The 243,959-nt window shown below is 48.7% G+C and overlaps 70 protein-coding genes across 70 annotated transcripts; 31 read left to right on the forward strand and 39 right to left on the reverse strand.

The window, feature by feature from the left end:
• Positions 1 to 1,931: 1,931 nt before the first annotated feature.
• On the reverse strand, positions 1,932 to 2,387 carry PG994_009921 (uncharacterized protein; the record flags this gene model as incomplete). Its single annotated transcript, XM_066861330.1, has 1 exon — positions 1,932 to 2,387. One exon carries the CDS (start codon positions 2,385 to 2,387, stop codon positions 1,932 to 1,934), a length of 456 nt encoding a protein of 151 aa, XP_066710440.1.
• Positions 2,388 to 8,891: 6,504 nt separating this feature from the next.
• On the forward strand, positions 8,892 to 9,792 carry PG994_009922 (uncharacterized protein; the record flags this gene model as incomplete). Its single annotated transcript, XM_066861331.1, has 3 exons — positions 8,892 to 8,904; positions 9,148 to 9,647; positions 9,703 to 9,792. 3 exons carry the CDS (start codon positions 8,892 to 8,894, stop codon positions 9,790 to 9,792), a joined length of 603 nt encoding a protein of 200 aa, XP_066710441.1.
• Positions 9,793 to 12,905: 3,113 nt separating this feature from the next.
• Positions 12,906 to 14,349, reverse strand: PG994_009923 (uncharacterized protein; the record flags this gene model as incomplete). The annotated part of the gene is made up of 2 exons (XM_066861332.1): positions 12,906 to 13,343; positions 13,456 to 14,349. The coding sequence occupies 2 exons, from the start codon at positions 14,347 to 14,349 to the stop codon at positions 12,906 to 12,908; spliced, it is 1,332 nt and encodes a 443-aa protein (XP_066710442.1).
• A 251-nt stretch (positions 14,350 to 14,600) lies between these two features.
• PG994_009924 (uncharacterized protein) lies at positions 14,601 to 15,135 on the reverse strand (the record flags this gene model as incomplete). Its single annotated transcript, XM_066861333.1, has 4 exons — positions 14,601 to 14,630; positions 14,652 to 14,749; positions 14,857 to 14,872; positions 14,899 to 15,135. The coding sequence occupies 4 exons, from the start codon at positions 15,133 to 15,135 to the stop codon at positions 14,601 to 14,603; spliced, it is 381 nt and encodes a 126-aa protein (XP_066710443.1).
• A 282-nt stretch (positions 15,136 to 15,417) lies between these two features.
• Positions 15,418 to 15,996, reverse strand: PG994_009925 (uncharacterized protein; the record flags this gene model as incomplete). The annotated part of the gene is made up of 1 exon (XM_066861334.1): positions 15,418 to 15,996. One exon carries the CDS (start codon positions 15,994 to 15,996, stop codon positions 15,418 to 15,420), a length of 579 nt encoding a protein of 192 aa, XP_066710444.1.
• A 19-nt stretch (positions 15,997 to 16,015) lies between these two features.
• PG994_009926 (uncharacterized protein) lies at positions 16,016 to 16,828 on the reverse strand (the record flags this gene model as incomplete). The annotated part of the gene is made up of 4 exons (XM_066861335.1): positions 16,016 to 16,332; positions 16,385 to 16,563; positions 16,625 to 16,655; positions 16,711 to 16,828. 4 exons carry the CDS (start codon positions 16,826 to 16,828, stop codon positions 16,016 to 16,018), a joined length of 645 nt encoding a protein of 214 aa, XP_066710445.1.
• A 246-nt stretch (positions 16,829 to 17,074) lies between these two features.
• PG994_009927 (uncharacterized protein) lies at positions 17,075 to 17,583 on the forward strand (the record flags this gene model as incomplete). The annotated part of the gene is made up of 2 exons (XM_066861336.1): positions 17,075 to 17,088; positions 17,244 to 17,583. The coding sequence occupies 2 exons, from the start codon at positions 17,075 to 17,077 to the stop codon at positions 17,581 to 17,583; spliced, it is 354 nt and encodes a 117-aa protein (XP_066710446.1).
• Positions 17,584 to 17,640: 57 nt separating this feature from the next.
• PG994_009928 (uncharacterized protein) lies at positions 17,641 to 19,646 on the forward strand (the record flags this gene model as incomplete). Its single annotated transcript, XM_066861337.1, has 4 exons — positions 17,641 to 18,220; positions 18,279 to 18,390; positions 18,442 to 18,624; positions 18,746 to 19,646. 4 exons carry the CDS (start codon positions 17,641 to 17,643, stop codon positions 19,644 to 19,646), a joined length of 1,776 nt encoding a protein of 591 aa, XP_066710447.1.
• A 632-nt stretch (positions 19,647 to 20,278) lies between these two features.
• On the reverse strand, positions 20,279 to 20,641 carry PG994_009929 (uncharacterized protein; the record flags this gene model as incomplete). Its single annotated transcript, XM_066861338.1, has 1 exon — positions 20,279 to 20,641. One exon carries the CDS (start codon positions 20,639 to 20,641, stop codon positions 20,279 to 20,281), a length of 363 nt encoding a protein of 120 aa, XP_066710448.1.
• A 1,507-nt stretch (positions 20,642 to 22,148) lies between these two features.
• On the reverse strand, positions 22,149 to 23,009 carry PG994_009930 (uncharacterized protein; the record flags this gene model as incomplete). Its single annotated transcript, XM_066861339.1, has 3 exons — positions 22,149 to 22,455; positions 22,708 to 22,862; positions 22,917 to 23,009. 3 exons carry the CDS (start codon positions 23,007 to 23,009, stop codon positions 22,149 to 22,151), a joined length of 555 nt encoding a protein of 184 aa, XP_066710449.1.
• A 906-nt stretch (positions 23,010 to 23,915) lies between these two features.
• Positions 23,916 to 24,362, reverse strand: PG994_009931 (uncharacterized protein; the record flags this gene model as incomplete). Its single annotated transcript, XM_066861340.1, has 1 exon — positions 23,916 to 24,362. The coding sequence occupies one exon, from the start codon at positions 24,360 to 24,362 to the stop codon at positions 23,916 to 23,918; it is 447 nt and encodes a 148-aa protein (XP_066710450.1).
• Positions 24,363 to 24,993: 631 nt separating this feature from the next.
• PG994_009932 (uncharacterized protein) lies at positions 24,994 to 26,782 on the reverse strand (the record flags this gene model as incomplete). The annotated part of the gene is made up of 4 exons (XM_066861341.1): positions 24,994 to 25,335; positions 25,358 to 26,407; positions 26,540 to 26,555; positions 26,613 to 26,782. 4 exons carry the CDS (start codon positions 26,780 to 26,782, stop codon positions 24,994 to 24,996), a joined length of 1,578 nt encoding a protein of 525 aa, XP_066710451.1.
• A 1,258-nt stretch (positions 26,783 to 28,040) lies between these two features.
• On the reverse strand, positions 28,041 to 29,210 carry PG994_009933 (uncharacterized protein; the record flags this gene model as incomplete). Its single annotated transcript, XM_066861342.1, has 3 exons — positions 28,041 to 28,199; positions 28,285 to 28,923; positions 28,977 to 29,210. 3 exons carry the CDS (start codon positions 29,208 to 29,210, stop codon positions 28,041 to 28,043), a joined length of 1,032 nt encoding a protein of 343 aa, XP_066710452.1.
• A 1,068-nt stretch (positions 29,211 to 30,278) lies between these two features.
• On the forward strand, positions 30,279 to 31,889 carry PG994_009934 (uncharacterized protein; the record flags this gene model as incomplete). The annotated part of the gene is made up of 3 exons (XM_066861343.1): positions 30,279 to 30,334; positions 30,427 to 30,731; positions 30,799 to 31,889. The coding sequence occupies 3 exons, from the start codon at positions 30,279 to 30,281 to the stop codon at positions 31,887 to 31,889; spliced, it is 1,452 nt and encodes a 483-aa protein (XP_066710453.1).
• Positions 31,890 to 32,942: 1,053 nt separating this feature from the next.
• Positions 32,943 to 34,446, forward strand: PG994_009935 (uncharacterized protein; the record flags this gene model as incomplete). Its single annotated transcript, XM_066861344.1, has 2 exons — positions 32,943 to 34,339; positions 34,410 to 34,446. The coding sequence occupies 2 exons, from the start codon at positions 32,943 to 32,945 to the stop codon at positions 34,444 to 34,446; spliced, it is 1,434 nt and encodes a 477-aa protein (XP_066710454.1).
• A 13,218-nt stretch (positions 34,447 to 47,664) lies between these two features.
• On the forward strand, positions 47,665 to 49,054 carry PG994_009936 (uncharacterized protein; the record flags this gene model as incomplete). Its single annotated transcript, XM_066861345.1, has 3 exons — positions 47,665 to 47,735; positions 47,798 to 48,206; positions 48,326 to 49,054. The coding sequence occupies 3 exons, from the start codon at positions 47,665 to 47,667 to the stop codon at positions 49,052 to 49,054; spliced, it is 1,209 nt and encodes a 402-aa protein (XP_066710455.1).
• A 1,516-nt stretch (positions 49,055 to 50,570) lies between these two features.
• Positions 50,571 to 52,754, forward strand: PG994_009937 (uncharacterized protein; the record flags this gene model as incomplete). The annotated part of the gene is made up of 4 exons (XM_066861346.1): positions 50,571 to 50,806; positions 51,389 to 51,451; positions 51,570 to 52,102; positions 52,162 to 52,754. 4 exons carry the CDS (start codon positions 50,571 to 50,573, stop codon positions 52,752 to 52,754), a joined length of 1,425 nt encoding a protein of 474 aa, XP_066710456.1.
• Positions 52,755 to 53,122: 368 nt separating this feature from the next.
• On the reverse strand, positions 53,123 to 53,344 carry PG994_009938 (uncharacterized protein; the record flags this gene model as incomplete). The annotated part of the gene is made up of 1 exon (XM_066861347.1): positions 53,123 to 53,344. One exon carries the CDS (start codon positions 53,342 to 53,344, stop codon positions 53,123 to 53,125), a length of 222 nt encoding a protein of 73 aa, XP_066710457.1.
• A 111-nt stretch (positions 53,345 to 53,455) lies between these two features.
• Positions 53,456 to 54,912, reverse strand: PG994_009939 (uncharacterized protein; the record flags this gene model as incomplete). The annotated part of the gene is made up of 3 exons (XM_066861348.1): positions 53,456 to 54,280; positions 54,394 to 54,541; positions 54,872 to 54,912. The coding sequence occupies 3 exons, from the start codon at positions 54,910 to 54,912 to the stop codon at positions 53,456 to 53,458; spliced, it is 1,014 nt and encodes a 337-aa protein (XP_066710458.1).
• Positions 54,913 to 55,503: 591 nt separating this feature from the next.
• Positions 55,504 to 56,626, reverse strand: PG994_009940 (uncharacterized protein; the record flags this gene model as incomplete). Its single annotated transcript, XM_066861349.1, has 4 exons — positions 55,504 to 55,937; positions 56,004 to 56,162; positions 56,241 to 56,366; positions 56,425 to 56,626. The coding sequence occupies 4 exons, from the start codon at positions 56,624 to 56,626 to the stop codon at positions 55,504 to 55,506; spliced, it is 921 nt and encodes a 306-aa protein (XP_066710459.1).
• Positions 56,627 to 57,015: 389 nt separating this feature from the next.
• Positions 57,016 to 59,437, forward strand: PG994_009941 (Major facilitator superfamily domain- general substrate transporter; the record flags this gene model as incomplete). Its single annotated transcript, XM_066861350.1, has 9 exons — positions 57,016 to 57,020; positions 57,138 to 57,324; positions 57,409 to 57,464; positions 57,545 to 57,672; positions 57,740 to 58,031; positions 58,123 to 58,221; positions 58,320 to 58,723; positions 58,821 to 59,067; positions 59,209 to 59,437. The coding sequence occupies 9 exons, from the start codon at positions 57,016 to 57,018 to the stop codon at positions 59,435 to 59,437; spliced, it is 1,647 nt and encodes a 548-aa protein (XP_066710460.1).
• An 8,858-nt stretch (positions 59,438 to 68,295) lies between these two features.
• On the reverse strand, positions 68,296 to 69,518 carry PG994_009942 (uncharacterized protein; the record flags this gene model as incomplete). The annotated part of the gene is made up of 3 exons (XM_066861351.1): positions 68,296 to 68,725; positions 68,787 to 69,060; positions 69,176 to 69,518. The coding sequence occupies 3 exons, from the start codon at positions 69,516 to 69,518 to the stop codon at positions 68,296 to 68,298; spliced, it is 1,047 nt and encodes a 348-aa protein (XP_066710461.1).
• A 6,363-nt stretch (positions 69,519 to 75,881) lies between these two features.
• PG994_009943 (uncharacterized protein) lies at positions 75,882 to 77,425 on the forward strand (the record flags this gene model as incomplete). Its single annotated transcript, XM_066861352.1, has 4 exons — positions 75,882 to 75,996; positions 76,047 to 76,116; positions 76,227 to 77,073; positions 77,156 to 77,425. 4 exons carry the CDS (start codon positions 75,882 to 75,884, stop codon positions 77,423 to 77,425), a joined length of 1,302 nt encoding a protein of 433 aa, XP_066710462.1.
• Positions 77,426 to 77,940: 515 nt separating this feature from the next.
• On the forward strand, positions 77,941 to 79,253 carry PG994_009944 (uncharacterized protein; the record flags this gene model as incomplete). Its single annotated transcript, XM_066861353.1, has 3 exons — positions 77,941 to 78,293; positions 78,381 to 78,554; positions 78,629 to 79,253. 3 exons carry the CDS (start codon positions 77,941 to 77,943, stop codon positions 79,251 to 79,253), a joined length of 1,152 nt encoding a protein of 383 aa, XP_066710463.1.
• A 1,369-nt stretch (positions 79,254 to 80,622) lies between these two features.
• Positions 80,623 to 80,880, forward strand: PG994_009945 (uncharacterized protein; the record flags this gene model as incomplete). The annotated part of the gene is made up of 1 exon (XM_066861354.1): positions 80,623 to 80,880. The coding sequence occupies one exon, from the start codon at positions 80,623 to 80,625 to the stop codon at positions 80,878 to 80,880; it is 258 nt and encodes an 85-aa protein (XP_066710464.1).
• Positions 80,881 to 83,092: 2,212 nt separating this feature from the next.
• PG994_009946 (uncharacterized protein) lies at positions 83,093 to 84,726 on the forward strand (the record flags this gene model as incomplete). The annotated part of the gene is made up of 2 exons (XM_066861355.1): positions 83,093 to 83,863; positions 84,031 to 84,726. 2 exons carry the CDS (start codon positions 83,093 to 83,095, stop codon positions 84,724 to 84,726), a joined length of 1,467 nt encoding a protein of 488 aa, XP_066710465.1.
• Positions 84,727 to 84,863: 137 nt separating this feature from the next.
• On the reverse strand, positions 84,864 to 86,232 carry PG994_009947 (glucokinase; the record flags this gene model as incomplete). The annotated part of the gene is made up of 2 exons (XM_066861356.1): positions 84,864 to 85,579; positions 85,650 to 86,232. 2 exons carry the CDS (start codon positions 86,230 to 86,232, stop codon positions 84,864 to 84,866), a joined length of 1,299 nt encoding a protein of 432 aa, XP_066710466.1.
• Positions 86,233 to 87,870: 1,638 nt separating this feature from the next.
• PG994_009948 (uncharacterized protein) lies at positions 87,871 to 89,731 on the forward strand (the record flags this gene model as incomplete). The annotated part of the gene is made up of 2 exons (XM_066861357.1): positions 87,871 to 89,323; positions 89,454 to 89,731. 2 exons carry the CDS (start codon positions 87,871 to 87,873, stop codon positions 89,729 to 89,731), a joined length of 1,731 nt encoding a protein of 576 aa, XP_066710467.1.
• A 222-nt stretch (positions 89,732 to 89,953) lies between these two features.
• Positions 89,954 to 90,327, reverse strand: PG994_009949 (uncharacterized protein; the record flags this gene model as incomplete). The annotated part of the gene is made up of 2 exons (XM_066861358.1): positions 89,954 to 90,259; positions 90,310 to 90,327. 2 exons carry the CDS (start codon positions 90,325 to 90,327, stop codon positions 89,954 to 89,956), a joined length of 324 nt encoding a protein of 107 aa, XP_066710468.1.
• Positions 90,328 to 91,658: 1,331 nt separating this feature from the next.
• Positions 91,659 to 93,461, reverse strand: PG994_009950 (amino acid permease; the record flags this gene model as incomplete). The annotated part of the gene is made up of 5 exons (XM_066861359.1): positions 91,659 to 92,393; positions 92,503 to 92,903; positions 92,990 to 93,021; positions 93,074 to 93,299; positions 93,359 to 93,461. The coding sequence occupies 5 exons, from the start codon at positions 93,459 to 93,461 to the stop codon at positions 91,659 to 91,661; spliced, it is 1,497 nt and encodes a 498-aa protein (XP_066710469.1).
• A 1,072-nt stretch (positions 93,462 to 94,533) lies between these two features.
• PG994_009951 (uncharacterized protein) lies at positions 94,534 to 95,485 on the reverse strand (the record flags this gene model as incomplete). The annotated part of the gene is made up of 2 exons (XM_066861360.1): positions 94,534 to 95,001; positions 95,072 to 95,485. 2 exons carry the CDS (start codon positions 95,483 to 95,485, stop codon positions 94,534 to 94,536), a joined length of 882 nt encoding a protein of 293 aa, XP_066710470.1.
• A 1,835-nt stretch (positions 95,486 to 97,320) lies between these two features.
• Positions 97,321 to 99,030, forward strand: PG994_009952 (Tyrosinase-like protein orsC; the record flags this gene model as incomplete). The annotated part of the gene is made up of 5 exons (XM_066861361.1): positions 97,321 to 97,484; positions 97,668 to 97,821; positions 97,907 to 98,128; positions 98,315 to 98,674; positions 98,800 to 99,030. The coding sequence occupies 5 exons, from the start codon at positions 97,321 to 97,323 to the stop codon at positions 99,028 to 99,030; spliced, it is 1,131 nt and encodes a 376-aa protein (XP_066710471.1).
• Positions 99,031 to 99,905: 875 nt separating this feature from the next.
• On the forward strand, positions 99,906 to 101,475 carry PG994_009953 (uncharacterized protein; the record flags this gene model as incomplete). The annotated part of the gene is made up of 2 exons (XM_066861362.1): positions 99,906 to 100,828; positions 100,971 to 101,475. 2 exons carry the CDS (start codon positions 99,906 to 99,908, stop codon positions 101,473 to 101,475), a joined length of 1,428 nt encoding a protein of 475 aa, XP_066710472.1.
• An 850-nt stretch (positions 101,476 to 102,325) lies between these two features.
• Positions 102,326 to 103,895, forward strand: PG994_009954 (uncharacterized protein; the record flags this gene model as incomplete). The annotated part of the gene is made up of 7 exons (XM_066861363.1): positions 102,326 to 102,690; positions 102,750 to 102,885; positions 102,976 to 103,106; positions 103,193 to 103,261; positions 103,332 to 103,467; positions 103,508 to 103,736; positions 103,849 to 103,895. The coding sequence occupies 7 exons, from the start codon at positions 102,326 to 102,328 to the stop codon at positions 103,893 to 103,895; spliced, it is 1,113 nt and encodes a 370-aa protein (XP_066710473.1).
• Positions 103,896 to 105,497: 1,602 nt separating this feature from the next.
• PG994_009955 (uncharacterized protein) lies at positions 105,498 to 106,106 on the forward strand (the record flags this gene model as incomplete). Its single annotated transcript, XM_066861364.1, has 1 exon — positions 105,498 to 106,106. One exon carries the CDS (start codon positions 105,498 to 105,500, stop codon positions 106,104 to 106,106), a length of 609 nt encoding a protein of 202 aa, XP_066710474.1.
• A 671-nt stretch (positions 106,107 to 106,777) lies between these two features.
• PG994_009956 (uncharacterized protein) lies at positions 106,778 to 107,798 on the forward strand (the record flags this gene model as incomplete). Its single annotated transcript, XM_066861365.1, has 3 exons — positions 106,778 to 107,138; positions 107,204 to 107,256; positions 107,286 to 107,798. 3 exons carry the CDS (start codon positions 106,778 to 106,780, stop codon positions 107,796 to 107,798), a joined length of 927 nt encoding a protein of 308 aa, XP_066710475.1.
• Positions 107,799 to 109,352: 1,554 nt separating this feature from the next.
• On the reverse strand, positions 109,353 to 110,363 carry PG994_009957 (zinc-binding alcohol dehydrogenase domain-containing protein cipB; the record flags this gene model as incomplete). Its single annotated transcript, XM_066861366.1, has 1 exon — positions 109,353 to 110,363. One exon carries the CDS (start codon positions 110,361 to 110,363, stop codon positions 109,353 to 109,355), a length of 1,011 nt encoding a protein of 336 aa, XP_066710476.1.
• A 1,091-nt stretch (positions 110,364 to 111,454) lies between these two features.
• On the forward strand, positions 111,455 to 113,082 carry PG994_009958 (uncharacterized protein; the record flags this gene model as incomplete). The annotated part of the gene is made up of 2 exons (XM_066861367.1): positions 111,455 to 112,009; positions 112,036 to 113,082. The coding sequence occupies 2 exons, from the start codon at positions 111,455 to 111,457 to the stop codon at positions 113,080 to 113,082; spliced, it is 1,602 nt and encodes a 533-aa protein (XP_066710477.1).
• A 207-nt stretch (positions 113,083 to 113,289) lies between these two features.
• On the reverse strand, positions 113,290 to 114,231 carry PG994_009959 (uncharacterized protein; the record flags this gene model as incomplete). Its single annotated transcript, XM_066861368.1, has 1 exon — positions 113,290 to 114,231. The coding sequence occupies one exon, from the start codon at positions 114,229 to 114,231 to the stop codon at positions 113,290 to 113,292; it is 942 nt and encodes a 313-aa protein (XP_066710478.1).
• Positions 114,232 to 114,968: 737 nt separating this feature from the next.
• PG994_009960 (uncharacterized protein) lies at positions 114,969 to 116,788 on the forward strand (the record flags this gene model as incomplete). The annotated part of the gene is made up of 4 exons (XM_066861369.1): positions 114,969 to 115,002; positions 115,490 to 115,779; positions 115,872 to 116,021; positions 116,198 to 116,788. The coding sequence occupies 4 exons, from the start codon at positions 114,969 to 114,971 to the stop codon at positions 116,786 to 116,788; spliced, it is 1,065 nt and encodes a 354-aa protein (XP_066710479.1).
• A 2,846-nt stretch (positions 116,789 to 119,634) lies between these two features.
• On the reverse strand, positions 119,635 to 120,417 carry PG994_009961 (uncharacterized protein; the record flags this gene model as incomplete). Its single annotated transcript, XM_066861370.1, has 1 exon — positions 119,635 to 120,417. One exon carries the CDS (start codon positions 120,415 to 120,417, stop codon positions 119,635 to 119,637), a length of 783 nt encoding a protein of 260 aa, XP_066710480.1.
• Positions 120,418 to 122,517: 2,100 nt separating this feature from the next.
• On the forward strand, positions 122,518 to 123,520 carry PG994_009962 (uncharacterized protein; the record flags this gene model as incomplete). Its single annotated transcript, XM_066861371.1, has 3 exons — positions 122,518 to 122,685; positions 122,764 to 123,065; positions 123,235 to 123,520. 3 exons carry the CDS (start codon positions 122,518 to 122,520, stop codon positions 123,518 to 123,520), a joined length of 756 nt encoding a protein of 251 aa, XP_066710481.1.
• An 881-nt stretch (positions 123,521 to 124,401) lies between these two features.
• Positions 124,402 to 125,274, forward strand: PG994_009963 (Methyltransferase; the record flags this gene model as incomplete). The annotated part of the gene is made up of 3 exons (XM_066861372.1): positions 124,402 to 124,616; positions 124,663 to 125,077; positions 125,137 to 125,274. 3 exons carry the CDS (start codon positions 124,402 to 124,404, stop codon positions 125,272 to 125,274), a joined length of 768 nt encoding a protein of 255 aa, XP_066710482.1.
• A 4,722-nt stretch (positions 125,275 to 129,996) lies between these two features.
• On the reverse strand, positions 129,997 to 130,537 carry PG994_009964 (uncharacterized protein; the record flags this gene model as incomplete). Its single annotated transcript, XM_066861373.1, has 2 exons — positions 129,997 to 130,108; positions 130,170 to 130,537. 2 exons carry the CDS (start codon positions 130,535 to 130,537, stop codon positions 129,997 to 129,999), a joined length of 480 nt encoding a protein of 159 aa, XP_066710483.1.
• An 838-nt stretch (positions 130,538 to 131,375) lies between these two features.
• Positions 131,376 to 132,356, reverse strand: PG994_009965 (uncharacterized protein; the record flags this gene model as incomplete). Its single annotated transcript, XM_066861374.1, has 1 exon — positions 131,376 to 132,356. One exon carries the CDS (start codon positions 132,354 to 132,356, stop codon positions 131,376 to 131,378), a length of 981 nt encoding a protein of 326 aa, XP_066710484.1.
• A 1,077-nt stretch (positions 132,357 to 133,433) lies between these two features.
• Positions 133,434 to 134,336, reverse strand: PG994_009966 (uncharacterized protein; the record flags this gene model as incomplete). Its single annotated transcript, XM_066861375.1, has 2 exons — positions 133,434 to 133,730; positions 133,899 to 134,336. 2 exons carry the CDS (start codon positions 134,334 to 134,336, stop codon positions 133,434 to 133,436), a joined length of 735 nt encoding a protein of 244 aa, XP_066710485.1.
• A 1,596-nt stretch (positions 134,337 to 135,932) lies between these two features.
• PG994_009967 (uncharacterized protein) lies at positions 135,933 to 137,363 on the reverse strand (the record flags this gene model as incomplete). The annotated part of the gene is made up of 4 exons (XM_066861376.1): positions 135,933 to 136,084; positions 136,137 to 136,487; positions 136,657 to 136,883; positions 137,068 to 137,363. 4 exons carry the CDS (start codon positions 137,361 to 137,363, stop codon positions 135,933 to 135,935), a joined length of 1,026 nt encoding a protein of 341 aa, XP_066710486.1.
• A 16,097-nt stretch (positions 137,364 to 153,460) lies between these two features.
• PG994_009968 (cytochrome p450 domain-containing protein) lies at positions 153,461 to 155,255 on the forward strand (the record flags this gene model as incomplete). Its single annotated transcript, XM_066861377.1, has 3 exons — positions 153,461 to 154,899; positions 154,966 to 155,003; positions 155,092 to 155,255. The coding sequence occupies 3 exons, from the start codon at positions 153,461 to 153,463 to the stop codon at positions 155,253 to 155,255; spliced, it is 1,641 nt and encodes a 546-aa protein (XP_066710487.1).
• A 445-nt stretch (positions 155,256 to 155,700) lies between these two features.
• PG994_009969 (uncharacterized protein) lies at positions 155,701 to 156,156 on the reverse strand (the record flags this gene model as incomplete). The annotated part of the gene is made up of 1 exon (XM_066861378.1): positions 155,701 to 156,156. The coding sequence occupies one exon, from the start codon at positions 156,154 to 156,156 to the stop codon at positions 155,701 to 155,703; it is 456 nt and encodes a 151-aa protein (XP_066710488.1).
• Positions 156,157 to 158,019: 1,863 nt separating this feature from the next.
• On the reverse strand, positions 158,020 to 159,389 carry PG994_009970 (Alpha/Beta hydrolase protein; the record flags this gene model as incomplete). Its single annotated transcript, XM_066861379.1, has 4 exons — positions 158,020 to 158,401; positions 158,513 to 158,747; positions 158,810 to 159,039; positions 159,082 to 159,389. 4 exons carry the CDS (start codon positions 159,387 to 159,389, stop codon positions 158,020 to 158,022), a joined length of 1,155 nt encoding a protein of 384 aa, XP_066710489.1.
• Positions 159,390 to 160,251: 862 nt separating this feature from the next.
• Positions 160,252 to 160,785, reverse strand: PG994_009971 (uncharacterized protein; the record flags this gene model as incomplete). Its single annotated transcript, XM_066861380.1, has 2 exons — positions 160,252 to 160,437; positions 160,573 to 160,785. The coding sequence occupies 2 exons, from the start codon at positions 160,783 to 160,785 to the stop codon at positions 160,252 to 160,254; spliced, it is 399 nt and encodes a 132-aa protein (XP_066710490.1).
• Positions 160,786 to 160,979: 194 nt separating this feature from the next.
• On the reverse strand, positions 160,980 to 161,457 carry PG994_009972 (uncharacterized protein; the record flags this gene model as incomplete). Its single annotated transcript, XM_066861381.1, has 3 exons — positions 160,980 to 161,075; positions 161,208 to 161,273; positions 161,428 to 161,457. The coding sequence occupies 3 exons, from the start codon at positions 161,455 to 161,457 to the stop codon at positions 160,980 to 160,982; spliced, it is 192 nt and encodes a 63-aa protein (XP_066710491.1).
• Positions 161,458 to 163,483: 2,026 nt separating this feature from the next.
• Positions 163,484 to 165,268, forward strand: PG994_009973 (Nuclear distribution protein nudE-like protein 1; the record flags this gene model as incomplete). Its single annotated transcript, XM_066861382.1, has 3 exons — positions 163,484 to 163,711; positions 163,783 to 164,963; positions 165,019 to 165,268. The coding sequence occupies 3 exons, from the start codon at positions 163,484 to 163,486 to the stop codon at positions 165,266 to 165,268; spliced, it is 1,659 nt and encodes a 552-aa protein (XP_066710492.1).
• A 6,238-nt stretch (positions 165,269 to 171,506) lies between these two features.
• PG994_009974 (uncharacterized protein) lies at positions 171,507 to 173,342 on the forward strand (the record flags this gene model as incomplete). The annotated part of the gene is made up of 5 exons (XM_066861383.1): positions 171,507 to 171,579; positions 171,626 to 172,003; positions 172,061 to 172,336; positions 172,649 to 172,787; positions 172,835 to 173,342. The coding sequence occupies 5 exons, from the start codon at positions 171,507 to 171,509 to the stop codon at positions 173,340 to 173,342; spliced, it is 1,374 nt and encodes a 457-aa protein (XP_066710493.1).
• A 226-nt stretch (positions 173,343 to 173,568) lies between these two features.
• On the reverse strand, positions 173,569 to 176,012 carry PG994_009975 (interferon-induced GTP-binding protein Mx; the record flags this gene model as incomplete). The annotated part of the gene is made up of 6 exons (XM_066861384.1): positions 173,569 to 173,774; positions 173,839 to 174,079; positions 174,148 to 174,663; positions 174,732 to 174,994; positions 175,042 to 175,386; positions 175,490 to 176,012. 6 exons carry the CDS (start codon positions 176,010 to 176,012, stop codon positions 173,569 to 173,571), a joined length of 2,094 nt encoding a protein of 697 aa, XP_066710494.1.
• Positions 176,013 to 180,746: 4,734 nt separating this feature from the next.
• Positions 180,747 to 181,277, reverse strand: PG994_009976 (uncharacterized protein; the record flags this gene model as incomplete). The annotated part of the gene is made up of 1 exon (XM_066861385.1): positions 180,747 to 181,277. The coding sequence occupies one exon, from the start codon at positions 181,275 to 181,277 to the stop codon at positions 180,747 to 180,749; it is 531 nt and encodes a 176-aa protein (XP_066710495.1).
• A 745-nt stretch (positions 181,278 to 182,022) lies between these two features.
• On the forward strand, positions 182,023 to 189,460 carry PG994_009977 (uncharacterized protein; the record flags this gene model as incomplete). The annotated part of the gene is given in 4 exon segments (XM_066861386.1): positions 182,023 to 182,080; positions 182,282 to 183,426; positions 187,672 to 187,797; positions 187,817 to 189,460. 4 exon segments carry the CDS (start codon positions 182,023 to 182,025, stop codon positions 189,458 to 189,460), a joined length of 2,973 nt encoding a protein of 990 aa, XP_066710496.1.
• A 1,815-nt stretch (positions 189,461 to 191,275) lies between these two features.
• Positions 191,276 to 192,458, reverse strand: PG994_009978 (reverse transcriptase; the record flags this gene model as incomplete). Its single annotated transcript, XM_066861387.1, has 3 exons — positions 191,276 to 191,320; positions 191,362 to 192,415; positions 192,454 to 192,458. The coding sequence occupies 3 exons, from the start codon at positions 192,456 to 192,458 to the stop codon at positions 191,276 to 191,278; spliced, it is 1,104 nt and encodes a 367-aa protein (XP_066710497.1).
• Positions 192,459 to 194,699: 2,241 nt separating this feature from the next.
• Positions 194,700 to 196,850, forward strand: PG994_009979 (uncharacterized protein; the record flags this gene model as incomplete). Its single annotated transcript, XM_066861388.1, has 1 exon — positions 194,700 to 196,850. One exon carries the CDS (start codon positions 194,700 to 194,702, stop codon positions 196,848 to 196,850), a length of 2,151 nt encoding a protein of 716 aa, XP_066710498.1.
• Positions 196,851 to 198,124: 1,274 nt separating this feature from the next.
• Positions 198,125 to 199,012, forward strand: PG994_009980 (protein kinase domain-containing protein; the record flags this gene model as incomplete). Its single annotated transcript, XM_066861389.1, has 1 exon — positions 198,125 to 199,012. The coding sequence occupies one exon, from the start codon at positions 198,125 to 198,127 to the stop codon at positions 199,010 to 199,012; it is 888 nt and encodes a 295-aa protein (XP_066710499.1).
• A 386-nt stretch (positions 199,013 to 199,398) lies between these two features.
• On the reverse strand, positions 199,399 to 200,068 carry PG994_009981 (uncharacterized protein; the record flags this gene model as incomplete). The annotated part of the gene is made up of 2 exons (XM_066861390.1): positions 199,399 to 199,688; positions 199,966 to 200,068. The coding sequence occupies 2 exons, from the start codon at positions 200,066 to 200,068 to the stop codon at positions 199,399 to 199,401; spliced, it is 393 nt and encodes a 130-aa protein (XP_066710500.1).
• A 5,119-nt stretch (positions 200,069 to 205,187) lies between these two features.
• Positions 205,188 to 207,914, reverse strand: PG994_009982 (uncharacterized protein; the record flags this gene model as incomplete). Its single annotated transcript, XM_066861391.1, has 4 exons — positions 205,188 to 205,583; positions 205,635 to 205,679; positions 205,727 to 206,375; positions 206,425 to 207,914. The coding sequence occupies 4 exons, from the start codon at positions 207,912 to 207,914 to the stop codon at positions 205,188 to 205,190; spliced, it is 2,580 nt and encodes an 859-aa protein (XP_066710501.1).
• Positions 207,915 to 211,882: 3,968 nt separating this feature from the next.
• On the forward strand, positions 211,883 to 213,909 carry PG994_009983 (uracil phosphoribosyltransferase-domain-containing protein; the record flags this gene model as incomplete). Its single annotated transcript, XM_066861392.1, has 4 exons — positions 211,883 to 212,114; positions 212,453 to 212,857; positions 212,921 to 213,011; positions 213,060 to 213,909. The coding sequence occupies 4 exons, from the start codon at positions 211,883 to 211,885 to the stop codon at positions 213,907 to 213,909; spliced, it is 1,578 nt and encodes a 525-aa protein (XP_066710502.1).
• Positions 213,910 to 214,842: 933 nt separating this feature from the next.
• PG994_009984 (Protein kinase-like domain) lies at positions 214,843 to 217,234 on the reverse strand (the record flags this gene model as incomplete). The annotated part of the gene is made up of 3 exons (XM_066861393.1): positions 214,843 to 216,042; positions 216,164 to 217,035; positions 217,090 to 217,234. 3 exons carry the CDS (start codon positions 217,232 to 217,234, stop codon positions 214,843 to 214,845), a joined length of 2,217 nt encoding a protein of 738 aa, XP_066710503.1.
• A 3,918-nt stretch (positions 217,235 to 221,152) lies between these two features.
• PG994_009985 (uncharacterized protein) lies at positions 221,153 to 221,368 on the forward strand (the record flags this gene model as incomplete). The annotated part of the gene is made up of 1 exon (XM_066861394.1): positions 221,153 to 221,368. One exon carries the CDS (start codon positions 221,153 to 221,155, stop codon positions 221,366 to 221,368), a length of 216 nt encoding a protein of 71 aa, XP_066710504.1.
• Positions 221,369 to 223,062: 1,694 nt separating this feature from the next.
• PG994_009986 (uncharacterized protein) lies at positions 223,063 to 224,430 on the reverse strand (the record flags this gene model as incomplete). Its single annotated transcript, XM_066861395.1, has 1 exon — positions 223,063 to 224,430. The coding sequence occupies one exon, from the start codon at positions 224,428 to 224,430 to the stop codon at positions 223,063 to 223,065; it is 1,368 nt and encodes a 455-aa protein (XP_066710505.1).
• A 1,187-nt stretch (positions 224,431 to 225,617) lies between these two features.
• On the reverse strand, positions 225,618 to 226,266 carry PG994_009987 (uncharacterized protein; the record flags this gene model as incomplete). The annotated part of the gene is made up of 2 exons (XM_066861396.1): positions 225,618 to 226,115; positions 226,180 to 226,266. The coding sequence occupies 2 exons, from the start codon at positions 226,264 to 226,266 to the stop codon at positions 225,618 to 225,620; spliced, it is 585 nt and encodes a 194-aa protein (XP_066710506.1).
• Positions 226,267 to 228,596: 2,330 nt separating this feature from the next.
• On the reverse strand, positions 228,597 to 229,055 carry PG994_009988 (uncharacterized protein; the record flags this gene model as incomplete). Its single annotated transcript, XM_066861397.1, has 1 exon — positions 228,597 to 229,055. The coding sequence occupies one exon, from the start codon at positions 229,053 to 229,055 to the stop codon at positions 228,597 to 228,599; it is 459 nt and encodes a 152-aa protein (XP_066710507.1).
• Positions 229,056 to 232,274: 3,219 nt separating this feature from the next.
• On the reverse strand, positions 232,275 to 232,796 carry PG994_009989 (uncharacterized protein; the record flags this gene model as incomplete). The annotated part of the gene is made up of 1 exon (XM_066861398.1): positions 232,275 to 232,796. The coding sequence occupies one exon, from the start codon at positions 232,794 to 232,796 to the stop codon at positions 232,275 to 232,277; it is 522 nt and encodes a 173-aa protein (XP_066710508.1).
• Positions 232,797 to 234,994: 2,198 nt separating this feature from the next.
• PG994_009990 (uncharacterized protein) lies at positions 234,995 to 235,440 on the forward strand (the record flags this gene model as incomplete). The annotated part of the gene is made up of 2 exons (XM_066861399.1): positions 234,995 to 235,176; positions 235,230 to 235,440. The coding sequence occupies 2 exons, from the start codon at positions 234,995 to 234,997 to the stop codon at positions 235,438 to 235,440; spliced, it is 393 nt and encodes a 130-aa protein (XP_066710509.1).
• Positions 235,441 to 243,959: the final 8,519 nt, after the last annotated feature.

Genomic DNA, 243,959 nt, shown 5'->3' on the forward strand with positions numbered 1-243,959 from the left:
TAAGCTTTAATTAAAATTATACGATATCTTTTTTAAATAAAAGGGATAAGTTAATTAATTAAAGCTTATCGATTCGAAAATTATCGATAAAAACTAGTAATACGTCTCTTAACGAGTAAAAAGAGCATACCTAGTATTCATTTATTAATTAAAAGTAACGTACGACTTATTTATCGCCGCTTAAATATAAACCCTAAAAGATAAAGATATTAAGAGCTTAAACGAGCGTATTAATTAATAGATTTAAAACTCGACACGCGGCTTAAGATATATCCCGCTTAACTTTTATTATATAAAGATATATATTTTTACCGACAGCTCGTTTATAAATAACGAGGACTTAATTTCTTGATTTTATTATTATTACTACTTTTAAACTGTTTTTTTTAAATTATAATAAGAAGTAATATATATTAATATATAATAACTTTTATTATTATTATTATTAAATAATTAAAATAATTAATTAAAAAGATTTATTATTATTATTATTATTAAATAATTAAAATAATTAGTTAAAAAGATTTATTATTTACAAAAATTAATATTAAAAAGGTATAATATTATTTATACGGCTTAAATAAGCACTAAATACCGGATTAACGTAACTTATTTATACGAAACCCTCGAGAAGAGAACAGGCTAATTTTATCGCTAAAATAAAAAACTACTAATATTAAAATAACTATAACTAAAGCTATTTATATTACTTTAAAAAAAGGTACTACGTACCTACGCGTACGAACCCCTTTTCTATTTTATTAAGAGTGGTATACAATACCCCTCGCAGCTAGCACTATAAATAGGCATGAATAACAGAATATAGCAATACAGCACCACTTGAAACCCCTACTTGTACGTACGTACGAAAGCCCATTCAACACACGACATGATTACGGGCATAGGTAGTAGATAACCTTGGCTGGAGAGACACAACATTATTGACCGTATTTGTTCAACTCCTAAGGAGTAGTCTCACCGGTTCTCTTGGGTTTAGCCAATATAAGCTGATTGCTAAACCGATTCAAAAGTTGGGGGGCAGGAGGTGGCGGAGTATGGCGTCCAGGCCTGCATTATCGCTCATTCGGCAGATACTTGATTGGATGCCCGAAGTGAGAGTTTTGTGGATTTCAGCATGCAGCAGCTCCAATCAAGTAATATGGAGGGCGCGGGAAGAGTTCAGCCGCTGATTGTCTCTTTCAAGATCAGTTAAACGAAGCGCCGGGATATGCAAGCGCTTGTAACTATCGGATACATCGGCAGACGCTAGCGCTGAGGGAGACTGGACTGGACTGGATGTATTATCGCCGTATTGGGACAGTGTCCCGCCTCCCGAGGGGCATCTGGCGTGTGAGATTCTACCTACGTATACACGAGATATCCCGCATATCGAGCCTACTGGCACGCGCTGAAGGAGACGGTGCCCTGGATACAAGCGGATGATTCTGCCACGAGCTGTTGTGGTTAGCATGCCAAGTATAATAGCGAAGTCACAGCTTAATATGCGGTTTGTTTTTCCCAGCGTCATTTTTGCGAATGGTCCAGACAGAATCTTCTTCAAGATACTAGTCCTGCTCATTTCAAAGAAGCAATAAAGAGGTAACCTGATAGAGTCAGCATTAGAATCTCAACAAACCTTTGTACTCGCTGTCGAACGAAATCATGTCTTTGCTCCAAATCTTCAATCAGCTTATCAGATTCCTGCTCGCCCATCATCCCCTTCATTGTCACGAGCCATGACGCTTGCTTTGCCGCGTCCGTCCCTGTAGATGGCGTAGCAAGAAAAACGGCGCCGACCGTTGCCCACAGCACGTCACGATAACGACTGCCTTCTTGGGCCGCTCGAGAAATCGCCTAGTATGATTAGCTATGGCCCATCTCGGATCGTAAGTGCCTTACCTCTGCGAGTACAAGACCGCCAAAGCAGGATGCTACGAAGAGTAGGGGTCGGTCTTGAGTGTTTGGCCACGTTCTGCCTCTATTAAATCAAGGAGGTTATCGGCATGGCCCAGCAAGGTCTGGACTGGTGCATAGTAGAAAACTCTAGCGTTCCAGTCGTACGTGTAGATACGCGCCTCCGGGATCGCCGCCGAAAGCATGTCGCTGTCGCGTAGCCAGTGCACCTGCGTCCCGTTCTTGTCGAATATCCCTGTTCGAGGCGACTCGGTATCGAGGTCGTGGATCGCAATGACGCTGATACAATCAGTCCTGTTCTCTGCAGGGTGGAAAGGACGAACTCGATCGTGGTTGTGTCGGTGGTGCCCTCTGCAGGGACGAGCCGGTGAAGGCCCAGCCGTCGCTCCGTCAGCGGCGCTGCAATCGTAATGGCTGTCAGTAGGTTTGGCACTTGCGACGTCACGAATAAGTAACATACCGCGGGGTGGCATAGCGGGGTCAGAGCACCTCTCCTCGAGGCTTCTGGATGGCGGCGACCGACGACCAACTTGCGAATGGGTCTGTGACAGGAAAACTGTCAAGGGAAACGTCCAAGCACGTCTTCAAGCAGGTCGAAGTGATCGGGCTTGTGCTGGAGGGCTGAAAGGAAACAGGGCTGCAGACGAGGAGGGCGGCGACGGCGACTGGTCGTATCGCAACGCCACCCTCCTTCGTCTCGGGCTGCCCTCATGCTCTGATTCGCCGTAGTACGGCACGCTGAGCGGCCAAGCCCGTAGACATGGCCAAACTCAGCACTGTGAAGCACGAATAGCCCTCCATGTAATCCTATCAGGGAACTAGCATGTTTACCCTAGCTCCCTTGGTAGGTTACCGTCGTCAACGACGTGGGAGATAGCCTTCGCATCTCTTGGCAGTGCTAGCAGATAGCTTCATATCTGGGATCTCAACCATCTAAAGTTACGTAAAGCTGGGTTAGCAAGGTGGCAAAGCTCGCCTACGGAACCAAAATCCCAACCATTTCATGAACCTACAGAAAAAAGTGTGGCGCTATTCAAATGGTATTCAGGCGTGTTTTATGATATAGTTGTATGCATGTCGGCGGAGATAGCATTGAAAGAATTAACCAGATCTGCTCCGCGCCTTCACTTTTGCGAATACTACGGTTATTGTTCACGGCGAACAGACCACCCGTTCGTGATTGCTTAAGATACAAATTCGATCTGCGTCGAGAACTTGTGCTTCGACGCCGACCGTAGGAGACCTAACCTAACCATTGGGAGCTCGTGTTCTCCCGTTCTGTGAGAGGAAAGTGCAGCCTAGCCTTCGTCTTCAAATATGTGCTCTTTAGCGAGGGTCTGACATAGGTTATTGGCCTCTGTTATTATGGGTCTTACGAAGCATACCAATAGAGCTCCTTTCGCGACGATCCTGACCCCAGGTTTATTATGGCTGTCCAGTCAATGCTGGCCCATACAGTACCGTAGTCCGGGAATCGTCCTCTGCTCCAGTTACCAGGTTTCCGTTCAGGTGCTGCAATGTAAATAACCAGAACACTTAAGTGAACCCGGATGCGACAGTGAGATTGTGTGCCGAGACCTTTAGAGAACTACGACCCCAGCGTATGCTTCGGCACACGCCACGCATTAAGCGCCTGATGAAATTCGGTCATCGGAAGCTGCCCTTACGGTGGGCTACATTATGTTTGTCAACTGAACAGTTTCCGCGGATGCTGCGCCTTTGACCCCTGCGGATCGCCGTCCGGCTGTTCCACATCCGTGTTGCAGTCGGGAACAGTGTTTGTAACACGGACAGCCTCTCCGGCTCAGTCAATAAGCGCAACGCAGGATCCAAATTCCACCGCGGACTAGAGTTGGATTTGCGGAACCTTCTAGTCACGTGACTACCGCCGGGACACATCCCCACCAGAGAACTCTCTAGAAGCACTGTACGCGTAATGCCTATTCAGGAACATTCTCTCACTACGTGTATATAGACTACCTTTAGAAGCCGAGTACAGCTTCACTTAGTCACTCCTTTCTAGATCAAGAGCTAGCGCCAAAATACAGGTTAACACACTGTCCTCCTTTTGCTTCACAGTAGCAATAAATCTTACAACTAGCAATCGAGTCAATCAATAGTCCTTACTTCTGTGATACTTACTTCGACGGCTATATCGCCTCCTTCTAAACCCCCTGATATCAACACATTGGCAATAGTTATTAGAACAGTGGGGCCTTCGTCTGTGATAATTATACTAGCCATTTTCCTATTTTATAGGAAAGTCTCGCGGCGACATACTGGCCGAAATACTGCTGGTCCTGAAACCACCCCTTAGGCCAGCGGCATAGCGCCATATGGATTAAATCTATAATTTCATAGAGAGCTACCATGCTATGAGCCAGCAGTCGAGTTGGAGCAAATCCATCACCTATCCATCCCCTAGTATCCACAAAGTTAGCGAACCTACGCCACCGGGGTCGCATGTCCTTGCGTGTAGCGAACATTGTCCAGTACCTTCTATACACGTTACACTAAGTCCTTCTGGGCGGGCTTGTAAATACAAAGACGATGTGACGCGGTGGACCGGATTTTAAGTTAGTTTAGTTAATATTAAAATTAATAGAAGCACGATCGAAACGTTTATATTATACTGTCTCTGTTTCGTTTATACGGATAAGATAGCCACGCTTAAAAGTAGTATTTTTATAAGTATAAGAACGTTATAAATTTAATTTAAAAATGTTTATACATTTATCGCAGCTATTTATATAAATCGATATTATCGTAATATAATAAGTCTACCCTTATAACCTCGTTTTATATATAGTATTATTAGTTTCGATTTTAATAGTAATTAAGTTAATCTCGGTTTTAAGTAATATTATAATAAATAAGAACTAAACGTGAAAAGGTCGAGTTATACTTAATGATCTTTAAGATACTTAAGCACATCACTTATATTAAATTCGTTACTAGTATAAACTAGCACACGGTTATTATCTCTTATTAATGCGGATAATAATCTTCGGGCTAAGTATCGACTTTTCTCCCCCTAATCTTAAAATAATCTTTATCGTAAATAAAACGTTCTTTAAACGGTTCGCAGAGCTCTTAAATCGTATTTTAATATTCGGCCGTAACTTAATATTATATACTTTTTTCGCGTAGCTTTTAAAATATATTTCGTTATTTTGTTTTAATTTTATCGTTTTACACTTTAGCTTTAGACAGCGGACAGCCTTATAAGTACATCGCGCGAGATGACGCTCGATATAATTTTATATCGTGCCTTTTCGAGTAAAGCCTCGGCTATAAAAGATATACGTATAAACGGCCTTACGTGTAAATCTACGCGAGCCTGGGAGAATATCTATTATATCTTCTCTTAGCATAACCGCCGGGGATATATTAGCCGGGCCGCCTACGCCGTACGGCGGCGGATCCTAAGTAATCGCTATAGGTTATAATACCGTTTGCAGAGGGGATATCGGCTCTTATATTATCGATATGTACCACGGTTTTAACGCGAGGGTTCGTTACCTAGGTTTAAACTACGTTAAAAAAGCCTGCGCTACCCTAGGCTAGTTCAAGCCCCCAGGCCGGGTCTAAACGTCTTCGGGGGTTTAAAGAAGATTTAACTCCTTCGGCTCGATTTTCTAAGCGTAATTAACCTAGGCATTAATCGCATCGACCTTTCGGCGACGATCTCGCTTTCGAGAAGTCTTTATTTAAATCGCTAAGAATAATAATAAGGAGCCTCCGTTTTAATAAGCGAAATATAATAGTCTAAAGTGGCGACTAAGAATTATAAAGGTCGCGTAATTACCTAACGAATTTATTATTATTCCTTTTTTTAAAGTGGTCTTTACGGAGGATCTCCGCCACCTTCCTTCGATACTGCTGTCTCGCTATCCGCAGGTCGTACTGTATTTATACGCGCTTTTCTTTGTCGGCACTAATAGTTTTCGTTAATTTTCTATACTTGACCGTTAGCGAAGCTTCTAGCTCTTCCTATTGCTTTTCTAATCGACGGATCGCGCTATTAGGGCTAATAGCGCGCATTACTTCGTTTAAAGCCCCCGTAGGCGCATTTTTATCATATTAGAGTCTAATAGGATTCAGGATGTCCAAGTAGGGTAACTCGGTGCCACGGCCTAAGCCTGCATCCTGTGCCATAGCGTTCCTTATAACGTTGGCGTAATATCTCTAATATACCATGCTATTAGCCCGGTGCCGCGCCCCTTGGTCTCGAATAGACGGCTTATAATGCTCTGCCGCCACGTTAGCGGCGATCTAGTCGCGTCTAGGGCGACTTACTATTAAGTATTTCGAGATTTCCTCGGCGATATAAATACGATTAGAACGGATTCGGCAGCCCAGCCGCTTGTCTAAATTTTCTTGAGTTGTGGTCGAACGTGTCTGCCGTTTTAACGCGTCGTCCAACTTTTTCGGCCCTTCTACAGACTCCACGGTTCGCCGGAACACGGGCTTATGCCAGAACTCTTCCTTCAACGGTATGCGCACCGCAGACATGCTAATCTTAGTGTTGAAGAAAGGCTCTGCCCGATCGTAGCCGGGCAGGTCGACGACGCCCTCCGCCAATACCTTGGCGAGGAGGTGATAAGGCGGGCATAAGACCGGGAGCTTCTCTTCGATGAAAGGATACCAGGTCGCGCAGCAGGATCTGCATCGCGAGACGATCCCGGCTGCCGTCGCGAAGGGGATCGCGTAAGATCCAGAGATTAATATCCTCCTAGCACAAAACTTTTAAGGCGGACGTCGTCCTCTTATCCACCCTCTCACTAAACCTAGCATATCTTCGGGCGCGGCTAGATATATTGGTCTGCGTCGTCGTCGATATCCGTATAAGCGTCGGTGTTACAGTGCGTGTGGACTAACCACTGCGCCACAAAGCAAAAGCTTCGGAAATGACTCTTCGGGTCATTTCTATCTAATTCTACGCCTTAAGTGCTACCCGCGGGGGACCAACCCGCCGATCGTAACACTATACCCTCTCTTTAAAGGCATGCCTTTATGCCTAGGGCGATAAACCCCTAGTATTATATAATTTATTTAAGCTCGGTATAGAGAAACTCCAAGGCTTTTATACGGGTAACCAGTCCGTATAAGGCCTTGCCTGCTTAGTAGCGATCTTGCTTAGGTAGTTAGAGAGAGCTCCTATTTAGTAAGTATAGGAATCGAACCTACGTTTCTTATTTAATAAGGGCGAAGAGTTATTATATTATAATATATATAAACTAATTATTACGTTATAAAGTAAAAGCTTCGGAAATGACTCTTCGGGTTATTTTTATCTAATTCTATGCCTTAAGTACTACCCGCGGGGGACTAACCCGCCGATCGTAATAGTCGGGTTTTTTATAATACTCTTTTTTTACTTTTTTATATAAGTTTTTCGATTAGTTATATATTAACTCGTATTATTAATAACTAGTTTATATAAAAAAGATGCGGATAAGTATATCATTTAATTAGTCGAGTCTAAGTTTAAAAGTTATCTTATTTCGAACCTATCGAAAATAAGCGAGATAAGTGAACCCTACGAGATTTAGTACTTTTTTATGTTTTAATTCGACCCGTAGTTTAAATATCGGGGCGATCTCGAGCTTAAGAATAAAGATAATATAATCTTTAAACCGTTTTTTAAACTTTATACCGGTATATTTTTAATATACGGCCGATAGCTACTGTAGGTATAAGCGGATCGTACTTAAGGTCTCGATCGCTAACTTTTTTCTCCGCATTAAATAATAGTAGAAAGACTCGCCGAGGCCCTTATTATCTTAACTTAGGGTTTTTAAAAAGGTTTTCTAATCGAGTGCGTTAAATAACTATTAATAAAATATAATTTATCGTTATTAGCCGTCGACTATATTCGCTTATATATAAATAGCTCGGTTTATTCGAGTAGGGCGTCGTTTATTTTTATAATCTTAATAATACTAAAGTTTTTAAGTAATTAATTACGAGGCTTCTAGGCGCTCGGCCTCCGTTAACTATTCTTAGATTTAACTAATTTAGGCTAAGTTTAAAGAACTTATAATTATTCGTGACATAAACGTATTAATTAAAGTCTTTAAACTTAAATATACGTTATTATTACGGAAATCTTTAACGTCGTTAAAAACGAAAATCGTAGTCATTTTACCTCGAATCTAACCTGCTTAATAATTTAAGACGCCGCCGATATATATAAATAATATTATAAGCCCTATTCTTTAATTATTAAACTACTCGATCTTAAGTCTTAACTTTATTTCTTACTATAGTAAAGCGCTTAAGATTACGGGCCACTTTTATTATATATAAGTTAAACGTATTTCGTATATAGACTAAGCTTCGATAAGTATATACGCCCCGTAAAAAAAGTACTTGTCGGGGGTGCTTAGGGCTTCCAAAAACCACGGGTCTGGGCTGCCAAAAACGGCAGCCCAAACAAGCGACACACGGACATTTGGTGAAATCCGCGTGTCGCTGTCGAGGCTGCGGTGTCTGATTGCCCTAAATTGCCCCACACACCCTGCTCCCTCACCAATCAGAATCCTGCCGTGAGGAGTGACTTTGTTCCTCGACCCGAGACCGCAGGTACCGCCTGTCGCAATCTGATGTCGACAGTTCGTGATAAATACTTCACGCTGCCCTGCCGTTCTCTCTCGCAATGTCATCAGTTACCCCTTTCTCGTCCATCATTTCGTATTCCAGCCAATAGCAAAATTGCCGCACGCCTGATAGCTTACGCGGCCATGCCTAATCTCGCTGGCCAGAGAAGATCGCGCATCGACCTTGCCTCGCCTCTTTTCCACTAGTCCGAAGTAGGGCCAATATGGGTACCGTCTCCAGCTATCCGGGCAGCCTGGCTTATGCGTCACCAACGACTATAACACTGTCGCCACGAGAAACAGGCTACCAGGCTCTGGATGGAAGATTGAACTAAGACATTGATCTCGGAGCACTCGGTCGATAGTATCGGCATAATGCATTCGAGAGGTACAACTATATAGGTGAACATCACTGTGAAGGAGAAAAAGGTTTCCACAAAGTAGCTTGTAGTAAAGGCTGAAGCGAGTAGTGAGAACATATCATCTTTAAAGAGGCGCTTCAGGGATAAATACGTCAATTGCTAGCTGATCTATTGTTGATGTTGTCGACACGCAGGCCGTCCGAGAACCAGAGCTTGACAACGCCGGTTATGCTAATGAGGATGAGGCTAGGGAGTGGCAAGTGTACTAGGACGCCTTCGTGGACGTCTTGCCTGCCGCCGGCTGGGAGATCAGCATAGAAGATTGGAGCTTCGGCGCGGCGCTGCGGTCTCTGAACGAAGAGGTGGACGCGGTAACCGAGAGCTACCGGGTCTAGCGGCTCGAGGATATGCTGGACTCACTGCTACGGAGTTTTGGACTGCTCAGGCACAAGGAGGTCGCAGGGATCATGAAGGGGCAGAGAAAAGAGAACCCCAACATCGTCGCCCGCATCCGAGGGGCAGACGACGAAGACGCATCGGCGGCGCTAGACCTGCGCCGCAGCAGGAACATGCGTCGACCGAGACGGGGTTCATGATGAGCGTCGAGTTCGGCTCCTACGCCTGGTACGCAGACACTGGCGCTTGCGCTGACGAGGACGTGGACGTGGGCACTGAACAAACAGCAGACGCTGGCGCTACTACTGCCCGTCGCGTTCCTAGACGAGTGCGGCGCCCGGCTCCAGGAGTAGGAGGGCCGGCAGCACTTCTAGTACGTCGGAAGCGGCGGCGGCACACGCAGGCCCCGCATTATCCACGCAATCAAGGACCTGTTCAGGCTTAAGGAAGCCGAGCATACGCTGCTATTGGCAGGCGCCGGCGGCAACGCGGCGGCGCTGATCGGCGTCACCCTGTAATAGGCGGCGGGCAATGGCTTCGAGGACAGTAGTGAGGCGGGGAGGAGAAGCTGAGGTGGAAGTGTAAGGTTATGCTTGTTATCGACTAGATCAGCCAGTTAGGCGGCCCCATACTGGCGTCGGTGAATGACCGGCTGCGGCAATACCGGGACGACGCGCAGCAGCCGTTCGGCGGGGTGCCCATCGTCCTCTTCGGCGACTTTTTATTAGTTCGACCGGTGCAAGCAGACCAGTCGTCTGCTGCCAAGGCCGCGAGGATACAGCGATAGACCGAAGTCCGATAGCGTCACAAAGCATCTGATGGCGTATAAACTATCACTACAGTTCCTCAATACAGTGATGCTGCGGAAACAGGTACGGGCCGGCGGCTGTGCGAGGCTGCAAGGCTTCCTTGGGGGTTTGCGGCGCGGCGGGACCGAGCTGGACTTCGAATGGCTGCAGCAACGTGCATACAGTATAAGCCGACGCCGCTGACCTTCACCGAGGGTCCAAGGGCTATCACGCCGCTGAACTAGGACCCGGTGGAACCTTAACCAACCGTGGACCGCCTTGCCCTCGTGACTTTCTTGTTCACGGGGTTTCTGATTTTCATCGTGGAAGGACTTCCGGCATCTTGATAGACCGTCTAGAACCACACCTGGCAGATCGAAGCCTAGGGAAAGCTTCATTGGCACAAATTTGTTATAAAAAAGCCATTCCAAGTCGCCGATGTGGTGGTTCTTCCGTATCAACAACAACACTGGCTTAGTCATGCGATCAAACCAGTGATAGAAGGGTGCAATCTAGATGAATGTATGCAGTTCGCGACAAAGAAGACAAAGGAAAGAAAGAAGCTCCGACTCCAGGGCTGAGTAACGTTGTGGCTCTGATGGGGCCCTCGCCACTAGCGCCACACCAGCCCCACTAACGCACAAAACCCACCTTTTCCAGCTTCACTGGTTCAGGCTCTCTTCTCTCTTTTTTCTCTTCGTCTTGAATTCCATATTACAGTTGCAACAAGCTGCTCTGCCTCTTACGGTGTCTGGTGACGTGACTGGCTGATAGAATCTAGTTCTAAAGATCAAAGAGCTGAAGGTCCCTGTAGGGCTGTGAACAGTTATGTCCTGGATAATCGCGCTGTGTGCCAATATGTCAAGTGATCGCCAGATTCACTGGTGCACCACCTAACTGGCCAAGGTGGGGTTCTATTAGTGACTTAAGCACTGGTCACGCAAAGAAAGTCATTTTTAAATACTATATATTTAAAAAACAGCTGTTCTTTTTAGGCAATAATGGATAGCGCGGTTAAGCTAGATTAACCATAGAGGTTTCTCTAGCTGAAGTGTTATATAACTTGTGCAGCTCTAAGGTAAGATCAGTAGTCGACTCGTATGCCCCTTTCCAGCACTTTAGTACAATATCGCTGACAAGCAGTCCTTCCAAGAAAGGAAATTCGCCCCTTTGGAACAAGTTCTGGATCTCATCTTCGTGTTCAAGAGCGTTCGTAGCCAGGTGGGGAAAAGGCATTTCACCCGTTGCCATAAAGTATATGGCCGTTCCAAGAGCGAAGATGTCGGTTTTTTGGTCGCAGAAATTAGGATCTGTTCGTGGCATAGACGACAAAATACCTTCCAGTGCACCACCATCATGAACAACCTCTCCTTCGTGGTTTAGGATTCTCCCTCCAAAGTCGGAAAGTTTTATGTTCAAGTCTGTGTCGAGTAAGATGTTTCCAATGTTGACGTCGCAATGAAGGACCTGTTTTTGGTGGACGTAGGCTAGACCCTCAGCAGCTTGAAATGCCCACTTCAGCCTTTGAAGGGGAGGAGTGCAAGGGTTGTTTCGTAAATAGGCCTCAACCGAGCCATTTGGCATGTATTCGATTAGGAGACCGTCCTTATGTTTTCCCTTCAGACGAATGATTCGAGGATGATCCCCCAAGACTTCAAGAATTCGTATCTCAACTTCTAGACCATGGAGAATTTGGTCCCTGAACTTCTGACGATAAGATCGATCGCTGTTTGTAAAATTACCCTCGTCATCACGGGGTACTAAAGGGAACTTTAGAACAGTATCCTGTTCCCCGTTGAAGATAGCAATGAAGGCACTAGACCCGTTTGCAATGATCTTGCCATTATCGACACCGGTGGGGTACCAAGGGTAGAAAGTGTAAGGGTCATCGTTTGCCATAGTTAGCGGTAGTAAAGTGTTGGCTCTATAGAAAAAGTAGGCTATGGTAGTGGGGAAGAAAGAAAAGTAGAACATCCTTTAAGTTAATTAAATCTTAAATACTTGCGTAAGATTTCATTATTATATAATATGCGCCTATCACTAATCTAATAAGTATAGTACCGGTGTATTTAAAAGGGGTTTAAAGCTATAATATTTATTTAATTATAGCTATAATATTTCGGTTACGAGGTGTGTAATAAACTTAAGATATAAGGGAATCGAAGGTTATAGCAGGGCTTATAATAGTGGCTGCTATAAGGCGTATCGAATTAATTTAAGGAATAGTTAATAATAGCTTTAAAGGTAGTATAAAAGTAATTAACCTTTTAAAGGCTTAGCTATAAAAGGTTATAATAAGGTAAAAACGCCTAATTATAATATAAGTATTTAAAGCTTTAAAGGGCCTTTAAAGAGTAAAATAATATATTTATTAAAGAGTATAAAAGGTAGAGTACCTTTTAGTGTATTATATGTTTTATCTCTAAGTCTAAAAATACTAGAAGAGAAGAGAAAAGGGACCTATATTTATAGGCCTGAGAGCTTATTTAGCGCGTCTTAATACTACCTGAACTGCTTGGTTCAGTGCTCGTAACAGATCTCCATGAAAGGTTTTGGCAACCTTCAGTGGGAACTGGTGGTGAAAGAGAGACTTGGAATTTATGCACTAGCCGCGAATCGAAACGGGGCCCATCGATGGCAACGATGGATTTTACCACTAAACCACTAGTGCCTGCGGCAGAAACTCGTATTAGATAAAATAAAAGCACCATAAATGAGTATATATCGCCAACTGGTAAGTCAGATTAATTCGTACTTCTTATTAAGTGTCATCCTTTTAGACACTGTTGCATCCTATTCTGCTTCATCGTCTTATGTGCCCCCTCCCGAGCCGCTGCCGCCTTTCACGCTGAACCCTTCCCAGCCTCCCCCAACCGCCTCCCCACATCCTCCCTCCCCTCCCGAATCGCCCTCCCCAGTTCATACCCCCAAACCCTCCCGAACCGCTCCTCCATCTCCCTGTGCATCCACTCCACATCCGCCTGATCGACATTGCCCGCCCGCCCCTGGTACAGCTCCACCATGCGCCGGCTGCTCTGCACCAGCCAGTGCCTCCGGGGCCGCCGCACGGCGTCGAAGGCCGCGAAAACGGCCGCCAGCTGGTCCGGGCGCGTCACGCGGGGGTCCGCCAGCAGCTCCGACAGCACCGCCGAGTCCTCGACGCAGAAGCCCGCGCCCGCGCCGTGGTGCGGCGTCGTCGCGTGCGCGGCGTCGCCGCACAGGACGAGGCGGCCTTTGTTGAAGTGGGGGACGGGGTGGTCGCCGGTGTCGAAGAGGGCCCACTGTTGCATTGATTGGTTATAAAAAACATCAGGTTTGAGGTTGACGCAGGGGTAAGGTAGGAGCAGTAAGTTAGGGGGGGGGGGCAGAATTCGGAGAGCCAGATTGGCTTACCTTATCAATGTTCTCGCCCACCAGCTCAAACTGCTTCTTCACCATCGGCCCAAAGTCTGCATAATCCCTTAGCGCCTCCTCGCGCGTCGTCGGCAGCGTCAGCTTGTCCTGGCTGGGCCAGTCGCCCTTGTCGACAACGGCGCCGAACATGTTGAACGTCTTGCCGCCGTCGACGGGATACGACAGAATATGGGCGCCCTTGCCGAGCCAGAGGCACGAATTCTTGGCGCGCTCCTCGCCCAGGGCCTCGACGGCCTGCTCCATCGGGATCACGCCGCGGTAGCCGTAGACGTGCGTGTACTGCGGCCGCGCGGCGGGGTGGTCGTCGTCGCCCAGCAGAATCTGGCGCGTCCGGCTCTTGATGCCGTCGCAGCCGACGACGGCATCGGCCTCGGCCGTCGTGCCGTCGTGGAAGAACATCTTGACCCGGCCGTCGGTCCCGCCGGCCTCCTCGACGCGGTCGAGGTGCTTGCGGAAGTGGCACTTGTCCTTGGGGATCACCTGGGCGACCTCGTCCATGAAGTGCGCGCGGTGCACCGCGTCCATGCCCTGGTCGTTGGTCAGGGTGAAGAGCGGCTTGGTGGCGGCGGGCGTGTCGCCGCCGGCCATGCCGTCCAGCACGTCGAAGTAGACGTCGTGCTTCTCGGGCCACTGGTTGTGCGTGCCGACCTTCTCGAAGGCCGCGCGCAGGCTCTTGTCGCAGATGTCCATGGCGCGCAGCGCGTTGGGCGAGAAGGCGACGCCCGCGCCGATCTCGCTGAAGCCGTGGCCCTGCTCGTAGATCTGGCACGGGATGCCGTGCTTGATCAGCGCGACGGCCAGGGTGGCCCCGGCGATGCCGCCGCCGACGATGGCGATCTCGAAGGACTTCTTTTCTTGGGTTTGGGAGGTCATCTTTGTTATTGTTGTTCTTAAGTTGGAACGAAAGGTGTGGACATTGACTGATATCATAGTGTTGACGTAATGATCGCGGAAAACCCCCGTATATAGTTCCACACGACGGAGCTATCCGCTTCCCCTGCGCTAGGTCAACCTCCTCCTAGCCCCCCCTCTAGCCCGGTACCTGGGCCACTGCCACGTGTAGTAGTAATAGAAGATCGTGCCAAGGAAAGCTTCAAAGCAAAGCCCGCAGTTTCTATACCACGTCAGGATCTCTTGGCACCAATGTGTAAAGGCTGTGGGGGAGTGAAACTTACCTGTAATTCGCTCTGGTTGCTATCGTCTGTCTGGCCTCCGTCATGGGGCGAAAGCAAACCGCCGGCCAGCGACCTCTTGGATTCTTGGAGCTCCATTACTTTCTGCGGAGGTATTAGATTTCATCTTCAAATAGTGTCCGGATGCAGGTTTGGGTGCATTGCGCACTAGATATGGATATCCGATGCAAAAAGAAGGGAAACACACCTCTTCGAATGAATCCCTGATGCACAATCGTATCGTGGTGACTTCCTTAGTCTGCCCAAGGCGATGGACGCGCGCCAAAGCCTGGTCCTCCAATGTCGGATTCCTGCATGCAGTCAGCACGTCAGCATGAATTGAACTGGTTATAGTTTCCGATCTTGGATTCGGGCCATAGGTATTTTGCTGATTCCGCTCATGCGAGTATATGAAAAGCATAAGACTGACCAGTGAGGCTCCATCAGATAAGTCCGATTGGCGGCAGTGAGGGTTAATCTGGAACATGTTAGTGTATGCTGGTGACGAGACGATATATTTGAAGGGGGCATTACCCAACGACGCCACATGATAAAGTCAGCAGCATCACACGCAGATTTGGATCGGTATGGAACCTCTCCACGATCGGTTGTCTATCCTTCTGTGGAACTTTGCCATCAATTCGCACGGAAAGAGATACCAGCTTCATCCAGCCCCTTTTGCACCATGTCGAGCGTAAGCCTCCAGGTTGAGAACACAATACTGACTCAATTAGCTTTTCAAACACATCAGGGGTTACTTTTGTGTATGCTACCATTTTTCATTCCTTGGCCTGTATTTCAAGTCCAAGATGAGTGTCTGGACTTTCGAAGATAGTGCCCCCGAGGTATTGTGGTCAATGTCGAAGCCATGGAGACTCTGAAAGTCCTCCAACGTGGCGCTGCTGAGAGACACCAGGGCCGTGGGGCACGAGGGCTGGTGCCCACATAGGAAAGGCCGGTTGTGGCGGTTAAGCTTACTTGTGCAGTTCGCGCATGCAAACTTGAGGCAGTTGGAGAGGTGGGCCAGTTGGGGTGACGTGCCTTCTTCCAGTAGCGTCTCGACGATTTCGAGGGCGGAATCGCGCTGGAGACATACCATCCTTTGCATATCGCGTTGGGCTTGGAAGGCTTTCTGTGCCCTGAGCGCCCAGCTGTCGGGTGTTGCCATTCCCCCCATGGAACTACTCATCTCGCGCCGCTCATGCCGTGTTTGAAATTGCAAACCTAGATTGCAGAAGAGGCGGAGCGACTCAATCTGCTGAAGAAAGTTCGTGTAAGAGCTGGACTTGTACGTCGCGGAGTTGTTACTAAGCGCCTCGTCGAGCTCCGTAATAGTCTGCATTCGCATCTTCTCATAAACTGTCCTCTCATTCAGCGAGGCAGTTCAGGTCGCATCGGGCAGGGAGGTCGATGGTATATTTTGGCCGGCGTAGCAGCAGGTAATTTGAGAGCCGTTGCAGGCGATCGACTGCTTCTGTCTCCTCTCCGGCCTTCCATAGATTGGCAATATCGACATCGAATCGGCGGGTGTCGTCATAGGGATACACCCGGATGAACTGCAACAAGGCGGCAAAGTCCGACAGGCGGTTCTGGATAGGGGTTCCAGTGACTGCCCACCGCGCCTTCGCGTCGAGAATGCAGACCGATTTAGCCATACGAGACTTGACGTTCCGGATGAAGAGTCCTAGATCGTCAGAGTGGTGGGAAATACGGCGGGCAGGGTCAGACCGTCTTACCTTCATCAAGAATGATTCGTCTCCATTTGACAGAGAACAGAGCCGAGTCTCGCTTTGTTTCGTCCGTATTCCACTCTGCAGAGACCGTGTGGTATGTTGTCAATACCACGTGCACTCCTCGAGTTCGTCCAAGCTCCCAATCCGGGCTTTGCCATGGTGTCGAACATGTCGCATCGCGCCTTGAGCCACATGTCTGCTAAAAGTCAGTTTCAGAAATGACACCCTGTCAGCCATACTAACGTATCCAGTTCATGCTTCCAGGTACCGAGTTCTACACATCGAGAATTAGTCGTAGGCTTCAAGTTTAGGGGAATGATGTCACTTACGTGGCGGGGGTACTATAATGAGAGTTGCTGGTACCTCCACATTCCCATTCATGCTTCCGTCTGAGAAGCTTTGGCAGGAGTCACCTCCCTCTACATCGGTAGCAACTAAAGAGATCATGGTCAACGTCTTACCCAGACCCATAGGGTCCGCAACTATGCTACCAGCGAAGTATGGGCTCCGATATCACTGATCCTGCGAGTCGCTTCCGAGCACCTAGAAGCGTTTGGTCAGATCATCACAAGCTATTCGAAAATTGCCGGTGTCTTGGACGCTTCGCCGTTCTGAGCAACTGCTTCCCGAACAACAAGAATTTCCAAGAAACCATCGCTATTTTCTATGCAGACATCCTTGAATTCCACAAACATGCCTACCAACTCGTCTGTCGGAGCTGTAGGTCGCTATTGTCTTTTCCTTTTCTTTCCGTTCTCTTTTCTTCTTTCTGTTCTGTGGATAGCCCCAACCAATGATTTTCTCTGACTATTTGGATAGACTGGAAGTTATTCTTTCTTACCTCGTGGCACCGCTTCCAAAGACGGTTCGATAACATCATCGAGAATCTACGACGCCATGAGACCTTGATTGACAAGGAAGCCAGTGCCTACCACATGGCTGAGGCTCAACGGATACGACAGGAAATTCGTGCTTGGCGGGAAGAATGCACCGAGCAGCTTCAGCGAAGTAAAGGGGAGCAGAGCACCAAGCAGTGTAAATCAATTGTTGCCTGGCTCAAAGTCGACGAATCTGACCAGCTCAACAATTTTCACACGCTCTTGGAGGAATCGACAAAATATCCCGGAACTTGCGGCTGGATATTGAAGAACAAGAAAATGGCCGCAACGCTGCAGCGCAAGCCGGACGTCCCGCTCCTGTAGGTTCAGGGTGCAGCAGGTACTGGGAAAAGTGTCTTATTATCGAGCGTTATCAACTTCATGAATAATGATTGTACTGGTCCTTTGGTCCTATCTCACTTCCGTAACTATGCCTACCCTTCTTCTACGAAGTATGACATAATACTTCGTTCGCTCCTCCTCCAACTTGTTCGAAAGGGCGAGGACCTGGCAGCATATGTCTACGAGGAGTATGATCTTGTCAAGAAGGTTCCCGGTGTCCCGGTCATGGAGAGACTTCTGCATCTTTTGCTTTCCAGCATTAGCAAAGGGCCGGGGGAGGCTGCTTACGTCTGGATCGTTCTTGACGGAATCGATGAATGCGAGACACTGACCCAAAATAGAGTCTTCAAATTGATCAGCCAAGCGACTTCGAGGAAATCCAGCTCGAACGAGGTCATCTGCAAAGGGTTGGTATCCTGCCGCTTCTCAGCTGAAGCCTCGGCCAAGTTGCGCGAGATGCAGCCAATATCGCTTGCAGAAGAAAAGAAGCATATAAGCATTGATATTAAGCACTATTCTGCCCAGAGGCTGAGGTCAATGCAGACCAAGTTACAACAAATGAACGTGAACGACGAAGACATAGGAGAAATCCAGGACGCAATCACGGAGAAAGCAGATGGTTCGATCTCTTATCCATCCCAAAAGGCCACGCGAGAGCGAAGTTAATCAATCAACAGGCATGTTTCTATATGCTCGACTCGTACTTGACTACCTATCGAGCAATGTTTTCTTCAGCGCGGAAGAGGTTAAGACATCGGTACACGAACTTCCAGCGAAGTTATCCAAGTTGTAAGTTCTCTCCCATGCAAGCAATCGCCCCTAACCCGCCACAAGCTACAGCCGAATCATGACCCAGATACTCGTTCGACTAGACGATAGATCTGTGACCCGAGTCAAATGCGCCTTGGGCTGGATAGCGTTCTCCAATCGCCCACTAAAGAAGATCGAATTCCTGTCTGCTGTCGCCTTTAGCTCAGGCGATGCCAATGTAAAGCAGATTGCCCCCCAATACATGTGGGACATGTGTGCCACTCTGATCGAGAGATAGGCCTGATTCAAGACTTGGTTTCATCCATGTCTCCGTGAAAGAGTAAGGCTAGGCTTGTTTAAATTATCCAGGTGAATTTTACTGACCGGAAGCCAGGTTTATCCAATCATCGTCCAGCAATCTAGTCTTGATAGAGAGTGACTGCCTACTGCAGCATGGCATTGCCACCATCACATGTCTCTTGGCTGGAATAGAATACGTCCCAGATGGGTTACCTCATGAGCCAGTGCTTTTTCGCATCATCAAGGGCCTGCATGGATTCCACATCTATTCGAAAGAGCACTGGACTGACTATCTACTTTCACTGACCCTGTCAAACCAGAACCATGGTTCTCCGCCTTCATTATTGTTTCATCTGGCCTGCGAGTTGGCGACCAAATTGAATCAACTTTTGACGAACCCAGTCCAACTCCCAGAAAAGCCGAATGGGCCTCTCTTCGACGACCAGCAGAAGCCAACGAAATTTATGGATGAACGGATAGAGAATTTGGGTAGCCCCCTACTCCAGGGCGTTGTTGACGGATGCTTGAAGGCCAGGAGCGCAGAGCAAATAGAGCTCAAGTTAGAGCAAATCGAATCCAGATGGCAGCCAATCAATGACTCTCCAACTTCAGCCATACCACCTCCACAGGAGAGGGTATCACTCATCCTTCAAAGGTATCAAACGGCAATTCGGTACCTCCTCGGCGGGACGGACTACCCTGGCATTACAGCTGCCGAATTTGATTTTTTCAAACAAAATTTCCGCAATTCTGCCCACACGTGTCGCGTAAAAGGCTGCCCTGAAGCCACTGACGGATTTGAGCGCCAGGCACAATACCACGAGCATGAAATGCTACATGTACGGCGCCTAATTTGTACCTATTCTGGCTGCCCGTACCCGCCCTTCACGTCGTTCAAGTCTCTCAAGTGCCACATAAACAAGAATCATGGTACAGCCCCTCCGCGAAAGTCGATACGCAAAAGTGGGCAAACTGCCGCCCCGCGAAAATCCTAGTACGTTATATGCGACTTATAATCCACCCAGTATACCGAATCGTCCCACGCGTGAACTGCATGATATCAAAACTCCATACATACCAACCCGAGAACCCCATCCGCATTGACAATTGCGTGAGATCAAAGAGACCAGACTCCAACCAAACATACCAACCCGAGTCCTATGGCAGATGACTTGATAACCCTTTGTCATCTGTCTCCCTTCACATCGAAGCCCCCTTAAAGAAAGGATGCCAGTTGGGGCTACTAATACGTAACCTTACACAAGGCTTGGTTGTCTAAATATCAGTATAATCACAGGCACTTTGAGCAATAGGAACACAAAGTTAGGTCTAATTATATTTACGGATGTGTATTCAGTCTGTTGGCGCTAGTTCCTAACATATATCTTTCAGTGGCTCATTAAGCGGAGTGTCTCTTTGATGTACAGAGGGAACTTCTGAGGAAACGAGACCCTTGATGCTTCAAAATGTAGCAAAATATACTCCCGGTTCATTCGAATTAAGGAACTGGTAGTCCTCTCTCAGTTCCAACTTCAATTGAACTCCCACTCCGGGCCGCTTTCCTCATCCTCCTCTCCGGTCTCGTAGTCGGCATCGTCCTCACTCGTATCCGAATCCGAATTCCAACTCAGATCCGAGTCGTAGTTTCTGGGCCGCTACTGCTCAAGCGCTCATCATACTCTTCACCATCATTATCGACTTCTTCTTCTTCTTCTTCCTCCTCCGAGGAGTCGTCCTCATCAGTACTACTCTCATAATCGGAATCAGACTCGCTCTCGTCCGAATCCTTCTCGAGAGGTCCACCTTCGGCCGCCGCCCTCATCGCATCGAGCTCCGCCCAGCCATCCGGCTTTCGTTCATGATCTGCCACTCGCGCCAGGACAGCCCGCTCCGTCCTCGCCCGTCTCAAGATCCGTGGCGTGGCCGGGCGCGAAGCGCGCAGACGCCGGTCCACGCGCCGCATCTGGCGTTTCTCTGAAGCGGAGTACATCGTAATCTTATTGTTGTTGTCGTTGGTATAGGTGGTGTTGGGAGAGGAGGTTGCCAAGCCCAGACAGGTGAGTGATCAGCCAAGTAGAATGAATGGTCGGGGTCAACAAATTATGACGAAATAGCCCCCTTGAGACCAAAAAGGTGGTGATGATGGGCTGGGACCGGAACTTGGGTCTGAAGCACGGGATTGAAGGAGATATTTTCTGGTACTTTGGATGGTGTAACGGTCTCTTAAAGTAGTCGTGGAAGGTTGTGACAGTTCTTTGTTGAGGTTTGGCGGTCTCTTTGATGGGTATTAAAGGGGATTGTGTAGAATGAGACAATGTCTTTCTTGAGATCGTAATGAATTGAGGTTAGACTGAAAGGGGAAGATAATTGTTTAGAACAATACAGCAGTGTTTATCTCCGGTGGGTGCGTGGGCGGGTGGGTAGACCCGCTTTTACCCCAGATTCGAATCCGCGCAGAGATCAAACTATAATTGCACTCATCTAGGACTCTATGGGGACCATGCCCTATTCCATTTATTGGGAAATCCATAAAACTGCGCAAAGAAATGACGTTGGTACAGAGGCATGTAGGTTCGAAGCTGGGTACATCTGTTAGCCCCTTTATGTTGAGTTGCATACTATGTCATTTGACGAGGACGGCATGACATGCCTGAGCAGTCATGGCGTGATTGATCAGGTGCTCAGCTGAATTTGGTTAGGACAAACACCAAACAAAGGTCGAGATATTCTGAGTGCTGCAGATATCAATACATAGTTAAAATGTCCAAGTCCTGTGCATAGGGGCGTGGTGAGGAGGAACCCTTCTGCTAATGTAAGCCAAAGTTACTAGGAGTACTGGTGAGGTGAGGGATTCGAAAGCAGGGCCTTCTTCCAAAAGGGGATGAATGGTTCGCTGCCAACGAGCTACAATGTCGATGGCGATGAACCAATTCATACCAATCGCCGACTTGTTACTACTTATGATGATCGTAACACTGTATCAGGTCTAAGTCAACAACTGCCTTGAGGGTATACGGACCATATAGAAGCAGACTACTCAGTTGCTATACCAATGAACAGTGTTATTCCCGCACTCTCACCCGAGCCTTTGGCGCGCGTGGCAAAAGACACGACTGGAGGAAGTGGTTGCTTGGGTGAACCACGAGCGCGTAAACCTTCTCCCCACCAAATTCGAACCAAACTTTTGGCAAGCAACGGTCTGAGGGGTCAGTACTTAAGTCTATTTACACCCAATCTTTTCAGCGAACTAGCTGATTGACGCACTGATTGTCCGACTGGAAAAGCATATGAATTATGGATATGGTAGCTCCGTACGTGGACACTCCCTTCGCTTTCTTTTTTGCAGCCTTCGAGTTCGAGCCCCGTACGAGTCTGTTTTTTTTTTCTTTTCTTCTTTCCCCCCTACTGATATCATATAAATTATAACTTTTCGTATAAAAGCACTGTCTTTAAAACCAAGTTGACCCCGGTATAATACGATAGGGCTGAAAATGCGATCACAGAAGAAGGAAAATTAAAACTGGGACGCAACAGGAAGCCAGAGTAGTCCGCCAGCATGGCTTGAGCACCTTGCCCACACCGCTTTTGTCATCTTCTGGGTGGTCCCTGGCGGGGTCATCGCCCTCTGAAGCGGTAGCGGTGGAGCTAGGCCGTCGGGTGGTCGCGGCAATGGTAGACGTGGTGGTAGCGGTGGTGGAAGGCGGGGCGTTCACGGGGGTTCTTGCAGTGGACGGAGGAGGCAGGTTGTAGTCGAGCTGAGCTTCAAAGATGTTGAGGACGTCCGATCCGCCAGAAGGAGCAGCTCTGGATCGTGTTGAGGTCGTACTTCATGCGGGGGACCGCATCGCGCTTGGACAGATAGGAGCGCTGCTGGGCAAGAGATGCAAGAGCCTGTTGGGGCAACGCGGCGAGTGCGACGGCCGACATGGAGATCGAACCGGCCCTCATATTCTAGGACTTGCGAAGTAGGGAAGAGAGTGTATGGGACAGAGGGAGCGAGCGTGGTGGTGAAGTGGGTTGTAAGAGCGAGGGTCATTGGCGTAGAAGTCGTCGTACACCTTTTGCATCTTGCCTTCAATGTTGTCGATAGCCTTGTTCTCGTCGATGGTCTGCTGGCGCAGGAACTCGACGCTATCCACGGCAATCCCGCCCGACAGGTACTGCTTGAACCCAGTCAGCTCGGACTTGATGTCAATGCCGGGGATGTCGTGCTTGAGGCGCTAGATCAGGTAGTACGAGTGTTCAGCGTACCGCGCTTAGCCGACCTGCTCGAGGGCTTTTTTAACGCCGTCGAAGCGGTGCATGGGGATGTGCTTGCGATTGGGCGGCGCGACGCCTCGGCAGCCGCCCCTTTTCATAGTCGATCACGTCGGCGCACTTGTAGCCGATAGTCCGCTGGTCCTCTGGGTTGAGCTGGTAGATACCCCTAGGCATAGAACAGGCACACCTTCTCGTACGAAGACCGGATGCCTTTACCGGCAACACCGGCACTTGTACAAGCTACGAGGAGGAAGATTGGAAATCTCACGATGAACGAGCAGTGGTAATGGATGTGTAGATGTCGGCGGTAAAGAGAAACTTGGGCTAAATGACTGTATTGAGAGAGAGTCATGGACAACTTGGACGACCAGTGGGTTGGCAGTCCTCGTTATGTATAGACTACAGTATTTCTATTAGACTAGCCCCAGAGCTTTTGGGTTGGCATCCCTGTCTGATAAGTCAGTATCCCATCACTATTATCGCATAAGGCGGCAGCGGCATGAGACAATTACAAACGTTGCCAGGGGTTGCCGGGGTCGCAGAGGGCTGTGTCTGGACCGCTCCTCTGGCATCGCCGGAGATTGGGTACACCAATATTTCTTGGAGAGCCAGGAGTATAGTACAACGGTGAAGGATAAGCAGCCCGTTTCAGCCGCTCAAGAAACTTATGGTAAGGTGCTCCATAGTTCATGCTGGATCTTGTGGGGTCCATTGACGGGGCGAGCATCTGCATCCCTCGATGTGGTGCCATCCCCTCCGAAACCGTCCAGGCGCGTTCCGGTTCCTCGTCCGAATCCGATATCTCATAATCGAATTCATACCAGTCGGGGTGTTCAGCCAGGAGCCTTCTGCGAGAATCGCGCTCCACCTTTAGATAATTATGCCGAGTGATTTCCTGGATTTAGACCTTTACAGCGGGCGGCGCAAGGATTCGGACGTCAAAGGGGACCGGGTCATCGCGGAAATAGAAATTCTCCATCATGCTGGCTCCAGTCACTCCACAATTATTCGTCTCCCGATTCTTGATGGATAATAGTGACTTGCTTAAGACCGGTCATGTCCTCCCGCAGGTGGAATTGGCGTTTATAATAAAAAGACTCGGAGTCCCTGGCGTCGATAGACAGCCGCTGGATCCAAGGCGCCTCGCGTGGGTATGCGCCTAGGGCGCGCTGGACGAGCTGAACGGTATCCGCCGCGAAATTCACGTACTGGTATTGGCCCGAGTCGGGATTCTCGAAGGCTTTGGTGTAGTAGGATTGCAGGAGGAATGAACGAGCCTCGTGACAGACGCCCAGGAGAGGCGGCGGTGGGCTCGGCGTCTGAGCAGCACCAAATACTCCGTACCCATAATAACTTGCTCCAACAATGACTAGACGGGGTTCTGTAGCCATGGACCAGATGCTCAGGCGCAGCTCTAGTGGCAGCCGGTGGAAGGGGTGAAAAGTGGACATGGTATCGTCGAACGAGGTGTGTGAAAAGGGCGATCCAGGAAAGGGAAAGATGCAAGGAGTATGTGTACAGGAGCTTGAAAACAGATGTGGTGGTCGGTATGAATTTGAACGGCTATCTCGGCCCCATTCCGTTATCTCGATTCCATTTCCGCCCAAGGTTAAAGCCCGGGACCTTTCTGCAGGACACCTGATTTGGGTGGTTACGGGACCCTGCACACCGCGGGCAGCGGGCTCGAAAGAAGCACTATCGCCTTGCCAAGACCAGCCACTTAGCGCCGAAGAGCACGAGTCCTTGTTAACCATCGACAAACAGTACTTCTCCGATAGGCACGACCCCAAAGTCATGGTGCAGGTTGGGAAGTGACTGGGGACTGGTTCAGTCGAGATCCAAGATCTCATGCTCGCTGTAGAGGGTCTACTGATGGTGCCATCCTCATGGAGTGGAATATGGCCCAAGACCAACAGCGCTTGGCCACCATGTGGGGTATATTGCCTTTACTCGGTACCAAGCTTTTGCCAGGTTGACTCCGGAAGCGTACGTAGGGTATAATGGCATGTTTTTACAGATTCTCGAATCGATCCTATCGTGGCACATCCCCTGCATGTACATCCCAACCTTCATCAGTTCCAGTCAGGTCTCCGTGTCGTCGTCGCCTGCTTCCTCCGCAGTCCCGCCAAACCCCCTTACCGCCGCCTCTTCTTCCTCCCCCTCTCCCCCTCCCACCATGGCCCGACCCCTCGTCAACCTCGCCCACGCCGCCCGGTCGATAATCCCCTGGGCCAGCATCTCGTCGTAATGGCTCTCACACTCGGTCCGGAACGCGTCCGCCGCCGCGTGGTCGCCGCGGCCCCGGTACGACTCCTCGAGCATGGTGGCCGCGTTGTCCAATAGGTACTCGGTGTGCAGCGTGCGGCCGCGCCGCGTGACGTCGTAGGCGAGGGCGGCACGTGGCCTCGGACTCGGCCGTCCGCCCTAGCGCGGCCGTGACGAGCACCTTGATCTGCAGGTACGCGACGTGGTCCGTGTCGCTGCCCGAGGCCATGTGCGACGCCTCCATGGCCAGCATGCTGTGCTCGGCCTCGTGGGGGCGCCCGGATTCCAGCAGGAACTTGCACAGGTACCGCTGCGCCAGCTGATGCCAGAAGGCGTCCGGTTGCGTCGGCGTCGGCGTCCCCTCATCCTCCTCTTCCAGCTTCTTGGTGGGCTTGGGAATCGATCGCGACGGCGCGGAGTTGGCGATCTCGGACAGCGCCGCGTACGTGCTCTCGAACGATATCATGCGCGCCGCCTGCAACGACGCGAGGATCTGGATTAGAGACGCGAGCCGGAACCGGTTGTTTCCCGGCGCGTGGATCGCTATGACGTCAAAGTGCGCGTTAACAAGCGTACTGACGGTATGTTGTGCGGCTCTCGTGTCTCGCAGGTTCTTCCAGATCCGAGTATACGGGTGCGTGGCGCCAAGCTTGATGCTGGTTAGCCCGGCAATATAGTTGAGCAGTGATTCGCCCAGCGCCGAGTCGACCCTGGATAGCGTAGCGTAGCCCGCGATTGTCGCCAGTATTGTTTGGGGATGCTGTTCCTGGATCAATTGGCCATAATCCGCGAACAACCCATTGAGTAGTTTGAAGCCTCTGGCAGTGAATTTGCCGTTCTGGATGTCGCCTTGAGCGGTTTTGATATTTAACCACCAGGCGTTTCCTGAATCCGCGTCGAAATCATACTCGCCCTCCACGTGCCAGGCGCGGGTCCCGAAGCGAGATTCCGTATACTCAAGCATGGCCTGTATACTCTTCTCTGCCGCGCCAGCGCTTCCGGGGGAGGCTAGCCGTATGCACTGCAAGACTTGACTGCTACTGGCGCTCTGAAGCTGATGCTTTGAAGTCGCATTAGCCCTCTGTAGGCGCTGCTGAAGTCGTCGGGAACCGAGCTGGCGACCGCGTATGACTGGTAGCTTTGGCTTCTTGCTCAAGTATGCCTCGGAAGCTATTTTCTGGAGATCCTGCTTCTTGAGGTTCTTATGTAACCCCCATGCTGAGAACCGCATCTGTGGATACAGAGGTTAGTACGGATTCTTCCTGTCATTGTGAGAGCAATAGACTGTGAGAGGGTGTATACAGCGTGTTGGTCTGGCTTGTTCAGTCACGCATGCAGGGGCAGGTCAATCATCTGTACCGACCTTGAACATTCGATCTCTGTCGAACCATCAGTTTCGCGGGACCTCCAAACTGAAACGGCCATGAAGAGCTTACGTTGCGTGGAAGCCATGTTCTTCTTTCATGATGGTTGAAACCTCTTTGAGTGGTTTGTTCTCGTCCCAATAGAGTCTAGTGATTGTCTCGCGGTGTTCGCTCCAATCGGCTTCATTGGCCCAGGCCAACTTGCCCCGGTGGGCCAGCGGATCGGCAACACTCATCGACATGGCGTCGGCGTGTTCATGTAGGCAGGAAAACGGCCAAGAGTAAGGTTTGCATCGTTTGCTTGCTCCCCGCTGTGAATTCTTCAGCCCTATCCGTCAGATGCTGGGGGGGTGGGGGGGGGGATGGGGGGGACGGGTTGATAAATGTCGGAATTCATTAGCCCTTGGAAGATGGGGGCGGCGGAGTCCACCCACAACACCTTCACGAGAGCCGGCGTCAACCCAATACTGGAATGACGCTATAACCCAAGCCAAGCGAGCCAGCCCTGGTGGTTGCCATCTCCACAACACCAAGATAAGCGATGTACTTTCCTTTAGTTCCCGTACTGGATATTTGCGTAGTGCTTACAGTTCATGTACGAATGCTGTGGCAGTCTTGCCAGTATCATCGGTCCTTTTCTGCTGATTATGTAAGTCACGTCGTAACTGGGATAGTAAAATTGAAACATATCGGCACTTGCTTGGTTATGTTGTTGGACGGGCGAGGTGACAGAGAATCCAACGCCAATAGGTAGTGCAATGCCACCAAGACTAAAGTGGCTGTTGGACCATTACTGCAAAATCAAAGCCACCAATCAGTTCGTGGTTCGATAACTAAGCCCATGTCAAATCCATACCTTGGGTTGCATCCTTGGCAACTCTGACTCAGATGACAGAAAAGCTGAAGGCCGATTAAAGTAACGCTTTGAAGCGAGGACTTCGATTGTGTCAAAGATTTGAAGGAAACGATGGTGGCTGGGGAAAGGTCATTGTTTCTGGCACTTGAGTCCGATTGCGACGAAAGGATCAGATATCCTTATGATTGTCCAGAAGACACCAGAGAAACAAATGTAATAGATACCTGAGAAGCATCAAATTCTATTTTTTGGAGAAAATGGCTGCAATCAATGGCCCACCCAAATGACGCAGCTGCCTAACATATCTGCATGAGGCAGGAGGTCCTTCTTCTGGTTCTGGCAGGAGCGTTGATCCCCTGCATTAATCACCTGACCCAAACCCTTCAGCTTGTTCATCATTGGATTCCTGATGCTCGTGGCCGGATCTTAATTGGTTGTACATAAAAGTAGATGTTTCCACGAGGAATATATTCATGTATGAAACCTGAACGCCGAGACTATCTCCCCCATGCTAACATTCCAGTGCTCAGTCAGCTCTGCTTAGGTATCTATAAATAAAACGGCCGTAATGTTCTCTGTCTCCCATCTTTGACCCAAACGGGCACAAGCCAAAAACAATAGTAAGTACATCTTCTACGAAGTAATTAGTCGTCCCACTCCTCATCGTACTGGTCGATGAGTCTGTTCTCGGCCTCTCGATCCCGGTTGTAACGCCCTGTCGTCGGCGAGCCGGAAACGTGATGGTAGCCCCGTCGGCTGGGCAGGAGGCGCGCGCATGACGAAGTCACAATCACGAAGAAGTCCTGTTTTAGAAGCATGTGTGTTAGTCAAAATGTAACTGGCTTGTTATACAGCAAGCCCAATGCTGGTGGGAGAGTAGCGACGTACCGAGATGTGGCTCCAAATGTTTGACCAGAGCGTGTAGTTGGGCAGCTGGCGCCATCCCCGCTGGTTGGCCACGGTGCGCTGGTACATGATACCACCTCCCAAGTAGACCAGAACCGCGATCAGCATGATGATAGCAAAGACCGAGCCGGGGCCCACGCTGCCGGGTTGGTGAGGCACCGCGCCGGCGCAGGCGTGTTGCGAGCGCATCTCGAAGAAGTAGGCGCACTCGTCGGGGTCGGCGCCGATGAAGGAGACCGCCGCGGTGGTGGCGGTCGGATCCCTGTCGCAGAGGAACGAGATGGTCGCCGACTTCCTGCGTTGGGGGGCGTCCGTCGCCTTGGCCGCCGCCGCGGCCGCACTGCGCACCGAACTCGTGGCCGTCGCCTCGTCGTCCGAGTAGTCCTTGTAGCTCGCGCCCTCGTGGCTGCCTCGCTTGCCGAGCGCATCTCGCTTCGAACTGCTGCCGCCGCTCTTTGCGCCGCAGGGCGAGCCGCCCGTGTACTGGAGCACCAGCTTCCGCCCCCGTGTCGTCAAGCCGCCCGACGCCGCGCCGAGGCTGTAGGTGTTGCTCCTGGACGTGTAGTACGCGCTGATGTTCTGCCACGAGTCCCGGTCGACGTCCTTCACCTCGTCGGGGGTCTCGACGGTCGGCGAGCAAACGTTCAGTGTGAAGTTGTAGCCGTAGTCCCAACCGCGGGCGTGGTAATCCTTGTCGGGGCGCCGCCGCGCCGACGGTGCTTCGACGCACCACCGCTCGCCTTCTTGGCGATGTCGGGCCGAAGGTCGAAGAACGACCCTGCCGTCGTCGAGGCCGTGCAGGCTGTGGTGGTCGGCGTCTTCTCCGCCGGGTCGGCCGCGATGGAGGCGCCGGTCAAGGTAAAGACGAGGGCGAGGAATGCGGGCGGGAATGAGAGTATGGACCGCATCGTGGTGTTTGTTGCCTGGGGAGGGGGGGGGGGGGCCGAAGTCGATTCGGACTTGGTTGAGCACTAATAAAGATAGGCAGGCAGCCTTTCAACGTTGAGTTGCCGAAAGAATACGACAGTAGACGTAAGGACAGAAAAGAGCTGGATGAAATGAAGAGAAGTCGTCAAAGAGAAGGAATACGTGTTAATGTGACAAACCGGAAGTCAATGCCGCAAAAACCAAGAGCTTACGAGACACGCAGTGAGCAAACCAAGCCAGAGCAGCAATGCCCCCCAATTGTCGTTGCGGTGTCCTTTCCGCCCACCTGGATTAGCGTGCTTCTGACTTCTGGAGTAAATTTAGGCACTAGGTTACAGCACAGCAGACCGTGCTCTGTTCGTTGCTGTTTGAGGGCAGGTACATGAACACATAAGCCGTGGTGGCTGGTGACGCAGCATTCGTATTGAGCCCGTCAGCTGCGCACGTGTATACTGTCTGATTGGTTTATCATCTCCATTAATATAGCTGTCTGAGCCTTGAGCCTAGCGAAAACTCCATGGGGAAGCATTTGGCAATGCATCCAATGCGAGGGCAGTACGGAGTGCCTGTGCCGTGAAATACATTCCTGACGATGAAACATGAGTTGGGGGTCATTTGGTTCGATTGACGATTGGGTTGCATAAAGGTGGTATACTGACTATCCTGATGCACAACGTCGCTAACCTAATGTATTGGATGGACCGCTAGCAGTTGGTTAGCTCCCACCTCGCGTACTGCTTTCATTTCACGTCGTCATTGTGCCAATCAACAGCCTGGATTGGGCTGGAATAACAGGAGCTATGGCCCGCTATGGATAATGAGGTCAAGTTAGACAGAAAAATGGTGGGATCATGCCACACGGAAGCCAAGCTTGCCGGCATTGTAGCTCGACGACCGCAATTACGCAAGGGGAGAGCCAGCCCTGCAGAGGATTAAAGTGCATTGGCTTTCCTGCAACGTCACCACTTCTTCCCTCTTTCCACAACCTAATCGTGAGACAACATCACGATAGCCTCAATCTCCATCGCCAACGACTGCTGCCTGACAAGATGGCTTCCAAGGCCAAGCAGACCCAGCCAGCCCACAAGTATGAGTTTGGTGGCCCGTAAGTCGAAACTTCCTGCTGCCAGTCCTGATGCATTGCGTTGCGCAAAGAAATAGGCGACATCAGCTGACCAACGCCTGTGTGAACTCTAGAATCGGCGCTGCTGGCATTACTTTCGGCTTGCCAATACTCCTCAACCTCTTCGCCTTCGCCTGCAACGACATCTCCGGCTGCCCCGCCCCGTCGCTGCTGAACCCGAAGTACCTGTCGATCGAAAGACTGAAGACCGAAGTGGGATGGCCCGTCGAGGGCATCTGGGGGCTCGGAAGCTGGGAGGCTACGGGTTGGACACTGGCCTACTACCTCCTGTCCCTCGTTCTGTACCGTGTCCTCCCGGCTAGCGTGGGAGACGGCACTGAATTGGCTTCCGGCGGTAAACTCAAGTACCGCATGAACTGTGAGTAGAAAACGCGCTGTCTGCACAACAATTGACCCGTGTGCGCTGACACCCTATACCCAACCAGGCTTTGCTTCGTCCATGTTCACCCTCGTGGCCTGCCTGGCCGGCGCCATCGCCCAGGGCGCCGAATTCCCCGTCTGGACCCTCATCGCCGACAACTTCGTCCAGCTCCTCACGGCCAACATCCTCATCTCCTATGCGCTCGCCGTCTTCGTCTACGTCCGCAGCTTCTCCGTCAAGGCGGGCAACGCCGAGAAGCGCGAGCTCGCCGCCGGGGGCCGCACGGGCAACCTGATCTACGACTTCTACATCGGCCGCGAGCTGAACCCGCGCGTCACCCTGCCGCTGATCGGCGAGGTCGACATCAAGGAGTTCTGCGAGCTGCGCCCGGGCTTGCTGGGCTGGATCCTGATGAACTGCGCCTTCGTCGCCAAGCAGTACCGCAACTACGGCTACGTGACGGACAGCATCGTCTTCATCACCGTCGTCCAGGCCCTCTACGTCCTCGACGGCCAGTACATGGAGCCCGCCGTGCTGACGACCATGGACATCACCACCGACGGCTTCGGCTTCATGCTGGCCTTTGGTGACCTCTGCTGGGTCCCCTTCATGTACTCGACCCAGACCCGGTACCTGGCCACCTACCCGCTGTCCATGGGCTGGCTCGGCACCGCGGCCGTGTCGGTGATCCTTGCGGTGGGCCTGGCCATCTTCCGCCTCAGCAACAGCCAGAAGAACATGTTCCGCACGGACCCCAACGACTACCGCGTCTCGCACATCCGCTACATCGAGACCAAGACGGGCACGCGCCTCATGACGTCGGGCTGGTGGGGCGTCGCGCGCCACATCAACTACTTCGGCGACTGGCTGCAGTCGTGGCCCTACTCGCTGCCGACGGGCTTCTCGGGCTACGTGATCCTGAACGCGGGCTCGGCCGTGCCGGGCGCCGTCACCATGCTCGACGGGCGCGAGGTCGTCCAGGGCCCGGCCAAGTACTGGGGCATGGTCTTCACGTACTTCTACATCCTCTACTTCGCCGTCCTGCTGATCCACCGCGACGGCCGCGACGACGAGAAGTGCGCGCGCAAGTACGGCGAGGACTGGGAGAAGTACAAGAGCATCGTCAAGTACAAGATCGTCCCTGGTGCTCACTAAGAAAAAAACGCGATGGGACCACATGAGTTCTGAGTAGAGATGGATGTACAGTTGTCGTTGATGCGTACGTCGCTGGACTGTAATGTATAATACTTGATATCAGGTGTTGGTTCGTTCTTGGGCGAAAGCATTGTAAACATAGGAAGCCAAGCTGGTGTGCCTTGGGCTTCGTAGTAGCTGCAGGTGGTTTTAAATAGCAACTTGTGTTGAATGACACTTCTCTACCTACCTACCGTGAATCCTCTCTCCCAATATCCCCAGTGGAGGCAGGCCTCTTGACTTGGCTTTCCTTCCCGTAGCACCTATATGTTTTGATGAGTTAGGCCTTATTTTCCCATCCTCAACCCAGTGGGAATTTGGGCTTTTCCCCAATTCCTCAAGCGTAACAGCACAGCCGACCTCTGTCATCCACAATCCAAGTTGCCGTGAACACCTGCCACCCACCTCGTTCTCACATTTTCACCGAGTCAAGGCGACATCAAGGTCTACGGGTTGAAGCTATTCTAAGCGTTCGATCCAATTAAATCGTCTTCTAAACATCCACAAGGTGTTAAGTCCATTTGTTTGGATGAATCGATGAACTGCCACCAAATCGGCTTCTGGTAAGTACATACACAAGTTCTTCGCCTCTGTCACTTACCCATCACACACAAACACACAATCCCTTCGTCTTTTTCTCTACACCTCCCACAACACTTTTTTCCACACAAGGTCACGGAGATCCCAACAGAATTTGGTTCAAGTTGGCCTTGCGGCGCGAACTTGTCATTTTCCTTTGGGAATTCTTGCGTTTGACACGCTGCAGGCGTTCTTCCTCTGCCGCTATTCCAATCAAATAAACATCGTGATTATTTGACTGGCTGGCCTGGCGTTTCTCATCCATAACTCTTATTTACGGGATTTCGGATACTCTAAGCTCAGTTGCCTCACCGCGCCTGCTGCCTTCTGTCTGACACTTTCTGGATTCACCTCTGCCAAGTGGGTAACAACAACACACCATTGCGCAAGTACTACCTTTACTGACGACATCTACACCAGCAACCACCTACGAAGATGGCGGACCCTAGCAGTTCCAATACCGCCCACAAGCGCCCTCACGAGGGACCTGCCAACAACGGCTCGAACAAGCTCCAGCGCATTGCCCAATTTTCTCAGGAAAGCACCAGCAACAAGTACGACAACGGCTCGAACCACAGCATTGCCAACGCTTTCCAGGCAAGCCTTGGCAACAACTTCGGCAAGACGCAGACGGACGAGTGTACTTCCCAGACATTTGTCACGGAAGACGGCAGGCTCATCACCGACAGCATCCCGAACCACGTCCGCAGACATGATGCAGAGATCACAAAGCAGGGCAAGAGCTTGTACGCTGTTCTCAATGCACACGGCGGATTTGACGAACGGCTGAGCCAGCACGATGAGAAACTTGCAGACAATGAGAAATTGATCCATCAACAAGTGGAGGCCAATAGCAGCAAGATTGCACTTGATGAGGTGGCTCGCAAGGAAATCGCCAACCTGAAAGACACGATACAAGCACGATTCGATGCCATAGATCGCAAGACAACTCAACGCGACACCAAGGTACACCAGGCACTCTCCGCCATGGCGAAATGCCTCCAGGAATTAGGCCATCTGGCTGAGCTGGCTGCGGAAGGAGAACAGCTCGCTGCAGTTCAGGTTGCACAAGTCCAGGCCAATCTCGATGCGGAATCAGGCGACGTACAAGAACGCCCGGATGTACCCCCGGCCTCAAGGGATGCGGGCTCCAGGAACCCTCAAGACCCGAAGAATTACACCCGTCAAGGTATTATCGAGAGTAATGGTGCTCTCCAAGTGTTCGAAAGGCACTACTTTCCTTGGCTTGATAGCCTCGACTTCCGTCCTCCGCTGGGAATAGTCCAATATAAGGACGCGTCTCTTATGTTCTACGAGATCGAGCTATTCAAGTATAAAACTGTGAGATATTCCATTGTCACCAATAGCTCTCTATTCCCACCTATCGTTAAGAAGTCGAGAGAAGAGCGTGGATATTTCGAAAGTGACAATTTTCTCATCCAGTCATCTGATGAAAGAGCTTACCTTCACCACGTCCTAGAGATGGAAGTTCAATGGCCCCTTCCGCCGCAGGGTGAGACTCTGCCCCATTATGTTCTTCCGCTGGGACATTTCTTCGAAAGTGACCCTAAGATAATGGTCCCCGTTGTCTGGTCGGGCTTTCATGTTGTCATGGATGTTACCACGCCATCGAAATCTCTTTGGCTAGTCTATTGCTCCGAGGGCGATCATTGCGACCCGACGAAACGACATAGGAGTTGGCCGCTTAGATTCCCAGACATATTGAAGAATAACGGAGATGCTGTCAATGTTATGCGGCTTTCTCCTAATATCAAGGGCATCTTTGAACCTCTAGGAATGGTAAGCGGCCGTCAAAGGTACAACATGGAGAGGTATGTATACGGAGGAAAGCTTATTTTCACCGTGCCCAACATTGGTTTACTTCTAAGTGCCATAAACAAGGGATGGCCAAGATATAGGGATGCACATGCATTGTTAAATGATCTGGTTACAACATGGGCTACTAAGAAGGTCTAAGTCGGTATGTATTCTGCAAAGATAGTTAAAACGAATAAATATAAACGGGTTTATTATTATATATTAATACTATTAATTAATAATATTAAGAGTATAAATTTAAGAAGTATTACTTTTTATTTAATTAATTAATACTTTTATATTAAGTAATTAATTATAATTTTTTAAAAAAGTATTATTAATTAATTAATATAATTAATATTTTATTTAAAATTAATAAAAGTTAAAAAACTAGTTTAAATATTATAATTTAATATTATTTTAAGTAGTAAATAATATACTTTTTACTTTATTTTATTAACTTTTTTAATTAATTATTTTAATAAATTTATTATCCATATTAAATAAGTTTTAAGTTTAATTAAAATTATATTACTATATTTTTTTATTTATATTTATCTTTAGTATTAATTATAAAGGGTATTATATACCTCTTTTAATAAAATAAAAAGAGGTTCGTACGCGTAAATATATAATATCTTTTTTAAAATAATATAAAAAACCTTAATTCCTGCTATTCTAATATTAATAAATTTTTATTTTAGCGATAAAATTAACTTATTCCTTTTTTTAAATACGGGCCTTCTCTTCTCAAGGGTCTCGTACGAATAGGTTATATTAATCCGGTATTCAATACTTATTTAAATTATATAAATAATATTATACCTTTTTAATATTATACCTTTTTAATATTAATTTTATTAAGTAATAAATCCTTTTAATTAATTATTTTAATCGTTTAATAATAATAACGGTAATAAAAAAAGTTATTATATATTAACGTATATCTTTTCTCGTTATAAATTAAAAAGAATAGTTTAAAAATAGTAATAATAATAAAGGTGCCGTTATATATCGCGATATAATATATTTTATCGAGGACGTGTAGGTCTAGCCTCTTAATATACGCTTTTATACGTATAGTAAAACTATTTATTAAAACTACTTACTCGAGGGCCTTATTTAAAAATACCTTAGTATAGGCGTTTATTAAATTATCTTTATTATCGATATAATAGATTTATAAGATCTCTTTTTTTTTCGTACGATTTTTAAAAGAATATAATATCGATTATAAGCCGTTTTTTATTTATTATATCTAATTTAATTAAGTAATTATAAAAGGATTTCGAATTTATATAAAAGATTATTAATATATTTTAAAATTTAAAGGTTCGTATAATTCTTTTAAACGTAGTACTTAGTACGATATCGTTATTTATATTAAAAATCGTACCATATAATTTATTAATTAACACGCTTCGTATAGCTCTTTTATATTTTATTAAACTCTAATAAATAATATTACTTTAAATCTTAAACTAGTCTTTCGTACGATTTATTTCTTAACTTAATAAGATTAAGTATTTAAATTAAAAAATTAAATCCTCGTTATTTATAAATAAGCCGTTAATAAGAATATATATCTTTATATAATAAAAGTTAAGCGAGATATGTTTTAAGCCGCGTATCGAGTTTTAAATTTATTATTTAATACGCTTATTTAAGCTCTTAATATCTTTATTTTTTAAGGTTTATATTTAAATAATAATAAATAAGTTATACGCTATTTTTAATTAATAGATAAATATTAAGTATATTTTTTTTACTCGTTAAAAGATGTATTACTAATCTTTATTAATAACCTTCGAGTCGATAGGTTTTAATTAGTTAGCTTGTTTTTTTTATTTAAAAGGATATTATATAATTTTAATCGAATCTTGCCTCCGTTAAATTCTATCGGTATATTTTCGGTCAGGATGTTTTTCGGCTTTATACGAAATCGTTACTCTGTTAGCTTTTCTCCCTCTTTTTAAGAAAAAAAGGGCTATAATAAAGCTAAATATATCGTCGGTTTATATTATTATAATATCGAAAGTATCCGGTCCGTTCGTAATAAATAATAAGTAGGCGTTATACGTTAAGATTATTATTTTTAAATTTTATACGTAATAATTATAATACGTTTTAAACTAGTAAAATTTTAACTTTATTAGTCTATATAAAGGTAATACGATTTAAAATAGCGTCTTTTCGAGATATTAAATTTTTAGCTTTATTAATAAACGTGTGTAAACTAGTCGGTTTAATTTATTATACGATTAAATATACGCTTATATAATATCGCATAGCTTACTTTATATATTAAAGTTTCGAATTAAGGTCGGTTTAAAAGCTAATAAGAGTTTTTAATTTATCCTTTAAATTATTAATAATTAAGTTAAAATAGCTTCCTTTTTTATATTTTTATAGCCTTATATTATAAGCTTCAACTTCTCCTATAGCTTCGTAGTTTTACCCTTAATCTTTTATACGAGCCGTATTTTAAAGATTTTCCGGCCGGTGTGCTTACCGGGTCGAATCGAATAAATTCGAAGACTCTTTATACGGCGAGATTATTAATCTCCTCCGCGTCGGACTCTTAAAATAGATATCTAAACGAGGTAATAACGCCGTTTTATTAAAGCTTAATTATTAAGTCGTAATTTTCTTATTTTTTTAAGTAAAAAATACGGCGGTTAAAACGTTCCGGAGTAGATATTTTCTAGGTTGTCCCCGGCTACGTCGTATAAAAATTACCGTAATTTCCTCGGCTATCGGTTCAGTATTTAAGATATTTACCGGCTATTCTAGATCTGGTTATATATCCGGCTCGTCGTGCGGTTCTCCGGCCTTTTCCCAGTAGTACGGCTTGATTTAAGTTATTCGAAAGGCTTTTAAGTTGTCCGGGGTATCTACCCGGATCGTACGGTTTTTAATAATTATTATTTTATATAGTTTAGTTTATGCTCCTTTTTTTTATTAAATTAAGACTTTATTTCGGAGCGAGAGTATTAAAATATTATAAATAGCCGGTTCGTTTCAAGTATTTAAAGTTCGATAAATATCTATATTTATACGTATCTTTCGAAGTATCTTTATTACTTTCCGTACGGCTTTTTTTCGTACTTAAATCTCTAGTAACGGTAATAAGTTCCTATTGATACGAGGGTATATTTTAAATACGAGTAAGGTAAGTATTAAGCCGTTAAGGCCAGCCGAATTATTTAAAGCTTTAATAGCTATTTAAAGCATTATTTCGATATTTATTCGATAACCGAGATCTTTTTATAAAATATTAAAGGTTTTATATAATAAAACATATATTCGTTTAACCTTATTTATTACTTAATAAGTTTTAATAAGTATTTATTTATAAATAATTCTTATTATTTATACGTAGTTTCGAAATTCTTTTTAAAAGTGTATACCCGGATCGTACGAGATATAATTAAAGGGTCCCTAGTATACGTATATTTAATATTTATAGAGGATATTTTTAATATTTTATACATTAAGCGAGTATAGGAATATAACCGTTTAAAAAAACGTATTCGAATCGATTATATAAAGTACGTTTTATTCGTTAATATAAATAACGTTTATAATAATTTCGTAATTAAAGTCGTATTTATTTTATAACGAGAATTTAAATCTTTATAACGCCGGATTATATAATTAATATTAAGAATAGAACTTTTAAATCTCGTCAAGAATAATAAAGTCGATATCGTTATGGCCGGCGTTTTTAAAAAGAGTATAAAACTTCTTTATAGAAGGGTGTCTAAATCGTCGGTAAAGGTGTCGAAGCTGTTTTTCGGTAAAATATAACGTCGTTTCTATACGGCCGGTATTAAAAAACGAGTGTCCTTATTTATTAATTATAAGTAATATTTCGTTATTTTTTTATATAATAAGATTAAAAATATTATTATAATACGCTTTAAACCGGTTAATATTATATAATAAAAATAGGAAAAGAGTTATAACATTTAAAATATAATACTTAATTATTTTAATTAATAAAATAGGTTTTAAATTTCCGAATTTAATTTTGACGTTTTTTAAAGTTTAATTAATTTATACGTTTAAGTTTTTCTATACGTAAGTTTTTATTTAAAGCTTTTTAATTATTAAAAATAAAGCGGCGCCGATATTTTAAAACTTTTTTTAATAAGTTTAGTTATACGAGCTATTAAGGTTAAATTAATCGGCTTATACGGTAACTTTTAAAAAATAAATATCCTTATTAATAAACTAGTAATAAAACGCGGCGTTTATTAAATAAATAATGTTTTATTATACGTTTTCTAAATTAGAATAGTCGTACTTCTTTTCGTTATTTTTTAGCTCCTCTTTTTTCTTTTTTTAATTTCGGACGAAATTTTCGTATTTATTCTAAGTAAAGAGTTCTTATTTAACGTTATTTTATATTTAAAGGTATTAAATTATTATATAAGTTCGTTTTTTAATTAAGTAGTTTATTAATTAATAGCTTTATTTATAGTAAATTTAGCAGGTTTTTTAATTAAATTACCGGTTTTTATATAATAACTTAAGTTAAAAAGTATTTATAAATTATTAATTTCTATTTTATTTTAATACTTAATTATTATATAATAATTTATTTTTATAAGCTAGTTTATTTCCTTTTATACGGTTATTTATAAACCGTTTATCGGTTAAGTATATATTCGTAGCCGGGTTTCGATATAATTCCTTTATTATATATCGTTTTAAGAGCTTTTAGTCCGCTATTATACTTAGCGATACGTAAAAGTCCGAGAATAGCGCTTCGTATATTAGCTTTTAATTAATAAGGGCCGGTATAAGTTCCGGAACTCCTCGGTAGGTTTATACGATTAAGGTATAGAGAGCGATCTCTTTTTCGAATCCTTTTCTAAAGGCTCGTTATACGAGTTAAAGCTTATTTAGCAGGATTTTTAAAACTTCGATAAGTTATTTTTTAACATTTTTATTTTTTATTTATACGAAAAAGGTTATTATCTAATTTATAAAATATTATTCGTAGTTTATTATTATATTAAAGTGCGAGTCTATAAAGTAATATATTTCGTTTTATTTCTATTCGAGTCCGATATAATTAAAATAGAGTACCTCCGCACGGCCGGAAAAAATATTCGAAAAGATTATATAATATTAATCTTTTAATATATTTAGCCGTTAATATATTTAGCCGTTAATATATTTTAATAAATATTCGTATTTTATTATAAAAGATATTATACGGTTTATTAATATAATTCTTTTTTTTATATTTTTAAAAAAGTAACGACTTTATTTTAATCGATTTTATTATTATAAATAGCTCGGCTTAAAAGGATATCGTATTTTATAACGTATATTAAACTAGATAATCGTACGGTTTAGTCCGGCGGTACCGGAATTAAAAAAAAAAGGACGATATCTTACGACGTTTAAATACTTCTAAATCTAGGTTTAAACGTCGGGCCTAAAGTGTCCCGTAGTACCGCGGACGATTATTTCGTATAGAGACCGGGTGTCTTTAGCTTAGGCGGCGGTTATTCGATTATTTATTCTCGAGAAGAGTATAGAATATCCTCTTTTCGAGTTTCCGAAGTTAGTTTTATTAATCGGTCCTATTAATATGTAAAAGCGGCCGGTAATATTAAGCTTATAAGCTTAGTTTTAAAAAATCCGTTAATTAATATATTAATTCCGTATTATTTAAAATAATTAAAGAGTTTTTTTTTTAAAACGTATAATTAATTTAACCGAATTAATACTTAATTTATTTATTAAACTCGGTAATAAACGATTTTTAAAAAGTGGTCTCTTTTATTTTTAATATATAGTATTTTAAATAGTATTATATAAAATATATTATAAATAGTTTAAGTACTAGTTTTTTTTTAAAAATATATTTAAAAGTTCGAATTTTTAAAAAGCGAGGTTACTATTTTTTTTTTAAATTATTAAAAATATTTTAATATTTTAAGAAACCTTTTTATACTTAGATAGTTTAGGGTTTAAAGTTATTAATTTACTTAAGTTTAATACGTCCGGGTTTAGTTTTAATTCGCCGACTATAATTAAATTTATTTTAATAAGGGTTATTATTTTATAAATCGAATAATAAAGTTATATAAATATATAATTATATATAATTTAATTAATTTCGTATATAATTCGAAACCTAGTCTCTTTTTTATAATATATATTCGGGAAAAAGGGTTCCTTTTTATACGGTTAATTTAGTTCGGCTCTTTTTTCGTATTTCTAACGGGCGGAAATTTTTAGGGCTTTTTAACACGGTCGCCTTTATATCGATAAGGGCGTAAAACCGTCTCTTTACTTTTATTAATTTATAATTATTATAAGTAATTATTAATTAATATTAAATAAGCTTTCGTATATATATATAAGTAGGTTCCGGGTTTAATCGAGGTTATATTATTATATTCTTTTATTTATATCTATTTCTAATATTAATCACGAGAGGTATCGTATACCCTTTTTAATAAAATAAAAAAAGGGCTCGTACGCATAGGTATATAGTACCTTTTTTAAAGTAATATAAAAAACCTTAGTTCTTGCTATTCTAATATAATTTTCGATAATATATTATAATTTTTATAGCTTCGATATAATTTAGTTAAGCTATAATACGTCGGAATTTAATAGTATAAAAAACGGTTAATCTTTTTTATTTAAAAGTTTCGAGTTCTTTTTCTACTTATCGTTTTTTATTAAGGTTTTAAAAAAGTGACTTAAAAGGTTATTTAAATTCGTCGTAGTTTTCGAAAATTCATTACGCCTCTATACGATATATTTTAACTTACTAATTAACGTATCCTATAAGCGAATATCCTACATAAGCGAATGTCTTATTTTTATAAATTTCTTTATAGCCTTAACCTTTTTTTATATTCTTTTACGTCCGAAAATATTATAACTTTAAAAAGAGAGTAATATAATTTTAGCGCTTTAAGCGTTTTAAAAAAACTTAATTTTAAATATACGAAAAGCTGTATTAATCTATTACGTCTTATTAAAAACTTTATAATATAAACGAAATAATTAACCTACACGACGCGAAATATTTACAAATTCTCGAAAACTTCTAAATTCTAAAAAAGATACGATTATTCGATATATTATTAATTTAAATACGCGATCGTTTTTTCCCCGATTAAATAATATAAAAAATATAACGAATCGATTATTTAGTTTACATAACGCGGGACGCGTCGGCGTTAATTAAGCTTTTAACTTTATACGATAATAATTAGACCTCTAGATATGTTTTAATCGAAGAATTAATTATTAAAAAATCTTTTACAAAAATCCCGACGCGTATTATATATAATTTACCTTTATACGGAATATAATTTATAAATATAAGATTTAAAAGGAGGATATCTATAACTTTAACGAGACCGGCTTTTTTATAGGTTAAATCTCGTCCGAAATAATCGTAACCATTTCCGATTAACGCAGAAAGCTTAGGGTAATGTAGTAAAGGAATCGGGAATAAGTTATAATTATTTAAGGCGTCGGATTACACGGTTACGCCATCCCTCCGTATATTATTTTTACCGGGAAAACGTACTTTTTTTTTAATATAAAAATAGATTATTACCGAAAAATTAGGTAATCGTAATTATTAAAAATAATTAAATCACGAATAAAAAAGGCGAGGACTAGATTCGATATTTTAATTAATATATTAGGTTTTATATAAAGGGTCGTTATCGCCTTTTAATCCTAAACGGCTACGAAAACTATTACTCGATAATTTTCGAACTTTATTATAAAAAGAACTCGATTATTACACTCTATATACCTTCTCATTTATTATATAAGCTTTAACCTTTTAATATCGGCTATTTTCGTACATTAAAAAGGGCGTACGGAAAAGAAATTAAATATTTTATACGGGCGTATATTACCTATATTTTAAAGGAAAACTTCTTACTAACGTTTTTAAAAGCGTTCCAAGCGATTTTCACTATTTCGAATATACGAGGAAGCTTTCGAAAGATAGGACTTATCCTGTATAATCCGGAATATATTATTTTATAATTAGATATAAAGCTATATATTTTAATACTTCTGGGGATATTTTCTGGCCTACCTCTTTCTTAAGAATTAAAAACTTTAAATAACCCGATTAAAGTTTAATCCTAAACGAATATATTCGAAACCGTATTATACGGTATTAAAATAGCTTTTCGATATTTATTTTAACTAGTTTTAACTAGATTATAAAAGTTATAACGTATATTATATACCGAGTTACTTTTTTAAAAGGTAAGAACGCGATATTTCGAAAAGTAAATAAAATGTTTAACCGGCGCCGCCGTACAAAAAAGAAACGATTATAAAATGGAGGATTATTTCGTATATAAGCTAGAAAAGATTTATAGTTTTAAAGGGACGTTAATAAATAATTATAAAACGAATCGCGTCAGAGGAGTAGTTATATAAGGATATTTAGAACACGTTTATAACGCTATAAAATCTGCGGAGAGCCCGGGTATAATACGCGTACTTATCAGAATAATATAGAAGTATTTAGAAATAAGGATTCTAATTAATTTTAATATTTTAAATACGTTGTAATGAAATTAACTTATATTTTATTAAAAAGGGTATAAAAGAATGGGACATTCGCTTATGGGATACGTTATTTTTTATAATTTAATTTAAATAAAGTTCGAACTAAGCGAATATTTAATTTTTAAAAAATAAAGTAACGTAAATAATTTATTAAGTAACGTTTTAAAACGTTCTTTTATAAAATTATTAATAAGGTTTAATTTAAATAAAGAAACTTTAGAAATTTCCGCTTATTTCGTTAAATAATATTAATATAGTAATTTTTATACCTTTTTTAAATATAATAAAGGTTTATATAATATTAATAATTATATAAAAAAGATATACTTTTTTTATATAACTTATTAATATTATAAGGTATTTATTTTAAAGTACTTTTAATAAAGAGCTCGTTACGTTTTCTTTTAAGCTTAGCGTAATAATATTAATAATTAACCTTCTTTTATTCGAGTTCTTTAATTCGTTTAATTAGCGCTTATAGTTTAAAGTTATTATTACTATCGTTACTATTAATATTTATAGCGGGGTCTCGCTAAGAGGTGCTAGGGGTAGCGATAGGGATTTTTCTTTAACAGATAATATTATTAGGGCTAGGTATAAATATAGTTCTTATAGAGCTATTATTCGAAGGTTTAAATAATAACTCGTAAGAATAAAAGCGATTAAAGTATAACGAATATTATTTAAGTTTTAAAAAAAACTTAGTAAAACTTATAAAAGTTTATATTAATAATATAAAAAAGTATTTCAACGTGTAATAAAAGTAACACTTTTATTAATATAATATATAATAACCGGGTTATAACGTATTAATAAAGAATTAAGTAAAGGTATTTATATAATAAAATTATTAAGGCGGTTTATTTTATTAATAAATTAAGATTAATACTTAAATTAATTATTAAAATAAAGAGTATTTATATAAAATATATAGGAATATTCGTTATTATATATTTAATCCTTTTTTTATTAATTACGTTTATTTAGTAATTTTTATTAATTATATTTAATATTATTTAATAATTATAATTAAGTTATTTAGTATAATTTTATTAAGCTACGTTTTATTTTTATTATTATATAATTTATTTCTAGTTATTTATATTACTTTATTTACTTTTACTTACTTATAACTAGCTAGCTTTATCGTATTATTACCGTAGTATTAATTATTATAGTGTTAATTATCGTAGTATTATAACGGTATAGCGAGGTTTATTATTATAAGTAAATTCGTTAGCGCTAACCGGTAGGGTAAGCCTTAATACTAGTTTTTATAAGCACCTCGAGATATAGTATCGCCGTGCCGAGGTTGAGTCTAGCCGTATAATTAGGTCAGGTTATAATAACTTACTACTTAACTAAATTAATATTAAAAAGGTACAGCATTACCTATATTGTTTAAGTAGGTATTAAACACCGGATTAAAGTAACTTAGCCGTACGAAACTCTTATAAAAGAAAGGCTCGTATTTAAAAAAAGGGAATAAGTTAACTCTATTACTGAAATAAAAAACTACTAGTATTAAAATAGCTAAATATTTATATTACTTTAAAAGGGGTGCCACGTGCTTACGCGCACGAACCCTTTTCTTGTTTTATAAAAAGGGGCATACGATGCCCCTTATAGCTAGTAAAAAATAAAAATAAATAATAAAATATAATAATATAACACTACTTAAACCCTCACTTATACGTATATACGAAAGCTTATTTAATAAAAAGTATATAAAAAGCTTAATATAAAAACTTAAATAAGTTAAACCTTAATTTATTAATATTAATAATTTTTTAACTATTTTTATATATAAATAACTTTTATTTTTTTAATAATAATATAATTAAATAAACGATTAATCTTTTAATAATAACCACGAGAATAAATATACTTAATAATATCGGCGCGGTTTTAAACTTAATAATATTTATATAATTAATTATATTAAATATTAAAATAATTATTATAATTAATACCTTAAAAAGTTATAAATATATTAATAACGTTAAAGCTTTTAATATAAAGCTAGAATTATTAACGATATTAATTTAATATTCCTTTTAATTATTAAAGAGCTAGATTAATAATAATTAAAAGATCTTATAATAAGTGAGGCTAAAAGGAGGGCTACTAGTTAGTTACGATTAGGCGATCTAGATTAGTATTAGATATAATCGGTTTAAAACACTAAAAAACATCACGAAATATGAACCAACCAACCACTAACTAACCAACGCCCTTTTAATCAACCGTTTACTAACTAACTAGCGCAGAATCGGCTGCAGGGGTAGTAACAACTAACTAGCGGTACGCTGGTTAGTTGGTTAGTTGAACGGCAACACTGGATCCGAGCCACGAAGCAGAAAAGCAATGAGAATTTGTTCCAGTCACCATGGTCCATTGAATTACGTTATAAGCTAAAGCACCCCTCTACGGACCAACCCTTCGCGGACTAGAAAACTTATTAAATATACCCTTTTAATTCAAAGTCATTTCTATAATTAAAATTAGTTAAGATATACTATTTTTTAATATTCTTAATAATAATATAATCCTTTGTTTCCGTTCTATCGTCTTTTATTCCCTCTATATCGTTCTTCGGCCTACTTAATACCTTAACGTCGGTGGATTCGTTCTTAAATATAACCCTACTTTTTAACCTCCGCTTAGCCTGTCGTATATTAAATATATAAATAAATCGCTATCCCGGTGCGATTTTTACTTTTTAACGTATTTTAATAGTTTTTTTATTAAATTTAGCTTAAAAATAATTAATTTAAGCCTCGAGGCTCGCGATTTTATTAACTTATTCGTTAAAGGCCTTACTAGCTTACGAGTAAAGAGTCTTTAAGAAAAAGAAGTTAAAAGTAGGGTTTATAGCGGCTAGTTTTCGATTATTATTTCTTAATACCTAATTATTAAAGGGTGTTTTAATAGGCGTTAAGGCTAATTCGGCGATAAAATCGGGCGTTAATTCTTTATTAACTATTAGGGGTGGCTCTGAACGTAATTAAGCGATACTCTTATCCTTTAGGATAATATATTTCGATAATAAAGGTTTCGATCGATCCCGTGGATAAATCCTAGTTATTTTTTAAGCATTTTAGATCGTCGAAGGAATTAAAACGTTAATTCTAGCCTAGCGGTATACTTTTAATATATCTAATTTAATAGGTTTAAATTTAAAGACCGCGTTTAAATATACTTTTAAAAAGATCTTTAGCTTTTTTTTTAATAGCTTAAAAACCCTTATATTTAAAACTTATACGATATAATTATAATATAGCTCGTAAAAGACGAGCTATATTTTATTAATAAGATAAAACTATAAAAAATCTTCGTTTATATATAAATTATAACCGTTATAAATTAAGACGATTTATTTATTACCGTAACGAGACCGAATATAAGGAATAAAAATATCCTAAATTTAATCTAATATTATAAGATTATTGGTCCACCTTTTAGGCGATGCTTTAAACCGCCAGTCATCTTAAAGATGGCTATCTTAGTTTAGAAACTACTGGCTTTAGACGTCGGCCCCCTTAAAAATAACCAGCGGCGGGAGGGTTACCCTATTACAGCCTATACACTCTAGGGTAGTAATCTATTCCCCTTTCTCGACGTCTTTTTTAAAAGCTAGATAATTAATAGCTTCGGTAATTACCTAGTGGTCACCGCTAACGCCTTAGCCGATACCTATTTCGTCGGTATTATAAAAGCGTTTAAAAGAGATATTAGCTAGTTCTAAAGTATTAAATCTATTAAAAAAAACGTTAATATTAGCGATAATTACCTTATTAACGCGGTTATAATTAATTATTTTAAACCTAGTAATTTTAACGGATTCGTTTTTAATTAAAAATTAAATATATTAATATTACCTTAACATATAAAACGCCTCGAAAGCGTTTAATATTTATTAAACTATATATTTAAACTTAACGAGCGCTAGCGTAAAGCTTAATCTAGCCTAGCCAATAACTTAATTCGCTAATTAAGTCTTAAAAATAGTAATAATACCTGCCGGTCTTTATTTAGCTCTTATCGCGTCGGTATACCGGCTAGGCGCTATATAATATAAAATTAATCGGTATTTTATTTATAAACGGCTTCGCGAATACTTAGTTTAAGCTTTACGTTACGTACCGTAGCTTACGCGCGTTTTTAAATATTAAACGATAATATAAAGAGATAATTAAAAAAAACGAATAAAATAATAATAATATATATGGTTAAAAGGTAAAAGTAGTAAGAGAAATCCATATTATTATCTAAAGGTCTAACGCGTTTATAGAGCGAAACGCGGTGGTCCGTGAAGGGGTGGTCCGTGGAGGGGTGCTTTAGCTTATCTGATGCATTGCTGTTTCGTGCTGATTGTAAACTTGACCTTTTTGGCTGCAACTCACTTTTGAGTTGACCGAAGCAATCTACTCTTGCATGAGAGCAAATTCGAACTGGACCAGAAGCTGCAATATTGTCCTCGACGATAGCAGCAATCAATCACTCCCAGCTAACTGACTTGATCACTTGCCTGTCTGAATTTTCAATTTACTCCTGCCAGTGTGTTTTGATCTCTCCTACCAGGCAAGCACTTTTCCCATCCCCACTAAACCACCGCTCCTTCCCTAGTACCAACTATCACTTCATCCTGCCGTCCTGGGTCCTTCTTCACAAGCACCACTAGTTAATCTTTGGGGGTTTCTAGAAACCACCATAAATTGCCAATTCCACCTTTCACTTTGTTCCACCTCATAACATGGCACCCGCCGAACTCAAGGGTCAAGCACCAAAATACTTCCAGGACAGCGTCATTGACACGCCATCATCGTTAGTTGTCCTACCCTTCTATGATTTGGAAAGCTTTCCTGACTTCAGTCTTGTTACCCAAGGTCCACCATGGCGGATGGAAACACCTTTGGAGGCAGCGGACCTTCTAGTCAACCTTCAGGCAGCAAGCGGCCCGGCAGCTCACCTCTCAGCGGTAACGATTCTGCCAAGAAACCCATGACGTTTCTCGGGGCTAGAAGCGCATCTGCTGCCCCTAGTACTACTGGTGTCATATTCGGATCTCCATCTGTCGCTCCTCATCACCGCCCTTCAATATTCCCCAGTACTCCCAACTCGTTCGCGCCTCCACCTCCTGCTCTGGCTCCGTCTCCGACTTCTTATTCGGCACCATTGATGGTCCCCTCCTCTTCATTCCAGCCTGGTCAGTGGGCGAGCCCATCGACGGCCAATAAAGCCACATACCCGCCAGTTCTGACACCCGCACAGCAGCAGGATTTGACCAACTCGAACGTAACAAACCTCACCAGACAAGTACTCGACTTACAGAAGCCCTGAAAGCTATTGAGAGAGGCATTGCCTCTACCAAGAGCTCGTCTGCCCCGACTCGTGCGCGCAAGAATGTCGTGTAGGCTGAAGATTATCTTGACTGGCTGAAGCAGCTTGATCTACAGCCCCCTGAGGGAATCATCAACTGGAAGAAGGCAGAGATCACATTCACTGCCCACAGTCTTGTCAACTTCGGTAACCTTGAACTGATTCTAGTGACGAAAGGCTGCTTGCATCTCCCACGTGCATTATGGGACGCTGCCGATAAGCAAGTGAAAACAGAACATGATCTTGATTTCTTCCAGGAGATTTACCGCAATGAATGCGTCGAGCTGGTCACTTCAACAGCCGTACCGTTTTCTGTCACCTTCCCCAGACACCTACTCCCATTGGGCTCGGTATACTCCACACGCCGTTCAAACACACGTGTTGCGGATCCGCCCTCATTAATTGCACACCTGTACATTGATATTAGCAAGCCATCAAAGTCACTCTGGTTGGTGACTTCGGGCTTTGGAGAACCGGGAATCTTTGGACTAACGACATGCGAGTGTAAACTCGCTGAAAGTGTCTCTGTAAAGTTCGACATTGCCAAATTAGTCGACGACGTCCGTACGCTGGGGCCTTCTGCACCCTCCGGCCCTATTATGTCCAACGAGCAACATGTGGTCCAGACTTTCAGAGATCCAGCATTAGCTTTTCATTCCGCTGATTTTTACCATCTGGCTAAGCCCGATGCCTTGGAACTAGAAGAAGCCATTCGCAAAGGCTGGTCTAAGGACGGGTTTGCATCATCGTCCCTAGCGCCCTGATCATACAAGTCTTCAGGCAGCGACGGCGAGATACAGAGGGACGACCTCACCACACACATATGACGGATCGCAGGTGCCGCGTGTATTGCCATCATCCACGGCAACAGGGATCTATTGTGATTACTCAAGAGCTTACGAAGCAAATGGAGTTACGGTATTTTGCTTGTACAATATGGTACTAGGAAACTTGTAGAGATGATTGGCATGGGTCATTGAGATACTCTATAGACTAATGGCATCCCCTCTGAGCACATGATTTGTTTGACGTCGTGATTCTATGCTTGTCCACTATATACGAGAGCGCGCTACGGCTTCGCTGCTCCAGATCTAGCTCCTCAATCTAAGCTTCTCTTTGGCTTAACCCATTGCGCAAACCCCGCCAGTAATTGATAACAAATGGCTAGCTAACTATGCGTTCGATATTTGTTCGGTGCCAAAGAATTTGCTGGCTAGGGAATCTTTCCGTCCGCTAACCACAAGCAGCTCGAGGGGTTAGCCAATATGCCATGAGTGCCTGTTGAAGTCCTGATGCGACGTAGAACCGGGTTGCCTAGGAGAAGGCAGACACGACCCGTTCCACCCCAGATTTCAGCATCTTCGTAATCTCGGTAAGGTCTTTGGCACGCTTAGCGCCAACACACTGTTGTCTTATTACTCACGCAGTCTCCCTTACGTCCTGATGAGGACGGATGGATCGCTTTCTTTGTCTGCATTTTAACTTTTTCTTCTTCTTCTTTTTCCTTTTTTGAAGACTATCATTTTCTTTGATAAGATCATTTTCTTTGATAAGATCATTGTTCATGTGATGGATGACGGCACTACTATCACCCAAACGCCCCTTACCGGCGGTGCTGCACGAATACCGTCTCGCTCCCCCTCAGATATCGCCGTTCACCCCGTATTATGGAAACGAGTGTGAGCCCCTGGTCGATTGCAGCCGCGAGCTCTCCACTGCTTGCCATCCTGCATACCTTGTCAGCCGTAATACGCTCACATCCTCCTTGGCCTCTTCCAGGCCGGCCTGTTTCCCGGACGGTTTCTACGAGTTACGTGAGTGAGGGGTTTGTTTATTAATTAAAGCTTCCCCCCTAAGAGAAACAGTTGCCCGTATATGTAATGAACCTGACAAGAAGTCGGGGTGCGATAATTAAAAAAAGACCTCTCCGCGGTATATCCAGGCACGGCGTGCATGTCCGGCTGGCAGAACGCCTGTCAAACCACGTTTCAGGCCTTCGGGAAGGAACAGTCGCAGATCTGGTGCTGTCTGGCCGGTGATTTTGAATGCTCGGCTACCGAGAAACTGGGTACACCTTCCGGGGTGTGTGTGAGTCTGGTGTCGAAACCCACGCGCTATTTTGTGATCTCGGCTACGAATGCACATGGGCTTCCATCCATGGGAATATCCAGTACGGTGTTCCCGACGCTGGCCGCCGGCCAGGCATGGCCGTACGTCGTGGATGCTCTGCCATTGCAGGTTCCGCGCGCAAACACGGGCAATCCGATGCCCACCGCCACCATGGAATCCAATTCAGAGACCGCCACAGACTCGAGTTCAGCCGAATCTTCTTCTTCTTCTTCCAAGTCCGGTTCCACAGAGGATACAAGACGCCTCCCCACGAGTTCCATAGCGGGCATAGGCGGGAAGCGTCTTGGCCGTCGTGGCCTTCTACACCGCCATGTTCTTCTGCGTGTGCTGCCTCAAACGACGACGCAGCAGCCGCAGCAGAAGAAGCCTCCGGGACCCAGTAGCGGGTCTGGGGGGTTGACACGTACTGCTGCGAGCCCGACGAGTTGCTCACGACCGACGTCCGGCGGTCCGAGCTGGAGGGGTACGGAATGTACCCCGAACTGGACGGCAGCACGCGGCCCGCGGAGGCACCGGCAACGGGTAATGGGGATATACAGCAAGAGGCGACCGATATCAAAGAAGGATGGGACCGATCTGATGGGACTATGTACGAGCTGCCCGGTGTGCCTCCTAGTAGAATATGAACGCATGGTATGGCCAGTTTGAGATGCCACCTTGTGCGTAATTGGCTCTCTTTGGATTCTATATTCCGTATTGGGAGATGTCCACACAAGTGACCTATTTCTCAATTTGGCATATCGTTGCCATACATCCCTAGTAGGTTGAACTAAATATTATAGTTCATCATTAGAATGCAAGCCGTACCAACCGACGTATACATTACTATATTTATGTGGCTTCGGCGCTAGCCACCGCCACAGGACCCACTTGGTAGATGCTTATCTAGACATCCTCCAAAATATGTCGTCACATTCTACGTTTCCATGACATAATATGCCGGCTTTCTCATATAAATGCCACAAAAGGCCTGTCAAGGTCAAGGAAGATGTCAGCGGCGGCCACCGCCAGTCAATCACGGCGGTACATGAGTAAGAAGCAAAGACCATGTGACTACTGCCGAGCCCGAAAATCGGCATGCCGCCTTGACCGAGGGCCTCCTTGTCGTCTCTGCCAGATGAGTGGTCGGGAGTGCACCTTTCTCGATAGACCGGCCTCACGGAGGAGTCCAGCAGCAGCAGGTTCCAGTGGAAGAAGTCCAAGCGCACGAAGCGATGATTCCGGGCAACTAGCTGCAGTTGCTCCTCCGCCGCCCAGTGGTGCGCCTGGGCCTAGCGTGGAGACGACACCTTTTGACCTGCAGATGGCCATGGACAGTATACCAGACTGGCCCCCTTATCTGATGAATGAATCGGACTTTGACGCCATATTCAATCAGGAGATTTCCGCAGCAAGCAAAGCAGATTCCATATCTACACCGCCCAAACCCAATCCAGATGGATACAGTGGACTTCAGGTCGAGTTTCTGGGCTTGAGCAGCGACATGGACCCTTTCATGCTCCAAATGTACAAGTACGACGACCAGTCTCTCTTCAAGTTTAAGGAACTCGCCGTTCAGATGGTGCAAAAAGGGCCCATCCCGTGCCAGCTTCTGGTGTCGCCCGAGACACTCTACCATTCGCGAAGAGCGGAAACAGGAACCGAGATCTTGAACGAAGAGGAGGCCAGAGCAATGCTGGAACGTTTAGTCGACCAAAACCTCGGCGGAAAGCTCATCGACCTATTTCGCCGGTTGATTCAGCCTCAGTTTCCCGTTTTCTCGACCGAGACTGGCCAAATCCGGCCGAGACCCCTTCGCACCTCCTGGCGGCCCTGTATGCCATCACACTGCCGTTTACGCTGTTTGACGATTGTCTCAACGTGGATACCGCGTACGACCTTGCGGTTTATCCGGACCTCTTCGGCATCATCAACACGGCGCTGTCGTATTACATGCACACGCCCAACATTGCGATTGTGCAGACCCTCCTTCTCCTGGTGTTGAGGCCCTCCAATATCCACACCTTCACTGACGCAGCCCACCGTTGGGCTCTTCTGGGTACCTTGACTAGTCATGCTGTAACCATCGGATTGCACCAAGACGCTGACAGCTGGATCATTCCGGCTTGGCAGGTCGCCCAAAGACGACGGTTGTCGTTTCTTATCCTCGCCGCCGACAGATGGCTCAGTTGCGGCTATGGAAAGCCCCCGCATATCCATGAAGACAATTGGATTGTCACGGCCCTGGAAGCCAGCGACCGTTTGGGATGCGGTCTGGATGAGGACAAATGCTCGCAAGTCATCCAATTTTCATCCCTAACCGGCGCACTAGGATGTGTACTATTCAAGCTGTAGTACGTCAACACCCCCTTTCCCCCATGTGTTTTGCGCCTCGTATCGTGCTGACTTGATAAGTTCACTGCGGGCAACGAGCGAGACTTCCACTAGCGTGGAGAGAACCATGGAGACCGCTCGTCCCATCCTGGACCGTCTCACCTCTATGCGACAGTACATTGCCCCGGTCGCGATTACGCAGCTCCTGGGCTGTCTATATGCGGAGCTTATGGTACTTCGCGCCATGTCACGTCCATGGCTCGTCCTCAGCAAAGATGGCACTTCTTCCACCTTGGATGATGGGGCAACGGCCATCATCTATGACCAAGTTCGATTGCGTACCAGAGAATGTACAAAGCAACTCTCTGAACTGGTCTGCCGACTCGGTCCTAGCACACTGCCATTTTCTGGCCTCCGTGGAGCCAAATGGCCTTCTCTTCGTTGTTCCAGGCGCAGATGACCATGGCGATCTCGTCGCGAGACTCGGATGAAGCAAGCGTCTGGATAGGAGATTTGATGAGCACGCGGAAGTGCGCGCGTCTGCGAATCCAGTCCTTCTCGCAATTACGATTGGGACTCATCAGAATCGATTCACTGTTCTGGCGCGGCATCGAGAATGTCTTGCATCTTCAGCCTCACGTTCGTGAAGCGTTTAGATCTCACCAGTACCAAGAATAGGGGACAGATACCCCATTGGTTACGAAGGATGGATATATATGCCATTACACTGCCAGTCTGCCTGCCCCTAGTAAGAAACCACAAGTCACCAAAAAGCGCTGCCGCTGTAAGTGTTCTACAGATTGGCCTGAGTCACACGACTCGAAAAGGCGATCCAGGATGGGCTTGGCACTAGCGACCGCATCAGCTGCCATGCCATAGCCCGCCTGGAATCCAGTACCGCCCGCCCCGTAGTTATGGACAAGCAGACGACCCTGGCCTCGGACTTTCAGTTCCACTGCCTCAACCCTAGCCCCGCCCTCGCGCGAAGGCCGAAGCCCAGCCAGGACTGCCAATATCTCCGAGTGGCTATTCCGGACCTCGCTAGAAAGCTCGCTTGTACGCTTCAGGATGGAGTCTGTCTCATCAGAGAATGTATCACTCGTGCTGGGTCCCCTCTCAGTCAGTACTAGTGTCCCAACCAACTTGATGTGTGGACGGACGCAACTCACCTCACGCCTTTCTGCATATAGCCACCCAAGATCACATTGCCGTTGGAAAACGGTCGTGGGATGATATATGTCACGTAATCCCGCCCGTGCCTCATGACGTTCTGGTGGACATCGGGGGCTTTCACCAGGACGATCTGCCCCCTCGTGGGTAGCACCGGGGATCCGCGACGCCGGCCAAGTGGGCCGACGCGTTCCCGTACAATTGAAGACGACCTCGGTCTGGGGGCTGATGTAGGCGTCGTGTATGTCTGCGGTCTTTTGGCGCACGAAGCGGACGCCGTGGTGGTCTTTCAGCCGGCGGTACAGGAACTTGATGTGTTCCGGGGCGTTGATCGTCACGGTGGTGTACTTCAGCCCGGACGCCACACCGTCGGGAAGCTGGGCTGCCGGAATGATTCGGAACTGTTTGTTCCATTTTGTTCTAGTCAGTATCTCAGGAAACGTTTTGCCTAAAAGGGGGAGGGGGCCTCCACTGTCGGTAATCAACTCACGTCTTGCAGATAATCGGACAGTGACTGCATCTTGTCGTCGGAAACTTTGTCTTCCCAGTACTCGGTGGACGGAGTCTGTTGCACAAACGATTCGGGCCCGACCTGCTCGGCGAGTTTCGTGAGGTGCTGGTAGCCTGTTCGGTCCCACCTCAAGGCATTCGCGTCGTGTCCAGAGATGGCTGAGAAATTCGCCCCGGCCCTGGTGTATTGAGTTGACTCAGTACAAACGCCTTGAGGCGGAGAGAGGGAGAGCTGGGATAGGAGAGGTTTGGGTTTTGTATTTTACCATGGTGATGTGTAATTGATGGACGTATCACCTGGAAGGTGCTCGGCAATCACGGTCACGTATTGCCCAAGTCCTTGGTCTGCCAGTATGGACGCGACGTTCAACCCGATGATGCCGGCGCTGCTTGCGAAGTTTGGGTCAGTTGCTATTTCCACAGAAAGAGCTAGGGAGGTGTTGATTTGTTCTACGGACCCTACGATCACAATCGCCTCTCTGCCGTTGTTTAAAGCCATGGTAGCCGAGGTCTTGCTGATTCGGTAGTAGTATACATATGGTATGGCTGATAATGACATCTAGAAGTCGTCGTGATAAGGCGACTCGACGTTGGCATTATCTATCTATTATTATCAAAGGCCGTCATTGGGGTGGGGATCCTGGGGTGCGATTTGATTGGCGGCGTTGACTTCATTGAGCCCACACTTCTAGTAGTTTCCGATTGTCATTCAGGTCGCTGACCCGAACGGACTTTGATAAGACACCGGACGTTGAGATGTATAATACCGTTTGGTGTTAGATATGGTTAGTCAGGAGTCTTGTCAAAATCAACGCTGCGGTGACGAGCAGATACTACTACTTCCGAAGCTATCCAAATTAGACACTCGCATGCTGGCCCATCACATCTAATATTCTTGTTCTTCGCAGACAATCAAATTCAGTTATGATATCTCTTTTAGATTAATTAAAATGAGCATCCCGCAGCACCTGGATAGTATCCTCTATGAACTCGAAACTCTTGGATAGACCACGCTCCGGGTGGTTGTAATGCGCAAACGCATGAGGCGCCCCTTTATACCGTTTCGTCGTCACCCTGTTCCCAGCCTCCTTCAACTTCTCCGCGTACGCCTCCCCTCGTCCCGCTCGAGGTCGAACTCGGCCGTGACCACGTGGGCCGGCGGCAAGTCCGCGAAGGACGCCGCCAACATCGGCGTCATGAGCCAGGAGGCAAACGCGCGGTCCTGGGCCGCGTCGTCATCGCCCAGCCAGTACTTCAGAAACCACTGCTCCCGCCCCAGCGGGCTCCACGGCAGGTCCTGCAGGTCCCGCGCGCTCGCGTAGGGACAGTTTTTCTCGTCGAGCCGCGTTACGCGCCGGCGGCAGTAGCGCATGTCCGTCGCGGGCACGATCAGCAGGTGCAGCTTGATGGGGATGCCTTCGTCGCGGGCAAAGTGCGCCAGGACGGCTGACATGTGGCCGCCGGCGGATAGGCCGCCGAACGAGACGCTTTGGGGGATCGACGTTCGTCGTTTTGGAGTTTTGCCTTGTCTGGGGAAATTGAACGACCGATCGCGTCAGTTGGCTTTATGGTGAGACTGTGCAAAGGAACGTACCCATTTTGCAGCATCCCAGCAATCATAGATGGCCGTGGGGAAAGGGTACTCGGGCCCCTTCCGGTAGCCGACATCAATCACTTTGATGCCGACCGCATTACACATGTGGCGACACCATGCCCTCTCCGACTCCAAACTGCCCACGACCCAGCCTCCTGTAATAGTAAAGAGTGAGCCTGTGAGCAAATCACTTCACTGTCACAGACTCATAAGAGGCAAGATCTGGCACTTACCGCCATGAAAGTTGAGATGCACCGGGAATGGACCCGGTCCTTCGGGGCTGTATATCCGGATCTGAATCTGGCCTGGAGGGCTGGAGACCGGGATGGATATGTCTTCCACCTTATGAACCTCCGGTCCTAGTATGTGTTAAAACGATTCTTTCAGCCCATCTTCTTTGTTATGGTGGTATCTTACCGTTATACGTAGCATAGGAAAAGCTGTATTTGGCCGGATCTTTTCGGTATTCTTCCAAGGTGACCTCATCCGAACGCATGATGTGACTGCCGTGTGTATTCCATAGTTCGCGCCATTCCGGGTCTAGGCCGGGGTATGCATCCTCCGGTATAGTGTGCGGTATGAAGCCGTTCGGCGTTGCGCTGGCCGGGTCGGCGGCCATAGGCGGTGCGCCAAGACTTGAACATGTGTTAGTCATGATATAATATAGGTGATGATGGTGCCGCCAACTGATCGAAATAGATACGCCCCCTAGGTGCAGTAATTACGAACCAACAAAAATTGATGAGTCGTACTATGAGGCGGCTTTTGGTCTTTAGCTGGAAGGGGAAGGTCGTCCCCGGTTAAGTCCGAGGGGGTATTAGAGAGAAAAGAGGACTTTTGATTGGCGGCGTTCTCGTTCGCCCGATCTGTAGTGCTATCTCGCCTATCTCTGGCTATCTGTGGGTTATTTGAAGGCCACGATAGGCCTGGAACGCCGCCAATCAGAAGCCAGCAATTATGCCAAGATCTACGTATGCACGGTCATGCGCGAACAGGGGGTCCTAACCCATGGGGTAATTGACGGATAGGTGGGTTCATATACAAATGACTCTGTCTCTCCTGTTAAAGAAGTTGATTCCGTGGGTTCATCGACAACCATACAACCCTTGACCAGTTCTCCTTTACTCCAGGTTTCAGTCCTACGACGACGGCATGGCGGACCGGAAAGACTCGAAAGACGCAAAGGACGTCGAGTTGCGGAATGTGCAAAGTGGAGACTTGAAGGGCCCGACGACACCGGCTTTGGGTTCCACTCAAGGCCTGCGTCGCGTGCCGGGCAAGATCCCACTTGCGGCACTGCTGATTCTCTCGGTTGAAGTGAGTGAAGAACTACATTACATATCCAACATGGATTTAGCATCTATCTTTCCCACCAAGTACTGACCAAACCTTCATTCGTAGCTGGGTGAGCGATTCACGTACTTCGGATTAAGCGGGCCCATCCAGAATTACATCAAGTAAGCCTTGGGATATTCTTTGAGATACTATACTTGCTGTCCTGAGGCGACATGAATACTGATATAAACACTTAAAATAGTAATCCTTATGATCCGGGATCTGGCCTTCCTGGTGCACTGGGTCGAGGACAAGCCACCGCTACTGCCCTCGGCAACTTTTTCAAGTTTTGGGCATACACGTCGACCGTGATAGGTGCTGTCGTGGCCGGTACGCCTGCCCTTAATTACCTTCCCGAGACAACGATAGACTTACTGACACACGCAAAAACGCGCAGATCAATACCTGGGCAAATTCAAGACCATCCTACTCGCCTGCGGCATCTACACCGTCGGCCTTATTATCCTGGTCGCCACCTCGACGCCGGCCGCCCTCGGGGACGGCGCGGGCTTCGGCGGCCTGGTCGCGGCCATGGTCACGATCGGGCTGGGCACGGGCGGCATCAAGGCCAACGTGACGCCCATGTGCGCCGAGCAGTACGAGGAGCCAGACGAGGTCGTCCAGACCCTGGCGTCGGGGGAGGTGGTCGTCGTGGACCCGCAGCTGACAGTTCAGAAGCTATTCATGTGGTAAGCAAACTTTCCTTTTCCTCCTCCCCAACCGCGCTGATTATAGTGGATGATGATCTTCTGACGTGAAGAACAACTTCGGCGGCTCCAGGTTCTACTGGGTGGTCAACGTTGGTGCGCTGTCGCCGCTGATTACCGTCAACATCGAGGCCAGACACTCGTTCTGGCTCGCTTATCTTATACCCCTTCTGTAAGTCTCACACACTGGTACCGCATATTATTATTATTACCATCACGCAGTTGCGTCCAGGGTATGTTTGAGACTAACACACCTAATTACCTATTCAGGGCCATCGTCTTATCCACCATCATCTTCGTCCTCGGCCAAAAGAAGTACACCAAGATCCCCCCGCAAGGCTCGCCCCTGCTGGACGCCGCCCGCGTGACGGCCGCGGCCTGGCGCGAGGGCGGCTTCGAGAAGGCCAAGCCCTCGTCGCTGCGGGCTCGCGGCGTGTCCGAGGAGGAGATGGCGGCGCGCTGCTGCTACACGGACGAGTACGTGTCCGACGTGCGGCGGGGGCTGCGGAGCTGCAAGATGTTCCTGTTTCTGCCCTTCTACTTCGTCTGCTGGATCCAGATCTGGAACAACCTGATCTCGCAGGCGGGGCAGATGGCTCTCCACGGCACGCCCAACGACCTGCTGCAGAACCTCGACCCCATTGCTTTGATCATCTTCATCCCCATTCTAGACTGTAAGTTGGTGCCGTTTATGTTTTGCCCGCGCCCCAGCCCGCCCCGCTCCATCCCATTGCCATATGAAAACACCTAACGTAAATCACTAAAATGTAGTGGTCGTATACCCCCTCTTCCGCAAATACAAGATTGACTTTGACCCCACCACCCGCATCTTCTGCGGCTTCCTCTGCGCGTCCGTCTCGATGGTCTACGCCAGCGTGCTGCAGCACTACATCTACGCCTCGCTCGCCCAGAGCATCCACGTCTGGGTCCAGGCGCCGGCGTACGTCCTGGTCGCGCTCTCGGAGGCCTTCGTCATCGTGACGGGGCTCGAGCTGGCTTACACGCAGGCTCCCACCAAGTGAGTTCTTGTCTTAGTCTGGTCCCCGGCGTTCTTCCCCTTTCCACCACTTTGATTTTTCGTCGTTTGAAGACGACCACATACCTGATTTGTTGTTATTCGACTGATGAGTAATGTATGGTTAACTAATCACTTTTTTAGCCTTCGGTCTGTGGTCTCTTCGCTGTTCTGGCTCACCATCGGTGTGGCTGCCGCCATCTCCATCGGCCTCAGCCCGGTTTCGCAGGACCCCTACCTGGTCTGGATGTATGGGTCTTTGGCCATCGTTAGTCTGGTGGCCGGATCCATCTTTTACGCCTGTTTCTTCCGGGCTAGAAAGGAGTACGGACGGGAGGAGGTGATTGTAGAGGGAGAAGAGCCACGGGGTTAAGGTTAGACAGGCTTGACCCATAATACTTAAGACTATATTTATAAGCTTTGAAAATAGCTACACTTAATCTTTAGAGCAAAGGAGTTAAATACCTTGCACCACCCCTGTGAAGATTTATTTACCCTGTTGTTTAGTCTATCGAATTTTAACGCTTTAGCTATTACTTTTTTTATTAAAAAAGTAAATGACTTATTTAAAAATAGTTTAATTTAAAAGATTAATAATATTTATTAATTATAATAACTTTATTATTATTATTTTAAGTTTTAATTAATAGCTTTAAGTTTTTTAATTTTAATATTAAAACTTTTATTTTTAATAATTAAGTTATTAAAGAAAAGTTTAATTATTAAGTTAATCATTAAAATATAACATGTATAATATAAGCTTATTTTTTTATTATAAAGAATTTATAATATATTAAAACGCTTTATAACGTTAAGGAAAATCTTTAAAGTTTAAATATTAATAAAGTTAATTATAATTATTTTATAACCTTTAATAAAAATATTTAATAACGTATCCTATAAGCGAATATCTCATATAAGTGAATATCTCATTCTTTTATACCCCTTTTAATAAAATATAAATTAAGTACCTTAACTATTTAACTGTCTTATTATATAAGTAGCTACTTAAACTTAATATTATATAATATTATAACTTAAGTTTATTTTATTAATAATTATTTTAAAAAAAATCGTAAAATTATAACTTGATCGAATTTTAATTTTAATATAGCTGGTAATATTAGAATCGCTTTCCGAATTTAAATTAATAACTTAGATCGCCTTATCTTTACCCGATTCATCCTAGGGGTTATATTGCTAGCTTATTATTCTATCTTTAACTATTATTATATCTTATATTATAATAAAGGCCCGATTAGGGTCTTTAATTACCCGACGGGTTTTAAGCTTATATACTTTATTTAACTCGGTTTATAAACGGTCCCTCTCTTATTTTAATTTAGTTAATTAGGCGTTTAAAAAGTCGAGCCCCTTTTTTAATTTATAAAATAATAGCCTCTTATAGGTGCTATTAAATTAAATATCCCTATTCCGGGCTAAGGCTTCGATTTAATATATATACCGGGAGTTAGTAGGTATAGGCGCTTTTTAAATAAGGGTTTATTAATTGTTAAATTATTTAGGGCGTAAAGGGACCACTTCTTAATTACGGCCCTGCTCGTATTTATATAGCCGGGAGTTCAAGGGTTTAGAAATATTCCGTAAATAGATTCTAATAGCCTGCTACCTGTTGGCTATTATTTTAAGTTTAAAGGCTAACTTTTAGGCCTTGTGCCACGTTTAAATAAAGTTAGCCTTATTTACGTTTTTGTTAAATATTAATTAATAACGAAATATTAAATAATTTCGAACTTTCCGTTTTAATATAAAGAACGGACTTAAATTTAAAAACTATAATATATAAGAAGTATATATCGAGAAATATAATAATTAAATTTTATTAATTATATATTTAATTATAAAATAGTTTTATATGTAATTACTATAGCCGTTTAAAATAAATAGCCGCTATTACTCTAGGTTTTTTAATTTTATCCGTAATAGGTAAATATTTCGTAATTATATTATTATTAATTCGTTATTAATTTATTTTTTAAGTAAATAAATAAATAATTAATTCTTAATATTTATCCATAGGTTATAAAAGTTATTACCGCGGTTTAAAAATTATTATTATTATATATTTACGTTTTTAAAAATAATTAAAAAAGGTAAAGTAATATTATTTAAGCTAGCTAACGGTACTACGGTCACCTTATACAACGGCGACCCTAAAAACTAATAATAATACTATATAATAATAATACGAATAATTTAATTAAAAATTAACACAAAATCCTAAAAATACTATTTCAGTCCCGAAACGCTTCTATAACACTTTTAATCTCAGATTCAGAGTTAGATTTAATTATAACGGCTTCCGGCGCCGACGATAAAAGAGTAACAGCCTAGGATTCCGGTGTAACGCTATTTATCTCCCTCTTAACTACTATGGCATCTCGTATACGCGTAAATTTCTAATTAAGGTTAAACATTACTCTTTTCCTCTTTTTACCTCTTTTTTTTTTAGATTACTTTCTAAAACTGATTTTTCGTGCTCCAATTAGCCGATCTAGCCGTTTAAAATATTCAGACTTTTTTGGAGCTTCCGGAATAAAACCCGGCGCGTCGCGTTATCGAAAATAATATTATTACTACTAAACGTATCCGTTAACTCTTTAATCTAGCGGCTAGTTATAAATATTAATAACGCTATAGAGGAGAATTATTTATCGAAAACGTTGGGGGGAAAGCTTAAATAGTTCTGCCTCTACCTGGTTTTTTATCCTCCGGTTTTAATTATTAAGGGGCTTATTAATATTACGAGGAAATATATTAATTATAGCTTAGCCGCCAGTTATTATATATAGCCGAAAAGTAAACTTTTTAATTAGCTCGTAATATCGAAAGAAATTTTTTTTATTTATATTTATATTATTAAACCCTATATAATATAAAGTTACTTTTTAATAATAAGTATTTTTTAATATATTAAAGGGATTAAAATCTAAGGGTTATAATAAATATAACGAGTATACCGGAAAAAAAAAAAGCTATATTTTATATTTTAAGCACATTATAATAAAGTCCTCGTTTACGTGGCTAGCGTAACTATTTAAGATGATAAGCCGCTATTAATCCTCGTTTTTAAGCTTTATATAAAAAATAAAGACCTTATTTAATTATATTAAAGCTAGCTCCTTATTAGTTTAGCCTTTAAAGGATACCGTAAAAACTTAATCCTTTATAATATCTATTAACGAATCCTCCTTTTTTAAAAATTATTACTACTGGACCTATTAACCCTTAAATATAATAAAAGGAGGTAAAGCTCGGCTTAAAATATTATTATATTCGACCGTAAAAGCCTATTCTCGGTTAAAAGAGTTTATAATTAATATTTTTTTATTTTAATAAGTTTAATAATTATTATATTTATTTTATAGCCGAGCTAGTTACCGATCTTGTTAACGTTAAACCGAAACTCTAGAAGGATCGATTTTAGAATAGGATTGTTAAGCCGCTCGAAAAACTCGATAATTTTCTTTGTGGAAGTTGCGTTAAGCTTTAAAAAATCCATCCTTTTAGAAAGAGTAGTACCGATAAATAAATAACGAGTAATAAATTTTTTAACCTAGTATTTACCGAGGATTATATTAATTTTATTAACTTAAAAAATTTGTTAGGCGAATATTTAAAAAATAACGTACGCCGGTAAACAGCTTAAATTATATTATATAAGGTATTAAGTTACGATTTAAAACTCTTCCGCTATTATTAAGGCCTGGAAGGACTTATTCCGTTATTTTATAGTTTTACGGCCGTGAATCCGAGCCTTTAGAATTGTTCTAAGGATATTATACTTCTCGGCGGCTTGTTTTATTAACGAGCTATTTATAATATCTTAAATCGCGCGTTATAGTACTAACTCGTTAAGTTTACGGCCTATTAGAAAAAAGAAAAGAAAAGAAAAAACGATAGTATTATTTAATTAATTATAAATTAAAAGCTGACTGGTTTATATACTGATTTATATATAGTACTATTAAAGGCTATTTAAATTTAGGGGTCGCCGTTATATGGGGTGACCGTAGCACCGTTAGCTGGCTTATATTTATAAACTTTACGGCGGTCGTTTACTTATAATAAGCGGTATTTTAAATAAAGATCTTAATTAATTCGATTAAATTAATTATATAATAATTATTACTTAAGCTTATAATATTATTAATTTTATTTATATTATAAATAAATCAGAGGGGAATATATTTTTAATAAAATCCTAGTTTAAAATTAAAAAAAAAGCTGGATATTTTTTTCGAATATATAGTAGAGGCGCCGGAAGTCTATCGTTGTGGTTAATATAGTTTTAAGTTTAAGATAACGAGTAATAAATCTTTTTACTTAATAAATTTTAAAGGGTAGGGCGAGCTAATCCGTTTTAAATAATCGGGCGATAAATAGCCGGAATACGTTATATTTAAAAGTAAGGCTTAACTATACTTATTAAATAGCTTAGGTTTTAAAATATTCCTCTTGGGTAGAAAAAGAGGGTCCTAGCGGACTCCTTAAACTCGGTCCGAGTCGGTCTACCCTTAATTCTATCCCGTAAAGTGGCTCGGGGTACCTTAAGTCTTTTAAAAATTAGTACGTTCCGATTCGCTAGCTTATACGGCTAAAATAATACGTTAAATAGCGGATTCGGGGGTTGGGATAAGCATAATTAAAAAGTACGAGAAGTAACGATTTTAATAATATTTTCTAATTATTAATAAGCGGGTTAAATATAGACTTATATACGAAAAAGGGGTTAAGGGGCTTCGCTTATTAGTAATTAATTTAAGTAGCTGCTTACGTAGTAAGACGGCTAAGTAATTAAGGTGCTTAATTTTATTATAACGTATTTAATATATTAAAATTAATCGGAATCCTTATCTCTTAATATTTCTATATTATTTTAATAAGTACGCGTATTATACCTAGGCTCTCCTATAACGAACGCTATCCGGGTTCTAAAAGAAACCTAGTAAGACGTACTAGGGTTTATGTTAATAATACGAGAGAGTATCTAAACGTGCGATAGAAGTCGCTTCTATCGATATAATGGGCAATAGCTCGTAGGAACGGAGGTAACTGAGGTGCGTAGACTCCGAAGGTATTCACAATAGGGTCGTTAAGGCTGTTTGCCTTACCAATGGGTTAAGATTGATGCTTAGATTGATCACTGAGGTAGAGGTGTCTATATAAAATACATAAGGGATGTCCATCGTTATATATCCAGTCTCTTCCTCCACTGATCCTTTGGATCACCGGTGGCTCACGGTGATCCCGTTGCTGGCTCACGGTGATCCATCCCTTGGATCACGGTGATCCGACCTGGGTTGGCTCACTTCGGGCGTCGTGTTCTTGTTGCTCCGGGGGCCCGTCGCGTGGCTCCTCGCACCTGGTTATTATGTCTGCCTTTGCCCGCCTCATCGCTGCGCGGGCTGGGGCTGTTTGTCTTGTCGTTCGATGTTGGAGTGTGGTTGCGTATATGTTAATGTAGCTGACGGTGCGATTACTGGCTGTGGTATCGTAGCCGGACCGGGTTATCGTATTTCCGTGCCGGTGAGTAGGGTCTTTTTGGCCGCATGGTTAGGTCGGGTTGTAACATCTCCGTAGATTTTATAGCGTTATAAGCGTATTCTAAACGTCCTTATATAATTACTCCTCCGACGCGATTCGTTTTATAACTATTTATTAACGTCCCTTTAAAACTATAAGTCTTTTTTAGCTTATATACGAAGTGATCCTCTATTTTATAGCCGTTTTTTTTTCGTACGGCGGCGCCGGCTAAATATTTTATTTACTTTTTAAAGTATCGCGTTCTTACTTTTTAAAAGAGTAACTCGGTATATAATATACGTTATAACCTTTACGATTTAATTAAAACTAATTAAAATAAATATTAAAGAGTTATTTTAATATTATACGATACGGTTTTAAACGTATTCGGTTTAAGACTAGGCTTTAATCGAGTTGTTTAAGGTTTTTAATTCTTAAGGGATAAGTAGGCCGAAAGAAGTCCCGGAGGTATTAAAATGCGTAGCTTTATATCTAATTATAAAATAATATATTTTAAATTATATAAGACGAGTCCTATTTTTTAAAAGCCTCTTTATATATTTAAAACGGTAAAAATCGCTTGGAACGTTTTTAAAAACGCTGGTAAGAAATCTTCCTTAGAGATGTGAGTAATATACGCCTATATAAAACCTTTAATTTCTTTTTTATACGCCCTTTTTAATATATAAAAATAATCGATATTAAGAGGCTAGAACTTATATAACGAATAAGAAGGTATATAGAGTATAATAATCGAGTTCTTTTTATAATAAAGCTTAAAAATTATCGAGTAATAGCTTTCGTAGTCGTTTAAAACTAAGAAGCGATAATAACCCTTCGTATAAAACCTAGTATATTAATTAAAGTATCGAATTTAATCCTTACTTTTTTTATTCGTAATTTAGCTATTTTTAGTAATTGCGATCACTTAATCCTTTAGTAATGAGCTGTTTTTATTAATTATATTCTATATAAAAATAAATTACGTATAATACGCGTTAAGATCTTTATAAAGGACTTTTTAATAGTCGATTCTTTAATTAAAACGCGTCCGGAGGGCTAGTTATTATCGTATAAAATTAGAGGCTTAATTAACGCCGACGCGTCTCGCGTCGCGTAAACTAAGTAGTTAATTCGCTATATCTTTTATACTATTTAGCCGGGGAAAAACGATCGCGTATTTAAATTAATAATATATCGAATAATTAATTCCTTTTTAAAATTAGAAAGCTTTCGAAAGTTTATAGAGATTTCGGATCGTAATCGAATTCCGCGTCGTCGGCAAGGCATTAGAGGGCCGAACGCTTCAGAACATACGCACCAGTCAGTCAGCAAGCAGGCTTACATGCCCTAGGACACCCTGAAAGGAGTCGATACCCTCAATAAGACCTTCGAAGACCCAGCGTCATGTCATATTACTCAAGCCTCCTAGATAATTCCTCCTCAGACTAGGCCTGCCCTTTTGCCTTTGCTGTACTGCTTACCTAAAGTACCTACACTGAGAGAGAATGACAGGATGGAAAGGGGGGTGTACACAGGATGAAGTGAGCCGCGCCATGACGGCGCAAGTAACCGAAAATCCAGCCGCCCCTGACAAGTTGCGGCCGGCCCAGTGGATTGAAAGTGACTGACGATACTATGTACCCTTCTTCCTCTCAAGACCCTTGCTTCGCACTTGAGCAGAACAGCAAGACCCTTCCTTGACTGGCGTGACAGGTACCGTAGCGTTTCACCCATTCTTGGTTTGGTGGCTCGACGACGACTGCTAATTCCCTATTACCAGGTATGTAGGAGTGTCACACCGCGATTGAAGCAGTGTTCAGCCCCCCCTCCCCCGCCCCCCCCGCGCTGCTCCATGGCCGTCAACACAGGCCACCTCCTTGTAAACCGGGATTTTCCCTGCTGGCTGCGATTATTCGGGCGCATCTCGAAGATCTTCCGAATACCACCAACTGATACTGGGCTCGCGAAAGATGGATATACTGTAGATCAAGAAGAGTAAAGTGCGAAACCAATAAACAAGGCATCCAGACATGTCACCCAATGTAGCAGTAAACCATACCAGTTTTGGTCTGTGGGGACGAGAGTCTCCTTTTGTCGCCATGCGTAGGTAGCACTGATAGACCGATCGCTCTTGATTGGGGGGCGCAACATGAAGATGCAGGCATCTACGAAAACAGTAGGCACAAACAATGCGCGCTTTGACTATTGACCAACCAGATAGTAATACCAGGTATTCGGGTCTTTCAGGGAAACAACCGAAATTCATATGCCAAACGTGCAGTCGGTCGTATTAACGTGTCGGGATTGTCCAATTGCCCGGGAACAGCATTGGCGTCTCAAAAGTGTCGGGCAGCAGAGAGGGAGGTTGCATTTTGCAAGCAATTACGGCAAAAGCCGCTTCTCAACCACTAAAGCAAACCCCGCCCCGCTGCTGTGCCGCAAAAACTCCTCCGCCTCCCCCAGGGACCTATCGGATCTACAGTCGGTCGGTCGGATCCGAAAACATCCATCGTTCGTCTCTCTCCTTACTCCCTAGTGGTAATGTCGTTTATCAGTCGATTGAATCTTGGATCTTTCCGTGCCACGTCGGCGGGTACTTGCGAAAGTAAGGTTTGGGCGATTTCAGGTTCGAAGGAATGAATTGACAGCTGCGCCGTACGCGTCACGCCGCAAAGGCCGCAATCCTTCCGACCGGGTCTTTGTCCAGCCAATCGAAAAAAGATGAGATCACAGCATGCAGCAACAGTTGATTGGTATCTCGCACGGATAATCAGTCATCCAATCAATTGGCATCGAATATATTTCAAACAGCCAACCTGCAACAAGGAGGCGAAGGAGGAAAAAAACAACCTGACGACTGAACGCCGATCGGATTTGCGCCTTGACTACAGTTCTTGAGTTGCGAGCTGCAACTGCAGGGAAGAAACCCGACCGTGGGAATCAATAGTGAAGGTCGACTGATTCCATGACACATGTTGACCAAGCTGAGCGAGTCATGTAGAATGCCACCTTATTTCAAATCCGTCCCTTGAGCTTGATTCCGGGTGGCAATGAACATGTCAATAGCCCAGGGTCCAGGACCCAGTCCACTGGTTCTGCACTAGGTTCATGTTGTTTCCATGTTGTAACGGGACCGTTTCCGTTCCTTTTTTTTTTCCTGTTCTTTTTTCCTTCCAATTCCGTCCCAATCGGGGATCGCTCGCAGCACCACGTTGCGCGCTGTCGGGTGATTCTTACAGCCGAGATTGCGTGCAGGTAGGTAACGAGGCGCATTCATTTTAGAGTTCTCACTGCGTGCAGGGAAGACTCGGCTAAATCACCAGATTGAAGCGAGGGGGGAAAAGCCAAGCCTGAACAACTGTTGACGTGCCCTCCAATTGAAACCCTGTCTCATGGTTTTTCTCCGACTCCATGGCTTTCACCGAATGCGCTCTTCCTTCAGCAATGGAGTGAATGATAATAGAATCAATTGATATATCCAATAAGCCCAGAGAGAAAATGAAAACACGCAAATGAATATGCTAATGAACCTTGCCTTGCAAAGGTGGGGGGGGGGATCTTGTGCTGAATAACTTCTGTTCAGGGGGTCGCGAGAGCCAAGGGCTGGCTAGGTGTCGCAGTTGCTGTCGCCGTCTCTGGGGCCGTCTCCAGAGCCATCTCCAGGAAATTGATGTCGCTTCTTTAGGCCATGGTGTTCTGTTGGCTCGGCGGCGCGTATCGTAGCGTGAATGTACTCCAGACCTCGTTCCCGCTCATTTGGTGTTCCAGTCCTCGTATGTACTGCCGTATGGCCGGTGTGTCTTTCTCCTCCAGTATCTCCTTCTCCAGCGCCTGATGCAGCGCCTCCCACTCGCGGCAGAGGTACGTGAGCGTTCGCTTCGAGGCCTCGGCCGATACCTGCGTCTCTTCGCATAGGATCGCTACACTGGAGCAGAGTACCGCGCCTTCCTCCCCGGACTCTTTCGACTGTCGGACCTCCTTGTCGTAACTCCACACATCGTTGATGACGGAAACGTGTCGGAACCAGATGCGGTCCAGCGGCTCTACCAAGCGCAGGTCTTCTGCTGACATCTCCAGCCCCATCGAAAATCGCCCCAATGTCGTAACCAGTCTGATGTGATTGCTCTGTCAGATATAATGATACGAAGGGGAGCAAGTGCTTCTGTACTTACGATGCGCCAACATCACGACCTCGCCATTCGAGGTACTCGCCCATATTCATCTTCTTCAATCGTGTGTCTTCCGTTTGTGCCGCCATGAAGTCGGCCATGGGCCCCAGGACTTCACTGGCTAGCCTAGCATCGAGCACCCGCATCTCCGCCCAGATATCATACGACATCCATTCCACTGCGACCGCACGATCCGGTTCTTCGTCTCCTCTCATGAGCGCCATCATCTTTGCATTGTACTGCCGGCCGTCCTCCAAAGACATATGATCGAGAAGGTCTAGAAAGAGTTAGCGTCCTTAACCCCAAGTTATACTGATCTCCCAATTGGGATTCGTGTGCTAGCGGTGGCACGTCGTATAGTCGAGGAACGGGGTTTGAGTAGCGTGACTTACCATCGACCAAGAACAGTAAGGTAATTAGGCGGCACACGACGCCTATCCGGTCATCCAGCGCCTCGGGATAGTTGTAGCACATGTTCCGGGTGAAGTCGGCACCCAAGAACTTCTTCCGCGACTTGCTGTTGGGGAAGGGCCAGTTCTCCAAGAAGTAGGCATCGACCTCCTTGATGACTTCTTCAACACGAGGGTGGCAGACGGGCGTGAATCGCGTAGGCGCGACGGCCATGTACCATGACGGCAGAGGTCTGGCGGGAGGTGGAGGTGTCGTCCCCGATAGTATCTTGGACCGTCCAGAGCTCCAGGAGAGAACCTCTCCAATGAGAGAGACTAGCATCATAACGACGAGTTCTAGTTGTCGTCTCGTTTCGGGTTGTTGCAAAGGTTGTAGTTCACGAAGCGTGAGTTAGCTGGTGGAGAGTCGTGTTCTGTAGTGCACATAGCCACACTACGAAGCGTTCAAATGGATTTTCGTGCCCAGTGAATACAAAATAGCATATCTTGGGAGCGAATACTACTGATAGGTAGTTGATGTGCACGGTTGTAGAATATTGGTTGGCGGGAAGGGATCATATATCGTCGGCCGGGAGGACCAAGGGTTTCAAAAAAGGCAGTCAAGACCAGGTGCATGGGCGGAAAGAAGCACAAGGTCACCACCCATTTTGAACAAGAGACTCCATAACCCCCACAGCTGAATTCAGCCCAGCTCGGTACCACTACAAGTAGTACGGTGGCCACACGTCGTCGCAACGCAGCTTCGGGTTTCTGCCGGGTCAAGCGTAGATGATCTCCCTTGCTTGCCAAGAAGGAGCTAGGGTTGGGAGAAACAGTAGGAAAATGCGCACCGCGCCGCACCGCTTGAGTTGAGAAGCACCGAAGCTGGCGTTGAAATCCCTTGCACCATTGGCCAGAGCAGACCCTTTCCCCTGTTGATGGAGTGAGTATGAGTACGAACCGCTGGCTGACGTACTGTAGGCGTCTCAAAAGAGCAATGTGGAACTGTGGACAGCGAGGATGAAAACCAGAAACGTACGGAAATGGGGAAAAGAGAGCCGGGGAGACTGGGTAGGCACAGCTTTCTTCGGAGATCAGAGAACCATTCTGATAAGATTCTGGCGTTATGACCGTCTGCTCTCCATAGCTGACGCCGGAAGGTTACATTAGGGAATTTGACACTGAGCCAGGGGGGCCCCTACTGGTTCCTCCTGACTAGTTGTATCATGGATCACTAAGACGGCCTGAACGGGCAAGGCGTATTCCGAGTAATACGGGGCAGAGAGGCCGTTAGCGGGACACGTGGTGCGGCCGGCGCTCTCCCAAAACGCTCGTCGGCATCAAGTCAGAGGATTCAAGGGACCCCCCGAACGTCAAGATCGACTGTGTTATCGCCAATGCCCCTGCAGCAACGGTGAGAGAGGGAGCTGGAGCACCGGAGTGAGTTACCGTAAGGATGGGTTGGCTATCCGAATTGTGAGGGGCTTGGGGCGATTCATAACAGCTAGTGCCCAGGTACTGGGGTCCCCTCGTGATTGGATGGAAGAAAGAGGGTTTTGCCTCTGACTTGTTGGTTGGTTCCTCTGTTGCATGATCAGACGATGCAAGGTTTTGGCTAAACACTTGCTTCGATCAGGTGAAATCCCACTGACTTGGAGTCGGGCCTTGGATGATCAAGACGAGTCGAAAGTCGCGGCACGGCCTGCGTGTGGCAGCCAGTGCGGAGCTTGGAGAGCCCATGAGAGGTCAAGCCCCGATTCGGGTCCGGTTGCCAGTTGTGGTGAATCGCCAGGGGCCTTGGAGATGATTGAAGTGGTAAGATGGCTCTGTGCCGCACTGGATGGATGGCAATAAATCGCACGTGTGTGGATCAAATCCTTTTTGACATGCAACTAAGCTTTAAGTCGATGATGCATCATCCATGTGGTAAGCACCTAAGTTGGGCAGTTGTCGGGCGGCTCTCGCGACAATGTTAGCTAGCATGCACCTAGACAGGCACACACTTTACCTCAAACAGCGCCCACATCTTCCAGGGCTCTTTTTCAGCCTGCTTCCGATGGGTGGCACTTACTTACCGAACATACCTGGTCACCAACTGCTCGGTCAATTGTGTTGATTGAATATGTATGTCGAGAATAAAATAATGAAGTGGAGGAGAAGGAGGAAAGTGGAGATAACGATCGATTGAAGGAGCGTTAAGCAGGTGCGGCAGGCAGAGGCACACACGGCACAGAAGGAGAAAAAGGAGATGACGTAACATTCATTTAGTTGGCTCGAGGACACTTGCGCAGGGACTCCCTTCCATCTCTCCTTCTATGTACGTGACGCCGCTGGTAATCGTACGATGGCCAGGTAATCGTTATCTCAAAACTTTCGTAGGGTTCCCACTCATTTGTAGATCCCGAGCCCCTTCCGTTCACTGTAGAGTACTTACTTGCATTGGCACTCGCCTCGTTTTTCTCTCTCTCTTGATCGACTCTGGATGCTGGAGGTACTCCGTAGATGCGACTGAAAAGACAACTGCGAATGAAATGCAAAGCCCGCCTTCCACTTCTGTCCGTCGTTTCCAGTTTCGTTTGACTGGGAATAGCATGCGGCTCGCAGGTACCCTAGCTTGATTGATTCTTGCCCACTCGGCCACTCCAGTTGTGTTCCCGTCACTGGGGCGATTGGCTGGAAGCGCAAGTGGAAACTTCACTACCCATCATTCCGGTAAGTTTAACTAGCTCGCAACTCTCTGCGTTGGATTGGGATTTGCGACGCAGAGATCGAAACGATAACAGCTTTGGAATGAGTAAGCACTTAGGCGAAGCTTAGGCAAGGCTCGATCAAGACATTTTCTAGGCCACACGTTGGGATCGGCGTGTTAGGTTACTCTGTACAGCCGCCGGCACTGATGTCGCCCCCCTGTTAGACCGCTTCCCTCCAGTCTGCCCTTCGCCTCTGCCTGTAATTAATTGCGTGCTCGGTTGCATACCGCAGGGGAGGGGGCAATCATATCATGTGCCGTGTAAATCCGAACACCTTTCCTCTTTCTAACAACGGTTTGTGGATTGAGCGACGAATCCGGGATACCGAGCTGCCACTATTTCAGCGCGCGCGGCGCGGTAACCGGTGCCCTGCAGGCCACGGAATAGGCAACGTGCAGCCCATAGTGCGACCTGAAAGGGGACGAGGGCACAACGCACCTGCATTAGTGCCGGTATCGAGAGCCTCGGTTGTCGAACAAACGGTGTGCCTTGACATGGTTCTGGAGCGCCATATTTCCATGTCAGTCGTTGTGCAGAATCGCCGGTAATTACTTACCATTAGACCATCACTTTGAGAGCGCCAACACTGGCATAACAGTCACCTCTCAAGATGTACAGCACCTCGTATCAGTTCAGCTAACATACACTACTGTACGATCAACTATGGTTCGACTACCTATTAGCAATTTGAGAACAATGGAAGATTCGAGATAGGCGAGCCACCCGCACACACCATTGATCACCGACCCCGACGGCACAGCTGCACAGGCCTATATGCTGTCCCTTCCACCCCGGGCCGGCCCGCACACCAACGCGTCCGATGAAACCCTCCAATATCCCAATTCTGACACATAATGATACGAGACAGGCGCATTCCATTCCAGGTACCTGGCATGCCTTCCAGATTGCCTAGGTAGACCAACTGTTCAGCCCAAGTCAGCTGATAAACTTGCCATCATGATATTACCATTCCCGCTTGCATGATTGGACTCCTACTCGCTTAAGTACTCGCGCTCTTCCTGCATGCATGAGACCGGCACGCATGGGGGGCAACTTTCAGTCTGCCTTCTAGATTGAGGTCTGGATTCCGGTGATGCATACAAACTAACCTAGATACCGACGACTACTGCACGCTTCTCGCCCCGAAACAACCTGCTCATGAATATCCGTCAGTCTCCCGACAGAGGTGCAGAAGCACGCCACATGGACTAGAGCAGCACATCATGGAGCTAGTCTCTCTGCATTGAAACTGAGGGTGTTCCGTCCGAGAATATACTACTGTTTCAAGCCGCCATTGCATTCCATCGTGAATTTGTTGACAAAAATACAGGCTGGTACTTTCTCTCTGCAAGCAGTGTCTATTACAACATTCGTTTTGATACGCTTACAATGGTTGCAGTGCCTGTGAAACTACAAGGACCTGCCAACAGCTGCCAAAGTATGACATACGATCTCTCCGCCTTTTCTCCCTTGCTATCATTTCTTGGATTGCCACTACCGGTAAAGGGTGCACTTGGTGGGTGAATCACCGAACCATATGTAGCTAGTCAGGCTATCTTTGGGATGCAGGACCTGCCTTGGGCGCCGACGTTGCGCCGCCACCCCCATACGAGGAGAAACCATCCGCACCTGCTTACCTAGTAGCCCCCGGTGATCGTTACCGCTTAGCTAAGCCTGCTCCTCAGCCCGCTTGCTGCTAAACTAGGTAGCGCCTGGCCTTCCGAGCGAGCCGCCGCCAGCCCCGTACGTTTCCCCGTAAACAAGATGACGCTCTGTGCCGCCGCCGGCCGGGACGCTGGACCCTTTCCTATAGCGCGTGGTGAGTGGAGGACAAACTGGGTAAATAGAGAAGCCCCATGCCGAAGGTAACCTTGACGGCAAAGATAGCTGTCGGTACCCCTCCCGCACACGCGCTGATCAAAGTACGAGGTTGCTGACGGACTGGGTCTCCCTCGCGCTTCTCCTCATGCCTAGCTGCCTCCTGCCTAGTACCGTGATGGGACAGGTCGTGTCCCCGTTGTTGGCAGCAGCACTTGAATGATCCTGGCGCCTCCTGGGGGTGGACGGTCCTAGTGGGTGTTCTCCGCCTAAGCTTATCGTGACAGACACTCGGAGCAGTATGCAGTAGATGTAAACACCAGGAGGTCTGGTGGCAAGACAGACCTATAAATTCATATTGGGCCTGCCAAAAATCTGGACGGTTTCACTTCAAGGGAGGTTTTGCTCGGACTGAACAGTTGAGGGAGGAAAGCCTGAGTAGGTATAGCCGAGGCCAAAGCAGCCGCTACAGAAAGAGACTTGGAGGACATTTCAAAATTATGATTGTACCCATAATGGAGCGATGCTATTTCAAGTCCATGTTATCTAAGTTCCACCGAGGTTTGCTCTTTCCGGAAAGCCTTGCATTCGACGAAGAATCCGCGACACCAGGAGTGAAGTCTTGCCCCTATAGTTGGGTACACCAACAAGAGACATTGATGAAATCCCGTTCAGAAAATGTAATAGAACCGACGGATGATACCGATACTCGGATCATTAGTTTTCACTGTGTCTGGATGTCCTCGACGATGGCTCGTAGCAGAAAGCTGTGCAATCTTGAGGGGGGGGGGGACACAGCACTTACGCGCTTCACATAACTGATCCCATTACCTTTCCTAAAGGCTTACATTTTCTTCTCCTTGGGATTAGTATGCTATAACTGTTCCCTTATAGGCTACTCTCTTCTCCGGTGACATTTGATTTAATCTTTTCGCACTCATATCCAGGTCCCAATCTTCTCGCAAAAGAAGCCGCAAAGCATACAGCCTGTCTTGGTATCATGCTGAAATATAATACTCAAATTCATAACGATTCCACACATGAGACACAGGAGTCAAGATTACGTTTGCTTCTATTTCCACATAACAGAATCAAGCCCTTGAAATCAATTTGTAGTGAGATGGCTGCCAGGGGGACTTCTTAGCTTTGGGACGAGACCGGACTGGATCTTGTCCAGGACTCAATAGAAGAATACACAACGACAGAAGAAACTGAAAAACGTCACAGTATAAGTCTTTGCCGGATATCCTAACCCCACTGGCACCATCTCGAGCATTATTGTCACTGCCATGGCATACAAGCAAACCCCTGAATCAGTGCAACCTCCTGAGCTGTTTCGATGAGTAAATAGAAACACTACTTGCCTATAAGATAACCATCTAGATCATAGGGGTAACAAGTTGATGTATCATTTAAGGGCTGAGAAGTAATCCGGGCATAGATGGCTATTGGCTATTGTGCCTATTTATACCCTGACCTACCAAGACCGCCAAGATAGAATACAAGTAATTAAGATGTCCAAGACAAATGCATATCATCTTTCTCATGGGATTTAAGTTGACGACCCCGAGCTGGCTTGGAAATTGATCCTTTGCTTCCTGTCTCCCTCGCGGTGGCCAGCTGCAACTACACCCTCTTTCTCTCTCCACATCCACCTCAATGAAAATGTCAGTGAACATGTGGAGGCACTTACTCAGCGGAAAGGTCACCAAAGACCCACCCCATGAAATAATGGGTCGCTTTAAGGGCGAGGACGGTGGGGGAAGTGCGCTTCGGTTCTTGGCCCCCAGAATCTCTACTCCTTTACACTAGGACTCTCACCAGTGGCCTACCATATTGTCGGGACTCCAAGGCCGTGATAAACTGAGCGGCCAGTATTACGTTCCAGGTGCACGTGATATTCTTTGTGCAAGTTGCAAGACACGCACTAGTCCCGCTTATCTGAATGGCATTCGTACGCCGGCTTAGCCAATCAGCTGCTATGTATGACGACGGAAAGGGTCATGATGTCATCATATGTAGCGAATTACCACTCTACCCGCTCACCCGGGATTGCCGAGAAGACTGATATATCTATGTTGTCTTTCCGTCTTGGCTCCCGTGACATCCCACTTGAGTGCAATTTTGATTAGACCGTCAATATGAGCGACCCGAGCAATCCCAATATCGAAAACCGAAGCACGCCCCAATGGGGACTGATGCAGCGGGAACTGTTTTGGGCTCCCAACGAAGAGAAGCATACACCGCTGAACACCCGTTCGTACCAATGCCCGTCCGTGCTCCGGCCCATATGCACTACTGGTCAGCTAACACCGTGCAAACAGACCCGGACAAACTGAAGCAACTTGCCGAGGAACGTCTCAGCAAAGGAGGATGGTACGTGCCAGAGGCCCTGATTAGCCGCAATAGTAGCCATGACGATGACGCCGGCTACCCCGGTTAGCTGTTCCCACAATGTCCTGACCTTTCTCCGCTCTCTGCCGCAGGCTCTACTCATCGTGTAACGCCGGCCAGTCGTGGACGCACTACGCCAACCGCCTAGCCTTCTACCGGCACCAGGTCATCCCACGGCAGCTGGTGGACACGAGCCGCCGCGACACGGCGACCACCATCTTCGGCCACCGCGTCGCGGCGCCTATCGGCTTCGCGCCCATCGGTATCAACCGCATCTACCACCCGACGGGCGAGCTGTCGCCGGCCAAGGTAGCGCGCGAGCTGAACCTGCCGTACTGCCTGTCGTCGGCGGGCAGCTGCAGCATCGAAGACACGGCGCGGGCCAATGGTGAGAACGACGGTCAAGGTGTGCGCTTCTTCCAGCTGTACTGGAGCCCCGACGAAAAGGTCTCGACGTCGATGCTGCAGCGCGCCGCGCGCTCCGGCTACTCGGCCTGCATCCTGACGACGGACACGTGGCAGCTGGGCTGGCGCCACGACGACGCCGCGGCGGGCAACTACGCCTTCTACCGCGAGCACGGCGCGGGGGACCTGGCGCTGCAGGACCCGGCCTTCCGCGAGCGGCTGCGCGAGGCCGGCATCGACCCGGCGAAGGACCCGAAGCGCGCGGGCGCCGAGTGGATCGACAAGCACATCTGGCACGGGCACTCGCACACGTGGGCCGAGATCCCCGGCCTCATCAAGCAGTGGAAGGACATCTCGGGCGGGAAACCTTTCATCATCAAGGGGATCCAGAGCGTGGCAGACGCACGCAAGGCCGTCGAGGTCGGCGTCGATGGCATCGTTGTGTCAAACCATGCGGGGCGCCAAGTGGACGGGGCGATTGCCAGCTTAGACGCCTTGGAGAAGATTGTCGATGCGGTTGGCGATAAAACCTACGTAAGTGGCGGTTTACTTTTGATGATTTACTGTTTGCTATCATCACCTCCCCAAGCCAAGGCTGACTGAAGCATTGAATCAGATTATGTACGATTCCGGCATCCGTGGTGCCTCTGACGTCTTCAAGGCCTTGGCCCTGGGCGCCAAGTTTGTCTTTATCGGCCGCCTCTGGGTGTGGGGGCTCAGTGCAGCGGGCGAGGAAGGGGTTCGACACGTCATGAAGGCTTTGCTGGCCGAGTTTGATATCATGATGAATGTGGCCGGCTACCCGGACTTGGAGGATATTAATCGGGATGCGCTCGAGTCTTTGCCGAAGGGTACTTACTTCCCTGGCACGCCGAGCTTAACGTGATCAGCGTCCTCACATAGAAAAATCAACCATCACGGTGGTTGTAACACGGTGGCTGTCATATAAGAAACGTTATGAATCTCGAGACATCGGAAGTCTGCTCGGCGACTGAGCACGGAGATACGCAACGAATTGACAGACGTTCGGAGCCGATGGTAGCATAAGGCGATTAACCCGTCTGTCAGTTTTTGGCCGTTTACTGTAAGGGTAATAAATTGTCAGATAAGCCCGTCTATGTCCGTTAACACCAAGGGCACAGCGACTTCGCCATCTGACTAATCATGTAAGGGGTGCTGTGTGATTGCGGTGACTGACAAATACGGCCCGCAAGGGGGGGCAGCGGTGCTGACACTCTCCAAATACCCCGCTATGTATCAATCGAAAACCCCGGCACTTGCGGCGGGACACCAATTTTCACTCCTTTCGCGATATCGATTCAGTCACACACTTACGTTTTCGTTGTTGGTACTTCTTTCTTTCACCTCCACTACACCAACCACCGTGTCAAGCAAATCACTATGGCTGGAACAACTTGGGATATCCCCTCCGGAGCGACGGTCAAGGTGTCCATCATCGACTCCACGATGAGGCTCAGCAACATGCCAACGACAATGTTATTCGATAATGCTGTGGAGGACTTCGACCACCTCGACAGAATCCCCACGTGGTGCCTCCTCGTCGAGAGCGCGTCGGGCCGCAAGGCCGTGTTCGACCTGGGCGCCCCGACCGACTTCGACACCTATGCGCCGGTGTACAACAAGTTGATGAACGAGGCCGGCCTGCGCTCGGGCTTCAAGGTCGAGAAGGACGTCGCGCAGGTCTTGCAGGACCACGGCGTCGCCCCGGCTGACGTCAGCAGCATCATCTGGAGGTGAGTCATCCCGGTGCGAAACCTAGCAGACCTGTAGCGGCAACGAGACCCGCTTCCCTACGGCCCATGTTATGAGTGGTTGGGCAGATCTGAGGGCTTACCTGTATCCGTTCACTCCAGCCATCAGCATCTGGACCATATCGGCAATCCCAACACGTTCCCCAAGTCGACCGAGATCGTAGTTGGTCAAGGCTTCACCAAGGCCTACTGCCCCGGGTACCCCACAAACCCAGACTCGCCAGTATGTGAGACGTACTTCGCGTAAGTCATGGACTGTCCACCCAGGATAACTAAGCTCCCGAAAAAGGTGAACCTCACACTTCGTAACACTCTAGCGACCGAACCCTCCGCGAGATCAACTTTGAGCCCGGCCCCGCCGCCAACCCAAAGATCGGCGGGTTCCGCGCCCACGACTTCTTCGGCGACGGGTCCTTCTACCTGCTGGACACGCCTGGCCACACAACGGGCCACCTCTCCGCCCTCGCGCGCACGACGCACGGTGATATTGAAGACACCTTCATCCTGATGGGCGGCGACGTCTGCCACCACGGCGGCGAGCTGCGCCCCTCGCCGTACCAATCCCTACCGGACCCCCTCACTGCGTCCCACTACCCCGTGCCCGCGGGCCTCAATATCACTGGCTGTCCGGGCGCGGCGCTCTTCGGCGCCCTGCAGACCAGCCGCGGGCGCAGGGCGCGCGACGAGCCCTTCGTGGACCCGTCTAAGCAGCTCCAGGAGGACTATGCGGCCTCGGGGCGGTCGATCCGCGAGGCGCAGGTGCCCGACGCCATGGATAACGTGTTCTTCGTGTTTGCGCACGACGCCACGCTGTTGGGTGTTGTTGATGTGTTCCCGAAGGGGGCGAACGAATGGCGGGACAAGGGGTGGGCGGACACGGCGCGGTGGACGTTTTTGAAGGACTTTGCGCCGGCGGCGGCGAAGTTTGGGGAGGAGAAGTGAAGTGAGATGAAGTGAGCTGAGGTGTGGGTGTGAAAGGGGGAAAAGTTGCAAATTGGAGGAAGGGAAGGGTTGGTTCAAGATGGTTGACCAAGATGAAAACGAAGGCCTGGCAGAATATATCGTACCGCTAGAAGTGTTGTTTGAACCAGTTTCAAGGAGTCGTGACTATGGGTATGGTCCCGAGTATTCCAAGAATCGTCGATGAGAAATGATGGATCAAATCTTCAGGAGCAAGGTTTGGTAGGTAAGACTGTACGGAGAGGATGATGATGATAGAAACACCCTGAAATAGAAACTGGGTTACGAGACAGGAGTTTCTTGTTGCTATTTTGGAATTTGAATCCCGCATACAGAACCGGTGATGGTCCAAAGAGCCACTAAACGGTTTGATGAGTAAGTAGATTTGAGAACCTTCCTGTGAAATGGACCGAATAGGATCTCATTAGTGTCGAAAAGTGGCAATGAGTTCGGCACTGAGCACAAATTTGACGCCCAAACGGCGCCTGACCACAGCAACATCCAAATTCACACCATATGTGGGCTGTTGGCACAATTCTATGGCGCCTGGAGTGGAAGGCCGATCGGGCATTGCTTTTCTCCCGCGCTGAATTCCAAAATTGTGAGCAAGCATCAGCGCAGACAATGAGAAAGTTGGTGATTTGCCATGTTTGTCCAGGCGGCGTCTGTGTGCCTGCGCGCATGCATCCAAGTCCAAAGCGGAAATAGGGGCAATGGGGGTATGGTACGCCACGATCCTTGGCGCTATTAGTCTAATAATAACCGTTTGACCCGGAGGACCGACAAGCTCCCAGCTAGCCTGAGAACAGCTAGCCCCTGAGCGGCGTTGCTGGGAACGAACACAAACACCTAATGTCAGTATGCTTATTTTCCTAGTAGCGCCCAGCGGGAGATCTGTGACAGCTGTGCGCGTAAGCCGGACATTCCGTCCTTCCTTCTATTTTGGTCAGTTCTAGATTTGTCAGGATGAACGAGGCGTCACAACGAGAGTGTGCAGTAACGCATTTGTCGAAAATTCACGTGCGAACCGAGCAGTGTCACGGTTACTGGCGGCGAGGTGTTGCGCCAGCCATGGATATTCTGTAGGAAGTCGAGTGCGGTTTGGTGTGAGGCAGATCTGTATAAGTATAGGGACATATCCCGGAAAGAGAATAATTTTGTTTCCTCATCAGCATCAACATCTTCAGCCTTCTAGCACTTCTTCAACACACTCAATACTACTACTACAATTCTTCATCTTCATTACTCACCAACAAACAACCAAAACAACTTTCAGAGTTCTTACTCTTCACCTTCACCACCAACAACCATTACTACTTCCTTCTTAGGAAACCAACCCACCACCTTCAAAATGCAGAGCTTCACCATCACCGCTGCCTTCGCCGCCATGGTCGCCATGGTTTCCGGCCAGACCTTCACTGCCGGCCAGGCCATCACCGTCGCTGGACAGACCGTCACTCTGCCCACTGCTATCACCGTCTCGGGCTTCAACCTGTCGACCATCTCCGTCGGCAACATCGCCGTGCCTACTGTGTCGCTCTTAAGCGATTTCAGCTTCAGCTTCAGCTTCTTCAACATGACAACCATCCACTCCCTCATGGGTGTCTAGACATACTTGTCGTTGGTTGAAGATGAGCGGGCAGCGACAGGGGCTTCTTTGACGCACCGCTTACAACGGATCGAATCAGCTGTGCTTCAAAGCGTCTTCACCAAACCGGCCTTTGTCGCTGCCTCCTCATTTTGATTTGGTGGTTTCACTTGCATAAAAAGATCTTCGCATGTTCTGGCTTCTTGTATCTGGTTTTCCAATCATTCCCTTTTCCTTTGTCTGGCATTTGAAGGGAAGTTTAATGGGTTGCACATCACACAGAGAGCTCTTCACTGGATATACATACATAGAAAGAGACGTACTGCATCAGGAATCGCGAGAGGGAGGCTTTAATTGGTAGGGGTGGATTTTGTTTCACTTTCAGATAGTCAATCAATCTTTTCCGTTTCCATTACTTTTTTTTTACATGATTACACTTTCATTAACAACTGACTTCGTTGTGCCTGCAAGTGACCAATCATTGCATATCAAATTTGCTTTCTCACTTTCAAACTCCCAAGACCACTGTACTTCCGAGCCATTTAATTCTAATGTTCGAATTTTAGTAAAGGTCGGTAGCACTCGCCATGGCTTGCAGGAAGGCAATCAGTTGATACAACATGGTGTATGCACCTTGCTGGAGCTTGGTAGCTCAAGCCCTCCGTGGCTCATCTCAACCACATTCTTTCTCTGCAAATAGGTCTGTTGTCAAAAGTACCCTTAACCATCTATCCACACAATAAATTCGAAGTTCAAAAGATCGACGAGTCTATATGCCTGGCGTGGATCGATGGCCTTCTTGATGTATCACCAGGGGAACTCCGATCCATCCATGGCAGCTTACAACCCCACATCCTTCAGTCCGCCCCGAAAAAGCTTGACATCAAACAGGTATTTAATCCGTACCTATTCTACCTGCTTTTTCTGCTTCTTCACTCATCACAAGTCGGATCATAAAGTCGTATATTGCCTGATCAATGATGATGAAGCAATCTGTCCCGCTAAACTGTGGAACGTTGAAAGGCGAACCGGGGCAGACCCAGCTCGACTGAGATCTCGGGGGTGATGGGACAAAGAATGGAAAAGGCACAAATGGGATGATAAGGGTACACTGTGTCGGACGAAGCCATGACATGTCCGCGATGGCTGTCTTCAACGGTTTGAAAACGAGAGAGGAGCTGTGTGCCGTGACCTGGACGAAGGCAAAGGCATAGAGCAGTGAAGGGAGAAGAGAGTAACGATGTTGGACTTGAGTAACCCGTGGGGCCAGTGAAAAGATATAGCGTGGAAGAATTGAGAAGAAAGATAAGGATAGTTTATGGAAGATGAACGTTGGCGATCAAGTTTGTGGTGTTGCGAAGGAAGCTTGGAAGAGCTGGAAGAAGGAACGAGTTAAGGCAGAGGGGAGACCATTATTACTTTTCAGTGTCAGTCTGCTCACTCAATTGGCACTGGCGAGTGCCTTCGACTTCCTCATAAGGCTACCATGGTCAAGTCGGTTTCTACCAGCAATGGGAAGTACAGCTGCAAGTGCGTCGTTGGATGATGGGTGTACAATATGCAGTGCACATGTCTTCTTCTGGATGCAAGTGCACAGTTGGCAGGTTTCTTTAGGCAGCCGCCTTCTGTCCGACAAGGCTAGGTACTAAACAAAACACTTGCTCCCTCTCCGTGAAGTCGGATTGGCATGTGTTCGGGAATATCGACCAGAGTCAGCCTGGATCATTGGCGGTTGGACGACATCGCAGTAAGACTCATGTTACATGTCAAGTTCTGGAACCAGCAAGTTCGTTATGTAACTTGGAAATGAATCCGAGGTGAAGTCGCAATTGACCAGCCTGGAGTTTGGGACAAGTGAACGAAGAGCTTTCAGTTGTTGAACATTCAGTCTCGTATTGTGCCCACAAAGGAGTGTCTTGTGTACTGAGTCCAAAGCAATAGGCCGTCTCCGCTAGCTAATCGCCAACGTCGTACCACACCAATGGTGATTGCGGCGTCATTCGTGGGACGACAGGGAGAAGGATTGGTGGCGCAGCACTTGCTCCCCCCGCACTCGCTGACGGCATACTGGAGAAACATGGAGGGCTGTTAGGCAGCAGAATTTGGGAAATACCTACTGTGTTTGTCTTGTTTCGATCAGTACCATCTGGGGAAGTTTCTATGTGATGACTCCCTCTTGAATCCCATATCTGTGATTGTTTTCGCTCCAATTGACACCGATTCCAGGAACAGAATGGCGCCTGTAACGAAAGCAGCAGCAGTCCCAAGCCCTGTGATCGCGGGCCATCATCATCTACCCCCAGGTGATAGCACGACCAGAGAATTCTTCGAACATACCAATGCACCGCGGATCAACACGGATGCTTTTATCTCCAGGTCACTGAAGGAGCACTACCCCAATCTCGAGCTCTCCATCACTCCCGCTTCCAGCTGCGAGCTCCTAGCCTACGCGCGCGCCGGCTTCGCCAGCTACGAGCCCGTCGACGAGGATGATAAATTCTGCGGGAAGAAGAGTAAGCTCCCGTCGTCCCTGCAGTGGGACATCTACGTCCCGCCCGCGCGCCGCCTCGACGGCGCCCTGGGCGGGCTCGGCGAGCAGGTCCTGTACGGCAAGTACCAGTACAAGTGGCAGGGCCAGGAGTTCCTGGTCTACCTGGTCGACGGCCGCGACGGCGTGTCCGCGTACCCGACCGTGCGCAACTACTACGTCCTGACGGCGAGCCGGCCCCGGGCCCAGCAGCTGCTGCTCGAGGCCGGGCGCTGGGGTGCGGACCTGCACGACGAGATCTGGGTGTACGACCAGGGGCGCTGGCAGAAGGACCGCGAGTTGTACGCCAGCATCCAGAAGACGTCGTGGGACCAGGTTATCCTGGACGCCGGCATGAAGCAGGCCCTGATCGACGATCACGTCTCCTTCTTCGAGAGCCGCGACACCTACGCCCGGCTCCAGGTCCCCTGGAAGCGCGGTATTATCTATCACGGCCCGCCTGGCAACGGCAAGACCGTCTCGATCAAGGCGACTATGCACATGCTGTACGACTGACGAGCCTGTGCCGACTCTCTACGTGCGGTCGCTAGCCTCGGTAAGTAGGGGACCTTTCCTGTTGATTAAGTTTTCTCAAAAACCACCCATAACAATGCGGCTGATCTGGTCTTCCTTACGGCACATAGTATGGCGGCCCCGAGTTCTCAATCAAGCAGATCTTCGGCAAAGCCCGCGAGTTCGCGCCATGCTACCTCGTGTTCGAGGACCTGGACTCGCTCATCGACGACCGGGTGCGGAGCTACTTCCTGAACGAGGTGGACGGGCTCAGGAACAACGACGGCATCTTCATGGTCGGCAGCACCAACCACCTCGACCGGCTGGACCCGGGCATCGCGAAGCGGCCGTCGCGCTTCGACCGCAAGTACCGCTTCCCGGACCCGGACCGGGCGCAGCGCGTCGCGTACTGCGAGTTTTGGCAGGGCAAGCTCGCAGACAACGACGAGATCGAGTTTCCGGACAGGCTGTGCGGGGCTATTGCCGACATCACGGATAAGTTCAGCTTCGCGTACATCCAGGAGGCGTTTGTTGCTGCGCTGTTAGCGATTGCGCAGAAGGCAAAGAAGGAGAAGGAGAAGGAGAAGGAGCAGCAGAAGCCAGGCGGTGGAGAGGAAGGGTTGACTACTACTACTACTACTACTCAGGAGCTCGAGGACGACTGGGTCGGTGTCGTAGGTGGGGGTGATGGTGGCGGTGATGATCTGGAGGATCTGCTACTCTGGGTCGAGATCAAGAAACAGATCAAGATCCTGCGGGAGGGGATGGAAGACAAGGGACGGCAGGCGGCTACAAAATTCAGGCAATTCAGGCTCGATCTCTTATAAGAGGGAGTTTAAACGGATGATTAGTAAATGAAATCTATTAAGATGGAAAATTGTATAAGTAGATGTAGCTGGTATGGCCTGGGTATTCAGATGGAATTGATTCGTGTTGGGTTTCAGTTGATTGCTGATGTTTCCTTCTACATGGTGGCGGCCAATGCAACAAGAGCTGCTCCAACTCCGGACCCGTCTTTGGCCATCCCGATTCGCAGGCGCTTGGCGTGGCCAGGTCCCAACACGTCTTCCACTGCTTCGCGTATCTCTTGTTCGAATGTCGGATAGAACTCGATTAGAGAACCATCCACGCCCACTTCGACCACATCTTCTTCCTCTTCGTCTGCCAGCTGTGTTGTTGTTGTTGTTGTCGGATTTGGTTGTTCTTCAGGCGCCATGACTGCTGCTGGGGCACCCGATTTCTTGTTAATAGCGGGTCTGAGAAGCCACCCCAGGCCTAAACTCCGCACTACCCCGTAAATGAATGCCCTGAAGCGCCGGCACATGGCGCCAAACCGACTGCTATTACCACTGCTCGAGTTTGAGCCTGAGCCTGAGCTTGACACCTTCATCTTTATGGACTGCTTTTCAACCCCCGCTGCGTCCGACTTCGATAGCAGGGAAGACACTGTCGACAGCGAGTCGCGTGGCTGGCTGCATTGCACAATAATGGCGGCAAGCGCCACTCCAGCTAAACGGGCAGACCGGCGTGCAATGGCCTTTGCTATCATCTGGATTGCGCGGGCATCGGCCTCCGACACATTGTCGTCCGCTCTGAAGATTTCGGTGACGTGCACGATGGCCTGGGAGAGGTTGCCGCTGTCATCCGCCGCAATGTGCGACAACACAGAGCTCTCAATCCCTTCTTTCCGAAACACCGGCGATCCCGGGTTTAGTGTCATGCTGAACAAATGCTCATCGGCCAAGCGCACTACGACCAGCCTCAGCAGCTCGCCCAGATAGAGCCCCGAAATCCGTTTTCTCCGCCATCTCCTGCCGCGGATGAGGCGAAGCCGCATCAAGGAGTTCGTCGTATTCTGTCGACGGGAGCACGCCTTCTAGGCCGTCGCCGAAGCAGCCCCATTCCGTATTGATGACCATCAAGTCGCCGGGCTGGCGAGTCTGGAAGTCAGCGTGTCCGTGCAGCCTCTTGACGTTCTCGAGCCTCTCCACGTAGGCGGCGTTGGTCCCCGTGCCGAAAATGGCCCCGATCGTTGTCGCCGTCGTAGCAGAAGCCTTTCCTTGCGACGCAGTGTATGCTCGAGTGAGCAACGTGCCAACACTATCGTTCGCCAGCGCGACCACGAGAACAGGAACATGGAGCTCGTCCAAGCCCTCCTGCAGCATCTCGCACGGATCGCGACCCAGGGCCTCGGGGATGTTCCACCCCTTATCCCAGAACATCACACTGCCTTTGGCCAATGTGTGCTGTTCATAGGTGAAGCTGAAGGTGAAGCCTAACTTGCGAAAGTCCTCGCGCCGCAGAGAATGGCCTGCCACACTTTGGATCCCCATCGTGTAGGTCGGCCTCCGGGTGATCCTTCAGAAAGTCTCGGATCTTTTCTGCGATAAAACGGAAGAGCGGCTTGTAGCTTTGGCTGGTCGTGAGCGGGCGAAGGATCGGGTACTTAGTCTGCACAAGCGAGTATGTGCCATCGCCGTGTAAGTGTACGGAACAGACTCGGCAATTGGTGCCTCCCAGGTCGACAGCCAGGAAGACTCCCTTCTCCCGCCCGGTCGGAATTGCCCTCACATATGACGGGATTTGGCTAAGACTGTCTGGCTGCTCCAGTGCATTCTCTGTTAAATCACTTGTTAACAAACAGCTTAGTCCCCCCTGGCAAGCCAGTTCCAATGACGACTTACTCATGTGGTCCACGAAGTGCGCAGTCACCTTGCGCGCATCTCGGCTACTGAACTCGAATTCTCGGGCAATCCGTTCCGCCCGGGCAAGCAAGCCTGATGTTGAACTGGCATTGCTGAGCGACATCACACTCAAAGTGTCATACGCTGTCTAGCGTTCGTTCTTCACGACGAATCAAGGGGCGCAACGACCAACGACCCCAGTGAAGGAACAGATAATATGATGATACATGAGTCCCGAGAGACTTCATGAGATCTATGGAAAGAACCGACATGGTAAAAAACCTAAAAAGCAACCAGAGAAAGTTGCAAGAGCTAGCAAACGTTGTTGCTGATCCGCCGTAGGTATTCTGCAATGCCCGGTGTTTCGCTGAATTTCTCATCAACCGACCGGGTAGGTGGAGTTGCTTCCATTATTAGCGAGTGTGTACCCCATGCATTGCGCATACCCGGCCATTTAACCGACAATTCCCGGATGGCCAGGATCCCCCTCGCCTCGACTCACGATGCTTCTGGTCAGAGCCGTTTCTGGTTAGAATGCTTAATCCTAGCACGGCTCGTACGTAAACAAAATACATTTGCTGAATGTAACATGCAGGATAAGTAACCTGGATGCTACACAATCGCAGTGGGTGATTGTACGGCTCCACCGATAGCAACAACCCCACCGCCCGTTACCCCAGGGGGTAGGTCGCTAAGCCACTCTGCCACTATCACTCACCCCTGCGCGCACACCCGCCGCCTGTCGGACGAGAAGCGCTCATGGGTTCCTCACCTGACTCTCGACCCAGGCCTGTATCTTCTCACAATGTGTGCGACGACGCAATTGCAACAGTCTTTGCCCAGCATTTTTGGATCTGTTTCCACCACCAACACCACCAATGCGACTGCTTCTACCGTGAGCCTATGGAATCTCATCTGTCGTGTCCAGCGGGGTCATCGTCCGAATTGTGCTACGCCAATACCTGAACTCTGATCTGCCGTCTGTTTACCAACGTGGGGCGATTTTCTTTTACGCTGCACACCTAGACTACCGTTGCAGACATCAGCCTGGGCATCGCGGCACTGGCCCTAAGATGACGAGCAACAACATGTCTCCGGGCAGTGTACATTACGGGCCGAGCAACCATGCGGAGGAGTCTCGGTCAGAGGAGTCTGCCGAGCCGAAAGCCCGCAAGGCATGCAGTCAGTAACCCTAGCATCTCCCGCCCCCGTGATCTGGTGTGCTGTGTGTCACGTGCTGTGTGCTCATCATCAAGCATGTAAACAGTCAATTGTCGAAGACAGAAAATGAAGTGTCGTATAGATAACGGGAACACATGCCGGCGATGTCACCGGTCTGGTGTGCCTTGCATCTTCGTGCCCCGGGCCAATGCCGCTGGTCTTCCTATCAATCTGGGCATCCTGGACCCATCTCAGGCTGAGATCAACAAGACGGTCATGCGGCGGCTCAAGATGATTGAGGATTACCTTGGCCTCAGCGCACCCGAAGAGAGCTGCCTGGAGACGGACCCGCCGAATGGGCAGATGGAAGAAGACGAGCCAGAGACACCCGAAGACCACGCGCTGAGTGCGCTATGGATGGCTGCTGCGGCGTTGGAGAAGGTCTGCCCGCCCTCCATTGGTGGTGGCGCCGGCAGCATCATCTGGCAGAGGAACATGATCAAGCAGCTCTGGCTGCGCTTCCACGAGACGATGCCGCGTCTGCACTTCCTCCCCAGCAAGCAGACCTTCTCGTCGCCGCGGCCCGTCCTACTCGCGTCGATCCTCTACTGCTCGAGCGCGCGCGGGACGCCCGAGGTGGCGGAGCTGGCACCCCACTACTTCGCCGTCCTGTGCAACGCCATCGCGCAGCTCAGCATCCCCAACAGCGAGATCGGGCGGCCGCCCGACGGCGCGGACGAGGCCGAGGAGTGGGCCTTCCAGACGGTGCTGGGCATCATCCTGGCGGGCCTCCTGACCGAGGCCTACGTGCGCGAGACGGGCGTCTGGATCTCGGTGGCGTACCGCCTGATCCTGGAGCACTGCCCGCCGCACGCCGATGACGGCGGGCCGCACAGGTACGGGTGCGCGCGCGAGTGGCGCCGTTTATTTAGTGGGTGCCAGATCGTCGACCTCGAGCATGCGAGCCTGCATCTGTCGTGCCCCGTCATCCCCATCGAGGCGCCGCTGCCGGCGCTGCGCATCTCGCCGCGCGACCAGCTTTATCGGTTGTCGCGCATGATGCACACGGGGCTCGCGCACTTCACGGGGCGCGGGCTGCCGACTATTTGGTCCTGCTTCACGCGCGAGAGCCCGCCGCCCGACGCGGTGATGAGCGCGACCTGTTCGTTCAGCGCGGTGGATGCGGCCGTCATACGGGATTGGGCGCGCCAGCTGGACGAGTGGCTGGTTGATTTTAGCAGCAACAGCAGCGCCTCCGTCTCCCACGATCCTTCGTCGTCGTCCTCGTCGGTGACGTCGGCGGCGGCGATGTCGGAGCAGGACCGGACCCTGGTCTTCCGCCAGTACGTACTCCACCGCCTCGTCGTGCTGTCCATCTACCACCCGGCCCGGGGATGCAACCTGTACTCCAACAGCATCACGCCCAACGAGCAGTTCGAGCTGCTGCTCTCGGCGCGCGCGACGCTGCGGCTGCACCTGAACGACAAGTCCATCTGGTCCAACTGGGACTTCGTCATGATCACCTGGGCGGCGCTGATCGTGCTGCAGGCCGTCGAGGGCGGGGCGGGGGAACTGGATGGTAAGTCTACATCACATCACATCGCATGTTTCTTTTACTCCTGTTAAACCCCCACCCGCACCATTACTCACATGAGTACAATTGCCACAACATTGACAAACTGACTGACCCAAAATTCACCCGAGTGCAGACCTCACCAACATCCGCATCCACCTCGACATGCTCCGGCAGACCAACGAGCCCCGGCCCAGCCTCCGCGCCATGCTCGTGGCGCGGCTCGAGCAGAGCCTCGAGTCGGTCCAGACCCCGAGCCCGACGGCGCTGCGCGACCCCCTGCAGCAGCCGCCGCTGCCCCTGAGCCCCGCGTTCGACTACTCATGGCAGATCTTCGACCAGGCCAGCCTGCAGCAGATGACGTACCCGGCGTGGCCGTTGGCGCCGCAGTTGCAGGCGGCGCCTATGCAGTGAATACTCAATCAAGTTTTGGGTTAACGGGTGTCAGGTCGCCTAGCAGCTTCCCTCGTCTCTCTTCTGTGGCTTATTTACATTGACGCTATTGATCCGCAAACCGAGCGTCGCGTCCTTGTGGACGACCACCATGCTTCTGTACGAATACATCTGCAGGCAGCACAACGGCGCAAATGTGTGGTGGTTCAGCCCGCCCTCGGCGGCCTCTCGTAGCGCATTGGCTCAACCGGCGTCCGAGGCAAGCATGAAACCCTCCTTGGCCTTCGTGATAGTCTGCGCCACGACGGTCAGCGGCGTCTTGGAGACCTGCTCGACTTCGCCGCCGAAGAAGCGCGCCGCGTTGGCCGGGACCGTGTCGTACGCCAACGTGTTGAATCGCATGCGGCTCGCCAGGTTTGGCCCGGGCTCGTTAAAGGTGACGTGGCCGTCGCCGCCCACGGCGTTTGGAAATAAATGGTATCCCCAAAAGTCCTGATGGCCCGCTCGTGTGCCACACAATTGGCTTATAGGCCATCCGACGAGGAATTGCTACCGTCCAGGATGTGGATGTTTTCGGGGCACACTTCGACGCGCGAGACGAAGACGTGTTCGTCCATGTTGTTGATGGTGGCGAATTTCCGGAAGAAGACATAGTTTGAGGCGTAGCCGCGACGTGGTTTTTATAGATGGTCAGGAGGGTTATGCTGCCTGTGGGCAGGCCTGGATGGAGAGGGGTTTGGAGCGGGTGGAGGTGAAGGCGTTTATGCGATCTACATGTGAAGATTCTTGGTCGGAGAATAAACCCTCAAACACAGATGTGGTAGTGATGGGAAACTTGTGATGTATTTTGAAATGTACGAGGAGGCGGCCGGCGCATTTTTTCGGATTATGAGTACCATGACGGGATGGCTTGTATGTCTGGGTATTATAATGACGCAGTATCCATTGCTGATGTCAGGATCGTTGATGACGATGTACGAAGATCTATTGGGCATAGATAGTGAGCAGGCTTGGTTGACTTGATTTGCCGTCAGACTATCTGCCTCATCCCTCCCTTGGGAGAGAAAACCAGGGGAAGGGGACGAGGAATGTGTAAAATGATCTGCCAATGCTATACAGGCCAGCACTGTATGATAAGGATGATCGATATCCGGGTTTCACTGTCCGGGTTCTTGACTGAGATGGAAGGCACGGCCCTTATGGAGCACTCATTTCCATAAATAGCACATGACTAATGGCTAGGTGGTCGCAATACGCGTAACTACGGCCCAGGTTGCCCGGCTATTAGGGTTGCGTACGGATCCGGTCAAGCTTGCCGGAATGTGGATTGGACGTGGCAGCTACTTGAATTCGCCGGGCTTGTCCGCGCCGGCCAATGTCGCCGGACTAGGGAACGGGGGATCGACTGTGGATGGGGACGAGCACGAGAGGACCCACTCACCAGCTACATCCCCGGGATTGGGAAAAGCTTGGTCTGCTTTGGGCAGGGATAGACAGTGGCGTGGGGGTTGGGAATATGGATCAATCGTACGATGTGGGATGTGGGAGGCTGCCTGGGTTGAGAGGATGCGGGAGAGGATTCCTGGTAAGGGAGACCATGATGAGGGGACATGTGTCGGTTGCATGTGGGTGATGGCGACGATCATATACGGGCGCATAACAGGATGAGTTGAAATAAGGGTTCTGATCCTGATTTGGGTCGTCACGTAACGATTCGGAGCAGCTGTAGGAGCAAGGGCAATCAAACAAGTACAAGTGCAACATATCATAAGATGTTCCATTTGGCATAATTGTCATCTAATTAAGGTTCTAATTAAGTGCTTGATTTTGATCATGGTGCTCAATCCCCACGGTAGGATAAAACCAGACATACAAGACCAATGGTACATATATATATCTATTCTTTGGGTCGGCCGCTCAACATCATTCCAATCCGGCCCCCCTCCGCTCAATGCTCCTTATGCGTCGAGATCTTCCGCTTATAGTCCTTCCGCGCGACGAACCACCAAGCCAAGATAATGACCGGCAACGCCCCGACCACGACGCACGTGTAGTTCATGCTCTCGGCCGCGACGGGCATGCTGTAGGGAAAACTGAAAAACACGATGGCGAACAGCAGCCACCCCACGGTGACGCCGTTGACCAGCCAGCCCCAGAAGGCGCCCATGTGGAAGTGGCCGCGGTGCATGTGGCGCCGGCCCGTCAGCATGTTGGTGCCGATGGGGATGAGGTAGGCGATATTGTTGATGGTGACGGCGGCGCCCAGCATGCTGTTGAAGGCGGTGCTGCTGCCGAGGTACAGACAACCCAAGGCGGCGACGCAGGCGGCCACGGCGAGCTGGGCGTTGAGGGGCACGCCGAAGCGGCCGGACACCTTGGCGAGGGTGCGCGAGAAGGGCACGGCGTCGTCGCGCGCGAAGGCCCAGAGGACTCGGCTCGTGGACAGCTGCGAGGACACGACGCAGGGGCCCAGGGCCACGAACAGGATGAAGGTCAGCCCAAAAGCGCCGCCGCTCGAGCGCGTCACTTGCCGGAACAGCTCGGCGAGCGGCAGGCCTGTGGGGGTTGAGGCTAGGGCGGCGTAGTCTTGCACGCTGAACATGAGGGCGATGAGGTAGGTTAGGCCGGTGCCGAAGGCGATGGTCAGGGTGATGGCGATGGCGAGGGGGGCATTGCGGGAAGGCTGTTGGTTGATGGAGGTGTTGTCAGTTAATCAATCATCTGCGGTTCTTTCTTGACACAGATTGAAGATGGGTTCGGTAAGGGTAATGGTGGAGTAGGTGCATTCTTACGTTAGGCATCTCCTCAGTGATGTGCGTGACACCATCCAGTCCCCCCAAACTGTAGAGCGGGTTGACGAGCCCCGTGATGAAGCAGATAACCTGGTTCTCCCAGCCCGTGTTGTTGACCCAGGTCTTGAAGACAAACTCGGGCGACTGGTGGGTGGGGGCGCAGGCGACGACGGTGACGAGCACGGCGAGCCAGCCGAGCTGCAGGTAGAAGAGCGAGAACTTGTTCAGGGCCGGGATGATCCGGTTGCCGAACATGACGACGCACGCCGTCGCTACGTTCAGGCCCTGGTAGATGATGAAGGTCTGCCACGTCTGCAGCTCCAGGTCGGCGTGGTACAGCGCGATGAGCGCCGCCAGCGTCTGCGCGTAGATCAGGTTCGTCGAGGCTGTGGTGAAGATCCCTGTAAATAGAAAAAGAGTGAGTCCTTAGGCTCTTCATGCCATGAGCCTCCATTGAGCCCAGGCTTTAAGAGGCAGCACCACTTACAGCCAAAGCAGGTGAACCATCCTGTGATGAAACTGAGGAAGGCCATCATCTTCTTGGGGCGCCACGGCGGCGATCCAGTGGTACATGCCGCCCTCGGTCGGGTAGCTCGACACGAATTCGGCCAAGGAGGCGCCCAGAAACGATTGCAGAAACGTAACCAGGATGAAGCCATAGATGATGGCGCCCGGACCACCGGCATTGATCTCGGTCACGATGCCCAGACCTAGCCCGGTCCAGGAGATGGTGGTCGTGGAAGCGAGGCCGATGAGGGACAGAATCGTGAAATGGCGCTTCAGCTCTTGTGTGTGACCTGCGACTCATTGTGAGCTTGTGACGTCGTTCAATGTGTAAATGGGCAGATTGGCTCACCCATCTGCGCCAAGCGTAGCTCATCGGCATTCATGTGCTGCTTCTCCACAGAAGCGGTCGTGTCGACGACCCCGTCCGTCTTGCTCGAGATGCTTTCGCCCATGGTTGGTGTTTGCTCTGTTTATCCAATCCTCTCAAGCGATTGATTGACTGCTGTGGTCAAGAAAAATTCAAGAGGGCGAATTGATCAAAGACAAGCGACGCCGGAAAGAAGAAGAAGAAGAAGTCCATTCTCTGGCCAAAGTGAGAATACGACATGTTCGCAGCATCATGCGATATTCATATGCGTTACACATCTCATTATCTCGGTTGCTAACTCGTATTATCTAAGTAGGTATCGGTCGGTCGCTGGCAATCAGTCCCGCCTTTGCTGATAGCGCTGTGTGACCCCTGGCAGTGGAGTTGCAGGCGATGGGGCCCTGGGCTTGCTGCAGTAGGTTAGGTGGTAGATGGGCGAACAGCTCTTTGGGAATTATGATGGGTTTATCCCGAAGATACTTTGGACACCCGGACTACTTTACCCCATCCTGGTAGCATGCGCCATGAGATCGGGTCTGGATCAATCGCTAACTCCCCGTTGCGCTGGGGAAAGTGAACAGAGCATTTTGGGGAAGGGCCCGACTTTGAGCGATCAGGGAACAGGCCGATTTGGGGTTGAGTCTGCTATCGTCGGCCCACTCAACTGCCCGGGCTTGGCCGGCTTTGCGTTGATACCTTTTCAGCTACGGTCGCAACTGCAAAGGCGCAATGCGCTCGGTACTTCCCGCGTGCGGCAATTTTGATATATGTCCATAGGTAGAAGAGATATCTCATGAATAGAAAAATAAATATCGCATACCAACACAGCAGGAACATCCAATTTTCCAAAGTGCAAAAAAACAATTAATTTGCACTAGCCGCGAATCGAACGCGGGGCCCATCGATGGCAACGATGGATTTTACCACTAAACCACTAGTGCCTTGGATAGCAAAGATGATCATGATGACAATTCTGCAGATTTTGAAATATATATATGTTGGTATCAGGCATTAGATATCGAAAACCGTTGATCATCATTCCCTGCTTTAACCGAACTCTGCACCCTAAACATAGGTTTTCCCATCACCCTCATGCACGCACCAACTTCCACTTGAACGACTCGATCCTGTCGAGGTCATCACTGTGCACGCTACCACTATCCACCCGGATATCGGTGCGCCGAATGACGCCCTGCCTTTGCTCCCCACCGTCCCGAGCCGGGGCGGCTCCATCTCGATGGCGAAAGGCAGCTCTTCCGACTCGTCCGGCTGCTGAGCGCTTGATGCCCCGCCTCCCCTCCTCTGCCGTCACTGTAGCCGCCCGCGGACGTGACCTTGGAGGTGCGAAAGTGGTCCTGCGCCGTCGTGCGGTCGTAGTCCCCGAACGACGACGTCGTCGCCGTCCCGCGGCTCGGCTTGATGATGCTGAGGGGCAGGTGCAGGCTCCCCAAGACGACGCCGAGGCCGCGCTCGAACAGCGGCTTGCAGAAGGGCGTGCAGGCCGCGACGACGCCCAGCAGCTGCTCAAGCGCGGTCCAGATGCAGACATACACCGCCTTGGCGCCGAAGTCGGTGGTCGCGAGCTTCTCGGGCGGCAGGAACGCGGCGTTGGCGAGGTCGCGGACCTCGAGGTTTTTCAGGAGGGGAACACGCGCCCGCGAACAGGCCCAGAGACATGAGCAGGCCCAGCACCACGCGCTCGCGCTTGGGCCGCCGCAGGCTCCACAGGAAGCTCAGCGGCGCCAGCGAGAGCAGCACGTCGGTCAGGATGCTGGCGACGGCGCCCAGGGTCGAGGCGATGGTGATGGCGACGGGCGGCAGGCAATGCGGGTTCGGGCCGGCGTGGGCGAAGTCGCCGTACGCGGCGGGCAGGGGGCGGCACTGGAGCAGGATGAAGAAGAGGTTGCCGAAGCCGTACAGGCTCATGAGCACGATGTTGAACCAGATGTAGACCTGGAACCAGAACGACGTCTTGATCTGCAGCAGCGTGAGGCCGATGGACGACTTGATGAAGGCCATGGCCAGGCCCCAGATGGGGATGGCGAAGAAGCCGTATTTGCTCGTGCTGACGAACTCTTGGGGGGTCTTGAGGCCGGGCGTGAAGATCATGGTTGCGCAGAGCAAGCCCCAGTCGACCAGAGTCAAAGCCTGGTAAGTAAGGCCCTGGGTCAGCCGCAGTCCATCGATAGAGAGACAGTTGAGTGATTAGCCCTGGTGGTACTTACGAATCCCAACGTGATGCAGACCTCCGCCCACAAACTTGTGCGGGTTCTATATCTTGCCATTCTCACGCCGAACGTCAAGCCCGACAGGACGACTAAGGGAGTAGTGACACCGAAGAAGACATTTGCCGACTGCACGGCGTGCTCACTGATGAACACCGGGGCGGTTGGGTCCATTGTCGCTGCTGAAGGATACTTGATCTACAAAGTATGTTCAGTTGGTACGAGAACTAGTCTACAAACTACTCATGGCGCATCTTGGGTGGACTTGAATGCTCTCATATATCCTCATGGCCTCTTTGGGCTTCGCAGACCGGTTTCCCTCCAAGCTGACTCGTCCTGTCTTACTGTTTCCGGGACGCCATTCCGGGGAGACACAGCCGCGCCGTCCCAAAACAGAAATCAGGTACCGGGTAGAAAGCAATGTTCATGTTCAGGCCTTTCGTGCGACGGCCCGAAGCTGACAACGAGAACGCCACGACGTCAAGGGTGCATATTTATGTATTTACCCCGTCTAATGACAAGCCGTTAGGGAACGCCACAAATCTCCGCGACGACAGGGACGTGCTTATCAAGCATCGTGTCATGTTACCTAATGGGGCCGAGCCGATCGATCCCCAGATTGTGTAGCATCCCATCGTGGCAACGAAACAAAACGAAGCATATATGTATGTAGGCTAATAGTGCGAAACCCGGTTCCGACATATATCTCAACGGTCTTAAGAAAGTGCCGGCAGGCTTGCTTCCTATTGGATGCTGCTTCATCAGGGGCCAGGGGTTCCATCCGAACCCGCACGTTCCGTGCATGACATGGTCGCACCGTCACCGGCTGCCTGCATATAGTCCGAGGTACCAGACGAATCATTTTCTGCAACTTTTTTCACTTTCGAATCCTGTCTAGGAAGCGGCTTTATGCTTCATCTGTCACATCTTCTGTGATAAGATTGTAATATCGTGATTGATCTTCCCGATCTTTGGGCGACGAACGATCGATCTTCGGGGTAAGGGATGAAAGGGACGAAAGGGATGACATGCAACAGCTGCCGCGCCCCTTATAACTGCCAGGTATAGCTTCGGTAGCCATTCTGGAACCAATTCAATCGGGCTGAGGGCCGGGCAACACTCGGAGCCGGTGTCCCTTGCGCCCATGACACATTTGGACTGGCTATTTTCGGGTGTTTGCATAGGCGTGCGCCACATCCACAGGCCGACGCAGCGTGCGCACTGAGAACTGTAGCCGAGGCCGCATTATAGCACCGGGGGGTATAATAGACAGGAAATCAAGTAGGCAGTTCATCTCACTACTACGCTTTGCGTTTCTATGCTGGCTGCGAGGGCTCCGGCTTCTGCACAAGCCGAGGAGCAGCAGGATCAAGCCCTAATATGACTTAACCAACATATGATTTAGCTGCTGCCCTTGCATTTGTGTGTGCGCACTCTTATTCATCCGAGTGGCCGCCTCCCCTCGGCCGCCTCTGCACTGGGCGTATAACTTGACATATCACTCGACCAAATCTATTTCTCCTCCTTGCCGCTACGCAAGCCCATGTCTCAAACAACCTTTGCTTTATTGCTGTTGCCTTTCTTGTCCACACAAGGGAAAGCCATTGGCGTCTTGTCTTAGTTACTCCCCACACATCATCATCATCATCATCAACATCAAGAACACCGACTCATCGGCGTGTACCTACATCTACCGAAACGCATAACAACTCCCATCCAATGGAATTTCATGCATTCGGCTTCTACGCCTTGGCGCTGCTGCTGGCCACCGCTGTGCTTCCGAACCTCAGTCTGGCAGTCACGACGCCATCCTCATGCGGAGCTGGCGCGGCGGCAGTGGGCATCGACAGCACCTGCACCAAGCCGTACGTCCGTAAGGAATGGTAAGTAGTAGTTCTATCTAGTAGTAGTCATTGTCGCTCGTCCATTCTTCCTTCCTTCCTGTCATACCCGAGCTGTCACTGTCTCAAATCTATTACCGATCAGGCAACAGATGATGTGTGATCTTTTGGGCTGATTTGTCTCCGTCTCCCCACGGGGTGTGGGGAGACGAAACGAAACAACAGGCGACGATTGACGATGGATGAACGCTACTCGTATATCGACGCCGTCAAGTGCATGATGGCCAAGCCGGGAGTCGCGCCCCTGGACGCCGTGACCAATAGGTTCGAGGACTTCCTCGCCACCCACATTGTCCAAGCCTTCGACTCCCACTTTGTCGTAAGTTCACCGCCTCTTCCCGAGCGTGGGTTGATGATGAGACATAATACCCTGACTAACCTTGTTTACCACACCCCTCGAAAAGGGTATATTCTATCCCTACCACCGATTCTTGCTCTCGAGGTACGAGCAGGAGCTGTGGGAATGTGGATGGAGCCGTGGCCTTGGGCAGCCGTATTGGGACTGGACGCTGGATGTGGAGCACGATGACGACTTGCTCAACTCGCCCGTCTTCGACACCGAGACTGGGTTTGGCGGGAACGGGGGTTGGATCGGCGGCAACTTCACGCATCCTGCCCCTGGCATGGTGAGTAACTACCTACCCACTCTACTTGGCCTTGGATCGAAGGCCTTGGATCGAAGGACTTGGTCACTGCAAACGTTCTTCGTATCCATGGCGTTTGGTTTACCACACCGCCCTCCCTCCCTCTTTCCTTCCCCGTCCTTCTCCCTCTTCATATCATTCAAGAACCCCACCGTCTAACCCGACCAGATCGTCCAATCCCCCCAAGACGTCCCCGACCGCACCGGCGGCGGCTGCCTCCAAAACGGCCCCTTCGCGGACCTGAGCACCTTCCTCGGCCCGCACAACAACACGGACAAGAAAGGCCGCAACTGCGTGCGCCGCGACATGGCCCCCGCTTCCTTGCGCAACATGTCGGGCCCGGCGCGCGTCGCCGAGGCCATGCGGCTGCCCGACTACGGGCACTGGGAGCGCGTCACGGACGGCGCGACGCTGCACCCGGGGCGGGCATTGGGGCGCCGGGGGGTTGTACGGGACCATGACGGACCTGTGGGCGTCGCCGGGGGATCCGGTGTTTTGGCTGCATCATTCGAATTTGGATCGGGCTTGGTAAGCATCTGCAATTGACTCTCTCATTTTTTCACGGAGCTCTCTCCCTTGCACTTTTACTGTTCTCGGGGTTTCATGTATTGTCAAGATGAAGAAGAAGTACAAAAGAGTATCATGACAGCCAGTCTGACTATTCTTATATCAGGTGGTCATGGCAGAACCGGGACGCCGCCCGCATCTACGACATCTCGGGTCCCCTGGTCTTTTTCGACTACGCCAACAAGGCCGCGGGCAATGTGACGCTCGAGTCGACGGTTTGGAATGGGCTGGGGGACTACCGCAAGGAGACGACGGTCGAGAGGGTCATGCATGTCCAGAGGGGAGACTTGTGCTATACCTTTGATGAATTATATTGAGACGAAGATTCTGTGGTAGGGGGTCGTTTTGGTTGGTCTTATACTTTGCCACGTGGGCAAATTATCAGACTCTACAACATAATTCTATAGAATGTCATCGGTATCTTTTGCAACGCGCTGGTCTTCGCCTCTGATGGGATATGGTAAAGTCATCCATTGTGTAACCTGATGCGAATGCAACTCATCATGCGGCCAGCTGCCACGCCTCCTTCTTAGGCAAGCAAAAGAGAGGGGTGGCGGAGGTTGTAGAACGTTGCACGAAGGCGAAGTTGTTCCTGTCAAGGATGTAGACTATGAAATGCCGCTTGTGATCTCTGGTGCCATTCGACAACCGCCTTCAATGGGCGAATTTTCAAATTTAAGGATATAATCCTTTCGGCAATCTGCCCATTGCAATCTTGGACTCTCCTGAGGTTTTTCCTGATTGGTAAAATGGCGGTAAGCACAACCTCAGGTCCGGAATCCCCCGCCTCCCCGGCTCGCTGGAAGGACCATTTGTTTCTGTTATGGCCACAGGTTCGGAGCAACTTGGGCTACGGGCAGATGCTGGGAGCGGGGTACAATGTAGTGCAGGCACCATTCATAATCAACAGGTTGGGATTGGTTGCCCGCAGTTGGTGACCAAGGGATAAACATTACTTCTCGTGCAGATGCAAGGGAAAGACCATGAGAGGCCAGAACCGAGGTCCAATACCTGAATTATTAATATTCATCCAGTCTGGGCAATCTTGGCGACTCATCTGTGTGTTGACAATTGGCAATACAACACCAGCCAACATTAGATTGCATTATTCTATCTTGTTATCCCGTCACTGTCGCAAAATCGAACCTCAAAGCTCTTTTATGGCTCCTTCCCTAACACATGAGCGGTAGCAATGACTCTACGAGTTGCTTCCGAAGCTGTGGTATCTGAGCTGGTGAGGGGTGGTCTCGAGGAACTACTGAGCCCTGCCGGCTCGACCCGATACGATGAGCGCATCAGCAGCTACTTCTCCCTCACTGCCCAGAAGAAGCCCTTCTGCTTCGTCCACCCCAAGACGACGGCAAAGGTAGCCCTGATCCTCAAGACGCTCCTGGCGAACCCCGACGCCCGCTTCGCCATCCGCAGCGGCGGCCACGTCATGTGGGGCGCCAGCAACATCGACGACAGCATCTGCATCGACCTCGGCGTGCACATGAACTACACCTCTGTCGACAAGGAGAAGGGCATCGTGTCGATCCAGCCCGGCGCCCGCTGGCGCGAGGTCTACAAGTCCCTCGAACTCCACAACGTCGCGGGGCTCCTGACGGGCGTGGGCATCTCCTGGTACATCCCGCGCGTCGGCTTCTGCGGCGACCAGCTCGTCAAGGCCGAGGTCGTGCTCGCGGACGGGCGCGTCGTGCACGCCAACCAGAACAACGAGCACGCCGACCTGTGGCGCGCGCTGGAGGGCGCGAGCGCGGGCAATTTTGGGATTGTCACGCGCTTCGACGTGCGCGCCCTGTCGGACGACGGGCTCTGGGGCGGCATGCTGCTCAGCGAGGCGACGGCGGAGCGCAGCGCGGACCACGTGGCAACCATGCGGCGCTTCACGGACGACTCGGAGCGCTTCCCGGACAGCTCGTACATCGTGCTCTGGAACTACGAGCCGAGCCGGTTCAGGGACATCGTCATCACCAGCTTCCTGGCCAACACCAAGGGGGTCGAGAACCCGCCGGAGCTGAAGCAGCTGTGCGACATCCCGACCATCGCGAGGGATCTGAAGCAGACAAATATGCACGACTTTGCTTTGGCTATGGACCAGCCTCAAGGAACGCAGTAAGTCAGGGTGTGTTTCTTTTGCATCTGTAACTGATTATGGTTTTCGCCAGATGTGCCTTACCTGGTCAGCTCCACTTTCAAAGCCCCAATGACCTGAGTGAAAATGAAAGACGGCTCATGTTGAATATTCCCCTCGCAGCAACTTCTGGCACACCACAACCTTCCTCAGCGACGAGCGCATCATGGCCAAAGCCGTCGAGCTGCACGCCGCAGCCGTCGCCCAGATCCGAGCCATCAGCAAGATGGGCCAGTTCAGCTCCCTGTGCCTATTCCAATCGCTGCCCAGCCACTACGGCCGCCTGGGCGACGAGCGCGGCGGCAATGTAATGGGCCTGGACAGAGCACTGAAGGGCCGCAACGCCATCATGCTGCTGCTGTCAGTCAACGTCGGCGGCGACGAGGAGGACAGCGTTCGCGCCGTGGGGCTCGAGGCGACGCGGGAATCCTTGCGTGGGGTCGACGCATTCGCGCGGTCCGTCGATGGCTTCGTCGACTGGACGTACCTCAACTACGCGGATTGCTCGCAGGACCCGCTGCGGTCGTTGCTGGATCCCGAGGAGGTCAAGAGGACGGCGTTGAAGTATGATCCTACGGGGGTGTTTCAGACGAGGGCGCCCGGTGGTTTTAAGATCTCCGCGGTGTAATAAGGAGAGAGTTGTGGTAGGACTGCAAAGATACGGCTTGAGCGATAGGTGTTTCTGTAGAAGGGCTCCTGACAGCCGGCATAGATGATTAACGAACTCCTTGATAATTTCACCTATCCCTGCGGTATGCTCCTTGAGGGTTAGACAGTGCCAAGGTAAATAATCACCTTTCTTGAAATGAGACTTGATCAGGCATCCGCGTGGAAAGATGACGCTGGCCAATCAAGTGCCCATGGTCCAATTCCGGTTCAATTAGTGTGGAGGATGATCTACCGCCCATCGTGGGTATAGAGCTTCGTGATAGGCTGTGGCTTGGGCCTCACAATACTCCAAGGTGTACATGGCGTGAAGCCAAATCCACACCATGGAGCTTCTAGGAAGGTGACACATTGAAAATATAGGGCGGGATATTTCTAGAACACCGGCATGGAGAAAGCAACCTTCGATTCTTGGTTCAGATGCTGCACCACTGTCAGTCTCCATATGCCCGAAGTGTGGTGTGGCCCCTTCTCCAACAGATAACCTGCCTCGATGCGTGGATATTAATATGGATAAATGCCTACAACGGCCCTTCTCCTCGATTGCCACGTGCCGGCAATTCAGCCCGCATGTTATGACAGCCCGGCAGATGTTATACCGGAGGCCCTGGCTCTATAATAGGAACATGTAATTCCCCGAGTTCTCTTTTAAGAAACCCCAAGAACGGCCCAAAAACCTGGTGTGTCTTTTTCCCTCGCGTTGATCGACAACTCAAAACCAGCTTCTTGTCAACTCATCGAAAACCGCATACACAAGCACCCCACCTATACGTAGGATAGAAAAGGCTTTTATAGCCAGACCACCAACCGCCATGCATTGGACATCCTTGCTGGCCCTTGGGGCCGGCCTCGCCGACGCACTTCCCTCCAGCGAGCTACTCGAGGCGCGCCAGTTCGGCGGCGGCCAGCGCACGACGATGCTGCGGTTCGGCTGCGCGCAGGTCGTCATCGACCGGCTGGACCCGCTCGTCAACCCGGCCACGATCCCGAGCCCGCACGTGCACCAGATCGTGGGCGGCAACGGCTTCAACGCGTCCATGACGACGGGCGACGTGTCCGCGACGGCCACGTGCACCACCTGCGAGTTCTCCGAGGACTTCAGCAACTACTGGACCGCCAACCTCTACTTCAAGGCCCGCAACGGGACGTACAAGCGGGTCCCGCAGCTCGGCGCCGCGTAAGTCGTGGACATGACATGACTGCCTCTTTACACTTTGTTCTATCTTTCTTTGGCAGACAGATGCTGACGCCTATCTTGGGTATGAACGACGATAGTCTGCAGTTCGGCGACCAGTACAGCACCAAGATTGGAGGCGGTGTTCTTGTCTACTACGTTTCGGCCGCACCGGGCCAGATCACTGCTTTCAAACCCGTAAGAGTCCCACTCATTAACGTCCCGAGAGTAGCAAGGGGGTGTTGAGTCGTTGGTTCGGCAGCAAACTGACATGCTTTGGACCGACAGGGCTTCCGTATGCTCGTCGGAGACGTGAACAAGCGCACCGCAGCCGGAGGTAACAAGATGCAAAACTGCTACCGTTGCTACACGGGACCAAACTTTGGCGGCGACTACTCTGCTCCGTGCGCGGATGGTCGGTAAGTGGCAACAGCCCAGCTGCTACTGGGAGTCTTGCACCAAACGGTTACAAGAAGCGGGCAGAAGCTGACATGATCCTACGCAGTCTCGACACCGCTGCCCTTCCCACCGCGGCCTGCAAAGGCGGCATCCGCTCCAACATCCTGTTCCCCACGTAAGTCAACATACCCCTGCTTCAGTAGACACCAAGGATTGACGCAATGTCTGATTCCCCTACGACACAGCTGCTGGGACGGCAAGAACCTCGATAGCCCCAACCACCAAGACCACGTCGCCTACCCGACGTCGGGCCCGGCCAACTTCCTGAGCCTGGGCGGCGCGTGCCCGGCCTCGCACACCGGTGCGGATCCCGCAGCTCATGTACGAGGTGGTCTGGGACACGACGGCGTTCAACAACAAGGCCGAGTGGCCGGCCGACGGGTCGCAGCCGTTCTACTTCTCGCAGGGCGACAACACGGGCTACGGCCAGCACGCCGATTATGTGTTTGGCTGGAAGGACGACTCGCTGCAGAAGGCCATGGACACGGCCGGCTGCATGGGCGCCAAGTGCGGCGCCCTCAAGACGCAGCAGATCGACGCCGGCAAGGGGTGCTCGGTCAAGCCGCTCGTCAATGAGGACCATGACGGATGTGAGTTTTCTTGAAAGCCCCTCCCTCACTGCTTTCCCTCTTGTTTTTTGCTCCCCTTTTCTGTCCACCGATCTATTTGATTCGGGTTTTGCTGACGATGACGACTCAACAGGGATCAAAGAGCTCCCGGGTATGGACATGAGCCGCGTGGAGGCCTAGTAAGGCTCTCAGGGAACTTGGCCACTCTTACGGGCGACTCAGACATTGATTGGATCAGGTTCAGTCATTCTAAATTTGCTGCTGGATTTGCATTCGGAATTGCTATTGCGTTTTAGAGAGAGGCGAGCACAACTGGTGCGCAATCAGATCCGTCGTCTTATGTGCGTGCGGTCACCATGAAGGAAGCAGACAAGCCTGGCAAGATGGTAGGATCAATCATATTAAGTAAATAATGCCTTTCTATTGACCATCTACTTTACCCATCAATAGATAGCCAGATAAGAACGTAGGCTATCACTTATATACCAGGGTCACGACAGGCACTAGTGGTTTAGTGGTAAAATCCATCGTTGCCATCGATGGGCCCCGCGTTAGATTCGCGGCTAGTGCAATCTTTCCTTTTTACCTCTTTACCAAGTTCTTCTATTGTTCCTTTTACCAATGTCGTCTCACATATCGTCACATCTTTCACCTTTCTACGCATCCCGTTGGAGAGACCTGGGGTGGCGTGAAACTGTTGCTTGGGAGGACCTGCCAGGTTTCCCGTCCGCCATGAACGATTATCATAGCGCACCGAATCAATATCCCTATGACAACAAGTATCTGCAAGTCGTCCCAACGAACGCGATTTTGGGCTGGTGCTGTCTCTGGTATACCTCAAGCCTGAGGGAGCTGGCCAAACTGGTCCCGTCCGTCACTGCCACGATCCCGGACTGGGTGAGCATGGGACCTCTAGGGAACGATAAGTGAAGGTCCTTGTCATTCGTAAAGCCATGCGCGTTATTGCGACCTCTCCCGAATTGGGCGCGCGCCAGCTTGTCGACGCCGCCGTGAATCTGTTCCCGCCTCTTTCCGATTCTTTCGCCACATCTAACCGATATGCTCATTACCTCCAGGATGGCACCCGTTGTATATAAAGCCCCAGCGGAAGGCGATTGCCGAGCGTCTATGGCGTGAGACAATGGTTGAAAATGGTTTGCGGGGGTCGGAGGAATCGTCAAGCAGGTTGGTGACAATAGCAAGAACATTTGATTAGCCGGCCTTACTGCGCCAGCATATCCTTATCTGCATCAAGCGATTCATCAGATGGCGGAAGTTTCGCCGCGGAACAACCAACCCCTTTTGCGAGACTAATACAGCTTGCTTCTCCCTGTAATGAGAGGTGAACAAGTGCATTCGGATAAGGACCAAATCTCAGCCATAATCTCAGCCATAATCTCAGCAATCACAATTCTCGGCGTGCACCTTAGCTCCAAATCCTCCCACCTACAGTTTCACTGCTCTGGAAACACTGCGAGAAGTCTAACGGACTTCCTATCAGTTTTAGACTCCAATTTCACACCGCGGATCTTTCAAAATGGACGCTCCTGGTTTTAGTCCGAAGCAGGCCATGCCCTTCGGCCAATAAATGATCGAGATCATTGGTGCCGATGAGACTCTCGCCATCGCAAAGTACGAGATGACTCTCCTCCCCCTCCTTTCCTGCTGATGCAGTCATCCACGATACCGTATGTGGCCTCGGTCCTGCCACCCAGTCTCTCCTCGCCACCTTGCCATCTTCTGGTATCCAGATCAAGGCCACGGACCTCGCCCCAGTCAGGTATGGTGCAGCTCTACAACCACACCAGCGCCGCCAACAAGTGGCAGTCCACAGCCACCGTCATAGACGCGCAGAAGCTGGACTTCCCGGAAGCGGCCTTCTCGCACACCTTCCTGTCCTTCGGCCTGCCCATCATCCCGGATCCCGTCCGGGCCGCCACGGAGATGTACCGCACGCTCCGGCCCGGCGGCACCGCCGTCACCGCCTTCTGGCTGCAGATCCCCCAGGGCGAGTGCGCCGCCGAGACCCGCCGCTCCGTCTACGGCGCCGACGCGCGGCTCGCCGTCGAGCCCAAGCCGGAGCACAAGGACCGCGACTACATCCGGAGTCTGCCAGTCCAGGGGGGCTTCAGGTTCGAGGACGTGCAGTTGCATGAGAAGTCGGCTTTCTTGCCCGTCCAGGACTTTGATGAATTTGCGCTGGCTATTTGGTCGGCTATTGGCGTCCCAGTCGGGGGATGGACGCATAATGACGAGGATACTTGGGATGTGGCCGTGGCTAAGTACAAGGAGCTCCTGCCCAAGAAGAGCGGCTTCAATGTTGACGAACGAGGAAATATCACGCTCGAGGCTATTGCACAGGTTGCCATTGTCCGTAAGCCTCGCGAGTAGTTTGGTGCGCCATGCTACGAGTCTTGGGACTTATGTAATAGTCCATTAGTCTCGAGTCAAACTAATCGTGCTCTGCGACGATCACCAATTTCGAGCTCGGGCTTAGACCTCTCCCAAATACTTCTTCCTGCCCCAGACGCATCTGATGTGGTAGTAAGCAACCCTCTCGACCAGCTCAGTAAACAGCATATCACCCAAAGTACCCACCTGTTCGGCTGAAAACTGATTTTCAAATTCATAACCACTGTTTCATGTTAACTCAGTCTTTGTGCCATGCAGGTCACCCGTAGCTGGCCACTCGTAGGCCATGTTGTGGATATTAAACCTGGTATACGGACGAAGGTCGACCGTCATGCTAGGTAATAGTAATTACCAAGTAAATTACGAGTACTTACTCACAGGGCTGTTGTTTGGTTCCTAGCATCTAACTGAAAATAAATAGATTGCAGCTGCTGCCCCGCACCTTGGCTGTCCCCCCTTACATCTGAAGACAGATCCAACGAACAACCCGCATAAACTTAGCTGCTACCTTCGCGGCTCTCCCGGATTACTTGCGCTTCCCCCTTCTCTCTCTTACAAGTTTATCATCGGTTTCTTCGAAGCTAAGAAAGAGAATAGAAAGAGAGGACAAGAAATGGCAGCATCCACGAGCAAAATCGCCCTTCCGAAGGTTGCCGACGCCCTCATCGTGGGCGGCGGCCCTCACTCTTGCGCGCAACGTGCACACGGCCATCGTGTTCGACTCTGGCTCGTACCGTAACGTACGAGCGGACCACTTTCATATGCTGCCGACCTGGGATGGCAAGAATCCCATTGACTTCCGTGATGCAGCGAAGAAAAACACACTGGAGAACTATGAGACAGTGTTCTACCAGAATATCGGGATCCAGAAGGCCACCAAGAATGGTGAGCTGTTTGAGCTCACCGACGAGCATGGCAAAGTCTGGCAGGGTCGGACTTGTCCTTGGCAACTGGCGTCGTTGATGTACCAGCGGACATTCCAGGCTTCTCCGAGTGCTGGGGCTATAGCATGTAAGGACCAACACCTACGTGCACTAAAGAGGGGTAAATAGAAACACGAGCTAACCAACATGCAGTTTCCATTGCCTGTTCTGCCATGGGTGCGAGCAGCGCGGCAGTTCCTCCTCGGGTGTGTTAGTCATTGATGACCTCACGCAGATCCCCATCGCGCTACACGTCTCTCGCAACGCGGCCCAGCTCACCAGGTCCGTCACCATCTACACCAATGGCAACACGGCCCTTGCTTCCGACCTCAAAGCGGCTATGGGACCGACCGCCCCATTTGTGGTCGACAGCCGCCGCATCACCAAGTTCATCCTCGGCCCCGACGACAAGACGGGCTTGACGATGCACTTTGAGGATGGCAGCAGCGCCAAAGAGAAAGCCTTCCTCGCCCACAAGCCCAAGAGCAAGCTCAAGAGCGACTTCTTGGCGCGGGAGCTGGGGCTGGCCCTCACGCCGCAGGGCGATGTGCAGACACGCGGGCCCTTCGGCGAGACCAGCCTGTCCGGGTGCTTCGCCGGTGGCGACTGCGCTTCGTTTCTGAAGACGGCCCCGAATGTGGTGAACTCGGACGCGAAAAATGCGGCGGGCTTGGCAAGTCACATCCAGAGCCGGATGTACGGCCAGAAGAGTCTGAGCGAGGCCATGCAGGATATGGGGATGAAATGAGTTTTATGTCTGTGCTCCTCTAGACAGAGATAGATCAAGGACAGTAGGGCTCACGAGATTTCCCGAGGACTCATAAACACCCAGTGCCATAATATTCCTACAGTACATCACCGGTCTAGCGACACGGGCTCAGACGTATGAAGCACACAAAAAGGAAAGTATGAAATGTGCTCACTACCGGACTCGAACCCGTATCCCCTTGACTCTTTCTTGAAATCAATGTGCTTTACCATTAAGCTAAACGAGCCTGGGCAGCTTGGTTGGTTGTGTACTCGGCGATCACCATATTGCCTGCTATTAATCCAAGTCACGGTTTTAGCACTTTTTGAGAGTCGTTTCTTAGGTTAATAGTGAACTCACAGCACCTCACACGGGTCAATCGGGCTTCCGAATGACTCAGAACGACTGGGTGACTCCTAAAGGAAGTCCTTGTGCGCTCTTCTATATACACCGCTCTCGTGCGACACAGGCACCCGAAACCTCTGACGGCAACTCCTCCCTATCCGCTTGGGTTATGTTGCACTGCACCAAGGGTAATATAGACTTTGCAGGACTCTTGGAAATCTCTCGACTCTTGGAACTGATCCAATAGCTTTTGTGCAAAATCACTATGACCCGTCTGCACTAGTTGCTTGAGCATCGTATCGAGCATTTCAGCAGCAATTTCTCCCACGTAGTGTCTCTTTGCTTTGTGGAAAATAGGCTTCTCCTGTTCGTTTAAACCATTGTAAACCTAGTCTAAGCCTTAGCCAGGAGAACAATATTCCGTCATTTCTGTGTTGGTGGTACTTGAGTAACTTGTGCTGTGTAATGAAACCTATAGACAGATCCGTGCGAGGTGATTTGTTAAAAGGATTAGAGACAGAAAGATGAAATGATCCATAAAGAACACCACAACCTTATTATATTGGCGACCTGGGCAAACCAATACGGGGCAAACCAGTGGCAAACAAGCGCTTCCGGGGGACTCCCAAAGAGACAGAGGGAAAGAAAACTGCTCATGGATGACGCACAGCGGAGCAAATGGATAGATCTGACTGGTCTTCTGCTTTGGGAAAACATTCAAAAATGACATTTTAACCCGATCCTGCCATGACATGGCAGGCTGGCCCTGCCTATCTGGCTTATTTGGCCCTCCTCCGGCGCGGCATACAAACTAGACCAAGACGTACCCCGGATATGCTGCAAGAAGGAATTGCCATCGCTATTTTCTTGTGCAATATGTGTGCTGGGTTGAGTAGATAGCAAAGTGATGACGACTGTTGCTCCGACACCTTTGAGATATCGAAAAGAAGGGCCAATATTTCTAAAGGAGTTTCCAGCTTCTTTATCCCTCGGTTACTCGAAAGGGTTATATTCAAGTCCTGTGCGCCTGTGGATGAAATGGAGATGTAGATATATAGGTTTATCTGCTATTCCTTTGCATTATTACTAAGCCCAAGTAGCTTTACCCCTGACTATTAGCGAAGCCCTCCTTAAGGCCCCGTCTATAGTTGCACAACAATCTTCGTTGCCGACACCCCCTTCCGAAGTACTTCGAGCGCATCCTGAATCTTATCTAGTCCCCTTGCCCACGACTTCCGGTTTCGGCCTCGGCACGAACTGCCCCTCCGCCAACGCCCTCGGCAGATAGTCCTCAAAGATCTGCCTCAGGGGCGTCACCGGCCCAATCACCTCAGGCGAAATCAGGATGAACTTGACCTCGACCTCCCCGCCCTCCTCGACGCTGTGCTTCCCCTCTGCGCGGGCGATGAACTTCTTGGTCGGCCCCCCGGGGCCCTCGTCGTGGCGCTTCAGCACGGTGGCCAGGTAGTCCGCCGTCCCGTCGCCGAGCGAGAGGGCGCCCACTAACCACCGCCCGCGCACGGCAGCCAGCAGCTCGTCCTCCACGGTCGGGGAACGGTAGTCGACGACGTGTGCGGCGCCCAGCCCCTTGACGAAGCCGAAGTTCTTGGGCGACGAGGTGGAGACGACCTCGTACCCCGCGGCCGCGGCGAGCTGCACGCCCGTGCTGCCGACGGCGGACGCACCGCCCGCGATGATGACGACGCCGCGGGATCCGGTATCGGCCGGAGTCGGATGCGCGGGGACGGTAGGCGGGTCGAGCCCCAAGTAGCCCTTACCGAACAGGCCCAGCCCCGCGACGATGAGGGCGAGCGGCAGCACGCACCCCTGCTCGACGCTGACACCCTCAGGCAGGGGCGCGGTGAGCCACTCGCGCACGACAGTGAAGCGCTGAAACGCGCCCTCGGCGGGGTTGTTGGAAGGGATGAGTCCCGCGACGGCGAGGACGCGGTCGCCGACGCGGAAGCGGGTCACTCCCTCGCCCACGGCGGCGACGGTGCCGGCGACGTCTTCGCCGAAGACGGTGGGGTAGCGGATGTGCGGGAGGATGGCGTCGCCGAGGGACTGCTTCAGGCAGTCGATCGGGTTGATGCCGACGGCGGCGGTCTGGACGACGAGCTGGCCGGGGCCGGGGCGGGGGTAGGGCGCGGGGCCGACCTCGAGGGGGGTGGCTTTGGGGGCCTTTAGCCAGGCTGCTTGGTTTTCGGGGGTCTGAGGCATGGTTTTGCGTATACGTGTGTGTGTGTGTGTGTATGTGTGTGTGTGTGTATGTGTCAGTGCCGGTTTTTTGTCTTGGGCTCTGTCTTGGCTAATAGGGTTGTGACCGTGATTCACTCTATGTTCAGCGGAAAGGCAGAAAAAGAAAACGGAAATTGAGAACGAGCAGATATAAGTGACATGGCCCCTACAATATGCTTACTCGTGAGCTGGAAAGTGATATATACGAGTACCTACGGCATGTTGAATTGGTATGGGCCTGGGACCGTTCCGGCCGCTTCGCCGGTGTAAGTGCTAAGCTCTCGCTGAGAACCTTTACAGCCGCTCGGAACCGTGCAGGATGTCCGAATACGTGAGACACCCCAACATTGCGATTCCGAGAATCCTTGCGACTTTAGGCATCATCGCCTCTTACATGTAAGCCGGAGGAATCCCACGGGAGGATTGGCGCGCTCAGCTAGTAGTAAGGACCACGGGTATTGGGATTCAGGGGCTTTAATTGTCCCGTAGTGGGACGAAAGTCAGTGGTCCAAAACGGCACGCCCCTTCCCACCAAGCTCGCCGGCCGGCCTCGGAACTCGCGGCTCGGAGACCAATGGCCACACCCGCTCGGTTTCCGAAGATTGAGTCACGTGATCGCCCGGAGGAATTTAAGTCGGAGAATAATCCACCAGTCAGGGCTAGCCAGGTGATGACACGATTAATCTATCAAGATTGTCCTTACTGTAGTAGGTTAAACCCGAAGTCTAACACGTCACTCTGCCTCTAGGGCTGATGTAACAGTTATCGTTGGAATAGTCTATCAAATGACCTGATAAGATTTATCAGCCGGTCACCCAGGCCAACGGGCATCAATGATCTCGTTGACCAGTGTATTTTGGTACTCGCTGTTTGTTTCTATATTCATGTACATATTCATCGCCGCTACCAATTCTAGCGTCCTATTCCGCACAACATTAGGGTGTCTTCTTGGGCCCCATCATCTTACAGTCAGTTCAAGATTGATTAGAGACCTCAACATCTCCGTTGGGCACAGCTAGCACGCTTTAGAACCAATACTATGATAGTAGGGCCCTGAAGATAAATCACACTACATGGCGAATCCAGAACATGGCATCGATGCAGAGGGGTTGCCCCATCACGGGGTTGGATCCCCACAGGACGGAAGCGAAGAGACCGTAACGGAGGAGCAACGGAGCACCGCATCCATCGCACCCGACGCTGGCCAGACCGAGAAGACAGCCGAATCCCCCGAGCGCGCCGCCCCAGTGCAAATTTCATTCCTCCACGAATGCGTCTTCATCGCCACGATATGCACGGCTCAGTTCACCACACAAGTGGGTTTGACCCAAGCACTGGGCATCCTGGACCGGATCGGCGCCAGCTTCGGCGTCACAAACCCCGGGGTCCTTTCTTGGTTCGTTTCGGGCTATAGTCTGACGGCCGGAACCTTCATCCTGGTCACGGGGCGGATCGGCGACCTCTTTGGCTACAAGCGCATCTTCGTGCTCGGCATGCTGTGGTTCGCCGTCTGGAGTATGGTCGCCGGCCTCAGCGTCTACTCGAACCACTACCTGTTCATCTTCGCCCGAGTTCTCCAGGGGCTGGGCCCGGCCGCTTTGCTGCCCAATGGGCTGGCGCTGCTGGGGGTTACCTATCCCCTGGGCTGAGGAAGAACATGGCGTTTGCATTATTCGGCGCCTGTGCCCCCGGCGGTGGTGTCTTCGGCTTCGTCTTTGGCGGCTTGTTTGACTTAGCCTGGTGGCCGTGGGCGTTCTGGAGTTTCGCCATCGCGCTGTTGTTCCTTGCGGCCTTTAGCGCGCTGGCTATCCCATCACGAGCCCGCTCGCCCGACCAAGACAAGGCCATGAGCGAAAAGCTCCAAATGCTCGACATTCCGGGCGCCGTCACCGGCGTCCTCGCGCTGGTCCTGTTCAACTTTGCGTGGAACATGGGTCCGGCCTTCGGCTGGCAGCAACCGTACATCGGCGTCTGCCTCGTCCTCGGCATCGTCTTCGCGGTCTGCTTCTTCTTCATCGAGTCCCGCTGGGCCAAGACGCCGCTCGTGCCCTTCCAGGTCTTCACGGGCGACATCCTCTTCGTCGTCGCCTGCATCGCCTGCGGCTGGGCCTGCTTCGGCATCTGGATCTTCTACACGACGCAGTTCCTCGAAATCTTGAGAAGCGCCCCGCCGGTGCTGCTGGCCGCCTACATCTGCCCCGTCGCCGTGTCGGGCGCGTTCGCGTCCGTGGCGACGGGCTTCCTGCTGCACCACGTGCGCGCGGCGTGGGTCATGACTTTCTCGCTGACGTGTTTTATGGCGGGCGCCATCCTCGTCGCGACCGCGCCCGTGCGGCAGGCGTACTGGGCCCAGCTGTTCGTCGCGTTTCTGGTCATCCCCTTCGGCATGGACACGTCGTTCCCGGCCGCGACCGTCATCTTCTCCGACGCGGTCGCGCGCGAGCACCAGGGGATGGGCGCGGCCCTCGTCGCGACCGTGGTGAACTATAGCATCTCCCTGGGGCTGGGGTTCGCGGGCACTATCGAGTTGAATGTCAACCAGGGCGGCGCCGCGCCGGTGGATGTGCTGCGTGGATACCGTGGCGCTTGGTATTTTGGCATTGGATTGGCTGGGCTGGGCATTATATTGAGTTTGATTTTCGTCGCAAAGGGGTATTGGCAGGACAGCAAGGCGAAACGGAGTTCAGGGGAGGAGCAGTAAACTGGCCTCGCAGTATTGGAGACAAACTGGCGGCGTCTATTTCAATGTCATATTTCGAAGCCATGGACTCAAGTTACGGACATCTCGCTTTTATTGATTCATAATCTAAAACTCTACTCCTAACACTGCATTTCGACCCCTCAAAATCCACTTTGCAGTCGGACTACAGGTAGAACACAACCCCAGCAATAAATTGAAAAAGGGAGTCTAGTCGACGTTTGCCAGAATCTCCATAAGAAGCGCCTTGTCTCTCGTCAGACCCTCCTCCAAGGACGTGAAGGGAATACCAAACTTGGACTGGACAGCGGCGGCTGCGGCCCCGCCCTTGGTGCTGAAGTCCTGGACGTTGGTCAGGAGGTGGAAGGCCTGACCGAAGACGAAGGCCCCCATCCCCTGCAGCTCCTCGAAGGTGCGCTTGACGGCCTTGACGTGCTTCCCGCTGACCCTGTTCATGATGGCCGCCACCTCGTCGAAGTCGAGGAGCTCATTGTAGAGGTCAATTTCCTGGTTCGCGAACTTTCCGAGCGGGCCGTCCAACAAGGCGGCCGCGACGTACTTTCCGATGTCCCCGGCGTCGGTGAAGGGCAGCTTGCTGCCAGGGGTCATCAAGTCGTCCAGCTCGCCGTGGCTCGCGAGGCGCGGGAAGTTCCCTTCGTGGCGCCAGGTGCAGAGGTCGAAGTGGATCACGGCGGGCCGGACGATGGTGTAGGCCTTGAAGCCCGCGGCGCCCCGGACGAGCCCCTCGACCTCGTGCTTGGAGGCGTAGTACGCGTCGAGCTGGCAGTCCCGGACAGCATCCGAGATCCGCAGGGCCTCGTCGTCGGTGCCGACGGTGGAGGAGCTCACGAGGGTCTCGACGCCGGCCTTCTTGGCCGCTTCCAGAATGGTCTTGGCCTGCTGCGCTTCCAGGCCCGGCCGGGGGAAAGTGTTCAGGAAGACGCCCTGGCAGCCCTGGGCGGCTTTATAGATGTCGTCGAAGTTGTGGCTCTCGCCCTGGAAGAGTGTGACGCCGGGGCTTTTGAGGACGGCGGGGAGCTCTTTGTTGAGGTTGCGGATGACGGCGTGGACCTTGGCGCCGGCTGCGAGTAGGTGGGTGATGACCCAGCCGCTTTGGCCGCCGGTCGCTTGGGTGATCAGGTAGGTAGACATGTTTAAAATGTGTTTAATTGAGTTGAGGGTCGGTCTTGTGCTTCTGCGGCCAGGGGCTCTAGTTCTATGTAAAGAGAGTAGTTGAGGGGCTTGTGTGTGTGCGATGTGTGACTGGGCTCCTTCTCTGCATCTCGGGCCAGCAGAATACCAACCATTATATACGCAACTTATGCCCGCAGAATACTTCCATTTCAGCATACCAGAATGCTCTTCGATTGATTGTTAATCAATTGCTGAATCATGTGGGGAGTCACTGTGTTGAGGCCGACTTAATGTTGCATGCCGTCGTCAGTCGAAGACCGTCCATCGCAATGCGATACTCATCAATAGATCCCTATACGTGTCGCGCAGTTCGTGACAGGGGTTCTAGTCTCGTGGAAAGTTGCTTCGGAAGGGGCTCAGTACCGGCTATCTATGGAGACCTGCATGTAAGACGGCCACGGCGGATCGATGCCAACTAGGGGCTAGGGGCTAACTAACCTAGGGAAGTGGCGGCTATGATCTGACATGTTTTCTCTGGGTTTGTTAGCTACCCCCATCAATGGCAACTTTGTCCGACCCCCTTCGGGCCCGGGTATTGACCGAGCTCAGCCCGCTAGCCGTCTCGCCTGACGCGCAGTAATCATCATTTCTCCCACCATAGAGCGTCTTTCCCTTTCCCACCATTCGAGAAAACAGACCGTATCCAACTATTCCCCGCAAAGACATATTACCATGATCCGGATTCCGCACACACAATGAAGGCCCGGAAGAGTTGCTGGACCTGCAAAGGTAAGCGAGTTATCATCATCCTGTGCCCCAAGTCCGGAATATGTCCTAACTCCGTCTTATTTCGACGAACTAGCCCGCAAGCTCCAATGCGACGGACGTCAGCCCACCTGCGAAAGATGCGCGCGAGCTCACAGAGAATGTCAAGGCTATGAGCTACGACTGTCGTGGCCCAGGGATAGCGACAGGAAGCGCGCCATTGTGTGTGGTGATGCACCACCGTCTGCCATGTGCCCCGGTCGAAAGCGGTCTGTCGGGCGTTTCTTCATTAACACTACTTGGCAACACGTCGAACAGTACAACCGGTTTTCTCTACAAATAAAAGCGGCCCAGCGTTTTGATTTTCCTTACTCTTCTTCTATCGGCTCGTGGGGGCAACCCAAACATCAGGCCAGCCATTTGGAGCTCCTCCGTCATTGTGAGTTGGCATTTGACATGACTACTTATATTCACATTATTGCCCCAGAAAGTATATCTAATCTTGGAACAGTCTACAATTCAGCCTATTGCGCGATAGTAACCTTCGACGAGACTACCCCAGCGATCCGGGACTCGCTGATAAGTTTGGCCTTGGCGCAGAAGTCAACGCCCGGCCTGGCTTTATTCTATGCACTGCTTGCCTTCTCTTCGCTCCACTGGTATGGGCTTCATCAGCAGGCAGTCCAACTGAAGATATTGGCACTGCAATATCTGTCTACTTCAGTCAAAGATGGGCCATCCATGCCGGCCGAAGCTGCCACCCAGCATGTGGCTGCTTCCATGTTTCTCGGGTGTTTCGAGGTACGTCCTGCGCCAAACACAAGGCTTTCCCTCCATCCTCCAATTATGACTTGTTCGTTTCAGTCCCTAACCACAAAGTTCAATGTGACCAGATCCTGTTACCATCGGAGAGTTCGGGGGAGTGGCTGTGGCACGTTTGGGGCGCCATGGACATGATCCGAGCAACGCAGCTAGATACTCAAAGTTCATTTGGCTACTTGCTTGACTGGGCTTATTATCATGAGGCACTCTCTCGCTTCGCTGTGCGTCATTGGCGCCACAGGTCGCTAACACTGGAGGCTCCAGACCCAAATAAGTCTGCAAACCTGGATCTACAGTGCCTTCCCCTAACCAGACACCGACCTGTATGTCAGCTACCTTCTTGAAGTCTATGCTGTACTCTTTTTTTAGAATTACGCGCTAATATCACCCACCGCAGGCACCGCCCTGTCCAAATCCTACCTTTGCTATACTAAACCTGCTCTCCGAGATATGCGGCACCCTGCTTGACCCCCGGGATCCAAACAGTCGCGACCCGACTTACCTCGACCGCGTCAATACATTCAAGGGCCAGCTAGCAGAAACCACCCCCACCTCCCTCTCCCCACCCTCGACCACGTCGAAAGCAGACACCGGCACCGAACTGTACCAGCTCGCCACGCGCGTCTACCTCGCCCGCGCCACGCAGAGCCCCTGGGAGACGCCCGCAAGCCTAGAGGCCCTCACGCACTCGGTATTCACGGGCGAAAGCAACGTGTTGGCCTGCCACAGCTGCGAGCACTTCTTCCCGCTCTTCATCCTGGCCTGCGAGGCGCGCCTCGACGAGGACCGCGCCGCCGTCCTCGGCCTCATCGAGCGTACGTGCCGGAACTCGCCGCGCGGCGCCCGCAGCGTCGGATTCGTGAAGATGGCGGTCCAGTCGGTCTGGGTGCAGCAGGACCTGCACGCCGACGGCGAGCTGGTGATGGACTACGTCGGAGTCGTGAGCGCGGTCATTAGCGCCAGCAACAGCATTCCGTCTTTTGTTTGATAGCGCTGTTGTATTCAAGTTGCCCCAACTCACGATGCCATTTCGTAGGTAGCACATTCTTCTCAAAGGGACAAAAAGAAAAGGAGGCGAAAATCGCAAAAGACAAAAAGAGAATTGCTGCACTAGCCGCGAATCGAACGCGGGGCCCATCGATGGCAACGATGGATTTTACCACTAAACCACTAGTGCCTAGTAAGGGGACGGGGCCATTAGTGGAAAACTTGACCGTAAAAACATATAATATTACAGGTGTGGCCTAAGCTAGGTGCCATCGTGTAATTGTTGGGTGGTCGTCGACAGGAAGTGGATGCGGACCCGACACCATACCCGTCTTAGACAGCATCATGAGTAGCGCGGCAGCCAGCTACATTCAGTCTCACTATATCGGTTCTTGTAATGGCCCCATAGGTTCTGTTGCTTTTCCAAGTTATCTACACGGGAGGTCGTATTGGTAGTCGTCTAGGTAGGATGGAAAATAGAATAGGGGACTTGAGGTTCCCCTTTCTAACCACAACTATGTCCTCATCGCTCAATTAACACACTATGTACATATGATCATATTCACTTCCGGCATTCAACCATGGAAATTATCTCTGGCCATTGGTCTCCCTTCCCCCACTTGCTACCATCACCATATACCCGACTGTGAGTCTGGAACATTGGGGCCCTTCACATTTGAGAAACATGGCCACGTAGTTCCTAAATGTGTAGATTCAAGTTAATTCCCGCCACCCAAGTTTGCTAAACGCATGCGGTTCTCCCCTGCCGATGAATGCGTTGGCCGAGTACAAGGGAGCATCGGGTTGGTGCAGCCCACATGCTCTCCGCGCCCGTCGACAATCCGCAGCGTATCGCACTTCTCGCCGACTTAGTACCTCACAGATCGACATATGATGTCGTGTCGGTTCTTTTCTCGGTATACAACTTGTGGCTTCCCATCTCTGATGATGGAGAACGTCGCGCCAGATGAATTGTGACAGATGGTCCATCAACAGGGTCTTCGACAATGGAAGCAACCTTACATCGGGACTCGAAGTTGTCTTTCGGTGCTGACAGAGTAACTACCGTACCTGGAGTGAGACGGCGGGTGTTGGTGCACCGGATCTTCTTGCCAGCATGCTCGGTGGAAAAGGACACTCGGCAAAGAGGGTCCCTGGTTCGTCATCTGGTAGCCCTTGACGAAGAGCTGTAGAACAGTAGACGTCAGTACGAAAACACGGGAAAGGATTGGGAAATTATATTGGTTAGGCAGGTTATTCCGGCTTGGTATCATACCTTGGTAGTGGTGCAAGAGGAAAGATCACCCGTCCGGAACAGTCAGCATTCCTGAGACGGGCCGCCCGTCTGCTCAGCAATAGCGAAGATGGCGAATTCGGTTCATTCGTAGGTGGAAATCACTGCAGTGATCTGGTGGACCTTTGCTTCCTCGTCATCCTGCACTACCGCCGGTGGAGATCAAGCGTGTGGAGAAGGAGGGAGGCGGCAGGGGCCAGTCAGGAGGTGCAGGAGAACGTCCTCGGTGCGGGAAAGTATTGTAACTGATTCTGACACTGAATCTGAGTCTGCGATGTCATTTGAATTGGAAATGGCGTAAGAATTTATCTGACTGTGTGACGGGTTTCCTTTTTCTTGCGATTGGTTGTTGTTGTTCATCATCTGTTGCATTGATGAGGTGCTGTGTTGGCCGGTGGCGCGGCTGATGCCTGGCCAATATCTTTGCACATCCGCGACTGCCTCGCATCTTTGACAACGGTTGACAGCAGGTCGTTCAACGCGACAACCCAACCCTTCAATTCAGATTCGCACGACAGACCACTGAGCCAAACAACCAGAAAAGACGTACAAACGCAGCAGTTCGAATCCCGCCAAGGGCATGCGATTTTACTCCATCCACAACATGGGAAAGAAATAGAAGCAGAAAAAGGGAGAAAAAGAAGAAGCAAAAATTAATGCTACAGGCTTTCCTTGGATATAATCCAAGTACTCATCTGCGTCCAGTGAAACCTAACACGTCGGCCGGCAACAGGGACACGCGAGAAGTCTTGGGGTCCCAAGGAGCACTGTGGGCAACCAAGTGGTTGCAGCAGCTGTGACAGGGGATCCTAGGCGAAGAATTCGTCTGTTATTAGGGTTTATAACGGTACCCTCGTCAGGACCTCAAATTTGTGAGAAACGACCCGGCAATGCACCTTCCTTGTATGCATCCACGCATACGTACCTGCATAGCTCAAAGTCGCACAGTCCACCGCCGACTTCAATACGCACCCATTGACTGCCTGACGTCAATGACCCGGTAGCCACAAGGCTGGGTCATCGGGTACCGCAGCTGCGAGCAAGTCTGGGCTGTTGTCAAGGGTCTACCCAATCGCAGCCAAGCCTTGACCCACGCAATGGCAACGATGTGGCGGTCTACGTCGGTGACGTGCATCAAGACCGTATATCCTTGCGAGGTACATTCGTCGTAAAGAAAGTCGAGGTCCATGCAACTGTTGTCTAAGCGCTGGCGAGAGCCCATACATTCCGGTTGTCTCCATTTCTAAATGCTTTTGAGGGCACGCCGCAACTAAAAGACCCATGTGTATACATACGTCATAAGGCAGCAGTAATGGGGTACGAGGCAATATGTATATATATATATATATATATATATATATATATACATAATCAGGCCTACTAGACACCGTGAAATGGGGTGAAAAATGTCCCAAGGACGAATATGGCCTGGGCTCCAAAACGCGGTCTGGCTTCAATGCTATCTCAGTATGGCCTAGCTGGTGAAGGCGTCGCTTCCCAACTCGTTCTCTCGCCAAAGCTGTCATTTTTCGCTCCTGCCCCGTCCGCCCGACTTAAGCAGCGAGGCCGCCGTCGACCATCAAGACCTGCCCAGTGATGTACGACGCTTTCGACGAAGCCAGGAACGCGACCGCCTCAGCGACCTCGGCCGCCTCGCCCCAGCGCCGCAGCGGCGTCACCTCGGTCGCCGCCTCCAGCAGCGCCCGCGCCGGCGTCTCCAGCAGCGGCAGCACCATGCCCGCGTAGATGACGCCCGGCCCTACCGCATTGGCGCGGATCCCGTGCGCCGCCTCCTCGGCCGCGAGCTGCCGCACCATCATGGCCACGGCGGCCTTGGGCGTCGCCGAGAGCGCGTCGCACGGCACCGTGCGGCTCACGGCGCTCGTGACCAGCGCCACGAACGAGCCGCCCGGGCCGCCCTCCCGCAAAACCGGCACGCCGGCCTGCGCGATGTGGAAGAAGCCGATGACGTCGGTCTCGATGACGCCGCGGAAGGAGGACTCCTGGAATGCGGCCAGCGGGCCCGTGTCGAACACGAGGCCGCCCGCGGACACGACCGTGTGCACGCGTTTGTACGTCGCCACGGCGTGCCGGAAGACGGCCTCGACGGCCGCGCGGTCGGTGACGTCGCAGGCCACCGCGCTCGCCCGGCGCCCGAGCCGGCACACCTCCGCCACCAGGGACTCGGCTTCGGCGGCGCGCGACTTGTAGGTGACGACAACGTTGGCGCCGCGCTCGGCCATCAGGCCCGCGCTCGCGCGGCCGAGGCCGCCCGAGCCGCCGAAAACGACGGCGCAGCCTTCGGGGAATTCGGGCTGGGTGACGCCAAAAGCCATTGTATTAGGTCGTAGATTGGGGGATTGATGGTTGGTGTAATAGTTAGTGCCTTGAAGACACGAAATGCTCTTTCTTTACTTTCTCTTGTAGGAATAAATGAAACAAAACGGTGTGGTCCTTCGCAGCTCCTGATGACTTGCACCCCGTAGAAATATCCAGAACCCGAAGTCGTTCCTATCTGCTACGTGGGAAGTCTTCTGGCGAATCGAAGTCAGCACTAAGGTGCATACGAGAGGCGCATACGAGAATATCCCTCCCTGTTAAAGGGAGGGAAATGATTTAGTTACCCCGTTACCCTACCAAGTCCTCCCCACGAGTCCCGTAATTAAGTACAGTGATGGGTGACCCCGGCTGCCCCCAACCAGTGCTCTCTCACCCCTGGAAAGGTATCGAGTAACCCAAACCCATATCCGCCTGGCTGTTGGTTCGCAGCCTCCTGTCATGCATCACTTCGAGGTTGCGGGAGTGATGCACATCTTTAGGCCTTGTTTATTGCTGCAACAACCAGGGACGGGTGCGTCTTGATTCGCCGCTCTTAATGGCGTAAGGTTTACGCACAGCCAGGAAAGATCACTGGGATCACCGAATATGATACGATACTAGAACTAGTGGTAGAAATTATAGCAGGCCCGTTCAATCACAAAGTTCAGACTACCCTCCTGGCCTATGGGACGACAGTTCGCTGTCGGACAGGGCACTTTTCTGAATGAGGCTTGGAACCCAGGGTTCTGGCCTTGAAAACGAACGTCCGTGTGGTGTGGGGGTGTCACTTTGACCCAACTACATGGGGGCTACTCTTCGGATTCCGGCTCGGATTCCAAGAGCCGCAGTCCGGCTATCGCCGCCGCCCGGATAGCCCGCGGAGTAGGCCTGTCACCCCAAGTTTAATAGGGATCACTTGTCTATATACAAGTAGATAAGTAGTGATCTACCTGGCTATAGGATAAGGAAACGGCGGTGAGGCGAAATAAAAGGGGTAATGCGTAGCTGAGCATTTTTTAAACTTTTTTCATTCTTTGATTCCATTTTCAACGAAAGTATTCAATAATAGCCCCCTGAAGATCTTAGAATGCGTCGAGTGTGGCCCCTAGTTCCTCCGAGCCACTCCGGAGGCGGATTTAACCGGGTACAGCTCCCCAAGAATCCCCACGCCAAGACCTAGTTCCTCCGGATCCCCATAAGGCTACTTGGACCGGCGCCGAAACCGAGCACTGGGCTTGGTGACGCACCGCTGGGGTTTTCGAGCAGCGGGTTCTGCCGTGATATGTACACTACCTACTTACGTATACCCATTCTCCAACCCTTACATGGTTCGATATGATAGGGTACTAAACACGGACTTGAGTCAGTCGCAGCTGGGTGGCGGGTAGGGAGTGTGGTCTCGATGTAAACAACGAGAGCGAGGGCAGCTGTGGGATGTTGGCGTGGTGCCCGAGTCAGAATACTTGCATGAACAGGATAGGGGGGCGGAACAGTCACGCTGATTCCAAGCGAAGCAAGAACTCTAGTATAATGTGGGTGCTCATACAAAGTTAAAGTCAGGCGGGCTAGCTGTCAAGTGTCTGTCGTCGGAAGCAGGAGCTCGCCATACGAGAGACAGTCTATCCTTAAATTATTGTATTTCTTATGATCTACTCCAGGTCTCCTCGCAAAAAGTTTGGACTGTATGCGTGCCTATTACCAGCTGCGATCACACCAGTCCTAGGCGAAGCATGATTTCACCAGCCTTTGACGTAGTATTCATATGTGTTTCAAGTGAGATGCTGGATGTATTTCCTACAGAGAAGGCCTGAAGTCGAAACGGTGTCCGCCGAGTTATAATAATTCAAGGATAGACCGATAACAACGAAATAACGAGCGACTCCTGCTGCTCTGTGCGCCCGCTCACTATACTGGTTACGCTCTCTCTGCCGGTTGGAGGGAGGGCCTCCAGTACGAATTGCAGTGGAACAGGCATAAGTTACCCTTATAACAACAACTTGAGACCCGTCCAATGCCATCGCTCTGGACCCGAAAAGCCCAATTCGTTCACCCGTTTTCCGATTATCAACCGCAGGCCGCACCTTGACCAGAGACGTTCTGGAAAGGCAGTTTCCGCCATGGTGTATGTGTTCCCAATTGGGCGTGATAGCCAGAAGGCTATCATCGGGGGCGCCGTCGTTTTCTCCTTGCTACCGATGACTGCCGTTGCCCTGCGAATGGTGGCGCGGTCGAGACTTAAGAATCGCACTCTTGACCTGAGCGACTGGCTCATCGTCTTGGCATGTGTAAGTTTCTTCTCCGCGTTCGAGTATTCCAGTTCTATCTCTACAGAAAGTCTCCTCTAACGAAATGCAATCCTTCAGATCGTCGCCGTCGCGTACCAAGCCCTTGCAGTCGCCTGCGCTGTGGTTGGAGGGATGGGATACCACATGACCGAGGTCCTTGCGATGGCAAGACCGGATGCGGTCACCCTTCTCATGGAGCTCGTCACCGTGGTCGTCATCTTCTGGTCGGTCAGCCTCGGGCTGACGAAACTCTCAATCCTCGCCCTGTACACCAAGATCTTCTCCATCGGGAGCTTCGTCCTGATCACGCAAGCCTGCGCCGTCTTCGTCGTGCTCTGGTCACGGTCCTATCCATCTGCGCCTTTACCATCGGCACGCCGGTGGGCCTTGTGGTTATGCTCCTCCCCATGCCGTATATTTACGGCCTGTCGCTACAGCTGTACAAAAAGATTGGGTTAATGGTGACCTTTGGTATCGGGCTTGCGTAAGTGGCCGTGCTCCTGCTTTCCGTCTTCTTCTGACTGCACCAGCTAACATATGGCGATACAGAGTCTGCACTGTCAGCGCCGTCCGACTCGCCGAGATCATCAAAATCGACATGAGCGACTTCCCCTTTTCCGGCGGTATCTCCCTCATGTTCAGCGCACTGGAACCCTCTATGCTGGTAACGGCAGCATGCATCCCGCTTCTCCGCCCATTGGTGTCTCGAGACAATTCGACACCCACAGCCAGCAGCTACGCCCGAGGCAACACTACAGGCAACACCGGACCTCGCTCTGCTCCTCGGATGGGGGGATTCTCGGAACTCCCAGACGACGACGGCTCGACGAGATAACTACGCGTGGGACAGTCCAAATTTGCTGCTGCGGCAGACGGTGCTTCCTTTGATTTCTCCGACGGAGCTAATAACAGACGCAGCAACTTGGAGTTGAAAACCATCACGGTCAAGAGGGACTGGAAGGTTGTTGAATCCTCCGCTGTCTGAACCAAGTTAGACAACGTCCGGTTCACACAACCCAAAGTGTTGTTTTGATAGCCTGGATTATATGAATAATCGTTTCGGCTTAACGAAAGAAAAACTAAATTTCGCGTATATTCTACTTCCCCGCGGTCTTATCACAGCTCTTGTATTAGTACCGATCTATTATTTATTTAAATATAGACGGCTATTAGACTTTATTGTTACTTCTTTAACCGACTTCAGTAAGTATATCAACGATGTAAGTAGGCACAGATAGTTGCACGTTCATGCCTAGCGGTAGACGATTACCCTGAGCCAAACTATCAGAATATATACCTATCTCTTGGCATCTAGCTTTATCCCTGGAATTGATCGACAAAATAAGTGAGAAAAAGAGTAATACCGCGCAGCCAGCTCCGAGAGACCCGAGAATCCCTCTTCCACCCTGTAGGTCAGTTGGCAGATGGCTCAATTCAGGCGGCGCGAACGACGTGCTAATGGCTGCATGTTATTGATTACAAACCACTCGTCAGAGTGCGACCGACCAACCGACACATCTCCATTGCGCAGCCTGGGCCATCTCTTTGACGCCCAGGGAAAACCACCTCGTGCTCTTAATCTACCCATCTTGCCATCCCACTTCTAGGTTAGCAGTCAACAGTTTCGGTCGTCCGCTGGCATCCGTTCTACATCCTCGAACCTTCCTAATCAACATCAGATCAGCATACGAGTCCTCTACGCTGAATCCTGTCACCATGGCTAATTCTTTCCTTCCCAAGCAAACCATCGAGTTCGACGGCGCTCTCCTGGAAGAGCTCCAGGGAAACGTCAGCGACAAGATGGCCCTGACGCTGCTCCAGGAACTGGGCCTGTCGAGCATGCCGTCGTCGTCGGCGATCCACGACAACGGCTGCGGCTACGGCGTCGTCACCATGGCCGTCATGGCCGCCAACCACCCGCCGGCGTCCAGGTCCACGCCACCGACGTCAACGACATGTACCTGGCCGAGCTGCAAGCCACCCTGGCCCAGCAGAACCCCCCACCTGGCCGGTCACGGTTCGCGAACATCCGGACGCCTGTGCCCTCGCCTTTCCGGACGCGACCTTCGACCTCTCGGCCGCGACCTCCGTGTTTGCCGGCCTGCCCGATGCCGCCGCCGCCGCGGCGCACGTACGCCGCACCCTCAAGCCCGGCGGCACCGCCGTCGTCGCCGTGTGGAAGGACATGTTGTGGCACACGGCGCCGTGCGCGCGCGCACCACGCCACGCGGGGGGCTGCGGACGAGCCCCTCGCGCCCTTCCTCGGCGTGACCTGGTACCAGAAGGCCGAGCTGGCCCAGGACGCCGCGGCCTAGGGCTGGAAGACGCCGGGCGACGAGATTGCGTTCGTCGAGCGGGCCGAGTGGTTGGAGCTGGGCGCCGACTTACGGCGGTGGGTTACGATCACCTAGAGCTTCTTAGCCAGGCCGGCGGGGGCGCTGGAAGCGGTAGGACGAGGACAGGTGGGAGGAGGCGGTCGATGCCGTTTTGGAGGAGCTGCGCCAGCGCTCTTGGAACAAGCTGGAAGATGGCGTGCACAAGATTCGCATGGTTGCGGATGTTGCCATCATGAAGAAGAAGCAGGGATAGGAAAAGGCGGATGGAAGGAATCACGAGAGTTATGGTGCCCAAAAACCGCGGTAATTGGCCATTCTCGCCACCAGCCGTCGCGCTGGATATTCTTGGTCGGAAAGAGGGAGCGAGCGATATCAAGATGTATGGTATTATAGGCTCGTCTTACGTGGAAGTAGACTCGTCTGCTTCCCTCCCTACTTACTGCCTCTGAGGTCCCGCTCCCTGGAGCCCTGGCGTCTGAATCGGGGCAAATGAAGGAGGGAACCTCCTTCCCGCGGATGAACCTTCTAGCGGTGCACCAAATGACTAGACAAAGGCAGATACTGACGGTAGGTAATGCTGGTAGGCCAGCGGAGGCTACCACCCTTGGGCATCGTTGATATTCCATATGACGGGACTCGTGATCTTTGGCAACTGCCTGGAAAGGACCAGCCGAATTTTCCTTCCGTTGATGCTACTGATCAGTAAGCTCCAGGTTCTTTGTCATGCATGCAATCTTGTTTTAAGTACCCTAACCACTTAACCGTCCTACCACATAAGCAGCCACCTAAATTTAACACTATATAATATCGTAACCCAAGTTTATTTTATTAATAATTATTTAAAAAATAATCGTAAAATTATAGCTTTATTGAATTTTAATTTTAATATAGTTAGTAATATTAGAATCGTTTTCCGAATTTAAGCTAATAACTTAGATCGCCTTATTTTTACTCGATTTATTTTAGGGGTTATATTGCTAACCTATTATTCCATCTTTAATTACTATTATATCCTATATTGTAATAAAGGCCCGATTAGGGTTTTTAATCGCCTGACGGGTTTTAAGCTTACGTATTTTATTTAACTCGGCTTATAAACGGTTTTTCTTTTATTTTAATCTAGTTAATTAAGCGTTTAAAAAGTCGAGCCCCTTTTTTAGTTTATAGAATAATAGTTTTTTATAAGTGCTATTAAGCTGGATATCCCTATTCCGGGCCAGGGCTTTGATATAACGTATATACCGGGAGCTAATAGGTATAGGCGCTTTTTAAATAAGGGTTTACTAGTCGTTAAGTTATTTAAGGCGTGAAGGGATTATTTTTTAGTTACGGCCTTGCTCGTATTTATATAGCCGGGAGTTTAAAGGCTTAAAAATATCCCGTGGGTAGATTCCGGTAGCTTATTACCCGTTAGTTATTATTTTAGGTTTAAAGGCTAATTTCCGGGCTTTATATTATATTTAAATAAAGTTAACCTTACTTACGTTTATATTAAATATTAATTAATAGCGAAGAGTTAAATAATTCCGGATTTTCCGCTTTAATATAAAGAATGAACTTAGATTTAAAGGCTATAATACGTAAGAAATATATATTAGGAAATATAATAGCTAAATTTTATTAGTTATATATTTAATTATAAAATAATCTTATACGTAATTACCGTAGCCGTTTAAAATAAGTAGCCGCTATTGCTCCGGGTCCTCCGGTTTTGTCCGTAATAGGTAAATATTTTGTAATTATATTATCGCTAGCTCGTTATTAATTTATCCTTTAAATAAATAAGCGAATAATTAATCTTTAATATTTATCCGTAGGTTATAAAAGTCGTTACCGCGGTTTAAAAACTATTATTATTATACGCTTACGTTTTTAAAAATGATTAAAAAGGGTAGAATAATATTATCTATACTTATAAACTTTACGGCGGTCGCTTATTCGCGATAGGCGGTATTTTAAATAAAGACCTTAATTAATTCGGCTAGGCTAATTATATAATAATTATAATTTAGGCTTATAATATTATTAATTTTATTTATATTATAAATAAATCGGGGGGGAATATCTTTAATAAAATTCTAATTTAAAATTAAAAAAAGAAGCTGGATATTTTTTTCGAATATATAATAAAGGCGCCGGAAATCTATCGTTATAATTAATATGGTTTTAAATTTAAGATAACGGGTAATAAATCTCTTTACTTAATAAATTCTAAAAAGTAGGGCGGGCTGGTCCGTCTTAAATAGCCGGGCGACGAATAGCCGGAACACGTTATATTTAAGGGTAAGGCTTAACTACGCCTATTGGATAGCCTAGGTCTTAAAATATTCCTCCTGGGTAAAAGAGGGTCCTGGCGGACTCCTTAGACTCGGTCCGAGTCGGTCTGCCCCTAATTCTATTCCGCAAAGTGGCTCGGGGTACCTTAAGTTTCTTAGAGACTGTACGTTCCGATTCGCTAGCTTATACGGCTAAAATGGCACGCTAAATGGCGGATTCGGGGGTTAGGATAGGCATGGCTAAAAAGCACGAGAAGTGACGATTCTGGCAATATCCTCTGATTATTAATAAGCGGGTTGGATGCAGACTTATATGCGAAAAGGGGGTCAGGGGGCTTCGCTTATCGGTAGTTAATTTAGGTGGCTGCTTACGTGGTAGGACGGCTAAGTGGTTAGGGTGCTTACTCACTAGACTTCCTCCAGCTCCTAGGGGACTCATCAGAAGGCTACGCGACAATGAACAGTTCACTGACGCCAAGATTGCCAAACGCCGTGCTCTTCGTGCAGCCAGACAGGACAACATGTCGGCTATGCTTGGAAATGATGAAAAGGGGCGGAGTTCTGTCCGAAAACTGAAATCACCTCCAACTGCACAGCTCTCATCCTCGGTGGGTCAGGAACGATTCCGAGTACCCTTTCAGGCACGACGTAATACTTCCTGCGACGAACCCTGCGGCTTTGGCCAAGGCTGGCAGAAGAAGTGCGCTCAGCCGTTTCTCGGGAGGCCGATATCGCTATGACCGGGACCGGAAAACTCCTATATGTCAATGCTGTCATCACGGAAGCATTGCGCATGTGCCGGTGTCCCGAATTCTTCCCTGCATTGGTTCGACCATGGAAGATTGTTGTTGCGGCAAAGAATTTGCACCCGGTTATTCTGGGTACCGCAGCGATGGTTCCCGTGGAGTGACTGCGGGGATGGATAGCCCATCACATACACGACTTACCCCTTCATGGAATCCACGACGACCCGAACAGAGGATACCCAGGCCCCACCCCGAAACTACCCCGAAAGAGCCTCCAAAACCGGACAGTGGGCTGGGATGCTGCAGGCCTTGTGTTCCCCAGATTCCCTCCCGTCAATCTGATTATCCCGGATGCCCCGGCCCCTGTTCTTCGGCTCTTACAGCTTGACGTCGGCGACTCGCTTAAACCAAGCTGCTCTGCTCAGCCATTCGCGATCGGTCCAAGGAACTGTATCGGAATAAACCTAAGCTATCTTGAATTGCGTTTGGTTGTGGCTAAGGTGCTATGAAACTTCGATTGGCAACTTGATGGAAGCTGCTTATACTGGTTTGATAACCTGGTTGAATAAGTACCTACATTGGATGGGAACAGACTCCACTTCTGGTGTGTTTGACACCCAGACTGATGGACAGGGGGAGGACGAAGAGGACCGTCATAAGACCCATGTCACGAATCCTGTAGGGTTCTTCATATCGGTTATTTCCGCTTGCTGCGCCTTGCTACGTAAGCATACTGCCATTGGATGATGTCGGTGGTATTACATAACTTCCTCGGTGCATAAGGTCGGGGTACGATATCTACCAGTAAAATACGTCAAGCTCCCAATAGAGTAGTTTTGCTAAGTATCTGCTGTGTTATACCCTAAACAGCGGTTTACCTACTCATATAACAACACCCACCTGCCTACTAACTAGTTCAATATTGAATTCAAAAGAATCACTAGCCGTCGAAGAAGGCTCAACTGGGGTCGAGTTCCTCAAAAGTCGAAGGCGGTTAGGTTAAGAACTGCTGGCTGCGTCCCGTAGACTGTATGTAGTCTTGCTGACCGGATCACCGTAAAATGTTAGTTCCTTTGCACCTTATGCCGTCTGTAATCCGAGGTATGCAATCCAAGGTATATACTTGGATATACGTGTTTAAGGAAATTGAATGCCTGAGTAGGCACCTCGCTCAGAGCCATCCAGAGTCCGTTGGATTATTGTAAGGGCATTGGATCTTGTCCAGCCGTCAGGTCAGACGTAAATAGTGTTTCCAGTAGTTCGGGGGCCCGTAGCTATGCATTCACTCCATCTAAAGATCCTCCGTGCCCTCCGCCGGGGCCGCGAGCTTCACGGAGGCAGTTCAGCTGCCCCAGCGTCCCACCAGCAGCTCGGCATTATACCAACTTCAGCACAGTCGGCGAGGAATGTACCGAGGTTTGCGGCATATCGAACAAGCTGAGTGAGCGATATCCACCGATCGGGAAAGTCACGAACAATGCAAGGAAGATGGATGCCTGGAAGAGCCCATTCCCGCCGTGGTGAGCAGGAAGGGGAGCGAGCTGTTGTTACTCTCTCCTGCTATTCCAGCCCTGTCTAAGAAGGATTACTAGATGACAAGACCCGGTCTCACCCATGTACGTACACGTAACCATTTGACTTGATAACTCAGATTTGGCAATGATCGGCCATGATCGGCCATCTTCTAAGAATAGGCTTCGTCCATAAAAGCTAATCATTTCCGGCTCCCGAAGATGCCCCATCATCGACCCGCCTTACCCACTCAGCTAGGAAGGGAACGTATATATATATATATAGCAACAAATCAAAGAAGACGGCAATGTGACTCAGGTGATGTATAATAAAAGGCTATGTGCAGATTCGTTACGGAGTAATTACATGATAGACATGAACCATGTACATAGTTCCAACTTTTCACCACCAGCGCCTTTCGTGCCGTCGTAATCAAGACATCTAGGCAATGCCGAAGGACGTCTTGGGGATGATGGCGAAGGACGCGGGAGGGGAGCCACTGCCACGGTTGAAGGTGGTGTTGGCGACACCGGTGTAGTTCCAGTAGGTGTTGCTAGAGGGGGGCAGTCAGCAAACAAGCTCCCTTTTTCTGTCTCATTGGAGGGAAAACTTACTCTTGAGTCAGGTCAGCAAACTGGAAGCTGACCTGGATAGGCACGACGGTCCTGGAGCCCAGCAGCTCGGACGGCGTGTTGAGGCGCGACACCATGGTGCCCCCGACGTAGCCCTCGATCTTGCAGGGCGCGTACTGGGTGGCGATGCCGCCGTCGTGGGAGGCACCCGAGCAGCTGGCCTGGAAGGCCGGGCGGGCCGGGTAGTCGCTGGTGGCGGCGCCCGCGATCTTGAACTCGTAGCTGCAGTCGTCGTTGGTGCAGCCGGAGGTCCACTCGGTCACGTCCCACTGGTAGTCGGCGGCCCGTATGGCGACGGGGGTGGCCGCGGCCGTGGCGGCGAGGGTGGCGAAGATGGTGGAGGCACGCATTTTGATGGTTGGGAGTTGGGAGTTGGAAGTGATTATAGATTATTATTTGAGTATTTTTTGGTTTATGGTAGAAACGAGGGAATGGTAAATATCGTTGGAGTTGATATTGCCGGTGGGTGAAGAGGAAGCAAAAGTAGAAACTCGACCCGACGGACGTTGGATTTAAATATTGAGTCGAGATCAGACGAGGACCCGAAATTAGTTGAGCAGCAGGGACAACACTTCGGATGGCTCAGCCTCTCGCAACGTCACCCGAGGGCCCCGGTAGTGACGATCGTTTCCACTTTGGAAGGGGAAAGCCGTAAAGCCGTAAAGCCGTTGTTCTATGGGCACCTCGTACTGCCCGTTCCTCGATGCAGTAGCATTGGGGGAGGAATACGAGGTCGCATTGCTGGGTAAATGAACGCTGCTGGCCCTAAACTGGGCTTTCGATGGAGAGGCGACTCCACCGCAACTGGATCGCGCGCCTCGTGCATTGCATCGCCAAGAGTCGCGAATCTTGGACCGAGGGGCGGAACAACCCACGGGCCGGCAATTGCTGTGGAGGCATAAACAATGCAGGGGTGCTCTGAGTCTGGCCAGCATCATGACTGGCATTGTTCCTTGTTGTTGGTCACGAGAACAAGGCAAGCCAGAGTTTACGTAACAAAGCGGTCTTGTAGCCGCAGGCAGTGTTAGCATGAATGAAGACATTACCTACAGATTACTTACCTCAAAGTCAAGGCTCAACTCCTTATTCGAGTGCTTGACAACAAAACCAAGCTCAGGCGGTTTAGGACTGAAGGCCGTGCCCTGTCCATGTGCAAAAATAAGTCCCTGCAGGGTCCAATTGAGCGCTTTATCTCCTATTCTTCAACTTCGTATCCAGAGCTGCTTCGAGCAACGACGTGCGCCCCTTCTTGTGAAAAGTGTTGATTAACCGTAGCCACCGTTCCAAGATGATGCGCAGGTCGTTCAGCAGCTCGTCCTCCCTAGCCTTGTCGTTGCCGTCTTCGCTCGCCCACTCGTACACCGCGTAGTCCAGCGAAAGCGCCCTGTCGCTGCCGACTTCGCCCGCCAGCTCGCGCACCACACAGTCCAGCGAAAGCGCCTTGTCGCAGAACTGGGCCGTGAGGTCGCGGGCCGCCGCCAGCCGGGCCAGGATGCCGTCGCGGTGGTCCCAGTCGTCGCGGACGGCGTCCACGGTCGCGGGCCGGCAGTAGTCCTCCAGCTCGGTCATCCGGGCCATGACGAGGTAGAAGGCGTCCGTGATGACGGCGAAGCACGCGCCCAGCGCCGCGACGAGCTCCGGCATGTGGAGCAGCGCCGCAGCGAGCCGGTGGCGGGTCTGGTCAGTGGCCTCGTAGGCTCGGGTCAGGTCGTTCTTCAGGTTCGCGAGCGTCGTGAGGGCGTGCCTGGCCACCTGCTTGAACCACTGCGCCGGCAGCCTCCCTTCGGACCTGTCCAGATCCATGGGTTTGGGCAGGCTAGATGCTGCTACTGCTGATGCTGATGCTAAAGCGACTGATACTGGTGGCGGCGGCGGGTTTGGAGGAGCAAGGGCCGATTTGTGTCGTACAGTCTCCTGCTGGAACCGCACATCCTGCTGTTGGCGGGCGGCGCCCAATGTGTCCTCCTGCCTGAGCTGTTCCAGGGATTTGGTGCGCGTGCCCCAACAACCGAGGACCCGCCACGCTTTCTGCGCTTTCTCGATCTCCTGGGCTCGTTCCTCTTTTCTTACGAACTGTTGGATGTATTTGAGCCATCGATAATATCCTTCTCTGACGCCGTAAAAGCCCGAGTCACGGGTGATATCGAGGATTTGGAAATGATCCGCCATCTTAGGGAAGTCGATCGAAAAGGGTGCTCAAGTCCTGGAAGAGTTTGGATGTCTGTCGGATGTCGTGGTAATGGTCGGTAAATTCGGGTGATGCGTGTCGCGTCGCGCGGTCGTTGAATCTAGACCCCGATGGGCCTTTTGGGACAAGGAGGACGTCAGCGTATTATACACGATGCCGTCAAACTCTTTGTCTGGAAACATAGCACTTGGTAACGTACAATGGCATTGTGCGACTGAATTACAACTTTTGCAAGAGGCTTGGGAGCAAACAAAGCTTGTGTGTTCTGTCTGCCGTGGGGTCACGTCGCTCATCCACAGGTTGGTCAACATACCTTCCAGTGGATTAGGGAGTTTTTGGGCCCTGAGAAACCCCTGAACGACCTGAAGATGCATGCAGTAATACTCAGTCCCTCCACAGTTCGAGGCTGCCTCGTATCGTTTGTGCACTCCATTCGATATGTATCTTAGGTATCCTATACGGAGTAACTCTACCCCCTTTTCGCCCGACTCCCAGACTGAGCTCTGTCCTACGACACATAAGGTAGGTACTTAGGTACACAGTCTCCTCCAATACATTTCCGAGGTAACCTTTCCTTCTTCATACGCAAATGGCCACTGGTGGGTCTCCATCTCTCGCAACTTCCTTATGGTCTCCCAATAACCACCAAGCACTGCACCCCCTCGATCCACCTATCCTCGCGTGCCTTCCACCCACAACACACCAGACACCACGCCAGATGGTCCCCCAACAGTACCCATGTACCAGCACTACCCACTCATTGAACCATATAGCTGCACATAAGCCAAGCCACCTTTAACAAGCAAATCGCTCAAGCGGTGGCTTGGTGAGTGGTTATATCGCTACGTTAGCGACGTAGTCTGGCAACTTCCTATCTCTCATTTTTACCTTAGCAGCGATTCCAGTACGTCTACGACTCGAACATGGCGTTGAAGAAACCGCCCATATCCTGATTCGCAACCTCGTCCAGGGCTTCTCTCTTTCCTTGTCTTCTTCTGTTGCCTGGCCTCTTTCATCGCCGTTCGTGCTTCTCGTTTGTTCTGTTTATGCTCCTCAAGCTAGCGCGCCGGTTGGACCGAAGGATCGTATTGCGAAAAGGCTGACCACTCACGGCCGTCCATGACTTGCTGCCTATGCACGCCCGTCACGAATGTATTGAGACTTTCCAACGACTCGAAGCATAGGTATGCGCATGCGTTGCAATTACTCGGTCTCTTGACCCCGCAAGCTGTCGGGCCGTAGTGCTTGAAGTGGTCGAACATGCCTTCCGGGCTGAAAAACGGAAGCTCGTACTTGCCAACACCTCCTTTACCCTTCAAGCGCACCGCAGCCGTATAGGGGTAGAGCTCCTTGGGCTTTGGTCGAGTCGTCGGTCAGAACTTTCGGGACTTGAATTTCTTATTTAATATCCAAGAGTACGGTTTTCTCCTGTGTCCCACGCCTCTATGCTCTATCCTGGCCTGGCTAGATTGGGTTGAGGGTGGAAGACTGAGGAGCTTGACAAGAAGAATGGCAATCCTTACGGCATCGTTCCCTGCGCACAACTGGAGACGGCCGTCCCGCCGCTCCAAATACCCAAGCCCATACGAGGCGAGTGTGTTCCTCAGCGGGGGCAGGCGGTCCATGTTGTAGACGTTCTTTACTAGCTGCTGCAGGTCGTGCTTATGGTCGCGATCCCGGTTCTTGCGCTTCGGGGGTTCGCCCTCATACATATCCGGCAGTGGCAGCTGCTCCGGCGGTGGCACATACGTGATGCCCAACTCGGTGACCTCGGTCTGGGACATGCCCCAGCTGTCAAATTCAATGGCCACGAAACCGGTGGTGTTCTCGGCGGCGAACCGCAGGAAGTCCGGGAAGGTCTGGGGAGTGTTCTCGAAGCATTGGCTGCGGAAGTTCCGCAGGATATGATTACGGTGCACCTTGGCATTTTTTATCTCGATCCTTTTTTTCTCGGATACCATTTTGCCGATATGCAAAAAAGAGGGAGGTAGATTTTATGGTGGAATGGCTCCTCAAGAAGACGACAAGGTGGTGAGTATTAGAGTGATGAGGCGGAAAGGCGGTTGAGAGCATCCACGAAGCTCGTCGGGTTAATGTTTTCAATGCAACGTTGAGGTACTTTGGAAACTCGGGGAGCATCTGCATGAGACCCAGAGCGGCGACGCTACGTTGTCGGGGCTCTGGGATGAGAAGTTTGCCCTACTTTGGAGTCATCAAGCTCACTTTCAGCAAGGAGAAAGGTTGGGAAGTCTTGATCGAACCTACGAACACTAAAGGCGGCAAGCCGTGTCTGGTACCGTAATAGAAAGATTGTGGCGACTGCAAGTTGGTTAGATTTGACGTCGGACGCAGACCGCGCCGAAGTAGGAAAATCACTAATTTTTTGTGTTCCTGATCTGGTCGTATAGTCATATCTTGCCGTTGCTGCCGTTGGCCCCGTTGGGCAGCAGCATGGTATTTCAATTATCGTTGCTGGTTAGCCAATACTACCGAGTCCATCTTCATTATATTCTCGTTGACCGTGATAATATGGCCAGGGATTTGACTTCATCTTGAGAACTTCTTTACTCTTTCGCGAAAGCGAGATTACGGCAAGTACCTTTTCAACTACCACTCAAAACGCCTTGTAGTCACGATATCGAAACTAATTCCTTTGGTAGACTCGTTCCTACAGGAAGCAGAAGTGCTACCCGAGACACCCGAGGAGCAGTGTAACTTTGATTGAAGAGGAGGAGGAGGACGGCGATGAAGAAACAGACGACTTAAACAAGCCCGCCGTGCCTATGGTATCTTGTACGATGCCTTGATTGAAGCTCTGGATAAAGATATAGCCCGAGGAATCGTCGATTTCCCAGAGGATGAGGCCTAATATATTTCACCTGGCAGCACGGCCTCTGTTCTTATCTTGCCTTTCAACGAGAGGCTTCGTAATTTTGCGGCTATCAACGCCGCTAACTACCCACAGTTCTATCCGGATTGAACTCGCAGCGACCTCTTCCAGCGTTTCTGCACCCTTGCCGATTTTGCGACAAAGGTTGTCCGAACGGATTTACAGAACTGAGACATAAAACAGAACAGGTATGCAATCAAGTTTTGAACAATTAACTTAGAATATAAGAATTTAAACTTATGTAAAAGACTAGAACCCGGTGCTGCGATAGGTGCTATTGTTACAATCCATTTGCTCACCTCCTAAGCTAAGGATCTTTTTTGACGACGTCCATCTTGGCCTTCAAGTCTTGCTGGACCTTTTGCGTCTTGCGGACGGCGGCATCGCGCTTCGTCGGTCAGCGCGGTGGTTGCTGGCGGTGCAGCTGGGCCTGGCTCAGCCCGGCTTGGACGAGCACCGCATTCGCAGCCATCTTTTCTCGCGCACGAAAAGACAGCAAGAAAGCAACAACAGGAAAAGGGACAACAGAGATGGTGGAGAAGAGGTAGTTGAAAAAGAATCTGCTGTTGATGATGCTGTTGCTTCCAAGGGGGAGGAAGGAAAGGAAAAGAAAGTTCCAAAGGTCCCACGGGCGAGGTTCTACTCTTGCCTGTCCTCGGGCCTGCATCTACGGGGCTGCTGGCCTGGCTACGGGGCTGCGGGCCGTCAGAGGAGCCGCCGTCTCGTCTTCGTCTTCTGCCGCATATGCGCTCCGGTTCGAAACGCCGGCTGGGAGCTCCTCGAGGAGGTCTCGCACGCGGTCTATGCGCCGCTTCTTTTCTGCGTGGTCCACCACGGTACGTGGGTAGGTAGGTACGCAGGTATGAAGTACGGCACTCGAAGGCGTCCTTCTCTTCTGACGAAAAGAGCCGCGGATGGTTCGCCAGGGAATCCTTGTTAAACTGGATATCGTCGTATTCCCGACTTAGATAATCCAGCTCTGCAGCGCTCGCTTGCTTGTTCTCGCGGTTGGAGACTAAAAGATGGAACTTGATCCTGTCATCGGTTGCTGCATGCGATCTGGCGAGTATGTCATCGCACTGTTCCTCAGCTCGGTCGAATGCAGCGGTATAGTCTTCTTCCTGACGGGCCCAATCCAGCTGCATGATTCGCTCTTTAGTGCTAGTGATTTCCGGGTCATCTTCTGGGTACTTGTAGGTCTGGCCATTATACCAGAGGAGGCCTGTAAGAACATCAAGGAATCCGTCGCCTAGCTCGGAACCCCAAACCTATATACACATTTGCTTCTTGCCGGTTTCTTCCATAAGCTGTGCCAAACCATACGATGACGCGCTGTCAATCTGACCGCCCTCCTGCTTGATCTCGTCATCGCTTTTCGATACTGGCCATACACAGCGTCTTGCCCTTTTGATCGTACTCTGGGGCCTCGTTCGATAATACACGGGTGCCCGAAGTTTCCTCGTGCTTCTCAGCCTGGCGAGGCCGCACACGTGAGGAAGACGCTGCGACCAAGGTAGCGACCGTCTTCCACAACTCCTGGTCGTGCTGATAGACACCCGACTCATAGCCCGCCTCCCACAGTTCTCTCGAGTCGAACGCGATTGTCGCGATGCGAGTGCTGCCGTTGCAGGTCGTAGATACATGGTCGTGGGACAAGGTGCCGGGTCCGATTTAGGGTCTCCGTTGACCCGATATCCGCCCATATCGGTCTTTGTCAGCACTTGGTTGATCAAGTCTGCCTGGCCTCTTAAGCGTCCTTCAGAACTGCTGGGATACATTCAAATATGATGTTTGCCGCGCACAGCGAGCCTATGTCGGCCTCGTTCTTGTAGATGTAAACAGTCCACCATGTGTTTCCACTTTGAAGATTGTGAATCGGGACCTCTTTTAGCAATCTAATTCTCTCATGCTTGACAAAGATGATATTTGCGGGATAGTCGGAGCGCCAGGCAATCTGAGGAAGGACGTGATGCGTTAGAAACACCCGAGCCTGTTTCTGCGTCGTTTCAGACCAACCGTCGCTCTTCAATTGAGTGACCGCATCGTCAATGTCGTTCCGCAGATCTTTGTCAGGCCGGAACTTGTCCGGTTTGGACATGATACTTAGTGGCGATGTTCTATTCGTGGCACGACAGGGCGTTTGAGAAACGAAGGTCAGATCTCAAGATCCGTGGATGATGGAATGGTTGCAAAATGGGTTCCTTTCAGGAGGGCAGATATTTTCTTCTCAAATGTAAGATTTGACCCCCCCTCGCTGTCACCACCGCCTCGTTGATACCCCACGTAAACATCGGACGAGATAGATTTAAAGCTTTATATTAAATTGAATAAAAATAATAAAAATACATGTGTTTAAATATTAATATATTTCGTATATATACTATAATAATATTTAATAAGTACGTTTATTACTTTATTAGTTTTAATTTTATTCATTACTGTTGAATGGGCTTTCGCTTGGGTTTTCAGTTGTTCATGTCTATCTTCTCTGCTAGCTGCGAGGGGCATCGTATGCCCCTCTTCATGAAATAGAAAGGGGTTCGTGCGCGCAGGCACGTGGCACCCCTTTTAGGGTAATATGAAAAACCTTAGTTCTTGCTGTTCTAACAATTACTATATAATTTAAAGATTATAAAATAGTATTATTATATTAAATAAAAAGAGAATTAAAAAAAATTAAAGTTTATATTAAATTAAAAGAAAATAAAAAAATAATAAAGCTTGTATTAAATAAAAAGAAAATTAAAAAAATAATAAAGTTTATATTAATTATATATATCTTATTCTTTTTAATATCGAAAGTTTTAAATTAAATTAAATAAAATAATATTAATTTTTTATATTTATTATAATCTTTTAATAGTTTAATTATTAAAGTATAAGTTATTAATTAATAAATAAAAAACTAAAAAAAAAAACTTTTCTTTAATAATTAAATAGTTTTATTAACGTACCCTATAGTTTAACTAACTACACGGTTTAAATAACCACCTTTAAAGACTTTATTTAATAAAGTATAAATTAATTCCGCTATAACGTATTTAATATTTTAAAATTAATCGGAATCTTTATTTTTAAATACTTTTATATTATTCTAATAAGTACGAGTATTATATCCGGGCTTTTTATAGATTTTATAGCGTTATAAGCGCGTTTTAAACGTCTTTATACGATTACTTTTATAACGCGATTCGTTTTATAACTATTTATTAATAGTTTTTTAAAACTATAAATCTTTTCTAGCTTATATACGAAGTGATCCTCTATTTTATAGCCGTTTCTTTTTTATACGGCGGCACCGGCTAAGTATTTTATTCGCCTTTCGTAATGCGGTTACCTTACCTTTTAATAAAATAAGCCGGTATATAACTTACGTTATATCTTTCGTAATTTAATTAAGCTTAGCTAAAACTAATATTAAAGAGCTATTTTAATATCGCGCGATTCGATTTTTAACGTACTCGGTTTAAAATTAAGTTTTAATTAAATTATTTAAAGTTTTTAATTCTTAAAGTATAAATAAGCCGAAAAAGATCGCCGGAAACGTCGGCGTATATAGCTTTATATTTAATTATAAAATAATATATTCCGGATTATATAATATAAATCTTACTTTTTAAAAACCTTTTTAAATATTTAAAATAATAAAAATAGCTTAAAACGCTTTTAAAAACGCTAATAAAAAGTCCTCCTTTAAGATATAAGTAATATACGCTTATAAAAAACGCTCGATTTTTTTTCTATATAACCTTTTTCATATATAAAAATAGCCGATATAAAAAGGTTAAAATTTATATAATAAATAAGAAAATATATAAAGTATAATAATCGAGATTTTTTATAATAAAACTTAAAAATTATTAAATAATAACTCTTATAACCGTTAAAAATTATGAAATAATAAACACTTTTCGTATAAAAGTTTATATATTTATTAAAGTATCCAGTTTAATCTTCACTTTTTTTTATTTATAATTTAGCCTTTTTTAATAATTATGATTACCTAATCCTTTAATAATAAGCAATTTCGTACTAGGAAAAGAGGTACGTTTTCCCGGCAAATATAATATATAAAAGGATAGCGTAACCGTATAATCTAACGCCTTAAATAATTATAACCTATTCTTAGTTTTTTTATTAAATTACCCTAAGCTTTTCGTATTAATCGGAGGTTATAACGATTATTTCGAACGAGATTTAACCTATAAAAAAGCTAGTCTCGTCGAAATTATAAATATCCTCTTAAATCTTATATTTATTAATTATATTTCGTACGAAAGTAAACTACGCGCGATACGTATCAAGATCTTTATAAAAAACCTTTTAATAATCGATTTTTCGATTAAAACGCGTCCGGAGGTCTAGTTATTATTATACGAAACTAGAGACTTAATTAACGTCGACGCGTCTCGCGTCACGTTAAAGGAATAATTAATTCGTTATATCTTTAATACTACTTATTCGGGGAAGAAACGATCGCGAATTTAGTTCGATTATATATCGAATTATTATATTTTTTCGAAAATAATAAGCTTTTACGTTAATAATTATATATTTTATTATAAAATACCGCCGTAATATTAAAAACGTAAAATTATATAAAGAATATTATAAACTTATACTATAAATTAAAAACTTAATTTAAAACTATTTTAAAGCGCTTAGAGCGTTAATTATATATCGCCTTTTTTTAATTATTAATAATAATAAAATAATAATAAAAAGATAAAATAAACTTAATTATTAAAAATTACGAGAAAATAGTTAATTAAACCGTGTAGTTAATTAAACCGTAAAGTATATTATATTATATAATACTTAATAAGTATAATTAAACTTAAACGCTATTATTTTAATATAACGTATCCCATAAGCGAATATCCCATATAAGCGAATGTCCCACTTTTATAAATTTCCTCATAGCCTCAACCTTTTTTTATATTCTTTTACGTCCGAAAATACTATAACTTTAAAAAGAAAGTAATATAATTCTAACGCTTTAAGCGTTCTAAAAAGACTTAACTTTAAATATATAAAAAGCTATATTAATTTATTACGTTTTATCGAAAACTTTATAATATAAACGAAATAATTAACCTATACGACACGAAATATTTACGAATTCTTAAAAAATTTTAAATTCCGAAAAAAATGCAATTATTCGATATATTATTAATTTAAATACGCGATCGTTTCTTCCCCGATTAAATAATATAAAAGATATAATAAATCAATTATTTAATTTACGCGACGCGAGACGCGTCGGTATTAATTAAGCCTTTAATTTCGTACGATAACAATTAAACCTCCGGACGCGTTTTAATTAAAGAATCGATTATTAAAAAGTTTTTTATAAAAATCCCGACGCGTATTACGCGTAGTTTACTTTTATATAAAATATAATTTATAAATACGGAATTTAAAAAAAGGATATTTATAATTTTAACGAAACCGGCTTTCTTATAAATTAAATCTCGTTCGAAATAATTATAACCACCTCCGATTAATACGAAAAGCTTAGAGTAATATAATAAAAAAACCGGGAATAAGTTATAATTATTTAAGGCGTCAGATTATACGGTTACGCCATCCTTTTATATATCATTTTTACTAGGAAAACGCACCTTTTTTCCTAATACGAAAACAGCTTATTACTAAAGGACTAAGTGATCATAATTATTAAAAATAATTAAACCACGAATAAAAAAGGCGAGGACTAGATTCGATACTTTAATTAATATATTAAGTCTCGTATAAAAAATCGTTATCGCCTCTTAGTTTTAAACGGCTATAAAAGCCATTACTTAATAATTTTCGAGCTCTATTATAAAAAAAACTCGATTATTATACTTTATATACTTTCTTATTTATTATATAAGCTTTAACCTTTTAATATTAGCTATTTTTATATATTAAAAAAAACGTATAAAAAAGAAATTAAATGTTTTATACGGGCGTATATTACTTATATTTTAAAGGAAGACTTCTTACTAGCGTTTTTAAAAGCGTTTTAAGCGATTTTCACCGTTTCGAATATACGAGAAGGCTTTTAAAAAACAGGACTCGTTCCATATAATTTAGAATATATTATTTTATAATTAGATATAAAGCTACGTATTTTAATACTTCCGGGGACGTTTTTTAGCCTATTTATTCCTTAAGAATTAAAAACTTTAAACAACTTAATTAAAGTTTAATCCTAAACTAAATACGTTTAAAACCGTATCTTACGGTATTAAAATAACTTTCTGACGTTTATTTTAATTAGTTTTAACCAGATTATAAAGGCTATAATATATATTATATACCGAGTTACTCTTTTAAAAAATAAAAACGCAATACTTCGAAAAATAAATAAAATACTTAGCCGGCGCCGCCGTACGAAAAAAAACGGCTATAAAATAAAGAATCACTTTATATATAAATTAAAAAAGACCTATAGTTTTAAAAAAACGTTAATAAATAATTATAAAACGAATCGCGTCGAAGAAGTAATTATACGAGAATATTTAAGACACGCTTATAACGCTATAAAATTTGCGGAAAGCCCGGGCATAATACGTATACTTATTAGAATAATATAGAAGTATTTAAAGATAAAAATTCCGATTAATTTTAATATATTAAATACGTTATAATAAAATTAATTTATATTTTATTAAAAAGGGTATAAAAAAATAGGATATTCGCTTATATAAGATATTCGCTTATAGGATACGTTAAAATAAAATTTATACTTATAAGTATTTACTTAATATAATAAGTTATAAAAGGCGAGGGTTTAAAGCCATAAGTTTTATATTTATTTACCGGGTTTATTTTATATTATATATATAAGTTTTTAATATTAAAGCGTATATTACTTTATCTCTTTTAAATATACGCTTAGTATATAACGTATATAAAGTTCTTTTTAACTTTAATATACTTTCGTTTTATATAAAACTAAACTATAGCGTATTATTGTATTAAACTATTTATTTATACGCCGTTTTAATAATATATTACGTTTTATTTTTATATTTTTATATATAATAATTAAATAAAAATCCTTTATTTCTATAAGGCTTTATTAAAATTACGAAACATATTATTATACTTTTTTTAAACCGCCCTTTAGTACTTTTTATCTATTATTTAATATAATTAATGTAAGAAAATTATTAAATTTATTAATTAAAAGAGGCTTTATAAACTCGTGAATTAAGTTTTTAATCGTTTTTATATACTTAATTAATACGTTATTTAATTTTCCTTTAACGTAATAATAATAATACTAAATATACTTTTACTTTTTAAATACGTAAATTATTTTAATTTATAATTCTATTATTATATTATTTTTTAATATATTAGTAAATCTTTTTCATTACTAGCTTAGCTTTATTAATAAATTTTACGTATTAACGAGTTTTTTTCGTAACCTCGTTCACGGCTACGTATTTATTTTTCGTAACCGATAATATTAATATACCCCACGGTCTAATTAACCACATAGTTTACTTAATTATTTTCTCGTAATTATTAATAACTAAGTTTATTTTATCTCTTTTTTACTATTTTATTATAATTAATAATTAAAAAGCGATATATAGTTAACGCTTTCGCTTCGAAAAAGTTTTAAATTAAGTTTTTAATTTATAATATAAGTTTATAATATCCTTTATATAACTTTACGTTTTTAATATCGCGGCGGTACTTTATAATAAAATATACGATCATTAATATAAAAGCTTATTATTTTCGAAAAAAATATAATAATTTAATATATGTTTAATGGGCTTTCGTACGTACGTACAAGTAGGTTCTGGGTTTAATCGATGTTATATTGCTATATTCTTTTATTCATATCTATCTCTAGTGCTAGCTACGAGGGGTATCGTATGCCCCTCTTAATGAAATAGAAAAGGGGTTCGTACGCGTAGGTACGTGGCACCCTTTTTAGAGTAATATAGAAAACCTTAGTTCCTACTGTTTTAATAATATATAATCGAACTAAATTCGCGATCGTTTCTTCCCCGAATAAATAATATTAAAGATATAGCGAATTAATTATTCTTTTAACGTAACGCGAGACGCGTCGATATTAATTAAGCTTTTAATTTTATATAATAATAATTAAACCTTTAAACACGTTTTAATTAAAAAAATCGATTATTAAAAAATGTTTTATAAAATCCCGACGCGTATCACGTGTAATTTACTTTTATATAAAATATAATTAATAAATATAAGATTTAAAAAGAGGATATTTATAACTTTAACGAGACCTGTTTTTTTATAAATTAAATCTCGTTTAAAATAATTATTATAACTTTTAATTAATACGAGAAATTAGAAATAATTTAATAAAAAAACCGGGAATAAGTTATAATTATTTAAAGCGTTAAATTATATAGTTATATTATCTTTTTATATTAAAATCGCAGGAACTGAGGTTTTCTATATTACTTTAAACAGGGTGCCACGTACTTACGCGTACGAACCCCTTTCTTATTTTATTAAAAGGGGTATACGATACCCCTCATAACTCGTATTAAAAATAGATATAAATAATAAAATATAACGATTAAACCCTAATTAAACCTAGAACTTATACGTATATACGAAAGCTTATTTAATATTAATTAATAGTTACCCGGGGCGATTATAAATTAATAAGAGTGAAGAGACGATTCTACGCCCTTACCGACGTAAGGGCGACCGTGTTAAGGAGCCCCGAGAATTTTCGCCCGTTAGAGATTTAGAGGAAGAGCCGAACTAAATTAACCGTACGAGGAGGAACCCCTTTTCCCGAGTATATATTATAAAGAGAAGACCAGGTTCTAAATTATACGCGAAACCAGTTAAGCTATATATAATTATATACTTAAATAACCTTATTATATAATTTATAAGATAATAACCCTTATTAAAATAGAGTTAATTATAATCAGCGAATCGAGACCGAGCCCGGATATACCGAACTTAGACAGACCGACGATTTTAAACCCCGAACTATTTACGTACGAAAAAGTTTCTTAAAATACCGGGATCTTTTTAATAGTTTAAAAAAGAAACGTTAACCTCGCTTTTTAAGGATTCGAACTTTTAAAAATACCCTTTAAAAAAATAATACCTAAATTACTTATAATATATTTTATATAATATTTTTTAAAATATTATATATTAAAAATAAAAAGAACGTTCCTTTAAAAGGCGTTTAATATAAATTTCGAAAAATAAATTAAATATTAACTCGGTTAAATTAACTATATATTTTAAAAAAAGCTTTATTATTACCTTAAAAGAAACGGAATTAATATATTAATAAGCGGATCCTTTAAAAGCAAGCTTACATAATTAATACCACCGGCCGCTCTTATATACTAATAAGACCGACTAGCAGAACCGACTTTAAAAACCCGAAAAGAGGATATTCTATACTCTTCCCTAGAATAAACAGTCGAATAACCGCCGCCTAAGCGAGAGACACCCGGTCTCTATACGAAATAATCGTCCGCGACACTACGGGACACTTTAAGCCTAACGTCCAACCCTAAATTTATAAATATATAAGCGTCGTAAAATATCGTCCCTTTTCCTTCTCTAACTCCGGTACCGCCGGACTAGACCGTACGATTATCTAGTCTAATATACGTTATAAAATACGATATCTTTTTAAACCGAGCTATTTATAATGGTAAAATCGATTAAAATAAAGTTATTACTTTTTCGAAAATATAAAAAAAATAAAAGAATTATATCGGCAAGCCGTATAATATCTTTTATAATAAAGTATAAATATTTATTAAAATATACCGACGGCTAGATATATTAAAAAACTAATACTATATAATCTTTTTAAATATTTTTTCCGGCCGTATAGAAGTATTTTATCTTAATTATATTAAACTCGAAAAGAAATAAAACGAGATATATCACCTTATAAATTTATACTTTAATACGATAATAAATTATGGATAATATTTTATAAATTAAATAATAACTTTTTTTATATAAATAAAAAATAAAAACGCCGAAAAATAACTTATCGAAGTTTTAAAAATCCTGTTAAATAAGCTTTAACTCGTATAACGAACCTTTAAAAAAGGATTCGAAAAAGAGATCGCTTTTTATACCTTAATTATACGAGCTTATCGAAAAGTTTTAAAGTTTATACCGGCCTTTATTAATTAAAAGCTAATATATAAAGCGTTATTTTCGGACTTTCGCGTATCGCTAAATATAATAACGGACTAGATATTATCAAAATAATATTTAATAAAGGAACTATATCAAAACTCGGCTATAAATACGTACTTAATTAATAAACGGTTTATAAATAATTATACGAGAGGAAACCGACCAGCTTACGGCAGCAAATTACCGTATAATAGCCGACTACTAGGACAGGAAAGGATCTAGCGACCCGCCGGCACTTTCCGACTAAGATTACCGTACAGGAACCGGAAGTTCGAACGAAGAACCTGCCGAATCTGCTATAAATAAGGCTATTAATCAATAAACCACCTAGCCGAAGAATAGTCCCGAATAAGGAATTAATATCTCTAAACGTGCAATAATATCGGATAAGGCCCCTTTTTTTAAAATAAGTACGAAACGTTCGTTTAAAATTAAGAAAAGGATAAAAAAGAGCTAGAAAATAACGAAGAGGAATACGAATACCTCGATCCGGAAGATGCACGATAAGGCATTACTTATTTAACGGACGCCGCGTTCTACCACCGGCTTACTAGTGAGGATATCTACTCGGAAACTATCGTATAAGCCGACTAATTTAACCTTAACAGTCCGTATAACTAGACTTATTAAAGAAAGCTTTAGGATACCGGCGCCGCCTTATTTTTAATAGTCGGAAAGCCTTAAGTAGAGGCCTATGTACGAGAGAACCTAGAAGTACGAATCGACTAGACCCCGGGAAGCGTCGAGATTAAGTTCGGAAGCTTAAAGCCTATCTCGTTAATTAAAATAATCGATATATAGAACTTATTAAAAGTAATTAAATATTATATCTTAAATATTATAACTTCTTTTTTATTTTTATTTTATAATATTAACCGGCTTAAAACGTATTATAATAATATTTTTAATTTTATTATATAAAAGGACGGCAAAATACTCCTTATAATTAAAAAATAAGGAAATCCGTTCTTTAATACCGGCCGTATAGAAACAACGTTATATTTTACCGAAAAATAACTTCGACACCTTTACCGACGGTTTAAATACTTTCGTATAAAGAAGCTCTATACGCTCTTAAAAAACGCCGGCTATAACGACGTTAACCTTGGTATTCTCGACGAGATCTAAAAGTTTTACTCCTAATATTAATCGTATAATCTAGCGTTATAAAGATTTAAATTCTCGTTATAAAATATATACGACTTTAATTACGAAATTATTATAAATATTATTTATATTAATAAATAAAACGTACTTTACGTAATCGATTCGAGTATATTTTTTTAAGCGGCTATATTCTTATATTCGCTTAGCGTATAAAACACTTAAAATACCCTTTATAAATATTAAATATATATATATTAAATAATAAATAAAATTACACGAATATATATTCCGTTATATAGAACCTTTAATATCTTATAAAAAGATCTCGGTTATTATATAAATACCGAGATAATATTTTAAATAATAATTAAAGCTTTAAATAATACGGCTGGCCCCGATAGCCTAGTTCCTACCCTGCTCGTATTCGGAATATACCCTCGTATTGATAAGAACTCACTACCGTTATTAGAGATCTAAGCACGAGGAAAAGCCGTACGGAAAGTAATAAAAATACTTCGAAAAATATATATAAATATCGATATCTACCGAACTCTAAATACCCGGAATAAACCAGCTATTTATAATATTTTAATACTCTCGCTCTAGAATAAAGTCTTAATTTAGCGGGAAAAAAAGGATAAATTAGACAATATAAGATAGCAGCTATTAAAAACTATACGATCCGGTTAAACACCTTAAACGGCTTAAAAGCCTTTCGAATAATTTAAATTAAACCGTACTACTAGGAAAAGGCTAAAGAACCGTATAACGAGCCGGATATATAACCAGATCCGGAATAACCGGCAGGTACCCTAAATACCGAACCGATAACTAAAGAAATTAGGGTAACTCCCGTATAACGTGGCCGAGAACGACCTAGAAAATATCTACTCCGAAACGCTCGAGCCGCTATATTCCTTACTTAAAAAGAATGAGAACTACGACCTAATAGTTAAGCTCTAACAGGACGGGGTTATTATATCGTCCGGATACCTATTCTAAAAGTCTAACGCGGAGGAGATAAATAATCTCGCCGTATAAGGGGTTTTCGAATTTATTCGATTCGACCCGGGCAAGTATACCGGCCGGAGAATCTTTAAAACACGGCTCGTACGAGAGATTAAAGGTAAAATTACGAAGCCGTACGAGAAGTTTAGGCTCGTAATATAGGGCTATAGAGATATAGAAAAGGAGGCTATTTTAACCTAGTTACCGATAATCCAGCGGATAAGCCAAAAACTCCTTTTAGTCCTCGGACCGACCCTGATCCGAGACTTTAATGTACGAGGCGAGCTACGCGATATTATATAGGCGTATACTTAATCGTATAATAAACTAAACCGACTAATTTACGCACGTTTACCGGTAAAGCTAAAAACTTAATACCTCGAAGAAACGCTATTTTAAATCGTATTACCCCTATACGAACTAGTAGAATTAAAACTTTATTAATTTAAAACGTATTATAATTATTACGTATAAAATTTAAAAATAACCGTATTAATATATAACGCCTGTTTATTATTTATTATAAAAAACCGGATATTTTTAATATTATAATAATATAAACCGACGATACGTTTAGCTTCGTTATAGCCCCTTTTTCTTAAAAAGAGGAAAAAAAGCTAGTAAAGGAATAATTCCGTATAAAATTAAAAAACATCTTAACCGAAAATACGCCGATCGAGTTTAACGGAGATAAGATTTAATTAAAATCGTACGATATTTTTTTCGAATAAAAAAGATAAGTTAATTAATTAAAGCTTATCGACTCGAAAGTTATCAATAAAGGCTAATAATACGTTTCTTAACGTGCAAAAAGAGTATATCTCGTATTTATTTATTAACTAGAGGTAGTATACGACTTATCTGCCGCCGCTTAAGTATAGACCTTAAGGGATAAAGATATCGAAAACCTGAACATACGGATTAATTAGTAGATCTAGAATCCGACACGCGGCCTAAAATATATCCCGCTAGATCTTTACCGTATAAAAATATATATCTTTATTAACGGTTTTTTCGCGAATAATAAAGACTTAATATCCTAGCTCGAATACTTAGTTATTTTAAGCTAAAAGCTTAGCCGTATAAAGGATTAATTCGAAATTTAAAGCAATATTATTTATTAGAACTCGACGAAATATAAGAGAATTACTCGAAGCGTATTAGCTAGCGAACTATACGGCATGATTTCCGGTATCGATAGCGGTATCGCACTTAATACCACGTTAAAAAGAATCGTACGGAGCTTCGGATTTTAAGAGGTACTAATAATCTTTTATATAGACTCGAGATTATTTTATAAATACTTGGTTAAACTAAGAATAACAAACGATAAAAAACTAATAATTAATATTATATCGCTCCGAGAATTGTATAAAAAAAGGGAGATCTTAGAGATCTACTAAGTCGACGGCTAAAATAACCCTATAGACGCCCTTACTAAAAAATCTCTAAATAAAGCCCTCGAATAGCTAATATTAATTAATAAGTTATCCGTACGCGTGGAAGCGTATATCGAGAGACTGGACTCGTACGGCGAGTAAGAAGAGAAGAGAGAAATATATTTTTCCCCGGACGGGGTGTAACGTATCGCGATATATAATAATGCCCTTATTATTATTACTTTTAATTAATAATAAAAAAATAATATATATTAACGTATAATAATTTTCTTTATTATTATTATTATTAAAAGACCTATTATTTAACTAAGTTAACGTTAAGAAAGTATAATATTACCTATACGGCTTAAGTAGGTACCGAATACCGGATTAATATAACCTATTCGTATAAAACCTTTACGAAGGGAAGACTCGTTTTAAAAAGGGGAGCTATTCAAGTTTATTATTAAAACAAAAACTGCTAATATTAGAATAGCAAGAACTAAAGTTTTTTATATTATCTTAAAAAAAGTGCTACGTACTTACGTATATAAACTCCTTTTCTATTTTATTAAAAGGGGTATACGATACCCCTCGCAGCTCGTATTAAAGATAAATATAAATAATAGAATATAACGATTAAACCTCGATTAAACCCGGAATTTATACATATATACGAAAGCTTATTTAATATTTTATATAACGTATCCCACAAGCGAATATCCTATATAAGCGAATATCCTACTTTCACAAATTTCCTTATAGCCTCAACCTTTTTTTATATTCTTTTACGTCCGAAAATACTATAACTTTAAAAAAAGAGTAATATAATTCTAACGTTTTAAGCGCTCTAAAAAGACTTAATTTTAAGCGTACAAAAAGCTATATTAATCTATTACGTCTTATCGAAAACCTTATAGCGTAAACGAAATAATTAACCTATACGACGCGAAATATTTATAAATTCTTAAAAGCTTCTAAATTCTAAAAAAAATACGATTATTTAATATATTATTAATTTAAATATATAATTATTTTTTCCCCGGCTAAATAATATAAAAAATATAACGAATCGATTATTTAATTTACGCGATACGGGACGCGTCGGCGTTAATTAAGCCTTTAATTTTATATAATAATAACTAAACCTCCGGACGCGTTTTAATTAAAGAATCGATTATTAAAAAATCCTTTATAAAAATCCCGACGCGTATCGCGCGTAATTTATCCTCGTATAAAATATAATTTATAAATATAAGATTTAAAAAGAGGATATTTATAACTTTAATAAAACCGGCTTTTTTATAAATTAAATCTCGTTTAAAATAATCGTAACCACCTCTAATCGACGCGGAAAGCTTAAAATAATATAATAAAAGAACCGGGAATAAATTATAATTATTTAAAGCGTCAGATTATACGGTTACGCCATCCCTTTATATATTATTTTTACCGGGAAAACATACCTCTTTTCCTAATACGAAAATAACTTATTATTAAAAGACTAAGTAATTATAATTATTAAAAATAATTAAACCACGAATAAAAAAAGCGAAGACTAGATTCGACACTTTAATTAATATATCAGGTCTCGTATAAAAAATCGTTATCACCTCTTAGTCTTAAACGGCCACGAAAGCTACCACTCAATAACTTTCGAGCTTTATTATAAAAAGAACTCGATTATTATATTTTATATATGTTTTTATTTATTATATAAACTTTAACCTTTTAATATCGGCTATTTTCATATATTAAAAAAAAGTATATAAAAAAGAAATTAAATATTTTATACAGGCGTATATTATTTATATTTTAAAAAAAAAATTCTTATTAATATTTTTAAAAACGTTCTAAGCGACTTTTACCGTTTCGAATATACGAGAAAGTTTTCAAAAAATAGGACTCGTTTTATATAATCCGGAATATATTATTTTATAATTAAATATAAAGCTATATACTTTAATACTTCTAAGAACGTCTTCCGGCTTACTTATTCTTTAAGAATCAAAAACCTTAAACAACCCGATTAAGGCTTAATCCTAAACCGAATACGTTCGAAACCGTATCGTACAGTATTAAAATAGCTTTTCGACGTCTATTTTAACTAGCTTTAACTAAATTATAAAAGCTATAACGTATATTATATACCGAGTTACTCTTTTAAAAAATAAAAACGCGACACTTCGAAAAGTAAATAAGATACTTAGCCGGCGCCGCCGTACGAAAAAAAAACGGCTATAAAATAAAAAATTACTTTATATATAAACTAAAAAAGACCTATAGTTTTAAAAAGATATTAATAAATAGTTATAAAACGAATCGCGTCGGAAAAATGGTCGTATAAAAACGTTTAAGACACGTTTATAACGCTATAAAATTTACGGAGAGCCTAGATATAATACGCGTACTTATTAGAATAATATAGAAATATTTAAAAATAAAGATTCCGATTAATTTTAATATATTAAATACGTTATAATAAAATTAATTTATATTTTATTAAAAAAGGTATAAAAAAATAAGATATTCGTTTATATAGGATATTCGCTTATAGGATACGTTATTATATTTATTAAAATAATATACTTTTTTTAATATAAAAATAACTTATTACTAAAGGATTAAATAATCGTAATTATTAAAAACAGCTAAATTAAGAAAAAAAACGAAAACTAAATTTAATATTTCGATAAATATATAAAGTTTTATACGAAAAATATTTATTATTTAATAATTTCTAATAATTATAAAAATTATTCAATAATTTTTAAACTTTATTATAAAAAAAACTCGATTATTATATTTTATCTATTTTCTTATTCGTTATATAAATTTTAACTTCTTAATATTAACTGTTTTTATACGTTAAAAAGGTTATACGAGAAAGAAATCAAGGGTTTTATACGGGCGTATTTTACTTATATCTTAAAGGAGGACTTTTTACTAACGTTTTTAAAAACGTTCTAGGCGATTTTTACCGTTTTAAATATTTAAAAAGGTTTCCAAGGGGTAGGACTTATACCGTATAACTCGGAATATATTATTTTATAATTAAATATAAAGCTATATACGCCGACGCCTCTAACGACTTTTTTCGGCTTATTTATACTTTAAGAATTAAAAACTTTAAATAATTTAATTAAAGCTTAATTTTAAACCGAGTATATTAAAAATCGAATTACGTAATATTAAAATAACTTTTCGATATTAATTTTAATTAAGCTTAATTAAATTATTAAAAATATAATATAAATTATATACCGGCTCGTTTTATTAAAAAGTAAGGTAACCGTATTACGAAAAGCGAATAAAATACTTAGCCGGCGCCGCCGTATAAAACAAAACCGGCTATAAAATAAAAAATTACTTCGTATATAAACTAAAAAAGACTTATAGTTTTAAAAAAACGTTAATAAAAAGTTATAAAACGAATCGCGTTAAAGGAGTAATCGTACGAGGACGTTTAAAACGCGCTTATAACGCTATAAAATCTGCGGAGAGCCCGGGCATTATACTCGTACTTATTAAAATAATATAGAAGTATCTAGAGATAAGGATTCTAATTAATTTTAAAATATTAAATACGTTATAATAGAATTAATTTACTTATATATTTAATTTATTTATAAAATACGTTATATTAAATTACTTACTTATACTTTTATTATATTTATAAAATATTATATAATATAATAAAAATTTATAAGTATTAAGAAAATATTTCTTAAATTAATTATAAATTATAAAAGATTAAAATAAATGTAAATAATTAGTAATATTTTTTTCCTTAAATACTAGACGTTTTTAAAACGTGAAACGCATTTAAATAATATAAATTATACTATTTTATTAATACTTATTTAATTTATTATAATAGCTTAAATATATAATATTATTTTTTATATTTAAATTATATAATAATAAATAAAACTAATATAATAATACACTTTAGGTTTAATTATTATTATAATATAAACACGAAATATGTTAATACTTAAACTCGTTTGCTTTTATTCTTTTTATTTAATTTAATATAAAGCTTTAAATCTAGCCCGTCCGATATTTACGTGGGGTGTCAACGAGGCGGGGGTGACTGCGGGGGGGGCAAATCTTATAGTATATATAAAGGACAGTTGCGTTTAGCAATATTAGCTGGTTAGAATATGAAAGCTAAGAGATTTAGGGATTCGTTACTTGCGTTTCTACGATGGACTTCTAGGGTGTGACGTTACATAAGGTATCATTTGTGCGCTTGCAGGTACTTGCCGTAAGCTTCAGCTGCATGGGAGGGGGCTTGGGGGCCGAGGGATACAAGGAAATGTGCTTACCAACCACGACATCTCTGAATTTGGAGATGCACCAGCTACAGGCTTCAACCCACTTGCAGCTGTCGATGAAGTAGGGTATTATAAACACACAACTTGTCCCTGGTCTATTCCCGGGAGCTACATAGTCTTTCAGGACTTGCGGCTCGCGGCACGGGTCGGCTCTGCATACGTCACTACTTCCGACCATGGACACCCAACCCGCGAAAGCCGCCACTCGGCTTTACTTCACCACGGCCACCGCCACAGCGGCCACCGCGGCCGCGTTCATCATCGATGTCGTCCATCTCCGACCCGGCCCGCTCTCATCCAAGCAGATCTGGTTCGGGCTGCTGTTGGCCCTCGCGGCCCTCTACACGCACGTCTTCCTCCGCGCCGAGTACCAGTACTACCGCAACATGGCCAAGCACGGCTGCGCGCCGCCCAACCGGGTCCGCCACGACCCGGCCGGCATCCGGTACCTGCTGTCGACGGCGTCGGCCGCGAAGCAGCACGTGCTGCTGCAGCGCCGCGCCCAGCTGCTCGACGCGATGGGCCACACCTTCCGGCACCAGATCTTCCCGGAGTGGACCATGACCGTCTCGACCGACGAGCCCGAGAACATCAAGGCCGTGCTCGCCACCCGCTTCGGCGACTGGGACATCCCGCACTACCGCGTCCAGGGCTTCCACCCGGTCCTCGGCTTCCACTCCATCTTCACCGTCAACGGCGCCGAGTGGCAGCACGCGCGCGCCATGCTGCGCCCGGCCTTTGTGCGCAACCAGCTCGCCGACCTCGAGCGCTTCGACCTGCACGCGCGCAAGCTGCTGGCGAAGCTGCCCCAGCAGGATGCCAGTGCTAAGGTCGATCTGCAGAACTTATTTTCCATGCTCATGGTCGACACCACCTCCGACTTCATGTTCGGCCAGTCCACCGACCTGCTCGGCGCCGCCGACGCCGACTCGCTCACGTTCGTCAAGTACTTCGACGCCTCGATGCACAAGATCGCCTGGCGCGCCCGCCTGGGCTGGCTCACGCAACTGCGGCCGGACCAGGAGCTCAACGAGTACGTCCTCTTCATGCGCGCCTACATCGCGCGGTTCGTGGCCCAGGTCAAGGAGCAGCGCAAAGTGACAGCAGCATCAACCTCATCTGAGGCGGCGGCCACTACGGAAGAAGGCCGCTACGTCTTCCTCGACCAGCTCATCGACACGGGCGAGCCCGACGAGGTGATCCGCGACCAGCTGCTCAGCATCTTCGTCGCGGGCCGCGACACGACGACGAGCGTGCTGACGTACCTGTTCCTCGAGCTGTCGCGGCGGCCCGACGTGGTGCGCAAGCTGCGGGCGGAGATCGGCGCGCTCGACGTCGAGGACCCGTCGTGGGAGCAGCTCAAGGGCATGACTTATCTGCAGATGGCCATCAAGGAGGCCCTGCGCCTGAACCCGCCCGTCGCCCTCAACGCGCGCGAGGCCGTCCGCGACACGGTGCTGCCGCGCGGCGGCGGGCCCGACGGCCGGGAGCCGGTGTTTGTGCCCAAAGGGACGAATGTGCGGTACCAGCCCTGGTGCATGCAGCGGCGCAAGGACTTGTACGGGGAGGATGCGGAGGAGTTCCGGCCGGAGCGCTGGGAGACTATACGGCCTACGTACGTGCTACTGCAGTGTGTGGCTTTGAGCTGGAGAATTGATGGGGATGCTAACCTGATTACTAGCTATGATTATGTTCCCTTCAACGCGGGTCCGCGAATCTGTAAGTGACGCCCAGAGCTTCCAAGATAGAAGACTCCCTCTTGCGTAGCAAAAGCTCTTACTAGACTGGCACTAACAGTATTCGACAGGTATCGGCCAGCAGTTCGCTGTGACGGCCATTGCCATGACCACATTCCGCATCTTACAGGCCTACCAGCAGATCGAGAGGCGGGATGACAAACCCCCAGTGCAGAAGCTGGGCATCAACCTGTCCATGCTTCATGGGTGCTGGGTTAGTTTGACCTCTGCTTGAGTAAGAGAAAGGGGTGTTGGTTTCTCGTGTCCATTCTAGGGGATTATCATGGAACGAAATTCGGGTCTGATTTTGCAGGAAAGGATGGAGGTTTTACTTCCCAAAAAGGCATATGGTAATTCAGTGGGAACTCGTTAATATGGCGCAAAGGGGTGTGGCAGAGGTGAACAGCACTTGCAAGTATGGCCTTAAAGGCAATAGACAATCGCTTAGGGGTGCCGTGATCATGGTAATTATTGTCTCCTCCCAATGGCAGGATAATAGCATCTACTCGACTTGGGAAGTGTCACTTGCTAGTAAGTAATTAGTGACGTGATTCTTGACTTAGAAACTGGTGAGCTTTATGTTTTCGGAATAGCCTCGGCAACAGTAAGGAGTGGCTATGTTCCTCCTGATATCTACACGGCCCATTATCTTCAGCAGCAGCAATAACAGTCTGAGATGATTAGCACAGTAACGAATCGATTATTACATAGTCTAACAAATCTAAATCTACATCGTCACCCGCGATATCGTGGCCAGGCTCCGGCACGAGCTCCCGTACCTCGTCCAGAAAGGGCTCCAGAAGTCTTTTCTCTTCCTCCTTGAAGTCATCCTGGGCACCATCGTGGCCCATCAGCAGGGTTCCGTCCATGACATGTTCGCCATACAAGGCTATGACGGCCCGCAAGGCCTGGGCGGTCGGGGGCGCATCAAACCGGACCTCGACGTTGAGCCACTCACCGAACTTGCCGAGGCGGGCCAGAGCGGCCTTGTAGCTGTTCACGGCTTCTTCTCGGCTCCCCTTGGTGGATGCGCTATCATCGCGTTTCATCTGCCGCCGCTGTCGCGACCTCAGTTGTCTTTGGATGCCGAGGAATGCCTGATAGGCATTCGCAAGGTCGTCGTCGGGCTCGTTCATAATCCACCTGCTACATGCCAGGGCAAATGCTTGCTCAACCCTCCACACCTCCCTTATATATGCGTACTCGGAGGCAACTAGGGGGGCGGGCTGGCGAGCACCCTGTATCTCTTGGCCATCGCCATACGCATAGGGTTTGGTGAAATGATATCGGAGAACCATTTCTACCCGGTCTCAGAACGGATGAACCACACAAATAGATACGGAGAGAACCGGGAAGCATATATAGATGTGCGAAAGTTCATGGAGGAATACAGTGAGTGATTGGGACGTTTCTGCAGTGGCCGGTGACTCACATCTAGGGAATATGGACGGTCACTTTATAAGACTTCATATCCCTTGAGGGTAATGGGATCTCCAGCAGACCTTCCATCGCCCGGCCTGCTTTGCATCAATTGATTGCAGGCTCCCGTTTCGTAGTGGAACACGGGTCACAAAGAGATCAAGAAGCGTGGACAACACCAGCGCTTTATAGGTGGTGCCCCAACTGGCAAGCAAGATCCCATGGGCAAGGTGGTCGTGGGAAGGGAAAGGATGGGACAAGTATCTGATTTAACCAACAGATACTCGCCGCATGCGGCGTTCCTCCAGCTGGTTCGTTGGGGGAGGACTGCTGGTGAAAGGCCGCGGCGGGACCTGCTGATCTCGGTTTATCTTCAGGGGGACGACTCCACCACACCGTCTCGTACCGACAAAGAAGTCGAGATCGTGGAATACCCCAGACGCGAGGGGAACCTAGCAAAAGAAGTGCGCATCCACTGAAACGAAGACGCTCTTTGTCCATGTGGCCCCAACGACGAGTTGTGTTGGTGGGCTACCTGAGTAGGCAAACAAGCCGGAAACGGGCTTTCTTTGTCCAAGCCAAGACCGCCTAACACGCCATATTCTTTAACTTCTTAATATTCTCTGGTAAGTGGGAGATACTTGGATCATGGTCAATATATGATGCGCCCAACGGTTCAAGGAGTGATATGAATTTGTCCTTATAAGAGAGAATAGGGTTATCGCCGAGTATACATTGCACAGATACCGACATAGACTCATTTGGCTTAATGGTAAAGCACGTTTCCTACTAGGGTAGTCGAAAAAGGGATACCGGTTCGAGTCCGGTAGTGAGCAGATAATTCAATCTTTGCTACACTTCACTATTCTCAATGTATATGATGCGCTCAACGGTTCAAGGAGTGACCTAAACCTGTCGTTATAGCAGTGAATAGGGTGATAGCCGAGTATACATTGATGATCGCCTACCTGAGGCTTACTTAGCTTAATGGTAAAGCACGTTTCCTACCAGGGGTAATAGGAAAGGGGATACTGGTTCGAATCCGGTGGTGAGCAGACAATTCAATTTTTGGTGCAACTTTGCAACTTTTTTTCACTGATTTTCTGACTAAAGCATGTTCAATACTAGAGCCCATTAAGCAGTTTCCGGCATTTCCGCGTGTCAGCGCGATCATGATTATCTGGTAGTTATCAGCACCAGGAAAGCCGATTGCCAGTGCTAACTCGGCGCGCGTTGTGACATCCCGATAGCGACGTTGGAGACAGCTGCCGCCACAGCGCTATGTGTTGAGATCTTCATAGGCAACTTCGTGCCACAAATCCTGCCCATGCCAGCGAAGTTCAATTAGTTCCTGGAACACAGCATAAGCGGCCATGAGATATGCAGCTGTGTTAGTTCTTGACATCATGTTCTCTTTAGGGGTAACTAACCTCTGCGTTGAACGACTTCCATCTCTACTAAGAGAATGGCCCTCGTAACAACCAGAATGCCCTCTTCCTATTTATTGGATTCACTAAGGGATGATAGCGCCGTTAATTGCGTTGAGTGAGTTCCTTTAGATCGCGTTCTCTGTTAGTTTCTCAATATGTTACATCAAGGCCGCCAGTCTCCATAGAGCCTAAAGAGACAAGTGTGGTGGTGATGCCCATCCACTTGGCGTTCTGGGACTTCTGCAGCAGCGGCAAGAGAGCTTTGAAGAGGCTCCATGGTCCCAGAGCGTTCACGGTGAAAGCCTTCGTGGCATCGTCCAGATCCGCCATTGCAGGCGGATGGATAGCCGGGGTCACGCAGGCATTTGCGATGACGAGATCTGCGTGGTCGATGCCGGCATCCGTCAGCTCCTTGACCGCCGCCTCGGTACCAGAAAAGTTGACGGATTCCATATTGACTAGGATAATCTTGGATCCTTCGGCCACAGGGAATGCGCTGAGCTCTGCGTCGTTCTCTACGAGTGCCCTTATGCTATTGACCAGAAATTACATTCGATCAAGCTGTAGATGAGTCCACAATCACTACCTACCTAAAGTAGGCAGATAGCTCGGTATCAGGTCTTTCTAGAACTGCTGAATGAACTTCGCCTCGTTACTCCACAGTTCCAACCGGAGCGCAAACGCCGGACTGCCGTCGAAGCCGTGCGGCACGCCGGGGTAGACGTGAGACTGCACCTCGACGCCGTGCGACGACAGCCTGGCCGCGAAGCTCGTCGACTCGTCGCGGAAGAGGTCCAAGCCCCCCACGCCCAAGTGCGTGGGCGGGAGGCCGTGCAGATCGTCGGCACGCGCGGGGGCTGCCGTGTCTGGTACCGTGGCTGCGTACACAGTATTAGTCGATATGCACCGAATTGTGTGAAGAGAGGTTAAGCCTTCTCACCTGAGATTCCTTCTACCTCCATTCCGTTCGTGAATCCTTTCAAGTATGCTTTCCAAACGATAGTGTTCCTACCAGGGAACCACGTCAAATAGGGGAAGCGGGGGTTTTCCGGCTCCATCTGCGTCCGGTCGTCCAGCATGGGGCACCGCAAGACCTGGGCCGCAATCGGCGGGCTCAGGCCCTCATCCTTCGCTTTGAGCGCCGCCGCCGCGACGAGGGTGCCGCCCGCGCTCTAGCCAAACGTGACGATCCGCGCGGGACCGACGCCGAACTCGCCTGCGTGCGCCTGCAGCCAGGTAATCGTGGTGTAGACATCGTCCAACGCGGCCGGGGACGGGTTTTCCGGGGCTAAGCGGTGGTCGGGCGCGAAGACTTGGGTCGCGGTCTGCTCGGCGAAGTTCGCAATCATGTTGTGAGAGATGGCAACGCTCCCTGCAACGAGCCCGCCTCCGAAGGTGTAGATGACCGCTCTATGGGGGACGGTCTTCTCCTTGCTTTGCTGGACGCTGAGAGGTACGAAGCGTGTGATGTCGAATGTGGTGCCGTCAATTGACGTGGCCGTGCTCACCGTCGTGCTCATGCCGGCTAGGAAGGAGAGCGCGTCGGAGGCTGCTTTGGTTGCAGCGTTCGTCTTGTTTCTAATGGCGTAGACGTCGGTCGCTGGAGGCCCCGGCGCCGGCACTAGGCCGCCCAGCAGGCGCCAGTAGTCGAGGTCAACGTAAAGTGGTCGAGGTCAACGTAAAGTGGTCGAGCCATTGCGAAAAGCGATACCAACAGTGTCGTAGCCTTAGCAGCAGTGTGCGGAATACTGCAGGTGTGTATGGGTTCTCAAATTGGGGGTTGAGGGGGTGGCTGTCTATCAGACTCCTTGCGTGTGCTGATCTTCGGAGTAACTGATCTTTGGAGTAAAAGAGGAGTTACTCCGTAGAATACCGGCCATCCGTGAGGAAGCAAGTGGATGTGCCTGCCAGGCACGAACAAACGAGACTTGGGAAAACTGACCTCGTAACCACTTCACATCAGATATCCGGCTTGGCTAGACCTATTAAGTACGGCACTTACTCTCGGGACCCAGGACAGCATCTCGATCTATCTCTGTTGCTCTTTTCGTGCGTTTCAGCGGCGGCGCGATACGTCATTTATCTACAAGATGTACGATAGGTAGCCGATGCCTTTCTAGATTATTTTGCTTCGTACCGCTCCGAGGGTATTGGCCAATCCGCCACTTCTATCGACCTTGGAGTGACCGAAGACATTGGCTACATGATTGAGCACGAGGAAATGCAGCATTCGATACGACCATCAGGTTTGGCAGCCCATAAACGAACGGCTTCTGCGGAAGGTGTTTGGGTTCCGTGTTATGCAGCAGGACGAAAATCGAGCGCCCTTGCCCCTCCAGCGCCTCTCAGATAATCACAGGGATCCGGATCCCCCAGCCTGTCTCATCGCTGCTCCTCCTGTCGGGGTGCCCACTTCTCGTTCCTGTTTTCCAAAGGTCTGACGAGAAGAACAGGGCAGGGCGATAGCAGCACGAGGCAACCGATCGCAGCACCAGGGCCGTCTGACATGCTGCTAAAAGTCCACAGGTCAGACTTGGATCTCACAGTCTCTGTTCCTATGCGGAAATGCTGTTCAGTCGAGCCAGACTCAACTCAGGTTCGCCCACCTGCTTTGTCACGACTCCACTTAGAGTGGCCCAAAGACGATAATGGAAAGGGAGAAATCCATTTTGACGTGATCTGTTACATTACTGCGCGACATACATAGGGGTCGCCCAATGATGCCCGTCTCACAGGGTACAGTAGGCTGGAATTTGACTTTCGACGGTAGTGCCCGCCTTCGCATTCTGGAGGGCACAGCTCGATAGCATGGCTGGCATAGATCGCACGGGACGTTCTAGCAGCAGTCAGCAGACTACCAATACCCAACCGATGTGCAACGGCCATGAGAAAACGTCTAGGGCGCGCAAGGTGCATGATGACTGCTCAGTTAGCATCTCCTTGAGGGAGTATCAAAAACTCTCGAACACAAATGCGACAATTAGGCGCCTCCTCAAGCTGATGGGCAGTTTTCAAAACCATCTTGCGATACCCAGGGAGACTTGGGCGAGGGGTTGCGTTACCCCTCGGCAACGGCGGAGGACCACCAAACTTATCACCCGGGGATGAAGTCACGAGTGGACCAGTGGAGCCTCTTCGCCGGCTTCGTCTCCCTTCAGGGCGCTGACAGGATACCACAGCACGTCGTTGACGGGCAACAACGTTAGCTGTGTCTACCTTACGATGCGTTCGCGGCGCTGATTCTGCGGGAGGAAAGGCGGGCGCGCCCTACCATCTCATGATGAACCAGTACAATTTGCACCAGATCAGTGACATAACCATCCATCGATGGAGCCGACCGGGTTGCCGTGGAGGCCCAATCGTGGGGTCTGCAGCATATGCATCTGGCGCATCTGGCGCCCGAACTGGAGGGAGCGAGAGACGTGCGCGCAGTCGCCAAGGTGACGCGAGGCGATGTTTGGTTACATCAGTGAGGCGGAATCGAACAAATCGGACTGGCAGTCAGTGCTGGTGGGAGGAGAGCGCGGCTCCTCCAGTCCAGGGATAGCGACGACCGACTGCGGCGGCAGCGGTGGATTTGGTGGTCATAGTGGGAATAAAACCCCGATGTGCTGGCCTGGTTGGCGCTGGTCTACCATGGGCACATGGCTGGCATTCACGCCATCCCACGGTGGGGCCGTCAGCAGTAGCGCTCAGTAGTGTCCGAAATAACTAGCAGCAGAGGTGCAGAGTAGGGCGGGCGCGCGACTGGAAAGATCTGGAAATGTCGGGGTATTTGTGTCGTGATCACAGGTTAAGTATGTACGGGGTAGCTGTCGCTGTTGTTGCTGTTGTCGCTGCGCAATGCTGGTATGCCCCGGCCAGTCCCAGCTCGGGTTGTTTCTGATCTCGCTCGGCCATCTGTCCTTGTCGGCGGACGGAAGCAAGCCAGAGTCAGGGGGTGCATTGACGTTCAAATAAAGAGAGTGACATAGAGTGGCTGTAGGGTGGCTGTCGATCACATGAGTGAAACATGAGGCAGGGTTGCAATCACACGAGATCTAACCGTTGCGGAATCAATCTAGAGCCGGGCAGCCAGCCGGGGACTACCTGACAAGTTCATATGAAGCTTTGGAACGGTGAGATGGATGACGAAGTGCTAGTCCCAATGGGAGCGTAATTAGTCTTCGCTGTTCGTCCAAGATCCCAAGATGATTGATTTCTCAAAATAGCGGTGATGGTGCTACAGTGCTACTACTAATAGTAGTGGTAGTAATGATCAAAATGACCAGCATGTGTGCACGTGAGTGAACAAAGGCATGTCACTGTCAACGCAGCACACCTTCAGTTGATCTGTTGATTCTCACCAAATCAACTCGTACGTACCTCTGTCGATTCATGAGCGGCCAAAAAAGCATTGCGATCCATCAATGCATGTTGGGTTTATGTTTTGGACCTGCATCACTGCTGCATGGAGGGCAGCAGTTGCCCATGGTAGCGGCTTGCCCTAAAGAGGAGTAGGCTCATGCCAGCACCAGGAGAAATAGAGTGGCTGACTGGCTTGCCTTGCTCCTTGGTGGCGGGTGGGGCCCCAGCAAGACGTGAGGACGTGACTAGACGAGGGGGGTGAGCGAGTGCCCAGTACGTGTGCGTGTGCCGTCAACAAAATTGCAGGTGCGGCTGCCCAAAAGTCAACACACGGTCCTCCGGGGTTTTCTAGGTTCTATTAAGCAGTTGAAGGGGCGGCCTGGTTTAGGGGAGGTCGGGCAAATCGGTACCTTGGCCCCCCATGTACTCCGTACTCCCCTTCGCTCGATTTGGCCTGTATTGACACTCCCAATCCCAAGTTGTGTTTCTCATCAACAACAACGACAAGAACGACAAAGGCGGGCAAGGCAGCTTTTCGACAGCGCCCCCGACCCACGACGACCAACACACAACAACCAAACGACGACTATGACGATGCGGTAAGTGACTTTTATGCGACAATCATCGTCTATCTTTCCTTTTCGCCCACACGGTAAGGACGAACGACGACCGACTTCGAGCAAGAGCCCCATCCACCAACGCCTGACGAAACTCCCGACACAACAAAATCACGGGAACGACCAGGAAGCCGCCCACCTGCCACCAACCGCAATCACCGCAAGTGACTTGCCAAACCACTGCAGGGTGCAGCAGCTTCCTATCGCAACCACCGCTGTCTCGGGAGCCGCGACGGCAGCTCGTTTTTCTCGCAAGTAGGTGCAAGCCCGAGCCCCTGCCATTCGCACAGCACTCAACCCCCAATCCCATGCATGTCCCTCATGTGAGCGCGACGGACTCGAGCAATCAATTAGCAGCAACCGCGACCGCGACCGCTTGAACAGCCGCAGCGACAGCAGCAGCAATCAATGCTAACAGAAGCCGCCGGTTAGGAGAACACCGTCAAATCAAACTTTCATTTGTCGACTTTCTTCGCAATTTACGACTTATAATATCTCTTTCTTCGCCCAATCAACCGCCATTTTTATCTCTCCCTTTCTCCCACGAATATTCTAAGGCATTCGCGTCTTTGACCAGCGAATGCGACAGTTGTGGATGGTGTAAATAACCCGTCTACACCCAATTTCTACCCGCCTAGACCTCAGCAAACATGGTCGAACCACCATCATCCCCGCCCAATGGGGACGCTTCCGCCGAAGAGTCACTCGCATGGTACAAGAGCCAATATGAGCAGCTCGCAAATGAGTTGGCCGACTTTCGCGACTCCAGTCACGAGCTGGAACAAGAGCTGGAGAAGGATCTGGACGCCGCCGACAAACGGGAGCGTTCTCTGCAGCAAAAGGCGGAATCATTACAGTTTGAAGCAGATGAGTGGAAGGTGAGTGCCCAACGTGAGGACTCTGCGTAGGACCAAGACTGACATGGGGGTTCGTTAAGGAAAAATGCAAGAACGCCAAAGCCGAGGCCAATGCGGCCCAAAATGCGCTCGAGAAGGAGATTACTACTCTCCGTGACACAAACAGGACGATGCAGCACAAGTTGCGCGACATCGAGGTTGCCAACGACGACTTTGAACGTCAAGCCCGCAACACCACCTCGTCACTCGAGGACATGGAGTCCAAATTCAACCAGGCTATCGAGAGGACCGTTATGATGGAGGAGGAAATCAAGGCCGGAGAGCAGGAGCGAGAAACACTACGCATCGAAGCCCAGAGGCTGCGCGAGGAGCTGTCCGACCTCAAGGTCGAGGCGGAGATCTTGCAAGACAAGCTCAAGAAGGCCGAAAACCGTCACCTTTCGACCATTTCTACCGACATCTCCATGCCCGGATCACCTACTTTCGAGCACTCGCCCATCTCCACCGCCAGTTCGCCTCTTATCAGCACTCCTCCGGACGACGTCTCGCTCCCTCCGCCCACCAAAGAAATTCCTACCATCCAGGACCCGCCCTCGCCTCCCAGGTCCGACACGTTGTCGACACTGCCAAGGCCTGGGTCCAAGACCAGACTGCGGACACCGGCGACTGCCAAGTCACGCATCCCGTCTGCCGACAGGAGCATCACCCCCAAACCAAGAGCCCTTACTTCTTCCAGCGGCATGCGGCCACCAGGAGCGCGTGCTGTTACGAACACTCGCACTCCGGCGCCGGCGAGGACAACCGCCCCCCGCTCTGCCTCGCACAGGATCCCCACATCCAACTCCCTCACCCACATCCGTTCTCTCACAGCGCAAATGCAGCGCTTGGAAGCGCGCGTCCACAACGTACGTTCCAAACTGCCTGCGCCTGTTCTAACCCCGCCGCGCGCGTCACCACGATCGTCTGTCATGTCCGTGGTTCCTTCCACCGTCACGATGCGCAGCAATCGGAAACGTGGCGCTGGCTCTATAACGTCATCTCTGGCGGACGAAACACCTAGCCAGTCCACTGGCGGTCAAGGGAAACACATACCCCGGCTTAGTACGTCGGGTGTCTCCCGTTTATCCTTCGGCCCTCTACCGAACCGGACCAGCAACTACGATCCCGATTCGAGCTCCGTCTCCATCTCGCGTCCGAGCAGTCGAGCTAGTGTCTCTTCTCAGTATGCGCGACCTGAACGGCCCGCCTCGCGGAGCGAGATCGCCCGGCCCATGTCGCGCTCCTCCATGGGAGGCTCTTAAGACACCTCTGGGACTGAGGTCTCGCAGTTCGATGGGCAGCAGTCTCCACGGCCACTCGCAGAGTTACAGCCATATCGAGTTTGACGAGATGGACGAGGCGGATGCCGCCGGACGGACGCCGAGCCGACGAGGCACCTACAGCAGATACGACGCAGACGGTTCCGCTAGTGGCATACCGACACCTAGTGGGATACCCGGGCCACGGAGGGAGTCTGGCAGCGTCAGCAGGAGGACGAGTCACACGCAGAAGCTGAGCGATCTGGGCGAGACATACTAGCCCGCCTGCCAGCTGTTTGCCCTCTTGTTCTTGACTGCTATTACTACTACAACTATTGTGATTTGGTGCGCCAAAAGATATCCAGGCGCTTATGAGGAACGGTTTCCTTCACTTTTTGTGACGAATTTGGCATACCACTTCCTGCTCATGGCTGGCTTATTCCGGAGGCCTCGAAGGGGTCCCAGATTTGCTCACATGGATCCGGATGCGTGGCTGGTGTTTGGACGGGAGCATGCGTCGTTTTTTGAATCGGCATTGGTTCTTTTTTTCCGGGAAGGGTCGAATCATGGCAGGTGTTGAGGATATCTGTGGATTTCGAACTCGAACTTTTTTTCTTGATTCCCAACGACAATCGTCTCTCGGACTATACGGGAGAGACAAAAGGGTACAACTTGTCGCTGTACATAAGACTACTGGGTGGTTGGAGGGAAGAAGAGGGGGGGGGGGGCTACATGATGATTATGGTATGAGAGAGGTGGAAAGAGAGAGATAGACCAAGAGGGTGTAAGGATTTGCCATCAGAGCAAAGCAGTATAATACCCGCCGGCCACTACGGCACAAATATAACGTTCCTTTTGTTCACAACAACGTACACCACTTACCTTGACTTTTGACTTGTCTCTGCATTTGGTGACTTGACTGGACGTGATGATTACTTCTCTTTGTCCCCTAATTGAGCTCATCCTTTTCTTCGGTGTGTCTTCTGTCTGTCCCCTTGCATCATCCCTGAAGATGGAAGAGACGTAGAAGCCGACCCGCATCGCTAATGGGAGAGTCACCAGGCGCCCCGCGCGTTCATGCAAAACGTGCCTAGTCTATGCAAGCATGGCGTGTTGCGTATCTGTAGGCCCGACGGGGAGCAGGGAGCAGTCTTAATGGGATCAATTATACATACATGGAGATATGTAGGAGCTGGGCTGCAAGCTGTTGCTGCATGTCTGGGATTGCTTGCTGGGTAATAAATGGGTAGGGAGTCGGAGTCAGGGGGGGGGTTCTGCTGGTGGATGGTAGGGCAGAAAGAGCAGAGAGGGCAAGCATCAAGATCAGGAACTATTGGTATTATTGCTTTGGGGAGAAGAAGAATGAGAAGAAAAAGATGATAATGAATGGCAAAGCGCTTGTAATGAATAACATGAATGATTCTGGATCTCAATAGGTCTTTTCGTGACCTTTGTTGGTTATTGCTGTAGAAGCCAGCTGGCATGCTGGTCGGTCATAGGGGCCACTTTACGGATACGAAGTACCACCCACGGCACCGTACATATTTGCACACCTAATGAGCAATGCAACAAGCCCAAAATTGAAAGAAAATAGAAACCACATCAGGAGTATCATTCGCCGATGTTTAGAACGCATCAAAAGAGTCAGAGTGCAAAAAGAAAATTCTCTCTGGCGGGGAATTGAACCCCGGTCTCGAGCGTTTTCAAATCAGTCGATTGAATGACAAGCTCGCATACTGACCACTATACTACCAAAGACTGGCAGATCAGGTTCTACCTGTTTGATAAAATTTGTTCGCACTATCGGTCATTATATAGGTCGTTTATCAATACACAAATCCACCACATGATTTGGTTATGTGACATGACAAGACCAAACCAAGCAGAGGAAGACCCCAAAGCATCACATCACATTTGGAGCAACACACGATCTATCTGCTCGTGCGGACACCACTTGCGGATACACGCACGCACGCACAGACCATAAATTCATTAACGCGCAGGTCGCATCAGCTTTGGGATTCTACCACCTTTCTGTTGCTTCATGCCGCCGGCCGCAGGTGTCGTCGGCCTAGTCTGCTCGTTGGCGCGGACGGATGTTCAACGAATGCGCTACTCCAACCAACGGTAGTAGTAGCAGCGGCTATTAATTGTCCATGGAAGCTCGGATCCTGTCAGTACCTTTCGGGGACTTGACGGTCAAGAAGCACCTCCTCTGCTTGGTTGACGCCTTCTCGAGTTACGGATGGGCGTATACTACTCCTGATACAAAGACACAAAAGCGCTTACAGCACTTAATTCAATTCCGCCCGCGACGTTCAACGCATGCAATGGCGACAGTGTCTTGATGACGGCCTGGGCCCTTAATTGTCTTCTTCAAGACAAGGATCATGATGTCGTCAAGCTTCTCCGAGACAACAAGGTATTACATATCCTCCTCAGTTCCTCCGACATATCAAACCTGCCCTAATATTCTTACTCATAGTAACTCCTAGGACATTGTTAATTTTATCAAACTCCGAGTTTAGTTTACCGGTGCTTTGAAAGAAACGGCAAGATTAAGCTGACGCGTACGAGGAGAAAATGGCCATCGCTGGCTATCTGTTCGGTGCCGAAAAGAATACGGATCCTTACCTAATTTACCTTAGTAATAAGTGCCATAGACCTTTAAAGTATTGCCGCCGCAGTACACTAGCTGGCCGCGATGCTTGCATGAATTGCTACTACTTAAAGACGGCCTCGAACTATCTGTTACGTATTAGTAAGATTATTCTTATTTAATTCTATTCTATTAAGTAATAAAGTACCGCGAACGAAACGGTTTCGTTAACGATTTATTTAAATTTAAGAGGTGCTTTTATTAATATTATAACTTTACTTAAATAGTTTATATATTATAGTTTATATACTTATAAATTATATTAAAATAAATCTAATAATTATATACTTTTATAATTTATTACGTTATTTCTAGTTAATTTATAGTTTAATTACTTTTATAATTAATTTATAAGTAGTTTTTATTTTATATTAATTTCTAATTTTTTAATATTTTTTACTTAATAATACGTAATTATTTTATACTTTTTTTTTAATAGTTTAAAATTATATTAACTGTTAGAAGAGCAGGAACTAAGGTTTTCTATATTACTCTAAAAAGGGTGCCACGTACCTACGCGCACGAACCCCTTTTTTATTTTAATAAGAGGGGCATACGATGCCCCTCGTAGCTAGCATAAGAGATAAATGTGAACAATAGAATATAGTAATATAACCTCGACTAAACCCGGAACCCACTTGAACGTACGTACGAAAGCTTATTTAATATTAATTTTATTAATTAATAATTTAACGTTAAATTTTTATTATTTTTATTTCGAAAATTAAAAGTATTATAGGAAACGGCTTGCCCGCCTTCGGAAATGGCGGTCCTCGCCTGCCATTTTCGGTACCTTCCACGTCGGGAAATTCTCGGCTGTGGGACCTCTTGCTGCTTTTTGCGCACCCATAAATAGGCCCCATCCGCCATGTACCTTTCAAGTCGGCCATCGTACCTATGGTTCCCTTTGTTCATTTTCAAAATCTAAAAATACACTGCGCACCCATTGCGGTCACGTGCTTTTCAAGACCTCCGCCAACATCGTCGGCCAGCCCATCAGTGTGCTTCAGTCACATTTGCAGTGTGCGAGCAGCCCATCGCTAATTTCTAACTATTTCAAACCCATGGGATTGTTAGAGCGACTGCGCTCTTGCACACTGCTCATTTATCGGTCGCTCCTCTTGGTACGTCAACCGACCGCATTGTTTGCGTATCATGAAGTCTTACCGTGACCAGCTATTGCACTGAGAGGCTGGCCGAACCCCTGGAACACACCGATTCTAGCAGTTTGGTGCCCCAAGTCATGCTTGCCATGATCTGGCCGTGACTCCTGCGCCACCTCATTACGGCTGTTGACGACCAACGCGGAGTGTACCACCTGACCTACCACTTCCTTGCAACGCCGGAAGCCAGGATTGTTATCAGGCAATTGTCCACGTCATGGTTGAGATTGGACATAGCCGGGCGACGCCTAAGAGGTGCATTGGCTCCCCTGAAACGGCAGCATGCATGGTGTGGCGATGAGGGAGTGGAGTGGAAGGCAGCCATCGTCTAGCCGGGGAGCATATCCGTGTGGACGATTTCTGATCCTGTTCTCAATATCAGTATGGATTTCATACGTATAGAGCTATACGACATATCGGCCGACGATCACGACGGCGTTAATGCCGACAGAGCTGCCTCTTTGGGAGACTTTGCGTCGATCCTGGATCCTGACCTACGGAAAAGGTTGCGCCGTGAATCAAGGGTTTGCATATACGAAGTGGCATGCGTCTGGTTATGCCTTCATGCGGCAGGGTTCTGCTATGGTGTAACTTGGGCCGCCTGAGGACCCAGGATGGCCTATTGAGGGAAGCCGGCTTTACCGAGGGCAGCTGGACTGGTAGACTCTACTGGATACAGGTTGGCATCCCTTCGCGTAATTCTCCTCGGCCTTGGAGAGGCGGTGTCACATCAAGCGGGAATCACGCCAGCCATCCTTGAGACAGTGGTCAATTGGTCAGGGAAGGCGTTGACCCAGGCCAATGTTGGTATGCGTCTCGTATACCCCCTCTATCCCATTAGGGGTAATGGTAATCTGGCGAGAAAAAGAGCGTTCTGCTCCAACGCCTGTCATTTGGACACGGCTACCCGCTACTCCAACCTCGACCCTGCAACTCTTACCATGACAGGCAGGCGGGATCGACTCTTCCTTGGGAAATTTCCGCATTGGGAAATTTCCTAGGCTTGAACTATGGGATTTGGCCGGACGTGACGAACACAGCAAACGATCAGTGGGAAAGGTGTGGATGTTTAACACCAAGCCCAGCCACTGGTATCGGCCTCCCCGATGATCTCCTAGAAATGGGAGGGTTGCATGGTGCATTGTTTGTTGGCGATGACGAACTCTTCAGTCCGAACTTGCCTCTCCGGGAAATTCTCGCCTCGGCCTTGATGTTACGCACTTCTGCCTGCAACGAGCTAGTGCATCAGGGCCATGTATGCACGGGGTAGAGTGCGTCAGGCCATGTGTACGTGAGCCAAAGGCCTGACCGCCGTGGATAGAGTGCCTTGGGCTGGACCTACTGTGCCACTCGTGAGCAAGCTTCCCTATGATCCCGGTAGATGGGGTTCGCCTTGATACGGACACCTCGTCTTACGCCTATCACACTCGTGCCGAGGCAATTGTCATTGACATGGCAGGTAGCCCCTTTTCGACTTGACGCAGGGCACTGGCCACCCAGCTGCAGGAGCCCTGACGGGGCTTCCGATTCGTCCTGGCATCCTTCTCCAACCCCTTCCACCTTGTCAGGGGCAGTGCTGAGCAGGTGAGCGGATCAGTGCTTGTGCCTCGCGCTTGCCACTCTGACATGGTTATCTGCTACAGCACATCCTAGATACCTGCTTCAACGGGCAGGTGAGATCCGATCTTGGCCCTGGAAATTTCCTCATTGGGAAAGTATTCGAGTCTAAACAGGCTCACCAACTGGGCGCAGTGTGTCGAAAGCTAGGCATATAGCCATGTATCCACGCCTCGGCCGCTTGTCGGTATCACCGATGACCCCTGGATGCGATATGGTTTTGGGACTTGCTGCTCGCCAGCTACGGTGATCCCTTTGGTCCAAATTTGCCTCTTTAGGAAATTTCACCTCGGTCTTGCTAATATCCGCCCCTGCCTACGATGAGCTGGACTACAGCCCACGGTTGCTATTTGCCGGCGGTAGAGCATCAGGCCATTCATGCATGTGCCAAGTAACCAGGCCTCAGCGTTGAGATAGCTGAGGCAGGCTGGTTGAAGGGCTGACCCCTTTCCGCACCGCTAGAGGCGAACATGTTGGCTTGGCGAGTCCTGGCGCTGCTTCCGATTTGCTCTAGCTAGCACCCCCTAATGGGGGCGGGAATTAGCGTCAATCGCGTTCGACTCGATTCCCAGTATTATACGAGATTTGGCGATCGTATTGCCCAAGTGGTACAGGCTCGTAGCCAGCCATCAGCGAGATAATGTTGGGGTGGAGCATTTCGGTGCAAATGATAGTTCCTCGGCTGCCAACATTGCGACATATTTGGTTTCCAGATATGGCATAGGTAGGATCTGGGCGCTGCGGGCTGGACAAATATCGTGGCGGTGACAAGTACGGGCGTTTTCACACAAGGGGCGTGTACTCAAGATTAGGCTTGAGTTACAGGTGCTACTTGAGCCGGAGTGGTCGAGTTATGAATCTAACACCTACATAAAGCCCGCGGTTCGCTGCCGATACGATGTCAATACTATCATTGCCATTTCCTTCTTCAGCTATCACTTTCAAAATGCCTCCAGCAAAGTTTCGACAAACGGACAGCATCGATTCCATCAGGGAGCGCTACGAGGACAAAGAAAAAAAGACGGGTACAAAGGGCACGTGAACGCCAACGACGCAAACATCATCCACTCCCGTCCCAAATGGTAGCAAGGCCTCCATTCGTGCAAGATACTGGAACTTCGGTACCAACACAGTCTGACTTCAACTTCCCAAGTATGTTTCATCGTTCCCTACGAGATCAAGAGCTAATTACACATAGGTGACTCTCCAGAGTCATGGAATAGCGTCAGCATAGATGGTTCATGTGCTGGCTTTGGAGTCCTTCTCAAAGAAATTGCGCAGCAAAGCCAAGGATGTGAGCCTATGACCTACAGCATGGAGACGCCGGTCTCGGAATTTGAGATTCGCGACAGCACAGATCCAACGGGTCAGCAGTTCTACCCCCAACTTGAGACCAAGGGCACGGACTCTGGCCCTTTCCACACCAGCCGGGCCAGTTTGGAACCTCTATCCACACATATTTCCCCCAGAGAGGTGACATCTCCAGAGTCTCAGCCGCCGGTTTCCAACTTGGCGACAGCTTCTATGGTACGGTTAAGTCCAATAAATGAGGATGGTACAAGCTGCAGCAACACGGGTAAGTACGAGAGATGCGAATAAGGAGCCCCTTACTAATGTTGAGAGCGTGAAGCAGATGTCGAAGACGATCAGAGTGTCGGGAATTACACCGATAGCGACAGAGAAATACCAGTTCCGAGCCCAGAAAACACCGCCGACGATAGCGCAGACAGTAATGTGGCGTCTATTCTTCCCACACCCGATAGCACGGCCTCTGCAGTCCTTACTGCTGTTGTCGAGGAGCCAGTCGCTGCCATCCTCAGCGCAGATACCAACCAGACAGGCAAGATTGATCGCTCATCCCCGGCTTCAGGCCAGGACACACAGGCGCTTGCCAGTCACACGACGGCTGGTAGGGGGAAAGCGTTGTCGTAAAGGAGTTGAGGGTGCCAACTGGACTGATGGACCTCCGCCTGCGAAACGGAGCAGGCAAGAAGTCACTACAACAAGGACTTTACGTCCGTTACCATCTCGTGCCCTATCAGTACCGCGCAATAGCCGATCACCGGGTCCCCCCAAACACAACCCATTCGGGCGTCCAAACTTCGTCGGGTGGCACCAAGTAGCCACGAGCCCTTCATATCTCATTCGGATGGCCGGTCGCATAGAGGGAATCGCCCAGGAAGAGCCCGGTTCAACTCAACCCCCCTCAACACCCTGCCAGTTCACAATCTCGGTCTTCGATCCCGCTGGAGAGAGCGGTCATTCCAGACTCTACCCTCAGCGGACGGAATGCCCAAGATGCTGAAAACCCGGGTGCAGGCTCCAATCACCAGCCTTTATTACGGACGCCTAGCCGCTCGGTAAGAGAAATCAGCACCGACATGCCATATTTGCGGCTTTGCTCCAGAACGCCTCCTTCAGCTAACGGACAGTGTGGAAATGTTGCTCGCAAGTCGTACCGGCTTATCGGACGGCGAAACAAGCAGGGTCATGCTCCAGCTACTTATCGGCTCTGTTTCGAGATTTCGTCGATCTCTCCCATCAAGGCAGCCCCACTGCACAGAATAGTGGCTCCCTCGAGTTGGAACATGACTACACGGTGGATGCCACTGTCCAGCCACGGGGGCGCTACGGAAGTCTCATCAGATGATGAAGGTGCTAGCAGCACGGATGATAGCGACAGTCAGAGTGATGGTGCCGAGTCGGACGCTACGAGCCGCGCCCTTCTGAATGAAGAGAAACAAACCAAACGCCGCCGCTGGAAAAATCTGGAAGAGTGTCGGCTACGTGCGTGGGTAAAGGAGGGCCAAGACTGGCGTTGGATTGCCAATAAGCTACACCGAAGTGAGGCGGCGGTGACACAACATTGGACCATCATGACGCAAAAGGATTGCAGAGACAAGAAAAAGACTTAGGTGATCGGTTTCTTTATTCATGCACCTAGTCTATTTTAAAGAGAAAAAAAGAAAAACATTTTCTTGTATTCTTACTATGCAACTCGAAGGAGTTATACAAGCAATAGCCCAAACATTGCACTGATCACCAATATCCACACCCTGCCTGCATTAGTCTATACCATCCTAACCACTTACTGATCAACGTCTGAAACGTAGGATTTGATAAATCACTTCTTTTCTAGGCTTAATCCCATTCTTCAGGTATCGGTACAGCCTTCTTCTTCTTCTTGTCTTTTTTGCTTTTCTTGCTGGTGGTTGGCCAGCTATCATTAACGGGAATTTCGACCTCAGGGACTGCCTTAAACGATTCAGATCCGGCTGCACTTTTCGTTTCAATTGCGTCGAAGTGTTCTCTTTCCTTTTCTTCGTCTTCCGCAGAGTTTTCGAACACTAGGCGCAGCAGGGTTAGTAACAAGGCTATGGTGTGTCGCTCAATACAGGAACTGTGCCATACCACTGAGTCCGTTAACGGCAAACTGTTTGCAAGTCTCGGCTCCTCTGCTCAGCACCTCGAGCTGCCTCACGAGCTGATACCTCTGGGCTTGGATCTTCCCCTTTTCACCCGCAATGTGAGCCACCAGGTCGGGTGCCATTTTGTGTACCTCGACAGGGGACAGAATGGAGGGCAGGGCTGACATGAGGACTACTTCGATAGCCTCGACGGCGACATCGTCCAGGAACCGCTTCATGGCGACCTGAGCGAAATAGCGAGTAATTGTCAGCTTCTCAGTGGACCGCCACATACTATGAGATATCTCCGTACCTTGTAGTAGGCCATCAGGTGGTCCAACGCTTCCGATGCTGCAAAGCGATGCATATCTGGCTCGGTAATATCATCAACTAGCGCTTTCGCCAAATTACTGATATCTACATTGGAATTGTAGTAGGTGTCCAGCGGGACGCTCTTGAAGTATCGGTGCAATGCTCTGGTGACCCTGGCTTGTTCCCGCTCTTTCCGAACATTTTGGATGGTGTCGGTGAAGTAATGGTTGTACGTGATGGGATGGATCGTCTGATGGGGCTTTAAGATGTCCTTGGTTTTCGAGTTGAGTTCGGCCAGTATTTTCTCCATGGCGGGTTGCACGATTTTCCGCATAATGGCCGTGGAAGTTGCCGCGTCCGCCAGGTGGGTCACGGCGTGTTGGAGGAAACTCTGGCACGCCATCCACGTGGCATGGATGTGGCGGCGGGCCAGCTCCTCCCAGGGACCGGCCTGGTCTCGGAAGAGGTCGGCCACAAGCAACGGGTGGAATAGGCCGGGCAACTCCCTGCCCGGGACCTGCGCAACTTGGTTTCGATGTGATCGATGAACTCGTCCCTGGATACGGGAATGCAAGGCTTCGGTACCGCTGTCCCTTTCGACCCCGTTTCTTCCGATTGGGTTAGGTGGCGACGATGGCCCTTGGTTGACAAATCTTTCGCGAATTGTTCGTTGAGATTCTGAACCACGGCCCGAATGCGGCGGGTATAGCCGGTAGAGGACTCTGCGTCATCGAAGAACAGATCATTCCAGTTGCCATCGACGGCACTCTGGACGAGCCGCTGATATGCCTCGCTGATACCCATCAGGTAGGCTTGCTGCTCGTGTAGGGTAGTCTGGGCCGGCCGAGCTCGTCGAGTCTTTGCTGGCAAGCGTTACGCTTGGCCTCGATCTCACCGATCAAGCTGGGCAGCTCTTCGGTGATGTGATTCAAAAGAACCTTGCTCAAGCGGCTGCGCAGCTGGTCGATGCCCAAGACCGAGTCGGGCAGCTCCGTCCAGCTTCCCCGGCTAAAGAACTCGGCTTCTTGAATATCTCGCTGAGCTAGAGACCCACGGTCCGCTTCCGAGTCCAGGTTCTTCAGCACGTGCCAGCCGAGACGGAACTCGACCTCCTGGTTTCGCGCAAGGGACACGTAGAGTGACTCGCTCTCAGATCCGGGTACAGAGTGTCGGGCTTGGTGATGACACCCAGAGTGCGGATTCCCGTCGAATCGGCCGAGCGTGCCAGTTTGAGCACGACCTGGTTGACAAAGTCATTCTTGGCCGAGACGACGGCCAGGATAATGCTGCGGGACTGCCTCATATAGGTATCGACGACCTCCTGGATCGATTCGACGTCCGACGCCTTCTGATTCTTGGTCTGCGAATGGATAAGCCCAGGCAAGTCCACGATGGTGAGATGGGGCGGTCCGGTCCAGAGATTTCGATTCGGAGGAGATCTTTGGCAAAGGCTTTCCCATGGGTACTGATACCCATGGCGGATTTGGCATTATCGATCAGACTGGCCAGACCGTCAAAGTTCTCCAGCTCTTCGTGGAACGCGGCCAGGGTCGCCTTCTCAGAGTCGCTCCTCGTGTGGTGAGGTACGATCGAGACGCTGACGCTGGTCTGGGGAGTCCTGCGCAAGACCAACTCCGTCGGGAAGCGTGTGCAGAGGTTGCTCTTGACTGGGAAGGACACGCCAGATATCGCCTCCAGCACGGAGCTTTTCCCCGATGACTGATCTCCACACACGATGATCTGGGGGAGGGAGACGAGGTGATTGATACCTTGAGAGCGAAGGCTGTCGATAGAGTCCATCAGATCAAGACGTTCTTTGGAGCAAAGGCCATCCAACGCTCCCGAACGGAAGGTGGTGAGGACCATGTTGAATCACGTGGTTTTCGCCGAGACTGAAGTCGGCTATGATTGGAAGAGTTGAATGAGAGCAGGGCTCAAGAGGAAGTTGATAAAGCAAAGGGGATGGTTGTGAAGGGAGCTCATGGCTAATGTATATCCCAAGGGTGACCTGACAAGGTTGAGTACCTATCCAACCCGCATATTTCGACGAAGCTGTTCACTTGGGAAACCCCCGATTTGTTTGGCCTCCAGCGTCGAACCCCGCTGATTAGAGGCCGAAATGAATGTCAGCCATTGGCCTGATGGCCAGCCGCCTCAACATTATGCAGGTTACCAATATCCTAAAAGATTTCTTCCAATCATTCGTCGTTTGACAGGTAGTAACTGATAGCCGATTTGCTTTTCCCTTCCCCAACAAACGCAATTGAGGGCTGTTCCATCATTTAAGACCGCCGGTCCATATCAGGTTCTTTCGAAAGCTAGTGATAAAGTGCTATTTCCATGGTAGGAGTTATCTTGCGTCGGAGCCGCGGCGGTTTGTAAGCGCCGTCGTCGTTCGGTATCGTGCGTGCGTCGTCTTCGGCGCACATTCCACCACCTGTTATTAGCAATACGGACGATTTCCTATCTCGGAATCACTCGCATCTTTCATTCGTTTAATCTTGTGTATTCTCCTTTCAGACTATAATCACTAACCGCAAGGTGCAAAATCCCGATAATACGATCGACTATCCCGTACAGGTTTTTTGCTACTGTAGCGTAAACGAGGTGCGCCTAGCAGTTGCTCTCTGCCAAAACTGTAGTTTTCGCACCTCTCCAGATAGACTGAACAAGAAGTAGTTAAGCCATGCTCACTCCGGCATGTTTAACGACTGCTATCTTTTAGCATCGCCTTCGAATCCTTACTAAATACTTCATTGAAACCATTATAAAGTTCTACTTGGCTCGGTACGATCCGTCGAGGTTGATCCAGCCCACTGCAACGGTGTATAGCGTCTATAATTTAGGGCTCTTCATTTCTAAGCCAGCCGGCTGCCGACACCTTGTCGGATTTAAAGCAGAGGTGCCTAGCAGAGTTGCCAAGCAGCGCTATGGCCACTTGACTATTGGGCCACAGTGGCTGCCACAACCGTCGCAAGACCTAACATAACCGGTTATAAGACACCTAAACCGTCGCAAGACACCTAAACCGTCGCAAGACACCTAACCCGTCGCAAGACACCTAACCCGTTGTAGGATAATCAACTCGGTTGTAAAACAATTAACCCGTCATAAAACAATGAAACCGTTATAGGGTTATTGTTAGCAGGTGTACAGAATGCGGTTGTGGCAGGCGCTGGCACCTCGCTGAGTGTTGGCACCTAGCGCGAAAGTAAGGCGTCGGACATGGTGCAGGCCGATAGGTGGGGGTGTCCGCAGGGGAGCATATTAGTACGCAGATTGGCCCATGACCGTCGTAGGAAGATCATCAGCGATAAGTTCAATACAGAGACTGGTTGGAAACCGTTCTATCCAAAGACCTATTACAGAACGCGTGCGGTTTCTAACAGTTATTAATCCGTGATTATAAGAAGCCTATCTATGAGGCGAGCACTCCAGCCGCCCTGCTTGGCGCCTTAGAAGGATGTATTAATGGACACCTTTATGCACGACCTCGAATCTTTCTTCTGGGTCCTATTTTAGGGGCCAACGCGCGCGAGAGTTATTGTAGCTTTTGACACCTGTGAACACTCTCGATATGGAGGAATTGGCGAAGGTGAATCTGGGCACGGTGTCTGACGAGGACATCTTCTGGACTATAGAAGACTTTTTCACCGAATACTACAAGCCGATGATCCCCTGGGTCGGCCGGTTACAGAAGGTGGTATTTTCCAGCAGGTGGAAGATGGAATAAAAACAAAACGAGGGGCTGTATGAGTCGATGAAGTCCTTCGGCAGGCTCGAAAGGATACTGAAGTAGCAACAGATGGCTAATATTAGTGTATGTCAAACGTGGTTAGTATATATTATATATATAGTAGCAAGCGCTTCGAACTATAGCACTATATCTCCTTTAAATAATAGGATAATCTAGAGTTGTCTTTATAATTTATCCCTAGCATATTTATCACTTGAAATTCGGCAGTTTAATTACACTAGGATAGCAGTGATTCAAAGGTACTAAAGTTTAATAGTCCTACGACGGTTTCGTTGTCTTACGACGGGTTGATTGTCTTGCGACGAGTTGATTGTCCCACGACGGGGGTTGTGGCTATAGGCCACCAACTGTCAGTGGCGACCTATTTCCCCAGTGCGGATTAGCTAGCAAGCCAGAACGGCTGTAGATAGAGCATGACGACAACATCATTACATCTCCAGCCTTTAGTCCCAACAATAGGTTCGTTGTCTTGCGACGGTTTAGGTATCTTGCGACGGTTCAGGTATCTTGCGACGGGTTAGGTATCTTGCGACGGTTTCGGTATCTTGCGACAGTTTAGGTGTCTTACGACAGGTGCGGTCTTGCGACGGTTTAGCGGTCTTGCGACGGTTTTGCGGTCTTGCGACGGGTTAGGTGTCTTGCGACGGGTTAGGTGTCTTGCGACGGGTTAGGTGTCTTGCGACGGGTTAGGTGTCTTGCGACGGGTTAGGTGTCTTGCGACGGGTTAGGTGTCTTGCGACGGGTGCAGTCTTGCGACGGTTTAGGTGTCTTGCGACGGGTTAGCGGTCTTGCGACGGTTGATTGTCTTGATGGATATTACTGTACTGTAAGATTTGGACAGGTGGCCATGAGGACAAGTCCACTACCAGCCGGGGAAGTGCGGGTCGCCTTAGGCTATCAAGGCCGTCGACGGGGTTGGCAATAAGTCCTGGGGCTAAGCGTACCAGAATGGTACATGCTAACCACGTTGTTTTGGAAATTACCAATGCCAGCCCGCGATGTGATCAACCGAACTGCTCATAGTATGGGAATACGTGGTGCGAAGTACGCAATGAATTACAGGTTCGGTTTCTGCGTGCAAGGACCACGCTGGGGAAGCTGGTAACCAATCGCCACCATAGGTGCCGTCATCATATTATATTGTACGGTATAAGAGTACAGGACAGCCTACAATTCAGCGTAACTGTACACACAACTGCCGCGAACCGAGGGCGCAGCCGGGAACGAACGTTCCCGGAATGTCGTGATTGTACATATTGTACTTTTTAACCTTTTAGCTCCATAGTGGGGGCCGCTGTCGGTGTCTTGAAACGAGAAGAGAAACCGTCCACGTGCTGCCGCAGTAGACATGCCGTAGAGCGTAGAGAGTAAAGTTGTGGCGTATGTACACATTCTTCCTACATATATATATATCTTGTTTTTGCACCCGGATAACCATTTATATACTACTTCTTGTCCTGCTAAACATTACTTATTATCGCCATGGATGATATTGATAAGGCGCTGCTCATGGCTATCCTGGAGACTTTTACCCCGGGGCTCTGTTTGAGTAATTGGTCCACCATTGCTAAAAATGCCGGTCTGAATGTCAGGAATGCCAAATAGGTTTCTCACCATTCTCTCAATCCCTTCTCTACTCGGACGTTCCTCCAGCCCTACGGGAATCTCATTATTCTGAATTTCTTACCACCCATCAATCAGCCTAACGTCCACATCCTTACCCTCCTGCTTGGTATTCGGATACCAACCTCGAAACGGAGGCTGCTCTCGGTTAAGCTGGGTTTTCATCCTATGACAGCTCTGCGTGTGACCCATTGCCTTTCCCTGTCGCGATACGCAACGTTTTCCTCCTGGTCACCCTTTATTGGTTTCGTATATGTAACCTTAATAGCTTCTCACATCCGCTGCATGTAGGAAACGCTTTGGGTTGCTGAAAAAGGAGTTTGTAGCTAGGAAGGCTGCCAGAGGCGACGGTCTGGCTACTGCCGCCGCTTCTTCAGCTGGAGCCACACACCCTAAGCAGGGTGTTCCCTGCTGACTCTGACAAAAAGCTGGCCAGCAACAACGAGGATACCGGCGACATCGTCCAGGCAGTTGCTCCTGCTAGGAAGCGGTCCCGTAGGTTTAGAGTCCCACTCCAGCGCCCGTGCCACTCCTGTCTACCAAGATGCTGAGGATGGTAACGACGACGCTGAAGATGAGGCCCGGGTTCAGGCTGAGGTTAATGCCCAAATATTTATTGAGATGGAAGCATGGATCAAGGCCAAGGCTGAGGTCGCCGCTATTAATAGCTAGATTCGTTTTATGGTCTGTTTGATGGATAATATATTTCCCGAACAATTAGATTCTCCTATCGTGTTTTTCTGCGTTAGGACTTTTCCTAAGCCACTGATGAAGCTATTACGTCTTAGGCTGTAGCTGTCCAGCACAAGTGCCACGGACAGCTGGGCATATCACACGCTGGATATCTTTTGGGCGTAGATTAATCATATCTGGATTGCGCTTATAGCGCTCTTCTTATCTCGTTATTTTGAACATTTTGGATAGTTAGTTTTTCCCTTCATCTCTCTATTCTGTTTCGTAGGGTGTCGATGACGATGAGACCGCCACTGTACGCTGCAAGGCCTTGGAGATAGTCCCCCAATCCAGGTCTGCGGCTATTCGGTGTTCTCTGAGCAGGCTTTCTGCAACCGGTGTAAGAATCTGGCAGTGAGATACCATCCGCTGGTCTCTGTGAATGTCTTGGAGGAGCTGGATCAGTACAGAGTGCTTCTCGGTGGATTTCTTGTTTCTGGGTTACCGGTTAGCCAGCTAACTCCTCAGCTCCGCTCGGGGCATCATTGTTACATAATTCGAACGAGGCCAGCTGCGGCCGCCAGTATTAAACCCTTACCGACACCAGGAACCAGGGTCCCGTCCTCCTTCTGCGTCCCCCGTATGAAGATATCCCAGCGCCGAGCCGTCTGAAGGTCGCTCTTTAGCCTCTTCGCGTGTTCCTCCAGCTCCTTGCAACTTGCATCTGGAAAAACTTGTTTAATATATTCCTTATGGGCACTGTTTCGCGCGCTGGCGCCGCGACGACCACGACGGCGTTCGCGGCTGCAGCGCTCTCGTACTCCCTCGACAATATCGTTGTAGCACTGCAAAGTGCAGTATTCTGCCACGGCCCGGCGCCAAGGCTGGAGATCGTGCGACTTCGCCAAGTCCCGCAGGATGGTGTAATACCCCCGAAGCCGGGCGTGCGCGGGCTGGTTAGAATTAACTATCAGGTCCCCACCCCCGCCCGATGCCACCTGGCCGAAGAGCCCGATGGACTGTAGAAACTTCCAATAGCGGCCAAGGCAGTCGACAATATCGTGCCGGCCTAGCTTCATTAAGCAATTCCTCTGTACCTGTTTATCTAAAACACGGTTACAATGTTCGCACAAGCGACCGCCACCCGCGGGCATGTCACTTCTAACTAAGCTCGGAACCCGCCTTTCTGAGGGTTGTAGTGGGCTTGGGCCTGGGTTGGCGGGGCTGCCTTGGTAAGGCGCTAGAGCCTCTCGAGCTCTGCTCACAGAGTTCTTACTATTTGGCTTGGGCGACCTACCATCAACGGGATGCGTTAATGTAAGGTGCCGGGGGCCTTGTGCCAAAGATCCCGGCGGCGATGTGATGAGATTGGAGTAACAACTCGCTTCCGCCCGAACAGAATCATTATATGCGAAAGCATATGATTCACCGCTGTGAGACTGTACAGTAAAATCCAGGTTCAGCGTCCGCCATTTAGATGTCAAAAGAATAAGCCTAAGGTACTGTGGGGCGCCTGCACCATGCGTAAGTAATATGGTAGAAGTACCGGTCATCGCCAAGCAAGACTTTCGTAGGGCTGCATATTTGGCGCTGACACGTACCACTACCGCTGAGCCCGGTACTCCAGCTACCTTGGTCCAACAGTGGATCAGTGGATTGCATACAACCTGGATAGAAGAGCAGCATTGAGCTGACTGTATGTACGTACTGTGCATATAACCGCCTTTTCCGAAGCCCTCAAGTCTCCAGATTGGTACAAATCTGAGGGCATACATATATATATAGGTTGCATTCTGTTCACTCTTGCGTCTGTTTCTAGCCAAAATGTTGAGTGTCCAGCACCGTTCGCTAAGCAACAAGGCAACATCGCAGCTTTTAGTGGGTAAGCAGCCCGAGTAGACGGATTTCACGTCACGTGATGTGAGTCATACCCTTTGTCGCGCGTTACCCCACCCATGGGTTGTGTTCCTCATCTGCCCTAAGTGAGTACTTCAATGGTCTCTACGTTTCGCCACCTTTTAGTTCGAGACGAGTTACGGTCTAGAGTAATTCTAGAGTAGCCATGGAAGACACCAACTTTGAGATCCCTCTTTTCACTTTGATGATGCCGGTCTTCATTTTAGTACTCCCGTTGCCAGCCCGAGCGAGAGTCTCACTCGCTTCGGTGGGGCGCGGAGGGATGAACGAACGATCCCCGAGTCGGGTGCAAGTGCACTTGACTCGACGCCTTTGCTTTACACTATTACGTGGAAGCTGCAGCTACGGAAAGGAAGGATCACAAAACTTACTGAAGATACCATAGAAGACCTCGAACTTGCGCCCGGTGCGTACTGGAACGAAGTTTTAGAACCCGAACTCGCGACCCTTGTGCAAAGCAAATTACCCGAACCTCAATACCAACCTGACGAGACGTCGATCACAGTGTCCAACTCGAAACGCGGCGAGCCACCTTTTCAGAAGCGTTTTAACAAACTTTCAATCGATTGGACGGTCGTAGAGGGCAAGCTAAGGTTCTGGGGTAACCAGGGTAACAACCTAAAAGTTGCTATCTTGTTTATCTACAAGGAGAGCCAGCCGGCAAAGGACGGCAAGACAGGGCGTGGAGCTACCAAGAAACACACTGCCGCGCTGAACGACTTGGTTACTCAGCAAGAAGCATCTGGTCATCGGCCTGTCTGGCGAGACGTCTACCAGCTTATGGAATGTGTCAGCGCCGCATGCACGAACCGGGGATTCTCCTGCTGGCGTAATAACGAGAAGCATTACAAGCTTGATAGTGATATTATGGACCGGCTAGTCGACTATGCCGAGGAAGGGCATACGCTGGAAACGCATGCTGATGTGCCGCAAGGGATTCGCGATGTGATTTGCACACGAACAGACGAAGCAGAGGCGCGTAGATTACGAAAGCGGAAGGCTTCTGACCCGCTACCTGTTACTGTGCGCGTGCTCTGCCACGGGCACCGCGATAATGGCCCAGCAGACTGTTCTGGCGAGAGTCATTCGGCACAACTTGATATCACAGTGCCAAAGGACCAGGCCCCAGTTCGGTATAGTGATTGGCTTAGCGCAAAGGTCGATAATCAGAGATGGCGGGATGCTTACAAGTTAGCAGGCGAGGTTGCTGTGGATAAGGGCTACGATCTTCGTTGGCTGTTTACCCACCAGAAACTTGGCAGAGATATGTTGGTCGAGAATGGAGTCTTGGAGGGTATTGCCGCCACGTTTGTGAGTGAGATTTTAGACTGGACAAGAGATTCTCTATCGATAGAGCTACAGTAGTATGCCTTCTATTCTAATTCATGTAATGTTTCTTCTCGAGGTTGCTCAACATAAAGTCCGGCATTCCGAAAATGACCCTCTGCACTGCTCTGTTGACTACCCACGGCTTTGGCACATGACTTGACATAGCTTTCAAAGTTCCTCTGAATGAGGCTGCTATTACCTTTGCGCTGTGACTTAATGCATGCCTTGACCTGTCCAAAGAACTCCTCGATAGGGTTGGTTCGTGGACTGTATGGCGCGATGAAGTCTGACTTCACGCCGGCATCTCGGCACATCTGCTGGACTCTTTCGGAATAATGGAACCCAACATTATCCATGATGAGCACCGTCTCGGGCTGCGGCCATTTACCACAGTGACAGAGTAGCTGGTCGATAAAGTCTTCAAACGTGGCCTTATCCACTGACCCGTAGAAGAAGCGGGACAACTTCAGGCCGTTCTGTGTGTATGCAGCAAGCATTGACAGTCTATTGTCGCGTTGGAATCTGGCCTTCTGTACGGGCGTGATCCCTTTCGGAGCCCATCCCTTCCGCCGGAACATGCCAGGCTTGTCGAAGCCAGACTCATCAATAAACACTAAATGATACGATCGACATCCCAGCATCTTAAGTCTGTACTGGTAGAAGTGTCGTAGCTCGGGCTTCTGTTGCTGGGCTACGCGACGCATCACCTTGAGAGTCATTGTACGCTTATCCAAAGCTCGAGAAATACTTGTCGCAGAAACTTCTACTTCAAACTCTTTGCTAATAAAATCAATCATCTCACGCCGGTCCATGTCAGGCTCTTTCGCAATCTGATGGCAGAGTGCCATTTCCATGGTAGGAGTGACCTTGGGGTCGGGACCAGGACGGGTGGAAGGTACTGTCGTCGTTCCGTATCGTGCGTGCGTCAATCGTGCTCGGCGGACGGCGCGTTCGCTACAAGGGACAGCCTCGGCAATTTCGTCATTCGTCGAACCTCGAGTAATCATGGAGAGCATTTGGTCGTGTTGAGACTTCGACAGTTGGGGGGCCATATTGAGGGCCTTGTTTGGGGTTTGTTAGGAATCGAAATGTGAAGGGTTGCAGGTTGGAAATGGCGAGACAAGAGCGCCGCAGTTAGGCCATTAGTCGAAGTCACAGTGCCTGTGGAGCTTTGGTTTCCTCTAGTTTACTTCCGTTTTAGTGCAACAAGGCCTGACTTTTAGTGGCTAACCCGCTAGACCACAGAGCCCCATCTACTAAATAGCGAGTAAGTGCCTAGACATGGACAATGCTTCCCACTACTTTGATCGTTTAATCGGACCAAACTCTGTTTTAACGACGTACTCCATATTGAACTACGCAACGTCGAAAGAGAGATTCTCATCCAGCTCCATGTTTGTCATTAGCCAAAATGGCTGTCCGACTCGATGACCACACCCTGCTTTCGCCCCTTCACGGTCGGTCGTAGCATCTACCACGCCACAATGCTGATTGGACGGCAGCGCTCGCAAAATTGCGCGGGGTCGCCCGTTGCATGAATGTCAGCCGCATCAGGCTGGCGCGTACTCTCTTCAGAGATTGCGAGGGACGTCTGACTTTCCACAACCTATCGCACGAACATCAAAAGTCAAGGAGTCGCTACTCTACAGGAGCCAGCCATGACCTCAAACCTCACCATCCCGACGAACGATCACCAGCCACGGCGACCCGCTACCCGTAGCGGCTTCGAAATCGCTATAATATGTGCCCTCGTCCACGAAGCCGATGCCGCTGAAGCCCTCTTCGATCATCATTGGGACGATGGCGGCCCGCCTTACGACAAGGCCCTAGGCGATCCGAACGCTTACTCGACCGGCGCCATCGGGCGACACAACGTTGTGCTGGCACACATGCCGGGCATGGGTAAGGTAAACGCGGCAGCTGTCGCGACAAATTGCGGAAAAAGCTTCCCTAACATCAGGCTTGCTGTGGTCGTTGGCGTCTGTGGGGTTATGCCCTTCGCTCAAGATGGGCACGAGGTCGTGCTCGGCGATGTTGTTATCAGCCACGGCGTTATTCAGTACGATCTCGGACGACGCTTACCCGAGCGCTTCACACGCAAAGATACGCTTCTGGAGTCTCTTGGCCGACCGAATCCGAGATTCGTGGCATATTAGCGAAGTTGCAAGGATTTCGCAGCCGAAAAACACTCCAAAGCAAGTTGGCCGGCTACTTAGCCATCATCCAGCAGGAGCCTGGTCTCGCAGCACAGTATCCAGGTGCGCAGCGTGATAAGCTGTTCAACGCTGCGTATCGCCACGTTACTGACGGGAAGTTATGCGACGAGTGTGGCTGTGACGGGCCGCTGATACAGCGGAGCCGCCTGGATGGGGACAGTTCGCCGCCTGTTGTGCACTTTGGTTTGATTGCATCAGGTGATACAGTGCTCAAGTCGGGCGAAGATCGCGACGGCATTGCTCAGCAGGCAGGGGGGGTGATAGGTTTCGAGATGGAGAGCGCTGGCGTCTGGGGCGTCTTTCCGTGCGTAGTAATCAAGGGTGCCTGTGACTACGCGGACAGCCACAAGATGAAGGCATGGCAGCACTATGCGGCGGCAACGGCGGCAGCATGTATGAAGGCATTCTTGGACTCGTGGGTGCCTTCGTCGTCTGCTTTCCCAGGTGCGTGATATCCGTATGGTAGGTAGTTGGGCAAAGGCCCTCGAGCGTTCGCTAATTTAGTTAGAGCCACAACCTATCCCGGAGCCTATTCCTGGTCCGTCGCGTAGGTTTGAACCTTATTGTTACAAATAGCTAAGTAATGCTGATGCTAATGCTACTGTATACAGCACGTGCTTTTATGCTCCCTTTTCTCCAGAACTTCAAGTTCACAGGACGGAAAGATGTACTGGAAACGCTCAAGGATAAGCTGTTCCGGTCTCAGACCTGTCGGGCGCTTGCTATCCTCGGACTCGGTGGCGTAGGCAAAACGCAGGTCGCTCTCCAGTTTGCGTACTGGGTTAAAAATAACCAGCCGGAGTACTCGGTCTTCTGGGTGCCGGCATATAGTGCCGAGGCTGTCGAGCAGGCCTATCTTGGGATTGCGAAGAAAATCGGCATCGCCATTGATATTGACAAGCAAGATCCAAAGGTGACGGTACGGGACCACCTTAGTTCCGAAGCTGGAGGGAAGTGGCTGCTGATTATCGACAACGCGGACGACCAGGAGGTTCTGGCTGAGCCGTTCAGTGAACCCGGCTATCTGCCAATGAGCGAGACCGGGCTGACCTTATTTACAACCCGATCACCCGATGTGGCTCAGTCAGTCGCGGAAGGCAACCAGATCGAACTGGACAAGATGGATGTAGACGAAGCGCATCATCTTCTAGGCAATTCGCTCGTCCGCAAGCACCTACTTGATGACGAAGGATCAACTAATGAACTGCTAGAGGAGCTGACGTACTTGCCTTTAGCAATTACCCAAGCAGCTGCGTACCTGAACAAGAACCGGTCGTCGATCAGGAAGTACCTGGAGATTCTCCGAGGCACTGAACAGGAAGTGATGAGTCTTCTAAGCAGAGGGTTTCGGGACGGCACACGATACCCGGTATCGCAGAACGCAATAGCGACGACTTGGCTTGTATCGTTTAATCAAATCCGAAGGACAGATGGGGTTGCAAGCGATTTATTGTCGTTTATCTCCTGCATTGAACCAAAAGCTATACCAAGATGGCTATTACCCAGACCAGGCTTGGATGAGGAGCTTGAATCAGCTATCGGGACGCTCTCTGGTTACTCATTTCTTACCAGCCGTATGGACGGCGATTTGTACGACATGCATCGTCTTGTGCATCTGGCAACGAAAGTCTGGATTGAACAACAGGCGCGCACGGAGGAAATAACAGTCAACACAGTCCGGCATATCAAGACAATATTCCCATCAACCAGCCCTGCCAATCGCCAAGCGTGGCAACAATGCTTCCTGCATGCGTTTCGACTGCTCGATGAAAGCCAGTCCTACCAAGTCGAGGAGCGATATGATCTGGAATTTCAGGTAGGGCAATGCTTATACACGGACAGGCGGTTCAAGGACGCTATAAAGTATCTTGAAGAGGTGTCGGAGTGGAAGGAAGGATGCCTCGTTAATGAAGATCCCGATCGACTATCTGCCGCTCATTCGCTCGCAAGCGCCTACCTCTCCGCCAGGCGGATCTCCAAGGCGATCGAGATATTCGAGCACGTGGTCGAGGTGCAGAAGACGACGCTGGACGAGAAGGATCACGATCGACTCGCGTCACAACACGAGCTCGCAAGCGCCTACCTCTCCGCCAGGCGGATCTCCAAGGCGATCGAGATATTCGAGCACGTGGTCGAGGTGTAGAAGACGACGCTAGACGAGAAGGATCACGATCGACTCGCGTCACAACACGAGCTCGCAAAGGGCCTACCTCTCCGCCAGGCGGATCTCCAAGGCGATCGAGATATTCGAGCACGTGGTCGAGGTGCGTAAGACGACGCTGGACGAGAAGGATCACGATCGACTCGCGTCACAACACGAGCTCGCAAGGGCCTACCTCTCCGCCAGGCGGATCTCCAAGGCGATCGAAATATTCGAGCACGTGGTCGAGGTGCGTAAAACGACGCTGGACGAGAAGGATCACGATCGACTCGCGTCAGAACACTCGCTCGCAAGCGCCTACCTCTCCGCCAGGCGGATCTCCAAGGCGATCGAGATATTCGAGCACGTGGTCGAGGTGCAGAAGACGACGCTGGACGAGAAGGATCACGATCGACTCGCGTCACAACACGAGCTCGCAAGCGCCTACCTCTCCGCCAGGCGGATCTCCAAGGCGATCGAGATATTCGAGCACGTGGTCGAGGTGCGTAAGACGACGCTGGACGAGAAGGATCACGATCGACTCGCGTCACAACACGAGCTCGCAAGCGCCTACCTCTCCGCCAGGCGGATCTCCAAAGCGATCGAGATATTCGAGCACGTGGTCGAGGTGCGTAAAACGACGCTGGACGAGAAGGATCACGATCGACTCGCGTCACAACACGAGCTCGCAAGGGCCTACCTCTCCGCCAGGCGGATCTCCAAAGCGATCGAGATATTCGAGCACGTGGTCGAGGTGCAGAAAACGACGCTAGACGAGAAGGATCACGATCGACTCGCGTCACAACACGAGCTCGCAAGCGCCTACCTCTCCGCCAGGCGGATCTCCAAGGCGATCGAGATATTCGAGCACGTGGTCGAGGTGCGTAAGACGACGCTGGACGAGAAGGATCACTCTCGACTCGCGTCACAACACGAGCTCGCAAGCGCCTACCTCTCCGCCAAGCGGATCTCCAAGGCGATCAAGATATTCGAGCACGTGGTCGAGGTGCAGAAAACGACGCTGGACGAGAAGGATCACGATCGACTCGCGTCACAACACGAGCTCGCAAGCGCCTACCTCTCCGCCAGGCGGATCTCCAAGGCGATCGAGATATTCGAGCACGTGGTCGAGGTACGTAAAACGACGCTGGACGAGAAAGATCACGATCGACTCGCGTCAGAACACTCGCTCGCAAGCGCCTACCTCTCCGCCAGGCGGATCTCCAAGGCGATCGAGATATTCGAGCACGTGGTCGAGGTGCAGAAAACGACGCTGGACGAGAAGGATCACGATCGACTCGCGTCACAACACGAGCTCGCAAGGGCCTACCTCTCCGCCAGGCGGATCTCCAAGGCGATCGAGATATTCGAGCACGTGGTCGAGGTGCAGAAAACGACGCTGGACGAGAAGGATCACGATCGACTCGGGTCAGAACACTCGCTCGCAAGCGCCTACCTCTCCGCCAGGCAAGCTCGAAAAGCCGTTGATCTTCTTGAACATGTCGTGACGGTGAAAAGTCAACTATTTGATAAGGACGATTTCGACCGATATGTATCGATAAATTTGCTGGAAAATGCACGGCAGCAATTAGAAGCTGAATGGATACCTGAGAGGGATGTTTCGGGAACAAGATACCTCTTCTGTATGATACATATATAATGAAGCATCTTACCAGGCCTGAAGCATTTAAATAATCTTCGATGCATAGTAGCTAAATATGGGCGTCCACTTGCAGCCGTTGTTGGAGCCTTCCAGCCATCTTAGTACTTCCCTGGTCGTAGCGGTACATGTAAGCGCTAGAAATGCATCCGTACAGCGGGTCTGTGGTACGCTGACAGGTACCTATGACTCACTAGGATGCACGGTGCAGGAAGCCCCACAGTACTTCAGACGTATATTTTTCATATATCCATCGCGGACGCTGAACCTGGATTTTACTGTACGGCGGCGATCTCTGTATAATTAACGTCAACAGCACAGGTCATGTTCGAGTCGACACAGTCCCCCGATGGGCTTTTGCTTCTCTCACCCTGACGATTCACATCTGTGTGGCTATCGCGCATGTTAACACCATAATGCTTATCTATTAGTGATTCGACGAACTGGCGCGCTTCGAGCCTCCCTGAGAAAATAAGAAGCTCCTGCAGAACATCGTCTAGCTTTGCCTCTATCTCTACTAAAGACATTTTGAAAAGCAATCGACGACAGGAAATTGAACCTGCAAAGGGGAAGGAGAAGGGAGAAGAGGGATGTAGCGGGAGGCGGGACGAAAGAAAGCAAGAGCCAGTCCTGATTTACGAACTTAAAAGTTCGTGTTACTGCAGTAGTACTGTACACACACACACACACATTTATTACGCCCGGGCTAAGCCCTAAAGGGCAACTATCGCTTATATACATGGACTTTTCTCGAGCTCCTGTCAGCACTCCTTGAGGCCCTTACCTAGACGTGCATTCCAATCTTGTCGTCATACTTAATAGGCCACTAGACATCCCTGTAAAACAAAACAATTAATTAGTAGCAAACCGGCTTGAAGGTAGTATTTCCAAGTGTTCAGCGTCCTATCTTAGGCGGCTAAAGCAAGACCTGCTAGGTTAGTATGAATACAGAGGTGTCCAACTCCATCCTCCACTGGTAATATCAAATTGTTTAGCTGGCTTCTGCTTCCTCCCTTACTCGGTCCCGAAGCCGGCCTGTCGCTATGGCATAGCGAAGGGTCGCCCCGGACGGCGTCCAGGTCTGGCTTCCACTTATCGTTGTCATTCTTCCCTTTGCCTCCAAGGTAATAGGAGAGGTTCCCTCTTCCTGTCTCGGTGCATTGTAATAGCTCTATGCGCTGAGTCGTCCATCGGGTACATCGAAATAGGAAGTGCTCGACTGTCTCCTTTGCGTGTCCGCATGCGCATTCTGCTGACGGGGCAGCCCCTATTTGGAATAGGTGGTAGTTTAGTCGAGCCATGCCTGTCCGCAGCTGAGCTAGTGTGTTTGCTTCGTGGTGAGAGAGACTGTCGTATAACGAGCGCGTGTGACGTCCTGGCAGTGCTGCGTCGATTTTCTTCGAGAACGCCCCGACCTTATCGGGTAGCCTATTGCTTGCGTCCTGCTTTTTCCTAGCGTTGTTTAGTGTCGTAGATTTCGCTCGGAATGCTTTCGTCGGTGGTACGCAGCCTGGCATAGTGCTTCGTTGGGCTGCGTGCTTAGCTATGCGTGCCAGTTCGAGGTTGTCCTCCGCCGCGCCAGGTCTCCATACCACTACGACCTTATTTCTCCTCTTCCTCAGCTTGTCGACCTCTTTATAGATGCGAACCATCTCCGCTTGGCCTGATTGCTGTCGGGGTCGTTTAAGCGATAGGACTGCTGCCTTGTTGCTGCTGAAAATCGCTATGGTGCGACTGGCCCTGCCCTTGCCGGGCAGCCATTCTACTGCTCTGGCCATGGCCGACAGCTTTGCCGTGTATGGGTTTTGCTCGTCCTTAGGGGCTAGTGTTGCTGATTGTATGGTGAGAGCATTTGTCGTTCTGGTCGAGTATGGCAAGTGAGCTGCTACGCTTGCGCTTACGAGCCCGTTCTTGGACGAGCTGCTCGTAGCGAGGCGAACAGCCCAGGTTGTGCTGGCTAGTTCGTCGGCCTTTTCGCTGTTTTCGGTAATCGTTTTGATTCGGTTTGTCCAAGGTTCTATCACGAAAGGTTGGATCGTTTCTATCTTGTCGACTAGGATATGCCGGTGCTCTTGGGCTAGTTGCTGCATCGGCGATACGAATCTGGTAAACATCTGAAACCCAATTTTTCGTACGGGGTGTGTCTTCGGCAGTGTGCAGATGTCGATCCAGAGCTTCAGGGCCTTTCGAGCAAACCTGGCTTTGGCTGACGGTATGCTAGCCTCGGCTTCTGCCACCGCCGTGGCCACATCGCTAAACGTTCCCAGGATGCTTTGGGCTCCTATCCTTTGGATCCTGTTGATCGTCCTCATCTGCCTTGTCCCGCATGCAAACCGCCAAGCGTTCGACGCGTAGTCCAGGACTGGAGCCACCATGGCCGTGAACAGCTGTCTGGCTGTCGATGGTGGGAGTCCTTTCAGTCGTCTCAGTTCGATGGCTGCTTCAAGTGCTCTGCTAGATGCTTCTGCTATGTGCTGCTTGAACCGGAGTTCCGAATCCATGATGACTCCTAGGATTTTAACCTCCTCTCGTGGCTGGATAGCCTGCCCGTTAATAATAAAGGGGGTTTTCGTTACTCTGGCGCGGCCTGCTTTCCTATTGAAGTGTATAATGGCTGTCTTGTCCGCATTAAACGTTGCACCACTCCTCCTTCCCCAGGCGAGTGTCGTATTGATAATGTCTTGGATCCCGGCATGGTTCGCCTCGGCTGTCGGGCCTGCCACCCAGGCCGTATAGTCGTCTACGAAGGCGATAGCCCCTCCAGTCTTGTTGATCGGGTGCTGTACGAGATCTGCGTTGAAGAATAGGAAGAGGGTCGGTGACAAGGGCGAGCCTTGAGGAAGGCCCGCCTGCGGGAGGCCCTGCTTTTCTGAGCTCTGGCCGTTGATCTCGACCGTTGCCGTACGTCCGGGACAGAAGGCTCCGATCCATCGGATCAGGTTTTCCGGGATGCCTCTGGACCGGAGCCTTTGAAGTAGTCTCTCTTTGAAGACCCCATTATATGCTCCTTTAAGATCGAAACTAACAAGGCTGAAGACTTGTCGACGGCGCCATGCCTTATAGATATACTCTTGCAGAAGGAGTACGGCTTGTTCGGCCGATCGTCGCTTTCGTGCCCCGAAGTGATTCATTGGCAGGAGCCTAAACGTCTCTGCCACGTAAGAGATACGCTCCGCTATTACCGATTCCAGGACTTTGCCTAGGGTAGAGAGTAACGAGATCGGTCTCCAGGACGTGGCGACTGTGTAGTCTCCTTTCCCTGGCTTTTTAAGTGGAATGATTTTCGCGTGCCTCCATTGGATGGGTAGTTCTCCTTCTTGCAGCGATTGTCGGAAGAGGGAGACGATACGGTGCTTAACTGCCGCCCAGGTTTGTTGCCAGACCATGGCCGGCATGCCATCTTCACCTGGTGCCTTCCCGGGTTTCATCCTGAAAAGGGCTCTTTTGATCTCTTCTTGCGTGACGTCGTCGGGCATCGGTACCGGCGCCCGTTGGGGACGCGGTCCCTCTGCTTCGATGTTTTCGGGCAGTGGTGGAAAGAAACGATGAAGTAGTTCCTCAGCCTGTTCGGCAGTGCTGGTAGTACGCGTTTTGTCTTCCCCTTACTAGTTGCGAGATTTTGTCGAACGATGCCCCTTTCCGAGACTTCATATATCGACCTGCTTTCCATATGTTTGTCTCGTCGGCGAGGAACGCCTCCCAGTGCCGTTCCTTTTGTTGTCGGATAGCTCCGTGGTACTGCTTCGAGGCGCTCTTGGTTGTGTCTTCTAAATGTTTTACTGTGTGACCTGCCCTGCGCTCTGTTCTTGCGCGGTTCCTCCAGTACGTGTAGATGTGTCGTAACTGCGTTAAATCCTCTGTCCACCATCTCTTTTCGTATGGCGATGGCTTCGCTTTTGGTGTTAGTGTTCGCACCGCCTCCGTGACGACCGACATGAGGCTGTCTGTCTTTTGTTGTACCGTGCCGCCTTCGGGGGTCGTGAGCAGGTTCTGCTCGATCCTTTTGTTGATCTCTTTCCATGGTGCGTTTTTTAAAAGGAGCTGCTCTTTCTGTGCTGTCGGCGGCATGGCGATATCGAAAGTCGTCTCGATCGCCTAGTGGTCCGATCCGTGGTCCGTTTCGCAAGGGCTGCATCGTGTCATAGTGTCCGCCAGCTCCGCTGCTGCGAGGACCAAGTCGATAGTTGTTTCGCTGGCCTCATTTTGCCATGTCTTCGTCCCTCTGGGTAGTAGGCTTCGGAGCGAGAGGTCGCTCATTAAGTCAATGAGAGGGCCCGCCTCGCCCTGCCGGACTGGGGAGACATCGTCTCCACCCCAGAGCTGGTCGTGTTGGTTGAAGTCGCCGACCACCATTACGTTTATTACCGTCCCTCTAGATCGTCGTACCTCTCTGGCGGTTTGGTGTAGAATCGGCACGCCTCTTGTAAAGCGTCTGGGTTTACTGGTGGCACATAGACTGAAAACACTAGCACTAGCCGGTCCGGTAGGCGAATGGTCGCCGCTGTTATATCGGGTGACTGGACCGCCACCTGTTTAGTACTGTACAGTAAAATCCAGGTTCAGCGTCCGCGATGCATATGTTCAAAATAACCGCCTAAAGTACTGTGGGGCTTCCTGCACAGTGCACTCTAGTGAGTCATAGGTATCTGTCATCGTCTCACAAAAGCGCTGAAAGGCATTCCTGGCGCTTACAGGTACCGCTACGACCAGGCAAGTGCCAAATTGACTTAAAGGCTCCAATAACGGCTGGAACTGGATAACCATATTCATTTACTTATGTACAGTACGTACAACGCGGTTGTTCCAGTACATATTTCCCTTCGTGGGTCCTGGTCGGACCATCGGCCTCCAAGGTACTGATACCTTCCATCTAACAATATTGGGCTGGTGAACACCTTACTTGCGATTGTACAGCTCGATTGTTCCTTGTTCAGGGCCCCACACCAACCAAGCTCCAGGCACTATGAAGCTGGCCTTCACCAGCTCCAACAAGGAAAACTTCTTTCTTTCCTTTTCCTTGTTCGTCGATAATTCCATAGGATCACTCGGATTGCAGCCTTGCCTCATGTATTGAATCAATTACGTGACTAGCAGCAAGATGATTCTATTCTTATGCGAGGGTGCTCAGAAACTCCAGCCTTCTATTTAGATCGGCCGAACTTAAGCACGTCGCACTCCATCCAAACTCTTATGTCTAAATATCATTTATGTTAACCAACTCGCTGTAGCCGTACCTGCAATGTCCGGCCTGCCGCCTACCGCGGTGGTTGGCTGCCTCCTTGATGTGTCCGGTTCGATGCACGAGGCCCTGGAGGCGGGACATCCTAACGAGGGGGCAAGCAAGCGCCTACATGCCGTGCTTCGCGCAATCTTGAAGCTCGCTCAAGCAGAGCAGCAGCATAATCCCAACGCCCGTATTTTCGTGGGAGTTTTTGGGCTGGATACCGACAAGGGGTGTCCGCCCGTTGCGGATCTTTGCGGGGCCGCTGATGTGCTCCTCAAAAACTTCGACAATGAAAGGTCCGGTCATGACCTCCTCATCGCGCGAGCCAATAATCAGAAGCTATCACACATCACAAGGTATATCAAAGAGAAAATTACTGACCACGAGGCGCATATTATCAATGCGCACCTGGACCAACACCCGGAGCAGGTCAAGCAATTCATTGACGCCATTCCATCTGAGAAGACGGTAGAGGGAGCGAAAAAAGGCAGTCAAGGCATCGGGATCTTGGCAGGCGCAGCTATTGGCTTTGCCCTTAGCCCAACTACCGCTGGACTAAGTGTCCCCTTGGGCTTGGGGGCTCTTGGTGGTTATGCTGTTGGGAAGGATTGTGGGGACAGGATGGAAGACGGCGCGGTCGAGAAATCGACAGCGTTGCAGCTTGCACGCCACATCTGCGGGGAATGGCTGGCAGGTTTCACCACGCTCACACCGCGACCAATTGACGACGTCATTCATCTACTAAAGCAGCTGCAGGAGCGTTCAGAGGCGGGAAAAGATGACGAAAAGGTTGGAGCGGGCAGCTCAACCTTGCTGGACACATTTCGCCGGTATATGTATGGCCGCACGCCGATGAAAGCTGCCTTAACCCAGGCGTTGTCGGCTTTTAATAAGTGTCTAGATGCCGAACACCGCGTCCTCGTCCTCGTGTCGGATGGCCTTTCTACCGACGGCGACCCGTTAAGACTTGCGCGCGACTTGCAACAAGCGAAAGTGAGTATAGCGACTGTTTATCTCACCAGCAATAGAACAGGAGCTCCTCGCCGCTTGTACTACCAGCCAGTCGAAGTTTGGGGATCTGGCCAACGCATTCTCTTTCGCATGGCGACTAGGGTCGCCGGAGTTGCGCACCCGATCCCGGTCCTCACCTCTGTGGGCTGGGAGGTTCCCTCAGATGGGGAGGTCGCGCTGTACGCCACAGTACCCACCTCCGTAGTCCTTGACGAGTTCTGCTCGCTACTTCTCTCGGCACGCTTTGGTTCAGCGGATGCACTACTAGATGTCGTTGGCCGCATCAGTCAAGACTCATATATCAACGATAAGCATGTCCTTACATGCAGAAACCCTTCGAATCAACGGGAGTCAGCCACTTGTTACGCACATGCAACCGCCGCCGTGGTCCATATGGCCCTTCTTCGTATCGTCGGTCGTAAAGATGAAAACCCCAGCATTGAAAAAGTTCGGAAACGGATCGAAGACTCGTTCCCGTCTAGACCAGGCGGGCGCAATACTAAGGAGGTCTTAAAGGCGGCAACTAGCTGGTTTCCACCCCTTAAGTTCTGCCAGGTCAATGAGGATGAAGCCCGTCAGGCAGTGCTACGCCGGCGTCCAGTTCTAGCAACATTCCACCTCTCAAAGCCGGGCTGGGACGAGTTTCACAAGCAGTTCAAAGAGCGAGAAGGACCTCTCACAGAGCCATTGACAGCACTTAGTCGTGCGCAGATGGCAGCGCACCGTTCACTGCCCAGCGACGGTGGCCATGCCGTCGTGTTGACCACTTGTAATCCAACCTCTCTCACTTTCCTCAACTCGTGGGGCGGCAACTGGGGCAACCATGGCAGCTTCAGCATCGAAAACCACACCGTATTGGAATTAGATGGGGTTTACGGCAAGTACTCTATGAATTTCTACGACGTATACTGGTTAGAGAGCGACTTGGACCCCATCGAGCGCCGAGCATATAATGCCAAAGTGGACGAGGAAGTACGCCGCCGCACTGCCCAGTTTCCTAGTATCCTAGAGCTTCACGCGCGCTGTCCTCATTGCGACAAGGATGCATCTCTCGCTAAATTTAAGGGCGACATCCGTCAGGTGCAGTGCCCGCATTGTACTCAATCATTTACGCCTGAGCCGGGGCATTTGATGAAGGCACTGGACGCTCGCTAAGATATTATTGATGTGTAATGATCTTTGGGAGGAGTGTTCAGGCAGAGGAGATGTTGGGACCAAAGGCCGGAGATGTAATGATGATGCTTTGTCTACAGCCGCTCTGGTATGCTAGCTAATATGGGGAAGCATGCAGCCACCGGCGGTCAGTGGCCTGTAGCCATAACATGTTACATACTATGTATGTGTACTCGAGTCTTGAACAAGCGTAGAACGTCGCCTAATTTGTACAGTCAGTCAATATCCAGGGTGTACAGTAATCCACTGATCCACTGTTGGCTCCAAGTAGTATTGGCTTTAGCGGTAGCGGTACCTGTCAGCACCAAATATGCAGCCCTACGAAAGTCGAGCTTGGCGATGACCGGTACTTCTGCCATATCACTTACGCACCGTGTACGCGCCCACAGTACAGTAAAATCCAGGTTCAGCGTCCGCGACAGATATGTGAAAAATATCCTTTTGGTGTACTGTGGGGCTTCCTGCCCAGTGCACTCTAGTGAGTCATAGGTATCTGTCAGCGCCCTATAAAAGCGCTGGAAGAATGCATTTTTGGCGCTTACATGTACCGCTACGATTAGAGACGTACCAAGATGACTTGAAGGCTCCAGTAACGGCTGCAAGTGGACGACCAGGTTCAGCTACTGTGCATCGACGATTATTTGAATGCTTTACTGTAGCCCTGTCGAGGCGCTTCATTGTATACTACAGTATCCGCCGAGCTTTCTCTCAAAACCTCCAAATAAAGCACTAGATTGAGACGAAACGTGCTGCCTGTACGTGATATTTGCACCGCAGAACCTTAACAATCGTATTTACTCTGTACCACAGCTAACATGCCACTGCTCGATTAGGTAGCCAAACATGTGCCAAAGAATTCATCCCCGAACAAAGTACATATGTGGGCACGAAGTCGAGCAGCTTTCATATATTCTCCAATGCGAGCCGGCGAAAGCGAGACGATCCAACTGTTCCAATCCCACCGATAATTACAGCATGGGAATGTCTTCCAAGAAAACCAAGTGCCCAGACTGTTCGGCGAGATAGGTCCTGGCTGGGGACAAGGATGGTGGAACACTACGTTGTGGAAAAGAACCTTCGTTATATCACGTGTGGTGGGGTTACTAGGTGCATCCTCTCAGACGCTGATGGATCCACATGTACCTTGCGCATTCACTCATGGAAATATCCTCAACCTATATGCAACCAAATCTCCTGTTTATTATCATTGATGACCTTTGATCCTCCCTGGCTCTATCTTTTCCCATATTTATGCAATGAATGCCTTACGTGTACCATTTGCCTCCCTCACTGCCGAAAGGTTGCTAGCCCGAGGAGCTGGAGGTCACGTCTTCTCCATCAGCGATCACGTAGTGTTCAAATGCCCCACCGTTTTCCACAATCCTACGCCAGAACAGACAGATGAAATGGAAGAGAGTGCTACGAGGATTGCGAACGAAAAGTCAGCACATGGAATGCTAATGGAGCACCCGCATCCCTACATTGTTCGATGTATCCTTTGCGTCCCGGAGGGCTTCTTCATGGAGCGAATGGGAGCAACGCTTCAAGCCCGTATCGAACACAACTCAGCATGTGAGCCGCCAAGCACTCACACCCAAGCACGATGGATCAGACAAATTGCGAGCGCTCTGTCATGGATTGAGGGGCTAGGCCATGTTCATGGCGATCTGCGACCAGCCAATATCCTATTGACCGCAGACGACGACATCCGTGTTGCCGATTTTGACGCGTCTGTAAAGACAGGCGAACGGCTTATTGTTGCGAGCGAGCCCTTTTGCAAACTCGATGGGGATTTCGAGCTTCCTCATGCCAGTCCGATCAGTGAGCAGTTTGCCTTGGCGTCATGCATCTACACGGTTCGTTTCGGTCACATCCCGCTCAGGGAACTTGATGCCCCTAGTAGAGTTCAAAAGCTCATAAACAACGAGTTTCCTCCAACGGAGAAAGACGAAATATTTGGAGCTGTGACTCTGAGCTGTTGGCAGGGACAATACGTATCTATTGCTGCCGTCTACGAGGATATCAAGTCTCGATGCGACGCAACGTCTGCTTCTGACGTAGTCGAGGGCTCATCTCAAAAAATGCCAAATCTCCTCGCCGAGTGTGAAGGTTTCGTGGCACGCGAGAGAGGAATTATAGGATAAATCTTTATTTATAGATCGTTTTAGACATCCAGCATTGACCCAGTATTGACTACAAGTACAACTTGCCTTTCTAGGCCCCGTGATCCCGGACGCCGGAGGCGATATAATAACAGTAAGCCAAAGAAGCAGAGGCATGTAGCCATGGGGGTGAACCTTTGTATCCAGTAAATGTTGGCAGAAGTCGTTGAGTCCCGAAGCATGGACTGCCTTACGCTTAAGGCCAAAGACCTTAGACTGGATTGCGCATTGCGGTTGGGATGAGACTGGGCAACAAAGCAGGCGTTACAATTTGGAACTGGTAGTATCGTAAAGCCCGCCAGAGTGGACACGCGTTTTCGGTCTGCAAAATCTCCTTCCATTATAGGAACGACATTTGCCACGGTCAGCTATTCCTTGGACGCGTGGTTTTCTTCCCGTTTAAATCTCCGAAAATCCTCATCGGGAAAACGTAAGGCTGATAACGAAGGCTGCGGCTGTGCAAGCACTCGAGCGATCTCGCCCAAATTTGCTGGTTCTTGAGCAGGGTCGCCATCGGGATACTCGTAGCCGCCTGGGAGTACACTAAAATCAATGAGATGCTGCTGGAAAGTGCGATCGAATAGTGCAGTGCTTTTTGTGCTCGTGGTGTTGGAGCTACGCTTCGTTGGCGATTGCGAGCCGCGCTTTCGTCGCCGGACTGGCTTGGTTCATGTTGCGGAACTGGTGTTGGACGCGGCAGAAAAAATCAGTGACATAGCGATGTAGCCCTCTGAGGTCTGACAATCCAGGCCTCCTTCTCTTGAGAAGCGCTTGATTCGGCGCAGACGCGCGGGCGTCGACGTCTGGAGGCACGCCAAGGCGGACTGGAAGAATTGACTGGCCGCAAGCCTCGTTGTGTCAGGACGGCCATGCGCAGGTGTTTCCGGGTGTTCGACTGCGTTTGTCCGATCCAGTTCGCACAGCGCGCCACGGACGAGCGGGATTTTGCTGAGGTTGTCCCAGAACGAAGGTGGCGGTCGGCTCGGATGGAGATGCGTCGGCCAATTTCGAGGGTGTCGGTAGACGTTGATCGGTCATGATTCGGGAGTGGGAGCCTGTCTGCGCTTGCGCGAGCCTGAAGGCAATAACGAACCCATATGGAGGAGCTGCGAGTCGACGGCTGGCTATGTTGAGGGGAAGATTGCCATATTTACTTATGTATTCGAACTGGTTCAGTTGCTGCGCGCCGGCACTACGCGGGGGGTGGGTTGGCCCAAACACCCGCAGCCCTGTTGTTACAGGACCTTCACGTCAGAAGTCCATTTATTCACAGCCAATGGCAGGAGTCGCTCAAGCCCTTGCAGTGAAACGGGGTCCGTGCATACTAAATATCGCTACTGTACAAACACACACACAATTTATTGACGCCCAGGCGGCAGAGCCGAAAGGGCAACACTGATCTGCGGCACATTCTTGAATCGCTTGTCACACAAAGCCCTTACATGCCCCATTTTCAGTTGGTCACCCTATTTCCGTCAGCACATTCCTGTTCGGGATCCCGCGTGTTAGTAGTATTCTCTGGCAAGCCAGCTTGAAGGCGATTATCCAAGTGTCCAGCATCCTATCCTCGGCAGCTGAAGCGGCGCTTGCTGTGCTTGACACGGGCTGTTAGTATTGGTCGCGTTAGTGAGAGGACTGGTTCGAACGGCCTCCATGCTAGGAGACCAGAACCTGCCGTCCGATGGTGACTTGCCGCCCAAGTAGAAGGACAAGTTGCTCTGTGCGTGTCTACACTGTAGCATCTCTGTTCGGTGTGCCGTCCATCTACTGCACCGGAAGAGAAGTGTCCCACCGTCTCTCTCGCTTGTCCGCAGTCGCATTGGTCTCTCGGTGCCGCTCCGATTCAATGGAGATGCGTTCAACCGAGCCATCCCCGTTCGGAGCCGGGCCAGGACACTGGCTTCTTTCCACGAGAGGCGGTCGTACAACTTCCGTGTGTGCTTTCCCGGTAGAGCCGTATCGATTCTTTTGGAGTATCCCCCGACGTGGGCCCGTAGGCTTGTGGTAGACTTCCGTTTGGCCCGCGCAGCACTGAGTATCGTTGACTTTTCTCCCGGTATTTCTGTATTCGGTGCAACCCCCAGCTGTGTTGTGGTCTTTACCTCCTTCTTCGCACGGTCCATCAGTTCATCTTGCTTGCTTGTCGGCAGCCAGAGGCCACTGAAAACCGTGTCCCGGGTAAGAAACCCGTTTCCCACATTTCGTACTTTTCTAATCACATTAGTATTCAACTAATTATACGACGGCCTCCGCCTTGTTCGAAGAGGCCGCTGTGCATGTGCCACCCCGCAACCGGCAAGAGGTTGAAACTGTATTCTTCTGCCTGTATCAGGCACGACTGGATATCATCGGGAATGAGGTTAGCTCATTTTTGAGCCGCCAGGTGCAGGAAGAAGGGAAGGCCAGGGTGCGGGCATGCTGCCCATATCAAGTCGTGCGTCGCAAGGGCCGCGAGAGTAGCGAGCTGTGGAGAATAGGGAGGAAGCCAAGACGCAGGACAGAGATTATCGAGCTAGGCATCTCATCGGACGATAAATTAACCATATTCTGTTCCCTACACTTGCGCGCCCATGAAGTTGTGAGCTGAAGACCATAGCACGTGGGATTTCTGCGAGGATATCGGTAGTGTTACCAGTACACCTGCGGGCTGGTAATGGAGAGGGGATGCTACCAGCGGCAGGTTGGGCTGGCAAAGGGGAAGGGCGCTACCAGCTCCGCTTTGAACTGAACAGGGGAACGGCGTGTTAACCAGTACACTTTGTGGGCTGGCTAAGGTGTGGGGCGGGGAAGGTCTTGGCTTGCTACCAGTACCGATTCTATACTGGACCAAAACTAGAGATGGTACTAGTACACAAATGGGCCAGGGACGTTATGCACCGGCGAGCGGCTGATACCTTTACCATGTGGGTTTGTTACCAGTACTCATGTGGAACAGTAAAGCCGTGAGCTGGTGACGAGGTGAGCCTACTACCAGCTTCATCCTGAACTGGAGAACGCGTATGCCGCTACTAGCTAGGCATGGGGTTGCAAGCGAGAGAAGGGTCGTGAAGGTGAAGAAACAAGCCCTAGGACTTCAGCTCGACTGGATCCATGACAAAACTCGGCGACAGTGGTTCAAGTCAATCAATTGGCTCTCCTAGTTACAGTACATACAGACACGGTCCACCCGTATGAAAGCCACCCCCACCATGCCCCTCACTTTCTGACACCTCCAGAAACAACATTATTAATGCAACAACCAATTGATCAACGCCACCATGTCGGATTTCGATGAAATTACCGCTGCTGTGTTCGCCGATCGCGGCTTCAACCAGGAGCTGACCCCTCGTAAATAGTACTACCTGTTGGGCTGTCAGGCGGCTGGGAAAGGTCCGCGTGCGATTACCCGCCCGTCCGGCGTTTCCAGGTTCGCGATCCAGAAGGTCAAGAGAGACTTCACCAAACACCACAACCTTGATAAAAAGAGACGAAATCTGGATCGTGGCTTCTCTGAGTCCCAAAGAAAGTTTATTATTAACCTCGTAAAAAGAAACCGAAGGGCGACTTACCAGGAGTTACGGAAGTCTATACCGTTCAATCCATCGAAGAACACAATTAGGCGCGTTGTACGAGAACACCACATACGCCGATGGAAAGCAATCAAAAGGATCCCACTTTCAGACGCCGATGCAAGGGCCAGACTCCAATTCGCCCGTTATTGGGTGCGAAATCTCCACGAAATGAAGCAGGTACGTTGACTCGATGTCAAGGGATCAGAAACTGACGATTTCAGTGCTATTTTAGTGACGAGGCCTCCTGCCAGAATTCCAGCTCATCACCCACCGCCTGGGTTTTCCGATTCCCAAGCGAGAAGTATAAAAAGGGGTTCGTTAGCCTACGTAACCACGTGAAAGCCGATATTTCAATCATGGTCTGGGCATCGATATACCTGAAAGAAGGCCAAGTGGGCAAGTCTCCTTTGGTTATTATGCAGAAGGACCCAACGCCAACGTGTAACGTGTAATGAACGGCTATCGGGGTCAAGAAAATCTGTAGACGTACGGGGGTTTATGTTGACTTAGACGAGAGAGTACTTGAACGTGCAGAAGGCTCGGCCTTCTGATACAATAAGCAATATCCTCCACTTGATTCAAAGACGTAGTAAGAGTGCAATAGGTCGTCAAGGCAATGTGCCTCACCAATGTGTTAGATTGATGCTTAGATTGATCGCTGAAGTAGAGAGTGTCTATATGAAATACATAGGAAAGCGTCCATCATTATATATCCAGTCCCTCCTTCACCGATCCGGGGTTACTTCGTCACTGCTCACTCGTGATCGGTGTTGCTCAGTGTTGCTCGGTTCTGATCGGTCGGGGTCCACTGAGCAGCGTACACCATGTTCTTATCTTATCGTCACGTGACCTGCTGGTTCTTGTCCGTCCTTGGCTGGGGCGTCCTGGCTAGTACATTCGTTCTGTCCATTCCGTCCCAGTGTGTCGTCGTCATGGTGCTGGTTGGTGAGTCACATTCTCCCGGGGTGGCCTCGGTTATTCCACCAGCTGGTCGTTGTGGGTGAGCTTTGGAAAGGTTCGTGAGGCGCGGGTTTCGACTGATGCGGCTGGTTGAGTTGGTAAGCGCCGCGGGGCATTATGGCGCCGTTCCGGGGGTGGGTCTGGCCGCATGGTTAGGCCAGGTCGTAACATAACGGCCACCAAAGGCGTGGGTTTAATAGCTGGAGTTACAAAATGGCCTTGGAAGAAGGTCTTCTACCGATTTATGACGAGACCTGCCACTTTCAACAGGATAACGCCCCTATCCATGGATCTGACGAGACCTGGAGGTGGTTTGAAGAGCATAAAATCGCCGTGATTCCCGACTGGCCACCACACAGCCCAGATCTCAACCCAATCGAGCATATCTGGGCTCGTTTAAAAGCCATTTTGAAAAGAAAGTTCCCCTCCCTCTGGGAATTGAAAAAAAAACGAGGTTGACATAGCATATTTTACCGATTGCTTGCGAGAGGCGTGGGAAGAGATTCCAGAGAGCTTAGTACGGACTCTGATTGGCTTAATGGGGCGCCGATTACGTGCAATTGTGCGATCCAGGGGTTGGTATACATGGTACTAAAGTGCATTGATCGGCGTTCAAAAGCATGTAAAAATCGCATTAATTGACTTACTGCATGTGCTTACATTACGCGTTAAAGTCTGGCTCATAAATATGTAAAATGCCGATTTGAGGGGGTGGCTTTCATACGGGTGGACCGTCACTGTACAGTACGTTATGAAAACTATTGCTGCGTCAAATGTCAAGCTGCATCATCTCGCTGACTGTTCGCCCCCTTTGTTTCTTCAGCACATCCCGGTATGCCTTAAGGAGCCCGAAAGCCTGCGAAAGGCGTGTCCGTATCCTAACTTGGGGATGCGCGGGAAGGGCTCCCGCGACATGGTCAAGATAGAGTGCCGGATGAAAGGCTACGAATACCAGGCTGGCTCACGTAGGAGTGCATGGCATGGCGGGGTGGCCAACGAGCCATGAACCCGATATATATTTCCACATGTATCGAGACCCCTCGGGAGGCGTCTGGTTCCGTACATCCCCTCAAAACCAACGAGCAATAGTGTCTGATGTCCAGATCCAGCCGGCCGTGGATCTATTGAAGAGCCGCCAACGCAACGCGCAGCCCAGTGGTTCGTTGGGGCCTGTCACAATGATGTTGACCACCCCCACCTTGGTAGCCCCTCACCGCGGGAGTCGCGGGGTTGGTTTGGAAGTGTCCCCTGGGGACACGGTCAGATTCGAGCTCCAGGTTGGAACGCTTACAGCCATTGGCTCGCCGGCATTCGAACCTGGTTACCGTCCCCACTCCAAGCTCGTCGAAACAAACGGCGACTACTGAAAGCCACTCACCTGCACTTGGTTCGGCCGCAACTGCGAGCGCCGATTGGACAGGCAGCTCAAATGGAACAATCCGCACCGTGGGTACGGTCGGCACACCTATCGGCCTCATACCCACGAACAACAGCACGTTCGGCAATGTCTCTTGTATTCGCTCGCCGGCCACTACGGCGGGTCTCACGGTCACGTCCGATGGAAATCTTCTAAGCCAGCGAGTCTGGTACTACTTTACGGTGTTGGTCATCACAGGCAGTATTTTATGTATTTAGATAGTCAATCTCTAGTTAACTTTCCTCGCTTTTCTCCGTGTCTGTGGCGCCGCGTACGAGTCCCCCCCGGTGCCGCGTTTCCTTTTGCGCTGTTTCGGAGGGTGGTTCTTCTCCGCTACCACGTTCTCCGCGTCCACGTTCTTCTCCGCGTCCAACGTCTCCGCACCCAGTCCCTCGGACTTCTCTATCAGCATGCACGTATCATTCCCCGAGTCTCTGTCGTCGCTTGGCACCGGTATCAGCACCTTGCTGTCCCAGGCATTTCGGATGACATGCAAGGCATCGAGCCGCAACTGCAAGGCGTCATGACGACCTAGGTCCTCGACGGAGCGGCACATCATACGCTTACGAGCGATAGCAACGACGCAGGGACCACAGCTGGTGCCGTCGCTTCGACCCAAAATTCTCTGTCGCATCTATCAGTAGGCCGCGCTTATCTCCTGGACGGGCGCACGAACCTGTTCCTTGAATTGAAGATGGGGGAACTCGTCCCTGCAAGCTGCCTGCGAGTTGTCAGTACCGAATCGGCAGAAAGAATGAATGGACATACTTGAACATCCTCAGCACCATAGTCTCCGGTATCGTAGCAGTAGACATATCGATCAACTTCGTTAATCTCAAGCAACACAAAGTGATCATTCCGTAAGTGAAGCGGGAAGAAGCAGACCAAGGGTAGATCTGTTGCTGATGCACTCTTCCACCTCCTGACCTGTTTAGCAGCCCACTGCAAGGGTTGGGGTAGTGCTGAGCCTGTCTTCCGGTCATGAACCGAAACGGTAAACCCAACGCGCATATATTGCAACTTGTCGGCCAACTGCATGCACAGCTGGACTAGGTCTCCACTGAACCATGTCTCTTCCTTGAGTCTTTCGAGGTTGGTAAAGTAGAATCCCCAATTCAAGTCCCTGATCTTGATGTAAAGTCGGTCCATGAAACTCGGTTCATTCATCGGCTCTCTGATCGAGTCTCTGACCAACTTTTGAAGGTCACTCACTTCCTGGGAGACAGACTGTGGTGAGGGCTTTAAGAGACCCCTCTTTAGCAACGCTTGCTCTATGATATTGATGCTTGTTTGTCCCGTCGACACGAACAGGTCGAGCTGTTTCTCGAGTTGCGTGAGGACGAACATCTTGTTATTGGACTTTCTGAAGGCGGGTATAAACTGCTCCAGCGAAGGTTGTGCTGCCTTGCCAAACGCCCTGCGTAATGTTAGTGACAGATCTCCGCGTTGAGACGCACAGCGCCTACCATGTGTGCCTGAACAAGATACCGAAACCGAGTCTCTCGACAAGGTAAGACCACTTTCGACCACGTGTCAGTTTTTTGTTGACGTATCCACGGCGCTCGGAGGGAAACCTTTTCGTCACGTTCTTTGATGCAGCCTTGTCCAAATTTCGCGTTTTCTTCGAAGGCGCAAGTGCCAGCTGCTCTTCCTCGATATGCCGAAGTTCAAGCCGCGTTTGGTTTTCGTGCCATCGGAAAAATGCTATCGTCGCCAAGGCGGGAAAGATGGAACTCCTATCCCGATCTGTGTCGGTGGCTCCGACCATCCTCACCCACTCTGATCCGTCCGAGTATGTGGTAGTACCTCGCCCTCCCCTTAAAGAGCGCCATACGTACTGAATAGTATCCTGGGAACTTCCAGGGACGCTGAAGTTCTTCACTTGTTCGAAGCTTTCGGTAGCGAAATCAATATCCGACTGAGTGACGAGCCTCCAATAGGGATCTTCCTTAACACTAATAATCGACTGTGCTGGTGTAGTTTCTCGGGTTTCTGTGGGCAGATTCTGAGGGCTGCTGCCCACCAGGGTTGTCGCAGTGTACTTCGAGGGGGACTCCTGGGGGGTTTGGGGAGTCTGGTGGGGGGCTGCCGACTTGGTTGAACGCGCTGTAACAGGGATATCGTCATCGAGAGGGGAAAGTTTTGTCCAAAATGGCTCCTGGGAATCGAAGTCAACCAGACCCACAACCGGGTCACAAGAATCGTTTTCGAGCTCGTGTTGCGCTTCCACTCCTGCTGATAAAGTATCGTCAGGCGCATGTCCAGAAGGAAAGCCGTCTTCCTCGAGTGGCTGACTGTTCCCAATATCGTTCTTGGTCTTGGTTGCGCCGTCCTCTTCAGTCTCATCTGGGGATTGGCTGTCCTCGATCTCATCCTCAGACGTGCCCTCAGACTGAGTTTCCTCGGGTGGTTGGTAGCCCTCAACCTTCCCCTCAGGCTCAGAGTGGTTCTCGTCGGGCTCGACTGAGAGAAGGTTGTCTCCACTTTCATCATCCGCCTCAGAGGCATCCTCCTCGAGCGGAACCTGCTCAACTTCTTGACTCTCCTCGAGTCTGTCCGGAGCGTCGATGTCAGGCCGACCATCATGGCAGTCTTCGGTATGAGCGTTGCCTTCTGCGAGTAATGATATCTGGCCCTCTTTGTCTTGGTTTGCAGCATAAAGCTCCTGGCAGCAATGGAGAACCTTTTCGAGTGATGTTTGTAAGTTCTCCCACTCAGAGCTGGGAAAACTCAACAACGTCTGCTTAAGTGTGTCGGTATCCTCCGAGAGTTTTATCAGCCTGGTGATGAGCACCGGGTAATCCAATATCGAAGCTACAAGCGCCGCTGCGTTGGGACCAGTCTGAGTGGGAGTCAAAGGCTTAACTGAGGGTGCTTCAAGTCTGAGATGTTGCTCGGACACCAACGACTGCCGACCGGCCTGCACACATTGCAGCTGACGAGATGAACGTCTCATAATTTTTGTGATTAGGGATATAACGAAAGGGTATTCTGATTGTAGCACTTGTTGGAAGTTGGGAAGAAAGTGGTAAAGATGCTTCTACTTTCGAGTGGGGGATGAATGCCTTCATATAGCCAAAGCACTCCCTGTAGATAGGATGTTATCTTATGACCGACCAGCCTCAGCACACGTCTGCTGGAAATAACACCCTCCGTCCAGTGAGCTATATAGATTAACCTCGCGATTACGTCGAACCCCCTGAAAATACCCTGGACGGGGACTCTCCAAGAAGTCATAGGTACCCATAAGCTACACTGATGGCTCCGCGGCGATGACCATCGGCGCGTAGGCTTCGTTCCAAATGATTCCAGGGAAAGCCAACTTCAGACAAGCTACCTCAGTCAACACTGCCACAAGGTGCATCCCGGATATCCGGAAGACTTCCTAGAATGTCTTCGTAGCTCCCAGTGTCCATCCATGATGTGACTAGGCGTAATTCCACCAATCAGCCTTTCCATATTGACTTCCCAGGGGGTCGCAGGCTGAGGGCCTGCTTGAAACCTTTGTGGCAAGTTGGCTCTCATGATATCTCGCTCGTAGATGCCTTGCCGGTGAATCACCAACTCTATGTAGCGCGGGACCACGAGCCAAGCGCTTGCTCACATCCGGGTTTTGACAGCTAAACATTATGCCGATCCCATGTACGGATGGCTTCGTAGGAGGTCGTCACCGCTAGACAATACCGACTACAGTCACAACTTGTCAGAGCTCATATCATGCAAAAGGCACTGTTAAGATCTCCTGTAAGATGCTCAAAATGACCCGACTTCCACAGATGCCTGGCCCCCCTATCTCGATGGCTTCGCATGAAGTCATCGCCCCTGTGACTGCATCAGCCAACACTGCCAGCTTCTTCCAGTGCCTTCTAAATGGTTGGGAGGCCTTTGGTCCAGCATTTATGCGGAAAGGGGGCGGCTTCCATCCGCACCTTACATGGCTTCCAGAGACGAAGGAGATAGACGGTGCTCTTGGGTATGGGGCATCGCCCCCAGATTTGTTAGCATTTCATGTGGTAAACCGTAATCGCTTCAGGTGGGCATCGGAGGAGGGGTCCCGAGTAGCCAACATGATGTCCGCCTCGGCGATGTCGTTGTGAGCATGTTTGAAGGGTCGTATGGTGGTGTCATCGAGCACGATCTAGGAAAAGGCAAGAATGAAGGGCTACAATTAAAGGGCTCAACATCTGCAATTCGACACCAGCCAAAATAAAGACAAAGCGAAACGTTGTCACACGTCTGCTTGCCCGTGGAGCGGGCCCAAACGGAATCAGCCCCTACACGAACGTCATGAATGAATGGGAGCCTCTTCTCGTCGTGCTCTCACGTACAGAGAACCAATGGCAGGTAAAGTTCCTCATTAGGGATCCACGTGTGGAAGTGAATAAGGCCGATTCCCGGGTATGACCTCGCTAGCACATGCGCTCTCAACGATGCGGCGTGGAAATCCATCACTTGCTATTCTGCTGCTTAACCACGGAGCGGAGATACCATGCCTCGCCGCTTGTTGCAGGACTAACCACTTTAAGCGCCATCCCGATATCTTCCGGCCACTTGTTTGAGTACAACGTCTTTCTGCTTATCCGGACGATGGTGCCGTCTGCCCCCGGAGTAGCATACAGCTCGTAGACCGAAAGCAAGTGGTGCCAAATACGAGAAGACTCCCAATAGGAGGCAGCGGTGTTGGAAATGCGGCTCGCAAGTTCTTTAGAAAGCACTGTTCGCCCAAGAACCCTCTCAATGAAGTCCCTCATAAGGAATCTGAGCTGGCGACCAATAGAGATGCTAATCTTAGCAAGTGAAGCATATTCTTACAGTATTTTTGAGGCGAATATCAGCTTGACCGGCGAGGGCGAATCAGGTTTGATGCACAAGTACATCTACCGAGACTGTTTTCGCTTCGGCATTAAGGTCGTGATGGTCTCCTAGGAGACCATCACCTTAACGCCGAGCCAACTCCAAGACCTCTTGTACGTACCGACCCAGCTCTATCTTGCGACGCCGGGCTGGTTCTCTGGCAAGTCATGTTATTGCAGGTGGTGTCGGGAGGATTTCAGTACGGTAGCTTTTGGCGTAACGTTAGGTTAAAAAAACCTTTGTGGTTTCCTAGGAAATCGCCAAAACAAGTCCCGTGGTAACCAGATATACGGGAGTGGGATTTCCTGAAGAACCGAGACGCCACTGAACTTGGAAATCCCTTCGAAATCATTTACCCCTCTGATGCCAAAAATTGCAATTGCGAGCCGCCCCGCCATTTCCCGAAAAGCCCAGCAAATAGTTCCGCAGTGACATGACCTAGCAAGGTTTTATGAGGGCATCGCATGGCTTCTAGGCCATAAGCCCCTTTCCTGGCGCCGTATCTACCTTCAACAAACTGGTTTCCTCGCAGTTCATGTATCTGAGTCCTCTACAGCTCTCGCCTACACTACACTGGGCTATTCGATATAAATACCGACAGGATTGCAGCATACGCAACCGTTACTACCATCATTTCGCAGTTCGACACTTTTAACATGGCCACCACCATAACGGAGAAAATTACTACGAATATGGAGACCACAGCTAGTTGGGTGCCTCGGAAAGACGAAGCCGACAGAACGGCAAGTGGCACCACGAGGAACACCGCGATCACCATAGCGCTGACGAAACGTCCAGCGATACTAGCGAGCAGCCAGCGTTGGAAGGGATCGCTGCGCATTCGCGTGCCAAGACATATCGCAGCTTCCTGCAATGCTCCCACCGTGGGCCCTCAGTAACTTGGGAGGCCATGTCACCGTTGCTGCTCCCGCCCCTACGTGGCCTTTGATACCGCTTCCATCTGTGTAGATGCATATTGTTTCCGGCTCCATAGCATCATGATCCTGGATTGCTGTTTCGGCAGACTTGGCTATGCAGACGAACGGTGGTTTCCACCATGGCGGCGTTACATGGAACCTCCAGATGTTACTTGTATAACTGGCTAAGTGCCCTTTAAGTGCCTGTGCACTGCAGTGATGTGCGAATCCAGCTTCACCAAGTCTTGACCCTTCGGATTCGTACATAGTAGTCGTATATCTATACTGGAATAATGGGAGTCAGAATTTGTCTCGTTTTCCTTCTAGTTTGTGATCTTTACCTTTTACGGCAGCAGAGGCCAGACGCGTCTCAGTAGGCGAGCCACTCGCTTAAACCTGACTGGGTCAAGCTGATGACGGAAAGCAACTTCATCGAGCTTCTTATCTTTGCCAGGATTTACGACCTCGCGTACCGACTGATACCGAGTGATGTCGCAAAAACCAGCTGCCGTTCGGTAAAACAAGAACCGCGAAGTATATTTGGTTAACATGTACGTATATAGCAATCGACCGACGAATGTGGCGGGGAAGGCAGAGGGAGTTTTCGGACGGGGAAGCCATCGTAACACGACCGGCTGACGCAGAAGAGAACATCTGCCGTTTCGCTCAATTTGGCCAAGGGGGTACTTGCGAGCCGGCGCTCTCGCAACTCTTCGAAAAGTCGGTCTCGGTACCAGGACGGCGCTTGCTGTGGTAGGCCTAACACCCTGTGCCACTGGTGGAAAAATGGGCGCATTGTTAGGAAGGGGGTATTTGTCGCCAAATTACTGGTTTTGGTTTGTAAGATAAGCAAACGAAGGAAACCAACAGACGCTGGAGCGTAGATGTATATATGGTCTTCTGCTTGGTACCAAGTGTTTGTTCAGCTGCTGTTAAAAAGAAGCTTTGACCTGTTCAGATACAGAGAGCTCCCCAGCATCCTATGATAATACAGACAAACAGGCGTGTTCCCAAAGCTCTGAGCAAACCGACCTCTTCCCACGATGATTTAAGCAAAGCAACGGCCCAGACCCGCCCATATTCATTCCTCTTTGCCTTTTCCTCCTCTACCCAACACTACCAAAGGCGAGAGATAGCTTTGCCAAACGACAAGATGGATATTTATTCAGACCAAACGCATACTTTATCTCCCTCCCCCACCGCCACCGTCATTAGCCTCTATAGCATCCCAGGCTCGGGCAAAACGTTCCTGTTAAGCCAGCTGCGGCAGCAGCAGGGACTTAAGCACTTCGAGCTCTACGAAGGCTCCAACGTGATTGACTCTCTTGTCCCCGGCAGGCTCGACGCATTCAAGAGAGCAGAAGAGCACGACAAGGCATCCTGGCGTAAGCGTGCCATCAACTTGATCGAGAACAACTGTACCCGCAGCGGACAAACCGCAGTTATTACCGGGCATTTCATGTTCTAGTCCGAGGAGAGCAGCAACAGCCAATACATACTCTAAGCGACTAGAGCACCTTTACACACATTCTCTACCTAAACGTGCCGGCAGAATTAATTACACAGCGCCGAACGAATAATACCCAGCGAACCCGGCCATCAACGTCTCTTAGCCACCTGCGTGCGTGGCAAGATGCCGAAAAGACCCAGTTACGTATACTATGTCGTCAACATGGGATCCTCTTCTGTCTTGTGTCCCCGCAGGCCATGATTTCGGGCTAAGTGCCAACACTTCTACGCGATTTTCAGCACCACTCGGAGGAACGCAACTCGTCTCGCGCCAACAACCGACTAGACGAGGCCCTTAGTACCCAGAAACACCTCCAAACCGTCCTGGTGCTAAATGCGGACAAGACTCTGGCCACAGTAGACACGGGAGAGCTGTTCTGGCGTGTCTATACGGACGAGCACGATATGTGTCCCCTAAAGACGCTGTTTGGTGGCCCCTTGGGTTACTCGTATACTGCTTTCCGACAAGCCATGCTATTGTACGAGGAAGCTGCCGATGAGAGAGGGTTCGACGCTCTCTGCGATCTCGTGGCATCGAAAGTAGAAATTCACCCCGAGTTCGTCTTTCTTTTACATCTCGTAGCCGCGCACGACCACGTCGGTGCGGTCGTGGTCACCTGTGGACTAGGTCGCATTTAGGCCAAGGTCCTAGCGAAGCATGGCCTGTCCAAGACCGTCCAAGTGATCGGGGGCGGGCGTGTCGCGGATAGCTTCGTCGTCACTGCGGCGGTGAAAGCGTCTCTTATCTCCCGTCTAAGAGTGGTCCACAAGACGTACGTATAGGCGTTTAGAGATAATCCGTTGGATCTATCCATAATAAGCGAAGCAGATCGAGCCGTCGTGGTGGTGGGTCCGTCGCGCGGTCGAAGTCGGACGATAAATGGCGCCTTGTCGACCGCTATCGAGCAGGGCAGCCTCCGAGCCAACCAAGTGCTGCTGCCAGGCCATGCATCGCCCCGCCTGAACGTGGCCAAGCTTCCCTTGCTCCAGCTCCACGACCCCGAGTTCCTCCAGGCCGTGTTTGATCGTCGAATCCGATCGACAGGTGTCCGTATGCTTCACGCCATAGACAAGAACGCGGCTAAGCTGCTGATGACGTCGACAAGGGACGCACGTATCCAAGGAACGGCCTTGCGCAAAGCCCATGCCAGAGTCGGAGAATACCTTGCCCTCGAGTATCTCTCGGAGTGGGTTAGGGTGGAGCAAGTCGCCATCCCGCACGTCCAAGGTCAACAGACTACCGGATTCCGAATGCACAGGGACGAACACACGTCCATTATTGCGCTTATGCGTGGCGGGGAACCCCTGGCCCAAGGTATCGCCAAGGTTTTCGAAAACGCCATGTTCCTCTATGCCCAAGATCCCCAGAATGTTAAGGCCTATCACTTGGCGGGACAATCCACCGTGTTATTAGTCGACTCGGTTGTGAACAGCGGCAAGTCGGTGGTACAGTTCATCCAACACATCCGCGAACTACATGCCACGATCCGTATCGTGGTTATCGCCGGCGTCGTTCAGGCTCAGTCGTCGCAGGAGGGCGGCTTGCTATATGCACTTAGTACCGATGCGAACTTCGGTATTATCGCGCTTCGCGTGTCGGATAACAAGTTTATAGGCAGCGGCGGTACCGATACTAGTAATCGACTCTTCAACACCACGTATATGCCTTAATTGAGGTGGCGTGGACAGGGATACCATCGTCATCGAGTGAGGGTGGCTGGTTCTGTCGTGGATCATTTCGCTGATGGACCTTCTTATAAGAATCGGTGGGTTGTATTAAATACGACCAGTAAGTATGTAGTTAAGATAGTAAAAGCGGTGTTAGACCCTTAGAAATACAGACGACTTGGCTTTTGAGACCCCGTACATTATGGACGTAGTTAGGTTGGTTGTGATGATAATTACGTGGTGATATCTCGGCGACGTCCAGGTTCATCCAGGCCTAGGAGGAGAGGCTGGGCGGGGGTAGCCACTAACCCCGCTACCCGCCAGGTATTCTTTCTAGCTACAACTTTGGGGTGGACCAAAAAAGAGCTATGACGAACATGTTTTAAATTGGCCTTAATCGTACAGTACTGTACATCAGCAATGCTGTACAAGAAATTAAAGACTAAGGTATAGTATTATATCTAACGCTGAGTCTGATCCTTATTAGTTTGCTCAATCTTGCGTTTGACAAAATACCCGTATGTTCGGGAGCGCCCCGCGCACCAGCATCCTGCACACTAGTAAGAAGACGACTTGCGGCTCCACGACCTGACAACAAGAGAATAGCCCTCCCAGTCCAGAAGAGGAATCCGCCGCATGTCTTCAATACACTCTTCAAGTAAACTTATCTCTTCGGCCGCCACCGGTAGCAATCGCAGCAAGCAGCCCAGCGCCAACGCCGTTTGGGTGGTTCCATGACTCTCTGCACCGGAGGAACCAATTCGCTCGATAAAAGTACGCATCATAGCTTGGGCCTTTTATCCGGCAAGGTCGCTGCATAAAATCGCTGGCGTAGCTGCCAGGCATACCTTGATCCCCTTAAACAGGATCGGTACATCTAGTGCCTCAAGAACAACACGCTGTTTTTGATGCAGTATTATTTAAATGGATGGAGAATTAATTTCTTCGGATTGGGCAGCACGGAGGATTCCTCTCATGGCAGAGTACAGCTGTGTATTCTGCTTCTTCCATGTTTCCCTTTTCGGGAACACTTCTTTTCCTGAGTTTGTTAACAAGTGAAATCAAAGGGCTGTAGTACGGCGTGAAGTTTTCCTCTGCGATCCTGAGAAAAATCTGTTCATCACCTATCGTGCCCAATTTGGACCGAACCAGCTTGGTATCACTCTCATAGTTCCAACTCTCAAATTCACTGGGCGCCGTAGCCTTGCCAGGCCCACTGTAGTGGATGCATATCCAGAATAGAACCCAGAAGAAGGACTCAAGGTCGTGCATAAAGGAGTGCTGCTCGCCCAACAGCGCCCCGATGGCCATAAATGCCCGCGTTCCCGTCTTGCCCTTGGCCCCCGAGGCGATGACGCGTTCCTCTTTGACGGCCAGATCAAGATCAATCAAGAAGGCAGGCCACGAGGGGTTGTCGTCAGCTTCGTTAATCATCAGATTGTTTATCGAAACGTCTCTGTGGAGGAGGCCCGCCTTGTATAAGGATTCGTGCCCATCGATACATCCTCCCAGAGCCCCAAGCAGGGCGGCTGGAGAGCTCGCTTCATAGATGGGCCTCCCATAGTCACGGACAATAAGCCGCCGATGTATGCGATTGGGTAAGGCATCCCTGTCAATCTTGGTCGGGGAGATAGAACACGACCGTTTGCTTGGAGGGAGCGAAGACCCGGTCTGGCTGGACGACCGCTTCACGCCTGCTGTGGCGCTCCGGCCCTCTCTGGAAGCGACTCTCCCGCTGGTATGCACCGCTGTTGAGCGTTGCTGTCGGTAGTTTTCGGCTTTCGTAATGTCCAAGCCCTTGCGGACATTGCGTCGAATGTCGTCCTCCATGCCACGCACTTGAACAGTTTGGTGATGGTAGTAGCGGGCGACATTGACAACCCCCTTGGCAGTCGCCTCGCAAACCAGCTCGCCTTCTTCCGGCCGCTCCGTGTATTGCCAAGAATCTTTGATCACGAGAGGCGCCTGCGGTTTGCCCTCGCGGTGCGCCTTCCAGCAGGTTGTCGCCCGGCCAGCTATACATCGAGCTCGTTGCATTGCTCCGTCGATGATGATTCGCTCCGTAAAGCCGTCTTGTTCGATCTCGATAAACCGCTGGCCGTTTGTTGTCTTGATTGAGGGGGTCGAATCCAAGTTCTACTTCATCCATCCATAGGAAACCCAGTATCGTAAGCACGAACCGTCGGCCATCCTCGTGAATATCAAAATGGTCTGATGCAATCCCGCCGAGTCGGTCAAACACCCAAATTCTCATAACCGACCCGCAGATAGTAAACCCCAAGACAAACCGACGAGTGTCCTGGGCAGCAAGAACCTCCCTTGCATATCTCCCAAGGTCAAGCCATGCTTCTGATGCCTTATCTGCTGCCGGGTTGCTCTTAAGTTCCCCAGGCACCAGTATCTGGGACCAGTGACATTTCGAGTCTTGCGTCACACGCAGATCGCCCACATAACCGATGTCCAGCTTGCGCTTCCCCACAGACCCATCAATCGGTCGGTTCGGTATGGCCAAGAGTCTTCGCTGGTTTGGTTGGTCTGGGCCGTATTCCTCCGCAAACTCCGCCAGTCTGTTGCTCACTTCTGCGAACCAGCGCAGAACGTCTTCTTGATTAGCGTCCTCGGGCCAGCCCTGCCATCCTTCGTCAAAAAGCGGAGTGTCACCAGCCTTGCATTTTTCAAAGGTTGTCTCTGAGGCAGCGTCCAGGTCTGGGACTCCTCCGAAGAATACAGTCTGAAAATCCCGCAGCCCAACGTGTAGAGGGCCAAGCTCTTCTTTCAATACACCATCGATGTGTTTCCTATGTTCCGAGGAATTCGCAAAGCTGCTCGTATTCCGGAGCCATGGGGTCTGTTGGAGAGAAGAGGCAATCGGTCGTGGGGGTGGGGTTCCTTCGGCGATGATATGATACACTTGGCCCCATATCTCCTTATCTGGCTTCGCGGCGATAACAGACTTTAGGAGTGGCTGTACACGGTCGGACTCGAAGTTGGGACCGTCGGAAGCGATCGTAGAAACAAGCGTTGATAGACCATTGATGAGGGTCTTCCCTCCTCTTCCGACGGGAAGCAAACGAGACGCTCGCAGGCGCTGGAGTGATAGAAGAAGATCGATAGACAGCTCTTGAAGAACTATGCAACAGTCAGCAGAAGCAGGTAGCAGGCATTCCGATCAGGTAATACTACCATCTCGGTCGAGCTGAGTCAACGAGTCTGGCGAGCAAGTGACGTTCTTGCTTTCACAAAGAAGGTTGAATGAGGCCCGAAAATCATCAAGTCCATTGCCGATAGGATTCTTCGCGATAACCTCAAGTCGTGACTGATCTTCCATAGTGGTGAGCCAATGTCCGGTCCACAGTTGTGTTTTCTTCCGAATCGACGCGTATCTCCAACCAGTACTCCGACGAAAGCGCGCATTATGATTCCGACGCGTCCGTGCCCTCAGGCATTGGCAACTCGCCGGAATTACCTCGGCGTTGATTATGTCAGCCTGCGCCCCATGAAACTGGCTTCAGGCCATTGTGCGGAGAAGCCTTACAAAACCATGCTACCTGTCATAGCGTAGGCAATCAGTGAGGCAAGGCTACAATGTAATTGCTTTTACTGCGAGTGATCGCAAAAGGTGAAAAAGGAAAGAAGAAGATTTAGAATACAGAAGTGAAGGCATCCACAAATAAGCTGTTCCAGGTGGGGCCTCAGCGCCGTAGCACTACCCGCCCGTCACGTTGCGATTGCAGAGCAATGGAAGTGCCGCCGCGCATTCGCGGATAATTCATGAGCGGCTCCTAGACATTCCAGGCCTTAGAGATTGGTGGCCGTACTTCCGATCCCTTACGTTGGTTGTCATATCGAGGCTGCCTGCGTTGTGTTGTCTCGGAACGCGACTTTCTCTACCAGCATAGCAATCACACTATTTTCAGCCCATCGTGTTTTGATAACTCATTCTCTGCAACACGACGGTCGCCTGCATCAACTAAGGTACGACTTGGACGGCGTATAATTGATTTGATGCAAAATCCCCGGGAAAGGAGCAGCATGTTGGAGAACTTTGCCCTGTTATTCCTTGTGGAAGGGGTAAGTCTAGGTGTTTGTCCACTATGTCGCTGTGAGATCCGCCGTAGCACTAGGGCAAGGTGCTCTCGGCTATCAACTGTGTCCGGGTTTCTCTTAGTGTCTTAATCTCCTCCGACCCAGATTGCTAAATTGAAATAATTACCCGTATGTTTTCTTCGCTGCTTCATCGGATGCCCTTAACTTTTTATATTCATAATGCTCGGTTTTGTGGGTAGTACGCTCAGATATAGCGGTTCCTAGTTAATCATATTATTGGAAGCTGCTTTTACCCAAGGCTTCGTATACATCTTCCTCTGTCATTGTATAGTCCGGCATTACACGCATTGGATTCCACTCATCCTGAATAAGTCCCGAAAGACCAAAGATCTTGTCTCGTGGGTCAGAACTCAGCTTATGTCGCATGCTATAAGCTAAATCGAGAATATCTGGAGCCGTACGGTGCGTGCTTCCAAAGGATGTATCCAGCTGGTTCCCAATCTGAACATCCAGCATATCCAGCAATGGTTTCATATTGATCTTGCTGAGGCCCATTGGCTCCCACCATGGTGAAAGTTCAGCATATTTCACCATACGTGAAAACCGACGTACCGCAGTACAATCGCTTGACTGCCATTTGACCATGTGCTCCCCACATAGTAAAACAGCGGCCTTTGATCTGCCGACTTCTTGAACCACCCAAACCCTTTGAAACCATGGTCGATTCATGATGTCCAATAGAGCTTCTTGGATGACTGGTGATGGTAAACATTGCCAAGGGGGTTGTGCCTTTGGCCGGACGTTGGTTGCAAAGTAGTGGAAGATAGCCATCCCGGTAGCAGACACCTGAGTGGCCTCGCCAAGCCAAATAAGCACTGACGTAGCAAACTCGTAGATCAAGCCCATCATTGAAACTTGTTGATTTCGCTCCGTTATGTCATTTTGATTGATGCAAATGGAATCGACCCAAAGTGCTCTAGGACGGTCGGCCTGCCTCAGCTGGTAGAGAGCTGTGTATAGCGACTTAGTGACCGAGATGGCCGAGTTTCCAATCTTGATGGTAGCAGTATCCCAACGGTCGCCCCACACATAGGACAGGGCTTCGAATGGCGGACAATCTCGCAGCGCAACGTGTTCGATATGACCATGAATTGCGTCGTCCCCGGACCCAGAATGTAAAATAAACAGACGAATGTCTTTCTCACAATCAAGAGGTAGGTAGTCTACGGTAGAATCCCGCTATAGCGAAACATAAATCAGATTAGCCCGAAAATCGTAAACTTCCTGAGAGAAAATGGGGTTGGTACGGTGGAAGCAGGATTCAGTGGATACTTAGCATGGTCCATTGTTGCCTGTACCCAGAAACCGAAGGAAACTGATCGCAAATAGATAGGCAGAGGCAAACGCAATGCCCAGGATGGGATCGTAAAGTGCCAGGCTTTGGTGAAAACATCCCAGAATCTGAAAGCCATGATTATTCAAAGCCTAAGGCCAGTTCGACAGCGGAAAGTGATGGATGGGTAGTAGGAAAAATAACAAATCACAATATGAGTGCAAGATGTCGACATGGCAGCCTAATAATGCACCGACGATCTGGTGGGGTGCAAAAAGTAGTTGGCCCCTCAGGTTTGCCGTACCGCCACAGCCTTAGGTAGGCCAGTCCAGGAGGCTAACAGATACTCATTCTTGAGTCGATCGAATAAAACCGTTCTTGGGGTACTGTACGAAGAGAGAAGGCACGATTTATCTAGCCGGATACAGTGGCTTGGTGTATACTTTGGGGATTGAATACTTTCGCACCTGTTCAGCGTTTCACGACTCCCTTCAACGATCCACTGACAGTCTCGTTACTATTAATAGCGACGGTACTCGCTCGAACTATGCCATCATTCCATAATCGAAATCCTTCACTGCCAAGCGTGACGAGTTAAGCCGAGATGCAGGCGAACTATGCGGCTGGTGATTTTATCGCTCTGCTGCGAATCTTATTTCTTGATTTGACACCCAAGGCTAGTGATTGTGGTGATGGAGGTAGAGTGGAGGAGAGCTGCGCATTTCCCAGAACGGCATCGTAGTTGGCATAACCAGCGCTTCACTGTATCGGCCTACTAAGTAACTCCTAATGCAGCTCCTTGAACTTGGATCTGTCAGAAGAATACTTATGTAGCTCCAGTGGAACGGTAACAACTTAATTTTGCTTGTATTGTGAGAAAGCATAGTATGTACCTACATTAGGCCCATTACTGGATCAAAGGTAAATATGGCGAAACTTAATAATTGAGAGTGATGTACCTAGTGGTACATAACAACGTGCGGGAGACCTACCGTCGGTGGATAGCTCCTGTGTACTAGCCATCCCGTGCTGGGACACGGGAGCTGTCCATCATGCCTAGCGCAAACAGTCAACAGTGGGTCGCGCCAATACCCCTTTCGGCTAGTATTGCAGTGCATCTAGATTCGAGGCAGCGCGAGTGGCCTGGAACATGATGGATAGCTCCCGTGTACTAGCCATCCCGTTGGCTGGTACACGGGGAGCTAGCCACTGGTGCCTGGCTCAAGTACCCTGTCGCAGGTCGATCTAGTACTCGGGAACTTCTTCTGAGCTATCCATATTTGACCTAGCGTGCATGCGTCCTATCAAATACATATGGCCTTTTCCACCCTCAGTGGAGCCGGCCTCGCCAACCACTAAAAGTAGGCCATGCCCAGAGATTCCAAGTTGTTCGGGGTCAGCACAGTGAGCCATCGAAAGACAGCTCTTCAATCCAGTCAAATGCATTACGCGCATTACTTGTTCCCGTCAGTCGGGAATGTCTTCTACGCCAGCCGCAGATTGCTAACAGTAAGGAAGGCCAGACTCATCCGCAACGCGCCGTCGAGAAACACGAGCCGTATGCATTGCTGCACTCGGCACTGCTAGCGATCCAGCCCCGCCATCGAAATCGCCAAAACCCCCGTCATCATCGCCGACTCCAAGCGAAGAGAAGCATATCAAGAGGAGGTGATTGGGGAAACCTTGAGGTAGGCTGGCATATCTTCTACGGATTGCCGGCTGAGGAGGACCAGACCTTTTCAGATCGGCAATCAGGACGCATACGAACGGCTGCACCACCGACTCGCTACCGACTTTCGGCCTTCCAGGGGCTGAGTGGGGAGAACTGGGATGGCGATTACGGGCGGGCTGATTTTGCGAGCGATGATGCCCACGCTTGTGTACCACGTGTTCGAAGAGCTTTGGCAACGCGCCATCCACGGCCATTGCACCGCGGGAAAGGATGCGCGATGGCGGTCTGAGGTCGATGAGATCACTCTCAGTGACCGTTCGAGGGTGCAGAAGGAGGGCAACATAAAGGGTAGAGTGACGAGCCGGGCGTCCTTCGTGAAGTCGCCCGATGGTCAGTCGCTATACGTATGAGAGCGCTATCCGCTTTCTAACTTGAGCTCGGATACATCCAGACCGAGCCGCTGAGCGAATTGGGGACCGTCCTTCTTTCAATATCAACGAGGATCTGACGACCCTGCGAAGAAGCCCACCCATTACGCGTCCATCTCACTCTAGACCTTGCAGTACTACGGCGACATCGCTACTGACGAATATACTAATGACGAAAGGTACTGTCTGCCCGCAGATTGATCGCCAATAGTACCGCCAGGCTGTTAATGCCGGACTTGCATTCCCCTGCGCGCTATTCTTTTCCGCCACGAAGCACCGATGCTACCACCGAGCCCGGCAGTGTTCCGCCTCAGTGTTATTCGAGTTTGATATCGCGGTAACGGTTATTGTCGTTTGCATAACCTTGTTTCTGGGTCACCTCTGTTCGCTTTGCTAGTGCTGATCGTCCATGTGTGAGTATGCTTCCTTATCCCCGTGCAAATCTCTTTCGTAGTGGCTGGCCCGAGAGGAAAGTCGACGAACGGCTTCAGCTATGCTAACGGGCCGAGGTTTGATAGTCTGTGTATAAGCAGGTACATAGCCCAGTAAGTCGTGCCTGGTTGCCCGGCGTCTGCAGAGTGGCACGCGCTGGTAGCTGAGGGTTCCTAGGGCTCTGCCTCCAATGTTGGAACACCCATCTGATGATGATGATGATTGTCAATTTAGAGTCCGTCCGAAGGCCTAGGCCTTATACAGACTTGGGGCTATGCTAAGCTGGGAGCACGGACGTGGCACAGGAGGGAGGCATGCTCCTTCCCACTTGACGCCCGCGTCCACGGTGCTATGCTACATGTGGTATGCGTCTCGCGTCCTCGACCGTCATCTAGAGACGGCGAGCGCCCTCCACGGTATGGCTCTTCTCGTGCGCTGGTATGCGAATATCCACCTTGATCCTTCCTGCCGTAGTCGAGTCCGGAGGTGGTGATGTGGCTGTGGTGGTGTGTTCGGTAAATTCTCGGAGAAATTGTCGTGTGTAGAAAAAAAAAATTCGTGCCTCGAACGGCGGCCGTCTCGATGAGGTTGAGACGGCGGACGCGCCGTCCACTGCGAGCAAGTGTCGACGACGCCTCCGTCGATGTGAGAGGAGGCTGGTGGTGGTCGATGTGTGCGGTCGGTGTGTGTGTTCGGACATGATGTTCTATTTCTAGTGGTGTCGGGAGAAGTCGGTCGGGGTCTCCCGGTAGCCCGTTGCCGTTCGTGCGTGTGGTACGATTGCGACGGGACGCTCGCCGCGGTGCTGTATGTGTTGATGCTCTTATTTCGTGCCGGAACGGTCGTCAGTGTCGGAAGAGCATCGTGGGGTGGAAGGGAAGGGATCGCTGTAGCCGTTGTCGAAGGGTGCCAAGGCCTTCGACGTCGGAGCCGTCAACGTGCTGTACCAAGGCCGTCGACGGCGAACATAGGTGAATGAACCCCCCCGTACCATTGCCTGCTCCTATCCGTCTACCGAGACGTTTCTAGACCACACCGCGAAGAGGTGGCAGGTTGGATTTTCGTGGTCCAAGGAACACCCATCTCCGAGGGCAATTTAGCCATTGGATGTAACAGTCTATTCACACTGTACCAGTTCGGCCCTGGCGTCCCGGTTTTGATCATGCATCATCACAACTATCTGGTCAGCGCCAAAATTTAAACGGATCACGGTTACAAGTAACGGGTGAGAGCAGAAGATAAGGCTAATTGTCAAAGGCTCTGCGTAATTGTTGTCGGACGTCGTCCTTGATACTAGCCACAATTTCCTCAGCCTTGTCCTGTATATACTTTTGAATCATGGGTTCCATCCAGTCCTTAGCACGCTCCTCTTCATATGTTACCTGATTCTCGAGGCTCTCATGGTCCTGTCTAAGCTCATCATGGTTAGCCTCCGCGAGTGTGACTTTCTCATCCATCATTTCTTGAAGACCCTCTATCTTGCTGAGCCTATCTTCAAGATCTTGATTGCTACTCCGCAATCTGTCATTTTCTTCTTCCAGTCTCTCGACTCGTTCCCGCTGTTCCCGGATCTCGGCTTTGAGGCCTTCGATGATATCATGCTGCAGCAAAGGACCAGTTGCCCTTCTCTTCAAAGAACGGGATCGGCTCGCGTTCTCACTGTCGCTGCTCCAGACGCGCTTGCTACATGGCCCTAGTCTCCATGTAAGCGGACATTGGCAGACGTGGGATATCAGGATGCTGTAGGCATACATACCTTCGATGTCACCCGGTATCTCAGAACCGCGTCTATGGTAGCCGCCCTCCTCGTAGCCCGGCGGAGTGGGGGCGGCGATGGTAGCAATATCCGATTCCGATCCAGGCGCCGTTGAATGTTGAGATGGCGGTAGCAGATCATCCTGATCGCCGTAGTCTGGCGGGCAATCGTAGCTTGGAGGGCCGATAGGAATAGTAGGAGCAACTGCTCCAGGTATCAAGCTTGAAAGGCCATCTTGGGTTTTGATGTCCAAACGTGCACCGCCTTTGCCCTTGTACAACGTCCGAAGATCCATCATTCGCTCCAGTGCCTCCTTCTGGGCTTTTGTTGCAGACGGCCAGCTTTGGTACGCATTGTAGACAGTTTGGTATTGGGTTTTCGGAAGGTCTCTATCGTGCATATAGAGGGAGAAAGTCGAGGCCGCGGCTAGCGAAGCGATCGACGCCAAAACACGGCACACCTCGCCATTGTTGTTGTAGTGATTAGGATCGAACCCGTTCGGTACGATGAGCTGGCCGCGACGGTAAGAATGAAGACGAAATTCGAGACGCGTAAAGGATCGATGGCTGTTCAAATAACCTTGTATTGTATCGAAGTACGGCGGGCGGTTATCGTCTTCATTGCTACAGGCAAGCTTCTTCAGCGACGCAATAACGTCGGGTGTAAAACGCAAGTAGAGAGTTACATCTTCGGTAAGGGTAATGGACAACTTGAAAAGAACCGTAGCTGATGGCCTGTAGTTGGCCTCGAATTTAAAAGACCGCCCGAGGTTGATGCTGTTTGCAGCGGCTGTCTCATGCTGACCCTCGCAAACGGCAACGACCGTGGTCGCGAACCGGACGGTATTGCCTGGCATACCTCGTTCGCGTTGTGCCTATATAAAGCGGACAGTAAGCCTTCGGGAGGTGATACGTACTGTTACCTGCAAATGCCGTTCTTCGTCTCGTGCTGTAAGACAACGCACTAAACAAAGTCGGAGGGGCCCAGTGCCGTTGATGCAAGAGGTGCTGGATTGCAAGCTGCCAGGGGTAGTAGAGTGATTAGGGGCGTGGGTGACTGTTCTTTAATAAAGAAGAGTTCCCGGCGTGGTCCCAATCCTAGCCCGACAACATTACAGAACAGACACCAGCAATGCAAAAAACAGTGTTGGAGGGACTCGGTATCGTTGATACAAGAGAGGCGCTGGATTGCAAGCTGCCAGGGGTAGTAGAGTGATTAGGGACGTGGGCGACTGTTCTTTAATGAAGAGTTCCCAACGTTATCCTAATCCTAGCCCGACGACATTACAAAGTACCTGCACTTGGGCGCTGAATAAAACGAACTGGAGAAGCTGGGAAGAAAGATCGTTTAGAGGAAGAAGCCATCGCAAAACTTGTGGGAGAACAGGGCAGTTTATGAATGACAACGAATTGCGCGTATGAAGGTTGGGTGCGACATGGTGTAGCGAGTGCGAAAAGAAAGGAAGTAAGGGAGGAAACGAGAGATGCAAGAAGCTGAATGGATGGTGCAGGTGGGCCAGAGCGCTGTGCCATGCCCCCCCCCCCCACCTTTCGCAGGATTTGTGTGGCTCACCAACCAAAAGACTTTGTTTCGCATAGATACAGTAAGGCGCTTACCTTATCCACACGATCGCAAGGACGGGCTGGCCAACTGGTGAATGGTTGGCAAGTGGTGACTCAGAACCTGCCAGCAGATATCATGCACCAAAAAGTCGATCACACAACCCAGTCTCTCTATCGTCTATTTGTATGTACTGTTGTACTGTACTTGTAATTCAGACAGTGGTCCTCAATTCCGTAGCGATGCGCAGAAATATATGTATTGATCCCCCCAGCAGCACGCTGACAAAGTGCTACTAATAAGAATAGCTGCATTGCATCGCGAGAAGCCAGCCGTCCAGATGGCACTCCGCAAACCTTCGCGCAGCTTCGTGGTTATCAGATTGTGAGATTCGTATTATATAGAAAGCAATTCGGTAACTGTACTGCCCATGTGGCACGCCCTGCTCCCAAAGAGGCAGAGCCCATCAAGCCAGCATAGCCACTATAACATCTTGACGTCTTTCAGATGCCCATACTTTCTAATGCGCTCTCTACACCAGCATTCTGGACACTGATATGATGACGACTGCTTGTGGGTCCACGACTTGACGACAGAACTGTAGCCTTCCAGAATCCTTGAAAACGGCTCCGTACGGCATCGCTTTTCAACCCTTCTCCAATAAGTCTTCTTCTTAGGCCGATACCGGTAGCAATCACAGCAAGGCGCCCAAGATCTTGTAGGGCGCCGACGAGAGTCTACTGGTCGCAAGACGTGTAGTAGGCTCAACATTGCAGAACAATTAAGGATAGGGACAGAACAATGACTGGCGGCAGATGGGATGACGATGGTCTTCATTGACGAGACGACAAGCAACCGTTTGCAGGTGAGCGATAGAAAGAGCTGACAGACCGGATGAGCATGTGCGAAGATTTGAAGCAGCAGCTCGTTCGGTAGCTCCAGCAGAACCCCAGACTGTGCCCTTTGCGATGAACCGAGGAGCTATTCAGAGTTCCTCTTAGCAGAAGAAACTTGGACATAGAATAATAGTACAGGCATAGCCTACCGCTTGTGGGATTTTGAACGCACCCCAGAAGGCAGGAGCGTGATCTCTTTCGCACTGGGCGAGGACATAAGGCCATTGCGCGTACATCGCATCAGGGAAGGTAGTGTATTTATTGACCTAGATAGGGCTGAGTCGGGTGTAAGAGGGGAATCAGACCAATTAAAGAGGCAGGTACGAACATAGTTCAAGTGGTAGTTGTAGAATGGCAACGCTGAGACGACGAGCTTTCAGCGGTCCTCTTTCCACAAGTAGTCACGTGAATGCATGGTACCTGAGCAAGCAGTCCAATGTATCGTTTTTTCTTGGCGCTTGCGGGCCCGCACATTGCAGATATGAAAGACGAAAGTGCTCTATTCACACCAAGACTAACAACCAAGACGAGGCATCATACGAACCTTACGGTGTGAAATTTGCCGAGTCCCAAGAAATCGGCCGATTGGGTGGTGGAATCGACGGCGTCGATTGAAGTAGGCGTACACTCGTTGCCGATTGATTGCTGGTGGGGGTCCTTGAAATGCCCGACCTCTACCACCACCTCGACCAGTCTAAGTTGCGAACGATGATGTTGGCTCTGCTTGCGTTCTGCCTTGGTTAAGTGTCCTAGGCGTGTTTATGACTGTGCCGGCCTTATCGATTCCGTGGAGGTACGCACGTAGGCCAATCTTGCCTGTGCGTATCTGCGTGATCACAGAGCTCAGCGCTCTGTGCAGTTCCGTGTGCATCTTTAGCGTGTTCCTTCCTGGTCGTGCTCCGAGCTTGAGAATTTCTTGGCGGTCTTTTCCAGTGTCCTGGGGGTCTTTTTCTAGTGCCTTGGGGGCCCTTCAATATGCGCCAGGGGCCCTTTGATGATTATTCTTTTCAAGTCGTATTGCTGAATCTGGGGTGGTTGGAAGAGTGCCGCCCGCGCTACCCCGAAAGGTCCCCTAAGATACCTGGGGGTTTGGCTACAACGACTTTATGTGGGCATCCAAACTCCAGGTCCATAAGACAGGTGGGCGAACGAAGGTTTGGTGGAAAGAACTGGCGCCTACATTCGAGCGTCCTCGGATTCCGTCTTTTCTCTACTTAAGGATGAATTGTATGCTTAGCGAACTTTGACAAATTGCCCTTGATTCAAAGACCAAAAGTGTAGTGCAATGTAGCCATTTCTACAAAAGGCAGTGGTCAGCCAATCAGGATGCCAATTCAAGTTCGGAATCCGTCCTGATTTGTACTCTGTACAGATCCAAACAGCCTTAAAGCCCCACTATGTTTGGCTTGCCCCCTGTCTGCGATAATGGCAAGAAAAAAGTGACAAGAGCACAGGAACAAGGGAGCAAGAACAGAGGGTTTCTGGCCAGTATAAAGGGCGATTGATTCGCCTTCAATTGGCCTGGACATTCTCTCTCTTTCTTTACATTACAAGAATGGCTCCTACTCTAAGAATAGACCCCCAATCAAAGGATGGTGAACAGGCTGTTCAAGGGCACATTGGAAACGGTACAAAGAACCAAAGCCGCCGCTCGGCCGGGCCAGCACGTGCCGACCCAGACATGACACAATCGCGCAGAAAAAGGGACAGAAGCAACGAAAACATAGCCAAAAAGTGGAAAACATTGGTGAAACGTGGCGGCAAGCTTCAGCGTCAGCACGGGGCGGAGATTTACATCTATATTAGAATTCCTCGCAGACGGAAGCAGTATCTCTTCTTATCGCACAGGAATATGACGCCGTTAGCCATAGGCGAAGCCGTACGCACCCCCCTTCCGAATTATTTGTCTGTACTAAAGAACCTAGGAAAAGCAATATCCACCACCTGTTGTAGTTGTAGGAAATGAGATGGATAGGCTGGACCAAGTCAAAGGCGCAGCTCCAGAAACGGTTGATCACAAGTGTTAATCCTAGAGGATGGAGCAGGTATTTCAGTCGCAATGAGTACATTTTATGCAGCACCTGTCTTTGATGTTTGTCCCACTTACTGTACTACTGTACCTTTCCAGTATTGGTCGTTGTGGGTTTAGCGGTTCACACAACGCTACTAACTGCCCCATAGATACAGATACTTTGCAAGTATCTTCCTTGTTCATTGCGCACCACTTCCAACACTACGGGAGGAGATGCAGTACCTTCAAGACCAGGTTCAAATCTGAAGCCTCTGTTAAAACCACAAGTTCTTCTATAGACATGCCGCCCACTGGTGTCCGTTTTCCCACGCCTCCTAAGCCGAGTCTTTGGGCTACACTTCTGAACGTAAGGTCAGCTTAGCGAACTCCGGATCACGGCAAATAGGTTTAATCCGATCTATCAGACCTAACGCGGGCAGAGGCAAGTAACCTACATGCTAGATCCACAACGACTAGATGCAGTCGCAGCTTAACGGCCATCCCACCATGGAAACCATCTGTCAACAACCTCAGGAAACCCTTCCACTCCCAGTCTCAACTGTACTCGGCGTCTCCAGTCCAGCCTGTATTGTTGGTCATTAGACCCGGGTAGATCCATCCCCCCGACACACGGAATTTGGTTCTAATCCATTCTTTTGGAACAAACCCGGCAGTCTCCCAATCGATGATTCCCACTGAGCGGTCGGCCAGGTTCACAATGATGTTTCCAGGCCCTAGGTCGCAATGATAGAAATGAAAAACAGTGCAGTCCATGCCCAGGTTTTCACAATTCGAAACAAGGTTCTTGTTGGTGTAGTCAAGAGGAGCGCCCCGCTTGATTAAGTAGTTGTCGACAAGGTGATGTCCGTCCACGCCGCCGATGTAATCGGCCACCCAGATTTCTAACTCTGTGCAGATCCCTACAACTCGCTCGACGTAGTAAGTCTTGGTATCCTCGTCCATACTTGGCCATTCCTCACCAAGGGTTCGACCTGGTATCGCCTTCAACAGCATTATGTAGCGATTGCCCCAAAGCGCGTGGAAGAGTACGTCCGGGATGATGAAACTCAAGCCGCCTCTGTCGTGGAGTTGTGATAAGGTAACGTGTTCGCGGGTTGCGTGGAGCTCGGAAGGCCCTAAGTCTCGAATCTTCAAAAAGACATCACCAATTTTCCAGGTGGCTGCAATGCCCCGGCATCGTAGACTTTCTTGATTGGGCTCGTCAGAGACAGTGGTTGCGAGGATGGAAGCGGGTTAGGTGCATCCGAGAGACTGTAGAATGAGCCTTGCCCATCACCCCAAAAGAGTTGATTTGAATCCAATGGGGCTTGATGAGAGATAATAATTTTATCGCTGATGATCCATCCGGCGTTTGTCTCCCTGACTGATTCATTTACTGGGTATCGCGTTCGCATGTTATTGGCTGTGAGCAGTGGAGATTTGAAGAGCAAAATTGAAGAGATGGTAAGTAAAATTGGCCAACTTTGAAAGGAGGTAGTGCATACATATATAGCTGATGCTTAACGGCACGTGCCTATTGGAACTATGCAAGTCCTAGATGGACTTTGGGAAGGATTGAGCTTTCGAGTGATGCAAAAGAAGTGGGATGTATTCAATCTTGCTTGTACTATAATACTGGAATGGTCACAACACTCAGAGATTTCACCTGCCACCTCCGCACCCTAACCAAGATCGCAAAACTCTGACAGACCTCCGCACCCTAACTAGGCGTAGTTTGTTGCTCGTTGCAAGATCTTACTACGCATTAGCCCAGTGGCCGAGTATTGACTCCACGAGAATCTATTAGCGATGGACTACATACAGGACAGATCCACTAAGCAGTGGTAGGGAGTGACGCGCCGCATGTCGCACCTTTCACTTTGCCCTCGCAGGTTGTTTTCCCAGTAATGTTGTTATACCCACATTTGGGACAATCAACAGCGTCGACAAGTTGTTCAGGGGTGTTAGCTGCCATGGCTAGCGGCTTAGTTCGCGTGGTTGATGAGCAAGTGGGGAGATCTTAGCGGGGTATGAGTGAAAAGGTTGTACCTATAGAACTCTCAAATTATGCTGAACGATGCTTCGAAGGATGATATAAAGACAGAAAGATGAAAGCGACCCCTTTTTATATTTACCGTACGGTTGAGAGGTTAACACACCATCTTAGTCGATGTATTCCCTTAAGCAAGACTAGCAAATTCACAGCGAAGAGCTGCATGATACAGGTCCGAACAAATTTCTGCACAAAACGTCAAGTAATTCGACTTTGAGCCCAGTGGACAGAGGAGGTCAGGCATTGGGAATTGGACATGCCTACCATACTTACCCCATAGGTCGGCAATGGAACCCGCGAACCGTACACCCGTACACCCGTACACCCGCGAACTCACGAACCCGCGAACCCGCGAACCCACGAACCCACGAACTCACGAACCCACGAACCCACGAACTCCCGAACCCACGGACCCATGAACCCACGAACTCCCGAACCCACGGACCCGCGAGCCTACGAACCCATTAATCCTCTCAGGTATTACCGCTACCCTGATGACGTAGGAATTGGGCTCGTTTTCGGCCGGTCTTGAACTCAAATGCGTCGGTAGCGACGAGTACAGTAAAATCCAGGTTCAGCGTCCGCTCGTTTAATGTTAAAAATAAGAAACTGAAGTACTGTGGGGCGCCTGCACTCGTGCGTAAGCGATGTGGAAGAAGTACCGTTCATCGCCAAGCCAGACTTTCGTAGGGCTGCATATTCAGCGCTGACATGTATCGCTACCGCTAAGCCCTGCACTTCAGCTGCCTTGGAGCCAACAGTGGCTCAACAGATTGCACTCTGGATAGAATGGCAGCTTTGAACTGGCTGACTTCAGAGTCATTTTATGCTGACAGTATCCAGGACTCAAGAGATCCTCATCGCAAATACATCGACTTCAAACTCTTAACTAATAAAATCCATCATCTCACGCCGTTCCATGTCAGACTCTTTCGCAATCTGATGGCAAAGTGATATCTCCATAGTGGAAGTGATCTTAGGGTTGGGGCCAGGGCGGTTCGCAGGCGCCGTCGTCGTTCCGTATCGTGCGTGCGTCGATCGGGCTCGGCGGACGGCGCGTTCGCTGCAAGGGATAGCTTCGGAAATCTCGTTATTCGCTGATCCTCGAGTAATCATGGAGAGCATCTGTTCGTGCCGAGACTTCGACAATCGGGGGTCCATATTGATAGTCTTGTTCGGGGGTTTGTCGGGAAACGAAATGGGAAGGGTTGCAGGTTGGAAATGGCGAGACAAGAGCGCCGCAGTTAGGCCATTAGTCTAAGTCACAGTGTCTGTGGAGCTTTGGTTTCCTCTAGTTCACTTCCCTTTTAGTGCAATAAGGCCTAGCTTTTAGTGGCTAACCCGCTAGACCATGGAGCCCCATCTCTAAATGCCTAGACATGGACAATGCTTGCCACTACTTTGATCGTTTGATCGGACCAAACTCTGTTTTGACGACGTTCTCCATATTGAACCACGCAATGTCGAAAGAGATTCTCGTCCAGCTTGATACCAGTCAGTAACCAAAATGAGGGTCTACTCGATTACCACACCCTACATTCGCTCCTTCGCAGCCGGTCGCAGCATCTAGCATGCAATAATGCTGATTGGACGGCGGAGCTCGCAAAGTCGCGCGGGGTCGCCTTGGTAGCAATGTTGGCCGCACCAGGCTGGCGCCTACAGTATCTGACCATCTCGAGGGACTCAAATACCTGATCTGTCACAGTTGGAGCAATTCGGGAGGCAGTTCTGCAGGTAATGACTGTATTGTGGAAAACCCGAAAATTGTAATGAAGGAAGAGGAAATTCAGCCTTGCTTCGACCGATATGCTATCTGAATAGGTAGGCTGGGGTCGGCGCCGCAGCACGATCGTTTCGTTCCCTTAATAAAGAACTCCGAAATACCGAAAAAATCAATCAAGATATGTTCCTGACATCCCAATACAGACTGATATCGTACCAACATGAACCAGATGAATACGCGCAACAATCCTAGCCCATCGCTGTGGGTCCTCTCGTTACTTCGTTAAAGGCGCTCCTGATTGCTCAGCGTCAGCTTCCTCGCGTCCTCATCCGCCTTGCAGTGCTTCCGACCGAGTGATATTGGCCCTTCCAGGCATTTAGGGATCATTCCACCGGTAGTCGAAGGCCTCGGTCATCTCGCTTATGAAGAGATAGAGTAGATTGACTCATCGATTCGCTCAGCATGATATGCGGCTGAACCCCAGGGGTAAAACAACGCCCCTTAATAAGAAGCATTGCCCGGCTCTGTTTTCGACCTCAATAACGGGAAGGTTGGCGGATGCAGCGTTCGCACAGACAAACACCCGTCGAACCTCTGGATGCGCTGCTAGATCTGCGAAGGTTATTGGCTGGATTGATGCTTCTATGGTATCAACCTCGCCAATAATAGGCTTATAGCAGCCCCAGGTTATAGCCTGCGATGTTTGTTGACTGGCACCAACAAGGACTCCTCCAACAGCCCATCCCACTGGATTCCAGAAATTGGCAACAGTCATTCCCGTCAAAGCAGTCACACCAGCTTCAGCAGCAACAGCTACAGAAAATAGAGCCTCGGAAGCAGCAATGGCGCCAGCGCCTTCAAGAGCTGCTGCTGCTGCCAAAGCGCCTTCCGAAATGACAGCACCAGCGACAGCACCAGCTTGAGGAGCCGCGGCCCCAGCAACTACTGCGGTGCCACCGGTACCAATTATTACGACCATGATGATCGCTTGTTTCGCAGAGCGTGCTTTGAGATGGGATAGAGGGTAGTTTCGAGAGCGTGCTTTGAATTGCGGGGTAGGATGAGAGAAGTGATTCAGAAGCCAACCGGTTCAAAATTGTGGCAAAGCTAAAAGCCAGTTTAACTAGGCTAGGTCACGGGATATACCAGCACGAATCAGATGCGTACAGCTACAGCCGTGATTCGGTACCCTGACCATTGGGCCGCAACCGATACAGGCCTAAAGGCAAGTATGGTGTTGCCTTAAACAGATTGCATACTGTATTGGCTAAGGCGGCAACAGATAGTCACGCCATCTGTGACAAAGGCTCAGTGAGGGCTTGATAGTGTTCAACTAATAATTGACTATGGCACTTATGAGGGCTTTGCCCTGTCTCACTTAAAGTGAGGTCAAGTGTGAGGTTTATGTACACACTGTTTAGGTCTTTCGAGGGATCCTGTTTTCCCATTATTGACCTCAAGCGCGGTTGCCTTTGGAATGTGATCCTTCCGTTGGGCCGGTATGCATGCCAGTTGGTTCTGCATATAACACTATCTCCCAACAAACGATCTGTACTAACCACCCCCGTGGAACCAAGGATCGCCATCAGGAGAAAGCACACTTCCGTAATTGGTATAGTGGCATACACCTGTTAGAAGTCAGAGTGGATCTTCTCTGTCGAGCTGAATGTTGTCTCGATAGCGACAGACGGTTCAAAGAAGTTATACAATATCTTACGAAGCCTGCGGGCGGTGGAGAAATAGTCTGCCTCAAACAGCAACCGAATCGCATCAGAAGACGCGCTCGCAAGCGCATACCTCAACGACAGGCGGATCCCCGAGGAGATCGAGACATTCGAGTATGTGTTCGAGGTGTGGAAGACGGCGCTGAACGAGAAGGATCACAATCGACTCGCGTCAGAACACAACCTCGCATGAGCATACCTCGACGGTAGCAAAGATCAGAAGGCCGTCAACCTTCTTGAATATGTCGTCGCAGTGAAAAGTCGACTATTCGATGAAGACGATCCCGACCGATACGTATCGCTGGAACTACTGGAAGATGCATATGATCGATTAGAAACTGACTGGGAGCCTTAGAGTGATGTTTTGGAACAGGATACACCTTCCGTACAATATGCAATGAAGCACCTTAACAGGCCTGAAGTATTCAAATAATCGTCGATGCACTGTAGCTGAACATGGTCGTCTAGTTATAGCCGTTGTTGGAATCTTTAAGTCATCTTGGTAATTACCTGGTTGTAGCGGTACATGTAAGCACCAGAAATGCATCGTTCTAGCTGTTTTGCGGGACGCTGACAGGTACCCATGACTCACTAGGATTTACGGTACAGGAAGCCCCACAGTACTTTAGACAGATATTTTTCACATATTCATCGCGGACGCTGAACCTGGATTTTACTGTACGATAACATTTTTTTTATCCCACGAAATGTATTGGGATAAGATATGCCAACCGTCTTGGGACCCGGCTCATTAACTGGATTGGGGGGTTTTGTAGAGCTTTTCGTAGACATGCCCTAATAGGATATATGCAATAGTTGTAATAATAGTCGAAATATAAGCATACCTACATGTGTTCCTTATTTTTCATATCGGAAATACATACGTAGCTAGAAAACTACGTGTACAATCAATTTTTGGCTGATTGCAAGTGCGGGCGTAGCTGGCCGAAAGAGGCTAGTGGTTGGTTAACTCGTCATCGCTTACCCCTCCAGCAACGAGGGGGGGGAAAGAGAGGGAGGGGTCAGACTTGACTTTCGTGTGGCAGCGGAAGACCGTCAACATCACCATGGCTCAAACGACTACGCCGCCAGCAGAGCACGCGACAGAGCCCATACAGTCCTTCTCCGCGAACGATGCGAAGGCGTCCATTAAAATAACTGGCGCTTTCTTCAGAGAAGATGCCTCGGTGGGGTGTGCGGTCGACCAGTTCGTCAACTTAAAAAAATTACCTCTCCGGAAGCCTGATGGGTTGGAATTCTGCGCGCAGAACAGTTTTTATAATAAGGTGAATGGACCTTTTCCTCCTGTCTCTACCAGTCCCTAATATCACCTAGGACATACGAGATGTTATCGAGTCAAGCATCGATCGGCCTTACTGGGGCGGAGCCAAACTATATAAAAGCGAGATTCTTCCCCTCCGACGTGTCGTACTTCTTTGCCGAGGGACCCAAAATGCGAACCGTTTACATTCTATTATTCTCCCCGAATACACGATTTCTTCTATTCGAGGGCACACACAGCAAAAAGCTACCTGAGAAAGTAATGTCGAAATTCGGTATACTAACATCTCCCCATGATGAGTTGGGCGCGCAGGGCATATTGCCTGTCCCGTATGATGTGCCAACGGGAGGATTGTAAGATCTATGCCACGATTTGCATTAGAGTCCGAAACTTACACATGTGACAGTGCACTCATAGATGGTCGCGTTGGCTGGACTATTCTTGAAGGACAAGCAATGGCTATTGGATATGCGTCCGAAGAAGAGATCAAACACTGGGGAACGTTCGAACTCGGCGACACACCTTCTCTCAGGGAAAAAGTTGCCGAGCTGTATCGCAATGGGATCAGGACAAAGACCATTTTCGTCAAGCCTCAGAGCACCGTCTTTAATACGTAATACGATCTGCGAAGAGCGCTTGGGCCCAATACACATAGGAAAAACAGGAGTTACACATGTGTGAAGTCCCAGTCCAAGATTCCATCGATTGGATTTAGAACCATAGCTGAACCACGCAGAAATCCATCATCAAAATCTGCCATCGTATTGTGAATATTTGGTGTCCCATGTATAGGTTGGTACGACCCAAGCTGTGGTAAGAACCCCGTATCTAGGCTGGGCCCAGTAATGAGACCTGTCTCACTCGAAGGGAATGGAGCATTGAGTGTTGCTGCGTAAGAGTCCAATGTGGCTGGGTACCGTCAGTAGTCTCATCAAGCGAACATATATACCAGTATCTACCTGATCCGTAAGTCTCGCTCCCGGCGTCGCGCAGGCCAGTAGCATCCAAAGTAGAAGTCGCACTGACGGCCTTCTGATGACTTGTACGCCTGAAGCGTTCTGTTTTGGCGTATAAGAGCTTGGTTACTTTGTCGTTTATACGTCTCTTCTGTTGGATTGCTTCCACTCTCTTCGTTTCGGAGAGTTGGTCTGCCATCCGCGTTATGCAATTTGCATGGTTCTTGTTGAAGTTTGAAGCCCATTGCATGGGCTTCTGGCAGCAGATGCATTTCGTGTCCTTGCTCGAAATTTGTGCACAAGGAACATCTGCGATCGTGTTAGCACAGTGCTTGCATTTTGGCAAAATTTGGCATCTTACGACCGGCGTAGTGTCGTCGACGAGCTTTTTCATCGACATTTCGCTTACCACAATCAGGGCAGCAGAGGTTTGGGTCAGAATGCGCTTGAAGATTATCGACGACGCGTCGTTCGTCGTCTTCTCCATGGGAAATATTTGGACAAAGCGACGAATCCCGGGTCGCAATAGAGCTCGCTTGAAATTCACTGCTTATCAGGGCTGCTATGCGAGCCGATAAAACAGTTAGCAAGGTACTTCACGAAACCGGGAATCAAAATACCAACTTGGTTGTTTGAGATGGTTTTGTTCGCATGATCTATCTGGGCCAAACTGTCCGTGATGACCTTTTCTGCTTTTTTTATATTAGCTAGGCAGGATTGTATAGCTTGCATCTTACACAAATAGGACTCATGGGGTATTTCAGCTGTTATGGTGGTGATGCACGGAAGAAGTGCCAACAATGTGATCAAAGCAAGCAAGCCGGGTTATGACGGCGCACTTATCACGTGATTTAGGCTTCAATACGATACAACCTCGGGAAAATGCTGTTCAACCGGTATCATGAAGTAGAAATATAAACCCATCGTCTAGTATTTCGCTATCCTGATTTTCTACTCAACCGATCTACCAATAATTATACACAGTCAACGATAAATTTTTGACTCGATTTTAAAAACTTACTTGCCTCACAATGAGTGATGGTTGTGCTGCGTGTGGTGGCAATCCCAAGGGTGTCGCATGCGGCGCTTGCGGAGCTGAGCCCAAATCTTGAATTCAAGAAAGTACGTATCGCGAAAGGAGGGAAATCCATCATTGCTAATACTCATGCAGACCTTTTGTTCCAACTGAAACCGCACCCGTCACGCATTTGTCTATCGACGTCTACGCCTTTACTTTCGAATTTTGCGGTCGGAGGGGAAAGATGATTGCAGTTGCTGTAGCTGGATGGAATCGGCTACCGATCTATGAGTCCGCTTGAGACTTCCCTGGGTGCCTGGGTGTCTAGGTGCCGGGGTTCTTGGGTTCTTGGGTTCTTGGGTTCTTGGGTTCTTGGGTTCTTGGGTTTGGGTTCTTGGGTTCTTGGGTTCTTGGGTTCTTGGGTTCTTGGGTTCTTGGGTATTGGGATACTTGGGTACTTGGAGAAAGCCGGGGTGGTCAGAATTGCAGGGGCGTTATGGAGCTGTATCAGTACCTTATCCCCGCTCCTGCACCAAAAGCAGCCCTTATCTTCGTGCCAGCTGCTCCCAATCACTTATGGTAGAATGCACGCTTATTGATTGGTTGAAAATGTGTCTACTCCTGAGGCCGGGTATCCCCTTGACTGCGAATTACGGTCTGTAATGTGGTGTGGAGCCGCCGTCGGCATCAATTAGATCTTCGGATGGTGAGAGTTTACGCTAGTTTTCGTAGCGTGGAACATGTCTTTTGCACTGGTCACAGCAGAAACAGAAGTATTCTGTTTTCTCCACATTACAGACTGTACTTCGCAGTCAAGGTGATAGGATCCCCCTATCTTTCGTCAATACAGTCCTCCGCCCACATCATCGGCTTACGTGCCGATTGGAAGCAAACGAGATTTCTCTCGAAATTGGTAAGAAGCACGAATGGGAATGGGATTGCCGATAAACTCGCGTATATCGATACAGCTTATGCAAACTCTTCCAATAGATAATAGAGCGATGCTTATTATTTCCTTCTAATAGATGGAATTTCTTACATAGCCCTCTACTCTTTAAACAGGTCCAAATTACTGCTGGGGTCTTAAGTGAAAGGCAGCAAATCCAACCTGCCACTCATCCGCTAATGAAACGTTTCGGGAATGCATGCTCATGGCAAAGCCGTGACAGAAGGTCGAACATCAGATTACAATAATTTGAACATATTACCTACTCAGAATATGAAGACGTCGGTGGTAATACCAGAACATCCCAGTATTTACAAACTGTACCGGTACATGGCAATACCAGCCCCAAGAAGTCAGTCTCTTAAAACGGTTCGGAAAGACCTGCATGCAAGCCATGCAATCCATGCAATCCAACCTGGTCCGGGACTGTACCTCTAACGTACCGCGGCTTAGATGAGGTAGAGGTTTGCAAGCTGGATTGGCATCGATCTCAGTCCCATCATGTCCGACGCGAAGTATAAGAACGCGGCTCCATGAGCCATAGTACACGCCCTTCTCCTTCATCAGTCCGACGACACCTTTTGAGAACACTTCACTTCCTCCTTCTGCGTCCTACGGCGAACACACAACTCTCAACACTTCACTTGCTTAGGCTACACTTTGATATCATGGCTACTTTCAACCAGACTCATCCCCAACACCTCTACATGGGTTCACTACCACAGGCTTCCATCATGGACTTCTTTTTCCCCGGCTTTTCTGGAATCTTTGCCACTATCGAGCAGTTGCTGTCCGGTAGGCTTAGCACTCATGCTAGCTTCCTGTGCTTCTTCTTGGCTGCTCTGTACTTCGGCAAACGGGCCATCTTCACCGTATGGGAATGGGTAGAACGACACTTGAGTATTTGTCTCTTTCTTTCTACCCGATCTGAAAGCGAACCTTGCTAATAACTGTCAGCTTCTACTGTGGAGATCCCTAATTCAAGCGAAGTTAGAGACATGGTGGTACCTTGGCTTGCTTCACAGCAGTTCGCGCACACCGCTCGATCATCACTCGTAAAGATCCGACGAGATTTCGGTACCGACGAGATAGAGAAGAAGCCTCTGATTTACTCTCCTTACAAGGGAACCTTTCCGTTTTTCTATCGAGGCCGTCTGCTCTGGCTAAGATCAATGGAAAAGGATGTGGGTTTTCATTCTCAGGAGGTGATCACAATCTCCTGCCTCAGCAGGTCTCCCGCTATTGTGAGAAAGCTTTTAGAGGATTGTCGAGAAGCATATCTCAAGGCAAACGAAGGCAAAACATCGATATTCGAGGACGATAACAATCATTGGAGACGCAAAGAAGCGAAACGCATCAGAAAACTCTCAACAATTATCATGCACGAAGAGACAAAGACAACTTTGGTGAGAGACGCCGAGGACTTCGTGCAATCGCAAGGATGGTATTACGAGCGCAACATCCCGTACCGGAGAGGGTACCTTTTGTACGGGCGTCCCGGGGGTGGAAAGTCCAGTCTGGCCTTAGCCCTAGCCGGTCGCTTCGGTCTCGAGATCTACATTCTCAACCTCTCAAACGTTAGTAGTAGCAATCTGCGCTATTTGATTGCAGACCTCCCCCCTCACTGCGTTCTACTCTTGGAAGACATCGACGCTGTGAGCATGACACAGTCCCGACAAACCGACTCAGACATACAAACGCAGGAGGATGGCAACTCTATGAAGGGCTCCACAACCAAAGCCAAGGGCGGATTGTCTCTATCAGACCTGCTCAATGCTCTGGATGGGGTGTCGACACAGGAAGGTCGAATTTTGGTCATGACCTCAAACCACCCTGAACACCTGGATGCGGCACTTATCCGACCTGGCCGTATTGACCTGAAAATCGAACTTCCTCTTGCGGACAAGACAGTAGCGGTGGAACTTTTCTGCATGGTGTTCAAGCAGGCCAAAAACGACATCTGTGACCCAAAAGCGCCCATGGTAGATGACGAGACTGTCGAACGACTTGCGAACGAGTTCTCTGCCAAGGTGCCAGCAGGAACGCTCTCCCAGCAGCAATACAATCTTTTTTGGTGCAGCACAGAAGTGATCCTCACATGGCGATTGAGAGGACGGATGAGTGGGTAAATGGCACTGGGAAGGAAGAAGCCAAGAACTTCACTTCTTTCTCTGGCGCAGGCACTGTCGTTGAGCCACATGACAGCGTTGCTCAAATATGGGACGAGGGGCGAAGCCTATCAGGTTCACTAACGCCCCCTTCGTCTGGGGCTTTGACACCATCCGTGACGACAAACGAGCTTGCACCTGCACCTGAGAAGCCTTGCAGTGCAAAACTTGGCCCTGTGTCAGATTTCAACTTGACCGACGACCACAAAACGTCTCAAGATTACCCGGCAAGTCGTTGTGGGAAGAGCACGCACCGATAAGACAAACTTCCTCTTCCTATGGCGAGGTTTCATTAGGTGATCCTCCGGGACGTGTGATTGCACTTGGTCAATTAGAGCCATTGATTCATAACGTTGTTCAACGTTCATCTGGTGATTTCAGACTAAGATCTCACTGGTCCTGCATCACAGATCCAAGCGACGATCTAACCACAGCTTCCTGGGTCGAGAGGCGGCTGGTGACTGCCATCCGAAAGCTTGCAGATGATGGTCGCTCTGTCCAAATGCATGGCTCAGTGGGTGCCAGTTCGCAAGATGGGGTACTTCCTATCTGTGTGCAGTGCAAAAAGGGGCAGAGTGAACACGACTTGGCTTCTTCTGCCTCTTTTATAGGGACTTGTACACCATCTACACACAATCCAGACGAGCTTGCGGGGAATGGTAATGACATTACGTCTGCTCCTCTGCCTCGTCACTCCATTTCCCCAAGGGATCCGGATCAAATCCTTCTCACAGTCGATGAAGTAAAATCACTGATCCATGATCCCACCAGCCCGGTTTCTAGTGCACATACTCCAAGACTCACCTTCGCCCGTTTGGGTGATCCTGGCCTGGACACGTCGTTTTGGTTTATCAAGCAGCTCACAAGGTCACTCGAGGAGCTTACAACTATAAGGGGTGCTCCAAACACGTCGCCGCCATCTGAGTTGGAAGAAGGGTGTGTCGTTCGATCTCCTTCTGCCTGCCTTACTTGGAATGGTACCCCAGAGCAACGGTCAGTGATAGTGCGTGGGGTGCCCAACGGTCACACCTACAAAGCACCAAAGCTTGTGGGGCAGCTTATTGAGGCAGGTAATGAGCTTACAGATGATTCTATGAACACATCGACTCCATCTGAATTCGGGGATGTAGGTGATGACGGTTTCATTCCCAAGCGTGCACCATTTTCATTTCAGTACACCATAGACTGTCCTCGTGACAGTATACAAGACGATGTCCCCTTGCCAGTGGAGGTGAGCATATCTGCAAGCGACGATTCAGCGACATGAGACTCGCAGTGGATGTCGGTAAAAGGAGGACTATGGCCAATCCCGGAAATAGGCGAGCACTTCGACAGTGGCGTTGCAGCCATATTTAGCGAGATAGCAGGGAAGATTCAGAATAACGGTGTAACGTCTGCTTTGTGTTTAGTTCGGCCGGGCCAGAATGTCATTAGCCCATTTTGCGTTCTTTAGCATATACTCATCATGATGGACCCTGGATTTCTTACCTTTATTGAATCAACTGTCGCTGCTTACACAGACGGCCGAAGCTTGCTGAACTTCGGCCATGACGCCTTGAAGCCCGTGCGAACGCTGAAAAAATGTGGAATCAATGAATGGCGGCCACCGCCCCCTTGGCTCCAATCAGTCGGGCTAGAGAATCGGACCAGTTACCCTTCGTACCTCCTAAAGTCTAGCAGGCACAAACAAATTACCCAGCAATTTACGGCCCGCTTCCGGTTGATGTCTTATCAGTGGGGACTGGGCGGATGGGCCGCCGCCGGTTGCCGAAACTTTCCGATACAGGGCTTATGCGCTCGAGTTGCCCAATTAAGTAGTTTCTACCAATTACATGCTGCGTGAAGATGTCCTAGGGCTTAGTTGCATCTGCAGAAAGGTGGATGCTCAGCTCGTGCCAGGACCAACCAAGCTCGCACCAACTATCACAGGATAGATGCTCCGAGGTGGAAGTTGTTCAACCCGGGAATTTGCCAGGCCCACTTTGAGCGCTAGGATAGAGTATATAGACATAACTGTCCACTCCATAATATTCACCTTTATCTAGTGTAAAAGGAATCCAGTACTATGATCATAATGATTGTAATTCTTTAGAATCCTGCCGCATATATTCCTTGTATGAACATATAAAACTAACAGGCGCTACCTGCATCAGTGGCTTTACCATCAGAAGTGGAACAAGGTGTATTTTTAAAACGTATATTATCCTCCTAATGACTGGTTCACTTTAATCATTGCCTCTGCATGTGTGTAGGTTTGAATAGCCTTGCCGAGCAGTATACATCCAGGGGTACTGTCTGTGGAGTCTGTTCAACGTAGCTGTCCGGCTGATGGGGCCGTAGATAGGAGATGCTGAGAAGAGGGAGACCCAGAATTCTATCAATTGAGATGGCTAAGTACGCGACGTGTTCCAATAGACTAACCGCATTTTCGATACTTCCTCCACGCTCAAGCTCTTGGAGGCCAGCGAGATAGCTCTCGCTACGTGAGGTCGGTGCAAAGGGCTGCCTTTGATTGAGAATGCGGTAACAAGATAGGGGAGCAAGGAGCGTTAACATGAATTGAATTGGTGAGCTGTGCCGTTCGCAGTAAAACACACGTTGAGAAGGGGGGTAGTATTCTGCTGTTGCAAGATGTGGTACCTTTCCCCAGGCTTCTCTGGTACCTAGTAAGTAGGGAGTTCGAAACACAGGAATGAGACTTACAAGAAGAACCCAGGGGTATCAATATTCCATGGATGAGAGTGAGGCAGCGAGGCACGAATGCGAGAGGCTGGTGGTTCGAGAAGGCTGTCAGACGTATCTTCTGTCGGGAACTCGGTATCTAGCTCCTCATTGACGAATGCAGCCAGCAATCCATCATTGTAGAAACAGGTTTCGCAATTCGTGGAGCAATCTGATTGGTTTGAGGGCAGCGCGGGAGTCTCGTGCTGGCTTGTTACTTCCCGGCGCGGTCGTGGAGTGGGAGGCGTTTTCGCTTGTCCGCATCTCCATGGAATCTGCATCGTTCGATGGGTCAAGAGAGTGTGGGACCCTATCATATAATCCAGACTCTGCGGCATCGTTTTCTATCACGTTGATTGCAGAGAGCAGATCAAACCCCCTATATTTGTACTCTGTGAGAGCACTGTTCATCGTGTTGGAGGTCGAGAGCGTAAAAGGACTGGAAATACCTGAGCAGGAGATGGAATAATAAAAAGAATCTGCAGTGTATTATGAGGAACAGACGATTGATTTATATGTTGCTCGATCCCAGTATTCTATGTCACCATAGTACAGCCCGAAGCACAGTGCCAGCCTAGCCCCTTTTCTGGATTCAGCATCGGCACAAAAATGCACACGAGTGGCTAATGCAGGGCGCCATACAGCATTCCTTAATCTAGTTTCCTCCCAGGGGACTAGAAACTAGTAAGTGCTTGATCTTGTCTAGTACTTAGAGCTGCCTACTAATCGTAAGGACGGGTATAATATACGGACAGAGGTCCAGTCCGGGTGCAGTGGGAAGGGTCAAAGGTGTTCACTCTAGTGAAGGCGGCCTCCTTGATCGGATGGACAGGTGCCGTTTCCTACCAGTGCGACTGACTTTGCAGCTGTTTCACCAGACTGGCACTTAGCTTCGTGCTCCTATAGCCTAGGCAGATTCCAAGAATCAGAGCCGGACAAATCCGGGTTATACCCCGAGCGATAGGGATACCTCGAATCTTGAGGCATTGGAGGAGATAATTAGTAGGCTGGAAGGAAGTGGAGCGAAAGAGAGCTGGTATATTGTGTAATGCCCCATATTGGACATTTTACGACGGGACCATTAAGGGGCCACCTGCTGCTTTTAGGAGACCTAAGCGGTGATCACCATCAATCCCCGTAGTTATCACACTCCAGAACAAAGCACCAAGGTTCGACAATTGTGAGGGAGGCCGTGATGGCGATGCCACTCACCTTGCCCCCGGATAACTAAATTGGACGAAGACTGAAGCAGGAGTCTAAAAACTATTAAACCTCTCTAGTATACGCTGCTTTAAGAACTTCTATTATTACGGAACAACTGGCTTCG

Source organism: Apiospora phragmitis (genome assembly GCF_038363925.1).
Source record: "Apiospora phragmitis strain CBS 135458 chromosome Unknown utg000010l:1.0-9815664.0:1.0-9183399.0, whole genome shotgun sequence".
Taxonomy (NCBI): Eukaryota; Fungi; Ascomycota; class Sordariomycetes; order Amphisphaeriales; family Apiosporaceae; genus Apiospora; species Apiospora phragmitis.